We start from the raw sequence: 214,753 nt of genomic DNA, 5'->3' as shown, positions 1-214,753 counted from the left end.
TGGTGCTGCTGCTGCTGCTGTTGGGAGTGGAAAGGGGGGCACATAAAATGTTACTCCTTTTTATGGTAGCATCCCAGGGATGACAGGAAGAGGAGGAGGAGGAGGTCAGGACGGGGAAGGGGAACGGGAAGAGGAAGGGGGAGTGTGAGGAGGAGGTGTTGCTTGGATGTCAGGCAGGTGGAGAGCTAAGATGGAATGGAGGGCCAATGTTGTTCGGCTCTGAGCCAAAAAAGGGACATGGCTCTTAGCCTGTTTGTACGGCGTGTGTGCTGATGATAGTGAGTGTGTGTGTGTGTGTGTGTGTGTGTGTGTGTGTGTGTGTGTGTTTGTGTGTGTACGTGTATGTGTGTGCACCATGGAAACCTGAATGAGAAGAGCGGCGGAGGTATACAGAGGCCATGATCTAGTTAGAATGAAACACAGTCTTATTGGAGTCAAGATTAGATTAGGATATTCCTGCAGGCCTCATATAAGGAGGGAGGGGGCACAGAAAAACCTTTCTCTGTTTTATGGAAACATTGCCAAAGGATAATGAGGACCCTCAACGGTCGGGCGCAAATGGGTTTAGACATTGTATCAAAGTGGTTGTTTTTAAAGTGGTGTCCCTCAGGGCACCCTACCGGTTCCTTGTCCTATTCCCAGAGGGGAGTCGTCCAACAAAATGAGAAAAACTGTGATTCACTTACAATTGAATTAGTGGATTGAGCAGTGAGAGAATGTAACAGGGATGCAGTTTTGATCCCCAGATGTCAAATTATGAATCACATCACATCCATCAACAAAAATTTCATCAAATCTATCAGAGAGAAACAATCAGATGGTCTGCGGCCTGAAGGGGAAGTAATCCTCTGGGTTAATGAGTTGAGAACGTGTGAACCCCTGCATTAGGGTTTCTACTCTGCCTGCTGCTGAGACTGTGCCAGCTTTAGCAGTTATGTAAGGCAAGTCATCCCTCTGCCCCTCAAGATTTTCATTGCATATGGGCCTGCTGCCATAATAAATTTACATGGGGAACAGTGTGTGCTTTTGATTCTTGTTCTCTGCGTGATGTATAGCCGAGGTTTTCAAGATCACCAATCACTGGTGGCGTTTCCCTCATTTCTTACTGTCACCGCGGATGTTTCTCCTTAAAACTACTTCATGTCCCTGTTGTTTCGCTGCTCAGAAAAAATTAGTCATTGGTCATGTTTGTAGTAAAACAGGAAACTTGAGCATTATTCATTTTTGGTCAAACTGAGAGTGCTCCCACTGTGAGTTTTGTAGTCAAGATAGAGGCAGGCACCTTCATATTTAAAGACAGCACACTGATGAATTAATCATTCTCGCAGACTGTGCCCAAAAACCTAATGGGCCACGCAACACAGAGAACATCCAGGCCTTATTAAGAACTTTGGTATGGAAATTCAAGATGGATTTGACTCAGAAACTATTATAAATGCACACTTTAAAAGAATAGCTCTGATCAAACTGTTTTCTATTCATAAAAATGCTAATTACAGGCATCAGATGAGTTTGGCAAGTGGAGGGTGGGGTGAGGTGGGGGAGGGTGGGTGAGTGGGGGCTCTTGAATTATCTTAGCTTAAGTGAATCCAAATTTGATCTTCTGCTTTTTAATGAAGAGCAAAGATCAAGACAAAGATTTAGAAAAAATGTTTTGAATCCACAACGAAAGAGGGTCACATTAAGGGACCATTCAAGACTAATGTTCCTGTTGAGCAATTAGTGATCCACATTAGGTTTTATCACACTGACAAAATAATAAAATCTTGCCACTCCTGATATTTAACAATTCACCAAATGGACAAAATAATATCTTGAAAGTTCCTTTGTCTAATGATTTATTACACTGACCACATAATAATATATTCCTTGCCCCATTACTAATAACTTGTCACAATCACAAAAAACTATAATATCTTGTCAGTCGTTGCATATTTCCCTGGGAAATTGAGCAATGGGATTGTGGCAGGAAATAATATTAATTACAAAACACGTTCTACGTAGTTTAATGAAGTAATACCTCATAATTATATGCCACTGTCTTTGCCATTGTTCTGGAAACAGTGATGGCAAAAGAAGGACGGAAAAATAGCTGTGTTTGGAACCCTGCAGCGAGCGATGATTGACTGATAAATGAGAGTAAACAGTGACCTCTGTTAGCTGTCACAGCGGAGCACGGAGAGCGGCTGAGTCACACAACAGAAGAGGGCAGGGATGGATAGTGAGGAAGCCAGGGTAGAGACAGAAGAAAGGAGAGGAGGGGAGAGGAGAGAGGGAAAGTTAAACAAATGGGATTGAGAGAAGAGAAACTAAAAGCTCGGCCGGGGGCAGCAGCTACTGTCAGCCCAGAGACCTTGTTTCCTATAAAACAAGCTCTAGCGTGACAGTATCTCCGTTATATGGGGCAAATTAATCAACCCTGACAAGTGCACAAAAAACACATTTAGGCACTTGTTTTCACACATGCATACGACAAAGCACTGAGATTGCATGCATCTAACTATAACATCTACTACACACATGTGCCAACATATTACAGGAAGTAGACCAAGAGTTGCTGGAGGGGAGAGGAGCCCACAGAGAGAGAAACCATAGGTGTCAACTCGATAATGCAAAGTATGTCTGGTTTTAGGAAGAGCGTGAAGAACAAAAGTCACAAAATGTATTAGAAGTTTATTTGTAAAATCTAAAATAATGTAATGCGCCTAGGGGAGAATTCAGGGCCAGTGTTTCCAAATCATTTATCACATTGACCACATAATAACATATTTTCATGAGTCGTGAGTCATTTTCCACTTTGTCCCCAGAAATTCTGTTGATGAAAGCAGGCTGAGCGATTTCTGGTGACAAATGATATTACATATTTTGTTGTATCTTAATTGCCACAACGTCGACTTCATGCTGACGTCCAATAAGGATCTTGTGCACGTCCTGGAGCAGGCCTCAGGGTCTCACTGTTAGAGTCTCTCATGTCCTGAACTTTCAGTTCTTTAACACTAAGCCATGGTCAACCAAAAGACAGAGGACAGACCAGGTTGCTTGTTGAGGTTAATGGTGGTACATTTGGGGACCCCTGCGGCGCTGCAACCAATGTCGCAAGCTAATATTACATCCATATTCTTCCAAACATGCTACTCCCTCTACTCTGAGACCAACCATTTCAGGAACAATGTCAATAGAGGAGGCTTTAGTGTCCCCAGTTTATCTTAAGGTCGACAGACATATTCCTGACTGATCAATATGATGCCTGTTGTTATCTCAAAGCAGTAGCGGTACGATGAATAATGCATCCTTGCTGACAAAGGTTGAGGTGAGCTAACTCCCTAAATCCAGGGCGACTCAAATGAAAATCCACATACATCATATGTATTGGGTGACATCAGGCCAGGGACTCACTATTCTTTATTGCTCCATTACCTCACCTCAGCAGCTCAGTGGAGACAAGGTTCTGTTAGGTGGCACTGCCAGGCAAAAACTGCAGAATATTAAGCTTCCTTCAAAGGACTGCGTGTACCGAATCTTTCGGAGGGGTGTGGACTTCTTTCTACTCGTCTGCTTAAGTAAGTTGGTCTCTGCAACCCTGGTGTTAATCAGTTTAACGGTTTAAAAACAACTTAACTACATATAACAGTGACATAAAATTCTGTGCATAATTCCACAACCATCAACTGTATAACCTGGAATAACTGTCAACCCAACACCAGTCAGGATCTTCACTTTGACAACTTGGTAGTTAGTGGCAGCTTTCAGCACATTGAGACCACTCAGCCAACTGCACATACAGGTTAGATAGATTTCCATACTTTTCTGCAGAATTTGTTCTTACCTTTAAATCAGCCATGTTCCCAAACTCAAGACTATGACTCTCACCAGGAGAACAGGGGGGTGTCCCTCTTGGCAAGGCAAGACGGAGGAGAGACACACAGACATCATTTTCAAAGTAGTGCTTTTGTCTGTATGCTCCATCTTGTCTTGCCAAAGGGGACAAACAGGCAAAGTTGCCCATAGCTCACTAAGTTTTACTCTCTCAGCAGCACCAACAAAACAGGACATTGGTTGGATTTAACTTCTGCCAGACAACTCCTGTGGCAAAACAACAGAGCAGGCTGCTATCCAACAAGGAGAAGGTAGGAAAACTATGGTTTATTACAGCTTTATTTTATTTTCTTAACTCTGACCATTGATTCTATCAGTCATGATAACACCGTTCTGACCAAAGTAATGGCTTAGATATCCAAGCCAGGCAACATCTACACAAAATAGGTCCAAAAAGGTCAAGAAAAACAACAGTTATACAGGCTGTAAACAAGCCGACAGTCCGGCCAGATTAGCAGTGGCTGTCTTTACTTGTGCCTCTGCACTCTTGTCACAGCAACTCCCCCTCCTTCTGCAGGTTCATGTGAAGAGTTTTCCTCATTAAGGGCCAACGCTAGTTATGTGGGAGTGGAACACCTGTTGTTAGTGCTCAAATTGCAATTGCGTGGGGCATACAACATGCTAATTTGTCAAGAGGAACAGATTTAAAATATGGACAAATTGCACTGCAGCAAGTTCAGCAACAACTTGGATAGGATTAAGACAAGGTCTTCTTTTGGTTAAATATCTTAGACATGGTTAGGATCTCTGTTGGCCAAGTTACTTCAACTGCAACTGTAATCAATTCCATGGGACTCATTGAATAAGTAATTACATACCTTTAGTAATTAATCAGCAGAAAAAGCCATATTTTACAATGCTTGTAACTTGTGTTACTCAGCTGTCAGCTCCATCACAGGTGCCTTTAAACAACTCCAAAACCTCCACACCACATGTTGCATCTTTTGTATTTAATACATGTAGAAATAGAAAAGAAGACAATAATGAACAGGCAATCCTACAATCTTGGGATTTGCAGACCATCCAGCAGCTAGCTCAGCCTTAATGGCTGCACACAGCTCCCAGGAAGTCCCGACCTCAGAGGCTCAATTACACACCCTCTAACTCTGACAAAGAGGCACCTGTGGCTGATGTCTGCCACACTGAACAGCCGACACACACACAAAAATTTCAACAAAAACAATGGTGTAATTAGCTGGAATCACGGTTCTCCACTTTTGGATGAGGCTACTGCCTATCCCGCACCTCAACCATATCCCAGACCAATCTGTGTGCTGAACACAGAGACCACACTGACCTCAACCATCCATTAAACTCCCAGTTAAACAGTGAACAAGCAGACCCCAGATGTCAAAACAACAGGCTGTTAGTGGGATTAGTAACTGTCATCCTTTGTCCTTCATCAAGGTTGAAAACAACAATGCTGACTGACAGTAGAAAACAGAAACTGCAGCCTCCCATGTTAAAGAACCCATAACATCAACTGGCTCCTTCGTTTGCATTCAGTGGCCATGAGTAATAATTACTACGACCTCAGTGGAATTTAAATCAATATTTTTGGGTATTTGTTAAAATAACTAATATTGTTGTTTGTCTTGAAGGACTGTCTCTGCCAACGGCAAACAAGGGAAATTATTATAACTATGCCTTTTTTAGATACTGGATCGAACTGGTTTTGAAAGTGTTGGATGGTCAGAAATGGTATAATTCTGTCATGGATATACAAGAAGCAAGAAGTCAGTCAAGGGTCCTAAAGAGCATCTCATGCAATTTAATCTGTGGCCACTACATTAACAAGAGTGGTCCTGGGGGCTTGGCCAGGATCTTTTCACAGCAGGAAGTTAATGCATCTCCCTCCTTGTTGTTGTGAATTTTGGTGTGAATGCGAGAAGCCAAGCCATTACACACATGAGGTCAAGTGAATGTTGTTTAAGCCTTTAAAATCAGGGTCATGAAAAGGGGATCTACGCACACTGTAGACTCTGTATTCAACTTGTAACTCCACATAGGACATAAGATATCTGTTAATATAATTATATCTGATCAAAAGTGCAGCCATGTAATTTAACAGGAAAGTCTACAAGCAAGCCACTTAATTTATGAAACTGCCTTTGATTATTCAATGAAACAATATTTGTCCTGAGAGTTGATTTGATGTACTTCTGATTAATTCAGTGTAGATTAAATGTAGATAAAACATTTTTTATTTTTTATTTTTTGTTAAATCTCAAGTTTGAAACTTAACTTCCAAAGTAAACTTTTCAATTAGTTTCCATCACACGTAGCCCCTCTGACCTAACTCTGTCCTGTATTGGCATTTCATGTCTAATGTGATTATGTATCTTCTGTATGTATTTGCACTTTCTTTCCAAAAGTCTTCTCTGATCATTTTCAACCTCATCATGATCACTTGTTACCATGACAACTCTCTCATAGGACCAATCGCCCACCTCTCTTCCTCTCTCCCTATTTTTCACTAGATGTCTCTCTCTTCTTCTTCTATTGCTCTTTATTTTCTTTGTCGTGACTCCCCCTCACCCATCAGCCACTGCCATCACCCACTTAAATTTCTCATCAGCGGATTCCGTTTGCTCCTTTTACCTTATTTATTAGTTTTTCTTTCTTTCTTTCTTTCTTTCTTTGATCAGAGTGGAGGAAAACTCAGTAGCATTTCCTTTCTGTGGCATCACCAGCCAGTACAGTCACATCTGGCAGAGAGCCCCTCCAGCAATCTTAGCGAGGTCAGTCCAGTCTCGCAGGCTCTTTGGGGGGTTTTCCAACCTTGCTGTCCTTAGCCTGGAGCAGTTTGGACAGACCCCGTATGCATTATGTGTTAGGGTCAACCTCAAAGTCCTCTGAACCCCAGTGGCAGGAGCTAGTGGCTGAGGTCTTAAGAAGAGTCTTAAGCACAAGCTGCTACTTCTGAGGTTGGGGGGGGGGGCAGCTGCAGAGTGGATGAAAGTGCTGAAAGTGCATGGAGCTGGCATGGCTGATACTGGGGCAGAGAACTGTCTCTCTCAGAGTACTTTCAGAAATCTTTTGCTGTGTATTCTTCAGTGTTATTTTTGAGCACTTGGTGTCCTGAGTGATGGAGCCAGGCTTTCATTGTTTAATTTTGTGTCCAAGTTGCCCATTTACAAGAGGAACATTTGGTGAGGCAGCACTGAGATCCTGCGCTCCTAAAGCTGTTGGAACAGCTCAAAAAGGATCTGAAGAGAGCTGAAAATCTTGAACATAAACTCACAACCTATTCATCCCGGCATTTTGGGCATTGATATAATATGTTGATTCTTCTGGGATAAAATTCCATAAATTTCAATTTTTTTCAGTATTTTACGTCAAAGCAGCTATAATCAATATTCGCATATCAACAATAGATCACATGGCTTTGTTTATCAAAAAGGGGGCACTTGTTACTTATTACCAACTCCTCACCTAGAGCTTAGTATCTTTCAGATCATTGTTTTGGTTCAAGGGCCCAGAGTGTAAATAAATCAGTTTACCAGCTAAATTTGTTTTGCCGCCTTGTAAGCCTGAAATTAGACTTCACTATTTTCATTGATGGTTTCCAGATCATATGGGCAGACCATAGACTGTAAACAAAGATGGACATAGCCTCCATGACATCACACATAGGAGTGGTTTTGAGGCTCAGAGGGGGCTGCTCTGCTGCCGCCATCATGACAGCGCCTGACTGCCTAACTCAGCTGAGACTTCAGTGTCTGTTGGTTTGTGGCGAGCATACTGTCACCCAGCTGTCACTCAAAGTGATCTGCCCTCAATTATGCATAACTTTAAGCCTAAATAGAATGTAAATGAGTTGTATAATGAGTTATAAAAAATGCAATCTGTGTAAAGTTGACATTTAGGGGGAAAATTGCTATGGAGACAAACCAGGCTGTAAACATGTTTATTTCTGCTTTGTAGCTGGACATTTTAACATGGGAGTCTGTATGAGTTACTTGTTTTTCGAGCCAGCATCAAGTGGCCGTTCTAAGAACTGCAATTTTTAGCATTTCCATGTTGGCTTCGTTTTTAAGCCTCAGAGGTTGCTGCAAGACAAGGTAGAGAGGTAAGAAGAAAGAGGACTTTTTATTATGCCTTACATTACTATGACATATTTATGCCTTACTGTACTAGGACTTTTTATGCCTTACTATGGTATGACATTTTTATGTCTTGCTATACTGTATTGTTTTTATGCCCTACTATACAGTGACTTTTTATGATTTACTACAGTATGACTTTTTATGCCTTATTATACTGTGACTGTTTTTAAGCTTTACCATATCGTGCAGTTTTTATCCATACTATGACATTTTATACCTTACTATATTATGACTTTTTTATGCCTTATTATTATTAAGTGTGATATTACCATATGTGTCACCTATAGGAGGATATATTATTATGACATCCATACATCCTTTGGATATATGAAGATATAAGTTCATGTTATATAGGAAAAATAGTCAAATGCAACTTTATTGAAACAACATGCTCATGTCTATCTTTTATGTTTACATATATAACATGAATATATACTGACAGGCTTTGAGATGGATATACTTTATATTTATATAAAATATGTCTATGATATTATCAGACATACTAAAATTCTGTGTTTTTATTAGTTATAATCATATTTCAATATATGATATTGGTCCAATTTCTAACAGGTTTCATATGTAATTATTACATATATAGGCTCTACTTTAAATATATATATGATTTTACTCCATATGTCCCTATATTTCATATATGTAAATTCAACACGTGCATAAATTACCTTTGCTTATAGTCATTCCTGAATGCAAATTCAGATCTCATTTGTTAATGAACCGTTTGGTTGACGGCATTGAAAAGTCAGTCTCTTATTATTGCAGGGGTGGTGGTGTTGTTGCATCACTACCTATGTTGAGACCAAACCTATGGCCTTGGTGTGTACAAACCTACAGTACAAAGACAACTGCGAGGTTCCCTGTGAGCTTCATGGTGAGGACATCAACAGTCTCGCACTGCAGCTGAATTTGAGGAAATGTGAGGAGCAGCATGTCATTCGCTTACAGTCTTATGTACGCTACACTTGTTTCCAGCCACCTAATGATAAGCGCAATATTCACTTTCTTTTAGCTCTCTTTTTGGTCCCCATTAAACCCTAAGAAAAAATATTCGTCTCTTCAGCAGCTCATTGTTCCACTGTGTTCACCAACTATTTGCTAACTGTGTCTGCCTCCTGTTCGGTGCTGAGCAGGTAATGCACAGTGGATTTAAGCGCTGCTTTGTTGACAATAGCTGCCTGCTGCGGCTCAAAACGCTGCCATGTGAGAGGTGGGAGTGAACCAAAACAGACAGCTAAACTGTAAATCTCCATAAAGCCGAGGAGAGCTGGAGGTTCAGGTGATAACTCTCTGTAGTTTCCTCACTATGTCGGCCCCTTTTACATTGTCAGATTTTTTTCACATTTGACACATTATTATTATAAAAATGTTGATTATTGCCTCTTTAAACTCAGTGTGCAATAGCTGCCCTTCTGTTTGAATCCACTTGTTTGTCAAGCTTGCATGTACTTGTAAATCACTTGAAGTCCTGTTTAACTTAATTTAGTTGATGATTAGTTTGGCTGACCTGCTGGAGCAAGAAGAGCTCTCTGTTTGCCTCTAATCCTCTGACTGGATAATGTATATTTTTGTCTCAGCGAATGATTTTGCCTCAGTTATGAATATTTTGGGGCTGCAAGCGTCACTTTGTGTGGTGGGAGAAAAAGGTCTGACTCACTACGAGCTGTAAAGTTGGGGGGTGGTAAAGTTGATTTTAGTGCTATTTTGAGATGCGCACTTTTCTCTTTCTGTGTTTCTTCCTTTCTCACTTATCGTTTTACTGTTCATTCGTTTCTTGTGCTGTATCTCCAACATTAGTAACGTCTCATCCCATCCTGTCTCTTGAAGCTACAGGAGCCACAAAGCCAGGAGACTAATCTAATCATTTAAGGTCCTGCTCTTGAGTAGTAAATAATTTTCTTGGCATATCACAAGGTTTGGGGTTGGGTATGAGTGGGTGTGCGTGCGTGTGTGTGTGTGTGTGTGTCTCTCTGTGTGTGAGTATTGTGTATTCCACCTCGCTCTTTTGAGTTTCTCGCCACAGTCCTCCACACCCCCCGAGGACAGCAGCAGCCCCAGACCAATTTTTGTTCCCTTTTTTTTCTCCCTTGCTCTACAGTGACACACTATGGTCTATATATCATGTCACTCCAACTAAACTGCTCCGCTGTTGAGATGTCCACTTTAAAGCTTGATGCACTCCTTGTGTATGGATTTGGCTGCCATGCCAGCAAAGCACTTTGCCTTGAGAGAGGAATTAAACCCCTGAGGTTTTTCTAAGATAGATTAAATAGGGAGGGGAGCTGAGAACGCTGGGCTCCTGGGAGGGGCTCTACCCAAATATAGAGAACCTGCCAAATGCCAACAGGGTGTGGGCGAGAAGGTTGGCCTTTCTGATGTGTGTGTCTGTGCGTGTGGGTGGGTGTTTGCATGCATCAAGAGGATTTCTAGGATGTGCGTAAAAAATAATACATATGCCTGTGCGTGCACGTTATGCATGTGCAAAAGAAAATATACAATGACAGAAGATTACAGAGCAGAGTTTTTAATATTACATACATCTGAATCAGAAAAAAATTTTGATCCCACAGGTAAATTATAGATGTGCAAAAGATAACGTGTGAGGGAGAATCACAGTGTGGACAAAAACGGAAAATGTGCAAAATAGATTAGCAGTGATTTAACAGTGAATTAAGTGTGATGTGCAACGGTAAACTTAATGAAAAGTGTAATGTGGGTCAACAGTTAATTAACAGTAGTTTAACAGCAGAGTATTGATGGTATGCAGAAGTAAAATATGATTCATTGTATAAAATCAGCATAATAAGGAATGAATGTCAAGTTTCAAGGCTGTTTTATCCAGATTTTTTTTTCCATGCCATCATATCATAATTTTGTGTTTATTTGCTTTGGCATTAAACTTACTCATCCCTGTCTTTCAGATGTTTTCCAGTTCAGGGTGAGTGGAGCGGCAAACTGAAAGATGAAACGACAAACAAAAGCAGGTAATGTGCAGAATGCCATTAGAGGCAGAGGCAGGGACGAGGACGACTTGGAATGGGAATTACAAAAACACAGCGCAGAGCACGAGCGAGAGCCAGAGGAAGGGTTTTGTTTGCTACGTCTCACATGTTTGGTTACTCAAGTTAATGAGCAGCAATTAGACAGCAGCCAATTAACTATGGCCATCAGACTGAGACCGAGGGAAATGAAAAGAGGAGGTACGAGGAAGTGGGAGATGGGGAAAGAGCTGAGGAAGGGGGTGGGGGGTGGGGGGGGTAAATGACGTGGGAATCACAAGTGCTGTTATCAGCTAGAGATGTTCATGTGTGCGTTTGCATGCAAATGAGTTGTGTGTGTGTGTGAGTACTGATGGGATTGTGTGTGTGTCTGTGTGTGTGTGTGTGTGTGTGTGTGTGTGTGTGTGTGTGTGTGTGTGTGTGTGTGCGCGCTCCAGCAGGGGGAGCTATGTAGGCCCATGTCACTCTAAGTGCTCTACATGACCATCTGGCTCTCACTGTCAGACTGGATGCTGAACTTACGGTTAACTGTCTCGCTGCCAGCAGCTCCTTCACATCCATATAATAAAATAAAAAATAAAAAAAGACGCACTTGTCCCACTGAGGTCAGTTGGAGATAAGCGCATCCTTGGCCGGTGTTATTGTACAAACTGGATGAATGAACACTTGAGACCACAGAATCAGAGATATAAATGATTAATGGCACATTGATGGAGACGCTGTGCGACTCTGAGTCTTCTCTGGCTGCCAGCACGCTGACCAGATTGTGTATCTGCTTCAGGCTGCAGATAAGAACGCAAATGGTTAATTTCTCTTTCTGACTGCTGATGCAGTGTTCCAGCTGAACCCCTTGGAGAGTCTCTCACTCTCTCTCATACACACACACACACACATACACACACACACACACACACACTTACAAAAATACACTGTACTGGTGTACTTGCAATTCTTCTGAGTAGCCCGCTGCCCTCTCTTTAATTAGGCTAATTGAAATGCGAGAATAACCATTTTCTTGATTGCTCATTATTTTTGGGCAGTTTAAAATGAAAAGCATGCTTATACACGCCGGGGCCAAGAGAGGCGGGCACACCTCACTCCTTGGATGACTGCTGACTGTTGCAGATGAGTGGCCCCTGCAGGCCGGGGCCTTGACCGGTCAGCGGCGCGGCCTAAAGCCTGCCTGCTTGCTGTGCCCCGCTCTGCTCTTGTGCCTCCTGGCGCCGTTGGCATTGTCGCTGCCACCTCTGCATTTCCAGGTGGAACATCCCCCCCCCCGCCGGTGGCCTTAGTGTTGTTTAAGCAAGAGAGTCAAGTGGGATTTTCCAGACATCCTTGAGACAAATTGTAAGAGACGGTTTGTGCTTAAGTGCTCTTGGCAGGTCTACAGGTGGTTGGGTGGCTTTTCCTGTGCTCTTGGCCACACTGCAAACCCCCGAGCAGGCCCCGCTGTTGGCCCTTAGCTGTGACAGGAGCCTCCCCAGGGCTGCCTGAGCTTATGGGGGAGAGATAAAAAGAGAGAGGATTAAAGGTAGAGAGGGAGAGAAACGTCAAAGTACATCTGGAGCAAGGAGCTGGTGTGTGTGCGTACACGTCTTTCTATGGTTGTGAGGACTTATTTCGATTTGAAACCATCGTTGTGAAGACATTTTGGTCGGTCCTCGCAGCTTCAAAGGGCTTTTTTGGGGGTTAAGACTTAGTTTAAGTGTAAAGAGTAGAATTAGGTTTAGGCTAGGTTTAGGGTTAGGGTCTGGCATCTATTTGTGATGGCTGAGGTGAGAGTAAGGGGGTAGGGGATGCATTATGTCAACGCGTGTCCTCACAGCTAATGCAAAACAAGAGTGTGTGTGTGTGTGTGACAGTCTGAGAAAATGTTCATATGTTTTGTGTCTCCCTGACAAGGAGGTGAGTCATTTCCACAACACACTCAAACACACACACATACTGATGGACTCATGCGAGTATACAAACACACACACACACATATATATATATATACACACTCACATCCATCACTCGACCAGACTGCACGGGGGCAGATCACATGCTCATCATTAGCCCCGCAGAAGCGGCCGCAGCAGTGTGCAGTGATATTCACCTCATGATGTTACTTGAAACATTTATTATATGTACACATTATATACGGAGTCATTTGCCTTCGAGGAGCTATGTGATTTCCTCATTAACTTCTCCAAATGTAATGAGTCATTGAGCCAAGTTCTCTGGCTCTGTTAATTATCGCCCCGTTTCAGCAGCGCTCTCCATGGCAACCTAAAGTTCTGCCTGTCACCGCATGAGAGATGAAGGAATAAAGACATTTCCCATTATGCTGCCACCACAGCGTGCATACATGTATTTCTCTTCCAGACAGGCCTGTTTGGGGTTGCGCTGCTGATCTTTAAGCTCCCTCTGCTGGAGAACCCAAATATCAAACCAGTTGTCCTCTGTATCAGGAGGCAGAAAATATAGATTTAAAGTTATAATATGTACCTTTTCCACATTAAAATGTCTAAAAATGACTTTATATTTATATATTGTGTACTTACAATATGCTAAATGTTTCCAGCACTTTTCAAACCTAAAGAAATATGTGATTTGAATCATGGTAACGGCCCGTGTCATTTTATCGCCTGTCAGTGACCTCATTTCTCGTATCAGCATGCACTGGTGATGTGGTTGGAAGATCAAAATTGACTTTCATCCAGTTTTAAGTCACAGTTTTAAGACACACTCTTTACACCTTGGTCGTTTTCAATATATTATATATTATATATTTTAAATGGATGAAGGATTTTAGTCATCGGATGTCTGGTTCTTAAGTTATCAGAGCAAAAAGCCAGACAAATGTTAGGCAGCTCAGCTCCCATCCACTCTGAGACATCGTGTTTCTGCAAAAGAGCGTCGGCGAATCACTGATTCTTAATGTGAAACTGCTTTATTTAGTGTTTCTACCAGTTTTAATCCCATGGTCTGTTTGTTATGGAGAGGAGGAGACCTCTGGATAATTTGTCTGCTGATAAAAACCTCCTGAACGTCTGGTTCATAAGTTATCAAAGAAACAAAGGTAAGTAGTCTCAGCTCCCAGCCTCTGCCTGACGTCCTGTCTGACTGCATCAGTGAATCACTGATTTTTAACGTGGAACCGCTTTATGGATGCTTCTACTGGTTTTAATCCTCTGGTCTTTTTGCTACGGAAAGCGGATAATTCAGCTGCCGGTAAAAACCTCCTGAACAAGTGTTGAACTCCCATGATCCCACGCTATTTCACAATGTCACCCAACGCCAATTTTTGTTATTGTTTAGATTAAGAGATCCCTAGCTGCAGAAGTTACATAACATGCGCTTAAGTGAGTGGTAACCTCTGACCTCAGCCTCAGTAACATGTTTCGGTTCATGAACAATCAAAGTCTTATATGGGAATTAAAGCTAAGTCTGCTTTCTTTGCACTGAGAGTGGGTGTCCATATGTTGACCTCACTGAGATCAATACCTGACACTGTTCAGTATTTTGAGAGTTCGGTGGCATCAGAATGAACATCATGAGGCCATTAACATGTAAATGAGCTGTTTCCGCTCATTATTATTGTGACAAACAAGCATCTGTTAATCGGTGTGTGTTTACATTGCACCTACAGTATGAAATGAGCTTTAGCTAATGAATGCAAATGAGCAGAGTTCAGCGTGATGTTTGTTGAGGGGCGGCCAGTGTGACTCCGAGCGGTGGGACTGTTGGAGTCAAAGTCAAACAGGATGTTAGCAGGGAATGCCCGAACTGAAGGATGCTGGGTAAATTCTCTTTCTTTCAGCATTGTTGTTCCCTTTTAAATCCACTGGAGCATTAAAACAACTTGTTCCCCTTTCAGCCTCTAATGTGACAGAAAAAGACATTGAGCTCTCGATGCAGATCAAATTTCTGCGCCACCAGTTACAACTTTCTGTGTTATGTCTAAAGTGACCCACAGGTGAAGCTGCCAAATTATAGGTCTAGTGAGAGCTCACAACTTTAACATGATTTGTTTCCCATCATGTGTCGTTGGCATTAGTTTCACATTTATCAAAGTATGAATCAGGGTCAGTTTCATCCTGAACGGCTCAGCTCCTAAATGCAAAGAAATACTCCTTGGAAGATCAGTGTGATCAGTCTGGATGGCAGCGTATTCACTCGTAATAACCTTTTTCTTTAAAGGGTTCTGTGGACCAAAGCCAAGTCAAAATAAAGTCTACTCCATAACAGAGCTGGCAGAACACTTCACTGCGGGAAACAAGCACTCAGGTCATGGACTCGGTTTGTCATTCCACATAAATGTACTCTGCTGCTGGTTGAAAACAAGATGAAGGATGACTCATGACAAAGTGACTTTCCCACTTGCCATTTGACCACCGCCGGTGGCCTTTGAGCCACTTTTCCCGCATTTTTAGGTGTCATGAGGAGTTTATTCATCTGTGAACCTCTTTTTGACGGATTGTTGTGGGAGAAACGGTCTTTTCCTTCCTCACAATGTGCAACTATCGCTGAAGTCGCTGTATGTTAAAGTGAAACACTGGGGCATCAGGGATGATCTGTAAGGCACACTGGTGGACGACTACTGAAATCTTGACATCCCCCTGCAGACACACAGCTTCTCACCAGCGTTGTTAGACGTTGATATTTAGTTGAACGTGAGCAAAACCCAATATCTGCTAAATGCCACAATGTCAATTTGCCAGCGTTGGATTTTGATGTCAACCTGATTCTTATTTCCAACCAAAATTAAAACATGCGCCAGATGTTAGGGTCGTTAGAGTCCAACGTCTTTCTGCCATTACATTGACATCTGGTTCCTGCGGGGAACATTTTTTTGCAACTTTTTATTTTATTTGATAAATGACCACAGATTACTTTGGAGATTAAGCTTTACAAAATCCTACAAAATGTTTTACTTACAGTAGATTAGCTGAATTTACTCATTATTTCTTGAAATATAATATACGCAATCCGTATATATGCAATCCGTAGAAAGGTATCAATGTGGTGTTGTAACCTTTTCCTTTGACACAAACTTCTGCAGGTTTGATGAAGGTGACAAAACAGAGGAACAAACATTGTTATTAAAACAAATGTTACACGTTTTATATATTGAAAATATGATGTATTCAACCATGTTTTACAGCAGGGGACCATAAACTTAACTGAAGCATAATTTTATGTTGAATCAACTAGATCTTTTCAACATTAAAATACTGTTTACACATTAATATAGCAGTAAAAATAATAGAACAGAACACTGCACAGTTACTACATTTACCTTTGATATTAATAATTTGATATGTTGACTCTCATGGTGTTGCATTCAGCAGGAAAGTTTTAGTGAAAAAGGCTTTAAAAACCCACTGCGCACTGCCTGCTCACCTGCTAGCTGGTGAACATAGTGGAGCATTTAGCAGCTAAAGAGTCATATATTTCCTGCTGGTGGAGACCAAAAACAGAGCTAAAAAAGAGAGAACATTTGACTTACATTCATCAGGTGGCCAGAAACACAACGTCAAATGAACGATGGTGTCGCTCTGGATCTGGTGATGTGTAAATAAGCAACTGCTTGCTCACAAGTTCAACAAATCAACTTCTGTCAAAGATGTGTTCAAACTTTATCCTCACAGCTCCCTAGTGGATAGAAAACAGAGTAGTGCAAGCTTTAGTACATTTTCAATGCAGGACTTTATCGTACTACTTTATAATCAATCCGAACACTTTCAACACTGGAACTGACCGATAATCTAGTCTAAGCAAAATACAATCTGGTTTCTGTGTCTGTCAAAATCCTCAATGGGTAGATGAAAGCATTTGTTTTCAGTGTAATTTGTGTATTCCATCGTTTGAAGGTTTTCCTGTATGTTGTCAGAAATATGTGCCTCACAGTGAAGGATGTGGGAGCTCAGCTGAGACTGTCTTTGTGATTACAGATAAGTCTGCCACTGCTACAAGCAAGGAAGCTGTCATCAGGTGAGGAAATTCCTTCCAGGCTGACATCATTATCTCCATTACGGCTGTGGAAACAGATATTCCTACATCCTCCTGTCTGCTTGTATTTACGACAAAAGTGCGCCTGTGAGCGCGTGCGTGTGTGTAAAGTGTAACAATATACCAAGATTTATCATTGCAGTCCTTGTTATTGGCTGGCTCAAAGATAAACACTGGTGTGGGAGGGTGTGTGTGTGTGTGTGGGGTGTGTGTGTGTGTGGGGGGGGGGGTTGCTTGGCTGATGGCCATGTGTTGATGTCAGGATACATCTGACTCTGTGGTGGCATCATCATGATAAAGAGCAATGTTTGACCTGCACACACTACTCTTGACTCAAACACAAGACCTAAAAATGACTGTGTGTGTGTGTGTGTGTGACAGCTGACAGCTCCGTATATGTAATAACACCCACCGGCAGGACTCGAGAGGATGATGGCATGGTGATTCACAAGCTCAACACACACATATGTAACAACTCCCTCGAGTCTTTCAAACAAACTAACACACACACACACACACACACACAAATGCGCACACACACACTCACAGCCACACTAATTCTTTCCACTCCATTCAACAACACTTCTTTTGTTTGTGTAACACTTTAACATTTTATTTCCAAAAGACTGGCGGTTTGCAAAAAAAGGATTCATGGGGAATATGCATAGTTTTTACATGACAAATACACACAGCACATACAAACATGCAAACCCAGCAGTTTCTTACTTTGGTAAAGATGCTCTCCATGATCGGTGTCATGCATACAGTATAGCAACAGATGATTAGATATTACAGACAGACAGGAAAACTACTTGTTCCCCAGTACTTATCTTAAAGGAACAGTCCGACACGCTGAGAAATATGAATGTTTGGCGTCAAACTGAGAATCTGATGAGGAAGGATGTGCTGAGATAGTGTTGCATCTAGGACACGTTCAGACCTAGAACCTCTGTCCCAGAAGCATCTTGATGCTAAGATGAAAAATAAAGATTGTCTAGGCCTTAAGATGCTCGTGGGTAATGGGTCCTACCTCCCTTGACGGTGGTACAGCTGCCATGCAAGGCGCTGGTCTGGCCATCATGAGTGATCTTGAGGCTTAGTGTGGACAGAAGGAGCCAAGGACTGAACCACCAGCCCAGCAGTTAATGGACAAACCACTGTTCCTCCCCAAGCCTCAGCCACTCCAAGATATGTGTTCCATGAACTGCAGAGCTGTCTTATTTACACATTATGTAAGTGATAATGCACAACAAAGTGTCCCAGTACAAGAAATAATTAATTAAGAGGAGGCAAAGAAGGCTGAGACTTAAAGTGGGGCACCGTCTCCTCTGCCAAGTCCATTACTCTCTATATCAGTAACTCAGAGTGCATTATTGTGATTATGCAAAGGCCACTTAAGGAGTCAATGTTTCAGTCTTTCTCCATTGTTTATGTAGCTTAAAAAACTCATGTTGTTACTTTAAGTTGGGTAAGACCTAGTAAGACCTATTGGGGTTTCCCAATATATGATTTTAAAGGTGCCTGCTGGTCAGTCAGTGTCTTCCGTGTATTTTTAGCTGGCAATTCACCTGAATTATGTTCTGACACTATAGACACTGGGTCAGTTTACAGTTAGCGACCTCTAGTGGTTGTTGTAGTTATGACGACAAAGGAGGAAGTCAGATGACGAAGTTTAGCGACAGTCTGTGTAAGGAGGAGGTTGGGATGGATGGATGGGTCAAGGAAAACTTTCACACGAGACCACTGTTCGTTTCCTGTGAGAATTATTGTTGCTGCCATGACAACGGAGGTCTGTTGTACATGCTGTTGGTTAAACCTCCAACAACCAATTTTTTCTCTTTTAGACACTTGGGAGCAGCAGAAACGTTTGAATGTTTAATATGGTCAAAACACACTGCACAAGCAAAAGTCTAATCGTAAAGCCAATGAAAAAGTAAAAATGGGAAATAGGCTCCAAAAAAAGAAATAGCTGCAAATTGCTAAAAAAAAAAAAAAAAAAAAAAAACAGAAAGGAAAACACACATAAAGGGAGAACACAACTTTTTTTGGGGGGTAATTTATGTTTGTGTGTTTGCTTTAATGCATTTTACCATTTGTAACATTTTTGGATCTGGAGCGTGTTTCTTTAATATTGTGCTTTTGCTCTTGTGTGTGTTTGTACTCAGGGGCTACATCCACCAGACATCGAGCAGCATGAACATTCATTTGGACTCATATTTCTGGCCACCTGATAAAAATGCAAGTCCAACATTTACTTTCATTTTTTTCCTGTTTTGTTCTCCACTATCTCACACCAGCTAGTTGCTCACTGTGCCTGTCTGCTGTTTGATGCCAAGCAGGTAGTGTACAGTGGGTTTTTCAGAGGTTTTTTTTTTTGTTGTTTGTTTTTGATGAAAACAGCTGCCTGCTGCAGCCAAAATCAAGGCTACGAGAGCAGCGAGAGTGAACCAAAACAAAAGCTGCAGGGCAGAAAACCAAAACAATGAGCCGACATATCGTATAAAGCCCCACAGAGCTGAAAGGAACTGCAGAGCTGGGGGATGATCCTCTCTGGGTTTTCCACTACGATCGGCCTTTCTCACCCCGTCCACACACAAGTGGTCAACTGATGCACTGTTAATATAAAATATTGATCATAGTTGCTTGAAGTAAACAACACACAAACTAAGACAGCACTGGTGTTCCTGGAATGTGTGTTGATGCTTCTGGGCTAGTTTCCCCCTGTACCTGACACACAGATAAAATTGATATCCATCTTCTTCTTTTTTTTTTTTTATCTAACTGAGAGTTAGAAAGCAAAACAACCACATTCCTAAAATTTCAGCCTGTTCCTTTAAACCACAAAAACAAAAGAGAAACACAGGTCATAAAGCTAACTACCGACTCCACTTGCATGGCTTTTTCAGATTAATGATAATCACAGTATTAGCATCACTTTCTTCATATGTTGTGAGGCTTTGTGAACATTTTAATAGCATTGTGTCGAGGTGCAAAAACAGAAATAAAACAGCTCAAAGAAAATAGCAGTCCTGTAATGCAATTTCAATTATATAATGTACCTTGAGAGTCCAGCATATTTTTTTTCTTTACATTAAAGCATTGCTTATCATATGGCTTCAATACAAGTGGTCTATGCATACTGTATATATTAAAACATTTGTCAAAATCCTTCGAGAGGTTACACAACCTGGGAAGTGTTTTTAAAAATCTCTATATGCTAAAACATCCTCCGTCACAGACCACATCTTTGGCTAACAGCTACTTGGTTTATTTTCTGACACCAGGCTGTGACCTCCACAGTGAAATAAAGCGTGTCATGTAACAAGATCTTTCATTCTCGGTCTCGATAACTACTAACGGTGCGATAACTACACCACCTCTACATAGTTGGCTGGGTAAAGCCCCTCCCACCCTCCGTCCTTCATCCCCCGACACCAGCCCTGATCGTCCTCGTCCTCGATCTTCAAAAACTCCTCACCTGCAGCGAGAACCAGACATTTCATTCTTCTCATAATCAAAATTCAAAAGAAGACCACCAAAATGTGTCAATATGAGGGGCACATCTTTTCCCCTTCGAGGACCCAAGCATTTGAATGGTTTGCCCTTCTGTCTATCAAACAGCAGATTATTTTCAACATTAATCCATTACTCAATCGTCTATATAATGTTAGAAAATACCAAAAAAAGACCATCACAAAATTTACCAGTGCCCAATGGACATCTTCAGATTGTTCATTTAATCGAGCCAGCAGTCCAACACTCAGAGATACTGAATTTATTATCGAGACAATAAATTCAATAACTGATTGATTTTAGAAAAATAGTTGCAGATTAAATTAACCAATCAACTGATCCATCAACATAACAGACAATTAGACTATTTAAATATATATATATATATATATAGTATGAACAGTACTCCGAGTTACACTAATATACACTATGCTACATATTGTTTCAAATAAATGCTATTTACAGTGGTGCAGCTCAGTAGGTTTGTGTGTGTGTTTACCTGCTTTAAATGACAGCTCATCTGTCTCCTGACCAACATAATCATACAGAGCTCTGACTTTCACTCCTCCAATCATCACACTAGATGACGAAAAAAACGTCAGAAAGACAAAAAGAAGAGACACGGAGAGACAGATGGATCAGTTACAGCTAAAGGGCATCACATTAGTGTAAAAACACAGACCCCTGCATAATTACTGCCTCTGGGATAAATCGACATTACAATCTGTACTCACTTCCTCTCTATTGTTCCTTTCTTTTCCACGTCCTTCTTCCCTTTTTTGGTTTTCTTTTCAGGTGTCCATTCCTAAAAAAACAGTGGAATAAAAGAATTACTACGGTGAAGAACAAAAACCTCACATCAGTTTGGTATATGGAAACTGTGAACAAGAATAAAAACTAAAGTACCTGGAAGTGAGGCCAGTCGGTGGGCATGCCAGGCCCGTGGGTGTTTTTCCACCAGCGAAGGTCCTCTTGCTCATCGATGCCCATCAGTGTGTTGTGGAGCTCATTGTAAACGGCTCTCACACTATAAGACAAGTGGTGAATAAATAAGAGAAGCCAAACTTTTATCCGCTAGCAGGTACTCTTTCTTAAATACTCGATGGAGGAAATTATTTCTCTTCTATGGTTAATATGGTAATATGGTAAATACATACAACATAGGTGTATCCTGAACCTGCGAGATACTTTTCTGCCTTCATTCTAAATGTTTCCAACGTAAGTATTCTCATTATTTAATTGTAAAACATCTCAACAATCATTCTCAGACAGAAAAATGGTTCTGTTTTCATTGAAGTGGTGCTCGTCAGGCTTTACAATGTCTCATAATCAGCACGATATAAAAACACAAGGAGCAGGAATATATGTTGTATACTTAATGTGCCATCTGGATAGTTAATGGAGTGGTATTCAGTTTAACTAACTTATGTTTCTTTGATGATTATACAGTAATAAAAGCTTATTTAAACTTCTAATTGGCACACAATCTGCCAGCACTGCCATCCTGAGCATTTTAAATATTACCTTTAAATTAAGCAGATTAATAGAGTATATAATTTCTCTCATCTACCCAATATCCCCATGTGGTTCCTGCAGATTTTATAAAGTAATTGAGTCACTGTCTTAGCTATTATTTCCTTTATTAGAGTTGAAGTGACACACTTAGAAACACTCATGTGCTAATATGTAGTGAAAGTGCTTTTAATTAGGGCTAAATTAAGTCAAATTATTGATTTTTTACACACTTAGCTCTAAATACACAGCCATACACAAGCTGGTTAAACAAGTCAAGGTCAAAATCTAGTATATGGCTGGACCGGGTCGTATTTGCACTCTGCCTAGTGTCAGCCTGTTTCAGCCTTTTATCTGTTTGCTTCTCTCCTCCTCTCTGTGCTCACACACACACACACACACACACACACACACACACACACACACACACACACACACACACACACACACACACACACACACTGTATTTAAATACAGTTCATTTACGTGTTTTTCTGTTTCTGTTGTAAGACAGCAGAACAAGAAACACAGCCTATTTACCAGCCTGTTAACCAGCAGATTTTATAACCACAGCATCGTCTGACAAAATCCCCATTCACATGACTTAAAGACAAACGCTGTGCTGTGAAATTATCATTCGGTGCTTCTTTGAAAAAACAAAAGTTGCTAAAGGGGTCTGAAAAGTCAGTATCATTTTGAAAGAGCAACAATTAATGGGGAAACTCCAACACTCGACCTGCCAACCAGTGGTGTAACCTTATCACTCTGCTGGTATTCTGCTGACCAACGCTATAACTTCATCACTCAGTCAGTCATTCAGCCACATTTGCATTCAGTCCAGTAGTTCTGGCCCTGCTGTTCCAGTCCAACCAAAAATCTGTTCTGCTTGCTTAACCACACACATCGACCTACATCTGGTCAGCAGAGGCAGCATCTTAGGTGTTACAACCAACACACAACGCTCTGTGCTTCACCTCTCATTGTTGGTAATGTCCAGATGTTTGTGGATGGAGAGGAAGGCCTGTTTAAGGAAGACAATCCTCTTCCGCTCTTCGTCCTGCGATTGGTCAAAGATGGACTCCATCTCCTCCATGTAGCGAGGAGCGTAGCGGTTCACCTCATCCAGGACTTTCTCATAGCGGGAACGAACCTGTAAACATGAATATGAATATAGTCGCACTTCTCACATGCATCAAACATGAATTAAATATTCCACACAAACTACCACTTCTTTCCACCACACTTGACTCTACTACTTCAATGCTTTTTTTCAGCCTCCAGTTCCTAGTAGTTTCAAACCTTTATGGTTTACGTCTATGTGTGCTAGTCGGCAGTCTTGTTCTTCCCTGCCTTTGTTGACATTGCTGTGTTTCTTAGCGCAAAAACAAGATGGAAACCCACTCACAAAAACACTAATTCATCGCACTAGCAGTTAAAAACTCCACAGGATACCTTTAATCACTGATGAAATTTCGAGTTAAGCTGATCGAACAGATGGAAACCAATCCACAGTTACACGAAAGTGAATCAAACTCCAGTCAAAGAGAGAATGAGTGTGTTTTTGTACCTTCTCGGCCTCCTGTTGCGCCAGCTCTCTCTCCTCCTGGATCTTCTTTTGTTTGTCGATGGCGACATCCGGGTTTCCCTGAGCGTGTGCCTCTCGCTCCCTGGCTACTTGCTCCTTACGGCTCACCTTGTGGTACGCCCTCCTGGCTTTATCCAGCTGTGGACGAGCCAGAAAACACTGTTGCTGTCTGGTAAATGTATACAGTAGTGGAGAAGTAGTTTGCAAATGAAGGACATTACATGACGCCATCCACTGAAGAGCACTTCATCCTAAAGCTCATATTGAAAATGGAGATTCACCTGTCTTTAGAAGGCATCTTACTGATACCCAAAGTAAACTCATTCCTAAATAGCAATGCATTACATCCCTGTGGTATAAATATAGACCTTGAATTGAGGCCATTTACTTAATGAATACCCATTTGTGATGTTACAGACACTGTTATGCTTGAAGTATTGATTCTCTGAGACGCTTGTGTATATTTTAGATGCAGATGTGTAATTCTGCCTCTGATGGATGTCCTCTTGTCCTTAGCTGCTCTCAGATCACAGGACAGCACAGATTCAAGTGGCTCATTGCTTCTGAATGCATAAGAGAAACTCTGCAGAAGTGGGTTACTGGTTTAAAGGTCTCTGTTCAGGTCACTGAAGTTCTGGGCCGCATGGGAAAATGTAAGTTGGGAAAGTGACAGAGAAAAACTCCAAAAAAACAAACAACAAAATGCCACGACTACAGCAGAAGACTGGATGTTCTGGGAGTTGTGGGAAAGAGCTTGATGTTTAGTGAACTTTAAAACCCCTTTACAAGAAGCAGCCTAAACATGTGACCAGAGGGGGGTTTGGTACCTTAATCCAGGTGGCAGTTTAACCCTCATGAAACCTCAACAAACTACACATCATTTGAAGACGCAAAGCCTCACAATTCTGTGTTAACTATTATACGATCCCAATGTCACAGTTGCTTATTATCTAACAGGAATTCATACAAAACAGAGAGATGAAATGATAAATAATTGAGAGAAACATTCATTTCTACAATGTTTTTATCTCTGTGAATTTGTGACAGTATCATTTTGGCTAATTCTGACTTTTTGATAGCCCAAAGAGTCGCCTCTCAGAAGAGACCAGCTTTATGACTATTTAAAAGGATGGAAGAATAATAAGCGTCTCAAATCTCTAACCATGAAATGATTTGTTTCATAATAAAGGTTGGAAACAACTCATCTGAGCCAATTAATAAGTGATATTTCCAAGGATCGCTGAGCGGAAATCATGGAATTGGAAATAATTGAGAATTAATAAAAAATATAGCAAAAAAGAGTCAATCAAAGATTAATTAAACAACAAAAACAACATAGAAACTGACCTTTTTAAGTCGTTTGGCCCATGGCTTCTGAGCACGTGCAAAGCCCGTCTCGATGTCCTGGGACTCCTTGAAGCCTCCAAATAGCTTCTTGTGGAAGGTGTCCTTCTGCCAGGTCCGGACCTGGTCTCCATCCTCTGATACCAGGGAGCGACAGATGGAGGCGTGTAAGGAGGCTAGCCGGTCAGCGGAGGACAAAAAACACTGCCAAGCCTTCATAAGAGATCCATATAGAGGACCTGAGGGAGGAGATGGAGGAAAAAGGAGGGAATGACAAATTCTTGTATTTTTCTTTGTATTTTAGAAATGATTCTGATGTAACCAAAATAATATATTACCATCTCTATCAGGAAATTTCATGATCATTATTTACATGTTCATCATGTTGTAGACAGAATTAGCTGGGGGGTGGGAGTTACTGTACTCACTGGAGTCCACTACTGGCTTCCACTTGTTGCTCCACTCACTGAGCTGCTGGGCGTACTGCCTCTCCACGCGAGCTCTCTCTTGGAAACACGCCACTATGTCATTGCAGGCCTGGAAAGCATCTTCTGTTCGCTTTACAGTGCGCTGATAGTTACCAGGCTGCCAGGACACAAAGAGAGAGGATGATCTACTGTTCACACCAGATAAACAGCGGGGGGTTCAGTGGACTTTGTGCTTTAAACCCCCATAATAAAACCCAACCTTTTTTTGGTATTGAAAAAGCAGAACATGGACAATTTACCAGTGTTCAACACAGTCCTCTGGTTTCTTTTCTTTATAGTGTCAACATTTCAATGGCACAGAGGAGAACATCTGCTCACAGTTTATTCCTGGAACCAGCCTGTAGACCATAAACTGAATTAGACCAAACTAATTCAAAAACTTAATACTGAACATTTAATAGTTCAAGTCAGCATGGCTCTTCTACTCTTAATACTACTACTACTACTATGACTACTACTACTACCTATACTGTTATCATTACCATGAATAGTACCTCTGTTGCCATATTAAAACTACAACCTCTGCTACAACAGGACACCCTCAATTGTAAGTTGCAATTGTCCTTTTATTACTTCTGATGCTGGTACTAAGCACAGTACTCCAGCTCTTTCTACTAAGTAAAGTAAGTTTGTTTATGTAGCACAACAGTAGTGCGACAGAAAAGTGAAAGACAGAATGGAAAATATAGACGGATAAAAATGAAAATAAAAGATTGTTGTTTTGCACCAAATGCCAATGAAAACAAGGGATTTTAAAGACGTTTTTCTTAAAACTTCAATCCTTTGCAAAAGCAGTATCACCCTTAGTTTTAAAACTTCTTACCTTTGAAATACTAGTGCCGTACTACTGCTGCTACTGTAAATGCAACGACTTCTTACCACTCGCTAACTACTACAACTGCAAACACTAATATTCCTCCTATAGACCTCTCTCACAGCTGATATTTAACTATACTGTCAAAAGCAGGGAAACAGTGGGATTGATGACGTTAAACAAATAGCTTGATTTGCTTTCTTGCATTGTTAGATTGAAGATTGACCACTCTCACATCCGTACGCTAAATATCCAGCTACCGTCAGCAGCTGGTTAGCTTAGCTTAGCATAAAGACTGGAGACATGGAGAAACAACTACATTGACATTACAAAATGTGTCTACCAGCACCTCTAAAGCTCAGTAAAATGTTAAAGCTCCTGCTTCTCTCTCAAGTCTTTATGCTAAGCTAAGTTAACCAGCTCCTGGTTCTAGCTACATGGTTATGTAAGGAATGTTGACCTATTCCTTTAACGACTGCTCTGCTCCATTTAGGTGTCCCAGAGAGTTGTGCCAGTTAGTCAGCATGCCCAAAACCATGAACTGGAACTGGAAGAGCTAATTGGAACGTAGCCATTATTAATATTTTTATTTACACCTGTGTTTGACATAGATTCATATCTATTAGTGCTACAACTACTACCATTCCTGCTTGTACAGCCACTGGTCTGCATCACATTCTTTGGTCAGTTGGTCACAACTTGCACCCTAGTCTCCCTTCACAGCTGTCACACTGCTGCAGCCGTCTAAGGTCAACCCCCACGTGCCACAAGTGACACTTTAGTGGCATTACGTTTCCTGTGGTAAACTCTAATGCCGGCAGCAGCGCAGGGTGTGGTCGGTGGACGACGCGAGGACGAGAGACCTGGCCATAAAAAGCCAGACAGAGACGGTAGAAAAGGAGGACAAGAGGGCAGCAGCAGAGGGAAGGCACTGAGCGTAATAACATATCTGAAGCAAGTGTGTTGTTTGTGGATGTGGAATCTGGAAATCTCTCTGCAATTTTCCTGGCAGTCGCCATCAGCTCCTACTCAGCACTCACTCCTACTCTCTTTTTCGCTTTCTGTCAGACTCTGTCTGTTAATCAGTGACACGTTTAGACAGCTGGTTGAAGGTTTGTGGACATGATGTATGTTGTCATGTTGTGTTAAATCATCTGAGGTAATGCACTTATTGTAAATACTGTAAAATTACGAAATACAGCAGGACTTTCTCATGGCTGACATTTACACTTGTCAGACACAGCAGCAGCTCCAGTCACTGGCGTTGTGCGTGCTGGCTCACTGACATGGCTTACTAGGAAAACTTAACGTCATCATTAATGTTATTTGTTACACCTGCATCGGCATATTGTATGTCTGCCTTATAACTGATGCCATCCCTGTCTGCATGCTTTTCATACACACTAAATACATTACACACAGCACCCAGTGTACAGCTTTCCTCAGCTTCTTGAGGCTTTTTGATTTTGCAAGCTACAGAGCTCGTACTTTCTTCTTTTCTTTGGCAAATTCTCTGTAAGATGATCTTTCATTCCCCAGAGTAACAACAACTGCTCGTTCTCAGTGGAGAACAGACCTGTGCAGACCCACAGTGACTCTGTGTTTGATAATCAAAGACCAGGATCTTTGTATTTTACCACTAATTAAGAGTTCTTCCATCCTAATGGGAGTCTTAATTAGTGGTTAATTAAACGCAAAGTGCATTGGAAAGGTCGGTCAGTTAAGTCTTTATATGTTAAAACATGTTGATGATGCGAGCAGCAATGGTCAGACAAATATTCAGTATGTTTTCTGCTACAGGTAGATTAAAGATTTAGGACATCTTCAACAGAATATGAAGTTACACTTATAGATATTTTCTTTTCTTATGTTTTCAAGTCAGATTTGAGCTGTTGGTAATATTTAGCCTTATTGGTAATGCATCATTTAAGGTATGTGACATTTCCCATGTTGTTGTGCATTCACACGTCTAAGGACATTTTCTTTCTTCCCCTGATCATCACAAATTTGAAGGTGAAAAATTAAAACAGAGCATGTGCAAAAACATGCACCCTGCCTGTAAAAGAGATTTACATTTACACTGACAGCCTTTTTTTTTTTTGCCTTAAACAGAATCGACTGGGTGTGTGTGTGTGTGTGTGTGTGTGTGTGTGTGTGTGTGTGTGTGTGTGGGGGGGGGGGTTCTCATCAGTGCCCCCAACCCTCCTTGTTTCTCCCTTTTTCCTTCTTCCTTACTTTCTTTCTGCCTCTGTTGTGGTTTGCACTGAATCTCCTCGCTCTCGTCTGAGAATTAATCAGAAACAGCTGAGGAATCCAGTTTGAGGCCAGCGGCAACGCTGCAAAGACTCAGTTGGCCGATCTCTGAGGCAGATGCAAATCTGTTCAGGCAACAAAACACAGCATCGAAGAAAACGGCCACGGTAACCTCATCTCACAAAAAACTGATCATATCCAGACTATAAAGCGTGTCATTGCACAGAGAGAGGAGGAATATCACTCTTTTATCTCTCATGCCATGAAACTGTTAAATTCTCAGGATGAGTCAGCTGATGATCAGTTTTCCACATAAAAGTGTGTGTGTGTGTGTGTGTGTGTGTGTGTGTGTGTGTGTGTGTGTTGTGTGTGTGTGTGTGTGTGTAGGGAGGGTGATCTTAATCATGGGCGGCATGACGACAGCTGGATGTATTACAGATCAGATCTTATACTGTCACTGATGTATGTTATTATGTGGGGGCTTTAGCATTTGTTTTGCTGTATTTTGAATGTGTTTTATGCATTTTTAAGTCTGTGTTCTGTGTTTTAGACAGATTTCTCCTTGGAAACAGTATAGTTAAAGTATTAGTAAAAGCTACTTATGGTTACAGTAAAAGAACTGCAGTAGTACTTGCAACAGTAGTAGTAGTAGTAGTAGTGGCTAAACTAAGAATAGTAGCAGTGATGGTTTAAAATAGTAAAATAGAACTAGTACTATTCATACCAGCAGCAGTTGTAGTATTAATAGAAGTAACAGAAGAACTAAACTATTCTCATGCCAAATTTTACATTCATCTCCTCGTTTTTACAAAACTTGTCCACTTTATGAGACACTGCACAGCACTAAACAAGAGAAGAAGAAAAGCCCTGACAGAAATGTTTGTCTTAAAAAGATACATAGACTCAACAATCCAGTCCAACATTTACAAAGTCTGCTGCTGATTTTAAAACACAATCGTTTTGCTTTATATATGAAAACAGCAAGAGGATCTGTTCAGATGATCCTGAATAAGGACTCAACATGAGAGTCTGACCATGCAGTGCATTGGTGGTGACTAGTAGTGTAACACGGGACCAGGAACAGAGTCTGTGTCACTGCAGCATGTATGTATCTATCAGTATGAATAGCCCACTTGTATACTCTACAGAATCTGCTGTAATTGCAAACCTCCTGACTGACTTTACAAATACGAAACAGTGGAGCTGAATGTTGCAGTATAATGACAGACAGCCCCTGAGCATGGCGGCAGGATGACACAGACAGGAGCATAACTGGAAACACATCCAGCACTACAGGAGGCTGCCAAAATTACAGGAGGGGAGAGATGAAAGTGGGGCAGCCCATTGAGGCCAACGGGACACAAAGCCAATATTAAAGCGGTAGCACACTCAAATTAGATAGTAAGGCACTTTGAATGTTGGAAGTGTTTAAAACACAGAGTGGTGTCGTGTAAACAGAGTGCACACAGTCGTTCACACAATGGAAAAGTCCAGTGGGATGATGTTTTTTTCCTGCTGCGGTTCAAATCCAGCCCATTTCAAAAAGAGGAACAGTCATTGGGAATAAAATAAAAAGTCAGATACTTTTTTTAGATTTAAGCTAAAATTAATCTGTAAATCACTTCAGCTTCAGGTCTTTATTCTGTCTGAGTTAGAGCTATGAAATAATGTGCCATCACCTCTTCTGTTAACAGTATCCATCAATAAAATACTGCACTCAGGGAATATTTTATGAAACATTATGGTGAAGCTCTTATTTTAAAGAGACAATGTTTAGAAATATGCTGAAATATGAAGCTACAGACAACACCCAATTAACTTAGCTTAGCACAAAGACTGGAAACAGGGGGAAACTGCTAGCCTGTTCAATGGTTAAAAAAATCCACCAGCCAGCACCTTTAAAGCTCATTAAATAACACTGGAGTCTCGTCACAGCCAAGAAATTGTGCACCACAAAACGTCTTCTAATACTATGACATTTCATTTACACTTTGGTTTTTGAATGGATTAAATAGACAAGATATAACGTGTTAATTTGGCAGACACGTGTGTGGTATCCCCTGTGATAGACTGGCGACCTGTCCAGTGTGTACCCCGCCCTTGCCCAACGTCAGCTGGGATCGGCTCCAGCCCCCTGTGACCCTCAGGACAAGCGATATAACTAATGCATGGATGGAGAGTGGTATCAATATTCTCATCTAACTCTCTGCTACAAAGCATATGTGTTTCCCATATAAGTCATTCTGGACAAACCCATCTGCTGAATTAATGTAAAGTTGTTGTTTTTTTAAAAGTAAAAGATCTGTGTACAGAAGCTGAAATAATAATAATAATAACAATAATAATAATTACCTTCATTTGTATAGCACCTTTCATAGATAACTGCAGCTCAAAGTGCTTTACAAAGCCAAACGTTATCTGGCAGCAGACACCACAAATAAAACTATCAGGCAGTCGTAGTGTAGCAGAACAATAATGTTGCAGAGAGCACTGAAAATGGAAAAACCCCATCCTGGTTCCTTAGAGACGTGACCCCTGAGCAGACTACTTTGTCAAGCAAACACAGACAATCAAATACCTAATGAGCCAAAGACTATAACAAAAAACCTTCGAAAACCTTCTGTGAGCGCAGTTAAACCCAAACGAGCTGGCTCAGAGTGTATATACAGTGGTTACTATTCACATTCAGAAATCAAAGCACAGCCTTGTTTACAATGATACGGAGCCTGAACGACAAAACTGTTGTACGTCTGTCTTCACTGGAAGGTCACTGAGACTGGAGAAAGCAAGGCAGAAGCTATGTTGTGTATCTCGCTGTCCTGTCAGGATTCAAAGAGGCAAACATACACACACACACACACACACACACACACACACACACACACACACACACACACACACACACACACACACACACACACACACACACACACATATATAGAACACACATATTCTTACCATCCAGAAGCTGCGATTGTTGGCATCTTCAGGGCTGTTTTCTGATGGCAGCGTCGACATCCTGTTCTCTGAGACAGTAAAGAGAATATGATTAGTTCAGACTGTGGTATCACTCTGCCTGTTAAGGTGCACACTGACCTCTCTGTTATCGGCTTCCACACATACACAATGAAGGTTTTGGGGCTTTGTAGCAACAATATGAACAGCTAGTTCCCTACTACTACTGTCATCTAGTTCAGAAAATGTTAAAAGAAGCCCTCCTGCAACCATTATAAAACCTAGTTAAATGTCAATCAATCAAAAATGATTCCAGTTAGAGGATATATCAGAACTACAGTGACTCTCACACGATTATCTCGCCAACTACATCGTGGATAATTATCAAATCCAGAACTAAACCACCACCAAGAACCACATATCCATTAGGAAGCCATTTCCTCTAACAGTGTTTTTTTTTTCTTTTTTTTGTCAGACATACCCCACAGCCCTGTCAGATGAACTCACGTAACCCTTCATCGACTGACTAATGGAACGAGTGGATATAAAAGTGGATGTTACAGTATTTTTTCATACGACTGAGCAATGAATGTTTAGGTCGATTTGGTTTGGTTTGCAAACCACCGTGCACCTTTTATCCTTTATTTCCATTTACTCTGCTCTCATGTGGAGTGGTTTTCAGCTACTCTTAGTTATTTACTTGTTAGTGTTACAGCTTTTTAAATCAAATCATTAAAATCTATTTTAATAAAATGACTTGAGCTATTCCACAGTCTTTCCATGTGCAGCTACCTATTTAAGATGAGAAGATATGCAGCAGATGTAACATGTCAGGGACTGAACCGTACAGTTGAGTCTCTGTAAACCCATTAAACAGGTGGGAGTTGACGTGTACAGTAAATTTGAACTAGGAGGCGTACAGTAAATGAAGGCAAGTCGCCATGACAACATCAACGGGGGAAGGACTGTCCTCTCCCAGCAATTCCAGCTTTGAAACATGAGCTATCCTAAAATAAACCGGGGCTAAAGGTCAATGCGCGTCCCATCATTCACACTCACTTTCTTCCCATGCTGGTGGCTCTGTTTTTTAATTATTATTATAAAACGAAAAAACACCTGCACACTTGCTCGTATGCTCTTAAACCAACAACAGACACAAACTCACGTCAGGTCAGTGAAATACTAAAAAGGTTGTCTCACTCTAACTTAAGTGCTGTACATACAGTATTTGTGATGAATATTACTTTATGCTCATTTGGTTTCATTTCTGAGAAAGAAACTTTTCCAGTTTAATATTTAAGCACGCAGCAGTTTTTGCCTTCTGGTGTTTTTAAACCCTGAAATCCACCCAGACTGAGCCTTCATGTCTTGCCTGTTTTCCTCCCTGCAGCCATCTCTCCTCATGGCTCTGTTAGACACACAATTAGATTCAATGATTTCCCTCCACATCCTGCTGTTCACGGGGCATCACATGCTCCACTGAGAGCACAACACCATGCCTCTCCCCGCCTGAATCTTCCCCCTTCCATTCTTACTCCTGTCATATCTCTGCTGCTGAGGCCTTGAAGACGCAACACTAAGATGTGCAGGAGGTCACAAAAATAATGAATCGCCTCCCTTTTAACCCTTGCCCTCGACTTCCTGTCCCCTCGCTGAGTGGCTTTCCTCTGGGCATGACTGTGTCAGAGTTTTCAGAGGAACGTGGGGGTTGGGGGGGGGCTCTGCTGCTGCTGCTGCTGCCTAAAATCAAATAATGTGGTACATTCCTGCAACTTTTGCTAAGTAGTCTCCAACCTTTTGACATGTGCGTTTTACTTGTGTGTGTGCAGTGTAAACTCTATGACAGATTCACTCTGTAAAGGAAAATATGAAGTCCAATCTTCTAGTTTAGCTGTGATCTACTTGCATGCCTCTAAAATATGATTTCATACTGTTCAGTAGGAATTATGCTTCGGTCTGTGTGCAAGAGAAAGTATGGTGCACAGCTCTATATCTACTGGAATCCATTTGATGGTCACATAGGCCTTCCAAATAAGATTTAATAGCTTTTATAATCAATTTAAATGTCCGCTAAGAGGATCCAAAACCTAAGTCTGAAGTCTTAAAACATATATCAATGAAATAAATTGTAGTTGGCTGACTGCAGTTTGAAAATGGCTCTGTGGCCTCTCAGATAATTGTGAGGCATATCCATATATTCCAGACTTACCTTTATTAAGCAAACAAAAGGTAAAACTAAGTGGTGAAATATTTATCATGTAAATACTTTGCATATACACACTACACTGTCCCGTAAGTACAACAGAGAGTATACTTTATAACTTACCACAAGCACAGATCTAATTCCACCATGGGTCTTCCAGACTTTTTATAATCTCCTGGTAGGTCAGACAGGAAATTTGTCCCCTAGTGATCCAGTAACTTGCATTAGTCTACACTTCCCACTATTTAAAACCCTAAATCTACAATTTACAAAAAGGAAAAAAAAAAAAAGTTACAAAAACCAGTTAAACCTGAAGCTCATTTGAATTAATAAGATCCAGTGTGGAGCTTCCAACCAACCAAACTCTTTCACCCCTGTATCCTGCACGCACTCACTCACTCCTCCCACTGTCCCCGTTTCATCTGTCATACATAGCTCAACACACACACACATTGCATAGAGGAAATATATAGCAACAAATGAACACACGGAGCAGAAATAGGAGCTCAATCACTCCATCAGATCTCTCTGAAATGCAGCCAATCAGCTGTGGCAGGCTAACAAGTTCCTTACCTCCCTCTGAATGTTGGGGCCCTCTCTGCTTCAACCCCCTTTTTCCTCCTTTGTTTGGCTGGTTAAAACTTTTTTTTCTCCCCTATCCACTTTCTGTGCAGACTCTCAGGCTCTTTTCCTTCCTCCCTTGTCTTCTTCACCCTCCTCTTCACCCACTCCAACTTTGATTTTTCCACTCGTTCAGGACAGTGTTGCTCCTGCTCTTCCCCTTTCTTTGGCCCACTGTTTGTGTCAGATGAGTTGGCTCCTTTTTTCCCTTCTCCTCCCTCCCTCCCTCCTTCCCTCCCTCCCTCCTTCCCTGCCTCCTACTCTCTCTCTATTCCTCTCTCTCTCTCTCTCCAAAACAGCTGCAGGAAATTTACTCTCTTGTTCTTTGTACTTCACCACTCGTCGAAGAACGTCTCCCGCTTCCTCTCTTTCATTCACTTCGCTTTGCCTCCCTCACAGTAGTGTTGATAAAGTGTGCCATATTGTGTTTTTGTTTGTGTGTGTGTCTAGGTGAGTCAGACAATACCTGAGACACCCAACCAGACTGTGTGTGTGTGTGTGTGAACGCGTGTGTGTTATAATGGCCCATTTACTATGTTTGACTATTTTACAAAGCAGCATAACCAGATAAGGGAAACTTCATCCCTCTGTTGTCTTCAAACCCCCGTTTCCCTCCCCACAACATTCCCTCGGGACAGTTTGGTAGGCCTGCCTCCACAGCTGGAGGACACATCCGGTGTGTGTGTGTGTGTGTTCATGTGTGTGTAAAACAGAGCTGCTTTGAAGTCAGAGGCCCTTACAGAAGAAGAATTGTACACAGTCACTTACAGTATCCCACTCTTGGTGACATAACACTTCATGCTATGCTGAACTGATGAAACTTTGTCATGCCAGGACATGCCATGTAAATAACTAGACAGCTGTGAAACGTTGCATTGCTCACACCCCAACTGAAACCTGCTCTTAGAAAACTGTAACCGTACGTTAGTAATCCTATAATCAAAACTGGAAGGATGGTAGGCATCGTATCATGACAGCACGTGAGCTCCTGTAATTAAAATGATAACAGCTACAGGAGACAGACAATGGCAACAAGTGGAATAAGGTCCCTGTTAAGTGATATCAAAAATAACTTCAAATCTTCAAATACACAGGATTTTTTTTATCAAACAGAGAAGTCTGAAATGTTTTAATAAAGTAAGCACATGTTTACTTTGTTAAAATGTATTGTTGAATGTGTCTATAAATTTACATAAAGAAAATATTGTCCGATTACAGAAGTGGACTTTAAAATCCAGTCTACAAACAGTACACTTAAAGTTCCTCTCCAGACATGTTTTAAACTATGTAAAATTTAAGATTATTAATATTAATAATATAATTAATATTTTGTTTAATGTAGTTCTCACACATAAAAGGTGAAAAAAAAAATGGCTGGAAAGGCTGGAAGCACATTTACACTTACTTCCTCATTGAAAAATCTGGACCAGGCTTTGCGCCCTGCCCACCACCACTGCTGCTTGCGCTTGGTTGACCAGTGAAAGAGCAGAGAGTATCAAGATGATTAGCGTTACAGGAAACATTAGAGAGATTCAGCCACGTTTGGGCCTCAGTCAGACTCAGATGAGGAGTTTGTTGTGCAACAAAACCTGCGACTAGCAGACATATCAGAACGGTTAACATAGTTAGCATCTTTAATTTGTTTATGATGCTTATTAGCTTGTAACTGGCAGTGGCTGACAAAGTATTAGTGCTTGTGCTAATGTAAACTATTGCTCTCTGGAGCTGTTTATTTTGCCTGTCCCTCGTCCCCACAAGTAGACGGGATTGGCTCCGAGGGTTATATGACATATATTTTTATGAGACTGTCATCGGTTCACTGCAGTTCCAAGGTGGAAATACGCAGTCATGGTGTTGAATGGTGTTAACATGATTAAAAACTTGATTTTTATCGGCAGGGGTCTTTGAAAAAAATGCATGCAAGTACATTTATCTGGTTTACTTTGATGTGAATTAAATTATGAGTTTTGAACGACAGATTCATGTAGAAATAGACTGAATCAGCCCAGGCTTCGAAAGCTTTCTGAAGCAGTGATGCATATTGGGCTTTGAAAGGTCAATTCTCAGTCCAGTTACATGGCTTTTCATGTTGTTGTTGATCTATTTCTACACTTATGTGTTGTACGTTTTCCAGCTCTCTAGTAGTACTTATAACTCAACATTTGGCAATAACTACTAACTATAGAACCACATGTTTTCTATGTTTATTTCCAGTGAGATGGAGAAGTTACAGTTACTCACTGTGACCTCTAGAAGGGTATCAATACTTTTAGATTATAAAGATACTCCTGAAAATTGTAAACGTCACTCTTGTTGACTCAACTGCACAATAACCGACTCGCATTCCCAGGATACCGCTACAACTTGAGAGTTGGTGGTTTCCGTCACAGTATCTATAATCTTAGTTATACACTGCCCTCTGCTTGTCACAATTTGAAAATCTACACATTTGTCTAATAAAAAAGTTTTGATTTTAAAGGTTTCAACCAGAAATATTACAATGCTATTGCCTACTCATTGTGACCACTAAGGAGCAGAAATACTCACTGACATACAGACATGTTGAAACGACTGGCTGCCTGTGCTGTGAAGTATGCAGTGTGATGTCAGAGGAAAGTGCACAGCAATAAGAGTCAGTGACTTTCTCTGCAAAAACTTCAGATATGCTCCGTTTCTTTTTTGTTTTACCTGTTTTGTTTTAAAGTCAGCATATGCTTTCATAATCACTTGTTGTGCCGTCTACTGTCTACAGGGAAAAACTACAACTTTTTAAGTGAACATCTGCAGTTGCGTGTTGTGACCACCAGATGGCAATGTATGGCAATTTCAAACATATCACTAATGTAGTTTGTGCACTACTTGGTACTGATGAGTACTGAAGGATATTAGTAATTAAGAAAATCTCAATATTATAAAGATGACAGCTCTACTAAATATTTAGGCAAACAGTTCCAAGCTAATGTCTTTGATAAACACTTTCAAAATATAAATTTCACTTAGATAGAAGAGTTGTATTGTTCGTTCATGCATTGATTAGTCTAAGAAGCCAAGTCCTAGCTAAAAGTTCTTCTTCTGTTCTTCTGTGTAGTGTTTTTCTCTTAAACTGATGCCTTCAGCTCTCTGTGGTTATTGCCTTGCACTTAGTGGTTCCTGGAGCTAAAACTGCTGAACTCCAGAATTTGAAAATACATCCTCTCTCCTGCAGCTCTCCCCTCATTGGCATATGCACACACTTAATCATACACACACTGCAAGCCTTTGGCTACAGTTAGCAGAAGAATAAATTATTAGCAACATTCAACATAGGCACTTATCACCTGCTAACTCTACCTACACAACCAACCACTACAACACGTTAACAGGAAAATTAAGTTAGTAGCCTGTTACCTGTCCAGGAGAAGCACAACTTCTTCTTCTTCTCCCCATTATTGACACATCTGAAGGGAGGTACTTGAACGTGTGGCTTTTGTGTCCCCACTTTGCCTCTGTCCATGCAGTATTTCCTGTGACAATGTTTGCCTCACAAGCCCAAAACAGAATATTTCCATCCCCAGGCTTAACCTAACGGTTCGGTAAAAATGACGGTTACCAAACATCAACAAAATGTGTATTTTTCCATAGAACTATTGAATACAAACGTGTGCTAATTCAATGAGGCACATTCATGTTAAGCAAAGAGAACCTGGACTTGTTTTTAAGCTCCACTCCGGTCCAGTAGGTGGCGGTAAAACACTTATACACACAAACCTGCCGCCAACCGCTGATATTCACGACATGAAGAAGCAGCTCTAGCGACAGTCATTTGGTTGCTCTCTGCTTCAGACGCAACACCACTTATGAAAACGGTAAGCTAACATTTTAAATCTAAAGTCTATTTTCGTGATAAGATATAGTTAGATTAGTAGAGTACTGTAGTGAAAACTGTATGTGTTACACATAAAGTACAGCCTTTCTGTTAAGTCAAGGGACCACATTAACATTCACATTTGCAGATTGTTTTATACTCAAACGTCAAACTTTGATTCGGTTTGATTTACGGTCGTAGCAACAAACAGCTGGAGCTCTTTGTGAAAGCTTGGCGGATTATGAAAATATATGTATATGTAATATGTTTGGATATATTTGCCATATTCAACACGTTGACATGTGGCTATGACTCAAAGCATATGGCCTCTTAAAATACTCGTGTTTTCTGGTGGTGAACAAAGCAACGTTAAAATGACACATTTCTGAATTGGGTTTGGTTGTCGCCAGTTATTGCAGTTTGCTCAAGCACACATTAGCATTTGATAGCCTGATATTCAGTAACATCGTGGGCCTATATCCACGTGGTAAGCCTTTAAGGTACCATTAGCATGGTAGCTAACAGTGTGACTAACTACAGAAAGGCAGCCATCATAAGGTAGGGAGCAGGACACATGAATTACTGACTTTTATAACGCGTCACTTAATGTCGTCTGTAAATGGTTATGTGGTATATTATATAGAGCTGAAACGATATACGTATTTGATAATCGATTGATCATTGATTGCATTCTTCTTGTATTTATTGACCAAACTAATCAAAATTATTGGCATAGACTAATCACTAATGAAAATACTAGATGCAGCCTTTAATATGATCAAACTTAGCTGTCCCTCTCCCCTGATGACTTGCACTGGGCTCTGAATCTGTATGGAGACAACGTGCGTCTTTGGCCCTGACAAGCCAGAGTTTCTGAGGAGAAAAATTATGTCATCTAAGTCAAAAGTTATGGTCATGACAAAGCAGCAGTAACATGTTTTTTTTGTTGGCCCTTTCAGATCACCTTCAACACCACTTGGAGACCACACTAGGCTTGGTCCAAAAAAGGTGAGTAAAAGGCAACTTTCTGATCATTAAAAATGCTCTCATGGCAACCAGTGGTGTAGGCAGCCACATAAATCTCAGTGAACAAAGGTGTTGTAACGAACTGAGACCACAAGAGGGCAACGACTAGACGATTTTACACCTGTGACAACCACGAGGTCCATGAGTCAATTGAGACAGAACAGTGCACTAACAATGTCCATGGATCACTGCAAAAATCATAACTTTAAAATTAGGCAGAAGTGTAGCGAGAGTACTGTGACTATTGAAATGGAGATGTTGCACTCGAAGCAGACCTTGTTCATTGTGGTCGAGGAATTTTGGTGTGTTGAAGCAAAGCATCGACACATCTTGCCACAATACGTCTTCGTTGGATGTCAGTACTGTCTGTGTCTAGTAGTCTGCTTCAAGCGCAACATCACTGTGGAAATGGTAAGCTGACTTAACACTCGTATTGAATACCGAAAGTGAAGTTTATTGCTGGAGAGAATCGCTGTACTTTACAAATAAGCCACTGCAACCCAGTGCTTTTCTGTTAATGTGAAGGGATTACATTCATTCCTGCAAGTAGTTTAAACTCAAACTTTGATTTGATTAGTGTGGGTTTCAGCTGCACCTCTCCCCTGATGACTTGCACTGGGCTCTGAGTCTGTATGAAGACAAAGTGCATCTTTGGCCCTGACAAGCCAGAGTTTCTGAGGAGATGATGGATAACAGAACGGTGGTGAATCAAACGTGAGAATTGTAACAAAACATAAACACTTGCTTTTGTGTTTTTCAGGTCTTCAAACAAGTGAAGCCTCTCCTCGACTGGACTTCAATAAGGTTTGTCATAATACTACATCTCTTGATAACATCTTAATGACACACGTTTGTTTCTTGTGATGTTTTGCACTGGGCTCAGAAAATCGGTGTTGACAGAAGTGCAGCTCTGCCCATGACAAGGCAGAGTCTGAGGAGATGATGGCTAAAAACGTTTGCTTCAACCGTGTTGGTTTATGATTGTGCTGTTTGAGTTGTTGTTAGTCTGACTGCTGTTTTCCTGTATTTCAGGTACTGGTCCCACAGACGTCATCTGCCTTATGGCCATGTTATGACTTTTTCTTCTGTTTTTGTTGTAATGTGACTTTTTTTTTTTTTTTCCAAAGCTTAATATTATCCTATATTTGCTCTATGTAAAAAATAAATAAATAAATAAAACTCTGCATCTTCATTTTGTCTCTTCACTTTTCTACAAATATACCAGAGTAAGGAACGGTATGTTACTGAAATGATGTAGTAACTCATGAACCACTCTGTTAGTGGGTTTGTTTATTAGGTGTAAATTAAATGACAAAACCAAAGTAATTTAATACAAGGTGTGTTTCAAGGTTAACTCACTGGGGTGTTTTGTCATGTTATGAGCAAGACTGGTCTCACACACACACCCTAGATTATAGCCCACAAGTGTAATTATTCAGTGTATATCCTGTATGTGGGATATCTACCAAACGTAAATACAAGGTAAGAGTGGCTGGGAAATGAGGAACTAACAACTTTGAGCAAGATTCTCCAAATTACTGAACACCAATTACACTTGCAAAATATTAATTTAGACACTCTATTGTAAATGTTTAAATGTAAAATACTTACTGTTGCCCATAATGCTGTAGTTTTATACCTGTTGCTATAAACGTTATGTCTTTACAATGATGATAAAATATTAGAGACGTACTGTCGTTCTTTGAACCAACATATTCTAGTATCCACATGATCCTGTCACATGCTCAGATCAAAAATACATACTTAGTTTACATTTATACAAAGTTTTATAGGCTCCTTACTGTAAGCTACTGCCTGTACCCTGTCAAAGGGTATCGTCCCTCTGCAACACAAAATCATTGCCTCCTTATTCCCTGTACTTCTTGCCTCACACCTACCAATAGATATTCAGTATTTCATCGGTACACTGCAGGTTGTAATAAGCGTTGCTGCAGGTAAAATAATGTGTAGATGAAGTTGCAGAACATTTAGGCTTTAGATCCAATGAATGTATACTGTTAATTCTTATGTAAAAATAGATTTGAAATAAACTTATCCAGTTGATCTCCTTCAGTGTTATTTAAAACTACAATTAATACCATAACCAAACTCGCATGACGATTTGACAACTATTTGCTGGGGTATTGACAAATTTGGGACGTGTTAAATAGAAAATGCTGAGAAACCGTTCTCTCACTCAACAGCGTTTAACTCAAGAAACAAAACATCACTTTGTTTCTTTATCTTTATTATAATTCTAACAATTTATTATCTCTTAAAACATTTGAAATTCATATATGATTATATGAATGTGTGTATATGCATTATCACATATACATATATATTCTGTAAGTTACCTTTCATCAGTTCATATTCTCATTTTTTTAAAAGATCTCTTAAAGGAAAAGAAATGCTTTCTATAGAGTCGGACCGATTCCCTCAGATCTTGACTTTGTCTCCTGACAGCGACGATGAGCCCGTCACTCTTTACCATAATAACTACTAAACACAAAGAAAGGATTAAAAACAATTCTCCAAAAACACCAGTTTCTCACCAGTCACTTAACGAGAACATCATCATATCAGCAAGAGATGTTTTCAAAATGTCTAATCCAAAGTTATTAATTGGCCCTGTTTACACTGGCAAACTGGTTTTAGATACCTGATAGAAACAAGCTGAATCTGGCTGTGGATCAAGAAGCCACATTCTGCTTATTTACTCTTTCAGAAACATCCCCTTTTTTTAGGCTGAAAATGACTTCAAAACCTTGTAAAGGGGAAATGCAAAAAAATAAAGAAATAAAAAAATAAAAATTCACAGTTGCTAATGGAAATAGGGCCATTGCATAATATGCTGGTAATAAACAATGAGCAGTGAGCATACTGGCACGTGTCAGCGACTGCAGAAGGTGCTTTGTACAAACGAGAGGATGCAAATGATGGAGCGGAGACCGAGTGGAGCTCTTAACACCGTCAGGTCAGTAACAGTGGAAGGGGGCAGATGCAGAGAACAGGTCGAACTGTATAGAAAGCAGAACAGTTAAATAAATACATGGTACCTTTTCATGTTAAACATTATTTGGAAGACAGAGATTCTTTAGAACTTTTGAGACTTTTTTTTTTTTTTTTACATCTTAAACCATAATTAGATGACCATTATTTTCATCGTCCTTATTGCTATTTCCCTATACAATCTTTCCTTGACCACCAGCAGCAGCAGCACAATGATTACACAAACAAATCCCCTTTAATGACCTTTACTCATTCCCATTTATAGCCTGTGTGTGTGTGTGTGTGTGTGTGTGTGTGTGTGTGTGTGTGTGTGTGTGTGTGTGTGTGTGTGTGTGTACTTTGAGAGACATGATGAATGAAAACTTCTTTTATCTTTTTGCAAAAATAGACTGAGGAGGGCAGTGGCCCCTGTTGATGCCCCCCCCCATGTCAAACGCACGTTTGATATGTGTTCGAGGACTCAAAAAGCAGCAGGAGAGGTGAAGTGTTGTTCAAGGTAGAGAGGTCATGAGAGAGCCCTTATATTTGATCTCAGCAACGGCGAGAAAAGCAGGACTGAGGTTATAATGAGATGTAAATGTGCCATGAAACCTGATGAGAAAATAATAAAGGAAAGAAATGTATATATATATGTGGTCAATCAAGAGGGCGGGGGGTGTGTGGGGGTGGCTGTTGTCCAGAATTGAAAAAAATAATAATTTATAGGACGTGCTTAAATAAAGCGAGACATAATTTTTACTCGTGTGTATCAGGGGCATCCCCAGAGTAACAGCTGCTACATTTTCAGCATCTGCATAATATTAAGTGGCAACTCATTTTTAAAAGAGTGACGAAATCATATTCAGAGGCCTCAACGGTCCTCGTGTGATTCTGATTAAAGCTTCACAGACTGACTGAAGACAGAAGAAGTGATTAAAAATGTGCTTCACATTAAGTTGCAATGCTTCTTGTTAAGGGTACAGTGCACCAAATAATATGCATCTTTCAGTTCAAAAATACCTACATTATATATATCTATATATATATCTATATATATTTAAATATATAACCAACACGATTATCTTCACTAGGCAGAAAATGCACAAGCGCGCCATCCCAGCCTCCAAAGGCAGAAACTCTCTAAAGCTGTAATAACAGTAAGGACGATGATAGTAATGATAAGTAGTAACAATAAATCTCTTCATATCAGTATCAGTATTCCAGTATTCCCATTTAAAGTTTAAAAATTGTAAGAACAATCATAGTATTAAAATTCGATATAAGCGTTACTCTCAGATCCCCCATGGGCCGGGTGGCTGCTCGTTTCCTCCTGCATTTTAGTCGAGAGAGAGCGTGGGCGTTGGTTGGTGGTGGTGGTGGTGGTGGTGGTGGGGGGGGTCCACTCCTGGAAGGAGCAGGGGGGATTGGGTGGGAAAGAGCAAGAAAATGGCAGTTTTTCCTCTTCCCCTCCCCTCTCCTTTCCAGGCTCCCTCGGACCTCACACAAGGTCAGAATGTGGGGGTCGGGGGGGGAGGGTGTACGACAGGTGCCTCGCACTGAGGAAGTCTTATCCCGGTAAATAAAATCCTCGGGGAGATTTCTCTTCACATTGTCTCGTGTCCCGTCACAGTCTGTCTCCTTTTGTATAAGTACATCTCGGATCCAAACATATAGTGTGTGTCTATATATAAGGTGTCCCATAAACTCTAACACAAACACAGGGAAGTGCTTGCGTGTGTGTGTGTGTGTGTGTGTGTGTGTGTGTGTGTGTGTATGTGTGGTACTACATGTTAGTGTATGCATGCAGGCATGTATAGTAGTAACTTGGGTGCCTGTGTGTGTTTGTATCAGTGTGTTTCTTTTTTTTTTTTATGTTGTTGGTCTGGGCACTTATTTTTGCTACAAATTTTGTGATACAGTGACCAGTCTGTATATATGTCATTATAAGACTTAAGATGATAAAGAGCTATAGAGAAACACATGAGATCCTGATGACAGGACCTGCAGTGAGGACAGAGCCCTACCAGTGGTGAGGTAAAAACAAGACATAACCAATCACAGCGAGCCACCTTGGCCTGAACCGACCCAGCTGTCTGCACTCTCGTCACCTCTGAAAGACGTGGAAGCTGTCGTGACACACTGCCCTGCGTCGACCAACGTTCACCGTACGGACCGACGTGGCCTCACTCCTGCAGACCGTCATGCCCGTTCACTCATCTATGATTTTCAGACACATTTTAAAACCAGCATCCACTCAGGCAGGGAGGGGTTGTCTTTGATTGCACTAAATATTCTTGGTGGGTTCCACTCTTAAGCTCGAACAGATTTAACCAGCTGGCTGAGGGGTAACAAGGACTTTTCAAAAACACCATGTGCACAATGGAGGACACCTTTATCTTCTCCTCTAGCCAACACAACCTGCTCAACTCCTTTTTAAAAAAAGTGGCATTTGATAATAGCTGCTGCAGCCATAGTGTCTTCATATGCATTTTGGATGAGAGGGTGTTTGTGTTTGTTGATCGGTGTGGCCGTGCATGCATGTGGGGGAGTGTACTTGTGTAAATCAGCCTGCCACAACTGGGGAGCGCCAGCCGTTGTCTTTATGGATCGTCAGCCCTTTTTTTTTCCCGTCCCGTGTTTCCATCTCCCTTTGGGACTCGACTCCCTCTCTCTGTCGCTCTCTGTGTGAAATCTGTTCCCCGCTCATTTGTCGTGTGAATCCACCATGGACAGCAGCAGTTGTGTCTTCCTCCCTCATTGACTCCAACCCCTCCTTCCTTCTCTCTCTCTCTCTCTCTCTCTTTCTGTCTCTGCGTTTGCAAGCTCAGCTCCGACTCCCGTCGTCCCTCCTCCTCTCAGTCTGTCCATCCCGAGGTGAGAGAACAGAAATGGGGAATGGGCTGCTGGACAGCCTGAGGACAGAAGAACAAACAGAGGACACGTGTGATGTTCAGTGCTTTCTGTTGGATGACAATGAGTGATGTTTTGTAGCATAGTTGTGTGATTCGTGCTTTTTAAAAATGGAGTGAATTATTTGTTCATAAGGAAACTACAGTGGAAAAACCAGCTCCATCTTGGATCTGGTTCCAAAGCTGATAAATTACCAGCAGATTAGAATATTAAGCTCTGAAGCCAACAAATCCCTAATTGTATCCTTCATTCATGTTTTCTGACTCTTTTGCGTCTTTCTCTGACACTACAGGCATAAAAGAAAGAGAAAAAAACAAACAACTGATGATGCATACAAACGTGATAACTCTGCAACACTGTTGTTAAGGGGGGAATGACAAGTGCTTTGTTTAAAGGTCCCATATGGTGTTAAGTGAGATGTCTGTGTCTTTTTGATGATAAAGCAGGTCTAGGTTCTATATTAATACTATGAAAGTATCAAAGCGCTCAGTCCACAGAGAAATGCACACAGCCTGTATTCAGAAACTGAGCCTTAAAACGAACCGTCAGAACTTCTGTAACTTTGTGATGTCACAACAAATCAGTCACCGCTCTCAGCCACACGCCAAACCCAGCCCACCCAGACCCACCACTCAGAAAACAGTCTCACCAACCCGTTGTTAAAAGAGCTCCAGAGAGAAGCCTGAGAGAGGACATGTAAAACTACAGAGATTGTTTTCGGTTCTTAAAACCACAAATATATCTTCTCATGGATTAACACTTAGAATAAAATACAGGAAACGTGCAAAATATGGGACCTTTAAATATCTACCATCCTGCATGTTAAAGCAAGAACTTGCATTGATTCTGATAAGCCGAGAGGCAGGAGTGCTCAGCTGGTGTTACACTGTATTCTCATCAGCTTCTTTAACCTGCAGCAGTGCAACAGGGACTTCGGGTAACATTAAGTGCATTGTGCATGCAACTCAAACTCAATTCATTTAGTTGATATTCACTGGACGATTACGTAGAATTAATGCTATTTTTACTTTATGTTCTATGGTGTCTGCAGCTTACCCCCCCACACACACACAGACACACACACACACCCACCCCTACTGAAGGGTAAACGCAGCGATAAGACAAATGAGCGAGGACAGGGTTAATGAATGCCACAGAGCAGTGATCAAATGTGACCCTTCCACACAGCAAAATGTCCAGGGTTTCGATGTGATAGCTAATTACTGCAGTTTCTATTAGTGTCAGTGTCATGCTTGTCTGGTAATTGGTCCCCAAATTACAATCAAAATTACCCATTGTGTTCGTAACGTGATTAGAAGACGCTAGATTCTTAAATATCAAGTTATATCTTTGCAGAAAACAGATGAAATTTGTTTTGTTGCTGTGCTGAGTGAAATGAAAACAACACAGATATCTTTATTCCCCCAAAAAACAAAAGACTCAGTCAGGGATTCTAAAGTAAATTGGATTGATAAGTGGATTCAGAGCTGAGATTCAGTTTGGCCTTTGAAACCCATCCCTACTCGTCGCACACTTGATGACTGACAACAGCCGGGTTCACGTCTTCAGCTGCATTGCAGACACAGGTCAACACAGAGGTAGAGCATGTTTCAATCCACACTTTGAGGTGTAACTTTTTTAATACCATTTTAATATCAACATATCGTTACCATAGTAACAGTACAATTGCAATAAGCTAATGAGTCTATCACAGAGGAGTTACAGCCTCCTGTATTTGAACAGTGTGGTGAAATCTACTGCAATGCTTTACAGCACAACAGAAGAAGAGGTCTCTGTTCCTCCGGTGCTAATGGAGCTGAAGCTTTATGAGTTTGAGATAAAGGCTGAAGGTGAAAGGAGTGAAGAGCCAAAGGACATTTATTCCTGATGTGTTTATTCTGAATGACAAAAGGGAGGGAAAAGATTAGTTTTAGTTTGAACATTAGACCTATATATATATATTGTTATAGTTCTAATGTTACTCAATTATGTTACAGTCCCATTGTTAATGAACCAGTCTGGACTGTGAACGGACCACAATTTTTTTTTTTTAACAATTGTTTACACAGATTTCTCAAGTTCACTTTTATAAAACTCTTCGCACTGTCAGTGCGACAGAAGTCACAACGTTCTGATGTCATGAATCTTTTTCTCACTCAAACTCAACAACCAACAAAGCTCTGTACGTAAAGTCCATTTTCCACGTTCACATACTGTTTTAAAAACTTTTACATTCATGCTCATAATACAAATAACATTAACACAAACTTATGTAAATTAGACCCCGATTCCCCTGCTGATTGGACCGTACGACACTGAGTGGACAGAGGAGGTCGAGGGATGAGAGCTTGAGGCCAGAAGCAGAAGACAGGGTTGATTAGCACTGCTCTAAGTCTATATCTGTAAATACCCTATACATGTATTTATAGTGAATATATACATGCTTCTCTTGCATTGTGTTACTGCAATTATTTTAGGGAAATAAAGCATTTTGCAAAATAATAAAAATAAATAAATAAATAAAAGCTTCTTCAAAGACAGTAGCATAATTAAATGCTGATGGTTGTTGGTGGTTTTTAGATCATTGTCTGATGAAATGTGTATAAAGAGTTTTGGTTGTATTGGTTGCATTTTAGATGTGAGATGAACTGTTGTGTTGAGCTGCATGTTGGTGAAAACTTTTAAACAAGTGAACTCAGAGAGAAACTCAAGCAGCCAATTGTAAATATTCCAAATAATGGATGACGGTCCTGCCAGGACACATTTAAGGACCATCTGTGCTGACTGTCTGTTGCAACGCTTCCAATTTAGTGAATTAGTTGCAGTGGTCAACTGTGCAGCCGTACCTGTCCATTACGCTCCTCAGGGCCCGTTCTATGTTCATGCGGTGGCCCACACGTGTCACGCCCAAGTCCAGATAGTCTTCCTTGGTCAGGGAGGGCAGGTGGGTGCCGTCAATCTCGTTGTCCAGGAAACGCTCTCTGTGCTCACCCAGATTCAGGTATCCTAGCCAGTCTGCAACGTCATACTTGGTCCAATAGGGCAGCGGCTTGGAGGCAAACGGCTTCGTAGGGGAAGGGGGCGGTAGATGGGGGTAACTCAAGCAGGGGGGTGGAGGGAGAGGATGCAGGGGTGGAGAAGAGGTCCCAGACAGGAAGTGTGTTGGAGAGAGGGATCGTGAAACAACTAAAGTGGAGTTTGGAGGAGGAGGGGCACCAGAGGGGGCGAACAGGGGAGGAGAGGGAGAGAAGTAAGGATCGCCAAGAGGGTTCCCGGGTGACGGCGGGGTGATTGAACCTCGGAGGTCGTAGATGGCGCTGTATAGGGGTGTGGTGGGGAGGAGCGGAAGGGATGATGGACGTGGTGGGCCCAGCTTGGGCCTCTCTGACGGGGAGATGAGGGGGCTTGGTGCTCGCCGACGCTGGAGCATGTGTGACTCTGCTTTGCGGGACTCGCGACTAGGGATGAACTGAAATTCTAGGGCTTTGGTCCGGTAGACAGGTCTGTGTTTGGGCGAGGTGGGGTAAGGGGAATAAGATGTCGGGGACAGCGGGGAATGTGATCGCGGAGGCTGAGCTCCAACTGAAGGCTGAGGAGATGAGGACCGTCCCCAGTTAGGGTAATGGGAGGTCGGTGTAGGGGACGGGGACAGCGATGGCTGTGATAACGAGATTGGAGACGGGGACTGGGATCGAGCTGAGGGGGGGCTCAGAGCTGAGGCTGAGTCTTCTGAAAATCTGTGGACAGAGAAAGAGAGAGCTGTTGTTACAGGAGAAAATCATGACACAAACCAGAACACCGGACGAAAAACATGCACACACACACACACACACACACACACGCACAGACGCACACACACACACACACACGCACACACACACAAAGGGAAACCTCTGAATTAAAATAGTTGTATACTGTCAATTTGAGATTGTTTAACATGGTTTCCTCTCCTTTCGTGCGCTCTCACAACAGGCTGTAAATTCCAGCAGGTGTCAAAGATTCATGTTCTTCCAGAAAGAAAAGAAAAAGTAGTGTGGAAGTGGCTCCATTACCTGTTTCTGCTTCTGATAGAAACACATGGAAAAAGCCAGAGAAATAAAAGAGAGGTTTACACAGTATAGACAACAACATGAACACAAGACATAAACAGACAGAACACGCTTTTTTTCACAGAAGGCTTGAACATCAATCATGGGAGGTGAAGAAGTCACAGGTGAAACACGGACGTATTCACACAGGTGAAACACGGATTGGAATGGAGTTCATGCTGTGACGCTGGACACATAAAGTTTTCTCTCATGTGTACCTGTGTCTGCTCAGTGGTCTCTGGCTGCTCCAGCTGTCTTTGCTCCTCTGCTGCAGTTTGCTGCTCAGCTCATTAATGATGCTGGGCTTCATACTGGACGCAGGTGGGTAGATCTTCTTCCCCTCTAAAAGAGTCCCAGACTGACCATCGCCGCTCATTTGCCCCTCGCCCCAGAGGGGCTTCATCTCAGGAGTGCGTGGCCGATCAAAGTATGGTGAAGTGGGACGTCCCAAATTCTGCATGTCCCTCACCCCGTACCCGTCCTGGCCACTTTCGTCCTCTGTCGCTCCCTCCTCGCCGTCGTCGTCGTCCTGCTCATCTCTTCTTCTGTGGGAGTGGAAGGATGCAGGAGCGGTACTGGTCTGTCTGTGTAGATCCCCGGCACGGCCCCCGTCTCTGAACCTGCTGGTTTTTGGGTAGGTGGAGGCTGCCGCTGTGGCGTTCTGCATCTCAAAAGTTTGTCCGTCCAGGTAGCTCATGTAAGACTCCAGAAAATCTCCCGCCCTTTCCGATTCCACTGTCCCACCTCCCCCTCCCATTCGTCCAGCTCCAACTCCTCTGTCCCCTCGGTCCAGCCTGTCACCTCGGACCCCGGCTCCACTTAGAGCCAGGATGCTGTCCAGGTGGTGGTCGCTGCTGCTGCGGCTGTCCAGCTCTTCAATCCCAGAGTCCACCACTGTCTCCTGGGACTCTCCTTTCTTGGTAGCAGGGGGATGGCGGTGGTGCTCCCCTGTCCTGCGACTGCCCGTGATGGCGGTGGAGGATGTTGTATGTGCGGTATGTGTTCGCTCGTGGTAGAGCTGAGTGGAGGTGCTTGTTGTGGTGGCAGCAGTGGTGGTTATAGCGGCACAGCTAGCGGTCGTGGCTTGGGAGGCAGTGCCCCTGAGCGGAGCGGAGGTGGCAGCAGTGGAGGAGGGCGCTGGGGGACCACGGTAGGCCGGGGGAGGCGCGACTGTGTGCGGGGGAGGCGTGGGAGAGGAGCGCCCAGGAGTGCTAGTGCTGTTGTAAAGGTGGTGGGGGTGGGCCATAGAGAAGGGTCTGTGGTAGGATCCGGGAGGGGGCGGCGGTGAGACTGACGGGGGAGGAGGAGGTCCCGCTATTGAGGTGGGCTGCAGGGTGGAAGGTGAGTGAGGGGGTGGGGGATTGGGTGACGTTTGGGAGGGGGAGGGAGCAGACTGAGTCAGGTTAGCCACCTCGCTGTCGTAAGACGTGAGGCTGGAGGCGGTGGAGTCCCCTGCCTGAGGCGAGGGCAGGGGTGTATGAGCAGGGAACCCACTTACAAATGGTTCTTTTTGGGGGGGTGGAGGCGGTGGCGGTGGTGGGGGAGGTGGGGGAGGAGGTGGAGGGGGTGGAACCTGCTGTTGGCGGGAGGTCAGGCTGTTAGGGAGCATCCCGTGTTGTGCATACCCTGATATCGCCCCTATTCCTCTGTCGAAGCTGTTGGCAAACTCTAACGGAGGCGGGAGGGGGTCTGCGTAGACAAACTCATCGTCCGCGTCGACCGAGGGGGCAGGTGGAGGGAGAACCATCAGGCCAGAACCAGCGCTCCCAGTAGCGGTCCCTGTCTGCTGAGAGCTGGTAGGTGGAGGAGAGGGAGGGGTGAGGGACAGGATATAGGCGTCGGCTTGACTTTCCATCCTGAGGAAAGACGGCCTCCGAGGCGGCTGAGACTGAGCCGCCTGCTGAGCAGAGCTGTCAGCAGCCTGCTCTGCCCTCCTCATGTAACCCTCTCTCTCTTTGTCTCTCTCTCTTTCCCTCGACAGCTCCCTCTCCCGCTCCCTCGACCTCTCGCGCTCCCTCTCCTTGTAGGTCGGTTGATACGGCTGAGACTGGTAGTGGTGTGTGTGGACCGTTTTGTCCTCAGAGAAGCGAACTCTTAGCCCCTCGCGAGCCCCGCCTCCTTCCCGCTCCCTCTCTCCTCCACCGCCCTCCTCACCCCACCCGCTCCCAACTCCTCTGAGGATTCTGGGTGAGGGTGGGCGGCCGACAGTGGGTGTAGTGGCGGCCAGAGAAGACGACGTGACCAGGTAGGAGGAGCTGGAGGACTGAGCGGCAGATGACACCGGCTGAGACGTGACAGTAGATGATGGAAACACCACACTCGACATCTGGCGGGTGAAATGGTGCTCTGTTCCCCTCCTCAACCTGGTATCGTCCCGCAGAGCACGCTCTCTGGCGGCCAGGGCGAGGCCGAGTGGCGATGTGGGGTCAAGAGCCTTTCCTGTTAGAGGGTGAATAAAGGTGGTGGTAGTGGAGGGTGCTGCCTGCCTGCCTGCGGCTGTGTACAAGTCAGTAGGCACAGACTTAGGCTGATAGTCCAGGGCAGATGAGGAGTACTCAGGTAGACCAAAGGCTGGAGGCATACTGCGGGTGTGATGGATAAAGGTGTCCCCAGAGAACATGCCCTCGTCAATAGACTTGGACGGGCGCAGCCGTGTCGATGAACTTTCAGCCTGTGTGCTGAGCTGTTGCTGTGACACCTGAGTCCTTGTTACTCCTCCTACTCCATCCCCAAGACTCACGTCCTCCTCAGCAGACATGAACAAGGAGGCGCTCTTTCTGCGGGCTTCGTGAAACCGCTCCCTGTCTCGGCGAGCTGCGCCAACAATGGCGGCCCCGAACTGGCTGGTAAAGTCCAGGTTTTCCTGGGCTCGGATAGAAGGCAAGGATGGAGGTGGTGGTGCTGGGATGGAAGGCGGAGCAGGCGGCTGTGGAGCGGGAGTGGAGGGAGGAGGTCCGTGGGGTGTTTTGGCTTCGTCTGCCTCCCCTGATGCAGGAGCATCGGCCTCCACGCTGCTGCCCTGGCTGCTGCGTCCACTGCTGCTGGTTGAAGGAGCCTTGACTATTATGGTGGGGATGGGGATGGAGCTTTTCTCAACCGAGCCTTTGCCCCCGAGTGTACCTTGGCCCATGCGCAGGTCCTCTACCTTGGATTGCTTCACCAGGGGGCCCTTACCTCTGCGGGCCCCTCCTTTAGGACCCCCTGCCCCAGCCCCAGCTGCACCGCGGTCTGCTCGCTGGGGTTGACTCTGGGTAGTCTGTTGTTGCTGGGGCATTACAGTGGCAATGCTGGATGGGGGGACGGCGGTGCTGTAGCCTCTCCTAAGACCCGCTGCCTTTGCCCCTCCACCAGCTCCAACAGCCTCCCCAGTGTAAGCAACCTTCCGCGAAGCAGTCCTGCTTTGAGCCGTGTGGGCAGCTGCGTGTGCATACGAGGTGGTGTGGTCCACCGCACCGGGGCCAGCGGTGGTACCTCCTGCCCTCTCCCTGCCCCCATGGGTGAAGTGCACTGACTGGGAGTAGGGCTGGTAGTGCGCGGAGGTGGATGTGGACTGGGACACGGAGACAGAGGGCTGCTGAGATGACTTAGCTCTCCAACCTAGCGGCGGAGCAGAGGAGAACGGAGGGTCTGGTGGCGCAGTGGTGGGAGGAGGGGGGATGTCGTCTGGGCCGGGCACCGACAGACTGCGTGCAAACTTCATGGTTGGAGGATGCAGGAACTGCTTCTCCTCCTCAGGCACCCCTGCAGTACAGCATTCACAAATGGAAGGGGGAAAAAAAAACAAATAGGGATGAAACACGGCTGCGCCCGTCCAAGTGCAGATGGTACAGATGGAGAAGAGGCTGATGAACAAGGGAATAAGAGTGCAGAGGAAATGGAGCCAGAAAAAAGGAAAGCTGAGGGTAATCTATGAGAGTGTCTGTCTAAATCTGCCTGCCCATCGACCTGCCAGCGAGTCTGTCCTCAGTTCTTATGTCTGTTAGTATGTAGAGTTAGTGCTTTATTTTCCACAAACAAGTAGCAACTGGACAGCAGTGCACAGCAGCATTTCTTTTATTGGTCACCAGAGGGCACATGATTATTTAAGGGGAGAGTTTGCAAAGCCTTAGTAAGCAACACACCAGAAATAAGCCATCAGAATTAAACAAGGAGATTAGTGGCACTTCTGCTTATAGGAGATAGTAGTAGGGTGAGTATCAGACAACAGTACAGTACAGGTATAATAGGCATACGATCAGCTACAGATACAGTACAGAGTGCGCACATTTTGTCCACAGACAAGACATTGTTGGCCACAGACAAACATGTCAGCACAGTGTAGACCTCCACCGGTCCAGAGGACAGACAGACAGGCGGACAGAGGGGGCAGACGGTAAAAACAGACAGCCTCACCGATGGATTTCTGCCGCAGCATACCGTGCGGTGGGCCGTGACCTGAGGTGTACTGTCCGCGGTCATAGCCAAGGCCCAACCCCGATGACATCATCCCCATCCCGGACTGATCCGCATAATTTGGCTGAAATGGTAAAACATGAAGAGCATGTGAAAGAGAGTAAAACACACTGCAGTGAGAGCTGTGAGACTCAGTCATACTGAGGGTAGGGATGAGTTCTGGCAGCTGGATCCACGTGGGTGAAACAGCTGGATTTGTTAAGATCAGTGGCCAACGAAACCCTTATCGAATCTTTTATTCACATTCTCTGTTTAATTTGTGTGGTAGCGTCTCTCTGACACTACCTCACATCAGCAAAGAAAAAAAAAAAAGACTGTTGACGTAAACAAACGCGTGATCACTGAGAAACGCTGTTGTTTTTTCTTTCATTTATTTTTGGCTTTATTATGATAGGGACAGTGAGAGAGAGAGGCAGGAGAGTGAGGGAGGAGAGAGAGGGGAGGACATGCAGTAAAGGGGCCTGGGCTGGATTCGAACCCCAGCCACTGCGTTAAGGACTGGGCCTCAAGGGTTTGCGCTGTACCAGGTGAGCCAACACGGCGGACCAAGTTTTAATGTTCCAAATTTTTTACAGGAGGACAATCACGACGACAACTAACAGATGTGTTCATTCCCCACCGAACGACTGAAAACGATTCGATAAGGGATTCTAAAGGATTCAGATTAAAACGCTCTTGAACCTCATCCCTGCGTGCGGGCCTGACTAAACGTTGTGTAGAGTTGCAGGTGTTAACTATTATTGAATCAGTGTTAATGCAAATCAAATAAGTCAAGAATAAAAGATATAAGAATATTTTTTTTGTTTTGCATGTTTGATTACACAGGAACAGACGTATTCACTGGTTTCCTCTGTTTAAAACATTTTCAACTGCACATTCTGCTGCACATGGATGTGAAAAATGCTCCTGGTGTTGTCCTTACACTGCTTCATGGTGATAATACCTCACACAATTTTATCCTTAGGTCAAATAATGTGAAACTATGGTTCTCAGTTGAAGGGGATCTCTAACTTTCTGCTAACTTTTTGATTTAGGAATGAAAGGGAATTTTAAGAGAAAATTTATGCTCAATATTTTATTTTGTGTTTGACTGAAACTCAATTTCAAAGTGGAGAAAAGGTTCTTCAACACACATATCTCAGGACGTGTAAATACCTTGCAGCATGTTTCACAATACACACCTCATTGCCATAGAAACTTCGCCCCCTGTCTCTTTTTGGCCCCTGTCCCCGTGTCCCCGGCGCCTCATTGGTGCTGATTGTCTGCTGAGCTGCTGCAAGAATTTCATCTAGTTTATCTGAGAGGAAAAAAAAAAAAAAAAGGGAGAGAAAGAGACAGACAGAGAGAGACAGAAAAGAAGGAGAGGGAGAGAGGGACATACAGCAATGAAACAGAAAAATGGACAGCAACAGTGTGTTGTGTGGGAAAGGGACACACTCGATGAGGGTGGATGAGAGAGAGGGGGTGAGATTCAGGGAAACATCCACTGACAAACGTGAGCTGCCTTACTCAAAGCCATCTGATAGACCGTCCTCTTCTTCTCCGTAACTTGTGAGGATTCGAATTCTGAAAGAGCAGAAACACAGAGTTAGCTCACTAAGTGCCAAGTCACTCTGGACAGACATAAATACAATGCCTTAAGCGATGGTGTACCAGAGCATACCTGATTTTTTTTTCCAAGGCGTAGCAGCTGGAAGGAGGACAAAAGGAGACTTAAGTTTTGGCAGGAGTGAAAGTGCGATAGTGTTGTTACAGTGAATACTAATCATATTCCCCGGAGCTTGACAAACTGAGTCACCTCACCAGGCTTTTTCGATCTTCGATGTAAAAGAACGCACATCACACCCACGCTCTGAGACAGCTGAGGCGTGCACACTTATGATACAGTAAATATGCTGCACACACATACAGTATTACTCTCTCTGACACACTTGAAAACACACCCATACACACACACACACACACACACACACACACACACACACACACACACACACACACACACACACACACACACACACACACACACACACACACACACACACACACACACACACACACACACACACACACACACACAAATGTGGAATTAGTATGAAGCTGACTCCCACCTCTCTCCACTGTTAAATGGTTAAGATCCCGTCAGCGGTGAAGTAGGACAAAGGAGACAAAGAAAGGACAGAGTTAGTGGTTAAACCAGTGAACAGTAAAGGGACAAGTCCATAAAGAGGGAGTAAAGAGGAGGAATTAAAGGTGACCCTTTAGTGTTAGCATCCACTGGTGTGAGTGAGTCTGTGTGTGTCTGTGGACTGGGTAATCTGCCATACTCACACTCGAGCCATTGTGTTTCATAATGTGTAGTTTATTGAGATTAATTGAACAGAAGTTAAATTTTAATGTCCGATGGTTAAACCAACCATTTTTTTTTCTTTCTCTTATTTATGTGCACGCTGTACAAATCCTTTCAAAAAATAAGACATAGCTTTTCGAAACACGTGTCCAAACATATTTAAACAATACTTCTGTGAAATAAAACAACAATTTGTGGACTAAAGTGCTCCAGTGCACAGCCACTTTCATTTTAATGTCCTTGTTATCTTGCAGCATGACTTCTAGGTGAACCGAGACACTGCACCAATTGCAGAGGTGAGATAGTTTAATAGGCGTCACAGCTAAATGAATTCTAATGCATTTGAATAAGCATATGGCAGGGGCTGACATGGCTTCATCACACATTGTGCTCCTCTCACCTTGATCCAGAAGGAGGCATACGTAACGAGAATCTAAGTTACAAGGTGTCAGAGTGCAAATTAAGCCGCCACGTCTCAGGGAACCTGGAGATATTTACTGTTAAATGTGTTTTTCATATCGAGAGTTGGACATTATCTGACGAGCAAAGCTTAACCGTTTCTGGATTTTAGAGGCTGATACTGATATCGATGTTTGGGATTTTAAAAATTGACCAAACGGTGAGCAAGAAACATACAAAGCAGGACACTTTATATTTGACAAATCCTAAACCTAGTTTGGTATTTCTGTATCTTACATATAAACTGCAATAAGCTTTTATCAGCCACACAGCAGACGTTCCTGCCAATGTCGACATGGTGTTAAACTATAAAATGCAAGTGATTACGTTTGTTCTGTCCATGTCTCAAACTTAATGTGGAAACTGTGGTGATTGTTGTAAGCTAACTTTAACACCTATAAGTTTATTATTGTATGTACTGAGAGCCAGTAGTATCACTGCTGCAGTGCTAGTAGTGAGATCATAGAGTAAATAGTGAGCACCTGATTGTATGTTTCAGTAGGGAGGTGGGTTGGGGGGGTTTCAGGAAACTGGAACCTTTGTTTCAGACCGGGTGCTCATGCTTTGTGCTGGTCAGGTGAGGTCACACCACAGAGATAAGGCAGGTGAGGAGAGGAGACTGGGGAGGGAGGAAGCAAAGGGCTGATCTCTACACTCAGGATTAACTGTAGTCAGATCCTGATTTACAGCAGCTGTTGCTTTTGCTTGTGAGCGAAAGTACCGAGACCAGATGTGACGAAGCCCCGCAGATTCATTTCCAGCAGCCCCACAGGTCATCGCCTTTCATACATCATCGACCGCTCACTGGGCATGCTCGGAGCCAGACGGCAGCGACAGCTGACAGCGACGGTGAGCATCATAAATGTTTTAGAAGATAAAACCCATTCACCAATAAAAGAAAAAAAAAAAATACCGGCCAACGTTCCGATCTGCAAATGGGGGCGTTGACCCTCACTATGCTCTCTCCTCCCACTATTTTGCCTCAAATAGAGATGGCATAAGCATAGCCACACATAATGCTGTTACCATAGCAACATACCAAGAACAAAGTTGTTGTTTTGTTTTGTTTTTTTTCTCAAAAATTACTCATCTCAATAATTTTATCCTGGGTGTGATTTCTTCCAACTGAATCAAAGACGTTTTCAGTTCAAGATATGAACAAAAGATACACTGAAACAGACACTTTGCAATGATGTTTGTGGCAGCCGGAAACTCTTCTCATTCCCCTGTAGTGTTACCTGGGCAACAAACACTTGTCAGCGTGTGTGTGTATGTGTGTGTGTGTGTGTGTGTGTGGTGATCAGAGGTAGAGGCTGCTCTGTGGACACTGGGGTTAAAGCTGTGCCAGGGAGCAGTGGGCGGGGGCGGCTGGGGGTGGGGGTGGGGGAGGAAGTGCAGGGGGGTAAGAGGTAAGAGAGGCGGGCAGTGAGAGAGAGAGAGAGAGAGAGAGAGAGAGAGAGAGAGAGCGGGATCACAGGGTGGATGCTGGCGACACTTTTTCTGGGTGGGGTTACCTGTAGTGGGGGTGCTGGAAGTGACAGTGTGGAACCTCTGAAAGAACAGTGAAATGCATGGAGACCGTCATCCACGGCGGTAGCCAGTCGTCTTCACTCTGTCGCTGAGTAAGTACACCATCTCCCTCTCTACTTTCTTGCTGTCTAAATTTAGCCCTCGCTCAACTCCCCTTCTCACTTTCAGCATCCGTAACAAACCCCCCCAACACTCTGGTTTCACACTGTTTCTATCACTCCTCATCACCTCAATCTAATTCTACACATCTATTACTCTTCTCCTTCTTTGTCTACATCTGTGTCTTCATTCTTTGCCATCCATCCATCTCTCTGCACCCCCCCCCCCCCCCCCCCCCCCCCCCAAATCCCTAAAAGAAGAGAGAGAGTTTCTCTAAGCCTGTTTCTTACCCATCTCCTCCAGCTCTGAAGTCATGGATTTGGATCGCAGGGCGATGGCCGGAGTGCTCAGCCTCTTACTCTGCTGGGGAACTGGAGGGGAGAGGGCAGAGAAAAGAGCAGCAGTGATCGGTCGAACCGCTGAAGATCACGGCTCAGTTGCCACCAGCGTTCACCGACGGGACTTACTCTTCTTCCTCGAACCCTCCTCCATGTCGGGGTTGCGGGTAACCATGACAACCTTGACCATGAGGCTGTTGCCACCTTGGCGGATCATGTTGACGACCTGCCGGTGTCCGACTTTCACCACGTTCTGACCGTTGACCTGGGCCGGAGACACAGAGGAGTGGAGAGGGACAAAGAGTGATGGAGTTATCTGCCAGCTGGTGGCGGCGGATTATAACAGCTGTGTCAACAGACAGGCTGACAGGAGACGAGATAGACAAGTGATTATGTGCAGTTGAGGGTCTCTACACATTTGATTTAAATACACGAAATACCAGTGGGTCTACAACTTTAGGAATCTTGAATCAGGCTGAAATCTTAACTTTATATACTTTTTACGGGCTGGAACAAGTGTTTCTATCTTTGTCTTGATCTCCCGCTGTTTTTTTACTTTCACTAAGTATATTTACTTTTAATATTTTATATTATTTTATTCATTTCATCAAAGTATTCCTGTGACTTGTATGTTTAATACCTTGCAAACCAAATTTACTTCAGGATAATAATAGATTTTGAGTTAAGTGTCGAGGGCTTTTTCTTTGCAGTTTGCAAATTTTTGATTGAGATTTGGATCCAGATGCAGATTAAACATGTCTTTTAAAAAAAGAGGACTTTGAAGATGTTGGCACTGTGATTACTTTTCTTGTTCTGTACATGTTCGGAAAGCCCCATAGCAAACCTGTCACTGCTTTCAGATCCGCGCGGATAACGCAGTAGTAAATCATGGCAGTACCTCTATCAGGAAATCCCCCATCCTGAGTCCGGCTCTCCAGGCCACGCCGCCCTCGTCCACTGACTCCAGGTACTGCAGGGCAGGGAAGGCTGGGGTGGGAGTAAACTCCTCGATAGGAGTCTGAGCTGTTGACATGAGGCAGGAGAGGAAGCATTAGCACTGAACATAATACAATACATCACATGTGATCAGAACTAAATCAGTGTGCTTGTAAGGCAGGGGGGTTGGTTTCATATTTTCTTACCTTTGGCTCCTCGCAGCACAAAGCCAAAACCCTCGCTGTCCTTTTTCTGCAGAAGCACTGTCTTCTCCTTGATTATGTAGTCGCTAGCCGAGAGGAGACAGAGGAGAGACACAGAAACAGACGGATATGAAAGACAGAAGACAAAGATGACATGTGCTGTACGTCCTTGCATTCACTCTCTGCCTTAATCAATGGAGACTATGAGTGGAAAGTCAAGTTTTAAAATCAATAAATCACAACTTTTATCTTTCTGCTGTCAACTCTTTCCTTCACCAACAACACCACTCATCTCCTCTGCTGTCTCCTCTCCTCTTGCTGTGTCCCCCTCTGATGACATCACCACCAACACGAGGCTCACTTCAAACTCATTTCAAAATTATATTGGATTGATACTAGGACCCTAACGTGTAATTTATACATTGTTAAAAATTGGTTTCACTTTATTTTACAGCTCCCACATTTTCCAGCTGATTTGGATGGAAACTTTCCTCATAATTTCCTCTAGAGAAATTAGCTGGTATTTAGCTGTAAATGTCTGGGATATTTCCAAGTAAAATCTTTGCAATTCACTACAAGTAATAAAGGAAATGGAGAAAGTGTTAATTGCTGTAGCTATGAAGTAGTTTCTCATTATATTTGAGTTTTTAAGAAAAATAAAATCAAAATAGAGGACCTGTAAAATAAAGCATTATATCTTCAAAAATAAAGTAAAAACTGTGTATTAGATTTATATTTATATATATATCTGATCGAAACTGGTGACTGTCCTCTTCCTTAGAGTGAATGGAGAGGCTGTTTGTTTAATTCATATTCCTAATGTAGATGTAACAATGGGTTAAGGGTTAGGGTTAAGGTTACATTTATGTACCCTTAAATATGTTACTGTTTTATATTTTTCTATTATCATTATTAGTAGTGACAATATAAAGTGTCCCATGTTCTGAGCCGTGTTTAAAAGCCTTTCCGATGTGATGACAACAACAAATACTTCAGAGAGGACCAGTCCTAGCCTGGTCAGATGCGTACACGAACTGATGAAGCCTCTTGGATGAGAGGTGAAATGTCTTCCCAGACAAATAACCTAGTCCAGTTGTTTTCGATTTAAAAAACTCCTTTAGGATACTATGACCTGGACAAATGAGAATATACACAGGCTTACTTCAGAGAGGTCAAATAAAAAACCTGAATATCTACTGCAGCTTCAATTCAAAACAACAGCCATCACTCAAACCCTAACCACCATTAAACTGTAACACATGCCACAGTCTCCACGGTACACTGGTGACATAAAACAAGTGTTTTGCTGTGCTTCACTTTGCTGTATGTTTTTGACAGCGAGCCCAGAGCCGGTTTCTACCAGAACCTCAGTAAGAGATGCTATATACAGTAATGACGGCGCTGCTTGTTGCCTCAGCAACAGCGAGAACTGGACGCGGGGAAACTTGCTTGAGTAGGTCCACACCAGAGCCAAGCCATGTAATGGTACGCTATTAGTCACTGACAGCAGAGAACAGGCACTGTATGCTCACAGGTGGAGCCCATACAGTACAGTGAGCTCTCGGCTCTGTCCTGTGGCACAAACAGATTCGGGGTTATGCAGAGAGTGGTGGAAAATAACACAGCACATTTACTTAAGTACTGTACCTTCAATGGCAATTTTGAGGTACTTACTTGAGTAAAAGTCTAGTTTTTGTTTCTTTATACTTCATCTACCTACATTTTTTTAGATTTAATTGACTAATAAAGCTGAAAGTTACTTCCCAGATTGAGAATTTACATTAAAAACATATCACACATTTCTAAAATATAATACATTGCATGAACATATACAGCACATGAAGATGAAACCTTTCTATCGTGTGAACCCTCACAAGAAGCAGCCTCTACTTGAGCCTCGTTATTTTTCAAGGCCTAAACAGGCTAAACTATCCAATAATTCACAAGGAAGCAAAGATTAGAGAAAAGTCCAAAATGTCAGAAGGGTCAGATGTGACCCTTGTGACCTGTTGGAGGGGCCAGATCCACAGGTTGAGAACCACTGAACTAAACTAAAACTTCTGTACTTTTACTTAAGTTTGATTTTAAGAGAGATAAGACTTTAACTTATACAGGAGTATTTCTATATTGTTGTATTTTATATTGGTGGATTTAATGACAATGATTGGATTCACACATTTTCACAGAATTATGTTATTTTCAAAAGCAAATAAACAGCTATCAAAATGCACCTGTCCTAGTCCAGTCCACCTGCCTGTGAAGGTGTTATTTTTTCTCTCTCAGTTGTGTTTGTGCTGATTATAAGAGGCTTTTGTTGTCCTTTTGTCATGGACGGATTATGAGACAATGGACCCCCGAGCACAGACATGTGAAAGGCCCCCCACCCCTCTTGCATAAGAGCAAGAGCCACAAATTCAAAGAGGTCATTTTTGCTTCCCCTTTGTGGTCAATTTGTATCTTTTTCTGGACATTTTGCATCTTTTTGTAGTTGTTTTGTACATGTATGGGGTCATTTTGCATCTCTTCATGGTCATCTGTGGTCATTTTGTGAGTCTTTATATTGTTTTGTTTCTCTTTGTAGTCATTCCAAGTTTCTTTATAGTCAAGAAACCTTAACAGTCTCATCAAACAGAGTCTCTAGCCCAAGGGGCCCCCTGACCCCTTGGACCACTAGGCCCATAATCCTACTGACATGAGAGGTTCGTCACACATGTGGACACTTGACCACTCTGGCTCAAACCGCTTTGGTCCAGTTGGGCATTAGGAACAGCTCTGCCTCTAAGGCATCAGGAACTCTAGTGTTATGAATGGAGAGTCCATCCGTGCAACCATTCAGCCAGTGAGTCACAGAGGTATATATGCCATGTCAGCTGTAACATACTGTAACCACATGCTGATAATCCCATCGTGCACCAAAATAGTCCCAGCCCACTCCATCTGTTCATCCCTCTCTCTTTCTCTCTTCACCGGCTTTTACGATTTTCCCATCCTCATGGCTCCGCCCCCTCCATACTTGTATCTATATTGGCTCTCCCTCCCCTTGTTCTCCAAACTTCTAATCATTCACTCATTTTTTATCTAATCACATTTCCCCCCTCATGATCTTTTTCATTCAGTCGACTGAGTGCATCACGCTCTCCACAGGCAGCGAGAGCCTCTCTGTCTCTGCCAAGGCTCTGTCTCTTTGTTATTCTTGTCCTCTTCTGTTCAGTTCTGCTGCCCAGCCCAGACCTCAGACACTCTGAACAGCCAAGTGAATAAATGAACATACGCTATACTGTACACATTCACACAAATATTATGCTAGGATCGAGTCTTGAATATAGATTAATGTTTGGGATTTTGCAAAGTAATCTTGATATATGATCTCTGAAGTTTCGTTCCCTGGATTTAGATGTTTCAGATGTTTACTTCAAACAATCTGTGCTGGTAGCAGGTGACAAAAACCTGCATTCATACACTTAAAAAAAACAACTACTTCCCCTAAGATCTGCACTGTCAGGTTTAGATTAGTTAAATCAGGTACTGGTAAATGCAGACAAACTCATCACACTGACTCTGCAGGCCTGCTCTGTCCCTGCAGGCAACACCAGCAACAGGTCACTGGAATTCATTCAATTATTGAGCTGAACAACCATGGAAATTCAGCTAGTGTGCAGGCGACTTAACACCGACAGCAAATCATATTTTTGCATTACGGAAGTTTTCCTCGTCTTATATTTTATATAACTTTTATATGAGGGACAACACGAAAAAATGCCTCAAAAATCACCCATGACAAACTATTACATCCATCACCGAGGTCAATAATGAGCTCTGAATCAGCGAGCTTGACGTTTTTGGTTATTTTAAACAAATGGTGCCTTATAACTGCCTGTGAGCCAGTTCTATTAATCCAGCAGCATTGTGTAATGTTAAGAAAGGTGATAGCAAAGCAGCAGAAAATGCAGGACCACTGCATAGACGCACTCTCAGCATCAGTGAGAACACCAAGCCAATCACCAATGTTCTTCCATGAAGAGCTGGATGATGTGTCAGTTCGTAACTGTCATATGTAGGTTATACTACTCATCCCATACTCACTCAGGGTGTCTGTTTGTGTTTGTGTGTGCTTGGTTGCATCCTCCTCCAACCAGCGGCAACTACTAAGTCCAATGCTCTGCTGTCTTCGAGGATGTCATCAACTTTAAGCGACATTAGCTGTGTCCATGTTCAGTGGCCGAATACATGGCTACAGGGGCTAACAAGGCCTGTCCCGGTTCGAAAGCAGCCCAACCGGTTTCTCCTTGGAAGCCTCCAGTGTCCCCCAGTGTGAGCTGCTCAATTGATTAACAGAGCGCTCGGGCGATCCTCTTCAACATAATTGCAGGTATTTGTATTCAGATAGTAAATATACTACACCAACCAGACCATGGAAATTGAATGCAGGCTTTGCTAGGTGTCCGTAATGTGTTTGCTAAACTTGTAATGCAACTTTGAGCATCTTTAAACTTAACCCAGTTTATCACTCACATCTACACTTTTCTTTGAGAATGGCAAACTTGTTTTCTTTCCAAGTCGACACCTGTATAAACAATTAGTTTTGGTGTCTGTGTCTCATTTAGAGAGGAGGGGTAGGTTCAGCCTCTCGGGTCCACCTTCATGGGCCGCATCCTTCAGAGGAGCCACTGAACTGGCACACGGTGACAGTGTCACTCAGTGTTGCTTCCTCAGTACCAGCGGCCCAGTGTTGTCATCAGTGTCTCAGATACGAGCGACTGGGCTGCACAATCCAGCACAACGCACAGTGTGTCTCGTACTACATAGGTACCAAGCCAAGGCATATTAACCAGGTTTGGTCCAGCAGGCTTCCGTAGAGGTGTCAGAAAGAAGAAGAAGAACTTGTCATGCATGCTGCATCGTTAAAACTCCTTCACCATGCGCTGTTTCCATTCTGTCGGCAGTCTGTCTCTCTCCCCCTCTCACACACACACGCACACGCACACACACACACACACACACACACACACACACACACACACACACACACACACACACACACACACACACACACACACACACACACACACACACACACACACACACACAGGTAAACATACCGAAAACACGCCACACATCATACAGGACACAAAAACACATGCAATCACCCAGCCAACAGAGGAAAAGACATCTGCCTACTATACCCTTGTGTTATGATCGACAACAGCAAACCCTCCATCCATGCACATACAACACACACACATACACATACATACACATATACACACACAAACATAGGCATGCATGCACACAAACAAACATGTAATCAATCTGCACATCAGTAGCAGCAGCGAGCAGCACTTCTGCCGGTGCAGCATTGCTAGAGGACATTTGTTCAGAGAGCGATTCAAAGCAGAGAGAAAGAAAACGCCACACACACATGTTCACACAGCGAAACACAGAGCGGCTGCACTGCTAAGACACCGGGGCTGTGCAGCAGCAGCTCTCGTCCGTCTTCACACACACACATACATCACACACACACACACACACACACACACACACACGCAGTCAGACACTGAATCAAACACATCCGTCTGCAAGCATGCGTTGCAACATCTGTCAATCTATCAAATCGATCCTGCCCTGCCATCCATGATGTCCACATGCATGCATTCCTCCCTCCTCCACCACCACCCCACACATCTCCCCCAGCAACTGGAGGGAGAGAGGGAGAGAGACAGAGAGAGAGAGAATGAGAGAGGGAGGGAGGGAAGGGGGGGGGTATAAAAAGCCATGGCAGGTACCTGTAAATGAACCAGACGCTCCTATTCACAGGGCCGAGCGACGGCCAGGAAGAAGAGAGGGAGAGGGAGAGGGAGAGATCCTCCTCGCCGCATGCCCCCATCGCCATTTCCTCCCCTCCCTCTCCTCCTCCTCCTTCTCCTGCTCCTTCTCCTTCTCGTCTTCCAGCGAGACAGCAGCGAGCGCGAGCCACGAGAGAGGAGGAGGAGGAGGAGAGGAGGAAGAGGAGGAGAGAGAGATGGAAGAAGGGAAAGGGAGAGGGCCGAGCTCTCCCAGCCCCTTCATACTTAAGACAGAGAGAGGAGGAATGGGAGAGAGAGAGAGAGAGAGAGAGATGGAGATGGTTCGCTGTGACTGCGACACAGAGAGAGAGAGGGAGAGAAAGAGAGGGAGAGAGAAGAGGAGCAGGGGGAAAGGGAGGGGGAATAAGGTGGCTTAAAAAAAGGGAGAGAGAGAAATGAGGTAATTTAGAGAGAGAGAGAGAGAGTGTGAGAGGTGATTGGGTTTCTTAGCAGGGGGGCTTCATGCAAAAACACACACACATACACACAGTCCCAGACATGCATGCTTTCATGCAATCAACTCACACACAACCAGCAAAACCACACACTCTTCCTCCTCCATCCTGATTTTGCCCCTTCATCAATTTCTCTTCACGCCCCCCCCCTCCTTATACACACCCCTCCTATAGTTCATATGTATAGTATTCACTCTATGTATCTATCACTGCCATGATTCCCCATTCATAAAAACAGATGCCACTGAGATAAGTCTCTGCTATACAGTAGAGTCCTATCTGGAATAATTCATTCAAAGGGAGGGGGGCAGGGGGCTCTTGAAGTTTAAAAGAAAAGGTGTGATCATCATTATGTGACATAACGATGAATGACAAGTTAAATTATTATTATGTAATATTACACAGAAAAAAAGCTGATTATATGACAACGTCAGATCCTTCTGGAGCCTCTGCTGCTGTCCTCCTGCTGTTATTGACCCCACGTGCCTTTAAATCACACTTAACTAACCGCACACACCCACCCCCACTTTTTTTTCCTTCTTTCCAACCTCCAACACACACACACACACACACACACACACACACACACACACACACACACACACACACATACACGCGCACACACACCACACTCTTTCCTCACATTAGCTGTAAACAAAGCATGAATGAGAGGGTAGAGCAACGGAAAGGAGGGAGCGGGGGGGGTCGACGCAGACAGGAAGAGGAGAGAGGACAGAGAAACAGCTGGCGGATGAGTGGCGGAAGGAGGAAGAGGAGGAGGAGGAGAGAGAGAAAGAGAGAGAGAGAGAGGTACAGATTCTCTCAAATAGGCACTCACATCATCTCTTAGCCAGAGCCTCCTTCCCCGTATGTCGAAGAGCTGTCCTCCGTCGACTTGCCCTCCCTCCCTCCCTCCCTCCTTCCTTCTTTCCTTCCTTCCCTCTCGACGTCCCTCTCTCTTTCTTTCCCCTGTCTTTCTCTCTCTCTCACCCTCTTGCCTCCCTCCTGCATTCGAGGACGATCACAGCTCTCGTCCTCTCTCATCTCTGCCTTTTTGTTTCTCTCCCTGCATGTCAGGCTACACCGCTGTGATCCTGTGTGTACAGTATCTGTGTTTGTGTGTGCATGCATGTGTGATGAGAGAGAGAGGGAGAGAGAAAGAGAGACAGACAGAGAGAGAGAGAAGGGAGGGGGGGGGAGCAGGAGAGCCAACATGCAGAATGTCCACATGACTGTGTGTTTGTGTTTATGTGCATGTCCGCGTAATCCATCCTGTAAGTGTGTGTGTGTGTCTGTCGTTCTACGGCAAAACGGAAACACACACATTCACATTCTTTGATGCAGTTTTCTCTCTCTTGTTGCAAATTTCAGCCCAAAAAAAAAAAACTCATGTAAGGTGGTGAGTCGCACAAGTTTGCAAAACATGCAAAAACTGCGTCAACCAACTGTTGTGTTACATATTCGAGGCGACGCATGTGCCTTACAAGAAAAACACCGGACCACCACAGCAGCGTTTAGCAGGGTGCTCTGCCTCTCTCCTCCAAACTGCGTGCTCGCTCATCCTTATTTGACCCACTGTTGGCCCAAAAAACGGTCTCATGTGGGCTGGCAGAGGAGCAGCAGCATGTACAGATTGTGTTGAGTTGCTCGGTGCATCTGTGGCAAGGACACAGAGAGCGGATGAACTATGGGTTTATGGCTTTCATCTGTTTTATTGAGGAAAAACAAAGTTAGAGTGTTTCCAGGCCAGTTCAAGGCTACAGTAGAAACAAACACTCAGTTCCATGTTACAGTCGGTTCAATAATATACAGTATGTCAGTACATGCTGTTATGTTTAACAGGAGATGATTCAGCTCTACATAATGTATGTTTTTCATCCCAGAAGATTATGCAAATTAATAGATGAGGTTCTTACTCCAACGAAATTTTTTAAATGTATTTTTGCTCTTAATTTTTGTGACAGCGGGCAACAGAGAAGCTCTTCAGAAAACCACGAGAAAACAGACAAACAACCCAAACAAATGAAGAAACATCTGCACCAATTTGACAAAACATAAGCAGCATAAAGAAACAAAGAAATCACCAGTAAACAGTGAAAGCCTGCGAGGATATACACCACTGACATGAATTTACAACTTGCAGCATTTCAGTATTTACCTGTGTTTTCTGCAGGGTTCTTTATGCTCCTTATGTTATTTTTAATTTTTTCTTTTTCTAAATACTTCCTAAATGTTGTCAAAGAGGAAATTTTGTCTTTTCCTCTGTGGGAGTGCATGATCTCCCTTGGCCACCGTAAGCAATGAGTGATGAACTTCTTTCACAAAAGCAGGTCATTGTGGTCGGAGCTATATGAAACAGGATGTCAAAAAAAAAAAGAAAAGAAAGATAAACAGCTAAATTGTCACTGCAAGTCAACATTTTCCCTCTGTCATTAATGCTGCTCAGACCTGAGAACAGATCAGACTTGATTTGTAGAAAACATTTTCACCTGATCACCACAGCGGTTCAATATCACCCAAATGATGCTTAGGGGAAGGTCGTCAGGAAGACCATTTCCTTGCGCATTTCTTCTAAATCACACGCTCTTTTCATCCAATCACAACCTGGCATGCCGGCCTTTAGCCAATCACATGTAAGCTGTCAAACTTTAAAAGTGCTCTCTCTCTCTGTCTTTGCTGTCATTCAGCACTGTGAAGGACTACCTCACCTGTGGCAATCAAACCCTCTGATGAGAAGTCTTCCTCTCCTGAAGATGTTCCCATTCCTCATCACCACCACCAGCGTCTAGTGGAAGCATCTTATTCCTGCGGACCGCTTCCTGCCACGCGGTCTACTCCTCCTCTTCTCAGTAAATTCTATTTTACTTCAAATTTCTCATTGCTTTTCCTTCCTCTTATTAGTCTGTCCTGATTTGAAATATTTAGAGCATGTCTCACCCCAACTGACTGAGTGGCCTGAATTTGACTGTTGCAGACCTTAGTAAAAAAAAAAAAAAAAGGTGGGGAGTATAAATAATATAAATGCAGCCACCCAAGGAGAAAAAAGGCTGTGATGGGAAAGAAGAGGAGCAGATGGGAGGAAAGATGTAAAGTAGGTTGAGGACAAACGGGTGTTGATTAAAAAGACATTTAAGGTGGAGGGGCATGACAGACGTACCTAACGTCTCCCCATTTGTTTGTCATTTGTCAGCGCCGCTTCCCAAGTCATCATATTCCTCAGTGCTTTCGCTCTTGTTAATGTAATCACCACACCACATTATCAAGTTAAAGCAGTTCATCTTGCTGACTGCCGGGTTTCAGTAATCACGCCTTATAACTGTCACGGCTTGTCCTGTGCTGAAAAAAATAAAAAATAAATAAATCAGGCTGTCAATGACAGTCAGTGGGCTGAACGGGAGGTGAGGATCAGTGAGTGACAGAGAGGATGACTCTGTCCATTACAGATTAACCAATATGCTGGGCCAATGTCAGGCGTTCATCAAAGAACTGGATATCAACCCGTCAGTCTCGTTCAGGCGTTAAAAAAAAAACGGGAACAAAAGCCTCATGCCTTTAAAATGTGCAACTTATGAAAGAAGACAAAAACATAAAAGTTGAATTCATAGGAAATAAAACGCACACTTAATTCAGTTCTGGTATGACCAGTAGCTTATGGTGGCTAATGTGAGCAAGCCTAAGGTAGACACCGCTCTTTACTGAGCCAGTTCACTGACTGTATTATTGTTTATCCACCTGTTACAGGATTTTTAGGCCTCTACCATCATGTAACGGTTACTGCAATTCAGCAAAAGTTATGTAAGTTAACTTGACACCAGGTATTTTGTAAGAGCAGTGCCTTGGTCATCTAACACAATCCAGGAGCGGGTCATCCTGATTCAGCCTTTTAATTTTTTTTAATGTAATAACCAATTTCTTCTAGTTTGTAATGGCTAATTACAAAATAAAATCTGCTTCGATTACAACTAGCGTCTATTCAGCAGCTACGATCCATGAGCAGAACCTCACCAACATCTGTCGTTTTTGATTATGAGATCAAAAATCTATTAGGTCCGTTTGTGAGAGAGTGAAACAAATTCAGTATCATCAGACCTCAGAGTGTCCATCACACAGTTAAACGGAGCAAAGAGTGAGTATATCAATGATCTGCCAGGGTCACATGGATGATTGTGGTTTTATTGTGTCTATAGTGTGTTCTTCAACAGAGAGCTTTGTTTCTCTGTGACCTAAATACAGTTTCAGAGGCTTTTCCTCTCTTAAAAAACACAGTGCTGGGAGAAACACTTGGGGAGTGGGACATGGTCTAAATAAAAGATATGTTAACCAATATTGGCTGATGAAAATTTCAGCTCAAAAATATGACTAAACAAAATTAACATACTACAGTCATACTAGCAGCTGTGAGGGACAGCTGTGCATTGGGCTACATGCTAACATGTGTACAGTAACAGTGCTAACATGCTGATGTTTAGCAGGCACAATGTTCACTCTCTTAGTTTAGCATATTAGCATGCTTACAGTTGCCATTAAGTAGGTTTCGAATATTGAATTATGCAATATTACCTGCCATATGCAATATTTATCATAATGAAACAGTCTGCCCTGCTGCCAAGTCCGGCTCACATTTCACTACTTTGCTTACTGAACATTGTACATTGGCATGTGACAAATACATTTTTGAACTGCCGTTTAGTGGCAGTATGGCTTATACCTGAAACATAAAATACAAGAATGTAATTATATTATAACCCAACATCCACTATGATAATATCATATATCGCGATACTTGGGCTGGACTGTATTGAGATATAAAATTTGGGATATCGCCCAAACCTACTAATGAGCACTAAGCACAAAGCACAGCTGAGGCTGAATGCTAGCTTTGCAAGTATTATTTAGTCACCAACATCAAGGATTCGTCGTCTGGGAAACATGAATGTCTGCAAACAATTTGGCAATGGCAATCCATCAAATCATTTATGATTTATTTCAGTCTGGACCAATGTGGTGGATCAGGAAGCCGATCAACCAACTGAGGTTTCCATCCCTAATAAAAAAAAAATTATTAGAATCATATGAGCGTTGAAAATCCATTTCGGTCTTGCTTTGGTTTTCACAGACAGAATGTAGTATGTTAAAGTGGCAGACGGCGTCTTTCTTCCGACTTTTTTTCTACCCTGCTTTGGTCTCCTGATGCTTGAAGGAAAAAAAAAAAAAAGACAATACATGTGTCTCTTTTCACCCATTTGTAAACATGGGATGCCTTTCTTCCTTCACCCAAGCTCTTCATCCCGCTCCCTAGCCCTCCTCTCCCTTTAGAGTGCCCTTCACTGTCTGACCTCCAGATGGAGACACCACAGGGGAGAGAGGGTGATAGAAAGAAAATTAAAAAGTACAGGGGGGTAAGCAATAGCAGTGATGAATAGAAAGCGAGGGAGGGATGCAGAGATGGTCAGGATATGCGGCCAAATGTAGAGGGATGAAAGGAAGGATAGGTGAGATATTACATGTAGAGATAAAGGCTGCGAAAGTAGGCGGCTCTGAGTCAGCCATGCCTGCTTGGCCAAACAAACAGTCTCGGGCTCCGTCTATGCTGCAGAACACACAGCCTTAATTATCCATGATGTATGTGTGTGTGTGTGTGTTAAGCGTGTGTCCACAAACATATGTGTGTCACTTTGCATGGCTGAGTGTGTCGTTTGCATGAAATGTCACTGTTGATGAAAAGAATGTTAATAATAAATGATGCTATGTGCACGGCCGAGTGAGAAACACTGTTAGCGGGATGGATAAAGAGAAAAGAAAACATGAAAAGAAAAAAGGAAAAAAACTGCAGGCCTTTACAGAGAGAGCTGAGGAATCATGAAGAATGATAATGAGTGGTAAAAGAGGGAAAGAGAGAGGGACAAGGCAGAGATTTCACGTAAATAATACATGTGATTGATAACGGCTTTATTTCTATGTAAATAATTCTCTCTCTGCTCCGTCCAAGTCCTGGACACTGAAATGAGTTTGCCTCAAAGCGACACTGCAGCCGCCATGATGCAGATGCAAGGCATTAAAGGGAATGACATTATATTAGTCTGACTTAATGAGATGAAGTCACACAGCCAAAGTCGCTACAGGAGAGTTTTCTACGCTCGTGAGTCAACAGATCACCTCTAGAAGATCTGGATCTATGTTCAAAAAGCTGCAATGAATATTTTCTGGTTGTGTTGAACTGTATAATAAATAGCTAATGAATAGCTGTGAAAGACCAGATGCTGATTAAGTCGCAGTAGGTGGATGACTATCTGTATTAACACAGAACGCATAATGACCTTCTGTTAAAAGTTGAAGATCTCAGCTGTTATTCTAAGACAAGATTATCTGTGGCTAGTCCCATGGCGCAGTGATACATATGCATCAGTTCAGGGAATGGTCATCTGGTGATTTCATAACACTGGTCAACACAAAGAAATTTCAGCCTTACTCATCAGAGTGGTCTGAAAGCACCTTCGACATCACCGACAAGTTCAGCCCACCTAAAAAAAAGAAAACCGCAGCCTGGCAACACAGCTCTGCACCTCAGAGTCAAAGAGGCAGACACACAAAGGAAGGAACATCCTGATATGACAAAAATCTGCCTGTCTGCTCAGGTTAAATTCAGCAAATAAAAAAAACAAAAAAAAAAACAGCTAGTCAAAACATAGCAGGTAAACCTCTGCCGTGAGGATGACTCCAATGTGAAAGCAGGCAGATCGGCCTCTTAGACCTGAGGCGAACACTCACATGTCGTCATGCTATACTGCAGGAATCACCCACAACACAGTACATCACACAATCCAAAGTACCCAGTGGAACCTGTGAATCACTACATGAATCATCTTATCTGGATAGATGTGTTACCATACAAACAAACCCCCTGCCAGCATGTGCTGTACGTCCAAACAGTCAAGCAGTAGCGTTGTAATGAAGGAGGATAGACGAGTTACATCACACTCTTAAGCAAAGAACTTAACACCTCGTCCCCTCAGTTAGAGCAGCTCATCGGGCAACGACAGGAAACAGTGGTGGTCATGTCCAGTTCTCAGGTGAAGTAATAATATTTTATTGGATACTAACTGGAGCATCTAAGTAGTAGTAAGAGTACCCTTGTGTTCAGCTCAAATACCCCTCTGGTAGGTGAAGCACCGCTCTGGTGTGACCTTACCCTGAATGAACCCACCACTAACCCTGTGCACACCGCTGTGTCTTCGGATCAAACAGGCAGTTGTTCAGTTCACACTACGTCAGTGACGGCTAGCGGCAAGGCCACTCTTACCTGGGAGCATCAAAGCTGTCGTAGGATCCCACAGTGTAATGGCGGAACAGCCTTTTGGCTCGTTCTCCGCGGCTCTCTGAAAACCCAAAATCACAGGGACATCAGGAAAAATGATTTGTGGAATTTTACTAAACTAAATGTTTATGTTAAATAAATTCAAGTAACGACTTCTCAAATGTGATGACTTGCTGTTTATCTTGAATTGCTGTCACTGTAACTTGAAAATCTTTGAGAAGTAGCTCAGAGAAGTAGTGAAGTGCCTGTTTTAGCCATGCTAGCGTAGATCTAGCGACGGTACTATGCACCACTTTGGTCCAGAATTAAATATATAAATATGATGTCAATTTATAAAAATTTGAATGTGTCAAATACTTTACTTTAAATACCTACAAAACCAGAACCTCAGCTGCGCTTTGTATTTACCGTTGCTATCACACTAAACTTAGATGGTGAACCTGGTAAACATTATATCTACTAAACATCAGCATGTTCATGTTGTCATGGTGAGCATGTTAGCATGCTGACGTTAGGATGTAGCTAACAGAGCTGCTGACATGGCTAAAGATTATTAATTATTTCTGGCACTTTCTTGCCAAAAAAGTCAATCAGAATAACAATTGATATATTAATTTAAAATTAAATTAATTAATTAAAATAATACTATTAGTTGCAGACCTAATGTTTATAATTGTAGATTTACTAAACAATTTAATACAAGAGGAATAGCAGTTTATTGTCTTTAATTCACATGGTCACATAATAACAAAATTAGCATTTTAAGGCTAATCTAGTTGGACGTTTTTCAGGATGACCCTGCTGTGTGTGTGTGCGTGCGTGTGTTTATCTGTGAGTGCGTGTGACTGGTGGTGAGCACCTGATCGGTTGTCTTGGCTTCGAAGCATCACTTCCTCCACACAGTCGGAGGGGAACCAGCCTGTGCGACCCCTGACTGTCCCCTCCCAGTAACCGCCCTCGCCAACGCTCAACACTAGAGGAAGGGGAGGAAAGACCAGTGTGTCATGAAGAAAGGCAACCCAACACACACACACACACACACACACCCATACACACACACAAACACACACACACAGATACCAATGAGAAATGAACACACACAAAAAGACAATATTATACAGACTGAAAGGAAATAATGTAGACACACACACAGACATGCAAACCTCCTACATACTCACCAAGACATACATACCTGGCGACACCTTAGACTCACTCACAAACACACACATATTCATACCTGCAGACATTGAATACAAACATATATAGAGACCTTACACTCATGTTAGGAAATGACAAACTCATCTGAAGACTTCTTGAGTGAATTTATATTTTTAAAGTGTTGTTGTTAATGGTCGTCAATTCATTGTTTCTTTAAGAGATGCTTAAGGCAATAGTTTGGGAATTACACTTATTAGCTGGAAGTGAGATAAGACTTTCATGTCTGTCTTTTAAATTCAAAGCTACAGCCAGCAACGGGTTAGCTTAGCTTAGCACAACAACTAAAAGCAGGTGAAAACATCTTGCTTGGTTCTCTCGAAAACAGAGTCTAAAGTCTAAAAGGTGAGTAAAATATTAGATTTACAGTCGTCAGGTGGCCATGAATAAAACATCAGTGTGACGCTCACGTGGCATCCTATGCCCTGTGTCTTACGGGTGTGTGAGGGAGCATTCATTTGGTAGCATTAGCCATGCTGTTGCAGCCACTGGATATTTGCCATTAGCATTAGCTAATGCTAGGTAAATAACTAAATGTGCTTGTGATGCAGCATCTGGCTTTGTGTCCAGAATACTTTATCAGTTAGCTAAATGGTGTTAGCTTAAGAGCTGTTAATTAAATCTCACCTCTGAAACTGTTAAACCCCTGCAGTCAGCAGCTTACATATTATAAGGAACAATTTGGGGCTATGCCAAAGTGCCCAAACAGAGACAAGCATATACTGCACATGTAAGTGCATGTTACACTCAATCTTTTTAAGGTGTCTGTAAAGTTGCTTTGCATGTCTCTGAATGTGTCTCAATTCATGTGTGTACCTTTCAAAACTGCGTCTCTGATTCATGTAGAGATTCATTCCTTTGATACGTTCTTGTTAAAGGGGCAAAATGCCCTTCAACGCACCTCTGGAGGACTTTACAATCCAGTCCTGTTAGTATCAGGTGTAAACAAACACTGACTCCCAAACAGATAGACACTTTCAACTCATGTGGAAGACAAAATGCAGTATTATGCTCCAGCACACACACACACACACACACACACACACACACACACCACACACACACACACACACACCACACACACACACACACACACACACACACACACACACACACACACACACACACACACACACACACACACACACACACACACACACACACGCACAGATGTGAACACACCATCACAATGTGAAAATGCACAGATTCTCACCTTTGACCCTGTCTCCCTTATTGAAGCTAATTTCTCGCTCTCCCTGTGCAGAGTGTGCTCGAGTAGCTACAAAGACTCGTCCTGGGACTGCGCTGTAGAGGCGTCTGCGCTGCCCCGCAGTTTGTACGGTGGTGGTGGCGGGGGCAGGCCTGGGTGGGAGGGAGCAGGTGGGACAGACAGAGATAAAAATCAAGTACTAAAATCTAGTAAAAGTAGAAATACAAAACTATAAGTCAGAGGACAGAACTGCAAAAAGTACTCGAAATATCAAAAGTAAAAGCCCTTGTTAAGGCCCATTTCATACTATTTTATTATATATTACTGAAACTCGTTGAGGGGGAGCCATTTTGAACTACTTTATATACAGTTGGGTGGTTTAATCTATTTTGATGTATTATATTCGAGACAGTTCAAAGCCAACAACTCTTCCCTATAGATACAGCTGACTAAATAACCCAGAGAAAAAGGGAAAAGTCTTAATATCCGTAGTAATAATATAACTTACTTAATCACACTGGGATCTTTATTTTGATTTTTATTCTAGTTTTCTTTGAAGTAAAGAGTTACTGAGTTATTACAAATCTGACTAACCTCACTTCACAAAACCGCTGTTTCACACATTAAAATGAGCTAATTCACCACAAAAAAAACATTCACAGACCTGATACTGAAGACTGAAAAACAACATTTAACTACTTTTACAGCCCTTTAGACTTAGATAAGATACATTTAAACATATTTATGGGCCAGTAGACTCAAGTAGAAAATTCTCAACTCTGCACTTGTTAGAAAAGCGAAAGAGAGGTTGTTGTTCGGCAGCACCTTGTTCTCAGCCGCCAACACTCACCCCTGTCTCCGACTCTGCCTGCTCCGGTCCTCCTTGTCTCCGATCCTCCCTCGGGACGGGGAGCGTGTCCTCGCCCCCCTGGGACTGCTGGAGCTCCGCAGTGTACCAGTATGTTTATAGCCCTGGGAAAGATATCTACGTGTTACAATATGTCAGTAAAAACTGAAATGAGGTTTTCAGATCATTAAAACCATTAAAGTTTTGCAAACTGGCAGCACATACCTGCACAGAGTGTGGCTCATCAATGTCTTTTTGTACAGTTTTTTTACATAACCAACCACATTAACCTGCAATGTTCTGGTGTATGGTTTTTGTGTTCTTTCTGACCTACTTTAAATACATTCAGTTTGACTATTAGTTATAATAACTTTAATATTTTTTCTATGTTTCTCTTTGTTGTATTGTCAACTATAGTCTCTTCTTCCCTGTGGCTGTGTCAGCTCTGACTCCACATCTTTTATTAATTAGAAAAACTCCCTCACTGGCTGAGCTTGTAATGTTTACAGATGATAAAACTAACAGTCATAAAACATGACTGATATAATTAAATGTGTGTACAAATGTCTCATATCTATCACTCACCATGATCACTTTAACCGCTGTAAAGAAGATGATAACAAGAAGCCATTTATTTGATCAGATTACTGGATTTATTTATGGAGTGAAAACCTGAAATCTGGAAAAAGCAATAATCAAGTTGTTGTAATTAGTGATGTTTACCACTAGAGGTTGATAAAAGTCATCCGTTATATTGTATTATGTCCGTTCAAATTTTATAATTTAATCAATAATCAGCTGCTCAAGCTTCCATCTGTGCAATGGAAATATTCATCAACTGTTTCTCTACACAGCTTTCTAGGCTTATAGAAAATGATGAATCTACCCTAAAGGTCTTGGGCAAAAAATACATCTCCGATCTATGATATGAGGCATCTAGACCGCTCAGGTCGCCTGGGACAGGTTTACTCAGCGTTCCCAGAATCAGAACCAAGAAAGGTGAAGCAGCTTTCTCTGCTCCCCACCTGTGGAACAAGCTTCCTGAACACCTGCGATCTGCTTCAGTCAAGGTTTAAAACATTAGTATCTGCTGCAGCTTACCAATAAATCACATATGTAACATCTCTTTAATCTTGTGCATTTGCTTTATTTTTCTTTTATCACTCCAGCACTTTTTTAAAAATGCTGTCCTACCTGATTTTATGCAATCTTGATATGACTCATTCAAATATTTTTATTTTTATTTATTCAACTTTGTTTTTATTGTTTTTCAATGAATAGAGTTCGTATATAGAACATGTTATTTTCATGACACAGCAGTAATATATCATGGACATCACTAAATGGACTTTTTGGCGGTGAGACTGTTTTGTCATCTGCCGTTTCCACAGTAAAGAATTTGAACTATCACACACATACCTGCACAGAGACGATGTTGGTCCCCGGCGCGTTGGGCACTGCCATCCAGTCTGGCAGGTTCATGCTGCTGTCACTGTTGGCCCGCAGGAAGGGGTGAGGGTGGGGAATTGTCAGCGTCCTGCCGCTCTCCCGTCTCTGTGGGGCGTACTTTGGAGACTCCACAAAGGGAACTGGGAGGTGAGGGGCGATGGGACGGACAGAGGGTGAGCAGTGAGTTTTCACATATTCAAACAGGTGTGAAATAATTCAGAGCAGGACACAGCTACTTACCCACGTCCGTATCCCGGTGGTTTTTGATAATTTCTCCTAGCTCAAAATGGCCAGACATGACAGCCACCTGATAAAAAACAATAACACACACACGCACACGCACACGCACGCACGCACGCACACACACACACACACACACACACACACACACACACACACACACACACACAGGGCAAATTAATACACAGAATGCAAGGGTGACAGAAACAGGTTAATATTTCTGTTTGTGTGCTTTTACGGCAGCATTATGCTGCTGTATATTTTAAATCCCATTGATGAAAAATGCATGATTTTGCAGGCGCTCTAAACCTGCACAGGAATGAGGTTCATGGCTGTGACCTGTTTAGATTATAATTAATATAAACCTACGCATTATCCCCTTCATGTGTAATATTCCAGCAGTGTCTCAGTCATCCAGGTTATAAGGTATCTAGAACTACAAAGTCAAAGGCAAATGGATAATGCAACAAACACATATGTGTACTCTCACATGAAAACATATTTGAACATTCTTTCATTGCACCACTGCACAAATGCTTTAAAAGAAAAAAAATATGCAGCTCACTGCACGATATAGCAAATTTGAGTGCTTTCTCTGTGTCGTCTTCTCGCTTGTTTTCTCTCTCTTTTACACAAACAAACAAACACACACACACACACACACACAACAGGGCTGTCTCAGCTGGCTTTTTCCGCACAGTTAATGTATCCAGATTAAGGGGTCTCAAACACACACACACACACGCACACACACACACACACACACACAGTCCTGCCACCTGGGACCTGCGTGTGCATCGCGGCACAGTAATGGTTTAAAGTGAAATTAGGCCCTGGTACTTTCTGCTACGTTAACTTAATAAAACACTAAACCATGCAACCAGCCAACACACATAATTACGCAGCCAGGCACTCAGTCATTACCTGAAAGGGGGTTTGCCCGCTGTTATTCTTCGTATCTTTATTTGCTCCCCGGTAGAGCAGGATTCGTGCACAGCTTTCCTGCAACAAACAGCGTTGATTAATGTACATTTAATGTAAAAATATGTGTAGTAATGCATGTCATTTGTTCAAGTGGCTTCAAAGAGTATGGTGCCGTCTTGTGTCTATTTACATTTTCCTTGTGCTATAATGTCACTTCAAATATGTTAAACATGGCAGATTAAGTATCTCAGTTTCACTTGTCGTTGTTTAGGTGGTAAAAATTTAAAAAATAATATAATATGCTATTATTAATAATTCAGCTTCAGAATTCAGCTTAAATGTTTGATTCTGATTCATTTGAAACTGCTGAAAATCTTTAGATTCAGGATACTGAACCTAAAAAGGCGTGTAACTTTTTCAGCATGATACAAAGCATTTATGTTCGAGTTGTTCTGTTGTGTTTCCTCACGGATTTAGAGAAGCCTTACAGAGGAGGTCTTGATACTCATGCTGGATGGTGAGTGGGAGAGGAGGCCTGGAGCCGGGGCAGGTGAAGTTCTTACATATGGCATTATGAGGCTTTTAGCTTCTTACACTGTATGTTTTAGTTTAGTGCTGTGTTACTGTATGGCCAAGTAGCCATACACCCATGGCTTCCGGTTCACTGCTCGCCAGACTGACCGGTTGACTCGTTTTGGATTGAATTAATAGACATACGGTGTTCTACCAGAACTCTATAGGAGCTGACATGTGTACCTTGTTGTATAAAGCACAGATGTGCAAGGCAGTGTTTCCAGAGGCATTCTGGGAGGAGGAATCCGCCCCATAGAAGAGGAGGTGCTCCAGATGCTGCGAGTTACCATTCTGACAGGCCTGATGATCATGAGGAGATGGGGGGAGGGAGGGAGGGAGGGAGGGAGGGAGAGAGAGAGGGGGGGGGGGGGGGGAGAGAGGAGAGAGAGAGAGAGAGAGAGAGAGAGAGAGAGAGAGAGAGAGAGAGAGAGAGAAGGCAGAAGGGTATGAAAAAGGCAAAAAAAAAAAATTACCAACAAAGGAATTGAGGAAAAAAGAACAAGATGTGATAAAAGAGTTAAAGGTGGAAGGATTTATGTGGTTGTTTAATAAAGAAGATGGAGAGGCGGAGAAGCAAACAAGGAAGAAGAGAGTGTCACGGAGAGAGAAGAACAAGGTGACAGTTATAAAGTGACACACCATTTAATTAACACCAGCTCCAAACTCAGAGGGGCAGGAAACAGTGAGAGCCAATATTAACGATAATCATACTCATAATCATCATACAGTCACATACGCAGGAGGAAACATCACACACTGGGTATCAAAACTATACACACGTTACATTTGTCTTACTTTTCTTAGGTGTTTTATGTTTTAATCTAAATACATTATGGCCATATCAAAGACTCGTTTCTGATTGGTCGGCTGTAAGAGTCATACGTCAGCACAGCTCAAACGTATTTCATAACAAGTGACCTATATCAGTGAGTAAAACTACAAGTAACCATGGCAACAATACTTCTGTTTCATGCTACATGATCAGTTAAGTCACTGGTGGAAATACACTTTTCAGTTGATTTCAACATGTGCTTCCTTCGTGTCCTCTGATACGCGGTCACGGTATAAGCGTGATAATGAGCTCCAAAGCGTCTTGATATAAGAAAATAAAAGCACCAGTGGAGGCAGTGATCACCTCACTGTAAAGCTGGTTGCAGCAGTATTACAGTTTGACCGTATGAAAGTCTTCAGTTCAGTTCAGTGGGCTTTTTTTTTTTAGGGCCTCAAGGCAATAAAATCTGGCCGACCATTTATTTCAAGGAATCTCATTTGTATCTGGTGGGCATGAGAATATGCATAATTTATATATCATGTAGTATGAAAATATAACATACAGGCTTTGGTCAATTGAAATACCAAAATCTCAGTGTCAGTGTTAAACTTGAGTCAAATCCCACTTCAACACACACACACACACACACACACACACACACACACACACACACACACACACACACACACACACACACAGTATAAGATGGAGGCCATGAGTGGCTGATGAAAGTGTGGGTGATCACACTGAGATGAAGAGGCTGATACCTTTAATATTATATTTCTCCTGCCCTCACCTATCCACTTCACCACTGGAGTGCGAGGCCGCGGACGCAGGATGGGTGGGATGAGGGGTGAGGGGTGTCCGAGATAAAGGATGAGAGGTGTGGTGTTTCATGGCATGAATGGAGACAGACGCCGTGCACACGCAGACACTGGAACACAGAGTACACTGGCACATTACAAAAAATGACGCGTGCACACTTGTGCAATACAAACAACAGAAAATAAAACCCCCAAACACCCCAAGGCAAAACTTTTTTTTTTCCCTGTGCTTACACAAATTAGGCCACTGACCCCATTTGTTTGAAGGATTTTACCCCAGGCTCATGTGTGGAATTAACTGTACACACAGCATAATTAAAAAAAAATAAAACTGTGATTGTTATTGGTTTACATTTCTTATGAACTGTACTACTGCAGTGTAATATGTTCTTATTTTGATTCCCTTCAGCACTTCAGGCACATACACACATGTACCTGATGTGTCTCATCCCAGCCGTTCTCATCCCTGATGCCCAGCTTGGCGCGGTGGTAAAGCAGTGTTTCGCAGCAGGAGGTGTCGCCCCCTGTCAGCACAGTGTGGTAGAGCGGCGTCAGCCCTCGCCGGTCCTTATAGTCCGGAGACGCACCCAGAGACAGCAGGACCTGCAGGACGACACACCAGAACGGGTAAAACCTCCTGTATGTGTCGTTTCTCAAGAAAGACTGGTAGTGGGGAGTTTGATAAACCGTGCAACCATTACTATGCGGTAAAGTAATGATGGATTTTATGAGTTTAAAACACAACAATAGAAAAACCGGAAAGAAAAATATCTTAAGGTGGTTTCCAGCTCCAAGTCGAGGAATATTCATGGAATTTTAAATCAGGACGGGAACACAGAGCCACGGGTTCAGAGAGGTCATGCAGCACCTCAGGCTACAGAGAATAATGTTTTCTGCTACAAATCTTTACGCAGTTTAGCAGCTGTTTCTCACCTTCTGCCAATGTAACACATGCAATTATCTCCCCCCTGAATGAGCCTCCTCTCTACAGGTACCTGTATTCTTGTTGGAAATCTGGACAAATAAAAATGTAAATGTGCCACACGCCTTTAAAAGCAGGCAATCTGAATTTTAATATCTTCTCTTTTTTCTCTCTGGTGGGATAGAAGAATAGGTTTTTTGTTCATGTGCATTCTGTGTGGGGGCTGGTGTGGATTGCTGAGTGGGAGGGTCTGTTCATTCTGTCTTAGGCTTGTTCACTGTTACTGTAACACAAATGAGGATGATACTGTATCAGCTTCATGGCACATATCCATCCTGCAGATATATACACCGGTGTAGGTTGGTCTTTCTCCTTTTATGGCAGGACAATGAAAACTCATTACTCGATATGTTGATAACAGCGTTTCTATACAAGGACAACAACACGTGTGGATGTTTACCAGCAGGGCTGTATGGCGGTGACCCCGAACAGCTTTGTGTAGCGGTGTGAGTCCATCTTTGGCGCGGAAGTCAATATGAGCCCCTCCCTCCACAAGGACCCGGATGGCCTCACCTCCACCCGGCTCACACTGCACCGCCAGGGACAGAGCAGTCTCTGAAGGACGGACACACACACACACACACACACACACACACACACACACAGATAGAGATAAGGGTTTTTTAATGGTCTGTGGGATTGTTCTAGAGCAAAATCTAATTATTTGAGGGCCTCAGCTAGGTTATTTTGCTCCTTTGCTTGGATTCCTGCAGAGCAGCAGCTTCCTCCTTGCAGATGAGACAGAAATCAGTCGTATTTAACTACACAAAAAAATTTATATAAATTGTTCACATCTCTTGAAACTGTTTGTCTTCCAGGTCAATCATTGTTCAAGGTTTAAAAGGAAACATTTTGGTGTCAAGTGTTTTTTTCCCTTTGCATTAAAACAGTGAACACTCTAAAAACAAGCTGATAAAACACTGTATTTATGTACTTTATTCAACTTCTAGTTGCAGAGTGCAATAAATACAAAAGACATAAAGAGATAAAAGGGGTTTTCTGATGTTAGCTAATGTGTTTATGTTGACGAACTACAAAGACAGGTGCAGCTTCCTTTGCTGAAGGTACCCTGCTGAGTTTTCTTGTAAAACCAACATTTTCATTCAGTGTTACTCACCTCAACGCACTATGAGGTCTAAAACATGTTGAGGGCACTTCCACCCTCATAAAACATGTGCAAAGTCAACTGTTGAAATATTTTAAACCCTTCATTGTTTGCATCCACGTTTACGAGCTAGCAGTCTTCCTCCTCTTATAATTATGCTGCATTATTGCACATGTTTGCTCATTACTGCCACCAACTGTTGATCAGCGTCAAACCATCAGCAGGACGTGAAGCATTAAAAATAAATTACGATCATTAAAATAATTAAAAGGAAGAGCAGCGACTTAAAAAAAAAAAAAAAAAAAGAAGAAGCTTTGATCGACGAATCAATTAGCTGACTGACTGTTTCAGCTCTGCTTGTATTTTCTGTTGGGTAGTTTAATTCATAAGAAGGGGATAATATTTGTCCTTATACACAGGAGCTACTTGAGTAAAATTATGAAGGAATGAAACTGCCAAGAATTAATTAAATAAATGAATGAAAAAATAAATAAATACTGTAAATAAATAAATAAATAAATGTCATTAAATACAATATTTATTTACTTTATTTAGTTATTCATTTATTTTGATTTTGGCATTTTCAGGCCTCTACACTAGTGATCAAAAACTATTCTTTAAATACCAAAATGTGACAAAACTGGGATTCTTCAGCCAGGCCAGTTGCCTCCTGAATGTAATTGGGTATAATGGTATAACCACCTGCAAATGCTCAAATTCATCTCTGCTAGAATGTCAGACAAAATAAAAGCTCCTCTGGAGATTTACTTCTGGAGATGGGTGTCATCCTACAAGCAGCAGCATCAGCTTCCAAGTCCATTCTGTATTTTCCACAGATGTCAGTTACGCTGACATCAAATCAAGCAACGAAGAAACTCAATAGAATTATTTCAAAATTAAAGCAACGCTGTGTCACAACTCTCTTCAGCAAGAAAGTTCAATGGCATCTAGAAGAATAAAAGCATTCAAAGGCTTCCCAGTAAAAACATGGAACAGCGATCTGGCTGCCATGGCGACAGGAGAGTTTTTGGCAAAGAGGAGGAGTTTTATCTTCAAACAGCTTCTGTAAATCTCAAGTAAAAATACAATTTGGGGACATGTTTTGAATGCACTTCCTCTGAAGTTACCATGTCGTGATGAACCCAGGGAACGACCATTTAGCGGTTGGCAGAGATGGAAGTGAGCTCCTCCTGACAGGAGCCATGCCGAATAAGGCAGAATTATTTCATGTCCACTCAGTGTGAGCCCTCTGCAGAGCATGGAGAGAGAGTTTCAGACAGGCAGACAGGTCAGATGTAAAAAGTGTTAACAATGGCGGGGATATCTCAGTCCTAAGACCACAGAACAGTGTTTTTCTAAAGGCTTTTGATCACCTCCTCGCCCTCCCTGCGCAGACCTAATGCTGCACTTACAGTTCATGGACAAACTGTCAGAACGCCTTGACACGGCTTCACAGTCAGCAGAGGAGAGGAGACTATTTGAGGCCATAGTTGACCATTTCTGGAAATGTGTGGTGATACGAAACAGCTTTCTAACACATTGAGTTTTACAGCCAACCATGTGTTACTGACTGGGGGGGGGGGTTACTTTAATCCATTATCGCCTTCACAAATAAACGTCTGCAAATCCACTTAGAAAACAGAATAAAACATGCTCCTGACAACTGCAGAACTTGCCTGAGAATCATCACTTTTTTCACATTTCCCTCATTATCAGACTAATTCAGTGAACGCTGTCTGTACATCCATGGAAACACTGCAACAAGGAAGGAAGCTTACTTAATTTAATGGTGCAAATTGGCCAAAATGTAAATAAATATTAGCTCAAATAAAAGTTAAAATAAAACTAACAGCTCCCAAAGTATTGTGTGGCCTGTAGTTCCAAAACTTAGAGCATGATTATCTGCCAAATAGTAGTAAGGGGGCTTTGAAAACCCCTGATCTAATTAAATTAATTTGCTCTCATACATCAAGTATAAATTTAGGACAGCAGCAGAGAAACCGAGGTCCAATATCAAACCCTGATGTCTAAAGTAACAATAATCAACTGAAGAGTCTTTGTCAGGTGTAAGGTCTGTATAAATGCCTCACCCTGTGAATTCATCAGGGCTCTCTGTTGCCCCCCGGTGTTCTACAGTGGAAGTGTGTTTCACACCCGTGATGACAGGCTGTGTTTTGTGTTTTGACACTTGCTCCCAGAGTGGCTGGAGTGACACAGAGCAGCACACCCAAACTGTAAATGAGCCCCCCCCCCCCCCCCGAGCTCTAACAGGATCTGAGAAAAGCCACCAAATTGTGAACAGCATTGGCTCAGATCCTTGACAGAGTGTTAGGCTAACATACTGTGTAGCTAGGGGCAGAAACAGAGGGGGGGGCTGTTTGAGGAGAGTTTAAAGGTCGAGTTTATACAGCAAAGCCACAAGTCACATAGCCGCTGTGCTAATTTAGCCAATTGGAGATGTTGAATATCAAATACACATTTATACTGTATGTTTGTTGCTACAGTACGACTACGAGGGAGTCATTATCTGACATTACATCATGGACAGACAGGACAACCCAATGAACTGACTGAGAGATGAAGGAAAACATTGGAAGATGTGTATACACAAGTATGTAGAGAATACTGCATAGGGAGTTATGGAGTAAGTGCAATGATTATCATCCTAAACTTCAAACCTATTTCCTAAATAATTTCACTTTTGCATAATGATCTACCTATTTGAACAGCCTTACTACTGTCAAAGACCAAACATTTTTTAGTATCCTGGGCACCGGCCAAAATGGCGACGTGATGGTCGGACTGGGACAAAATTCAGATCTGTGTGGCGCATGGATATTAATAAGAAGGAGCAGTCTATGCTTTCGTGACCATGTGGAGTTTTCAATGGCAAGAGACCAGCAGCAGCGTAATGGTAAGTGCATGGAAGCAACGTCTACTGGCAGCAGCGTGACACCCTGGACACGCGCAGCACCCTGAATGACAGTCACACAGGTCCAGTAAAGAGGCTGACAGGGGGGTAAAAACTTTTAGATGGCCCACTAATGCGAAAGCCCGCCCAGATTTGTCTAAGTATATATACCAAACTCTATCTGACTCTCCAGCACTGGCATAGCTCTAAAACAAAGAGTGGAGATAAGTGGCAACATGGAAGACAGCGCTTCCTCAGGCTCTGTGCCCCTTCTTACCGCCAGTGTCAGCATCCTGGTAGTTGGGATCCAGACCCTTGTCTATGAACTTGGCCATCTTGTCCACAGCGCTGGTTTGAATATAATCCATGAATTTCTTCAGGCTGGCCTACATGTGGAGAGAGGAGTGCTGCTGTATTTACAGAGAACAGACTGAACTCAAGAACCAAGAAAAAGAAAATCATACAGTACAGCTCAAGTTCATGTCACATCTATATATACACACACATATATATACACATATATACACACACAGACACACATATATATATATATATTTCACTCATTCATGCTTGTATTGGCTTTTGGACTGAATGCACACAATGATAGATATGGACATTGTATCACAGGTTAATGAATTGCAATTCCGGTGCATTGTAGAAAATTTGTAATGGCATGGAGATTTTTGGTGTATTTGTTTATCTTTATCTATAAGTATATTACAGTACGGTACAGAAACCACATTGCAATAGTACAGAAGTATAGTACAGTATAATACACTGCAGTACAGTCAAGCTCACGAAGCGTGAATGGAAAAAAAAAAAAAGGCACAGATAGATGCATCCTCACTCATGTATACACCTACACAAACATGCATACTGTACAGCACTGATGTTCATTGACTCACACTGCACCATGTAACACAGGAGGTGGGTTTCATACCTTAGTGTGCAGTTTGGCCAGTTGCTTCTCATCCAGATTGGTCTGTTTGTACACCCTGGTCTTGTATCGAAACTGAGAGGAAGAAAAAGGGAGAGGAAACGAAGAGTTAATCCTAACACAGAGGCCCTTTGTCCTCAATTCTCTTAGCTTTTGGCCTAGATCCACAAAATGGGGTCTGCAGATTTATTCTACAGAGAAGCTTTATCTGGTTTGCTGTACAAACCTCCGCTTCGACTGCATTGACGACAAGAAATGTGAAAGAAACGGTCTGGCTTTACAGCAGTTTAAAGGCGGTTTAGAGCCTCCACTGAGACGTAATGTAGCATGAAGAGAAGGTGACTGCACAGACTGGATATGGAGATTAGCAGCTGTAACACGGAAACAGAGCAGGGAAGCTGAACAGTTCTGTGACACTCCTCTAAGAAGAGTGCATGTAACTTCACTCATAAACCACGGTTTTATACTCTAACTTAGATAACTCGCAAATAGGAAGCACCATGACTCCAGTATCTTCCCAGCTAGGTAAATGATTTAAGATCATTTAGACAACAGAATTAAACTTTTGTGACGACCCTCAATATACAGCACACTTCTATCCTAAACTTTCAAGGAGCAAGCCGTCATATCGGAGCCTGTTTTAACTGGTGCATGAATGAATAACAGTGGCATCTTGAGGACATTCAGGCTACATCACTTTCTTCACAACTGTGTCAAAGAAAGACCGAAATAGTACCTCCAAATATGGTACCCCTTTCTCAAAGGACTGTGGGTACTCTCTGAGCAGTCTCTCCTCCTCCAAGAACTTGGCATCGTGGCCGTCGGTGGCCGGCTGGAACAGACCGTAGTTCAGGACGTCCCGCAGGGATTCGGTAAGGGAGCACAGCACCTGCTGCTTGGCCTTCCACACCGTGGCATCCGGGTTAAACCGCAAACATTTCTGCAGGAGATATAGAAGAAGGCAATCGCTCAGCTTTCAGCTCATGAAGCAACGATTATTCGTTAACTGAGAATTAAAAAAAAAAAAAAAGACCTATACTTAAATTAATACATTTCTTACAATGTGAACAGCCTTGTGGTTTAGAGGACATTAAGAGACGCCACAGTGGGAAAAAAAAAACTGGTCACTTTTAATTCATCTAGACTGAGAAATAGACAAAAGGAACCACCTCATCTTAAGAAAGAGTTTTTGGTTTTCATAAATGCATAAATTGTGAAAAAGCCACAAATATTCTCAAACTAGACGCTTAAACTTTTAAACATGACTCTGCCTCAGGAGCTCAAGCTGGAATCCACCACATATGGGGTGAAATGATCTGTAATATTTTTAGGGGGGCCAGACCATCTGTGACTCTACTTGAATATTTCCACCATATTTCAGAAGGAAATATATTTCCTATATATAATACAGATAAATATATTTCCTATGATAGAATACTTTTTACTCCATTTACTTTACAGCTATAGTCACTGGTAACCTTTCACATTAAGATTTTACATAAAACATATATGAGAAAAAACACATTATTGAAGATTAAACATGTTTTTCCCAATATTTTGGGGATCATGTATGACTGCTCAGATGTGGCTCTTTGAAGGGGCCCGACTCTTGATTTGGGAACCGCTGGACCAACATACGTGACTTTTAGGTGGTTATAATCCAGTCCCACTACAACTTTAAATTCATGCTTATGCATCAATGTGTCAGTATTAACAATCTAATAATGTTATAGTCACATGAGCCATCACTAGTATTTTCGGTGCAGAACATTTACTTGTAATGGGGTATTTGTACATTGCTGTATTGGTACTTTTACTTAAGTAAAGGAATCCCGGTACTTCTTCTTCCACAGGTAAAACATATATTGATCTTTTCTTTCGGGGGAAAAAAAGGGCAGAACAACATTTTTTCAAATTTCTGGTCTCGTTGATCATCTCGTATCCCCTTAAAATTCATCTCAGGACCCCTTGGAAAGTCCTAGGGTCCCGTCCTGTGGCAGTGGGTGCTCACCCTGGACTGACTGCAGCACACTGAGGCTGTCCCCCGTCTGAGCCACCAGGGGGAGACAGCAGCAGAGTTAAAACGGGGTGATTCCTGGTGGCCTCAGTTGGAAGACAGGATATGAATGGCAGTTTGGTGCAGCGTGAAGTGTTTCCGGTGGCGTCGTGAATGGCCAAATGCAGAACGGTTCAGAGGCTCAGTCAGCAAAGTGAAACATAGCTCACTACACAGATGGCTGACATAAGGCTTTTGGCACGGCTCTCTCTCTCTCTCTCTTTCTCTCTCTACCTCTCCTTGCCTGAAGTGGAGTTGGGATGTTCTTTGACCTTGAGGTAGCAGCAGGATGATTGGCCCATGCAGAGTGCAGCCAGCTGCAGGGATCCCTGCCTCTTACTGCATTACTGCACGGCCTCTCGTCTCCAGCCAACACTTCTGGCAGAACGTTAGCTCATTCATTGTCACTCAATCTCTTCACACACACACATAAGCAGACATTTCTCTGTGTGTTTCTCTCTGTGTGTGTGTGTGCGTCCTACAAAGAGAGAGATAAAACCCTGCACGGGGGTTTTGTGCAGAGGAGTAACATAACATTTTCTCCCTCTATTTTATTCAGTGTCTCCATTCGCGCACAGCTAACCCGGTCACCATGGCAACCGGTTCATTAGTGGAGCAAGCTGCTTGTTGCCATAGAGACATCCCTGTGTTCCCTAGGAGATGGGGTACTGGGAGGGTGCGCGCGTGCATGATAGTGTGCATCAGCGTGCATGCAATTTCTTTTTCGCGTGTGTGTGTGTGTGTTTTTGTGTGTGTGTGTGTGTGTGTTACAGCAGCATTGCAATAAGAGAGCAGAGTAAAAGGGAGGGGAATGTCTCAGATTTTGAGTATGAGAGTGAAAGAGGATGAAGAGGTGTGTCTGTTTTTATTAGATTAGGTTTCACACACACACACACACACACACACACACACACACACACACACACACACACAGGCTTACACACTGCACTTACAGTCCCATCAAAGGATGCAAGCAAACACTCCAAAGTGAATCACAGCCACAGCAGGAGAAAATGAGGGTTAAGAATTCAGTCATCACACAGGAGCAATATTCCCACAGTCAACCTGCACGATTATAAAACACTGATAATTAGCATAAACTACGAAGTTTCAAACTCATTCACAGAGGCACAGCCATGCTGTTTATCGATCCATATACCTACAGGAATACAATTGATCCTCCAGCCAATTAGGGCTCATCATGGATCCATCGTCCTTATCAGACCTTCAGAACTGTTGTGTGAACAGTTGGTTTCCCACTGATTCACCTCACTTTACTAACATTTTTTATTAATTCAATAGTTCAGCCTGTGCACCGTGCTTAACTAAAACCACAGCTATTATAGTCACAAACAGCCTTGAGACTTCACCTCCAGTGGTGTGCTTTGTGTGAAAATTGTTGAGGCTAAATGCCAAACTGTTATAATATCCTTGTTTAATGACAATATTCTTTCAGCGCCCAAATATAAAGAAATGAATGCCAAGAAGTTTTTGAGGGTTTTTTTTTGTTCTTTTTTCTTTTTAATTAATGCTCACAGGAACTGGTACTCATTGTACTTCAGCGGTGAAAGAAGTACTCGGATAAGTAAAAGTAGCAGTGTTACATTGTAATAATACTTCATCACAACTAAAAGTCTTACATCTAAAATCCTATTTAAAAAAAAAACAATTTAAATAAAAGTATTATCAGCTACTTTACGCATCAAATGTAAAAGTTCTTGTTCTGCAGACAGAGGCCCGCTGCCAGTGACACAGTAGAGGAAACAGCAACATTGTTGTGTTCACTCTTCTAATCTTTACTTTTTATGTTTAATATTGGATAATATGATTTCTTCAAGCCTCAAACAGTTATGTAATAAAACCATCAACTGTGTCAAGAAGGGAAATCTTTCTTGCGGTGGAAACATGACAAGGGGCCTCAACTAGACTGCTTTTTCTTAAGGGGTTACAAGCCTAAAAGGTCAAAGGTTTAATCTTTAGAAATTCAGTATCTTAATATGAAAAGTAGCTTCAGCGTCAGATAAATGTAGTGAAGTAAAAAGTGAAGTATTTCCCTCTGTGGAGAAGAGGGAATACTCAAGTAAAGTACAACCACCTGAAAAACAGTGTGCAGGATGTGAGTAAATGTCTTCTCCACCGCTGCTGTGTTTTCAGTTAAATATGATAAACCAGGATTATCACTTAACACCGAGCCAAAGCATTTATCCTTCTTCTCTACTGAAAATCACGCTGACTAAATTATTCATTCGATAACAGACAGGTGGAGGTGGTGCACACGATCGCCCGCTGCTGTTTTTCTTTTGATTTTTCACTTAATGTGCACAGAGGTACTTTTCCTGGAAGCATCGAGCCAGGACACCAGTTTCATTTAGAGGAAACACAGCAAACATCCAGAACAACTTACAATCATAAATACCGCTCTACATGCACGTTAGCATGCCGGCTCTGAGTCTCATCCTGTTTACGTGATCAGAGCTCTGTCCAGGTTTGGTGACTCCTGCTGCATTTACCCGCTCAGCCGGATCCAGCTTCTCCATCTGATCGACTAAAGTGGGAAAACAAGCAACAATACAGTTTTCTTCTCTTGATATTCAGTTGGTTGGTCATCAGCATCATCACATCATTTACCGCCATTATTTTTTTGTTTTACTGGCAGCTTTGAGCGGATGACGCACCTGGAAGCATCATCTGAGGATATGATGTTAACAAGGGTGAAATATAACCAGCATTCTGCCAGCGGTGGAAAGTAACTAAGTACATTTACTCAACTACTGTGCTTAAATAAGAGGTTGAGGTACTTTACTTACACACACACACCTTATACCTCTACTTCACTACATTTCAGAGGCAAATATATCCTCCTGTTAAATATAAAGCATTGTTCGGTGCGCAATATATTATTATCAAGTAATTTAAGTCTGCAATCCAGTTCTTCAAGTCTGATTTCTTTGTTAAAAAAAATTAAAAATCTGACATTGCAGTAAGAACATTTTATATTATTTTAAACTGATTTAAAATAAAAGTTAACTGAATGCACTCTTCTTGCTGCACTGGAGATTTTTTCTAATAAAGGTTCGGGGTTTTAGGGCGTCTGCATTAGATTTGGGGTTGTGCAGATTAAGATGAAGAAGAGATTATCAGAGTAGTTTTCACTTCAACCAACAACAAAAGTAAAAGGCTACTTACACATTAACGCACCAGTAATAATAATACTATAATATAATATGTAAGTATAACTATAGACGATTTTTATTCTTACATCACTGGATTCTGCACAAACCTGACACCGACACATAGTCAAGATACTACTGTCTGTAAATGAGCCACAGCTTTTATATATAACCTATAACTTTCATATGATTTTCGGTTTTACATTAGAATCTGAACACAGCTTTAAGTCCTCCTTTTTTTCTGCTGGTTTTTTTTTTTTTATCATTATTCAAACCTAAAATTCTGTCTTGCCTCCTAAAGCTGTGATCACACTTTCCCACTCACATACGCCCACTCACTCTGTCCATGCTGCTCTTTATCTTCCCCTGCCTATCTCTACCTTATTCTCCCTCCTCCTTCCCGCTCTCGCTCCATCTCTCTGTAACAGCTCTGTCACTTATCTATGCAGGAATAAGAGTCTCTCTCTCTTTCTTCTCCGTCTCTAGCTCTCTCTATCTCTGTCCCTCTGGCCTTTTTCTGCAGGGCCAAGTGCACAGGGACTAGAAGCCTTTAATGAGATCTATGGGGAAATAACCCCCCCACCACCAAACACGCACACACACTCGCACACACGCCAGCCATGTCGCCATTTAAGTCAACTTCTCTCTCACTCTCCATATCTCTCTCTCTCTCTCTCTCCAGCCACCCCCTTTCTCTCTACAGCAGTTCATAATGTGAGTGAATTAATTTCATTTAAGCATTCCCGTCATCCCCTCTCTGCCTCGTGCTCTCTCTCTCTCTCCATTGTCTTTCTCTCGCTCTCTCGCGCTGCCCTCCCTCCTCTTTTCCTCCCATCCATCCTTCTCTATTATCTCAGTCCCCCTGTTCACCTTTGGGGCTCACCCTTTCATTAACATACCACCTCGACACTGCTGTAGAGCGGCGCGGTGGACTCAGACTTGTAGTGTGAGTCGTTCACATATCCTAACTATAAGCACTGGAATATAAGAGTGTGTGTCCTTGCGTGTATGTGTGTCTTCAGTGTTTGTGAGGCCAAATCCCGCCTCAGGGGATGCTGCTTATACTTCAGAGTTTGCGAGAATTCAGTTCGAGTCAAACAGCGGAGAAAAACTCATTTGTTTCATGCTGCTTAATGCGCTCGGCAAGCAAATGCCAACTTGTCTGCATGTGCACGAGTCTGACAATCCGATAAACCTGCAAACAAAACTGCCACAACCGCCTGCTGTGACACGATCATATCAACAACTTGTGACACACGCGTCTGATTGTCACTGTGCACATAAGTGAGTTAATGGACCAGCGCCTTTTTCATCAGCCACCAGTGTTAGAGGAAGGATCAGTGCAGAGCGTCGAGGTCCAAAACCAGTAAACTCGGGAGTCACACTCATCAGTGGATGGAAAAGTATTCACATACTTTATTTCAGCACAAATGGCAAAACACTGAGCGGGACAGTGGTGCAGTGGCCAGCGCTGCCACCTCACCGGGTTTGAACCTGCCGGCTGTGTGGAGTGTGCATGTTCTCCCCGTGTCAGGCGTGCAGACGTATGTCTGCCCTGTGATGGATTGGCAACCTGTCCAGGGTGCACCCCACCCTTGCCCAAAGTCAGCTGGGATTAGCTCCAGCGCCTCGCAACGCTAAAAGGATAAGAGGTACGGCTGATGAATGAATGGCAAAATACTTTGTTAAGTTATGCATTCAACATTTTACTTGAGTAAAGACAGAAATTATTACCAACAAAATGGGCTTAAATGATCAAGATTATTGAGATTAGAAGTGCTCATTATGCAGACTGGCTCCTCCAATTTTCATATATATTATATTACAGGATTATTACTGATGTTTTAATATGTTAGCAGGATTCTATTATAGAAAGCCAAGGCGGAGCAAATTCTAATTACTTTATATACGGTGCATCAAATTGTTTCGTGTAAAATCATAATCTGCACAGTAACTAGTAACTATAGCTGTCAAATGAATGTATTTATAAATTTACTGGGGTGGAAGTATAAAGTAGTCTTTGATTTGTGGGTCAAAAGTTTTGTAATGTTAAAACTGGGCTACATTTAAATAAAAGGGTTTTAGAGGAGTAGATTACAATTCAGAGCATTTCAAAGACAATATATCAATGTGAAGCAGGTCAGTAATACAGTCATTCAAATGTTGTTGAAACAACAGCTGTATGTCACTTCGACCTCTGAATGTAGCCCTGTTTCTAGACAAACAGAGCTGCAACTGAGAATACTGAGGGTTGTACGCTTTCCTCAACACAGGTTTGTTACGCCAGAAGTGCTTTAACCTTCAAAAGATGGAATGGGACACGACATCAACTCTTACAGTGCAAAATAACTTTCTACACAACACCCCGATCTGTCTCTCTCTCCAGCACGAGACAACAGAATCCATCCAACTAAACCTCTCCTTGACCTATAAAGTCCAGATATGCAGCAGTGGCCAAAATCCTTTCCTGACAAATGCAGTAGACACAGACATTTCAGTCTTTCTGTCGGCAGCAGTGTGGTCCTGATTGACAGTGACTCGAGAGATATCTCCCCAGTGGACCTCTACGGCTCTGTTCAGAGAGTTTTAACACACCAAAGGTAAATCATACCGAGGGAAAGCAGGACTATCAACAAATAATTTCTCCAAGTGCTCTCATGATTGCAGAAAGGTGAGTCCATCTGCTCAATGTGTGCACAAATAAAGGCTCCTAATGGCTTTAGGGACACAGAAAAAGGCTTGGACTTAATATACATTGCAATCCAGTCATAGGAGCAGCCAAAATTAAACTATATTCTACATGCCACCAAGTGCCTGTAAGCCTGCACACATTGAAGAGATTTTATTACTTTTCTGCATTCAGCAACTCCTCTTTTGTCTTTGGGACAAAAAAATAAATCCTGTGTCAGACGAACTGTATTGTCATCACAACTCTTTCTTAAAAGGACAGGCTCACAATGTTTTGTGTGTCTTAATAGTCAGGTGCTGTACGAAAGGCTCCCTGTCTGATCATGCAGTAGCTCGGCCGCATCATCTGAGCACAGCCGCGCTCTGCTCAGCTGTTTCAGTCTATTCTGCTGCGTTCAAGATGCTAAGACGTAGCAGTTGAAGTGCATTGCCTGAATTGTCAGTGGTGTTTGTTGCGTGCTGAACTGTATGTGTCTCTGATGATAAACAAGTGTGAACACAATATGTTAGTTAATCTAAGTCATATTCATTGTCTGTAATATGTAGATTGTAAGGTTAGCATGCTTGTGGTTAGCACACTAGCTGTTAGTGCTCTAGCTGAATGTACATTACTTGCTTTATGCATGCCATTGAATGCTATAGTATTTTGTTTGGCAGTGATGGCGGATGCACCCTTGGTTATATTGGTTATGTTAAGAGTTAGTGTTAATATGAGTCATATGAGCCATTTGGTGTAGCGTTCACTGTAATCTGCCAATTTACAGTAGCAGTATTTCTTTAGGAATCCCAGCTAAACATTTCAGTAGCATGATAACAATGGTGTGTTAGCACAGGAACAAGTTAATGATTATTCCTTTTATCTAATTTTTCTGATCACACACATACAGACGCACACAAACACAAACACAAATGTATCTGCACATTGGGTATAAAAGAAAAGAAGACTGCTTGGTGGGTGTTCTTACTAAAACCACCTGAACAGCCCAGTTACCATCCAGAAACTAACACTACAGACTTATTCTGGTTCTCACCAACAGGTGCCCAAATGAACGATGACACAGGTTTTCATTGCTGCAGTCATTCCTCCAGTTCACATTGGCCTTTAAAATTACAGTACAGGGTTAATCTGAAGTTAAGAAGAGGCTTCTGCAGCCTGAGTTCAAACGTTACAGCCTGTTTTTTTTTTTTTTAATCGTCCTTCCACTGCAGCTCAGCAAAAAAACACTATAAAGGCTGTAACTTTGGACGATACCCACTTGAACTGATTATCTCAGAATGCTGAAGCCTCACATTAGGTTCAGATGAACTTCGGGATACATTTTTGCACAAAACAAGAACTGTGGATTTTGTCCTCCATCACCTGCATTAAGAAGTGATCTTTTAATGGCCCGTTTGAAAAGGAGGATTGATTACAGCAAGAAAAAACTGTGTCACCTGACTGTTGATTTTAGGACACACTCAAAAATGTCTGAACTTGTCCTTTAACTACCTGACAGCTTTTTACCAAAAATATTTGGTTATAAAAAGTGTTTGCATTTAAAAAAAAAAAAAAAAAAAATTGCATTATAATGTTAAAAAACAGTTTCAACCGTTATATCATTATCAGATTTCTAACAATTTTTTCAGCACTGAAATATAGCTCACTTTTTTTTACTGGGGTTTCATTGCAACCTTACGTAAAGCAGTCCCAGTGGAAACATAACATAAGCTGCTGTATCAAAGTGAATTGGCGTAGGTAAATCTGTAATCACACAGCATGAAATGCATCATTTCAGGGATGTACAACACTGATTGATGAATATTCAACAATAGAAGCTATATTTCTGTCAAAAAAAAAAGGTAGATACAACACTAACTACCAATGATTGTGTGTGTTTATGTATCTGCTCTTTCGTCACTCAAACCCCCCCCCCCCAATTCATAACATTTGCATTTGCGTGCAACAGTCACTCCCTCATCTCATTACAACGCAATTAACGAGCAATTAGAGTTTATTGAGGGTGAATTAGCTGACATGTAGAACAGACCTAATGTACTGGGAGTGTAAAGGGATATTACCCGACACCAGTGAGAGAAGGAGGTGGAGGAGAGAGGGCAGGAGATGAAGCAGAGAGAAAGAAAAAAAAAAGAAAAAAAAAAGAAGAAAGAAGATCAGAGGGATTTTATTCTGAAAGTACAGGGTGCGAATGAGCGAAAAGTGGCCTGAAGAGGGTGAGTCAGAGTGAGAGAGAGGGAGACAGAGTAAATGTTGGTAAGTGCTGGTGGGTTATAACTCTCATGACCTTGGGAAGCGAGGCTAAGTGTACCGAGTCAGTGCATCTTGGCAAGAAGTCTGTGAAGTCATGTTTTATCTCTCAGTACTAATGTTTATCTGCATGTCTGAGTGTGTGAGTTTAATAGAATCAGACACGTGAAGCAGAGAAAGAGAAAAGATTAAGAAGATGAGAAGTAAAAGGTGAAAATCCTGTACCGTTAGACTGATATATCTGATCATTGCTGCATGTTTCTGGTTAAAACTGCACATTAGCCCGTTAGTGTCATCCTCATCTGTCTGCCAAGCTAATGAACATGATTATACAGTACTTGTCAATCCGGCTTCCACAAATAGAGACACTGTGACAAAGAACATTTAAAGATTCTGAGATATTAGGAAAAACGTTTTAGTTATGAGAAGAATGAAAATATAGGTAATAAATATTGGCTTGTAAGTCAAAAAACTCAAGACTAAAGATACAGTATATATTGATCCCTATGTTTTAAATTGCACCTCTCTGCTGCTCATTAAAACATGTGCAGAGGCATGAAGACCTTTCCTGTTAAAAGACTCACAGAGAAAGGCGAATCTGTCCTTCCATGATAAACAAATGAATTTCTGTTGTTGTCAAACATTTAGCGCATGTGATGAGGAGGAATTAACACTGTACTTGATTGCTAGTACGTCATGTTGTGACACTTATCGTGGGTTTCACATGGGGATGTTTATTATCTCATATAGTGTAAATGTGGTTTCGTGGGACTTTCTCACCCTGGCAAGGATCAAATTTAGATTAAAAAAAAAAGTGCATATTTACAATTTCAAGGAGGTGTGAACATGGTCTGATCCAGAGATACAGAAAATCCACATAAAATTCAACTTACCGGCAGCTTAAAAAAGTCAACTATCAATCAGCAACAGAAGCCTTTCTGTACTTTAATCTGATTCCACCTTTATGTATTTCTGTCTGCTTCACTTTATCCGTCTGGATCTATCTCTTTCTAACTCTGTCATCCTCTGTCTACCTTTATCTCTCTTCAGCTGTCTTTCTCAGCTACCTTCTACCTACTTTGATCAATCTCTATCTCTGTCTACATCCATTTACCCGTATCTCTGTTTTATTTCTTTCATTCATCCACCTCTATCACCTTTCTCTCTCTCTCTCTCTCTCTCCTGCTTTCTCATGTCATGTCCCACATCCTACCGCCATGTGTTTTATGGTACCAAGGTTTTAACCCCATTCCCCTCTTTTCACAATTAAACTTTGATGCCGATTTGTTAGAATAAATAGGGAGCGGTGAATTATTTATGGTTAGATTTAAAAACACTGAATCAAGCAGCAGTGTCTGCGCGTGTGTGTGTGTGTGTGTGTGTGTGTGTGTGTGTGTGTGTGTGTGTGGATACACACACACACACACACACACACACACACACAGCTGAAGACACCCATGCACAGATCAATAATAAATCACACAGCAGCAAGAGGGAGGAAGAAGCGTTGAGCGAAGGCATTTATAGTGCACTGAGATGGTAAATATAAAATATGGACACACACACACACCCTTGCAAATACATTTATTTCATTTGCAGTTTTATTCTTGCTGATGATTTATAAAGCCGACACGTTGCAGAAGCCCCGATCGCTTAATAGAAAGGATAGAAGAGGACAGTCAGCTGATGTCTGAGGAACTCGGCCTTCTGATTGTCAAGCACAAAGCCAGTCTGGTTTAGCTTTAATCTGGCTATGAGCAAAGATGCACACTTCTCTCTGCTTCTCTTCCCACTCAAAAACACACACACACACACACACACACTTGGATTCAGCCTCAGTCCCATGTAGCCCGATTCTCTGCTCTTCATAATTAAATTATCAGGACAATTGTGTTACTATTCACCCATCAGGAAAACACAGGGGGGGGGGCTACCCCTGCCTGGGCGTCTGGCAACTTCCTCATGTGTGGGAGAATGGCCACTGTACATGGAGGCAGCTGCATCTCCAGCCTGTGAAGCAAATTTCGACACTCTCCTGATGGAAGCTTTCGCACTGATGTGATGTAAGAGACCACATCTGGGAAATGGAGAGCGATGGCGGATCGGTCTATCATGATTCTGGACAGCCCTCTTAAAACCAGTCACACCGTAAAGGGCTTTTCATGGCATGTTTTATCGCACCATTTAAAAGCTCTTTTGCAACATTAAGCCAGAGGCAGTTCCCCCCCACCACACACTTCACCTCCTCTCTTCACTTCAACTTCCCTCTCTCTGAAGCCTTCCATGCTTGCAGTGTTTTTTTGTTGTTTTTTTCTTTTAAATCAAATTCTTGCCCATATATTCTCACTGTGATTGCTCTTGTATGCAATTTGGCTCTGTCTCCCGCTGTCTCTCGCTTTGTCTCCAGAGCTGGGTCACCTTGAAAGTCTCGCTCGCCATCTCAGAGCAGTCACTCTGCTGACGAGTATTTGCGGTCCTCTCAGTTTTACCGCTGGTGATGCAGTGAAAGAGAGAGAGAGAGAGAGAGAGAGAGAGAGAGAGAGAGAATCTAATCGACGTAATGCGCCCAGTCCTGGGAGATTTGTAGTGTTTCTGGAGCTCAGCGCTTTGCAGGTTTTGACTGAACTGACCACACACACTGTCATACACTCATGGACACCGTTATGAGACGATGGATGGGCCCCGGGGCGCAGACGTCGAACATCGGCTCCCTCCCACCTAACATCAGTCTTCAAAGTCCCAGGGCTCACACTGTATTGTGTCAGTGCGGTGGCATGAATGTTCTACAGAAAACCGGAGGGGACAAACACTTCTTTTGAAGGTGTCGTGATGGTTTTCTTGTTGTGACATCTCTAAAGTGAAAGTTAAAGCTGCTCCTTTGTGAACTTTTAACTTAAGTTTTTCACTCTCTAACAAGAAATCTATCCACCCACTTATCTCCTGCAGGGTTGTTAAAATGATCTGATAGTACCTGAACGCATCGTTGTTAAAGGGATAGTTTGACAGTAGTTAGATGAGCCTAGCTAAGTACAAAGACCGGAAACGGGGGGAAACAGCTAGCTTTGCATTGGCTACCAGCACACAAATAGTTGTTTTTACACTTTCCTTTAAATAAACAAGATATAACTTGTTAATTAGAGGTGCTGGTAGGGGGAGTTTGTTGCCTTTGGACAGAGCCAGACCAGCAGTACACCTTTGTTTCCAAGCTAACCAGGTGCAAAGGTGAACAAACTAATGTTGCAGGAGCTGGGTGGGATTGAGACCCTTTGTGTCTGTATTTGTGTGTGTGTGTGTGTGTGTGTGTGTGTGTGTGTGTGTGTGTGTGTGTGTGTGTGTGTGTGTGTGTGCGTGCAGAGACAGCACTGACCGTTTGCTTTATGTCTGGAATCCCAATACGAAACACCATCATGGCGATGTGGGTGTCCTCAGATGGCACCGAGCTGGCGCTGCGCTCCTTCAGCCTCCTCTGCTGCTGCTGCTGTATCTGATTGGCTGGCTGTTGGTGTGTGGGTGCGGGGTTGGATGAATAGGGGTTAGTGGTGTGCACAGGGTTCCCTGGCCGGATCTGTCTGTCCCCGCCGGGTCGTCCGGCCAGTTTACCTGACTGCCTGTGTACTTCACCTCTGCCCCCCCTTGACAGGCCTCCTCGCCTGACCTCCTCCACCATCTCCTCTTCATCATCTTCCTCCTCCCCCTCCAGCTCACCATTCTCCTCCTCCTCCCCATCCTCATCACGCTCATCTTCTTCCATTTCCTCCTCCTCTTCCTCCTCCTCGTCTTCCTCGTCCTCTGCCCCTGGATAGAGGTGTCGATTGTTTCCCAGCATCCTTTGTTGCTCCTCGTCGCTGGACAGGGGGCTGAATGGCATCGTCATGGCGACAGAGAGGGGGGCACCAGTGTCAACACCATCATTCCCAGAGAGACACTGGGAGGAATGAGGAGAAGACATCATCAAAACAGAGACAAAGAAAAACAACAGAAGAAGTTTATAAGTTTTCCTCGCTCTAACAAACTCTGGTCTCTATGGAAACGGTCTGCTTCAGCTCCAGCCATGCAGCACTTCTAACCCTCACTGCATGATCACATACTATTCACGCCTCATGTATAAACCAATCCACTTGTGCTGTTAATTTTCAGCCTCCAGACTCTCACCAGACATTCAGCCTTCCTGCCTGTGCCGTTGAAGTCTAGACACATGACGAAATGCCCTAACGAAAGCACAACCGTGCCATATATGACTTTAGACGGCAGTGCTACGCTTAAAGTACAACCATGAAGAGCTGCATTACTGAAGTCCTATGTACACTAAACTAACTCGGGGGTCTCCTGGCCATTAGCAGCCATCAGGCAGAAATCCCACCTTTTACACCATAAATATTGAAATCCATGTGGCAAGGATTTCTACACAGAGCACATTCATGATCCACAGAAAACAAACTTTTGGACACTGTTGAAAGCTGTTTTAGTGACGTCTTCAGCCAAAAATATAACTTTGCAACATACTCTCATACTATAATAAGCAGATTGTTATGAACTTTCAAATTCATGTTCCGTGAAGGAGAAACCTTTTGACTTGAGTGGCTCCATAACTATTGTAGCACTTCTAAAAAATCATATTGCGACTATTTTATCAGATGTTACGATTGAGATATGAATCATTATTTCAGTGGGAATAGTCATTTTTGCATTTCATTTTTTAAAATTTATGATGTGATTATTTATGGTCTGTTGTGACACATTTGACCTTTATCAAAAAAAAATGCCACTCCTGCAATTTGGATATTGCACTTGGCCATATTGCAATTTAGATATTTCAATTACTTCATTGTAAGGCTCTAAAAATAATCATAAAGAACAACAGTGAATTGTTTGTTATGTATGACATATTGTCAGTTATAATAAACAAGGCAGCCTGCAGTGAACTGATATTTAATCGATATCCTTGAACCATTTAAATATAAGTGTTTCCTCCCAACAACTCTCCTTTTAAAAAAAATCAATTGAAAGATACATTAAAAATGATTTTTTTTATTGCAGTTTCTTAAGGCAGGTTGAAACTAAATGTCAGTTGTTACTAATTCAGTCCATTGAAGCTGTGTGAAAAAGCCAATAGTAACCTACACAACAGACTATTCATCACTGCATGTCTGCAATATAGACACTCTCAGTGGACAACAGCTCTTCATATGATGAACTATACACTCTTTTGCCATCCCCCCTGAGAGAGCCAAGAGAAGCCACTTCAGAGCATCAGTGATGCGGCGCTGCATTCAAGTACGAGCTGAGCAAGATAACAGATCTGCCCCTGGTGGCTCCTGGTTGACTTCAGGATTTTCAGCACCACTACATTCTGGACAGCTCCGCACCGAGCCAAACAAACGACAGGAGGGACGACGTTCAAATCCACAGGAGGATTGACTGGACTCCCTCTAAAGACCCACAAGGTACACATTACAAGCAAGCTGAAGGTCAAAATTCATCCATTGTCCAGTGCAATTGTCCAACTTCTTCCTGCCTTTAATTACAGTGATAGTGTGGTTATGCAGCCTCTCCCTCCAACTGGAAGCCTCTCGACTCTGCGTCACGGTGCACTGCGCTTTATCAAATTCCTCACTCACTATTACATCTAATGTGAAAAAGTGGGATGGTCTTCCTTAACTGACAGAAGAGATTTGTATTGTATGTTATTCGTCTATATGGCTCTGCCCCAAAAACCTGCCTCATTAACTCTGCTCTCTGGCTTCATACAAACAAAGCACTTACAGTATCAGGTCACAGTATATTTTAACATCATTTTAACACCACATGTTCTGACTGATCTTGGGGCAACTGGGTTCAGCTCCCTACAAATGGAATGAGCTGCAGAAACGGAAATCTCTCATTTCACTGGAGGATAATAAAGGAAAACTCAAGAAAACACAATTTCACTTGTAATTGCTTTACTTAATGTAAAACTGTTGTGTTTATTCTACTTAAACTGGTCTTTATTGAAAAGAGGTGATAATCTCAATGAGACTATCAGTTGAAATAACGGATTCAATAAAACTGACCAATCAACAGAGAGAGGGAGAGAGAGCTGAAGAAACACAAAAGAAACATCTGATTTTAAAGTTATTTGTTCAACTATTTTTTTGCTTCTCTTCCACAACATTTCCGACCGAAATATCACACTTTTTACTCCACTGCATTTATTTGACAGCTGTAGTAATTAGTTACTTTGCAGATTTTACATACAGATCTTAATAGCTCTTGCACCAGTGATCTGAAAATGATGCAAAAACAAAACTGAACTTCAGATGACAGTTTCCCATCTAAACGTTCATCTGGAAAAAAAAGAATCAGCATCAAGTTCCTGTTTGTTTTCATTTCACTTTGAATGAATATCAAGTGCAGAGTAATGAGGCGACTTTAAATTGTAAATGGACTTGGTAATGTGTCGGTGTCAGTGTTTATACGTGTGTGCTGAGGCAGCTGAGAGACATGAGGGACTCATGGGAGCCATGTTGTGAGGGGATGAATATGTGTCAGACATATAACATCAAGGCTTTCGTCATGGGACACTGAGTGAGAGCTAAAACTACCGGCTGTCCAGAACGACGTGGGGGGAGAGAGGGGTAAATGAAAAATGAAGAGGTGCCACAAGAAAATGAAAAAGAAAAGGGAAGGGAGTGTGCACAACAGCACCTAGAATGTGACAAAGAATATCTATTTTATTTAGTCTTTAGTCTTAAAATCTTATTCATTTTGGAAAATAAAAACACGGTAGTAAAGGGAGACTTTACTCCTTTACGCGTTTGTTGGCAACACATGAAATAAATGAAGGTGCTTTAGAGAAAACTGGAATTCCTGCTGCAAAAACACAATTTCAAAGCTGAACGTGAGGCTAAACGACTCGTTAAACTGGACATTTCTTTCTCTTCGGGCACTGCATCTCAGTTTTCTCTCTCTTTTCGATTTCTCCTCACGTCTCACACTTACAAATACACTGAGTGTTGAAGTGGTTGTGACAAACACTGGGCTCTCTGGCAGGGTTTCTGCTTTACAACTTTTGAAAAGCCTATTAGCGGGCAAACTTGTGTTGTGTCAGACCAGGGTGCATGTTAAACTGTAGAAGTTTAACATTCAGATGGCATCACCCACTGATGTAGACAAGGAGCTCAGACTTGTAACACTTGACACCCAGTGACAAATAGTAAATTCGTCATTATCATCATCACTTTGTACTTTGCATCCCGTATCACTGCTTAAATGTGTGAGTAGCAATTTAAATCGCTGTCTTACTACATCATGTACTCTTGGGTTAATAAATCCACATCCATCCATCCTTATTCTATGATTGCATCCTGTGTTTTGAATTTAAATCTTCGTGTCTACAGTAGTAAATAGTAAGTGCAGCCATCAGACAAATAGTGAAGTATGTCAAGTATAAAGTTTCGTGAAATGAAAGTATCTAAAAGTATATTCAACTAAAGCACTTGAGTAAATGTAAACAGAAATGAGTATTAACTGTGCCTGTGTTTCTCCAGTTATTGCATTTTTAAAGCGTTGGAAAAAGGTTAAAAAGCCTCCCTTAAATGTAAATGAAAATTAATGAGGCCTCTTATATAAAGCTGTTCCTGACAATTTAGAGGAGTGCTGGAGGAATGAAAGAAAACCGATGAAATTAGAGCGAGCTTGTGAAACCAAACCGAGAGGGAGAGAGAGAGAGAAGACGACCGGGGTGGAGAAGAGGGCTGCGAACCAAATTGATGAATAAAAGAGACAAGGGCAGGCAGAGGAAGGGGGGGGGGGGGACTAGCATGGCTGTCAGAAAGCTGACCGACCAGAGAGAGGCACCTACAGAGGATATGATAATAAATGGAAATATACAATCCCTTTTTTTCTTGCATAGTGCTGAGTAATCAAAGATAGGGAAAGCCAGAGAGGAAGGAGAGGGGGGAGACAAAGGGGGAAGCAGGAAGGTAAGAGAGGCATGTGAAAGAGAGACACTGAGAAGAAGTGGGGAAAAGATGGCAAAGTGACAGAGGGAATAAAACAAGACTGAGAGTACACAGCCATGCTGGAGGCTCTGTTAGGCTCATAGTCCTGGGAGCTAAACGCTAACACATCTGAAGGCCAACTCGTTTTGCACAGAGTCTGTGTGACATAAATTTTGTCAGCTGCACAAGTCTACAAAGGTCAGCCCAAAATTTGTGACACTGCAAACCGGGCACTTGTTTAGTGAGGCTGATGGGAATGTGGTAGTGTATGTGCTGTGGTATTTGCAGGTCATAAACCAAAGAATTGGACAAGTTCCTCATTATATTATATCGAGACATTTCACTACAAACCACAAAATGTGGTGGTGTTCAATGAAATGTCAGAGGCTCATTCAAGTCAGGAACATACTTTGTCTGGGAACCATGAATGAATGTCTGTACAAAATTTTGTCGGACTCCATCACGAGTTAAGATTTTACAGGAAAAGTCAGGGGATCACAAAGATTCAGATTCATCCCCCGAGCTCCATAGATGTCTGTACCAAATTTCATCACAGTCCATCCAGTACTTGTTGAGACATGCCACTAAAAACCAAAAATATTATTCAGTTTATGGTGCCAGTGGAAAAGTGAGGGGATCACCAAAGTCATTAGGATTCATCCTCTGGGGATCATGAAAGTCTACATGGTAATTGCTCTAGTAATTATAGAGAAATTTTAGTCTGGACTAAAGTGGTGAACCAACCAACTCACGGACAGACAGATGTTTCCATCCGAGCAGCCATGCCACTAGCAAATCACAAAAACAAGACACAAGAAGAAAATGACACACGTGGATGGAAAAGAGAGAACAAGAGTGAGAGAAAAGAGAGGTGGGATTCAAAAGGGAAAAAAAAACAGCAAAGATATTGTGATGGAAGAGGGAAACAAAAGAACACTGAAGGAGAGCAGCGAGGACGTGAGTTGTATGCGAGAGGCTGTGAAATCAGAGGTGTGAACTCATAGGCCTGGATGTTTGAGAGCAGAGAGAAGCAGGAGGCAGAGAGGACGAAGGTGAGGTTGAACCATGATACCTCTGCCAACACGTTTTGGTTGACGTTGCCAAGAACAAGATAATACTGATGTGAGGTTTGGCCTTTATCCACATTTTCATGCCAAAAAAAAAAAATGGCATGGAAAAACTTGTTTTAGCAGAATTTCATCTATGTCATGTTGGATAAAGGCTCTGAAACTGCACTTAGTCTCATAGCACGTAAAAAACACTCCAATGAAAGCCATAATGATATTTATTTTACACAAGGAGCTCCTTAAAGCAGGCAGAGGCAGATTCCACTGCAGGTTTTTACTGACTGACACCTTGAAGCTGCTGAGTAAAATCCACCCACACCACACCGTGATCATCATCCTTCTGAAATAAGAATGTGAAAGTGGATGGCGTGACTGATCTGTTTGTTATGCATTCTCAGTTATTTATTCATATATTTCTTAAGGTTGATATCAGCCAAATATTGGTTGATCGTGAGGGAGAAAATAAAGGTGGAGTTAAAAGGCTGAAACCCAACTTTCGAGGGGGATCAGTCATCATCAATTAAGTTGGAACAGGTCAGGACAGAGGGAAAATTATGAGAGAGAAAGTGATAATCAGTTCCCGAGAGAAAAGTCATGACTCACACATAAAAGACCTTCATAATGAATGCTCTGTGTGTGTGTGTGAGAGAGAGAGAGAGAGCGCGCTTATGTGTGTCTGTCTGAGTGTAGATGAAGAGGGCGATGGAGCGATTAGATATTACCTAATGCCAACAAGTGATAATCATCTCCTCCGCTTCATATCTCGCTGTCATAAATCTTTATCTCTCACCACTCTCCTTGGAGAGCCGTTTCAGTTTTAGGTCATATCATTAACACTTTCCGTCAGCTCTGCAACTTAAAAACTATATTAACCCTGCTAACCCTCACCTCATCCAGCAATCAGAGACGTTAACTCCACCAGGGAGGTAAGAACAACCTTGCATGAACGGCAGGTCGACTCGAACCAATCGATTTTCAAATTAAAAACATAGCAGGTGCACGAAGGACAAAGTGCATCAAACGTTTTACAGATAATATTGAGGGCGCAGTATTACAACTTATTAACATGTGATATTCTGCACAATGTGCTCAGATTAAGTGTTTTAGCTGTGTTTGTGTATTCAGTTCCACTCAATCTGCTTCATCTACCTCAGTAACATTGTATAATTCCTTCATCGTTCCTTCATCGCTGCATTCAACCGTGGGTCATGAATGAAAATGGCTGCACTGCATTTGGTTCTGTTGAGGCAGTGTAAATGCAATTTCAGTGTACATTACATAAGGAAAACCAAAGAATCCCGCACACTAGTTTCCATCGCTTGAACTCACGATAACATAAGGTTTTGGCCCTCAGATCTTCATCGGGCAAAATTCATACAGGAAAAAAAAAAAAAAAAAAGAATCAAAGGACGCCAGCAGCACCTAACAGTATACATGCAAGCTATGATCAATGAGCTCCTCAAACAGAAAAAACAAACACAATACTGAGCTCTTACAACATAAATAATACACATCCCAATGTAATAAAAATCTGTTTATATTATACAATAGGTCCCTCGAGGGACATTAGAACATTTTTTATAATTCAGTCCTATATTACACCATTACTTTTAAAAGGTACAGCAGCTAATCTGACTCCACAAAGATCCACCTACAAAATCGACCTAGTAACGCCTCTAAAATGTACAAATTAACAGATTATATCTAATTTCTTTAATCTAAAGAAACTTTTGGTTTTACAGGGTGTCATGTGCCTGTTTCTTGGCCAGAGCAGTGACATCTTGATGTTCTGTCATCAGTGTGAGGTTGCCTTAAGCATTAGTATTAGCATCATGTATTTTTATTTACTTTTAGTAATCTATCTGTTTTTTCTTTGTTTATTTATTTATTTTGATTTGACTTGATTTATTTTTTATTTTGTTGTAATGTTTGTTGAGACATTTTCATGTGACCATAAACTTTGACTGGCTATAGCTTCAAATCTACTGTACAGACATGAGAGTGGCATCAATCCTATCTTTTAACACTTGGCAAAAAAATGAATAAGCTTAGTTGCTAAAATATCAAACTATTCCTTTAAATGCAGTCATTTAATTATTAAACATGATTAGAGCAGTAATTGCTCAATAAAGTGTGGTGGATGAATCTCCTGATCTTAACATGTATGTTGAGTTATACAGACTTGTGTGTCAGATGGGAAATTATTTATTTCAGTGCTGCCAGTGTTGTGTTTGATTGCGTGCCCCTGCCTTGGCACATTTACTGTGGAGTCATTTGTACGCTTGCAAACATCTGACAGCTTTCATATTTATCTGCTCTGTCGGCACTGTCACTTTCAATAGTATTTGTTGTTGAGCTTCAGATTTAAGACACAGCAGTGTGTGATACATACAGGCTATGTCATTCTCGCTTTTTGTGATGTGTTGATATGTTACTGTGTTGGGTAATGTTATTTCTCTTAATCACTGGTAGCCTTTTACAATATGTGGAACAGCAGTTTGGTTGTTCACTCGTGCTCTGGAAGCAGTCTGTAAAAAACTATATATGATACATGCAGTTCTCATGGGTTTATGTCCTAGCAGGCATCAGATTCACCCTTGTAATAACACTAAAATGATCACTAAACACTGGTTCTAACGGGGAGACTTTAACATAACTGAACATTATGTCACCACCAAAACCTGATGTTTACTGATCATGAATCTGAGCTCCAAAATACCTCAGGCGGACATCACTTCATTTATATTTGGTCAGCCATCTGCAGGAAGGAGTAAAAAAAAACAGACCCAGATGGGAAAGATACATCATCACTTGCTTTTTTTTTTTTTTTTGTCTTCTTTTATCTTCCGTTTAGCATGCATTGAGCATGGTTGTATTCATAGTCGCACTCGACATTGTGACTAACAGGACAGATCCCAGTGGGCTGATGCATCGGTGGCCCTGTCAGTCTCCTCATGGCCCTCTCTGCGTGCCTGTCATTCAGGGTGCGCATGAGAGCCAGCTGTGTGTGTGTTCCAGGACTGGACTCACTTCACTGCCCTGAGTCTGACCGTGGTTGTAATGTAATAATTTGTGGTAAAATGTGAACTCCAGCTGTAAATGTACCCAATGTGTACTGTAGCTTAAATGAACAAATGAAACAGGTGGTTAGCAGCTCAGGTAGCAACACACTTGTCACGATAAGAAATTCATGGATGTGGAACAAGTGATATGAGCCATTTAACATCTGTTTTAAAAGATGCAAAGCTCACAGGTGGCAAGTGGCATATTTGTGTTTTGGCTAGGGAGAGGTGTATTTGATCTCTGTTTGTTGACTCAAGACACAGTTGCCAGGTGTAAACGTAATCCACATAAATCCTGTCTCATAGACTCATAATCACGGGCTCACGCCGCACTTGAACCTGGCTGTTGCCGGCAGAAGACAATGAGCGGAGGAAAATGCGGTTATGAGGCAGCATTTCTGCTTCTACTTTTTTTTACATGACACAAGTGTGAGGGAAATGAGGTAACTTTGCTAGGTGACTTGCTGGAGTCTTGACCTGGTTCCACTATGCTTCAACCTATGAGTTGTTCATGCGATGCCATCAAAAGACTGATATCCCACCAGCACAGTGACATTTAACCTCCCCCTTCCTCTTTTTAAACACACATGTACCTTCATGTGCTGTCTCTCTCTCTCTCTCTGTCTCTCTCTGTCTCTCTCTGTCTGTCTCTCTCGCTCTCTTTGGTTCACCCTCTCTTTTATGTAGGACATAGCGTGTATATAGATAGATATTTTCAGTGTCTTGGTCCCCAGGAAATTTCACTGGGAAACTTCCAAAGAACAGATCGCCCCACTTTCCTGCCACTAAACTGGAACGGCCAATTTCCCTCCCTCCTTGTTTGACATCTACACACAAAGTGGCACTCTGATGCACACAAATGGACACAAATCTCCTGTACAGGCTCTTTGTATTTGTATACGTGTGCAACAATAAGGACTTACGCACACATCCATTGCCGCAAGCCCTTGTTATGGTATGGATACAAATGGAAAAAGGCTAATAATGTGTGTAAACTTTGACCCTGTGGTCAATTGAGCACACATGTAATCATCCTCCAGCACCACAGCGTCCATGTGGGAGCTGTACGTCACAGAAAACGGCAATCTAAACTGTGAGGGCCCAGGGGAGCTCGAACCAAGGAGAATAAAGCCACATGTTCTACGCACGATCTGATGTAACTGTCCTCTGTGCTATTAAACTAGGGTGAGCGCCGGTAGAGGAACCTGGTTTGAGTTTGAGAGGAAAGGGCAGGGTGTAAAACAGCATCGCTAGTGTTCTCATCTGCAAAATTTTGCAGAATTAGGCCCAGGACACATTTGGTGTCCCAGAATCTCCCTTCATCAGTTCTACACGCGGCATGTAGCCTAAAGTGAGCTTTACACCTCCTCAGAATCAGATAGCTTCTGACTCAGAAACCCTGTCCCCCCTCACCTTTCCAACATCAGATAAGGGAGGTCTGTGTCTGACCTTTTCTGTATCTTTCAGAAACCGACAATCTGACAATTACACCTAGTTCACATGGTGATTGGTCAGCTCTACGAAGGTAAGAAGGGATCCAAGGACTGAGCTACCGAACAAATTTGTGACACTTGTCATGTGAATAACTGGGTGAAACACTATGAATGTCTTCCTGTCAGTTTTTAAATAATATCATGTCTGTAGTCTCTTTTTCCATTATGGCTCCTTGGAGTAACTTTTAATTTTGAACGTGGTCAGACAAAACATCTTATGAACTAGGTTGTGAGGCACCATAAACTTGCCCTAACTCTTCATGCACCAAGTTTACAGCCATGCTAGCTAAGCAGCTCTATGAAGCTGCACTTAGACAAAGTGGTGCTTTGGGCTAAACACAACCATCGGCATGCAAACATGCTGATGCTAAGCAAGTATGATGTTTAATATATTCACCGTTGTAAACAGAACCCTGAGGCTGATGGGGACATCATTAGTTTTGCCAATACTTTGGTCATAAACCAAAGTACTAGATGCATTGGATTTTTTGACCTGATAATGGCATTGACCTGATAATCAGGAGATCACCAAAGTTATAACCATTCGTCCTGAGAGGGACATGAATGAACCACATTTTAAAGACAATCAATTCAATAGTTGTTGAAACATTTCACTAGAAACCACAAGTGTGAACCTGCTTGAGGAAAATTAAGGGGATCACCAAAGTTATTAGGATTCATCCTCTGGGCACCACAATTTCTTGGCCAACAAATGAAATGTCATTGAGATGTTTCAGTATGGACCAAAGCAGTAGATGTACTAACTTTCCCATCCCTAGAGCTACACAGCTAGCATGCATGTTTAAAAACCATAATGCATCATAAACCACTGGACTTTCTACTTTCAAACAAACTGCCCAGAAACTCTATAGTTGCTTTAACCCATCTTGTTATGTAAACCAAGGCCAAAACACTTACACAAAAACAGAAGCCAAGGCATTCATGCTTTCAAGAAATCAAAACCCTTTCACGCTGACAATAAGCCCAAAGACATCTATCCAATTCCGCCTCTCTGATTTTTGAGCATCAAAAGAAACAGCACTGTAGTACAGGAAGAGGATTTAGAGACATGTTGGGGAAAAGCAATAAAACAAACCCCCCAGAGGGCTCCCCATATATATACAACAGTAGTTTATAGTGAAGACATGAGTGGGTGTATGAAACCCCATAAAAAAACTGCTCTTCCTGAGGGGTGAGGGTAAGAGTGACCTCGTAGCCTATTTCCCTGTGGTTCAAAATGGTCTTTACCTCAGGCTGCCCACCCTTGCCTCCCAGAACAGTGACTTTTAAGGTAGTTTCCAGTAAAAAGTCATGTTTTCCAGACCACTAAGCTTAATTTAATAAATAGTGGCTGGGAGCAGAGCCAGTCAAATCAGATAAAAACATAATGAGCAGCCTAATTCATAAAAAAGAGGCCCCTTTCTTTCTACCTTACAGCTTCTATTCTGTCCTCCATAGGTCAGCTGCAATATTAATTTGTATACAAATATTATTACAGAGCTGCTGACATCCCCTGAGCCACATGTTGGCTCATTTGCTAACCTATCGATCAAATGGAGGGTGGGTTGTTTACAAGGACTTGTCAAATCTTGACAGCTAATGAATGTCAGAACCACACAGAAAGCAAAGCCCCCGTCTGACTGAGCAACAAGCTACGACTTGGGAAGTTATAGTTGCAGGAGCTATGGTACAACATAAAGGCTATTTTAGCTTTGTTTACGCTAAAAGTGTCATTGCGGTGATTCAGTCAGGAATGAGACACTTTACTCATCAAAACCCTGAAAAATGTGGTGACTCAAATACCAGTGATTCATCAGTGCATTATCCTGAGATCGCTTGTTACATCTTCCGACTCTTCACTTCTTTCTTGAGTTTATACTGAGCAGTTGGTGCCCTCTCTTTGTCTGTTGACTCATCACTGCCTCTGTTTCTGTTTATTCCAAACAAGCTGGAATGGAAACACTTCACTTCCTGTTTTTCAACCAAATGACCTATTTGAGTCTGAATGTTTGCAAATTAGCCAGTAGGCTAAATTGCTATTATGTTGTATCTCTTTGTGCACGAGCATGCATGTGCATGAATGTGTCATTGCACAAATTCTAACTACAAATCTTAACACGTGAGCCAAAAAATTCCACATCAATTCTCCTCTTGGATGCAGATATTGATTTACATGTGAATATGAAAACACTGGTATGTGTTGGTTGGGGGAAGTTTGCAAGAGCTGATGCAAAACAGTGAAAACTGCATATTTATGATTCAAAGAACACACACTCTAAGGTATATTATAAGAGGATGATCATTTTTTCGATTAAGCCATGACTCATTTGCCCTGTAAAACATCAGAAAATAGCGAACCATGTCCGTCACAATTTCCAAATGCCCGATGCCACATCTTCAAATGTCTTGCTTAGTGTGACCGATTGTCCAGAGCCAGAAGATATCCAATTAACTATTAGCTGAAATAAAGAAAAGCAGCAAATCCTCACCAATGAGAAGCTGGGACTAGAATGTTTAGCTTAATCGCTAATCGCTTCACCTCTGCTTTATAACGGAGCAGCCTTGCACAAGCACAAACAGCATCTCCCTGCATGCATGTGAGGGGGCACAGTGTTTGTTGAAGCCTCCTCTCCACAGAAGAGATGAAGACAGTCAATCAGCTGGGGAGTCAGAGAGCTGAGATCACATTCAAATAGCCTGCTAATTAATTAGCTTTATTCGTCATCGGCACTAAATCTCTGCGGGACTGCACGGAATCAGTGCTAGCTCTCTGCTCGCAGCTATACAGTATATGCTGTCTGTTTCAGAGAGCTGAGTAATATCCTAAATCACACAGACTCATCTCTCTCTTGTCTGGCTGTAGAGCTGAAGTGGCGGCTCGGCTCAGAGTGGCAGGACCCACTTGCTGCTATGTAGGGCCTCGCTGAGGGCCAAGTTGGGGCTGTTAGTTGGCAGGCAGTGTTGCATGGGGAGCTCATGAATAAATGAGCCACAATGGGAGTAGCTGTAGGGGAGGAGACGGCATGAACATACGAGGAGCTGTGAAATATTAAAAGTGGATGCTGCTTCGTGGCCGCAGGCGCCAAATGGAGCCTGACCATGTGGCAACCTCCAGGACGTCCCTTTTTTCGTTTTCTACAGGCCAACCGAAAGCAAAACCCCCCGTCCGACGTCACATGTCTGACATTCACAAGAGCCTGCTGGATTTTCTGTTTTGCCCTCTCTCTTCAGAACAACACTCTTTGAAGCGCTGTCAGAAAGTGCCAGCCGTCAGCAGAGCGAGCGTAGCAATGGAAGTTTTGATCTCGACCCGCTGGGAGTCGACCAAAGCTTGGGGGTGTGATGAACGTGCGGCTCTGACAAGACTAAAAAAAAACGGCCAGGTTTTATGCGGCGGTTGAAATTAAACACCTTCAACGAGGAGACACGGCGAGAGCTGTGATACACACTTCTCACTTACACACACTCAAAGTGAGGTATAAAGGAGCAGAGCGCCAAAGAGTTGGACAAGGCTGTCACGGTTTGAGAAAGCCCTGTTTGACCAAGTGAAGAGAGTTTTTTTTTTTTTTTGCTCCCTGCGGTGCAGCAGAGCCTGAATCAGCACTTCTTCCAGCAGTGTCTGTGGTTTCATGTTTCAAGGCTTTTGAATGGAAAATCTATTTTCTCAGACAGATACTGTACAGCACTCCAAACAGACACATTACTTAAACACATCTCTCACCCACTCTGGTTCTTCACTATGGGACTCTCTTCCATAAAGAGTGAACACAAATTAATCATCAATCACTGATTTAGAATAACAATTTTATATCAGCTACGAATTGTCATAACTCAGCTGCAGGTTTCCACTCTTTCTCATAATGGACATTAACATGAGAATCAAATCCTGCAACTGAGCGTCACAGAGAGTGGGGGAGAGTAAGTACATTTAATAAAGTACTGAGGTACGTGCATCTCTATTCTATGCAACTCACTTTGCAGTGTAAGATTTTTCAAGCAAAACCTGTGTGATCCACTTCTTGAATATAATGCATTCATCAGTGCACAACATCTCCTTCTTATCAGATCATTTTTTATCTATAATTGGATCCTTAAAGTCTTATTTTCTGGCAGTGTAGTAAGAACATTCCCACCTTTTTTCTGTGCAAATCCCTTTGTTTTCAAGTAATGTTTTTTAACAAAAACTGATTTTTATTGCAGCAACCCCATTCTGCACACACACAACAACCTGATTTAAAATAAAAACCTGGTTGGACACAGTATTCTGTGACCGATTTTTCACTTATTTTAAGGTTTCTGGACGTAATAATATCCAGAAATATCTTCATGACATTGGGGATTTTGTGGATGAAACTATTATGTAAATGAGTTATAAAGTTGCTCCACCTCGACCAACTACAAAAGCCTTAATAATGTAATATATATGTATAATACAAAACTATCAAAGGGGCCATTTTCTGCATAATGATTGCTTTTGATTCTTCAAGTATATTTAGCTGATATTACTTTGAGTGTAGTACAGAGGATTTTTGCATTTTGGTTTTTCTCCCACCACTCTTCTGTCACATTCAGATCAGCTGATCTTCAAGCAGATATGTCACCGTCACTAATGTGTCATGGGGCGTTACTGTTGTTGCTGCTGCATGATGTCACTTTGCTTTATTTCCTAACATCCCTGCTGTCTTGTACCAAAAAAAAAAAACGTTCACCTCCTTGTCCTTCACGTCAACAATCCACTGGGACTCGGCCGCTTTTGATGTGCGACTATCATCTGTGTTTCTTGTTATCTCGCTTGAAAGTGACAGATAAGTAACAAAAGGAAGACGAGGAGCCGGACGACTGCGAGCCACAGATTCAATCAGACTTTATAAACTCCAACTACAGAGGGGGAGAGCCATCGCATGTTAGCCGTTTTAATCTAAGCTATGTAGGCCAATCAATATGGCTTCACATCAAACGAATCCTATGGGCTATATCTCCTTTGCCTCTAACCATGTGTTCCTCCCTCCATTTTCAGCGTGTGTCTTCCTCTCTCACTGTTCCACTCATCCTCGGCCTACAGCTTGGACCGAGAATTTCAACAACTTTTCCGATCATCAGCAGCAGTCCTCTGATGAAAGGCCTGAACTTTGCAGGAATCGGGGGGAGAACGTGCGCTGTATTGCATGCAAATTTATGCCCACTGTAAGTCTGAGGATTTTACTGTGAATGTGTTTGGGTGCAACTCTTAGATTCCCCCCTCGCATCTGTCAGCCAGTTTCACATCCATCGCTGCCTACCGTGAGGAAACTCGCACCATCTGATGGCCTGCGAGCTGGCAGGATGTACTGTATCTCATATATCACCTCCCATTCACGCTGCCATGGCCCCCTTCCACTGTTACTATAAATACTGCCAGCTGTGCTTCCATTATTAATGCAGCAAGACGCCCGAGCCTTCCCTGGCCCCGAACATCGCCAATTCATCATCTCCCATAAACTTTAAAAACACCCACTGCTGCCTACTGCTGGTGCAAACTGACACACATAAACAAGCAGATAAGGTGCATGCACGCACACGCACACGCACACGCACACACACACACACACCAACACACACTTCTGTCCATGACAAGTTCATTGGTGGAGGAGGAGGCAGGCGGAGAGGGAGAATCAACATGAAAACCAAAAATAATACATTGCATCTTGATGACAGATCAGTTACTGTAGGAAAAAGGCCGTAATGAATATGGGGGCTGAGGGCCGTAGCTCAGTGGAGGTGAATTGAATTAGGCTCTGTTCTTTCTTGCTCAGACGGAGTAACAAATTGAGATATAATACCGTTCTTTAAAGAGGTTGCAGAGAGTGAGAGGGGAAATAATAAACTGTTTTGGTGATGTCAAACCTAATCACTGCATTGGAAAAAGTCAAAAGCTAAACCGCACAGACTGCATTTTGCATCAGCTGCAGCTGCTGTTTCGCCCCGACGGGGTTGCACCACGACAACAACAAGGCGATGCAGCTCGACACCTTTCAGTCACAAGCAGCAAACCTGACACCAATTGGAGTTTGCACAAAGAACCGAGTCACACGTAGTGACAGCAGCGTCAGCAGAAGTCTCAACAATAGCACAAAGGTCCAGGACTGAAGTGACGACCGACTGAAACATCATAGAACAGATTCATTATGTGATGCGCACCGCCAAACAAGATCAGCTGCTAATTAGAAACCATTTGACTTCAGCATATGGCACAATGCCTTTTACAGTTTACACAGATCTTACACTTTTCAGTGTTTGGCTGAATCAAATAAGCCTCGCACAGATAAAAGACCATGAAGCACTCGCTGTGGTTGGAAGCTCTTTGAACGCAGCTCACGATCCTATCAGTCTGTAGTACTGCACTCAAGGCTTATGGGAATAACTGTGAGAACAAATTTAGGATTTCCAGCAAACAGCATGGAAGTGTTTGTGTTTGAGGTTAAAAGGAGAATCGAATGTTGAGTTTTTTCTGCTACAAACTGTATGGTTCTTAACAGGTTTTTGCACTTAGCACACATGTAACTAGTGGGTGACACAGTGGAATTCATGTTAATACAGCAAATTAACCACTGCAGTGTCGCTTACTGTTCACCCACCATGACATTACGTCAGAAAAATCTAAGTAAAAATCAAAGTTTAATGCACTTAAAATCATCCATTGTGTTTTTGGCAGTGAAAACAGCATCTAATAATTTACTGTACTGTTAGTGATGTTGCCAGCTCTTGAATTCGCAAGTGGCATTTACCACCTGAAAGCTGATGCGAACAGTGCTTTCAAGTAAGAAGTTCATGTCTACCGTTTTTCCCATGGGACCTGAATGCAGCATTAGATCCTGCGGCTGATGCTTATGCTGCTGCCTTCAGTCACAAACACAAACACAAACACAAACACACACACACACACACACACACACACACACACACACACACACACACACACACACACACACACACACACACACACACACACACACACACAAACACACACAAACACACACACACAAACACAAACACACACACACCCCACCCTACACTCTGATCATCATCCCAGGCCAGCTCTGCTCCAGCTCCACCATGCATCTGCTGCTGCTAAAAATAGCAACCCCACTTTGATGATGCAGCGGTGACTGTTGGGAGAACTCAACCCCCACCCCCACTCCACTGCCTCTCAATGGCGCAATTAGCCCTAATAAACTGAGAGTGTATTCATGATGCATGGAGGAGTCTGGCCAAAGCCCCTCCGCCGCCACCCTCCCCTCTAATTACCATGAGTGGAGTCTTTGCAACGGGACAGATGTGATCTGTTTGTGAGAAGAGGAGGTGGGAGAGAGCAACATAGCATTACAGAGAAATGATAAAGAGATACTGTGTGTGTGTGTGTGTGTGTGTGTGTGTGTTTGGGAGGACAGGGGGTATCCCCTTGGGAACCAAAGTCTGGCTGGGCACCGTTTCAATGACTAGCCAGGATTCAAATCAGACAGCAAATAACCTGAGAAATACACATCCCCATCACATTGTAAAGCCACAGCTTTTTAAAGTGAGTTGCCGTGTCTCCCTTTGAACACTCAGTGTCATATATTTGTCATATATTATAATATTACACAGCAGTGTCTTGTTGTGTATATTTGCAGTTGAAGACACTGGTGTTGAAAAGTGTTAAGATAGACAGAAAGTCGTGCGTTTTTGTTTTCAGGTTGTTTCGTTAGTTAGCATGACTTTTGGGGCTGATCCTGATATTGATGTAAATATATGTGAACTATATATAAGATAAAATTAACATCATTTTTAGCCATAGTTCTATGCAGTGTAGGTGTGTCGGGTGATCAGTCTACCACTCTGGTCTCAACAACACTTGGATTGGTTGAAATGATATTTTGTACAGACATTCATGGTCCCCAGCACAAAGCATTTCTGTGCGCAAGTGCAGCCTCACAGAGCTGCTATCAAAACTGTAGACTCTTGTTTTAACAAATATTTGCAATGACAATGATATTTGCAAATTTGGTTATTAAAGAACGATTAACAATATAGAGGAGGATAAGGCGGGATATTTTACAATAGAACTTTAAACTTGACTATCAAAGATGACAGTAACAGTGAAAATGACTTCACCGCAAATCAAGTATAGAATATATAGAAATATATATAATCTATAAACATATATATAAAAAAAATAATGCCCAAAAATACAAATGCAGCCTATAAAACATGTGTGCCACAATGTCTATTTGCATATACATAGATACATGTATATATACAATATATTTGTGATAAACCAATATCAAAGCAACATTTAGCTCCAGTTGTAGTTAACAGAAAAATCGTAGCCATGATTTCTGACAGACAACAGAAAGATCAACAAAAAAACAGCACAGCAGAGAGCGCCTGCCACCATCAGAGATAAAAACTGAATTTTAAAAGTGTGTAAACCTCCCAGATTACCATGCATGATGGCTGATTTTCTCCTCATCTAACACAGAGCAGTTTGAACGCTCACATAAAACCTCTGACGCTACGGTTACGTCTAATCGTCACCTTCTTTCACATCGGAGAAGAGAGGTGTTTCATGGCAGACAAGCATCAATTTTCCACGTCACGCCAGGTAGAGAAAAATGTACTGTTGGTAATGATGGCGCCTCTGTCTCCCAAACACCCTGACAGCCTATTAACACCAGACAGAACCATCACTCTGCTATGATGAAACACTGGCAGACGGTGAAATGATTAATAGAGACTGAGACAGAGTGACTTGCTAAGAGAAAGGTGGACAGAGGAAAAGGGATAAGGAGAAACAAGAGAGAGGACAACGCTGAAGTAGGACAGAGCGCAGGGGAGGCCTGTCTGTCCCAGATCAGTCGTTTACCGCCGGCAAGAGAAGGAGAAGGAATGAGTGAGAAAGGAAAAAAAGAGAGTAAGGAGTAAGAGAGTAAACGAGATGGCTAAATCTGGAGTTATGAACTACATCCCCCCCTGAGCAGCGTAGCAAATATTGAAAAGAAAGTTAAGCTCCACTCCCTACACTTGGACAAATAAACCAGGAGAGACTGAAAATAATACAGGAGCAGAACCTCAGAGAAAATAAGGCTCTGACAATGAGAATTTGACAAGTTGTCAGCACAGCAGCAACTCAACAGAGGGATAATCAGCCCAAAAGACACAGCGTTTACCCCCTTTTCTCTCCTTCCCACGCCCCTGCGGAAGAGGATTCCGAATAAACATGAGCCTTGAAATAATCCAATTAATTCCAATTAATCAACATTTATCTTCATCAAGGCCTGTTTTTCCTCTATGAGTCAGGTAAGCTCTGCCCTAGTGTGCTGATAAATCCTCTTTTTGTCAAGCTTTGTTTAATTGAATGAGTGGTGAGAACAGATTTCGGTCCCCTGATCCCCAAAGAGGGATCTGCACGGGTGGAAATGTCAACTGTGTGCTGTGTCCTCTGTGTCTGTAGTGGAACTAAAGTGTGGCGTTCCATCACACTTTCCAACCAAGAAGGAATTAATGGTATTTCCCCACTAACGTGGGCTGAATGTTAATTCATCCATTCGGGTGGCAAACCATGGATCTTTGCTGAACCTTGACTCTCTTATGCCAAACAACATCTGAGGTACAAACAACATGACAGTTAATTAATCAACATTCAACCGCAGCTGCATCGGTCTGTTGAACCAGATCAAGTCGACTTCCACGGGCCAAATTAAGTGAGCTCCCAGGGAGTCCAAATAAACCGATCTGGACTCAGCTAAACTGAGCCGAACTGCCAGACCTCACACTGACTGAGGCTACTTGTTTGAGAGTATATCTGTGATTTCCCATCATTCAGAGGCTGCAAATGTTATTTGGATCTGGACAACTTGAGAAGTAGCTACATGAACAGTTAAATGCTCAGTGTCATACTGGTTTGAAGGAATGACTTCATTCACTAAGTCAGAAGTCCTGTTCATTGCTTCCCTACCAGAAAAATGTCAGACCAGCATGCCAACATAGTGGAATATTGACTTCTGGATCACAGTGTATATGCTGACAGAAAGGGACAACAGTGGTTAGCCTGTAGCGAACCCTGGACAAGGCCCATATAGAGAGCTGGAGTGGAACCAGAACTTTCTTTGTTCTCTTCCAGAAAGAAGAAAATCTCATTCAAAATCCCACTGAGTTAAGATGGTGAAGTTGTAGTTTTTTCTGTGCTCACAAATGAACCATTGTTCAAACTTCAGCTTCTAATAGTAAGTGCTATAGCAGATGTCGGTCTGTCTTAGAAGACGGACAGTTTCATTCAGAACAAGTTTCATTTTTTTGAAAGCTCTATAAAAGAAATGTTGAATCAGAGATTAGATTGAGTTACTGAAGCTAGTGGAACAGAAGCTGACCAGTACGTGACGTCAGGACTTTGAATCTCTATAGAGTGCTGCAGGGATGAAATACTTTTGTAGGCCAACCCAGAAGTTAGCATCACCCTGGTTCCCTTGATAAAAAGACAAAAGGATTTTTCCAATGGCTTTTGGGTTATTGTAGAAAATAAGATCTCTGACGAACAAAAGTTTATGATACTTACACGTTTTGTTCAGAACAATAATCATCACAAACTAAGAGTACTTTTTTGATTTTTGAAGCCTAAATACAGTCGCCAGAAGTAAAAAGCTAATGTTAGTTTATCAACAAACTACACCACGGTTGCAGGTTTTTGCAAGAGCGCAAGTATAAACACAACAAGGCTGGTGAGTAAATTGATTTTCATGTTCAGCCTGGTGACATTTAACGTTCCTGACAATATTTGTAGTCTAGTTAGCCAATTGTTAGCAACCGCCTTTTTTAAGACATATAAAAGCTTTAAAATAACTCAGCTGAGGTATTTACTGACGTATTTTATGTTGTAGAATGCAAAGTGAAAATGTCTTTGGCTTCTGTCGACCACAGGCATGAATTTGACCAAAAATCCATTAAAAAACCCATTGACTTCAGGACCAGGGAACCGGAGGTGCAAAATGCTAACTTATTCCAAGGTTTTAGGACTCATTCCTGCAGCACTCTATATGAAGAATTACAACATTAATTCTTTATTACAGCACAGTAGAAATCTTTTAAAGTAACTTACTAAAGTTACACAACTAAAACTTACACAAGAGATAAATGATGCTGGTCTTGACATCTGTCTCAAAGCATTCCCATTTCAATGGTGATTAGCATTTAATTAGCCAAATTTATGCTAAAAGTAAAGAAGGCTATGGCAAAGGATGCATTTTAAGCTCAGGAACCAAACTCAACATCTTTTTAGCTTTATCTGAAAAGACAAATTCACAAATCAGTAGGTAGTTAGTGATCGGTTGGACATGCGTACCACCAGCCTCCATCAGCTTTAAATCTGCCTTAGAAACAGCAGATTGGTCAAATGAATGTGACACTGATTGCAATACTTTGATTAAACATGGAATCTAATGTGTCTGGCTGATTAAGACTTATTTCTTTATATGAGCGAGTGACACGCCACTGAAACTGATCTCTGTGAAGCTGTTAGCAGTGAGTTAGCGTGTAGCGACTGCTTGACATCAATATGTGATGAGTATGTTTGAACTTAGAGCGCCACTCAAAGCAAATACTGAGTCACATAACTGTTCACCAACACTTCACAGAATAATCACTACACACTGACAAAAGCACTTCACTTTTATACATCAATACGGACTATATGCTTCTCCATATCCACCATTAATGCACTGATGGTGGCGTTCAAATTTCTCGCTGTTACAAATTTCTACTCTTGGTGTGTGATGATGTCTGTCTTCTCTGATGATCCGCTCTGCCATCCTCTACCTCCCTGTCCCTGAGGCGACACATCACATACAGAGCGCGAATAGCATGTGCGAGTTACTATGACTGCGTGTGGGTGACATGCTCGGTATATGTCATTGTCCATACCTCTGTAAAGAGACACTGAACACAGCCTCGTCTCTCACGCCTCAGCACCTCCAACAGCGAGTTATTAACTTTCAGTTGTGCTACATTCTGTTGAAATCTTCCTCACCACTCTGTGCAACACTCTGCAACACTAAAGTAGCTTTGTGTGTAATTATGTGAGCCCTGTAAAGTGACCTGCCGTCACCTTCCTGTGGGCTGTGTTCAATAGAGACAAAGGCATCTATAGATAGACTAAATTCAGGTGGAGAGATAATGACGGGGGCAGACCAAACACTTGTTCCCTGCTGGCAGGGTGACCCTTTTCTTGTAGAGGCAGCCACTCAAGTGAGAGGACAGCAGTTTTTTGAACATCCGTTATCAAATCCATCTGTTGTTTAATGCATGGCAAAACATTTACTATACAGTATCTACTGGGTGAATCCTTCCACACACTTTCAGTGCTAAGATGCATCTGTGTCGATGTTCATCCATGCATACACTGCCTCTACACGCTACAGTCAATATGTCATGGTAGCTAAAGTGTGATTTACTGGGTGACTTTATGCACTGGTTAGCCTTTTAATGTGAACACTGAGCAGTGAGCAGCTCTGTGCACCAGATCATTAGAAATCTTGGCATGCATGCAAATGTATGTGGGAGGGATTATCAGTTTGACACAGTGATAAATCCAAGAACTGACAAGAGGCATCTCTAACACATCTACCTTTCTGTGTTTTTATAAATGTCGCCATTTAAATTGTCCCCATCTTGTCTTCTGTTTGCCTGATCTATAAATCTGTGTCCCTCCTCTTCTTTTTAGTCTCCCACTTTCTCTCTTCTCCTGCTGCTCTGTAAAGCTGGGTTACTGTATTCATCTGCTGGCATCAAGGAGTAATCCACCACCAAACACTGCTCAGTTTGCCTTCTGTGAGTCTGTGCATCCCTCAGCAGATCCTCTCAAGGCTGCTTTGCTTTTCTCATTTTCCTTTTTTATTTTCGTCTCAGGTGTTTGTTTTGTGCAACTGCTGCACATCTACATCTTCATTTAAAACCAGGGTGTTTCATGGACACATAGTGACATGTGAAAGAGGAATTAATGTTTAACATCAATGCAGTAAACTTGAACATGCAACCTCCCTGCTGCACACATACATACACACACACCCCTATGACTCCACCACTATCCCTCCACAAACATAAAATTGTACTCTCCTCTGCTTTGCTATGCAACCCCACCTCCCGCCTCCATCTCCATGCATTGAGAGAAGAGAAAAAAGAAAAGCAGAAAAGACAGAAATCATTCTTACTGTCTTCTACAATCCCTGATGAAATACAGAAATCCCTCCTCTGGAAAAAAGGGATAGAAGTAGAAAAGAGAAGGGGGGGCGGCTGCCAGTTGCAGAGGAAGAAGGAGTGAGGAGGGGCGAGCAGGAAGATGATGAAGAAGACTGTGGTGAAAGGAAAAAAAAAAAAAAGAAAAGAAAAGACAATCACTGCTGCAACAATGAAGATCCTCCTCCTCCACAGCTGCCGCCGCCACCGCCACGAGAAATTACAAGGTGTCCGGCGTGCCGCTGTACTCTGAGGGATGGAGCATTATCCTCGACTCCCAGCCCGTCCTCCAGCAGCAGCAGCTCTGTAGTAACACTTCTATCCGTTCGGTCCAGCAATCTCCCCATCCCTCGCTTGCTATCCTCCCCTCCTCCCTCCCTTCAGCATGTTCAGAGTGCCTCTCTCTCTCTCTCTTTCTCTCTCTCTTCCCGTACTGGTTGGTTGCTTTCTCTCCCTCATCCCCTCCGTACCTCTCTCGCTTTCTTTCTCTCTTTTGTCCCCCCTCCTCCCTCCATCTCTCTCTCCTCCATCATTACCCGGATACAGGGCATACCCCTCCCTCCCTCTCGCTATCTCTCTCTCTCTCTCTGTCTGTCTTTGATGTTTTGGAGTTAGACTCTTAGCTGTGAAAAGAATCTGTTTTTTTTCCTCCTTCTCACAGGACTGAAAGCACCACAGAACACAGTGGGATCCACCCAACAGTGCAGAGATACACACACCAACACACACACACACACACAAATGCATAGATTATCCAATAATTACCACGCAATATCAACAACAAAACCACACACATCAATTAGAGCAAAATTTCTCATTTTTAATGTATTCCTTCCATAATCCAACAATTATATCCATATCAAAGATACAGAACAACGCGATCTGCAGCAGTGCAGCCAACATGTGTATTCTTTCTCTCTCTCTCATACACACACAGAAATATGAATTAGGAATGAAAGAGATGTGTAAAAAGAGGATGAAGGAAGCCACTGCTGCAATGCTTATTACCATACATAGAGGTGGGAGAGGGAGGAGAGGACTGTGGGAGGAGAAGGAGCTTTCTACTGACGAGTTGAATTGAATAGCAAGTAGAAATCAACTCCATTATGCCAATCAGCGGAGAGTGAAGCATGTCAAACTCGCCTCACAGGCTTTGATGAGCTAACACCCCTTTAATAGTTGGGAAAGAGGGGGAGATGGGGGGGGGGGGGTCATGACGGTAGTGTATAATAACAATGATCAAAGAGAGAAACAGTTGTTTTCCAGCAGTCAGATCTCGTTGCTAAGGGTGATCAATATAAAGCCTGTGCTGCTGGCTTTCTTGACACCCAGTTAGTCAGAAGCTCTTGTGGATATTCCAGTGAAATCCCAGAGCCCCTGAACCACCCAAAAAAAAAGAAAAAAAGAAAAACACCATCTGCTGGAGAAATTCCCCAGCTGGAGAAGTGTCTGGTTGCAGTTGATGTTGACGAGCGCCAGGCTGCATGTCAAATATTGACAAAATATCACTGCTTCAGTATCCAGTGATGAATCAAAGAGGATAAGCCCTCGTGCACCTGACTGTTTCTCACCTTTACATTATGAAAGATTATCATTAGATAGAAAAATGGCTTTTCTCTGAGGTATCCTTGAGAATTTTAGTGTACATCCTACATTGTTTGACATTTTGCTGAATTATTTGGGATGTGATTTTTATTCTCCTGAAATATTTTCCAGTCCTTTTAGTCAAAATGACATCACAAAGCTACAGAAGTCCTGACGGCTCGTTTTAAGGCTCAGTTTCTGAATACAAGCTGTGTGCATTTCTCTGTGGACTGAGCACTTTGATACTTTCACAGTATTTATAATCAAGGAAGACATGGAAGTCTCACTTTATACAATATGGGACCTTTAATCGATTATGAAAATAGTTGCAGATTCATTTTCTATCAATGGATTAATTGATTCATCTGCTAATTGTTGCAGCTCTAGATATCATATGCTGCTCTGCCATCCTGTACCTGGACTAAATATAGCGCTACATATATCATACATAAATATCATAGTGCATGTTTCACACTACTGACATCAGTGAGGCAAATGCCGCATCATGGCATCTTGTCTCAGGCATGGTGAGGCAGTCGCCTTAAAGGTTACCCTGACAGGCAAACCCCGACACATCTCAGCTGTTCAGAGTGGTAATAACAACATATATCACCAGCCTTCATTAACATTACATCCATTAGCTCCAACCTGTGCATTTAGAAACGGATGTGACTGAAACAAACCCTCACACGGCGGGGGCTGTCCACCTCTTCACTGTGCCAGTGACTCATGCAGAGGTAACCTTCTCATACAATATTAGAAGTATTACACCATCTGATCTATTGGTTTCTTTAAATTAGATTTGCATTGATTTGTCAGCCTGCATCTGCCAGCACTGCTCCTTTGACTGACTCCAGTCTGTATGTAGCAGAGGAGGGCATGTTTAACAGGTTTTGTTCATCAGGCTCAAGCTGAACTGATAGTATTAATTGGATGCGAGCTGAGTAAGCAGTAGCAGAAAGCTAAAAAGGATTTCTGTACTTGATCAAAACAACACACACGACTGCAGCTTGTACAAGGAGACAAGGGAGTCGCCTTAATAGCAGACAGTCAGACTTAATAAAGAAAGATAGCCATAATAATGATTAGAACAATATTCCTGCTTGTGCAGATGATATATTTATTCAGCCCCCTCTGTTAGACACACAGGGTTTTGTTATAGTCATAATTTACACTAATGCACTGACACCTCAGCCAGTAGCAAGTCATTTGGAGCCTCTGCCACCTGTCACCTGGGAAATAATGTTCAATGCCAGTACACCTTCTAAAGCTCTCCCCTCTAAATGTGTTTTTCCTCTCTGCTCCCATCCGAAGCTTGTTTCTCAGGGCTACAGACAGTTTGCGTTTCCTTGCTGCTTCAACAAAAACGGTGACCGCTTCACTGCTAATGGTGATGGTGGCTCAGGCACTCTAGACTCATACAAAATCCAACAGCAGCCCAACACAGTCAGCCATCTCACAAGGCTACCACTGCTGTGCAACACTCATATCCCATGTCAGATTATAATCCCCAGAGTCCTAACATGGCAAACATGGAGTCATGTGGCTACATACATGCATGTAGTTAGGGTTTAATGGAATTGTGGTGTGAGGAGTGAGATGAAGAGCGGGTGAGGTGACGTCTCAATAAATAATTAAAGTGTGGAAACATTTTAGGCATTAAAATGGTTGGAAAATATTTCATGTGGCACAAAATGTAATTCCACTGTATTTCGTATAACACTGTACTGCACCAGGAGACCGTGTTAAAAAAAAAAAAAGTATGTTTGCTTATGTACATTTTCCAATCATTTCCATTTTATGGTACTTTTTACTTTTACTCCACCACATTTCAGAGGAACGTATTGTACTTTTTACTTCACTAAAGTCATTTAAGACTAAGACTTTATATGAGACAAACCCACATGATAAGATTATAAAACGCAACATGTTAAAGATTAACCCAGTGGTTTCCAACCTTTTTGACTTGTGACAAGATATCCCATCTAAACTTCTCAGATGGTTTCATTTAAATAATTATTTGAGGCGCAACGAGTTAAAACTATACAACATTTCACAAAATAGCAAAGACTAGAGAAAAGTAAAAAATCCAGATTTGTGTAACCGGATTTTTTTCCCCCCCATTTCCTCCCCAATTAATCATCTCATCACCCCTAAGATTCATCTAGTGACCTTTTGGAGGGGCTCGAACACTAAACTAGGAACCAGTGGTTTAGACTATTAAACAAAAAGTCAAACTAAAAACTGAGACTAGCTCCATCTCTACCAGATCCAACAGTAAAATGCTGCTTACACATTGATACATTAGTATTGACAGTCTAATAATGTTATAAAGTATATAATAATCTACCAGTCACAGGGGATGTTTTTCTCTCCAGAACTAGTACTTTTACTGAAAACTGAGTTGTACATTGGCATATTGGTACATTTACTTGAATAATGTATCTGATATCTTTTTTGATTATAAACCAGGTGTAGACGTGAATGATGTATCAGAGCGCTCAGTCCACAGAGATATGCACAAAGCCTGTATTCAGAAACTGAGCCGAGCTGCCACCAACTCCGTAATTTTGTGATGTCACAACTGACTACAGTCACCGCTCTCAGCCACGCCCCCAGCACGACCCAACCAGACCCACCATCCAAAGTTTTTTTTGTTGTTGTTTTAACCATGAGGTCATTCTGTTGATGAGGTAGCTACAAGTCAGAAAAATGTTGAGGAGACACTGCACAATCATTGGATGTCAGGAATATTACTATGCCAAGGACGGTAATATTAGATACCAGTGGATAAAGTTTATTTTTTCTGAAGTACCAGAGCATTTTAGTCTGAATTTGACCATCTGTTCAGCTCATTTCAGCACTGACTAACCATCGTTATTTGCATTTAGAGATGTGAAACTATATAGAGATGATTTTTGGTACTTAAATCCACAAATATATCTTCTTATGGTTATCAAAACTTCATCTAAAAACACTAGAACAGTGTAAAAATGTGAACTTTAAAATTAGACAAATCTGAAAAAGTAATGTGTTTATAATTTGCTGCAAACTGGAATCACTGTTGAATTAATGGGGGCATAAATCAATCCAGAATACCTTTGCTTACTCTGGTTTTAATATTAATATTTAACCCCGTCCTTTTCCATGGTTTTTCTGCTCCTTTAACTGTAGCATCTTCAAGACACGCACTCGCTTACTGCTATAATGGATAATCTCTCCTTCTCTTTCTGTCCTCATTATGAGAAAACTGTTATACTTGGCATCAGAATTAACTGCTCGGCTGCTACTGAGAGCTAGAAGGAAAAGCTGAAGTGGGTCATATGCTGGAAGAGGGGAGGGGATCGAGGGGAAAGGGGGAAGAACAACACAGATACTGGTTGGGTAGGATGAAAGCACAGGTAGAGAGGAAGGAGGTAAAGGCTGGGCACTAAACTAGGAGGATGAACGTTTTGCCCCAAGCTTTGAAATTAACAAGATTAATATGTCGCAGCAGGAGGAGACTGAAAATAAAGCTAAACTGAACCTCACAGAGGAAATGACTGGGACACTCTGGGAACAACTGACAGAAAACAACTTTTTCTGCACACTTGACTCTATGTTGTAACAGTGATTTAAGGAAGAAACTTTATTCTTTTGGTTTTTCTGTGCTTTGCTGGACATATCAAATACAAAAACTTATTATCTAGTAGTAGTAGCAGGAGTACTCAAATCTTTTACTTAAGTAAAAGTAGCGACACAGCATTGCAGAAATACTGTAAAAATCATACATTACAAATATACTAATGGTATCAAAAGTAATTGTTCCATTTGAAAATCATGTTTTCGGATTATAATATACTATTTTATAATATATATACTACATAAATTACATTATAATGTATTACATGATTATATTTTGCGTTAATAATCTAAATCTGCAAAATAACTAAAGCTGTCAGATCGATGTTTTGTGAAGAAGCACTAAATGGAAATACTCAAGTAAAGTACCTCAAAACTGTACTGAAGTACAGTACTGGAGTAAATATACTTACTGCTTTATACTTACTGTTTCATAAACTAATGTCAGGCGGAACTGCAGGACACAATTTAGGCAGCTTTTAACAAAATTAGAGACCAACAAACGATTTGTCGGCTTCACCTCCCCTCCATTCACTTTCTCAGTCAGCAAGGTGTTATGAAGGCCAGAGAAAGTGGCCACTAAACACACAAGCACAGCTGAAGAAACTTAATCTGTGTACAGGAGAGCCAACAAAAACAATCCAACCACGACCAGCCCACGCAAGCTCAAGCCCTGATACGCTACGCAGTAATGCTGGCAGTTAGCCAGCTAGAGGTACCAACATTTGCTGAACATTTATAAATTCATAATATCGGTAACAGCTAGTTAGCTAACATTATCATGGCTACTGTTACTGGTCACTAATGAAAACAGACATGTAACATTATGTTCCCATCAAGTTACTTACGCGTGGAAGAGAAGAAAAGCCAGTTCGAGTCAAGCTGGAGTCATTGAGCAGCTCCTCGGTCTCTCCATCTCGGTAAAGACCAGTATTGGCTCCATGGTCGGACTGGGAAAGAAATTCAGCCGTGGAGTTATCCGCTGGGACTGGGCAACACAATGGCACTGTAAATGACATGGTAAAGACGCTGACAGAGCTGGTGAAAAACTTTAAGGATGTTTTGATGGTACACTGGCCGACCAAGATTTGAGCCAGTGGTCCCCATGGCCAGTGTGCCCAATTTCCCCTGAACACTGCTTACTGCACTGCGTCATCTGGGGAGGGTGGGGAGGGCCAATGGTTTAAAAGGAGGAACTCACATGCACTTACATGCACACCTCCATGCACCGACTTGCAAGTGCTGCTGTCCCACATCACAGCACAGAGAGGGTGTGACTTCTTTTCCTGTTCAGACACCATTACTCCACTATATCTAAACGATTTTTTTTTATTTTTTTTAAATAAAGAGTCAAAGAGAAGAAATACAAAAAGAATTAAGTGACTTTAATGATATAAGCTACATTTGTACATTTCTACAGCAGACTTTCAGTAAGACTAACTGCCAATTAGAAAAAATGACAGAACATTTTACCTGTAACAACTGAAAAAACTGGATAAGATGTCAAAGGCTTTGAAATTAAATACTTGTAAATATTCAGTTCATTATTTTGTCCCATTAAATAATAATAAAAACATTTAATAGTTTGAACAATCAATGTGAAATATAAATTACATTAAAGCACCATTTCAAGAATGAGGATATTAAAATAAATAATTGGTCTTTCCATATCAAGACAGTACATTTTTATGGTAGTAATGTAAGGCTGTGCAGTCACACTGAACACTCCTGCCCAAGGATGTCAAATAGGTTCCACATACAGACCATTATAACATGAGGGGAATGCTCACCTGTCTTCCACAATAGACAGCAAATAACTCTGGCTACAATATAAACACCTATGAATGTGTGGTTCATCACCAGTAACTACTGTAAGTGATGTACAACTAATCCTTCTATCCATTCCTCGGGAAAAAAATTACCAAATAAATGACAAGTGAGTTAAACTGTGAAACGATTGTCACTTTTTGTGATGTAACATGCTAATATTTCAATGTTTGTCTTATACTTCCAATTGGGAGGGCTCCCATTACAAAGATCTCACGTTGTACTATCCCCCAAACTATTATTAAGCCCGACTGGCCTGAAAAAACATATTGCAGTTTCACCCGCTCACTCATCCACATGGGTACTCAACACAGCAGCTGTGAAAAGCTGCAATTCATGTCACACGTCTTCATCCCGAAGAGTTATCCTAGATTATATATTGTTTTAGGTCTGGAAATCATTTTACTGTACACTGTTCATGCACAAGCCTTTCATATATGCACTAATGACCTTACTTAAATCTGGCAGAGCAACAGTCACACGATCAGGTACGATAACACACCTTACTTTGATCCCTCGAGACCTGCCAGCCAAATGCATGCACACACACGCACACACACACACACACTCACTCACTCACTCACTCACTCACTCACTCACTCACTCACTCACTCACTCACTCACTCACTCACTCACTCACTCACTCACTCACTCACTCACACACTCACTCACACACACACACACACACACACACACACACACACACACACACACACACACACACACACACACACACACACACACAAAGTGAGAAAAGAGCTTACTGTGAGTATAAAAACGAGGGTAGACTGTTTCAACAGGTGCTTCAAAAAGTCACAAGAACATATCAAAGACTGAGGCACAAAGCTGCCTTTTTAAAACCCACCAATACAAGTACCAGCAACCAATGATGGTGCCCCTGTCTCTACTGCCATACATGGTATAGAAAAATTCATACAACTATGTTACAGTACAGTAAGAGGGCTTTCAGTGTTTACAGGGCCACTAGGTTCAAACTCCTAGCCACAAATATATTTAATGCTTTGTTTTCTTAAATTTGGTTTTCTCAGCAAATTTGTAGTGGCAATTTCATTTTCTGAAAACTCATACAGTAGCTAAAAACACACTGATACGCCCACTACATAAAACCTTGTACAAGTTATTCATATTCATACATTAACAGTCCGTTTAAGTAATGTTTTAGAAAAATCAGTCAGTGGGCTTTAATAACTGGTAGACTATGAATTACCATGTTTACAAAAACATTTGGTGGCAGATACTGTATAATCCCCTTTGAGCAAAACAATGTCCAAATGTATGCAGTGACTCCGGTGGGTACAAATCAATCCGAGTACTGGAGATCTAAGTCTACTGTGCCGTCTGTCACCACTAACCTCACCCTCTTGGGTTTTGTGGCACCCATGGAGTGAGATGTTGGAACAGGTCCGTAGTGCGGTGCGCCTTGGTGTTCCCCAGGCTGGCACTGTTGCTGCATGTCCTTCCTGTAGTGTTCGTCCTGACCCCTCTGCCCTGAAAATCCACCCAAGGAAAAAGACGCTTGGTTGGAAAGCTGGGGCCCACAGGGCTCAAGAACCAGCCGCCCTTGTGTGCCTGAAGGCTCCATCAGGCAATGGTAGGTGTAGTTTGTCGAGCTGAGTCCTGGGTAACCATCAGCCCCATCCCTGAGACCCAGGGTCAATGAATGGTCTCCACTGAAGTTTAGTACGTAAGGAGGACCTTGACAGCCATAGGGGAAAGAGGCTGAGGAGGACATGTTCTTGTTTGCTGGTGCTGGCGTACCAGGAGGTGTACTGTGGACCACTTGGGGGCTGTTGTGCTGAGGAATGGGGGACAGAGACGAGCCAAAGCTGAAATCAAAAGGGTCTTGCTGAGTGTAACATGGCTGGTGTTTGTCTGAGGTCGACGGAGTGGATTTATCGTGTTTCAGACTCCTGTCTTCTGGTGTTGAATAACTGTCAGACATTTTGCTAGGAAAGAAGAAGGGTCTTGGCAAGGCAGAAAAGTTTTTGTACGTCATGTTGGTTTCTCCACTTTCATGTTTATCAGATGACAATTTAGTTTTACTAAAAGACTGAGGGAAGTTGAGTTTATTGAAATGAGGGCTGGACTTGTTGGGGTTGCTGGACAAACCAAGATGGCTGACATCTTTTCCAAAGCCTTGAGCAGACATGTTGGCTTTATGATGACTGTCTATATTCAGCTTGAGACTCTGCTGGGTCTTCTCAGTAGCACCAGATTTTGTACCGAGTGTTCTAGACGCGACAGTCGGGCTGCCAGCAGCCGTGGTGTCTTTACAGGGTGCGCTGTATAAGTTTTGACTCTGGTTCCCCCCCTGGAACTTAAGCACCCTGTGAATCACTGTAGAGGTTTTCTCGTGGAAGTTGAATGGATTGTCTGGAGGATTGTGATTTTTCACAGTGAAGAGCTGGGGGGAGAGGAATTTGTTAGACATTTGAGATGATGGGACGGACTTTGTCGTGGAACTCTGGGACAGTCCTCTTACTGTGTTTGGCTGACTATTACTTGAAAATGACTGAGATCTATTAGGAATGGTCATACGATGGAAAGGGCCCTGGGTTCTTAGGTTAGCCTGGGCTTTTGACTGGCCGGTGCTCGGCTTGATGTTGATGGAGGGCTGGGTTGAGGTAACAGGATTTTGAGATGTAACAGAAGATGATGTTGCTCCAAACAACCGAGGCTTGCCGACTACAGAAAAACACTGAGTTCTGAGGTCTTCTCTGGACACCCTCATTCCCAGATTTCTACTCATGTTTCGATCCTTAGCAGTAAAGTCAGAGTTGCTGAGAGCTGAAAAACTGAAACTGGGGTTGGGTGGGTTTCTGTCTTTGGAGGTATCCTTCGCTTCACATTCCAGAGGAACAGAGTCACTTTTGGAAGAAATTAGACCTGGAAAAAACTGCAGATCCTCACTGGTAAAGTTATTTCCTGGACTGGGAGGGCCAAGGTATGGTGTCTCTGTAGTCCATGTATCAGACGGGCTGTGAGAGAGGGGACTGCTGAAAGGATCTGTGGGTGGATCCAGTGAGCACAGATCTGAAGGAGAGGATGGAAGTATGTTCTGTGGCTGATAATACCCCTCAAAGTTGAGACACTGAAAGTCCAAAATATCATCGCAGCAGTTTGTGAAGGTGGGCTCACCAGAAAGCATGTTATCTGCAGTTGTAAATGGAGGAAACTGGGATGGGGGCTGGATGACAGAATTAGTTGCACTGGAACTGGTTGTTGGCTTTTCCAAAGTCTGCGATGAACACAGGCCTTCAGAGAGCCTGGAGAGACTGTTGTCAATTTGTTGGAGAGTGTGACTAAGACAAGTGGTGGGTGTTTCCACAAGCCCACACTTCCGTGATCTCTCCATTTTGTGCCTCTGTTTCCTTCCTCCGCTGTTCATCTCTGGCCTTTCAATGAATCTTTCTGCAGCCGAGGATATAATTTCAGTTTTATTTTCATTAAGAGGGGAAGACAGAGACAGTGGTGACAGAGACAAGGAAAATGGTGGCGGCTCTGTTTTCAGAGGGGCCGAGTTGCTGTTCAGTCTCTGAGAGGAAGGACATTCTTCTTTGAGCTTGCTTAACTCAACACCGTCTTTCTTTTGCTTCCCTAAAATGTGACCCTTCACCTCTTTCTTAACTACAGGCTCTACTTTAAACTCAGTCTGTATGAGGTCCTCTTTGCTGTCCACCTCCCAGATATCCTCTGCCTTTCTGCGAAGTTTAATTACTGGTAATGGAAAACCATTTGAATCCAATTCCATCTCCTGTTTCCATTGTGAGCCACTTCCAAACAAGCAACAATTATTTACAAAACGATCTTCAATTTTCGTCTCTTGGCCTACAACTGACAACGGCTCCTTGTCATTTTTCTGACACTCCATTTTTTCAGGCAGCTGCTTGACTCCAACCACAGGCTTCCTATCAAGCTTCTCTTCAACTTCTACTTTGTCATTAGTAGATTCACAGGCATTTTCAACATTTTTACAGTCTTGGTTTTTGTCTAATTTTACGTCTGCGGGCAAATTTAAAGTTTGCCTTCCACACAGCTTCTCACCTCTTTTTTTCAAACGATGCAATCTGCTCTTTGACTTCTTACTAGCCTGCACATGAGCCTGTGCTGCCTCCATCTCCATGTTTAAAATCGATACAGAATCCATGATGGCTTTAAAAGGGTCGCATGTCACCACATCGTCTCCCTTTTCTGTCTTTAATGCCATATTTCCAATTCCTGCGCTTTGCATCTCCCATACTCTCCCTCTCCGCCTTTTGAAACGGATCTTAAAGTTAAGGCTGGGCTTTGTCTCCTCCAAATCACTTTGTTGTAGCAACGTTACCACCTCAACTTTCTTTTCAATTTTATTTGGAGTTGGGTCATGACCGCAGTGCTCTTGGGTCACAGCAGAATCCTCAGCTTCCTTGTCCTCTGCAAGTTTATCACTCTTATGTGTCTCAGCTTTGTCGACATCTTTCTCATCTTGCCCGATTAGTTTACACCTCCTCAATAAAGGGCCTCGCTGAACTTCATTAGCTCTGGGCCGAAGCACTCTGTTAAAGGGGTTTTGTCTTGTGATCTTTCTGGGGGTCAACTTCTGGAGTTCTGTTCCTCTCAGTCTGCCTTTACATTCTCTTTTCACTTTGCTACTCTCCCCTGAACACGCGTTCATGTCCTGCCTCATTACTGCAGATGTCTTTAACTCAGTGGCTTCTTTAGATGCTTGATCTGCAGCAGAATTCAAACCTTGTTCAGAGTCTATTTCCACAGAACTGCGAAATGTACGTTTCTTCAGAGGTATGTTGGATTGTGTGTGTGCCTGCGGATTGGTGTCTGGATGCGTATTATTCGTAGCTTTTGCTGAAATGAGTGACCTATGAGGTAGTGGGCTGAGGCATGTGGCCGGTGGGTTGTTATGCCTCTGTGCTGACTGAAGCTGCGAACTATGCTCGCTCAGTTCAGTCATAACTGTAGCTGCAACTTCTTTGCTTAAGTTTCCCTTAGTGCTTTGCTTATCTTCTGCTTTTGTTTTCACTGCTCTGGGCCTCAGCTTTCGCCTTCTCATAATGCTCCTCTGCGCTGAACGATGGCACCTGCCTCCATTTATTTCAGTTTTTTCTGCTTCCTCCTCAGAACTTTGCGTTTCTTTAGAGGCCGAGGCCGAAGAAAACCCTCTTCCTACAATATCTTCCTGTAATCTCTTACCTATTAAGGGTTTATCTTTTCTTAAAATATCAGATAGCAGAACCTTTGCCTGCTTTATGACAATATCTTCTCCAAGCCTTCTTACTGGCTGCTTACTCACACTCGTAGTCATTTGTTCTGATACTCTAACAACTCCCTCCTCCTTACATGCACCCTTGACTTTATTTCTAACACAGTGGGTGTTATTCTGTCCTGTAGTTTTCTCACCAGACACTATTTTACATTCGGACTCTTTCACTTCTTCCAGGGTTATGTTACTTTTACATTCCATAACCGTAGCTGCAGAATTTTTCTTTTCTTTCTCCCCTTCAATTTTGCCTTTTACAATGTCCTGCTGTTCCTCTTGTACACAAGCTGTTTCTTCTTCTGACACTGTTTGTATCTCAATAACCTTGTCGTTCTCACTGTTCTCACTGTGGCATAAATCACCCGCAGCGTCACCTGCATGTCTCTTCCTTAGATTGACTTTATCGATGGCCTTGAAAAACATTTCCCTCACCCCTCTGTTACCTTCAGCTGTGCAGCTCTCTGATCCTCCTCCCTGCCTCTGCTGAGATCTGGACACTCTCTTTTCTGACTGCACTGTCAGAGGCGCTGGTCTAGGACACTTGCTCTGCCTGCTCCTTCCTTTTTCCTCCACTCTTGCTTTCCTGTCTTCAGTCACCTTTTCTGCTTCTACACTATGAGGCACTGACAACCTTATTAGGTTGACTGTAAGGTATTGCTTCAGTGATATCAATGGATTGTCTCCATCTTTCTTCGATCCACCCGTGACACTCTGACAAACTTGTAACAGGGATGGATGTCTGATGGTCTTGTGCGTCGTATTCTCAGCAGCTGGATTTTCGGCCATATCCATCACGCCGGATTCAGCGCTGCTGCGCTTGTTGCTTTGACTTTCTACGATTGCTTTTCCAATCTTCTCTTGTTTTATTGCACTGCAGGCTTTGTCATTCTCAACAGGTCGACAAACTGTTGTAGTGTTAGCTGTGTTACTGGACCCTGTCTCCTGTGCGAGCATGGTTTGAGCCATGCTCCTCGTTCTTGACGAGGTCCTCGTGTGGATTGCCTGCCTGTCCGCCACTCTGACGGACTTCCCATTGAGACCAGCACTGTTTACCGTGGGTCTACTCGTCTGATGAACCGACATGGAGGAAGTTAGTGTGGAAGGCTTCAAGTTAACCTCGCTGCCGTTATTTTCTAGTTCTTGCAGCAAGGCTCTTTCTTTGCTTTTAGGGTCTTTACAGTTGAGTAAGAAATCCAGTGAGTGGCGCCGTACTCTGATTCTGACGTCCCTCAGTGTAACTTGGGACAAAAGCGGGACTGTCCTACGTTGTTTGACTGTGGAGGATTTTAGTGGGTGCTTTCCTGACCGTCTGTGCTTCACTCGTCTCCACTTCTTTGTTTGATTCAGTTTTCTGTTCTTCAAGGCATTTCTCCTCATCTGCTGGGTAAAGGAATTCCTTGAGGGGATGGCTGTGAATGAAAGACAACAGAAAATAGCAGTTGAACTTGAAGCTGCTCTATACAATCATGTTGCAGCAACAGTAACTGTGGAGATCTGTGGAGACACAACAGCGTGACTTCAAGTATCCACTTCATTAAATCACTTTAAATAATTTTCCATCCTTTAATAATTTACTTCGTAGCAGATGCCGTGGTGCTACCAAGGCATTTGAGGTTGAGAAAGGTGTGGGACAAAAATGTAAAAAAAAAATTCAAGCTGCACAAAGATTACAGTGTAAAATATAGCAAGCAGATTTTAGCTTATTTTCTCTTTACCAGGAAGCAACCACGCATGTCTACTGGGAGAGAACACATTACAGCAGCATTGTGATATATTACAATTGGTATGATTAAATACATATGTATATAAGCCAAATATAACATAACAATAGAATATAAGCAGCAGGAAACATCCATACTCCCTCCTTTAGTGTTATGCCACCTTCAAGTTCCCTCCTCAAAAGACTCTGGACACGTCATCTAATTAAAATTACAGCAACTGATGTAAAGTAAGTATTACCTGCATATATTATTCAATAACTTTAAATAAATCTAACCAAACCTAATTAAGGGTTTGGATCTAATGTCTGTGTCTGTGTGTGTGTGTGTGTGTCTCTGTGTGTGTGTGTGTGTGTGTGTGTGTGTGTGTGTGTGTGTGTGTGTGTGTGTGTGTGTGTGTGTGTGTGGTCTCAATTGCTAATGTTTATGATGTACCTTGACTGTTTCCAAGGAAGAAGTCATCTCATTATTTTAAATCCTACATGCTAAATGTTTTGTTTTGCTGTGGTTACATAAGCAAATGCAGACTAATTATTACCAAACTGATAACAAAAAGTGTTTGAATATTATCAACAGCAATCTCAGTAAACATGTTTGCAGATTCCATATTATATGAAGTCTTTTTGAAGCAACAGAAACGTATTCCTAAAAAAGGTTCACAGGCCTGTTGCTCACTGCATGTATTTGAACGTGCTCTGGACGATGGCATCCACAGTAATTACAGAGCTATTACATGCTCCCATCTCTTTCCAAAGACACAGAGTAAGTTGTTCTTTAACAGCTAACTGACTGCACTAACTGATCTTGTTGTCTAACATTGTGCAGAGATGTCCAGAGGACGGGATATAACACAATGCTGATTTTCAACCTCAGTTCTCTAACATAAAAGTTCCCTGTGTCTTTCTGCACTGCATCGTCATAGCATTGCAATTTCAATATATGAAAACTATGAGTATACAAACATTTTGAGCAGATATAATTTAAACTTGGACACAACGGTCACAACATGATTAAAGCTGCCCTATAATTTGAAGTAAGTAAAAATATAAAAATGTTTTTTGAGCATTTATACAACAGCAACTCCTAAATCTTAGATCATATTCTTTGATCTGCAAGGAGATTGTACTTAACAATGTTAAATCAATTTGTTTGTCATACAAAAAGCACTGAACTTTCAGAAAATGCTTATATCAGAGATATTTTGTTATTTTTTCGTCTGAATTTTGATGTACTGTTTAAAACTGGAATGGCTGTGAGGTTTGCTCAGATTTTGAGCTGGGTGGACCTTTATGAACAAGCAGTACTGACTGTCCTTAATGCTTTCAATTTGATGCTGCATTTAACAGCCACTGGACTGATGAGCGCACTGTCGAGTTTAAACTATTACGAGCTGTTTTTCTTGACATTACTGCTGGAGGATTGCATTATACAAGTTATATTCCTTTGTCTTTGAGCCACATCTGTGGTGCTGACAGGGCTTTTAGGAAGCTTCTGTTTGAATCAGCTGTCTGTCAGAATTTATTTTGTAAGACAATATCAGAGAAAATCCTAAACCCATTACCTTTAAAGATACCTGAGTGTATTCCTGGTACTATCGGCCTCGTAGGAAAGTGACCCTTCTCTCTGTGATGGCGGAGATATCGCTCTCTCAAGCGGTACTTCTGGCCCACAGGGTCCTTTGTCTCTTCACATTCAGGCTGCTTCCCTCTGTGTCTGAAGTGACCCTCTCCATTCCTACAGAACAGTTCAAATTTAAAAAAGAAAAAGGAAATTAAGCTAAATTGTTTATCCGTTTATTTCCATGTCTGATAAACAGAACTTTCGGTTTTGAGCAAAAATCCAAGCTGTAATAAAGACATTGTCTTATCAGATGATGGACACACCTCTCGCAGGTGCAGCATTCACACATTTCATTGCCCTCGCCAAAAAAGCTGGCACCATAGTAACACGTGATCTCCTCCCCAGGTGAGATCGGTCGAATCACTTCAACACAAGCGATGTTCTTCTCACCAGGGACGAACTGGGCGGGTGAAAAAAAAATAAAGAAAAAAAACAGAGCAACAGACAAAGACAAAGGTTAGTTGGTCCATTGGGATACATCAACACAGCAGTTCAGAAACACAGGGGTAGGGTAACTCTGCCCTCGGAAATACACATTTTTTAAATGCTAAATTTCACAAAAATGTTGCAAATGAAATGGAAAAGTAAAACATCAATTATATCAATTTGTCAGAGCTCTTTAGAGCATTTGATAAGTGAATATTGTGATTACCTTACAGTTTGGTTTGCAGTCTTCAAACCAGACGGACAAAACAAAGAGACAAAGACACAGAGATAGAAGATTCAAAGTTATTAATTCAATCACAGTGATGAAGCAAGGACTAAACATTTTCTTGATCAGATGAACTGAATTCATTTTGCATAGGCTCAAAAGCTGGGCTGATTACATCTCACACATTAACAGATCTAGTCAGAATCTGCCCTCTGAGTGGACAGAAGAATTTACTCAAACTTCACTGGATCTTTCACACAAATTACAATTTAGTTCACAAGTGGTCTGTGAAGAGGAAGCTGCTTGTGTTCATCTGTTTTAATAATGTCTGTGACTGACTTTGATACATGTTTGTGTAATGAGAGAGAAATTGACTGATTAATTATTTGGTCCATAAAATATCAATAACAAAAAAAAATGTGGATCACAATTTAATAACAAAATAACTTAATTTATGTTTCTTTGTCTAAAAACTCTCAACTTATTATAATAGACGATGATGAAAAGCGACAAAAACTCACATTCTAATCAGTAATTGTTGACCACATAAACTGCAAATATTTTTGAATATACAACAAAAAAGACATTTAAATTCAAATTTAATTTTTTGAGTCTCATAGCAGAAATTATAAGATACCAACAGACCAATTCAAAATTTGGTTAGAAGTCTTACTGACTTGGGGTGTAACTGTTTTACATCATCTCTTTTCTACCTTGCACTTATGAGCGTATAATTTGTCATCTTATCGTCTACCTGGTTGTGTATTTTAATGCATTTAAATCTACACTCTGATCGTTGTTAATATAAACACATGCCTACTTGTTTATATGAAAACATATATAAATGTGTATTTAAAAATCATTGAAAATTTGTATCTCTGCTATTAACATTTATTTTTGTTATCTACTGTATTTCATTTTTCTGTACTCAGTCCTGATTAAATATGTATAAGTATAAATAAAATAAATAAGCCTCTTTCAGTAATAACAGGAATCATCTAGCATTAGAAAACAATTTACTAGGACTTAATTGTTGTGTAGTGGGAGTGCATGTAATAAAATACCTGTCAATCAATTTTAAAGTGATAACAACTTCCAATCTTGTGTTTTGATTGTTGGTATTATGCATTACCTTTTGTTGACATTTGGATTACAGACAAAAAATGTTCTCCTGGTGCTGATGAAACTCACAAGCGAGTGGCTTTTATCAGCTATGAACATTTTGAATTGGTACGTGCTTGCGTGCATGTGTGCGTGTGTGTGTGTGTGTGTGTGTAGGGAAAGAATGAGTCATGAATGCAAACAAACTCACCATGGTTAATGAAAGCTGCAGGCCCGAGCCAGAGCTGGGCGCAGCGCTTGCGTGTGGAATACATCACACTGAAGTCATTGACTCCCGCCCTCAGCACAGCACTGTCAGAGGGGCTCAGCTCTGCTATGCAGCCCAGCAAGACTTCCACCCGCTCTCCTGCAAACCTGCAGAACAACAATTCAAGTATCACACATCTAAATTTCAAACAAACAGTCCGGGACACGCAGCTGAAACAGCAGTAGTTGTTGTTCACTAAATGCTGCCTTGACAAACACAATGTTAAATGTGTGAATGATTACCAGTGCCGTGTTGAGGTTATCTTTGCTCCATTGGTCTCTGAGGAGTATCTGTCACAGGACTCTATTTTGATACCGCTATCCAACAGGAAGGCACTGAGGTACCGATACACCTGCAGACATCATAGACGGTTTAGATTGTGTTCTCACATTCAAGAATTGATAGTAGTTTCCTATGAACCTCACACAGATAGTAAGACAGCACAGATGTCATAATACATTTTTTAAAATTTGTGATTTTACATGACATGATTTTATATTTATACTGATTTGTAACTTTAAAGATAAGCCTACATGTTGTCTCAGCAGCTCCTGTCGATGGCTTCCCAAAGCATTGAAGTAGTCCCCTGCCAGTTCGCCTACTGTCAGCGCCTCAAACGTAGCATTGAAGTCGTGCGTACGCTGAAATCGCAACAGAGTCTCTTTAAGGTTACCCCATCGCCGAATCTCTGGTTGGGGACTAAAGAGGAGAGAAGAGCAGATAATGGCACATAAGAAAAGCAGACACTGTGACATAACAAAGTTTAAACACAGTCTGTCTTAGTCCAAGTCATGTCTGTGTAAAAATTATTAACCCTGAATTTTAGATATAGTTTTCGGGGGACTGGATCACCATGTATGCTTGACATCCTCAAAACATATTTGTGCTCGGACTTTTCACTCAAGACGGAGTTGTCACTGTATTTTATTTGCCTCAAATGATCAAATCTTTTGACAATAATTACCAATAAATAATGATGATGATGATGATGATTATTTTAATAGTATTTTTCCCTCCACAGAAAATCCACTTACATCACCCTTGCAGGTGGCCACAATGTACTGGAAACAGAAAGCAACCATCACAACAAATTTAAATGATGATAATGGTAACGGGTTTACTTGTGAATAGGGGCGGCTTGAATGAGAATCTTGTTTATTTTCTCTTAAGTCGAGAGTGAATAGCTATCATAGTATGTGTAATGCATTTGCTGTGCAGCGCTAAGCAGCACAACATATAGTACACGTACTTTAACTGTAAATGGACAGTGTACAGGATGTGTCTTTGAACTGAAAAAGGACAGTAAAACACTACCGTTTCATTCCACACACTATCATTTTCTAAATAAAGAAATGTTTAACTCCGGCTTTTACATAAAAAACCTTAAGGGCAGGTCTGGGTGTCATGACATGTTCCCAGTAAACATACACTAAGTTGACAGATTATTAGGTACACCTAGCTAAAACTAATGCTGTCTAATACAACAGTCCTGCAATAAATCCTCCCTCCATGAAGGGTATAATGTTGTACAGTGATGTAATGTAGTGTTTAGACTCTTTAAGTGAGGTGTTTACTGAACTTTATTATCATTTTAGAGGATGTAAATTACGGTGCTGTTGAACTGTATTAGTTTTATAAGTGTACCTAATAAACTGCCAACTAAGTGCACAACCAGTTTAATACAGCAAGAACTTAATTAATGTGGAAACCAAAAAGAAGTGGTTAACAACATTTCATTAAAAACTAATGTGATGAAGTGTTAATTGGACTACAGGGCTGTGACACTGTTCGACTTGACAGGTTACCTGATGTTCATTTTGTGGGTGTTGAAGCCCAGCAGAGGGTCCAGCACCAAACCGGTGGCCAGGTCATCAGTCTCACACAGCTCCTTCACACTCATTCTAGTGCATCCGTCCATTGCCTCCCACCATCAGCATGCTGCAATCAAAGGGTCAAAGTTACGCTATGACAACAACAACAAACCACAATCATCTGTGACTTGTGCATTTCTGCAAATCTAGACTGCAAATGACAAAACGTTATCTACTTGCTCACTTGCTTAAGTCATGCAAGTCTACTACGCTTACAGCGACCAGTCCCGTATAAAGGAATGCGTGAGATAGGAATGTGCCTGGGTTTACGTTAGCTCCCATAGCAAATTAGCTTAGCATGTCTGCTTGCAGGGGAAATACGCTGGGTTATCAGCCGAGGAATGAGGATGCTAACATGGTAGCACCAGCTGTCTGCGGCCAACTGACTACATGACTGCATCCGATTGCTAATGAAATCGAGGTGCTGAGAGCCGACCTGTAAAGCAATGCACTCTTCCCGCGATGCATACTGAACAAGCGGTATTAGAAAACCTACCTGGGAGTCTTTTGTAGTCAACGAGAGTATCGTCAGACAGACAATTTATCGCAAGCTACTCGCTTGCTCTGATTCCCGAACGCCTAGCAGGGAAAGTTAGCCTAACAGCATAACCAGCTAGCTTTCCGCTAGCCCGACCAGCCGCATACGAAGATGGAGTCCCTCCGTCACTTCTGGAATTTCCTGGTTTTAAGACAACTGCAAACCCCAGTCTGGATGTCGAAGCACAGAAATGTACCACAAACGACGTCCAATGTGCATACAATGTATATGTTATGTAGCTAGCTAACTAGCTTTGCACAAGATTCGTCTAGTAGCAAAAGTTGATGAGCGATGTCCAGTGCAACCGAACTATTGTTGTTGGCCACGCCCACGCGATGCGCTATTCGCTGAGGTCAAGGTCAATTTTACAAATCAGATGCAGAGCCGCATTTTCAGCTCTGTGATTGGTCAGGCTTTCTCATGGGTGGGACTACTCGTGGGTTTCTTTTACTATGTTGATAACAGAGCAGAGATGAGTATTTCCTCAGGTACACTGGCTCAGCAGGGAAGCACTTTATAAAATCACTTAGGACACAGGAGAGATGCTCTCCTCAGGAGCAATACCATGACCTGCCGGCTACCACATGACAGGAAGCAAACAGCTACAAATATTTAACATATTTAATTTATTAGATGTCTGAGATTGAGATTATTAAGAATTGTTTTTATTTGCATGATATTTTAATTAGTTAGTGAGTAACTCAATACATATGCTTAGTGTTTCAGCAAGGTACAGTTTAATTTCAGATTGCCAATTTATTATAATAAAAAATGCTGAGATTAAGGGTGACGCAATGAACTTTTATCATAAGAAAAATGTGATAAGGAATTCAAGGTGCATAGTTGAAGTTAAAGGTTTTATTTATGGCCAAAATGAATTTACTAAAACTCATGAATAGAAAGTTGTGTGTGAAAGCTTGACAGTCAGCATCTTGTGTGTTTTTTAACTGATCATTTTTTGTAAGTGTATACTGATGATAACTGATGATATACTATGTTATTAACAGACCTGTCCGTCATTTTCAGAGTGATCAAATGTTTCAACCATGTGTGTTGAATTTTGGTGGAGCAGCTACACTCCTATTTACATTTGGAGCTTTCATTTTAAAAGACTATTACATATCTGACACTGTTTGAAATGTACATAGTGGATACACCTTCCTGTGTTTGAGTAAGAAATTCACCTTTAGAATCTGGGTTGTCAAAGTCCACTTGAGAGATCCTTTCATCATTGACTAATCCCTTTTTGTAAATATTTTGTGTAAATGTTTTCTTAAAGAATATTTAGAATTTGTTATCTAAGGGTTTGCATTACCACCATACACTTAAATCTACTCCACCCACAAAATAATGTAACCATATACATTAATTAATTTTAAAGAGAGGTTGAAAATTTTGATTTCGTCCAACAACTCATCTGGAGTCTCAAAATGTCTTGGAAGTCAAGAAGCCAATCTGCACCCCCACCGCCACAAGCAGCAGCAGCAGCCTCCCATTCTGTGGGCAGGTTTCAACTGGTGAACAAGCCAAATGCTACTGCATATTTTACAGGGTGTCAAGGCATTCAAGCTCCCAGCAACTGCAATCTCCAAGGACTTAAAGGGGAAAGGACCCATCTCTCTGTCACCACTGAGGCACAACTTGTGGTATTTTACACAAGTAATAACCACGGATAATAATGGTCACAGGCAGCGATGAGTCTTTCACTTCCTTAGAGCAAAAGTTGCTCCCTTAAGAACCCTTACCACAGCAAACACATCATCATTGTCTAGTAATTTTTTGTTTGTTTGTTTAGGAGTTAGGAGCACTGCAAGCACAGGATGTGATGTTGCTGTCTGGGGAAAACTCATACATGAGTCTCATTCATGAATCAGCAGTATGATGCATGAGCTGACAGTGGAGGAACATCAGGCTGCATCATCATTAATCTGCAGGACAGTCAGACACCACAGTCATCACTCAGCCATCTGATATGAATGTTGCAGATCCATCAGGTGTTTCATCAGAAACTAGTGCTCTTTGAGATTATGGCTCCCATTTAGTATGCTAACATAGCAGATACCATCCATAGAGGACATGCACACCTTTCAATATTTTTCTTATTGCCTGATCCCAAGCTTCAATTTTGTAACTATATTTGTTATCATTTTGTCGTATGAACACATAAAACTGGTGATGTGCTGCATGAAATGAAAGAGAATTTTTGTTTTGGCTCATTGCCACTGAGAGTTTCTCACAGCATTTAGGCTTCTTATATCAACGAGCGACAGAAAACCATAAAAGATAAGAAAAAAGGAAGAGATAAAGACTGGGCACAGAGACGGAAGCATACTGCGCTGCCAGACTCAAGCTCCAGCAACAATTTCATATCAGAAGAGGAAGGAGGAGGCTGGCAACATAAATGGGGAGAGACTGTTTTTCCTCACAAACCAATTCACACTGAGCATTGAATATCAATTGGCTCTTTTTGATTTGGTAAAGAGTCTGAGCCAGGTGACATCTAATACATAAATAATGCACACACATATTGTCAGAGAGTTGAGGCCTCTGCAAAAGAAGGGGATGAAAAATGTCTCAAGGCAAAAATAAAAGTGAAACAATTACTATTCTCCCAGTGACGTGCAAGGGCAAGCCTTTGCCAACAGGTTATTGTGACTTTTGTAGTGAAAGTGAAATGTTATATTTACTGATTAGTCACATCTGAAAAGAAAACCAGACACAAATGTACAAATTCTATATTTTATTTCTACCTTGTAACAGAGACAATTTGTGATTTGATTTGAAAACAAATGAAAAACAAATAAAAAATACTGTTAACTTCTGGTGCTGTTTCTTGTTTTTTTTTTTCTTAATTGTAATAATCTAATAATTTCAGATCTACCCAGCGACAGTGCATGGTGCAAAACATCCCTGATAGATTAAAAACACTAAGAAGCTCGCAGTATCTAGCATTAAATTTGTCAGTAAAAACAATATGAACCAAAAAGTGATTAAAGAGCAGATTCTTAGAGGTAATAACAACAGTAAATATAGAGTAACAATTAAAACAAAAAAAATTAAGCAGAGGTTTATACAGCTATGGAAATGGGAATGGAAGAGGCCTTTATTGGACCATTTATTCAGATGACAGATCTATAAGTTCCATGTTTTTTACTGCTATATTAGTCACTTAAATGTTTTGCATTGTTAAAGACAATCTCACCCCACAATTTGAGATCATCTCCACAACATCATAACACTCAAGCCTTGTATAAACCTTTAATGATCCTATTAGACTTTAATACCATACATTTCTGTACATTTTCAGATTTCATTCTATATCATATCAGCTTTATCCACAAAAGGTGGATCTGTATAATTTACAAATCAAAAGAAATAACCTTCAAAGGAGCAGATCACACTGAACCTTGTTCCTCCAATGGACTAACCACACTGTCAAGGTTGGGCTCAGCTCATTTAAAATGTTTTAATTTAGCCACTGAGAGTCATCGGACTTGTACATATCGTGGAATAATGGTGTTTATGCATGTATTTCTATTAGTATATGAATCATACCACCATTTAATTTAAACATCACTTCCTGAGTTGGACCTTACTGGATGTGAATTGAACATGAGCGCACGAGTCCAATGATGTTTTCTTCACCTGCCTCGCCCCTTACACAATACCTGATGCAGTTATGAGTTGCGGCGTATGCAAATTAGTCTATGTTAGAAAGCATAGCAGGATTTCTTATGTTTTGATTACTTACATTACTTACATTGATTTCAATAAAAAGAAGAAAAAGAAAAACATTTATTTTCTGAGGTACTGAGTTGAAAACCTCTGGCTGAGAAAATGGAGGGAGAAAGGTGGGGTAGATTCCAGCTTCCCCACCCCTCTGCTTGAGTGTGTGCTAATGCACTACACTCAACTTGACCAATGTGTACTGGCTTTGCAGCAGTCTGGAGCGCTGCAGTTGCATGTGTTCATACTTGGACAGAGGGCTGAAGAATGAAGACGGACAGCAGACTATCAATACCAGACACACCAATTATGTAGGGTGTGTGTGTGTGTGTGTGTGTGTGTGTGTGTGTGTGGAGGGGGGGGTTATTAGGAGACGTGAGGTGAGAGACCCTGAAACACTGTAGAAATAAATATTTTTTCACCAGTTGCAACAGCCTGCGCTGAACTATGGACTGCTTTCACTGGGGACACCCTGTATGCCAGCTGAACTTAATATACAGTAAAGGGGATGCAAAATGGCCAATATGTGACATGAAGTTACAAAAAGAGATTATTCCTATTTAAAAAAAACTTACAGAAACATGCAAAAATGTCTGTTTGAATCTGAATTCGACTGTGGAAACTGTTGTTTGAGGGCTCAGTTCTCAGTGGATCCACTTTGATAATATCTTATATGTAAATGATTTGATTCTGTCTATGGCTTATGCTTTTTTCAACAGCAAGTTGCTGAAAGCAAAGTAGAACATACTTCCAGCAACTGAGAATGATGATTACAGTCAAAAGCAATGCAAGCACTCTACATAAGCAGCATCAAAATTATTCACTTATTGCTATACAGCAGTGGCTGTTTATCTGGGAATTAAAACCAAAACTTTAAGCTATATCTCATTAGGAATTTGCTGTATATGACTATCTTCAGTATATCACCATGTTTTGTCAGTAAAAGGATGTTGTGCTCAGATTCTCAGATCAGGTTTAAAGGGCTGCCTCTTCAGCTCTCATTTTCCCAGGTTTAGCTCGCACACAACCCCATTACATGTGGGTTTATATCTAAATAAGCCCAGTCTCTGCTGGGTTTTTTTTTCTCATGGATTCAAATGAAGTGGACTTGACTGGAGCACTTTGAACTGGAAAGGTCAGAGCAATGATTCATCATCTCATCTCGCTTTGATAGTTCACAACAAAAATATATGGAAACCCTTCAAGCCACTTTCTCCTCAGTAGGCTTCTTCCAGTATAAAGTGCTGTGTTAAAGTTCAACGTAGATTAAATGCCAGACATATTGTGGAACATATTAACCGCACATGGTGATGTTGGATTATACTGAGCGGTGTCATCTTACAGATCTCCCATAATATACATAGGGCAACAAGCAACAGAGGCTCAGCGACAGAACCCCTCGCTCCCTTTTGTATTCCTGCTAAAATCTAAGTGCTCATGATCATCCAACAATCACTTGGGAAAAGGACCATTGGCATTGAAGAGTTTCCTAATGAAGATGGTTTTTTTGTGATCAAACAGGTAACGTCTGGTTCTGAAACCAGCTTTTCCTACAGTTTATACATTTCCAGCAAATGTCATCTTTAGCAAGACCACACTGAATCAACATGTGAATGCCCTGTTGTTTTAAAAGTAAGTAAACTGGGCCAAAAATTGGATTTTTGTGAGCCTCATTCATAGGACAAGCTGCTGCATCATCAATCCACTCTCACAGACAAGAGCAGCCACTGTGCACGGCAAAGGTCGCTGACAGACAGGACAAAGCAATGGCAAACACAAAGTGATCAGCATGATGGCATAATTCAAATAAATTGTTATTTTTATTCATCTTAACTTTCAGTGAACTAAAAACCAAAGGGAGAAAGAAAAAAAAAAAAAAATCAAACCATGTTGGTTCCATGTATCTACAAAAGAAGCAAAACTATTTCACATCCATGACTGTTCTCAAATCATTGGTTTTCAAAAGGGAAAGAGAGAGAGAAAAAAAAAAAAAAAAACATGTCTCATTGTGAATCCATTTCATTCAAGGATTCACCTGCACATGTATCCACCTGTGCACCCAGTGTGTGGTATGTGCCGTTACCGTTTGACCGTGCAACTTCACCCCTCCCTGGCTCCCACCCATCACACAGCAAAAGCTTGTGTTTAGCATTAAACAGTGCAGGGCCTTAACATAAACAGCCAAGGCTCCTCTCTCTCACACCCCCCTTCCCCTTCCCCTCCCCCCCTGCACCCAGGTTTGAATTTACATCACGGATAAGCTCGGACCCATCTCAACAACATGACAGGAAAACAGAACAGAGGGTACAGAAGGAAGAAGGAGAAAAAAAAAAAAAATCATACATACAGAATACAGCTGTTCCCTCTGTGTCATTCTCACTTTTTATACACATTCACACACAAAAATTACACGCAAACAGCCAAACAAACAGTTAAAAATTGTTTCAGAGAGAAAAAACATGATTGAACCCTGGACACTTGTTTGCTTTGTTGCCGTTTGGTGACGAGGGAGAAACAAGTTTGGGAGGTAGAGGAAAAAAGAGTGTTGGGCCGACAGGGGGTGGCAGGTTGTTGGAGGGGCACCCAGCGGGTGTTATTTCTTGGCCTTGGCGGCCTTGGCTGAATTTCGCGGCGGGGTAACCGGTCTCCCAGATCCCATTCCTCCCCCTCCACCATAAGGATACAATTTCTTATCTGCTGGCTTCAGAATCTGTGAGAGAGACAGAGAAGTTCCCACTTAAAAGGTACAGAAATAAATACTAAACTCATAGTGATTCACAGTAGAGATACACTGGTTTTTGGTTATTTATGTTGCACAATAAAAGGTAAACTAGATCAAGTCAAATGGACAAAAGCAAATTATTTTCATTACAAAATGAAAATTACTAACACAGGCTCCATTTTAAGATAAGATGAGCATTTATTGTCCAAAGGGGAGATTTGTTTTCACAGCCACACATATTCACACAACAACAAAGCCACCCAGCATTCATGTCCCAGCCCATATACCCATATACCCACACACACCTGGAAGGAGCACATGAGCGTCTCATCCACGCTCATCATGGCACCAGCGTTGTCAAACTCTCCACAGTAGTTGGGAGCCGAGAATAAGGTGACGAGCTGCCTCTTTGCAAAAAACTCATAACCGTCTTCTACCACCTGAGGACAGAGATGAGGAAATCAATATTCTAAAACACAGTATCAAAATACATAAGCAAGAGAGAAAAAAAGGGTCAGTCAGTTGCTGGTATGTTCTGATTTTCAGGTCGTTTAATAGGAGAACTAGATCTTAAATAGCACTAAATGTCACTGTACAGCTTATTGGCATGAATGGTTATTCAGAATATTTTATATTAGTAACTTTGTAGTAATCATCTGCCTTTTTTGTTTTTTTAATACTAAAAATAAATCTAAAAAAAATCTGCAATTTTAGTTTGAATATGTTGAATTTAAGCACATTCCCAGGCCATTTAATTAGGTACACCTGTATCTAATGAAAACAGATCTGCCACAAATTCCGCATTTAGGAAGATTATAATGTTCAGTTTCGGACACTGTCAGAGAGGCATTCATTCAACTATTTTGTGTTATTTTGAAATGTGTTTCTAATATTCTTCCCCTATCATGCAAAATATTAGAAACACCTCTCAATATAATGGAGTCCTGTTAAACAACAAGGCAAACTACAACCTCAATAATCAATACATTGTAAAATTAATACCTCTGACAGTGTCAATCACAACTATAAGAAGGTAGATCTTAATGGATTGCGTGAGAAAAATCACAGAGGACAAAGACACCCACAGCTTCAGTTAGCAGGGGCACAAAGCCTCCTGGCTTTTAATCTGTACACAATAACTAGTAAACATTACCTGATGTGCCCTGCATATTAGGTCCATGTCGTGTTTGTGCAAAAATTTGGCCACCACATCTGCCCCGAATGTGAAGGAGACACCACGGTCGTTTTCACCCCAGCCTAGCACATCTTTGTCTGGGTCGGCCCACAGCAGGTCACACAACAAACCCTGGTCAGGCACGTCTGTGGGTCGCATTACTCTGCGGATCTGCTCCATTGACTGGAGATCAGGAGAGAGGCCTGGACAGAGGACATGCAGAGAACAAACACTTAGTCTGGTTAATCTCACGTGGGCATTAGATCTTATATTTAACAAGGCCGACCTACCTCCATGACAGCAGAAGATTTTCTCATCTACAATGGCAGCCACAGGTAAACAGTTGAAGCAATCTGTGAAGGTCTTCCACAGCTTAATATTATACCGTCGCTTACCTGCAAACAAAAGAGGAGAAATGAGAATTTAGTGAATGTCAGGAACGCAAATGTATGTTGTTTTTTTTCCCCCATTAACAGGTTCTGGGCACTTACACTCATCATAGAAGCCGTAGATTCGATTAATGGAGGCGCATTCATGGTTGCCACGCAGCAGGAAAAAGTTCTCTGGATATTTAATCTTGTAGGCAAGGAGCAGGCATATAGTCTCCAGTGACTGCTTCCCTCTGTCTACATAGTCACCCAGGAACAGGTAGTTGCTTTCTGGGGGGAAGCCTCCATATTCAAACAGCCGGAGCAGATCATAGTACTGACCATGGACATCGCCTGCAGAGGGCAGCAGAGAAGTGCAATTTAAACACCCTACTTTCACTGCTACTGGGTGTAGCTGCTTTTACATGAAGAGTCCCACACCTAACAAGTGCTAGTTTCAGTTGAGTCCAGTCTATGTCTAGACAATCATGAACAAAACTATCTTGTCTTGCATCAGAGTCAGACAACAGTACAGCCTCTTATGCTTGGTCTTAATACTTCAGTGAAACCCACTGGCCGCTACATCCATTAAAACTCACCACAGATTTTGAGGGGAGCCTCTAGTTCAAGCAGTATTGGCTGACTCAGGAAGATTTCACGGGACTTGAGGCAAAGGCCACGGATCTCGCCTTCTGTCAGCTGGACATTCTTCCCTGGCCGAGATCCCTTGACTGAAAACAGGAGATAAAAGGGACAGACATTTTACTGGAGACACAATCACACCACAGAGACACACCTATTGCTCAGTGCTGTAAGAAAGACTGACATAAAGAACAGCCATGAAATGTGATCCTGGGACCACCAGACTGGAAAGTTAATACCTCCCACCCGCCAAATGCTGAAAAATTCTGTTTGCGGTCCACTCTAACAGCCACTTTAGCAGGTAACCACATCTTGCAGAGGTAATGCTGTGCTCTAAATGTTGGAATTAATAAGCTATGAACACAAGATTCACCTTTGATGCTTACTAAACCACAACACAAGATGAGCCTGCGTAATATGCAAGGGGATGCACCATTTGAGAAAACCTGATCAGTGGAAAATAGTCTGACGTTGTCAGCCTCAAAAGCGAGTCTTTCTGCTTAAGTGGCAGTTAAAACCCAAGCTAGAAGAAAGATGTGAAACCCACTTCCCCCTTCTAGCCAATGTAGCTGCAGAAAAGACACTGCAAACACGTAATTAGGACTCTCTTAATGTGCACTGTTGAGAAACAAAGAACGGCACACCATGGGCTGTAATAACACTGTTTCAGGTCAAAAATAAAAGCCACAATACAGCATACAACATAAAATTAAATCAAATATTAAGTGTGTTCATCATGTAGTAGTGAAGGTAACATTCTGTCCCTGTCATCCTGCTGCTTCCACTGATACCATCTGAAGAATTCAGCCGGTCTGTCAAGTCCATCCCTGTCATGCTCCTTCACTTTTACCACACAAACACAAATCATGATAGAGTCTTGAACAAGAAACGCTATTTATTTTTCTGACAGACTATTTGTCTTAAAAATGACATATCACAGCAAATGTGTGATTTCATGGTTCAAACACTAGAAAGGGTAGGAGCACGACGTCAATGACAGAAACAGAACATTTCCCATGAAAAAAAAAGAAAAAAGTTGTAATCTCTCAGTTTCAAATGCTTTATATCAAACTGGAACTACTGCTCATAATTCAGATCAAAATATTTGCCCATTAACATGCCAACCTTAGGTTTTGGACGTGATGCCTTGGGGCTATTTGTGTGTGCACTGTGGCCTTATGCAAGACTGCTTCTGATGGAATTTGGAATCTGGTTTGTTTGTATCACTGACAGAATCAATCACGCCCCCATTCCTACATGTTCTGCTTAATACAAAAGCAGCTCCCAACACAAACTATACAAGCAACTCATGACGAGTCTTGTTCCCACCAAACAAACTCTACACAGGCTGGGGTAATTTACATATAATGGTGACAGTACTGCCTCCAAACGTCTCAGTGACAAGTATTTTCAAGCTGGGTGTGAACAGAGCTCTTTAATATGTTGATGAAATATGATTAAAAAGTTGTCAGGTGCCAGTTAACAAACAAATAGACAAACGCTTTCACCTTTAAATGCCAAACAAGCAAAGTAACACACATCAAGGATAGATAATAACAACAGCAACTATAGCTCTATCCAAACATCAAAAATAGATTCGATTTACTACCCTGTTGTTGTACTTCCTACTACTGGCAAAAGCCAATGCAAAGTCAAAGTGGCAGAATTATGTCTGAAGTGATAGATACTTAGTCAACGTTTCTATCAGTTATTGTTATCCATCCAATAAACGAGATATGCCAGTTGAACTACCACCACTTTTACTCCAGAACTATTGAGCAATTAACTAGAACCTGTTTCAAATGTATCCTACTTTTAGTTTAATCTCATGAACCAAAATAACTATACTAATGCCACCAGAGCAGCATTCAAATGGAAGGATTCAACATCAGTGCACAAAATGCTGTTTTATTAATGCATTTGTCTTCAATGACAGCTGTGCCGAGAAGGCCATCAATCTCGACATGCTCAAAATAACTATTTATGTGACTGATCAGACAATTTTCCAGTGACTGGTCAGGAAGTTTCTCTGTGAATACAAAGCACTTGACTTAATGTATCAGAGCAGGTACTTTGAACACAAAACATCAGTTCTGCAAAAGACCAAATTAACTTGTAGTTGTATCTTAAATTATGACTGCATTTATTACAATTAACATACACCCCAGACACCCCATCATTGAGACAAGGACGATTCAATTAAATGTAAATAGTTTGCTTGCTGCAAGTCAACTCTTCTATGGCAACTTCTGATAAACTGTGTCAGAGATAGTGGCGAAAAATAATTGCTGACTACTAGCATTTGCTTGTACACATATAGAAACGAGGGTACAGATGATGTTTGTTGACCGAATGATGAGCCCTAGCTGCAGGAAATCACTGTACTTCTTGTGAATTGTTGTTACATACAGAGTACCTGACTCTTAGTTACAGACCATCTCTCAGTGAAACTAATCCAGTTTTAATAGTGCTTGCCAAGCACTTTGAGAGGGAGGGTGAGGGTAGAAATCAACAAATGGATGTAGAATAATGGCACTATCCTGATGTGACAACTAAAAGCAAGGTCCTAAACAGTGAAAGCAGGTATAAATACTGCAGTGCTGCTTGTCACTTTAAACCTGGATTACAGAAGGCTAAGCCCTGACAGAGCTTACTCCAAAGTTAGCCACATAGCCAGTGGGCAACAGTGAGCTTATCATGTGGGGTACAGACAAAAGGCTTTCCACTGCACTGATCAGGGGGCAGAAAACAAAGAGCTGGACCAGCACAACAGAAACACAGCCGGGGTGTCAGGACTGCTGGACTCAACAGTTGGTTTGGTCCAGCACTCCTGATTCAATGCTGAGTGTTCTGCCTGGGCTTATGTGATGTCACGCTCTCCAGACATGCTATTAACAACACACACTCCCAGAGTTCACTCTAGATCTACGTAAATAATCCAATTGAAACTTCTCATTATCCAAACACATTTAATTGGTTTGGTCTAGAAACACAGTCATCAAGCAGGAGGGGTACCTTCATACCCACACAGATCACTGAGCTGGTGTGGGATAATTTATCAATCTTTTGACACAGCACCTGCAGCGAGCCAGCTATTCTTGAGTTTATTGTGGTCTTAAACAGAGTAGATAAACACAGCAGTAATATTAACCGGCAGGTGGTTATTCTCAGCAATAAAACCACAAATGCCGACAAAAAAGGTCAAGTGAGTTACATAAGAGGATATAAATACTGCCACTATCAGGCTTGTTTGTCTTCTTTTGTGTTTGGCAGACAACCTTATCACAGCCTGAGTATAACAATCCATGTATAAAACACTACAGCAGGATCCACAGTCAAAGTCAAACTCCAAGGAGAGACTATGGCTGCACATGCATATTTGTGAATAATCCCAATCACCTCCACCAGCTCAGCTTAGACCAACCATACAGGCCTATATTTCAGAAAGTAAACAAACAGAGGGCTAAGGTTTTACACATTTAATAACAGCCTGGGAAAATTCTCTGTATGCAACATTCCTCATTTACTGGCCAAAACACCTTCTAATGCTGAGACTAAAGGCGCAATTTTGACCCCTAACCAAAACACATGATGTTGCTCCTTGAGAACAGCGAAACAAAGATGTTTCCATACAACAGTTCCACAGGGGTAAACACATATAAGTGTACGTGTGAAACAGGCATTATTTCCACGCCCAGTGCACCTGCCTCACAAGGACAACTACAGAGGTCACAACCTTATTTCTTGTGCTCTTTAGATGAACTGTACAGTTGGATCTGAGGAAATTTATGCTTCTGTTTGATGTCCTCAGGGCTCCTGTTACACAATCATCATGTGGATGTGGAGATAAAAAGGCCCTGTTTTCCCTCATACACACAACTCCAACCATCACAAATGTCTCCACATGCTGTATACAGTGGGCATTCGGACATTTAAAACAGTTCGTGTTGGACTTGTAGGGCCAACAAAGATTACCAAACACTCCATATCTACCTTAAAGTCTCACATCAAAACAATTCCAGATCATTTGCTTAGCACTTGAATAATTCACACAAAATATGTTTTATAGTCACAACATAAAAGCTATTCTAATCTACAGGGATTTTTTTTTAACAGGGCCACATGACACTGCTTTGTAGCAACCAGATATAATGTAAGCAGTTCATATCTTGCTTCAAAAATCAGAACACAAACAAGCAGTTTTACACAGTATTACAGTGAGCATGTGCCAATCACAGCATCTTTGTTTGTACACCTCATTAACAAGTCACTCTGGGGAAGGTTGTGGCTGCAAATTGTAATTAGATCCTTCACAATGCAACTGCAAAACAGTAAGCACAACACAGGGCAGTCCACCCAAGTAACTGAGAATCCCCCCCTGGGGAAAGGGCAACAAATGTGGTTAAATTTTTTTTTTTTTTTAAAAGCCAAAAGAAACAAAAAAAACTGACTTCAAGACTGTTGTCACACAGTCGCTCTCAAATTCTCTAACTAATATCAGTATTTTTTCAGACAGGGGATGTCTCTTTTTTCACAGCTGAAATAAACGTAATCTCAGCCTACAGCATCACCTGTCCGATGGAAGAAACCAATGCATTAATCAAAAAACATAAAGCCAGTGATGTATGATAAGGTGTAATTTACATTAAATGTGTCAGTGATGTAACGTCACCTACCCCCACCCCCCACCCCCCGATTTACAGGCAACGCCGTCACTATGCATCTCCTCTGAAAACATAAATGGATGGCGTTGATTAAAAATTATGTTTCAAAACAAATAACATTTGCAAATTAATCTGAAGAGACGGTTGATTTGACTACCATCTTTTATCCGAATCCAACCATAGAGCCTGAAGTAGGCTACTACAGCATAACCTGACAACCTTTAACTTTGCGGTTGTAACCTGGTATATAGAAGACACATTTCATTACCATAATCTAACTGAATTACAGTGCTCCACAGTGGGTTTGGCCTTCCTCACCTTCCAAGAGGCGCTGAATTATAGAGTCGATGTTTAATTTGTCCGGCTCCGCCATTTTCTTTATTTTCTGACGTTCTCGAGCAGTGGAGCCCTTGGTTTTCCGTGTTGCACCTTAGATTCCAAGAACAGAAAGAGAAAGAGGCGGACACTTTTAACAGATACTGACAATATACGTGTTAATTCATATCTGTTAGCTAACGAGTGGCTCGCAGAGCTAATCGGGTAATGTTGGCGGACAGGAACGATCAATGAGCTTATGCGAGCTTGAGCTAACCAAGCTAGCTAGGTAGCTTCTAGTCAAGTAACGTCAGCTACTCATATAAACTAGCAGCCGCAGAACTGAACCGCGGCTACACGGCTAACGTTAGCCATGTAACACAACTTACAATCAGATAAAATGTCCCCAAACCTTGTCTTCACTTTAACACCACTCCTCCCGGGATGAATAATGTATAAATATTTATCCTGTGAGCTCAATCTTGGCCCCTCTCCCGTCGTTCGCCCAGGTCCCTTCACTCTTCCCCCAGGAACTTTAAAGGAGGGCCGTTTTTACCGAGTTGTCTACGGTAGCGCAGGAGGTTGAATCAAACCGAGCTCTTCACACATTTCTCAAAATATGATTGGTCTGTTGTAGAATTTAGAACTCGAATTCTCACATCTGATTGGACGTATGTTGGGTCCGTCTTAGACTCCGCCCCCTGGGGGGGTAAAACAGCATCATGGAGATTTAAATGGGAGCTCAATGTGCGTCACCCAGCGTTTACAATTAGAATTGCAATGTAAAACCTAAAATACACCCATCACCACAATTAAACAACGCTTTTTCCAAAAAGTTAATTTTATTGGGCTTCACTGTTTCAAGCCAAAGCCACTGCCGAAGAAGTTAATTTTTAAAATATTTCACTGTATCTTGTTAATTTCTTTATCAAAAAATATGTGGGCATAGCAGATATTTGTGCTTTTTGTAATCAACAAAAAGAATATACTGTATTTCACTGTGAGGTGGTACAGACCTTTTGGTGGGAGCTCACTAATCATGTTTTTGTTTCATTGACAAACCTTACTGTAAGGTTAATTGAGCAGCAAAAGCATAAACATTTATTTTTCATTTATCAGAAGTTAAAATATGTAGATAAAGATATACAATAAATTATATATATATATATATACATATAAAGAGAAACTTGACAAAGAGGACAGCATAAAAACATTGTTACAACTAAGAATACATACAACATAACCAGACTAAATAAAAGGGCATACAGTATTTCTGCACCGACACAATTTGCTTGTTATAGGCCTACAAAAACTTTTATTTTACTACTACGATTACTAAAGTAACATTTTTGATTAATTTTATTTGTAATGGACTTCATTTTGTGTACTTTCCTTTACTTAAGCAAAAAGAAGTTCTACCGCTGGACACTAAACAAATTCTTAATGTACTTAGTGGGGTAAAATTACAAAAACACAATGCAGAAATAGCTTCCCATTGTTGCTGAGAATATGGGATAATTCAAGTCCACCCTTGCATTACACACTGCAGTTGATGTACAGCACCTATTGAAATACAGTTAACATCCATGTCTGTTTGTGTTGCACTGAGTGAAGAATTCTGTCATTTCTCTCTTTGAGCCCTGTTCCAAACTAAGATTTAAATTTGTACACATTATTCAAAACAGAATTATACAAGTATGTGTCACTCTGTCTGAATGTGTTCATCGAGTTTACAAATATTTGGTTTCCATAACATTCCTTTTCCTAATTTGTTCCATCCCATGATCCATGAAACCCTGCTCACAATCTTGTGCAAAATCCTAAACCCACTCAGTCTCGGTTTCCAAAATAAGTCTCCTTACATTCGTCATCACAGTTTCGACACAGGTAGGTGTAGGGGGGAGGGTGCTCCAGGGGATGTGCAGGTACAGAGGCGGAGGTGGGATTTATTTGTTTAGACTGAGTGCATAGAGAGAAAAATGGGAAGCTATCCAGATGATTAAGTTTTCTTTTTCTGGCAACCAGTGATGGATACAACCAAAATGATTCACTCAGGATCCATATCATCATTATCATCAGGGTAATCACAACAATAACCACACATAACTGTATGGTTTCACCAAAGTGATGCTAAGACATTACAGCTTCTTTTTTTCCGAGAGACTCTGAGGTATATCACTGAGGCAGGTTTAAGGTGGAAAAAGAGGGGGAAACATATATGACATACATGTATAGGACAAGTCCAGTCTGGTCCTGAGGTCCTTCCCTCCTGTGTACTCCCCTACTGGAGCTCAGCCCCACCCCACACCTCACATTCCTCTACAAATACCCACTCTTCTTACACATAGCACATCAGAAAACAACATCTTCAAAACAACATATAGGCAGGAACGAAGAAAGAACCTCGAGAAACACTGCACCTAATTTTTCAATTTTCAAATCAGGGACAGAGGACACAGAATAAAAGGTAAGCCCCCTTTTTATCCACTTTTTATTCAAATGGACAGGCTGAGCTCTGAGAAGAGATATGATTCTACAAAAGCTTGAAATGACAGAGGATGAAAGGATTGGTCGAGGATTAGTTGAATACCTTTTATGGGCACCAGCAAAAATAATAAAAAGTACAAATAAACAGATATGAGGGTGAAAAAGGAAATAAAAAAGTTTTTTTTAAGGGTGGTTTTCATAGGACTTAACATGCATCACCTAATTAAAAAAAAAATATTTAAAGTAAAACTATCAGTAATGTTGAGGATAAAATGACAACGTCTGATTTTAAATCCAGTGACCCACATCACATTAGATTTCAGTATTTAATCTGCTCTGGAAGTTTGTGATCTGGGGCGGGTCACATATGCTTAAAGTAAGATATTTTTGTCCCTGTCTAAATCCAGCACAAGTTTACCCTGCTGTTCCAACCATGTCTGGGTTATTAGCTCTTCTTTGTAATTTCACAGGATCTGAAATGTAAGAAACTGGGTTTTTATTTGGTTGATATTTATAAAGAAATAAAATTAATGGAACAAAATGTGCCCTGCTGGGTGTTTTCAGGTGGTAAAAGATTATTTGGACTGTCTGTATGTTTGAAGAACAAAGAGAGGGAATTTGCTGCAGAGAAGAATATTATTCGATGCATAAAAAATCAACACAAACTTTTTTGTTTAGTTTGGAACTCATTGTTTGCTTTTTCCCCCCTGGTACTTGAATTTATAAGTCAAATTTTCTTTGATGTTTTATAATTGTATTTGCTTATTTTTGGTTTAATGTTTCCAGTATGAAAACATAACATCTGGCAAAAAAACAACTGCAATTAAACTATTAAAACATTTAATTAATTAAAGGTCCTCTGACTTGATCAAAAGTATTTCCTTAAAATGCATCACTCTTCATGCTAAGAAGTTTTATTCTCCTCAGAGTTCTTTCTAGGTTTTTTTTTACTTAAACTTGTATTTTTAGTCTATGTGAAGATGAATCATAAAATAAATGAGTAAGGCAGTGACTTTCGAAGTAAGGAGATGTGAGGGACTGGTTCAGCCAGTCCTGGGTGGAGATCCAGGAGGCTCGGGCCTGTCAGGACAGGAATTTGTTTAAAAAATGTAGCCTTAAGAGACGTTATCCTGTGAAGGCCTGTGTATTTGTGTATATGTTCAGCTATGTGATTACAAAAAAAAAAAAGCCCAGTAACAACAGTAACACTGCAGTAACAGCAGATAAATGCCTCTTTCATCCTGGATCAATGGAAGAGATTCAACAACTCCTCCTCTGTAACCAGAAGAGGGAGTGCTACAAGAATTAAAAAAAAAAAAGACTTAGTTAAACAAATATGAGTAGTGTAGCAAAAACACATAAACATCTTGGGATCTTGGGAGAGGCAATTAAAAAGAGATCCACCCTCCTCAGATGGCGGGCTGAGGCCGCACCAGATGTTGAAAGAAAAAGGCACAAAGAATAAAAAGTAAGAGGATGATTCAGATTAAAAACAACAGAAAACATACGGACTGGAGAGAGCACTGGAAAGTAAAAATAAAAGCCCTAATTATCTCCCTCGTACCTCTGTTTTTTTTTCTCTCCATCTTGTCTGTTGCAGAATGGGATCTTCTGCAGTTCAGATTACATGTGTGGCCATCGGGGTCCTCGGCCTGGTCGGGGCCATCGTCTGCTGTGTTGTCCCTCGCTGGAAAGTCTCCTCTTTCACAGGATCAAACATTGTGATCGCACAGGTAAAGAAAAACATTGAACAACCTCTTGTTATGGATGGTAATGGACTGCAGGAAACACTTTGTATTTCTTCGAAAGTAAAGTATATTTATCCTCATCACCAAATTTTAAAACACAAGACTGTAACCTCCTTCAACTGAATGGGAGGTGTTTTAATACAGGGACTCACAGTACAACACATCTATGATGTAAGAAATGCTTACATTAGTGAACACATCTGATGAGCCTAGGTAGTTAATTAAGTTCATTATATTGTACTGAATAGGCAAATATATTTAATTCATGTATGAAAAACTACATATATGGCCTTTAATTCTTTATAATGGTCATCAACCACAGTCTGTACAGTTTAACCTCTTATTTGCTCTTTTACAAAAATTCAGTACGACAGGTTTTGGTGATTTTCTTATGGTTTTCAATTCAATAAGAGCCGCCACACTGAATGTATTAATATTGCATGAAGACCTGGTGAAAGTGTACAAGCATTATTGAAGTATCCAGGATATTTGCATAAGTGAAAGTAGTAATATATATAAAGATATTCCTGCATTGTGTCACTTAAGTAAAATTTCACAAGTATTATTAGCAAAATGTAGTTAAAGTATGAAAAGTAATAGCAGTCACAGTCCCCCTGTGAGTGTCATACTATGTATTGTCATTAGATTATTATCACTGATCCATTATTGTGAAAGTGGTGTTTTACTGTTGTAGTTGGTTGAGGTGGAGCTGATTTTAACTATTAAATATACTGGTGGGAAGTTTAGCTATGACATCATATTTTATAAGCTCATTGGTGACTCTGACTTTATACAGTGGTGTAGAAGTATACGGTATCATTTAATGGAAATACAGAAGTACAAGTTACATTGCACCATTGGACATGGATTTATATGATATGATTGACAATGTCCTTTTTTCTGTGTGTGTCTGTGTGTGTGTGTGTGTGTGTGTGTGTGTGTGTGTGTGTGTGTGTGTGTGTGTGTGTGTGTGTGTGTGTGTGTGTGTGTGTGTGTGTGTGTGTGTGTGTGTGTGTGTGTGTGTGTGTGTGTGTGTGTGTATGTGCGTGTGTGAGCAGAGCTCTCAGGAAGGCCTGTGGATGACATGTGTGGTGCAGAGTACCGGCCAGCAGCAGTGCAAGAAATATGAATCCCTGCTGGTGCTGTCATCTGACCTGCAGGCCGCCCGTGCCATGACCATAATCAGCTGCATGTTGAGCGGCCTCAGCCTCCTCATCCTGTTCTGCGGGGCCGACTTCACCACCTGCATCCAGAATGAAGACGCCAAGCCCAAGATCAGCCTTGTGGCCGGGGTAGGCCTGCTGCTGGCCGGCCTCCTGGCGATCATCCCTGTCAGCTGGTCCGCACACATTGTCGTGCGAGACTTCAACAACCCTCTGGTGCCTGCTTCCCAGAAGAGGGAGCTGGGAGCGTGCATCTTTGTGGGCTGGGCTGCTGGCGTGCTGCTCCTTCTGGCTGGAGGTCTGCTGTGCTGCTTCAGCAGGCCCAATTCTGGCTCAGGGGGAACCGCCAAGTACTACAGCAACGGCGCCTCTGCCCCTAACAAAAACTACGTGTAGTGCCTTTATGAGAGGGACTGGAGTTTGACAGAAAGCATGGGAGGGTGATTTAGTTGGTGAAAGACTGGGAAGAAACAAAGTCGACAACACCAGGAAAAAGAAAAAGTCTCAGTAAATATCATATTCTGATGATGATAACTGGCTCCAGTTTTTTCTTTCATATTCAAAGCTATGCTAGTGTTTCTATTTTAAAGCTATTTTACTATCAAGTTCTTGGGTTATGCATAATCAAATACAGGCTGTAAATTACAGATTAAACTCACAACATTTTGTGATCTTAGAATGAAAAAGGTTTTATTTGGGTTTCTGCTTTGACATATACCACATCAACTATGGTCTCCCAGCTACAAAACAGTTGTATTCTCCCTGTTTTTCTTTTCTGATTTCAAAAAAGAACCACACAAGTAAAATCCAAGATTATGAAAATGTTAAAAACATATTTGTGAGAAGAAAATGATCTGATAAAAATGCTAAATGACCTTTATTTAGATGCACTAGTGGCTCATATTTTACATATAGTTTGGATCAACCATTCTGCCTCTGTTGTACGTTCGCATGTTTGTTTCTCTCTCATCTTTAATGTTTATATATATATACCGTCAGAAAAAGCTAACCAAAGGCCTCAGGGAGAATCTGTGTGCACTTCTCTGATGACAAACGTCCACATGACATTTCACAGCATTTTATAAAACTTTTGTTATTGCTCATTTTGTTTTGTTTCTCATTTTGTATGATGATGAGTGCAAATGATTAAAAGTTGGTCTAATTCAAATGTGTGTTTCGTGTGTTTGTTTAAAAAGAAAAAAGTCAAAAAAAAATGTATTTTTGAAATACAGAAGACTTTATTTCAAACTAAAAGCATATATTAAAACAGGATTTTTTTTAAATTGATCAAACCAAACAAACAAATTCAAGCTTCAAGCCCCCCCGCCCTCCCAAAAAAATGTTTAATAACACCTGTTGCCTTAATCCCTCCCTTTGTGTCACTGTAATCAGAAGTTAACGACAGTTTTCTCTTTCTTCGCTCCTCTGCTTCTGTCCTGACTTCTGCTTTTGTTTTATTTTTCTTGTTTATGGAACTTGTCTAGTTTAATGCTTGCTCTCCAGCTCACTCACACGCTTGGTCAGCTCCTCTACCGCTGCTTTGAGGTCCTTCACCTCCTTCCTCAAGGACTGAACCTCCTGAGAAACAGAGAGAGACAGAGTTACGATGTGACGGAGTCGGATTATTAACATGTTGCAGAATCAGTTAATGCTTAATGTGTTGTCGAGGTTGCAGTTGTGGTATTACTTTTAAAGCCAATGATACAATTGTTGGAGGATTTCCCTGAGAAAAAAACAAAACAAACTAAATTTAAAGAAACTTCCACCTATAGCGAGGTACAACAGGTTGGTGAGCCAATCAGAAGAGAGGAGGCTCTGAGCTTCTCTTCTGATTGGCTGACTGCTTTCTGAGTGACTGAATAAAAATGTAGCAGATTTCAGGTAAGCACTCAGAGACCAGATCCTGCGAGGTCGGATGGTGGGTCCAGGTGGGCGGAGCTTGGGGCATGGCTGAGAATGGAGACTGCTTTGTTGTGACATCTCAAAGTTACACAAGTCCTGACGGGCCATTTTAAGGCTTAGTCTCTGAATTACAGGCTGTGTGTGTCTTTCTCTGTGGACTGAGCACTCTGATACTTTCACAGTATTAATATCAAACCTAGACCTGCTTAATAATGTGTAAGTGGCATTTTACTGTTGCACAGTATTTGTGGTTTAATCAGTAACAGTGCACTGTATTTTATGTTTAAGCTGAAATTCAGTTGATCTTTGTAAACCTCACAAACAGTTTAAACCTAACTGTAAGATGATATTTAGTTTGAAATGACTGACCCCACTGTTGTCCTGTTGACTTCCAGCAGAGGAAGTCGTGGTCTTCAGGAGGCTCTTGTGAACTTTGAACTCCTTGGCCTTGGTGGTTGCTGCGAACCCATCCTTTAGAGAAATCAGAATAGGCTGGCCATCCTTTCCTTGGAACCACTCGTCCGCTTCAGCCGAGGGCTCAGGACCAATGGTGTCCGGGTACAGATCCTCCTGGAAGAGATCAGACTACACAGGCAGAGAAGAGTGTGTTAAAGACAGAAATGCACGAATGCCCCCAAACCCACAAACTGTGATAAAAGTACAATAGACTTTGTTAAAACATTACCTTGCGTGGCACCGTCATAACTATGGGCTCACATTTCCTCTCATGCAGTTTGTAGAACCTGGAGATAGAAATAGAAATATTTTTGTTCATATGTTCAGATTGTTTGCATCAGGCCAGTTTAAGAGGACATTTTACCATGAAGATGTTCAAAACAATAAACAAGAGTAAGAGTCTACAGCCATACCAGCAGCTCTTTGAGCTAAATGCTAAAGTCAGCATTGTAACATGCTCATAAAGACTAAATGATAACAAGCTGATGTATAGCGGCATAATATTTACCATGTTTTACCATCTCAGTTTAGTGTATTAGCATGCTAACATTGGCAAATTACCATTAAACGCAAAGTACAGCTGAGGGAGCCTAGTTTAGCCTAATTACTTTTGCAGGTTTTGGGCAAATTTGACCTGATGATGGCGCTAGATGAAATTTTTTAAAGGGGGACATGAATGTGTGTATCAAATTTCAGAGAGAAAAGTCAGGGGATCACCAAAGTTATTAGGATTCCTCCTCTGGGGACCATGACTGTCTGTAGAAACGCTCCAGATATTTCAGTCAGTACCAAAGTGGTGGTCCGACCAACTAACTGACAGACAGACATCCCTCGAGCCACACTGCTATCATGCCTCGGTTTTATAAAAGGTATGTCGCTACCTGGCGATTTCACATTTGTTGACCTCCAGGCCCCTCTTGGGCATGTATCCCATTCCCTTCTGGCTCTCCTTGCTGCTGTACATGGAGAGGTAGTGGACATAAGGAGCTTCATCTGTCACTTCAAAGTAACGGATACTGCTGTCTCCCTGCAGACGGCAAAGACATTGACAAACAAGTCAGCTGCATGTGTCCGTGTGGGTGGGACAGACAAAGAGAGAACGTTATTTCAACACACTAAAGCTAACCTTGCCGCAGAGGTAGACGACGCCAGTGTCAGGGTCAAAAAATGGCAGAAGGACGCCGCTGCTGGTGTCCAGCTCCTGCAGGGTCAGCGGCTCTCCAAAGTTCTTCTGTTAAAAGACATTCAGATACACAGAAACAGACATTTCAGTAAATCCAATGTAATACCCTCTATAACAAAAAAGGCTGGAGGTAAGCCAAGAGCATGATGCGGGATATTAGAGAGCAACACCGCCCTTAATGCTGTAATATGGCAGTTGTGAAACAGCACTGTTGTAAATACAGTGAGTAACTCCCTGGCAACACATGAGTAACAGTTTGAATGCAGCGTGCTTACTGCTGCTTCACCTGGATGTTTGAGCGTCGCTGTGCAGAACCGTGTATGTGCACAGTTCGACAGCAGAAATCTGTTTTCACATTCATCTGCTGAAGGGAGAACGTTTCACCTTAAAACTGAATTTATGAAGTGTATGCAGGAGCAGGATTTTGTCACCTCAGTGCACAAACGCAGAGCGTGCACTTTACACTTTAAGTAGGAGACGTCTTGTGTTCAGCAGGGAAACTTTTAAACAAAAATATTTCCATTCACTTTATTATTAGATTCTGAATGTTTTAATGCAGGAGTACAACTCGATGTGATTTTACAAATTCTTTACAAGGTTACTGAACTTTTTCTTTTTTTGTAGAAAAAAACATATCAGACATCAATTATTATTCACAGCAGTGTGTTGTATGTTTTCTGGGTTCTACATAAAGATACACTTTCCTGTCACACTTTGAAGTGTTTCAGGGCTCAGTTGTAAAAACAGGATGACCAAATAAGAATTTAGTGATGTTTGAATCAAAATGTGATGACAGTTGTAGTTTTGTAAAGTAAAGTTAACTCCTTCAACTTTACTTTACAAAACCACAAATCCTTCAATGTCAGGCCTGTGTGATGCGATCAGATCACACCCACACAGGCCATTGAAGGAGTTCACTTTACTCGCTGTACAGTCAGAAACAATTGTTGTAGAGATTTGGAAAACACATTTCAGGGGCTTTGAAGACAAGAGTAAGGATAATGAATCTAGTCGGTAAAACGTGACGATAAGAGAGAAAAGTCCTGACACTCACCGGATCCCACAGCGCCACCTGCCGCTCACTCATGCGACTGAAGCCGGTACTTAGGATCTTCCCGTCGGACACGAACACCGCCCTGATGGGCCTGGAGCCCTCGTGAGGCTTCTCCTTCTCCTGTTGGTGTTTTTAGGCAGAGCAGAGGGGGAGGTGTTACAGACAGAGCTATGGACTTATCATATTTCAGTTCTGCCAAGTCCAATTCACCACTACTTTTTGTTTTTTGCTCTGACGGCAGCTACTTTCAGTGTGGAAATAGAATTACTCATTATGTCCGGAAAAATAACAAAATACTATTATGTTTTACATATTAAACATTATTCAAATATATGAATAATATTCATTTTATCTTTATTATTATCATTTTGTAGAACCTATTATAAAAATAAATAATAAAAGTATTGATTATAAATTAGGTGAAAAGACTAACACATCCCTTAGCAGCAACAGAGTCCCAGTGGTGTTTTAGTTCATACTTAATTAAAAACTCACAAACGACTCACAAAATATAAACCTTGAAATGTTAAATTATTATTAGAACTGACAATAGTAGTGGATTGACAGAAAATTAATCAGAAACCATTATAATGATCATTGTTTAAGTCATTAAAATGCTAAACACTCAAAGACTCAAATAATGATACACATTTTAATAAACTGCATATTTTTGATGGTAAAACAAAAGAAAAAAAAAGAAAGAAATTGGGGGGAATTGGAAAAAGGTTTTTTTCATTATTTTCTGCCTTTTTAAACCCTAAGCCCAAATAACCCCATTATGGCAGTTAAATGTCCCTCCAGGTGACCCGCAGCGACACCGGTGACAGAGCAGAGTTACGGGGGAAGGACGGTAAGAGGAGGAAACCTACAACGATGACGGTGCCCTTGCGCGGGTCCAGCACCCGGAGCTTCTTGTCCTTGCAGGAGGTGAGGATCCTGGAGCCGTCCCTGTTCCAGCAGGCGCTGTAGATGAGGTCGGTGTGTACGGTGTCGAGCCTCACCACCGCCTCTCCACAAGCCACGTTCCACAGGATCACCACGTTATCACAGCCTGCGAGGGCACAACAGTGGCGATAGTGGTAAATGGAAAGAGGAGTAAAGGAGCTACACAGTGGGGTCATTACAGACACAGCAGAAGTCAAAATCAAATGCATTTCAGGTAAAAATTCTGCCTCATGTCAACAAGTAGAAAATTAATGAAGATTCTCAGGTTTATTTTACTTTGAGTTCATGTGGACTTTCCTGAGAAAGATTCTCTGGAACCAAGGAGTGACATGTTTTACATTTACAGTGTTTTTTGGGTCAAGCGGTGTCTTGACAGGTTTTATAGCTTTGAAAATAAGCCCCTAACATATCATTTGAAAATGATATGATTTATTGCAGATTCAATAAATCAAATGTTTAAACTGTACATTAGCTGCAGTTACAGAAAGATAATTCAATATTATTTTTTAACCTGATACTGATAACCTAATTCTGTTGTTCAAATCAAGGAGATTAAGTTTGGTTGTATGTGTATGTGCTTTTTATATGAACAATGGCAAAAATATTCTGATTAATATCAAGATGTTATTGATTTTAACCATGTTGCCCAGTCCAAGCAGCCTCAGCTGTTAGTAGCATTACTTTAGCCGGAGTCTACTGTCTAACACAGGAAGATACAGTGGTTCATGCAGTTCTGTGTATCTAAGTGTCAACAAGAGCAGTGCTAAGAGTGAAGAAGGAGGGGGTGGAGGCTCTGAGAACTTCCTGTTCAACAAAGGTGTGAGTCTCATTCAACGAAACATCTGCGAGACAATCGTACGTTCATCCCACCCTGGTTCCTCTGATACACAAACCACATTTCTGCACAGGAGTTCTCTGTAAGCTGAGGCTGTGTTTTCAGCAGGTTGATGAGGGTAAAATGTGGGTGATACCTGCACTCATCAGCACATTGTGAGCGGTGGGGTGCCAGCTCAGGATGCCAACACGTTTGGAGTGGCCTTCGAGCTTCACAACAGGATCTGTGAGAGAGGTGATCAGCCCGCCATCTGGGATCTCCCAGATCTATTGACCAACAAAGATATTGGGACAAACAATTTACATATCTTGTTACAGCACCATACTTAAGTGAAAACTGAAATGCTTCAAAGATCCAGTCATGTCTGCTGCAGTACTGAAATATTTCACCATGACGCTGCAGTCCTCAGAGCCGCTGGCGATGATGTTGTCGTTGTGAGGACAAAACTCGATGTCCAGGACCGGACCAGTGTGGCCACACACCGTGGGGTAGGACATGTCGATACGCCCTGTCTGCAAACAGAGAAACAGCAAGAAGCATGTTGAATATAACTCCTCAGAAACCAAAACTCATACATACGTTACACACAAAGGAGGCAGCTACGAAAGGTAAAGAATGAACAGAGTGATAGCTGGCAGCAAAGAAACACAACTGTGATGGATGAAGTTAAAAAACAAAACAAAACATGATGATCTAGTGTAGGTGGGAGGAAGAAGTTGATAGTCAGCTGATAAAAATTCCACAGCTATGCCTCCAATTACTCCTAATTTCTAGTAACCGGGTTAGAGAGGAGCATGGAGACAAAATCCCATGGTTCCTCTGGTTCTCCTGCGACCCGATCTGGGCACACATCACGCCTCACTCAGGGCGTCGTGACAATTATTTTTGTGCTGCATCTGTTTGATTTAAAAAAGTCTGAATAAACATTTTCTAAAACACTGTATCAACCACATCAACCAATGAGGTGAGGCAATCTTTATAGTTTACTTGATATTTATCTCCAAACAGGACTTGTTTGTCCATGTTTTCAAGGTAGATTTCTCTGCAAATGTATACACACTGTCTCTTGACTCACTGTTTCCCTTGAGAATTATATAAGACATGACAGACAAGAGCTTTTAAATCCCACATAGAATGCAATTACATACCAGCCATAATATGAAATATGATAAAAATGATCACACAATCACATTTTTGTCAGCATTTCCTAGGAGTATGTAATAATGATTCCTAATGATTTACTATAAATTTAATTAATGTGACCTGGACTCAGACAAGTGGAATGAAATGGACGGAGGGATTAACCAATGATGACTTTGCACTTTACGTGTTCATTATCAGTTGAAGAGCTTTGTGGCCATTGTAGCAGCAGCAGTGACAGCGTTTGCTGCAGATCTGATGGTGCCGACTGAAAGTCTTTAAAAAAGCAGTACAATCCACAGTCAAAGCCCAAATTTAGTTTATGCATGTGTAATGTTTCTGAAAAGCCAACAATCACATACAAAAATATTTTATAAGCTCATTACTGCCGAGGGCAGGCAAGAGAAAATGTTCAAGATCTATGTAAATGTAATTTGTATTAAATTCACAAGCCTGAGAGGACATGCAAGAAGCTTCTTTTAGGTCACATACTTTGACAAACTCAAATGTTTAGATGAACATTAACAAGGCCACAAAGTTTGCAATTTTTTCACTTTTTCAGGGCCATAAAATGCTATGAAGAAGTTGCATACCACCAACGTACTCCATAAATGAGTGCAGAATAACCTGGTTGAGGCCACATCCTGCCCTGAGAACTCCTAATATGGTGAAAACTTCTCAGCAGCAGAACAAGTGTGACGTGTAGAAAGACTCAAAGTCGGCATCAAACTTCCTTATTCAGCTGAATTTGTGATGGTGACAGGCAGCATTCAAATTTTTAAGCATGGTGTTAAAAAAAAAAAAAAAAAAAAAAAGGGCATCACACCAACTTGCATCAGAAACAATTAACACATTCAAAAATGGTATTTTGAGAAGGCAAAGGACACAAGGGGCCGAGCAGCAGAGACATTTGTCTTCTTTGTGCCAGTGTAGCTAGGGTGTTTCCTGTGACCCACCTTGCTCAGGGGCAGCACCATGAAGGCTCCCCCACCGCTGGCGTCCACAATCATGGCCACAAACTTGGGGTTAACAGAGCAGAAGTTGCTGTCCCAGGTCATCTGGGAGATTCGGATGTCATCGTAGCACTGGTCAGCTTTCGCAGCCTGGCCAAAGACGTGACGGAACTTGCTGCTCCTTACAACCTTCCTGAGCATGGTGAACTGAGAATAAAGCAAAATGAAAAGGCAGATTGGATGGGTGTTTTGGACAGGCTGCAGTAAAACCTAGGAAGAGATCTGACCAACTGTTATCATCTGAATGTACATAATAAGACTCCCTGCATCAAAAATGGTGACCTGTAGTTTCACCACTGCCCCTTTCTGTTTGTGCTATTCAATTTCATGTGGAAATAAACTGACAGACATGAAGCTGACGACACAGCTGAAAGACACGACAGAGAAAACCTTAAAAAAAAGAAAAAAAAAAGAGGAAGCTAAAGCTTTCACAACTGCTTCCTCTAGTCTGTCTGCAACTGGTACACTGTGCCCTTCTCTTTCTCTAATGTGGAACTCTGAGTTACTGAAATAATTGTGCACGTTGAAGTGTACAAGACAACACAAGACAAAAAAAACAAACAAAAAAAAAACAACGCTATTTATCATCAGTTGACTGCACATGCTGCGTGCTTAAAGAGGATGATAAATTGCGCAAAGCAGCAGTTACACCACATCCTTTAGCATGAGCAACAAACCCACTAACCTTTCTCTCATGCCTAATCTGTCATTCACACACTCGTGCTGTCACCTATTTTCCCACAGGCATGCACACGTTAAAGTTAAGTTAAAACACATACAACGAATGCATCCTTTAACAAAGCAGGACTCGAACCTGAACGAGTTATGAGATCAAATCAGTTAGAAGCTCACAAGCTGTGAAATGGACGAACAGTTGCACCATTTAGCAACAGCACCCCAAATCAAAAACATTAAATATGTTTTGCTTTACCTCCATTTGTAGATTTTACTTCCTGAAACCTGCAGCCGCGCCTAAGCTCGGACTCAGAAAGCCTACCACAGTTCTGCTGTATGTGCATCACAAGACCTCTCTGGCTGCTCTGCACCTAATTTAATAATCCTTTATAGAGTGAGCTGTAATTTTATCAGGAGCCTAAATGCATGTTAATAATCTTTCCCTATCACTGTGTCTCTGTTGTGACGGAAAACACTGCCTGGTACAAAGTAGGAAACAATTCACTAAGTTGAAACAGAGGGCCATGTGGAACATAAGGTACGAAGAATTCAAAGCACTCACATTCTGTTATCTTTACCTATTAAATAATAAACTAATCCAAGAAATATAAAATGAAATCTTCAGAGATGTTTCACCGGTGTAAATGAGCTGTGAGACAAACCACAGGCAGATGTTGCAGGCCTACCTGAGAGTCGTGTGGGGGGCGATTCAGCTCAAGGAGTTGAGGCAGTGCACCAAACACCCTGCCACCAGAATGAGAACTTCAGAGAAGACGGTATGTTAAAGTATATCACACCAAATACATGGAGGAAGTGAGAGTTTGAAATGAAGGTGGAAGTGGGAGGTGTCTGCTGTGACATTTCGGGGGTAGAAAAACTGCAGAAGGCAACATGACAAGAGCGTGGCACGAAGCTTATGAGATCTGTAGTGAGATTATAGCAAGATCAAAATGCCAGAACAATGCATATTGTGATTGTATGTAGCTCAGTCTAATGCGCCCCTGGGTGCAGGTGTCAACAAAAGAAAGCAGACTCAGGCGATTGTTGTTTAGGTGTCACCTTCTTATCAGAATCAATTCACTTCTGGCAAGTGCAGTGACCATAAAAGGGGTTGAAAAGTATTTCCGGGTCACAGAAGCTTCTTCACTGCAGAGATGCAAAGTTGAGGGCGGAGGTGCAGTTCACCCTGAAATCTGAGAGGGAAGGTTTGGATGCAGCCTGAAGAGAGAGTTGGGAAACTGCTGAGATCTGTTCATTGATTCCACCAGAATAGTTTACCTACATCAGACAGATTTATATGTTGGATATTCTTGGATCTGTTATTGTTTCACAGTATTTGTGAGGACCCTATAATCAATTTGATCCGTCCCCTGACCCTTCATCTTACTAATATTACATAAAACTAACTGACACTGACTGACATAATCCAATGCTAAACCGCATTTAAACTTTTAACATTTTTTAACAGAAACCCTACTTTGCAAACTGGGAACAAAAAATTTGAAAGATGTGGTATTAAGATGCATTATGGGAAATGTAGGTTTTTGAAGTTTAGATAATCTTGGCTTCTGCTGCATCAATTTTGGCCGTTCATGCAAAATTGAACAAGTTTATGCAAGCGGAATACTGAATTACTGGAGAGCCCCTTTTAACTTCTACACCTGAGCTATAACCTTAAACAAACCTTTGCTATCATAATAAGACTTCTTCACTTTTTACTACTTGAAGAGCTGAGGTCAAGAAGTGTCCCCACTTTGTAGGATTTTCCCTCTGTCATTGTGGGGACATTCAATCCTAATTATACATGCGCACGGACATCTATACTTGTATATACCCTCATCAACATAATGCATACCCTAGCCCAGTGTTGCCAGATTGCCAGTTGCACAAAAAGAGGCTCAAACCTGCCCAATCGTCAAAAAAGTAGCCCCCGAATCCAATGTTACATTAATGAAAAATGATCTTGACAAAGTCTTTTTGTATTTCATTAAATAAAAAAAATTAAGCATTTACAAGGCTTTTTATCATAGAGCAGACTAAATAATAATTTGGAACAAAGTTTGATATATAATGTTATTTGGCCCCGTCAGTCTCAATGGTAGCTCTATACTAATTAGAAATGAAGAAGGTCTGAATCATCACAATATAGCCAAAGTTTTTGTTGGGGAAATCCACCCAAATGGTACAAAAATTATCACAAGCTGCCAAAACCATTTTTGCTCATATAATCAGACATAGAATTGGTCCAGTTTGGGTAGTAAACTGCCCAAACTAGCTACACTGCCCAAGCCCCTAGTCACAACTACATGCCTAACCTTTACAATAACTCTAACTAACCTGACCCCAAGTCTAAATATTCAAACAGCCTTTTGAAGATCTGAGAACCAGCCAAAATGTCCTCACTTTCCAGTTCTAAAAATCAACCTGTTCCTCACAAAGAAGAACAAAAACACACACACACACACACACACACACACACACACACACACACACACACAATAAAATAAAAATGGATCAAAGAGATCGACCTATAGACAGTTTTTAAAAATATAGACTTCAGTTTATTGCACAATCGTTGCTGGAGACTGAGGAGTGTGAGAGCCTGTCTGTTACACAGGAAACTAATGACCTAATGTTGGACAGACGTGTGAACTACAGCACAGGAACAGGCTGTGTGTCTGCGTCGGTGCACGTTAATTTGCGAGCACACAGACCGGATAATGAGGCACTCCGGGGACGCAATCAGCATCACCCGTCAGCGCAACAGGAGAAAGTAAACTGGACGACATACAGATTTCATGCTTGTATGGGTTCTGCAGGAGAGCTCATACACACATGTGCACATACACGGTGTGGAAATATAAACGAACAACCCTGGAGAGTAACTGCAAACCAGCACTGACAGTATTGCTATCCGTCAGTTAGGTTCATTTGGCTGCAGTATGGCTACAGTAATGCCTGCATCAGTGCACATGAACTTCCACTAGATGGAGCCACACTCACTCCTTTGTCATTTTAAAAATGCCATGACATTGCAGATATGAATAAATGATAACAGACAGACCCTCCAGAAAGCTCCCTTCATCCTAAAGGAAAGGGCTTGTCTCATTATCTGTACATATAGACCAGTGTCATTATTAGGATCCACAGAATAACAGTAATCATAATAATCAGTATATAACAATACAGGTAATCCATTATAAACAGGTCATTAACAGGCTATCCGGCACCTGTGTTATATTAAAAAAAACAGAATTTTGTTTTGTTAGTGATGTTTTCATACATCATGTCATTTTTTTTTTTTCATTTAACATACAGACAAAAGGACAAAGACTATTTTTTCTGGCCAGGTTCCACAACTGTAACATGGTTTTCAGAGAAATGCTCCCTTTCCACCTTCTCTTTCCCTTCTGTCCAATTTGTTACCAGCTTCACAGTGCGAACAGACCGGACAAAGAGGGCAGGCGGAGGTGGACTGAGGTCTCGCAGCCATGTTTCAGACAGCAGAGGTCAGGCCTCGGATGTTACAGCTACTGTTATGGCACCCTGAGAAATGGGAGACCCAGGATGTTGGAGTGAAGCCCTCCGGTTACAGCGGATCAGAGAGCAGTTATTTTAAATAAACACAAATCGACTTCACTGTTACGTATCCTTCGGCTGATAATGCATAGATAGACCAGTGGTAGTCACGAGGTATTCACATGCCTGCCAAGATTCCCCCGCGATGGTCGCATAATGTCTTTACCCACGTGTCTTCATCAAAAAAACAAAAAAAAGAAAGAAAAGAAAAAAAAGTGGTTACATTTAAATGATCAAAAGCATTCTTAGTTAGGGTCACAAAAGGTCAAACAACTCTACATTAGCACTGAAACCAATTTCAGTTGTTTTTTTTTTATGTGTTGTTCACATACATATGGAAATAGCTAAGCAAACACACGTCTTTGATATTAATCTGAAGCACCGCACCGAGCCGTGTCTGCTCCCCTCTCTTGTGTCTCGCTTTGGCTGAAAGAGAAAGAGAGCAGCAGCTTATATATGGCAACCCAAGAACCCCATGTCTTCTTATTTTTCTTTCCTTAACATATTGTGTATGTATCAAAAATGAATAAGGGTATATTTTCTGCACTGTATGTATATATAATCTACATACATGTATTTACATTATTTATATATGGACTTTTAATATGATTCAGAATTGTAGTTTACTTTGATTCAAAGCCCTTTTGAGGAAGATGAACAGTGCAGTTTAGTTGATAGTGATGTATTACCTCTGATCTGATCAGTTCAATCATCTTCCTTTAGTGTTGATGTACCCCCCCAACCTCCAACCCTCCCAGCCCAACCCCTTCCACTACACATATAGTCATTTCCAGGTGCGAGTGAACGGCCTGTGGACGGCTACAATGAACAAACGATTAGCTAACACCGAGACACCGGTTTCTGTTTCACAGCTACTTTCATGCATTTTTGTCAGTTTCATTCAATGGCCAAAAAATACATTAATTTCAGCTTTTACATTGTACCACGGTCATAGTAGGAAATAATCAGTGAGGGTGAGACCAGGAGACGCACAGTTTCTGACTCCTTTATCAAGGCAAGGGGCGGGTGGGGAGGTGGTGGCGGGTCAGGTGCAGTGTACATGTGGGAAATCCTTCTTCACCTATGAGTCAGTGTTAGCACAGGAAGCAGAGGGTGTGCTACACCTCAGACACGGTTAATTTGGCAAGATGAAGTGTGTGTGTTTGTGTGTGGGGTGGGGGCGGGGCGGGGGGGGGTCGGTGTCTGACAGGATTGGCAACTAGTCAGTGGGCGGCTGTGATTATTGGCATGGGAAACCAGTGCAATGTCATTAAGAACAGAAATCAGGCTTCAACCACTAGTCTTGAGCATTAAGGAACAGAGCAACGGTTACTTTTACTCAAGAGTAGTAACTGAACAAAGACAACGGAGCCAAAACAATCATGAACATTCAAACAGAACTGCTGTAACTTATACATGACAAGAGGGTGTAGGGGTTCATTCCTGCTCAGTTAGGTCAGCTTCATAAAATACTCCAGCACTTTAAAAAGACTCACGAGTTTCTGACCTCTATTTGAGTTAAAACAGTTCAAGTCAAGCGGTGCTCTGTCACGGAACACAAATCCAGCTGCAGAGCAAAAGCAGTGCCTTCAAACAAGTATAAAGTGGCAATAACAACCAACCCCAACAAACCATAAATATCCAGGGTCAGTGTAAAAGTAAACAAACACATTCAAGCCTCAGGACAATTTACATAAATAACATCTTCTGACGAGGGCAGCACAAGTTTTAAAAGTCACATAAAAATGTATCTGTATTGTGAATGGACACGGGTCATTTTTGACCATATTACTGTGTGTCTGAGGAGTCAAAAATCGATGGAAAAAAAAGTGTGTGGCGAGAAAATGAGAAGCTAATCCTCGGGATTTGCACAAAGATTTTCTCTGACCTCTAACTTCATCTGTCAGCCAGCGATCCTGCACAGCGACAACGTAAACTGCTTAGGCAGCTGACAGACGCACAGTATTATATGTATCAGCAATATATAATTACAATTACATACAAAGCATAATAAATAGAATATATTTCTTAATTTTAGTATTTTGGACATATGGTGCCAGTAGGTAAGATGGTTTTTATCTGGAGTTTGTCTGAATAGAGTTCCAGTGTAAAAACATTTAAAATTACACATTTAAGTTGCTGTTAAAGATGGCAGCTGTTAAGTGGCAAACCCCTTAAACTTTCAGTGCATCCTGCTGTCACATGTGCATCAGGATCAGGATCAGGATCTGGTGGCATTTCAGTGTTTAACATAATAATGTCATCTTTGGATACTGTTATCATGTTACACAAATGTAACTGGTGAAATCCTTATAATTTGAGGTTGTCATAAATGTAATAAATAAACAAATAGGACATGGAGTTTCATAAGTTTGGCAAATTGTAATGCCACTTAACAACACAGTTTGTAAACGTGCAATTTCTTTTCCAATCATAAATGCCTGAATTAGATTGGCACTGAGCTCAGGTGCAAACAAAGCCGATAACACTGCTCGATCGATTCTAATGTGTGGTTCAGGCCACCTAAAGCAAGTAAACTCCTTGCCAACTTGCTAACGCACTCAGGAATGAACCCCCCCCCCCCCTTACCCAACTTCATCTCCTCGTCATCATGCGACAAATCACATCGACACATGAAGAAGGAGGCAGTGGCAGAAAACAAGGGAACACAAACACAACAACTGGTCCAGTAAAACTCAGATACGAGTGCTTTGTGCAGCACTTTCAGTTTGTACATGTTGTATAAAAATATAAGTGTGAGGGAGTCTTAGTCTGTGTTGTGTGTGTGATGAGCTGAAATATGGATGTGCTGCATAGGTAGCAACAGTGACATCTCCGAGGACTCGAGCATGTGATATCATTTAGCCGCAGACTGTCTTAATGCTCAAGTAAAACTTCTATTATTAAGTAAAGGCTTCAAACTCAGCAGTAACCTTTTACTGGAGCCGTTACCTACGACTTTATAATCTTCAATACTCAGTTAATAAATTTAGTATTTAAAAGATTTCCATTTTACTGTGTGTGTGTTTGACTGTGTGTGTGTGTGTGTGTGGTGTGTGTGTGTGTGTGTGTGTGTGTGTGTGTGTGTGTGTGTCCGTATACACCTGTGCGTCCATGTTTGTGGCAAGTGAGACAGTCAAAATGCTTGTGCGTGTTACTTGACATACTTTAGCCTGCATTCGCACACGGTACTGAGATGAATGAAGATATGAACATTCTGAGTTTGAGCGCATGAGGTGAACACATGCACAGACGACACGTCGTCTCACCTCACAGCATCAGTTCCCCCTGATTCTCCCTGTTTCCCCTCCCTCTCCAGACAACCCCCTCCCCCCAGAGGTCCTTTGATCTTACATCCCAACGCTCCTTGTGGGGGGGCGGGGGCTGCTGGTGGGGTCAGTCTGAGGGACAGTTGTAGCTGTTGATCCACAGTAGGTCGTCAAGCACGCCCCAGTGCAGGTAAAGAATGGAGCCCACCACCAGAACATGCATGATCTGGTGGCTGTTGCACCAGTAGTCAAAGAGGCCCGGGCGGAAGCGCTCCGGGATGCGTGTGATGTTGATGACCCCGCCCAGCACGGCCAGTGCGTCCATCATTAGGAAGTGGCGTAGCGAGGTGGGGCTGCCGCCGCCCACACCCACCCAGCGGAGCAGGAAGAAGGAGAAGCGGAAAAGCGCTTGCCAGGCGAAGGAGCGCAGCCGGCGAACGCTGCTCCGAGCGGTCACGGCACAGTAGATGGCGTGGCTGGACAGCAGGATGTAGACTAACAGGGCGACAGTTCGGATGAACGGGTAGCACAACAGGGTACTGTAGACAATGGGCAGAGCCCCTGAGACAAGAAAACACACACATGAAAGTCAACACAGAGACGGAGGACCCCGCTTATAACACCTGACACACACTGCAACGCTAAGAGTCCAACACGGCTTCTTCCTGCAGCTTTTAGTTCTTCTCGTGCCGTCGCTGCCTGACTGGGAGTTTAATGTAGCTCTTAACTCTCGTTATGTGAAACCTCCTTAAGAGCCTGCTGAACAGTCAATTAATTGGTTATTTGTAGCCAATTAATAATCAATCAATCGAGAAATAATGACAGAATAATAACTTAGTTTCAACTCTAGACTCACCCTGCCAGAATATTACCTATTCTGAACAATAATCAGTTCATCAATAATTTGTGACAATGAGTTCAAAAGAAATGAGAGGCCGCATCTTCTGGCTTGTGCTTTCGGGAATTAAGCAGTCATGTTATGTTTGACTCAATTTTATGATTCCATACAATACTGAATCTAAGCTAAGGTTCATATGGTCTCGTAGGAAAAAAATATTATTACTGTGGCCAATCAGGTACAGCCATTCATTGTTCATCTGACTGAACAGGTACCGCTGCTTTACATTTATATTGCCTTGACGGAGGAGACAGCATCTGAGTTATATGGTGATATTGTCGTAATTGAAAAACCAGATATCAAATCTCATGTCTCAATATTGATTATTACTGCACTATCAGTGTAATGTGTATAGTGGAAGTTTGTAATACATAAGCATAATTCCCCATACACTGATTTATTTGTGGCGACGCAACATAATATCAAAACTTAGATTTTCCTTTTTTTTTTTTACTATTTCAAATTGTTAAAATCTTATTCCACAGTCTGTCCCTCACTCTCGCACAAACACATCGACAACAAACTGTCTGTTATAGTCGGACTGGCCACTGGGAGCACTGGGAGGAATCCCACTGCATTGTTGGGCCATGCAAAAATCCATAATGTTTTTACCGTCCTTGTTTGTCTCTTTACCGGCCCTCTCTGTGTGCCTGTCATCGGGGGTGTGTGAAGCGTGGATTGTGCAGTGTGTGTGTTCCAGGACTGGGCTCACTAGCCAATCACAATATATAATCAATACCTGCAATACCTTATATACGGTATTATTTAATGATTACATTAAGAAAGCCCCCCTCCCCTCTGCTCCCTCCATGAATAGAATCTAACTCAGGAACTAGGGAAGCACTGCCTAAGTGTATAAATAAATGCAAAATAATGCACTTGTCATTTTTTCTTATATAACAGTAATTTAGGTAGTATGGAAAATCAACATTCATTTCAGATCTTGGATCATTGCTTGCATTGGCCAATTGACTTAGACAAGTACTCAGCGGTCAAATTTGTTCTGACGAATCAATACCACACCTCCGAGCAAAAACACTTCCCTGGTAAATCATTGACAATCAATAAAGAAAAATTCCACCCATAAAGTAAACAGCCTGGCAGTAACAGAGGGACAGCTGACAGTGAATTTAAAATGATAAACGGTGGAGAAATCTGCTGAGCTTCCAGGAAGAACACGTACCCAGTGTGTTGATCATGCAGATTCCACACACATCGAGCTTGAGGAGGGTGTGGTAGACGGGCTCGCCTCCCTCGTGGTTCATGAAGAGGTGATAGAGCACAGAGCCCAGCTGGGGCGACAGACAAGCCAGAAAGTGCACCACGCCCAACCACGTGACGCTGATCTGAGACCAAGGGATGTTAAGAGGCAGCAGCACCAGGAAGCAAACCAAAGGAATGCCTGGAAAGCAGGAGGGTAAAGAAACAGAGACAGCACAGGTTATTAGATTAGGCCGTACCTTCGCTCTAAAGATGGAGCTTGTGTTTTGCTCCTGTTAAGACACAAACATGCCTGAAACACAATCATTTAAAAAGGAGAATACATCTCTATTTTAACAAATCTAATTACATATTTTTGACAATAAAATTTGTAAGACAACTTGTTCTGAAGGATTATTTCTGTTGGGTTGTTTCTTCTTGTGGGTGCCCTGTGACTGACAAGAAACAAAAGCCTGAGGTAATGTGCATGCTGGTATGAAAACCATCCGCTCGAGCACAATAACATAACACGGAAACTTTGAAGAAACCAAATTAAGCTGCCATGTTTATTGTGATGGATTAGCTGGCTCAGGACTTCCCGAGCCCATGGACATTGTTTTTTTCAAACAGTACAGGAATGAGTAGGGCCTTCCGACTCTGCTGAGTGTGTGCACACACCAGCAAGAACACTGTGGAGCAGAAGGGAAACCTACATGATTGGCACAAATTTATCAGTGTAACCGTTTGAGAGAAAGACAAGGCTCACACTAAGCTCTTATTTTGATGCAGCAAAGGGCTCACACTGCTAATGGCTACATAGCTCCAATTCAAGTTGCTCTATTTGGCAAGGGGGGTGGGGGGTGGGGGCACTCACTGCTACGTGAGCAAAATCCAGACCTTGAAATCTGATCCACATACAGTTGTTACGATCATATATCACTCTTCAACACACATACAGTATCCCACTCCCACTTCCCCTTGTTTCTGCTCACTCTGCCTTTCCCAATGTCAAGGCGTTTTGTCCCAGCCAGGTGATACAGGCAATGCCATCCACTGTAACACATCTATTTTTAAGTGTGTTATCTGTGCCCCTCCCCCCAACTCGTCCTGAGCCGGCCGGCTGGAGGGGACCTCTTCTGAAGGCCCACAGCATGAACGTGGTGAAGTGTCTGCGAGTTGCAAAACAAACCAGTTTGTGAAGCTTAGATTAATTGTTGCTACACAATAAATAAAAAAAAAAAAAAAAAATAAACCAAATATGTTCCACCTGAGATACAAACACCTCTGCATCTTTTCTTCTCTGTTTCAGAGAATTAGACAAAAGCTCAGTGGATTAAACATCACTGCCTTATATAGGCAATGATGTTAATGGTGCATTTGAGGTCACATGCTCAGCTGACGTCACTGGAGTGGAATAAAGACTTCCAGGGCCACTTCCCTGATGATCACTACTGCAGTTTATTCTGTGACTGCTGGCAGCTGGAGAGCCATGAAGTGATGACCTTCACACTGAGGAAGTTGTCAGATTTTCAGAAGTCAGTGAACCCAGATGACGTACTGCACTCTATAGCACTAAAGGAGGTATTTCAATGGCAGTAAGAGAGGGCAAAAGAAAGAAGTCACGCTGCTGTGTGCCATGCTATTGGCAGTCTAATCGTATCAATCTGAAAACAGAACGACCCCATGCAGATTGTTAACAAGCTGGCACATCAGTCTCACCTCTGCCTGCACAGATTAACACATTACTGCAATTAATTTTGTCTTGGCCCAACCTATTAAAAGAATGACATATTGTGTAACCATGACATTTTGGACCAAATGAAAAAGCCACTCCTGGCAATTTCTGTTATGTGCGTTTCAGTTGAACAAGCTTGTATTTATATATAATAAAATAATAAATAAAAATAAATATATAGCCTTAGGTCTTTTTTTTAATTGAATACATTTATAATTAAAATTCACCCTTTATTTTAATTTAATCAAAAGAAACAGCAATCTTCAGAAGTGGTTCAATATGTTCACTATCACATAGCAACTTTTAAATTACCTTGACGTATAACTGACAATGATGGAAAAAGATCTTGGAAGATCTTTCATTTAAACAAATGCAGCAACACAGCAGTGTCACAATAACCCAGTACACGTAAAAGTCCTGCATTCAAAATATTATTTTAGTAAAGATAGAGAAGTACAGAGTTTACGTTTTTTTTTTTTTTACTTAGAAACGGCCTGTGTGATTGTTGTATATCATGATACTGGAAAAATATTACTGATGCATTAATGTGGAAGTAGCATTTAAATGATTTACTGTCCCTGGTCAAGCTGCAGCTTCTCACATCAGATGATTTGCTGCTTTTCTTTATCATATATCACTGAAAGCTGAATGCCTTTGGGTTATGGATTGTTGGTCAGGCAAAACAAGATATTTGAAGCCTCCCCCGAGGCCCTGGGAAGTTTTTCACTTTCTTTTGTGTTTCATAAAGTAAATTATATTGTTTAATCTAAAAATAATCTGCAGATTAATCGATCATGAAAATAATCATTAGTTGCAGCCCTGTTACATTATATACTGTTGAGTAATTCAATCTCTAATAGTTATAAAATTTGACCATATGTTTTGTCTGTCAAATCATAATCAGTAAGGTATCTAGATCTACAGCTGTCAAATAAATGTAGTACAGTGAGAGGTGCAATATTTCCCTTTGAGTTAAGGTGCAGCAGAAGTATGATGTAGCATTAAAATTAAATATAAATATAATAATTAAAGATAGGGCTGCAACTATCAAACTTAATCACTGATTATTGTGTCGATTATTTTCACAATTAGTCGATTGATTGATCACAAAAAATGGTGAAAAATGCCTAATGTGACATTTTTGAATGTCTTATTTTGTCCAGCCAATAGTCCAGAATCACTAAATATTGAATTTACAGTAATGTAAGTACAAGAAAAGCAAAAAAACACTTAGTAAACAATTTTTCAACTTTCAAAATATTTTCAGTTTAATTTTCTGTCAACTGACTGATTAATCAACTAACAGTACAGTATTTGATGACTTTCCATCAATGATGACTGATATGTTGGGGGTATTCACCTGTCATCAAAAGTGAAATCACACATTTAAAACCTGTCACTCAGATTTACTGCAAGTATTTTAATACTGGGATGTATAATAAGTGTGTTATTTGTGTTTTCTGATGCTCTTGACTGTTGTATAACTTAAAACAGCCCCATATCTCTAATAAGTCTCATCTGACAAACAAACAATTTAATATTTTCATCATCAAGAGAAATTCTTCAAGCATGTATATGAATTTAGCTCAGATGTAACCGGTCAGATATTATGGGTTAAAGTCATGTGTGGCTTCATAAACGCTTTGCAGAATTCCCAGGCTTCAGTGCAGAGTCTGGTTTGGCATGAGTCCATGGTAGTGTATCTGTACTGGTGCGGGTTAATACACAAAGTCACACAAGCCACAGAAATCTCACCTGCTGACTGAGCAGCTCATGCTGATTTTTTTTTGTACTCACCGTGAGTGTATATGTTTCCAAGTTCATTGTGCAGATAAAACAGGCTTCTGATGCAGTCCTGCACTGAGGAGATTGGCCGGTATCCCGTTAGGACGTACTTGTTAAACTGAAGATGTGGAGGTGAACTCGCCCAGTCCAGCAGCCTGGGTCCATTTAAAAATGCCATAGCAAACAAAGCCGTTAATATGACGCCGCCGAATAAGTAAAAAACGGACTGTACACCTATATACACGTTCAGTAAGATTATTGCGACTAAAACCTTATGGGATACCATTGGTGTTGGTATTTGTTAGGGGCTTTTATATTGTGCTGTTAGCCGCCTAGCTTGGCGCTAGCAAGCTCCCGGTAAGTCTGTCAGCGCTACCCGGCGACGGTGTATCCGTGCCGCCGCTGTTTGCCTTGAACTGCCGGTACCTGTGCGAGTGTCATCCGCGGGGCTGGAGACAGACACGGCCAGCCACGTACATGGTGCAACCTCGGGACGGTCATTACATTTGGCAGGTAAAAAATGTCTGTGAAGCACCTGGAAGCCTCGAGCGATTGAGAGACAAAATGTTCCTGGTCATGTTAAAGCCGCTTCCTCGTTTTAGTTAGCATTCCGCTGCAGCAGCGCAGGTTTGAACGCGCCCCGGGCAGGGATGCTGTGTGAGCCACGGGTCCATCCAACTCCAGATGATGCTAGCTTGATCCTAGCGGTCAGATTTGCAGTAGAGGACTAGCAGGTCATACCTTTACTTTCACGAAAGCAAACGGGTATCATATGTTCAGGTCACTTCCGTGTGATGCTGGCTAGCTTTCGTAATGCCATTACAAAAACAAATGAGATCCGTGACTCTGGAGCGGAGATTTTAGGAAGGATTGCGGGCTAGCAAGCCGGGCAGTCGGCTACCGACGTCCTGTAAGTGTGGATGAGCGAGCTGATATCCGAGCCGGCTGACTCCAAACACAAACGGCCCGGTCCGTGAAGGTTATATTCAGTTTATCCAACATCTGCTTTATCCAGTTACGTTTCACCATTATTTCTTACTGGCTGTATTCCTTGAAATGCGGAGTCTTCCCTGGCGGCCTCAAGTCTCCTGCATCGCTTCTACTCAACGGTCAAGTTATCTGGAATAACAACGAGGATATGTCCGGTCCTCGTCTTCAAAATAAAACATAGACCAATATGGCAGGAAAGGGAAATTCAAATGACAATGATCAGCAACCGATTCTCCGTTTTTATTCACTATTGTTGTGAAAGGTTTTTACACATTCTAGTTAAACACTCAACGCCGTTTTAAACCCACTTTCACATTTGTGCAACCTTTGTTATATTTATGAAAACAAAAGTGTTGATGTCACTGCTTTTCTCCCCATCCAGACCAGGTCAGGTCAGGCCTATAAAAAACATTTTAGAATTGTCAAATCCAGATAAAATTAACCCGTATATTTGTGAAAATAACCCAGAAAGATGATTTTACTGCTTTTTTCCCATTCGGGCACATTGAACTAGGTGTAGATCAAAAAACTTCAATTAGAATTTTTCAAATCTGGATTAGATTAACCCAGGTGAGACTATTTAAAGTTTCACATTTTATTCTACTTGGGAAAAGACCACCCTTTTTTTGTTTTCATGAAAAGAATAAGGGTTTCACAGATCTGAAAGTGGGTTTTAAACAACATTAAGATTTTAACTAGGATGTCTAACTCACTTTTACAAGAATAAATGGATGAAACATGGAGAATTAGTTCCCCAATATTGTCATTTAAATTTCCCTTAACTTTCCCCTTTGCTGCTGAATGGGAAGCTAAGTTGAGCGTCATTAAACTTGCAGCATTATTCAGGTCAGGTTCAAACATCGAAATAAAGACTGAATTTGGTTTCATTGATATAAAAGTGTTTGTACCCAGAACACTGCAGGTTCAAGTCTCCATATCTAGACTGTATGTCAACAGTCAAGTAAGATCTTTAATGTGTGAGAGTAGTATGCAGTAGCAGGTTTCTGTGATGGCAAAGCATTATGCTCAGAAAAACCATGCATGCTCATTGATCAGTTAAACCTGATTAACATAAATACACAAGATGATGATGCCTTTTAGGAAGCCCTGAGGCGAATATTTGTTTTTGGGCCATGGTTGACCCCCTCCATTCTCCACCTTCTGCCCTGTGTAGCCATTGTGTACACACTTTGCCAAACAGTACTGCTATGTTTGCATGAAACAACCTGCCCCAAGGTGTTCTTTGTGGTAATTTGATTAAACACAACTTTAAATAGGAAGGAAATACAAAATACAAAGACCTTCGACGAGACCACTACATCCATAAAATTCACTAAAATGCATCACATCCTACTTGTTGCGGTATATTCGCTAGTATATTTGCAGTTAACCAAATTACCAAAACAACAGACTTGCAGTAAACCTGAAACTTTTGAACCCCAGCTGGGCCAAAGGGAAGATGTTTACTTGGCCTTTCAATGTTGAAAAAAAGATTTTATTTTGTAGGTGCACTCCTCTAACTTCTGGTCTTATTATGGTTGACTGAGTATCCTTTGATGCTGGATGGCTGCACTTGGCAGTGTAAATGCCAACACTGACTGAGCTTTAGCTGCCTTCAACACAGTCAGAAATATTGTAGTTGTGCCTGTGCTCACTGAAAAAACATTATTAATTAAGTTACTTTTAATAACAAATATATTCATTACAGCAACAACATGTCTCTGTTCCTACTGTTGTAATATTATAATTACAGATAAAAAAAATAGGTCAGCCTTTCAAGAATGTTTCCAAAGGCCTAAATGTTGAATTTTCTGAAAACAATTACCAGAGACACAAAATACTGTTTATAATGGTGGGATATGAAATTCTGTGAGTCTCAGATTTTAATCATGAGAAAACCACCTCTGCGAAACTAGTAGCCTCACTTTACAGTAAAACCTACACGTCTATAAATTAGTTACTCTCCAGACACATGAAAATCTGAAAGCAGTGCGCAAATCCTACAGATGCTAAGTGTTGCTTGATTTCTCATTTCAAACAGCAGCACAAATACTTTCATTATAGGTGCACTTTTGCTATTATTAGTGCACCAACGTACCAGATGTACTTGGAGTTAGAAGTTTCCCAGGAGCACTTGAAAGCGTCGGGTGACGTGCTGTGTTCCTTTAATGGGAGAGGACTGCTGAGGATCTGGATGAATCACACCACCTCCACCTCTCACCCCTCTCTGCTGCTTGGACTCTTTGACATGTAACCGCCTACAACCACACTTCTGCTCTAGACAAACCACATGTCATGTCAATTAGCAGGGGTTAAGGTTTATAGAAAATGAAAGAGAAAAGTGAAGCACACAACAATATTTTGTATATTGCCATCATATTATACATGTTTCATATATTTTATATTTTGTTCCTACTTGCAATACTGCGTTTGAAGTGATATGAAAGTGCTTTTGATGTCTGAATCTATGCATTAATCACTTTTCATAATGATTGCTTTCTTCTCTAATTTTAAGTTTCCTCAGTTCATTTTAAATATGTTTCTTTATTTTAGATGTATTTTTGTTGTATGTATAAATAAATAATATTTTTACATGTTGAAATAATCAATAATATTATTTGCTCCTGAAACACCCCGATTTTCTCCAAGTGGCTCACTAAAAATTTTATGTCTGGGCCTCATAGACAACCACCAAACTACCACTGTCTGTGAAAGCAGTTTCGTCTTTTCACCTATGGCCACAGGCAACCAAAGCTTAAGAGAAATGACAAGTTTCCTCTTCATTGATCAACTGTGAAACCACTTGTTTTATCACCTCTGCATTTCCCACCATGCCTCTTCTCCTCATGTCCAGCCCTGTTTCTTTGTCTATATGAACACAAAGTACTGATATTGATGCCTCAGATTCATGCAGCTAAACAAACAAGACAGAGGTGAGTCTTTGCAGATTAATTCATTCTGAAATACTCTCAAGTTTTATTTAAGATATCATTATTTATTAGTATCTGTTGCTATCTGTTTGGGTTTTTATTAGTTATTAGATATGTAATTACTAACTATTATTATTATTATTATTATTATTATTATTATTATTATAACAGTTTTTTTTTCCTTTTTTATATAGCACCTTTCAAAATTCTTTACAGTACGAAAACAAAAACTAAATAAAATCCAAAATTTTAAAGAAAAAGGATAGAATAATTGAAACAACTAGAAAATTCCAGGGAAATTTTGAGTGCCACGGGGGCTACTGTCGGGATGAGTACATGATTTATTTCCAGTGTGCAAAAGTCACCCTGATCATATTCTGGTTTTGAGAAATGTCTTGATATAAAAGACTCTGATATAAAACAATGTCACATCCCTCCATCATGTATTATGTGGGAAATATCTCATATTCTGTCTTGTTTTTTTTAATAAAACAAGAGGCAACATGTCTTCAAACTGGCATTTAAAGGGTTAAAATCCTGAAAACTAATAAACATTTGGTAGGTTTGAGCAGAACTGAAGTGGTTTAAGAGATGTATGCAAAAAAATATTGATATATGATGATTTTATAGCATTTTCTTTGTGTGTCCTTTTTTGGACGCGAGGAACCCCAGAGGGTACAAAATGTGTTACCAGTGTATAATAGACCTGTAACAGTAACTGACATTAGATTTTAAAAATATGTCAAAAAAGACACTTTCTTGCAGAAATCCATACCTTCAGCTGTAACAGCCAAAATGATCAGCAAATCAAAAAAAAAAGTAAAGAAAATGTCCAAAAAAGGACAGAGGGACCCCTGAGGGTTAATAAATCCCACGAACCGCTATTTAAATTACCACTATTATGTTTTTTTCGGTGCTAAATTTAACATTACTGGGGAGGAGAGCAACGCGACTAGAAGTGACAGCGAGAGAGGGCTAGTAGCTTCTCCTCTCCTCTGTCTCAGCGGAGACCATCACAACTTCATTCACTCTTTTAACAAAACAAAAAAAAAAGCAACGAAGGAAGCAGTAAATGGACTTACAGAATAAAAAGACCTAACTAAATGTAATTTAAGACCTAACATGCGGCTAATGTAAAGCTAGCAGAGCTTGGAGAGTTGGTTATCTGGTTGCTAGGCGCACGCGCGCACACAGGTCAGGAGCTGCCGTTGCCAGGGCAATGTGAAAATCTGCCCAGAATTTGGCTTCTACATGGCTTCAAACAACTGCAAATTATGAGAAAACCGTTACTTCTTTTCAAAAACCGAAAAGACCGTGACAGACACTGAAGCCAGAAGTTTCTACAGTCTCTATTTTATTCAGATATTCCTTAAAATGAATGAGTAAGCTCAGTGCGAAGACAGAGTGAGATTCTTTTGAAAAAAAAAGAGGATTACATTAGGTGTCAATGAGAGTGAGACAGGTATTGCTGCCGGACTCGGCACCCCCGTTTAAATTTTGTGCAGACCCTGCCTGTCAAAGTTACATTTTATGAATCCCAACAACTATGTCTACATTTTGAGAAATAATTATTCGTCTCCTTTTTACGGTTTGGCCGTGAGCTCGAGTTAAAAATAAAAATAAAGGTTATTTTTTACTGCTTCATGCACTCTAGCCAACTGACGCTTTCACTCTAACTTTGAAGAAAAAGTGATTTGCACTCCTCCTTTGAGTGCTCACAGTTTGAAAAGTTTACATGTTATGTAAAAACAGTTCCTGTCTTTTTGAGAGAGCAGAAGTTTTCCTCCGTTTTATAGTTTGAATCACATTTCTACATGCAGGTATGAGAGAGCTGGGTGACTCAGAAAAAAGGTGAAATTTGTAGAAAAAAGGTGGGTTTCTAAAGAAAATTCCAATGCATTATTTATTCCCAGTTTTTTGATGTATATATTACCGGGGTTTTCTCAAAGCTGCGGGACGAGTTACGCGCCGAAATTTGGCGGAAGAATAATAAACCCGAAAGAGAAGATTAATAGATGCCTCGGGGCTCCGCTATTCTAGCTGTAGAGGAGTGCCTCGGAGCTGAGCACCCGTGGCACTAATTAGAATACATTATTATGGGCTTCTTTTTTTTGTTATGAAATAGGTTACCCAGACTAGACAAGAGACTGTTGATGATTCATTTTGGGAAGTCAAGACACACCAAATTAGGGCGTCGAGTGGCGCAATGGGTTGAGCGGGTGCCCGATATGTAGAGGCTACAGTCCTCGCTGCAGTTGGCCCCGGTTCGAATCCCGCATCGGACAGCCCTTTACTGCATGTCATTTCCCCTCTCTCTGTCTCCCCATTTCCTGTCTCTCTCTACTGTACTATAAAATAAAGGCATAAACAGTCCAGAAAAATATACTTTAAAAAAAAAGACAGGACAAATTGGAGGTTTTAAAAGTGGGTAAACACTGGCAACAATTGCTGCCTCAAATCCTACAGTAGTTTAAACCTGTCCAACAAGCAACTTGTAGGGGTGTAGGAATGGACTGTTCCACTTGCTCATGATTGTTCAATTAAAAACGTTTCTTTTTCAGGATAAACCATCAGTTTGTATCCATCATCTCAAATTAGCAGCATGTTCCTGTTGAATATTTGCATCTGTGCCGGCATCATGCTGTCCCTCCCTCAGTGCTCGTATCAGTCATGCACCGAAGGGACACCCAGACAGTGCATCGAGGCAGAATTTGTTCCAGGTACCAATTTGGCCGGGGAAGGCTTCGACATCACCAAAATGGAACGAAAGGGGGCCTTTGTGCTCAACATGAATCAGTGGAAACGCAAGGACAAAACATGCATCCTGTGTAGCAACCCCTTTTTGGAGAACAAAAAACAAAAGCTCCCCTTGTCGGTGGTGGACTGGAGGCCAAAACAGTCCTGCAGCATGAAAGTGGCCAGTAAACTCCACAGATCAAGTGAATCTCTGGTCAGTTCCAGCACCTCTTCTGTTGAAAACAACTGGGGGATGAATCTAGACGTTAATGTGGGTAAAAAAGGCGCCTCAATGATGCTGGCTGGTACCAATTCTAAACTGTCTGATTATTCCATGGAAAAAACAAAGAATGACAAGTTCAGCTTCACGAGTCAAAGCATGTTGTGTGAGTACTACAGGTAAGAAGACGAGGACTCAGAAACTTTTCTCTGCACTCTCGCCTATGAATTCATTAACTTTAATGCTCAAATATAAAACTGTTGCACACCTGTTTCTTACTGGTCTGTCTTCTTGGTGTCTCACTGCGAACAGCTACCGAGTTTCCAGCAAAACAAAGCTGCACAGAGAATTTAACCATGCAGTAAAGCAACTCCCCAAAACCTACTCCCCTGAACACAAGCCACAATTTTACAAACTGATTGACAACTTTGGCACTCATTACATCACCAAGGTGAATGACAACAAAAAGCAATTTTGTCAAATTCAATTACCACAATAGCAAAATTATGCAAAGTAACACATTTCACATATCATTCCAGGTGAAGTTGGGAGGAAGTGTTCAATCTGTGACCAGCATCAAGCAGTGCCAGGCCAGCCTGCAGGGCCTCAGCGTGGAGGAGGTGAATATGTGCCTGGAAGTTGAAGCGTCTGCCAGCATCCACGCCACAATAAAAACTCAAGCAAAACACTGTAAGAAGGACATCGAGAAGACAGACAGTAAATCGGCCTTCTCCAGCCTCTTCAATGACAGGTATAGAACATTTTCTCATATAAAATATTTAGTCAAATGTTTTCAGTTAATTTGTGCTTCACACACACTAAATTTTCAGCACCAGAGACGCCAATTTGGCTCAAATGTTGAAACAACTCTTTCCTCTCCAGGTTCACAGAAATAAAGGGGGGTCATACCACAGAGCCAGACCTTCTCTTCTCCGCTGACAAAAATCCATCGGCCTACAAAGAATGGCTGAACACACTCCCACAGAATCCAGACATAGTCTCATATTCTCTGGAGTCACTTCATGAGTTACTGCCTACGAACACACCTGCCCGGAAGAACCTGCGCTCAGCCATTAGCCACTACATCCTGGAGAAAGGCCTGTGGAAGAACTGCAGTGAACGCTGTCAGGCCGGCATCAAGAGCGACCCAAGGGATTCCTGCGTCTGCCGATGCCACAATGACCCTGCTGTAAACGCTGACTGCTGCCCAACCCGTAAAGGCATGGCACGCGTCATCATAACCATACAACGGGCTTCTGGTTTGTGGGGAGACTGGTTCACTTCAACAGATGGTTATGTGAAGGTGTTTATCAACAAACAGCTCTGGCGGACTCCTGTCATTTACAACAACAACAACCCACACTGGGCAATGGTCATGGACGTGGGCTCTCACGATTTGTCCTCAGGACAGAAAGTGAGATTTGAAGTGTGGGATGAGGACAACAAATGGGACGACGACCTGTTGGGAGCATGTGAGCGAGTTCTGTCTACAGGAGTCAAGGAGGATTTCTGTAATCTGAACAATGGTAACCTGTTCTACAAATTGGATGTGAAATGTGCTCCGAGTCTGAGTGGAAATTCATGCACGGAGTATAAACCTTCACCTATGAGTCAAAGTCTGAAGAAGCTGTATGTGTCCCGTCATGCCCACCCTATTCCAAAGGCCATCCTGTTAGAGATGGGTGTGTTTGTGGACGAATCCAGTTCACAGAGAAACCAGAGTCACACTGCTGAGAGTCAAAAGTTTGATGAGCTATAACAACCATGTTTGGTTTTACTGAAACTTACATTGAAGGCATTACCAACATTTTTATAGTATTGATGAGATTAATATAAGCAAAAGGCATTATTATTCATAAGTCTAGTCCCACATTAAAGCTCTCTCAACAAACGACGATGTCAGTATTGTTGACAAAATGGCTGCAACTCAATTTCAGGAAAATATCCCTCATATCTTGTATGTTCATTTTTTCTTTTAGGTTAAAGGTCCCATATTATATGAACTGAGATTCCTGTGTCTTCTTTGATTATAAAGCAGGTCTAGGTTCTATATTAATACCGGAGTGTATCAAAGCGCTCAGTCCACAGAAAAACGCACACAGCCTGTAATTTGGAAACTGAGCCTTAAAACAAGCCGTCAGGACTTCTGTAACTTTGTGATGTCACAACAAAGCAGCCACCACTCTCAGCCATGTTCCCAGTGCCGCCCACTTGGACCCACCATCCAACCTTGCAGGATTTGGTTTCTCTGAGTGTTTACCTGAAATCTGCTTTATTTTTAATCAGTCACATAGAAAAAAGTCAGCCAATCAGAAGAGAGGCTCAGAGCATCCTCTCTTCTGATTGGCTCAGTGAGATGTTGTTACTAGAGCTCCAGAGAGAAGCCTGAAGGAGGAGATGTAAAACTACACTGACATGGTTTTTGGTTCTTAAAACCACAAATATACTGTATCTTCTTATGGATCAACACTCGAATAAAACACAGGAAAAGTGTAAAATGTGGAACTTTAATCTACATCATTAAGTGAAAGTAAAATTAGACTTGTGTTTGGCAGAAGTGTGTTGCTAATAGAAGTTATTTTTATATATCTCCAAATTTTCATAATGAAGTTCTCATTATACTGTACTTTCCTGGTCTTTCCTCAGCAGAGCATATGCAATTGATCATCTAAAAGTTCTTGCAGTTGTTGAAACATGATTTTGATTCAATGCGACTTTTACTTACATTATTTTTTACAGGCTTTTTATCTGTGCATTTCTTTCCTTTTTATTACTTCTATACAGGCATTTATAACATGCACTTGTGTGTTTTCTATATTTTAATGACATTGCCTCATGGATTTTTGATGATCAGGTTGACTCACATTTATATAGAGAGAAATACCTCTGTTGCTTTATAGCATACATCTCCTTAGTGCTGATATAATTTTTTTTTTTTTAAATGTATGAATCTTCGCATGTACTATTTTCCTTTTACTGTGTTCTTGTTACCTTGTGTGTAAGTTTAATGGTTTCCTGTCTATGAATATCTGCATCTTACATGTACTTCTGTTAAGCTTTCAAAAATAAATGATTTTTTATACGTTAAAATACTCAGACATTTAAGTGCTTGTTGCTGAACTGGTCCCATTTGGTATGTCGTCCTCCAACAGGACTCACCTAAATTTTATCAAAGCTTATGATATATCTTTTCTTATAGCCTACAACTATCAAGTTACTTTGTGTTACTAAAATTCTTTGGAAATCAATCATTATTGTGTGACAGTCTCCTGTTCTCATTATATTTGGACCACAGCCCACCACCACTTCAGAGAAATGATAGGTTTGTGGTCTCTGGTTCGTTATTGACTGGAAAGCCAGCCTCACTTTTATGTTGTCACTATCTGTTTGAGTTTGTCTGTAGACCACCAGCTCCTCCCCCTCAGTACTGGGTCTGTTCAACATTAACGAAACTGACAAACCGCTTTTTTTTTTTTTTTCCTGTGCTCTCTTAAAGACCACTTTGACCTCATCCCCCTCACCACCTCCTGCCATGATCTCATTTAAACTTTTAAAGACAAAGCACTGATATTCATGCTTGCAGTCTGTTTCATACATGCAGCATTAACAGGCGAGACGAAGGTGAGTCTGTGTTGATGTTCTTATACTGAAATTTTCTTTCACTTTTCATATAGTCTTTCCAGACATTATAAACTGTTCATTGCTGTATCTGTGAGTAATTCTATGGCATAGTTTATAGTTTAGTCCTTTGACATTCGTGAGAACAGCAGTTTCAAACAGTGAGTGAGTTATTATGCTGCAAGTCATGTCCATTTATTTATAAAGCTAAGCAATTGTGTAGTGTCATGGAAATTCAAATGCTTTTGTAAAATGATTGGTCTTGAGACTGGAAAGACAGTAAGGAGTCAAATGTTCCAGTCTTGGTTTGTCTTATTCTCATTTAGGCAGAGAAAATCTTTGGCCTTTCAGTATTTGAGATCCTTGGCGCAAATCAGAAGAGACTTAAAGTTTTCTTGTAAACAAACAAAAGGATTCATTCATTTACATTCAGTGTTTCTGATCAAAACGCAATATGTGACTCCTTACGGTACAACAAACGTGTTGAATGCATTTCCTCCCTCATGACACATTTGCAGAAAGACTGTGGGAAGTCATGTTTTAGAAAAGCATATATGACTCAAAACAGGTCCTAAAATGGAGCCTTGAGGTACTCCACAACAGAAAGAATCAAAGAAATAAAGAGTCATTTAAAACTGACACTGATCTATTATGCAGATGAGACTCAAACCACATATCTTTATCTTGAATTTGAAATACTTGATTGAGATGGTCCAAGAAAACAGAATGGTAAACTTCATCAAAAGAACAGGACAGTCTATAAACATAACAAAATAACATAATTTCCAAAATCTTAAGATGCCACTAAGATATATGACAAGACGAAAATGACAGTTTAAAGACAGGAAATAAGTATATCACTGCACAGGAGAGAATTACTCTACATCCAGTGAGCATTTTCTAGTGGTGTGGAAATGAGCTGTTCCACTTGCTCATTAAAATGTTTCTTTTTCAGGATAAACCATCAGTTTGTATCCATCATCTCAAATTAGCAGCATGTTCCTGTTGAATATTTGCATCTGTGCCGGCATCATGCTGTCACTCCCTCAGTGCACGTATCAGTCATGCACCGAAGGGACACCCAGACAGTGCATCGAGGCAGAATTTGTTCCAGGTACCAATTTGGCCGGGGAAGGCTTCGACATCACCAAAATGGAACGAAAGGGGGCCTTTGTGCTTGACATGAATCAGTGGAAACGCAAAGACAAAACGTGCATCCTGTGTAGCAACCCCTATCTGGAGAACAAAAAACAAAAGCTCCCCTTGTCGGTGGTGGACTGGAGGCCAAAACAGTCCTGCAGCATGAAAGTGGCCAGTAAACTCCACAGATCCAGTGAATCTCTGGTCAGTTCCAGCACCTCTTCTGTTGAAAACAACTGGGGGATGAATCTAGACGTTAATGTGGGTGAAAAAAGCGGCTCAGTGATGCTGGCTGGTACCGATTCTAAACTGGCTGATTATTCCATGGAAAAAACGAAGAATGACAAGTTCAGCTTCACGAGTCAAAGCATGTTGTGTGAGTACTACAGGTAAGAAGACGAGGACTCAGAAACTTTTCTCTGCACTCTCGCCGATGAATTCATTAACTTTAATGCTCAAATATAAAACTGTTGCACACCTGTTTCTTACTGGTCTGTCTTCTTGGTGTCTCACTGCGAACAGCTACCGAGTTTCCAGCAAACCAAAGCTGCACAGAGAATTTAACCAAGCAGTAAAGCAACTCCCCAAAACCTACAGCCCTGAATACAAGAAACGATTTTACAAACTGATTGACAACTTTGGCACTCATTACATCACCAAGGTGAATGACAACAAAAAGCAATTTTGTCAAATTCAATTACAACAATAGCAAAATTATGCAAAGTAACACATTTCACATATCATTCCAGGTGAAGTTGGGAGGAAGTGTTCAATCTGTGACCAGCATCAAGCAGTGCCAGGCCAGCCTGCAGGGCCTCAGCGTGGAGGAGGTGAATATGTGCCTGGAAGTTGAAGCGTCTGCCAGCATCCACGCCACAATAAAAACTCAAGCAAAACACTGTAAGAAGGACATCGAGAAGACAGACAGTAAATCGGCCTTCTCCAGCCTCTTCAATGACAGGTATAGAACATTTTCTCATATAAAATATTTAGTCAAATGTTTTCAGTTAATTTGTGCTTCACACACACTAAATTTTCAGCACCAGAGACGCCAATTTGGCTCAAATGTTGAAACAACTCTTTCCTCTCCAGGTTCACAGAAATAAAGGGGGGTCATACCACAGAGCCAGACCTTCTCTTCTCCGCTGACAAAAATCCATCGGCCTACAAAGAATGGCTGAACTCTCTCCCACAGAATCCAGACATAGTCTCATATTCTCTGGAGTCACTTCATGAGTTACTGCCTACGAACACACCTGCCCGGAAGAACCTGCGCTCAGCCGTTAGCCACTACATCCTGGAGAAAGGCCTGTGGAAGAACTGCAGTGAACGCTGTCAGGCCGGCATCAAGAGCGACCCAAAGGATGCCTGCGTCTGCCAATGCCACAATGACCCTGCTGTAAACGCTGACTGCTGCCCAACCCGTAAAGGCATGGCACGCGTCATAATAACCATTCAACGGGCCTCTGATCTTTGGGGTGACCACACCACAGCCACAGATGGTTATGTGAAGGTGTCTTTCAACAGGCAAACGGTGCGGTCCCGTGTCATTTACAACAACAACAACCCACACTGGGCAATGGTCATGGACGTGGGCTCTCAGGATTTGTCCTCAGGACATAAAGTGAGATTTGAAGTGTGGGATGAGGACAACAAATGGGACGACGACCTGTTGGGAGAATGTGAGCAAGATTTGTCTGCAGGGGTCAAGGAGGATCTTTGTAACCTGCAGCACGGCCGGCTCTTCTACAAATTGGAGGTGAAATGTGCTCCGAGTCTGAGTGGAAATTCATGCACGGAGTATAAACCTTCACCTATGAGTCAAAGTCTGAAAAATCTGTATGTGTCCCGTCATGCCCACCCTGTTCCAAAGGCCATCCTGTTAAAGATGGGTGTGTTTGTGGACGAATCCAGTTCACAGAGAAACCAGAGTCTCACTGCTGAGAGTCAAAAGCTTAATGAGATATAACAACCATGTTTGGTTTTACTGAGGCCTACATACTGTACTAACACAACACTTTTAATTTGGCATATGGATGACATTAAAAGACTTTAACTAATATAGAGGCACGTCAGTTAAGAAGAATTCTTATGTGTTGACAAAGCGACTGCAGCCTGGAAGATGATGCTCCGAATATTTGACATGTTAAATTTTTGACTCAGTTGAAGTCTTTAATTGCAACTTGCAGTTGGAGTTGTTAATGTAGGCTCCCAGAAATCAGCCTGAGAAAAAGATTTAGATGACTGAAATTTACTCTTATAAATGTATAAAAATAAATATGAGGAAAATGCAGTTCTTATGATGCTCTTGTGATCTGCATATTTGTATCATATAGTGTCCATTTCCTCAGTTCAGTTTGTTATAATATGGCTTTTACTTATAAACTTATTTATGCCTTATATTTTACATACTTTCAAAGAGAACATGTTTGCAGACTTAATGTATTCACTCTGTAGCATTTTATTATATATTCAAACATTTATAACATGTGCTAGTGTGTTTTATGCATTTATTATTTTGTGTATTCTTGCCATGGTGTTTGTTTATCCACAATAAAAGCATAGTATCTGAACATTGCAGTATTTCAGTGTATTTGATCTTATTGCTTTTAGTTTTGAATTGCGTGTTGATGTTCTGTTTGTCTCAGGCAGCACTGCCCAACGTGAGAAAGGAAGTGGTAAAGCTTCCTGTGCGCACATGAGGCTTCGCTGATGCTATTAAAGAGAACAGTGTGTTCAGGTAAACATTGTATAAAATGCGTTGACTCAGAAGCTTCAGTTCAGCATCACTTGACGTATAATTTATTGGATTAAAACAGTAAATAATTAATTCGTAAAAACACAGGCACAATTTTCTTGCACTTATCATCATGTTTATGTTTGCCATCAATTTTTCAATATCAACAGAATAAGACAGGAAGGACGCTGCAGAGTTTGGACCAATGAGACCACCCGACATGGGGAACAAATGTCCACTTACAGAGGAAGACAATGGGGTGGGGTGGGGTAAGAAAAATAAAACAAAAGACAAAATAGACAACACAACAGGACAAAATGGAGCGAAACACACATACACAAAAAGAACACATTACAGTGAACACATTTTGGAAAATGATCCACTTGAAGAAGTTCAGGTCATTTGAATTAGCCTGGTTAAAGAGAAGAGACAAAGAGGAACACACACATTCAGAATCAGGAAAAGATTGGTTGTGCAATAGCTGTGAAAACCACGCAATATACTCCACAACCGAGTTTTATATTAAGTGAAAGGTTCTTTTTTTATACAAAATTACTGATGTGTCACTGTCTTTTAATAGAATCTTTGAATAGTGTTATGATTTTTTAACTGGACCTTCATGCACTGACTGAAAACCTTCCTTCATTCTCACCTTTGTACCCATTTCCCAGGGCACCATTCACTCCACCAAATTTGCCGGCCTGCTCTCCTGTGAGAGGATCAACAGGAGCAGTTAGACAAAGAGGTTCCACGGCTTGTTTAAACGTTGCACAAAAGTGGTTTTGACTTTTATTAGAGGACTCAGCCACCTCACTATGCAGACTCCAAACCCTTGAGTGGAAAATAATCTATAATGCATGCAGCTGTAGTTGTTATGTGCAAGTAATGTGAGTAAAAGTACATGTTCACTTTCCATAAATAGCTGAGTTCCTTTTGTTTTACTCAGGAAAACTGTGTATGTTTGAGAGCTCAGTAATAGTTAGACACTTGTGAAGCCACACAGTAGTCAGATATGGATCACCAGAAACCACAAAGCGAGTAGAAAAAATCTGGGGTTCTTTCTTACCCAAGGCATCTTGAGACGCTCCCAGCTGAGCACCATAACCTTATCAAACAAAATACAGTACATTTTTAAATTCCAAGACAGAAGACAAGTACACAATACATATTTATCCATTGAATTGGTGTCTGTTGATTTGGTGTCTTTTGGACTTCAGGAGTAACCGGAGAAATGTGCACAGCCTAAAAGAACCTTAACAATTAAAATCTCAATTATGCAAGACACATGGATACAAAGATTATCATTACTGCCGTGGTTCATGGAATTTCAATGTTATGTAGTGTGACAAAAAGACACATAGTAGGCGTTTTATGCATTGTGTGAAAATTCACCTGTTTGCTGAGCTCCATATCCTGCCCCAGCTCCTGATCAACACAAAACATGTAGATACTTCAATAGGGGTAACAATGAGGATTGATAGTAGACAGAAGTATTACACAGATAGAAACACAAACCCTGTGTGTGTGTGTGTGTGTGTGTGTGTGTGTGTGTGTGTGTGTGTGTGTAGCCCAGTGTATAGCCTGGCTAATCTGCAGTTAATGACTGTTATTAACTCATTTTACTCTTCTGTTTTTACCGTTGTCTGTTTGACTGAGGGCTTCAACCTCAGTGGGTTAAATGAAAACCAGACAACACCCTGCAGCACTTTTTCCATCAAGCAGTTTCTCACACTTTATAGCATACACATAGTCACTCATTCTCACCATATTTGTTGGAGGTTTTGGCGCCTTCAGCACCGAGGCCAAGCTGTTGAGCAGCGTATGGGTAGCCCCCATCACCTACAGGATTAACAAGTCCATTAAAACTGTGATGTTGTGGTCAACAACTAGAATGACTCAGTCTGGTGAAACAAAATGAGAACATTGTGAATTTCTGTAATTTGTTGTTGGAGTTTGCTGCTTTAAACCACTCAGGGCTGATGTTTTATTCTGTCATACAGCATTGTGAGGACCTCAAAGCTGTGACTGACTACACCAGTAAATTGATTTCTGCTATTAAATCTCATGTATATGACGCATGGCAAAGCTTCCTGATACATGAAAATAACACAAAGTCAAAAAAGGGTACTTGTCATTTTCATGCATCAGGACGCCTCAGAGTGTATTACTATGCTTACATCATTGCAAGTTCATTCATAGTGAGATCCAGCTTACCACTGAGAGTTAGATAGTAGCTTCACTTGCGCAAGTGGTAAAGTTGTGATGGTTAACTTAGAGGAACAGTTCAGTTTCCTGAATTAATGAGCAGGTCAGTACCACTCTCCCATGTGAGTGGGAGCTGTAGCCAGCAGTCGATTAGCTAAGCTTAACAAAAACATTGGAAATAGGGGGAAACAGCTAGCCAGCCCATGCCATAGTAACTAAATCCACCTAAAGTTCACTGTTTAACATGTTATATCTTGTTAGTGCCAAAATGACAGTTGCCTGTTTTACTGTACTGCTACATTTTAACTGTCGAAATGTGACACTGATATTGATCTTTTCATCCAACTCTCTGCAAGAGAGCAAATAAATGTCAATTTATTCAAAACTTAATAATCAATTTAGATCAAACATAAAACAGCAGTTGTTGGTGATGCTTCCTCTGACTTGTGGTGTTCCCCAAGGCTCCATCCTCGGCCCTCTTTTGTTCTCTGTTTACATGCATGTTTTCTGTTTAGTAGATACATCAGCTCAAACTAAGTCAGTGGCAACAAATGACGCTGCAAACACATGCAGCTCATACCTTCCAGTACGGCAGGAATCCCTGGAGCATTACCGTAAGGAACCTGAGCAGCTCCTCCTCCTGCAAAAAGAATCAGATGGTCAAACTGACTCACATCTCTGGTCTCTTTTCCCCCGTCCATCTGGTATCAAACAGCTCTGTGCTAGCCACAACTTCAAGTCTTGATTCATGTACGGAAAGCCACTTCGACGGAAACCTGACTAATAGCTTGATAGAAGGATGAAGTCATATCAGTACTGCTCACCATATTTGCCACCAGTTGATTCCAGTCCTGCACCAAGGGCTCCTGACAGAAGACAAGAGGTGGCCTCAGTGACACGCTTGTAAACATCATGGCAAGTATATTCATACACAGTCCTTGTTATAAAGTTAAATTCCCTCCAGCTTGTCTGTTGATTTGATGCAACAGTTTCTCAAAAAGCAACAGATTTGGCTGAAATATTGTGAACAGATGAGGGTAATTTAGATTTTAAGCTGCAGTTTTTATGCTGCATTTGTTTAATGTTTTAATAATCAACTCATTGTGCTCTCAATGATTTATTTGTGACAGTGTATGGCAGGTAGAGGAACATACAGTGTTATCTCTGATGCTGCTCTTACCATATGCCCCTTGAACCTGTCCGGCGTAGCCTCCTGCACCGAGGGCTGCAAAAAGAAAGTATAACCACGAAGGTCACACCCCGTTGCTTCGTTAACAGATTCACATGTAAGCTGTGAGAAACTGTGCAAAAAGCATCTACAGGAGCAGGAAGTCAGAAACCACCAGATATAAGTGGTCAGCTTTAATAAATAAGAGACAATAGCTACACCCAGTGGACAAAAAAGACCACACTGGACATGTTCAGTAGAGGAGGTGTTCTTTGCCTCATGGCCTCTTATTTTTTTCAGCTGTAGCTGTAGGTTAAGCATCTACGGGTTAATGCCATCATCTGTTAGGGGTTTCAGCTGGTTATAACGCCTCAAAACTGTTACCTTGACTCTTTCCTGCTTTGTTCTCAGCACCATCAGCTAACTCTGCAGGGTAACCAAGCCCTGAAACATAATTCTAATTAGCATTATAATTATGTCTGTGAGCCTTTGACTCTTAAAGTACACTGAGTCCCTGATTTTTTTTTTTTTTTTAAACTGCACTCACCGGCTCCGTAACCATCGCTGTAACCATTCCCGTACCCTGTTTGAGAGGAAGGGCTCCATGTTAAAATGATATTTACATTTAAAAACTGAATTTCTACGGTAATCTTTTCAATTCACTGACATTTCTGACTACACCCAGAGCCAAAAACAAAAAGGAAATGTTTAAGAGAGTCTTCTGCACACATGCCAAATACCTGCAGACAAAGCTTTTGCAGAAGCATCTACACCTACAGAGAGAGCAGAACAAAGAAAGGCACTAAATACAAAGGATCAGCCTGTCTCAACTGAATATCATCAATCTTGTCGGTGACGGTTTGATGCAGATTCCCTCTGACACCAAAGAGAACGACTCCTCGGTCATTGAAGGCAGACAGTTCACATTTCATGGTTAAAGTTATGTTTCTTAAAATTGCCCTCTGTAACTCACACAGTTTGACTGGTTGGATCTGAATTTCTTATTGTACTGATGATGAGCTGCCACTTACCGTAGCCGTTGCCTGCTCCAGCTCCCAAGTATCCTGTCGCTCCCTCACCGTGGCCTGTGATAACACACGTTCAAAGCAACAATCAGACTGTCACTGTTTTTACTTTTGTTTAACAGAAGGTATCAGTAACAAACATAAAACATGACATAATTACAAAAACATTTTGCACTGACTTCCATGCAAAAAGAAGGAGAAAGATATTCACAGGAATCAGTGAATAATCCTTTGCTGTTGTTGTTGTCTTCTACTTTTTAAAAGTAGTGTTAATTACTCAACAGAAAGGGAAGGAAAATACTGGAGCAGCCTCTTGTGTGACCTTTAAAGCAAGGTGACACTTAACTCAGTCACTGCTAATTTTTTTGACTAATAAACAAATGAATGGTTTACAAGGCAAAGTAGGAGCAACAGCTGATTTTCTGCCGTCTGATACATGATCGGCTGTGTGTCCTTGCCTTGCCATTCACAATCTGAAAATCAGGTGGAGAAGACTGTGTTTTAAGACAAGCTTCTAGGGTCTGTGGATGAGGTGCTTAAAGGAATGGTTTGGTATTTTGGGGAATACACTTGTAGATAAGGAGATTAATGGTAGCTAAGCTATACAGTGTAAAGCTACAACCATCGGACAGTTAGCTTGGCTTAGTAAGACAGGTAACAGGGGAAACAGCTGACCTGGCTGTGTCTAAAGGTGGTATCGAAATAAGCACATTTCTCAAAATGGGGGACTATTCCTTTAAGAATCAAGAGTCGCAGCAAAGAGCAAAGGAGGATAAGCTGAAGAATGAAATGAAGCAAGTCGAGACAGATGAAAGATTTATCCTCAGCCTCACCATTTGACTTCCCTGCAACACCTTGAGGATACCCACCCTGTCCGAGTGCAGCTGCAGCTACGATTTATTTTACAGAGAGTTAGGAGTTAGGAAAAATCAGCACTTAAATCCCTCAATCCCAACAAAGAAAAGAATAGTGAAGGAAAATGGAGGTGCTCACCTCTAAGTTTGCCAGCTGCACCGCCCAGGTACGCTCCCTGTCCCAAACCTGTGGGCAGTATAGGAAACCTTCACCAAAGGTAGTATAAATATACATCAACATCTCCATCTGCTAAAAGGACTGTTAACTTTTCCTGCCAGTGCCCAGCATTACCTGCTCCATAGCCTCCAGGGCCCAGGCCTGCTCCCAGATGGTTTCCTGCTCCACCAAGATAACCTGTGGAGAAAGTCAGCAGACGCTCAGCAAAATTGCCTGTAATTTAGTCTCCAATGGTTTTATTAAACACTAGTGCCAAATTTTATAGAGAAACGCAGAACATTGATCACACAGTGTGGCTTCCATTCAGATCCAACAGAAACAAACTCAGCTTCACTATAACACTGAATATCACAACCAGGTTCAAATTAGAATCACTGTCACTACTCATGATTCTCATGACATCCGTCCTCATTCAGTAGTTTCCATACACACAAGATGCGGTGGTCGCTGTGAACAAGTGTTTGACACGTGCAGTCGACAGCAGAACAAAGAGACACACAATAAATTTCAACATCTCTGTGAGGTTTCAATGGTTTTTAGCGCCCTCTCCACTGGGCAGCGACTTTTCCTGGACTGAGTCCTAAAAACACCAGATGTCGGACCATTGAAATAACAGAACGTAACAAGCTGAAACACGCTCCATGAATCACAGGCAAAACCAGACAGACACACAATGAGACACAGAGATATTGTTGGATATGTTAAGTTTGACCATGTCTTTTCACAGTTTCAGATATCAGTGAATATTACAAAATCCTCCATAGACAAAAGCACCAAAGGGTAACGATAATGTTTCATTATTTTTGGCTCCATGACTTTGAGCTCTTAAAGGAGAATCCAACCTTTGAGAGGACAGAACCATCTCCTGATATTCCTGCTTTCAAATTAGGACATGAAAGCCTTTTACACATAAATACTCATGTGGAGTTGTATTATAAATAAACTGATATTTAAAAACATTTAATCGTTGCACTGCGGATGTTAAAGTATTAGTACTTAGTTCGATATGCAAACAGAGGCACAGTACTATAGTCTGTTTCCTGGATCAATCCTGAGTGTCAGAGTGGATTCACACAAAGTGTTTGTCTGCTCACAGTTCCTATTTATACTGTTAACACTCAATAATGTCAAGGCTGCAGTTCACAGCAGGCTCAATCCTGTGATGTTACCGGTACGCCTTGGACATGCAGGTGACAGTTTACCACTGATTTCCTGTCCATTCAGGGTTATATTCCCTGGATCAGAAAGCTGGCCATTGCTCTCATTAAAGATCTGTCAGACGCTTAAACCTCTCAATGGTTAAAGTTGTGATTCTCCATCTATGCAAATGTGAAATTACACAAGGACACCATTCAGCATGGCATTTACCATCTCTATTCTCAGCATTGTTTTCACCTCCAGCTCCACAGCCACAGCAACGATCATCACTGCCTGGCTCAGAACAAAGTCGTTGTGTTCGTTATGTGTCACTGATCAGAACTAACAAACTCTCTAAAAGACAAACAAAGATAATCCTCACACTGTAGCTTCAAGCGTTATACTGTGTTTGTGTTGATATTCTAACCAAGGCCTAAAGCACAACAGCAGCACTAACAATAGGAGACATGCAAACAGATCTCAAGGCACCAGTACACAACAAGATGACAAATACTGTCTAACGAAAAGACAAAGATATCGACAGGATAACACAGATGCAGGATGCTGATTCCATTTTAACCAGTTCATCAGGAAGCTAAAGGCTAAACTGCTTTAAGTAGCCCACATGTTTAGTAAATACACAGTGCTATGTTTCAGTAATCAAATAATAATCTGATTAGGTACTGCCTGTACAGTCGTAAAAGATAATAGTAAATAATAAGAAAAAGTCCGAAATTTAGAGGGATCTAAACGCACAAATGGAATACAATATTCATAATTATGTTTTCATTAGTGTATAATCACATGAAACTGAGAACTGTTGTGTTTTCTTTATCTTAGAATGAGCCCTTCATATCTACATAGGGAGTAGGTCCTCCTCCTCATGTTGCAATGCCATGCTCCTACGGTAGCCCAGAGCAGACAAACCAAACACCGGATCTAGAAAGGGCTTTTCGGGTTTTTACGTTGCCCGAAGGTTCTCCTGAACTACACGCTTGGAAAGGGAGGGGGAGGTGGGGTATTCAGTTGGTTGTAATCTGAAGCCTCACCGATAGATGTCACTAAGTCCTACACGCTGGTCCTTTAATGAACAAGTTCTTGCCCAAGAATAATTGTTAGTTAAAAGTTAGGCCAACACCTCAGAAGGGTCATCTGAAAATACATTTGTCTAGACACTAGTCACACTAGACACAACTTTTCAGGCATCTGACAAAGGTGACCAGAGGCGCACCAGCGACCTGTGGTTAGAAAGGGGAAATTAGGAGACAAATATAATATATACCTCAAGAATGGATCATGAAAAATTGGGGAAAAGGGCGAATATGAAATAAAAAAAACAAAGTGAGATCGTGAAAAAAAAGCTTTGTTCTTACGTGTTGCCCGGTTACTCCTCTCAGTCTGCCTTGGGACAGTGAGAGCTTTTGGCTCTTTGGCATCATGATAAATCCCCTTTCTTTCCTGAGTACCAGCAGTAAAGCTTTTAGCTTCCTGCCCCTCTACTGAGGCGATACCTAAACTTTGGGTTCCACTTGCATGTGGGATTACCGGTCCATGGCTCCCCCTTCCTTGTACTTGAAGATTTAGAGAACCATGACTACGGTTTTCTACAGCAACAGTCCCACGGATTCTAAACCCATTTGTGTCTTTAGTCACAAGCCCAAGGTCTCTGACACCCTGCCTGTCTGCTGCAGCAGATAAATAGTTTCTGGTTCCCTGACCCGTTGGAAGAGAGACTATATTGCCTCCGAGATCTTGAGTTTGTGTAAGAGGCAGTGGATAGGTTTTCTCTGTTTGTGCTTGTGGAGTCTCATGTCCAAGATGTCTGCCGTCTTTACCAAGATGAGGTCGAGGCACTAAACTCTGACTCTGTGTTTCTGATCCCAAAAGCTCATGCTGATTGATTTCCAAATCACTGGTGGATCCACAGTTTTTAGCTCGCCGATTTTGGTGAATAGATGAATCATAGTCTTTGGCACTCTGTACCCGAGAGGAAGCAGAGCTCAGGCTTCCGATGTCTTTTTTAAGAGGCAGCTGCTGTCTTACTCCTCCAGCTGCCAGTGTGGCTCCACGGCCTGTGGTGCTCTTTCTTTTCAAAACCATAGGCTCATAACTTTCTCCTCCCCGTGCTTGTGAAACAGCCAGGCCAAGAGTTTTACTCGGTTTATCAAGAGGCATTGTAGATCCGAGACTTGATGACTTAATTACTGGACCGAGGCCTTTGGCCTCTCGTCCTGCCTGTAATTCAGGTTCAGCAGGACCAAGAACGCTGCCTCGTCCAACTGGTATTTCAGGTCCTAGAGTTCTGTCATGTTTTCCATACAAGGGCGCTAGTGCTCTGCTCTTTTCTCTCTTCAGATCTTGAACAGCTTGGCCCAGACCGGCCAGCTCAGGTCCACCCAAATCTGCTGCAGACACACCTGGCAGAGAGATATCATGCATTCATGACTTCTTCTTGGCTCAGAGACAACAGTGCTTTTTTTAGGGCCAACAGCACACTGTAGTGGCCAGTGGCAAAATATGCACTGCTCTTTGACGTTAATGATGTGTGTATCAGAGCATTCAATGCAATATAACACATCATCCAGAGAGTAATCAGTACTCAGGTGGAGGTAATTCAAGACCAAATGGAGACAAGACACAATCCATTGTGGCCTGAAATAAACCCAGTTTAAAAAGGAAGCTCGTCACCATTTTGACGAAGTGAGACAACAGGGTGACAACACACAACTGAAGCCACACTTCTCATTGCATCAGCACACTGACATCGACACATCAGACATGACCTGACAACAAAATGATGTCATCCCAAATTGTTGAAATGCCATGAAACACAGCAGTGTTACAGCACAAAGACAAACACACCACCAGCATCCGTGCATGACAAAGACAGAGCTTAGTAAAACACTGATGCGGTATGAAAGGAGACACCTACAGCTCACAGAAAAGGTTTTAAAAGCAGAAAACATTTGCCAATAGATTGAAATAATTCCACTTTCACAGCACAGTTTCACTCAGCTCTTGAAACTATGGACATACTAAAACCAATTACTAAAACTGGGACTAGAATAAAATAATAACATATGCGATGTGTGAGTAATTTGTTTTTGTGCCCACATTAACCAAATAAATGTGCAGAAATCTAGATGAGGTTCATGCAAACATCAATTACAATCTCAATAGAGCGAAATACAGTTTACACAATTATCAGTATCGTCTTAATCTCACTATCATCAAGCTGTTAGTGTGTATTTAGCATCAATAACTTATTTTCCAGTAGCACCATTCACGTACCCCAAACACACAAACTCTAATAAACAGTGATAAACTAACAGACTGGGCCTGTGGCAATAAGAGCTGCAGAAGTCATGCAACATGCAGCAGCACATACAGTATAAAACACTGACAGACACACAGTCTGTGTGTGAGTTTCACACAGGTTACACACAAATGCAACAGACGAAGACTAACAAACACAAACACCACAGGCGGCTGCGCTGAAGGTTTTACCGGGTATCTGTTGCTCAGCCCTCTGCCCAGTGGGATACCAAAGTCCAGGTCCTAATGACAGCAGACAATAACTGTCATTAGACATTAGAGCCACACAGATGTACAGTCTTCAGGCTTGATTAAAAAGATGAGCATCTCTGTGACAGTGATAAAATAAAAGGCTTTCAGCTCAGTGGAACAGGACAGAAAGGTGTTATATTAGAGAAAGATTTTGGATATAGTTTTGTAAGATCACCCAACTACCTTCAAATGTGATAATAAAACATGTGATTATCACGGTCTCATTTGTTCGACCTGATGAGCCTCATGTTTGTCCATGACTGACAGCGTAAGTGTGAGTTTGTGTGAGTGTTGGAACATATGAAAATACCCTCCAGCATATGAATCTGAACTGAATGGAAGAAGTAACGAGTCCGGAGGTAAAACATGATTCATCGCTTACCTGATCGGGCTCCAGGGTAACCATTGCCAGGTAAAGCCCCGTATCCTGGCAAGAAAACAAAGAGCTCAAGTTCAGAGGACGTGGAGCGAATCTTTAAAATCATCCAAGCATTCTGATTACGTCAGTAGAGCCTCAGGTTTTTTCTCAGTTTTACAAGGACACATCATTTATTTGCTGAGATGCGATCTGCCCCACATGCACCATGTTCGCAGATGATGACAGGGAGCCACTTAGCTGAGACTTGGGTAATCATAGAAAAAAAAAAAACAACTGTATAATTACTTACCTGGCTGAGTGCCAAGGCCGGCACCATAAGCTGGGAAGGCAGAAAAACACAGAGTTAATTTCTATTTACAAAGATTTCTACAGCTGATACACAGCTGTTTATGTAAGATTTGTCTTCATCCCTGTCTTCCTCTTCTTCCTCTAAAACGTCACTCAGATCGTCCAGATAGCAACACTTTGCTTTTTGACAATTAAGTGCTTTGATTTAACGTCTATAATGAAGAAATTACAGTAAATGCCTCTTATTGAAGAAATAAAATTAGTGACATATGTTTCAGTGGCTCAGCACCTTTCATAAACCTGATTCCATTTCATCCTTGACAGTTTTCTGCTAAAGATTTTTCATCCAGCATTGATGGCCAAGATTTCTGCTGCTGGATGTAAAGATGACTAAAAACAACCCCCGATGTGTCACACACCAGGTTTCTTAAAGCCTGTGAAAACTTGACTCACCATCACTCAAATAAAAACTGTAGTGTAATCTGCTAATGTGCACAATCAGGACCGCATTTGTGTGGTTTGATCAGATGTGACTCACGGCTGACTGACCGCAACAGACAACTGTCATCAGATTTTCAGATTTTGATTCAGATATTACTAAACTCTGACCCTGCTGCATTGAAATGACTATTTATCAAACTGAGCCCTGCCACGTGTCAACCCAGTGCAAAAAGCACAGACAGAAACAGAATTGCAGACGCCTCTTCTGTGAAATTAAATACTTATTACTTTGGCAAATAATAATGTGTTCATGTAGTTCCTCATGGCTTATAGTTAGAAGATGAGAATGAAAATAGGTTTTCAGGGAATTTGATGTCAGTCCAATCATGACAGGTGCCAGTTTTTCTTTTGTTTTTTTTTTAAATAGCAGGAGGCTAGGCTTTTGCCTGCCAATGAAATGTTCTTCATCACACTTACAGCATGTGTTAAATGTGTTGATTCATTATATAATTCAGCTGGTTGCTGACATCTTCCTTTATATGTGAGTATTACCATGTTTCCCTGCTTGGCCTAAGCCCAGTCCCATTCCATTTGTAAGTCCAGTCCCCAGTGGCATTCCTGTGCCCAGACTGGCACCTGCAGTCACAAGAAAGATGGAGCGTATGAGTAATCCACAACAGAAGTCAAAGGAATATGATACAAGGCAAGTGTGGCTGTGAGGGTTTATGTGGTTTATGGATGTACCATAGGGTCCCTGGGCTCCATATGCACCTTGCTTCAGGCCGGCTCTACCTCCTAATCCAAGAGATCTGTAACCCCCTGAGAGAATAATGAAAAGAACACATTATTGTTGAACAGCAGAGCAACTAGTTTCATCATTCACAATTTAGACAGGTTGACAGACAGGTAGACGGGGTGTCTGCTGCAGGACTGGGTGGAGGAGAGCCAACGATGGCTTTTTCATTTTGAAATACACCTCAAAGGATGGAGTCAAAAAAACTCTCACTTTCCTCTTTGAAGATCTATTATATCGTGGTCATTAATGATATAAAGTCCAGTGTTTTTGGCCACATGATATGTTTGTATTTCTGCTCTGCTGCTGTTAGTCCTACAGGGTAACTAATGCAACTTACCAACACCAAGCTGAGCCCCTGGATAACGGCCATCTAACGTTAAAAAAAAAAGAGAAAAAATACAAACATGACGTATGTGAAGTAAAAGTAATATAAGACGATCCAGTGTGCAGAAAGCTAGAAAAACATACTTCCAGTCTTCATTGCTTTGCTGCCATATCTGTTTCCCAGTGCTCCAAGCGCGCCTGCAACTGAGAGCAAGTGGAAAAAAGAATCAGTTCAAGCAAAAATTCAAGAAAATAAATATGTTGTTTCATTATAGACATTTTATTTCAAAATCTTTTTTTTCTTTTATTATGACATTTTTCCCCATTAAAACATTTTATGTCAGGTTTTATTTCATAATTATGTGTCATTATGAAAAGTATTATTATGAAATAAAAAGTGACATGAAATACAAGTGTTATTGGAAACAATGCAATAATGAAAAAAACAGGGTGATCATTTTGATTTCTTGATAATGAGTTGAATTTTAACAATTATCCCATAAATTACTGTTTTATTTCAACATTTTCCACAATTCATCCCTGTGATTATTTATCTAAGAAAACCACTGACCCCCAGGTTTTACTCCAACGCCAACACCTGACAAAAAAAAACACAGACACAAAGAGGACACACATGAGCAAATTTCACATTCAAGGAAAATGTTTGTTCTCTTATTTGACTTTTTACAGAAGTTACTAATTCCACGGAGCCTTGGTCTGTGCCCATAAACCAGGAAAATAAAATGAATATACACAAACATACACAATTTCAAGCTCAACACAAGTTGATCCAAAACAGACCTTTGACTTTACCAAGTTAGCAGCAGTCATGAATGACATGGTCATGAAGGTGAACCTCAAGTGTTCTTCAGTTTCCAATGTACTTAAAACCCATTTACAAGCTAAAGACGTTAAAAAGGTTTAAAATGTGACATACCTCTGGCTGGCAGCACTCTCCCCCAGGATACACTCTGAGGTTTAACCCCTGAAAAATTCACCAAAAATTGTTTAATTTGAATTAAATTGAAAGTATATTTTAACTAATAAAACTACAGACACAGTATACTGAACAGTATAATACAAATACATGCATGAAATACAATCATGAAAATAATGCACAGTGAGGCAGGGACGATGAACCCTTACTGCAAGACACAATGTGAACAAGCAATGATCAAGTGCACACAAAACTGAAATCTTTGAGGGAAAATAAAAAAATAAAAAGAAATACTGATTTAAATGGGTCCTTTATATTCATAGTGAATTATATCATTTTTGTCTTGTCAAAAATTATAGTTTGCTGCTATTTGGAGTCATTACAATGATAGTTTTTAAGAATTCATTATATAGATTATATGTCATCTGTGTAATTTGAAGCACAAGGACATATTTTGACATTCTTTACAATATAACACAGACTGTGTCGCTTTCTAGATAACTGACATCTTCATGGACGTCAGGCAAGGTGTTGCAACTGCTTGCTAATCACAAAAAGGTAAGGCCTTTGATAGATGACTACATGAATGAATTCAAACTTGTGAGTAATACACATGTCACTGAAGAGAGACAGAAATCCATTGATGGAAACAGAGGATGAAAGAAAATCAGAGCGACGGTGTGGAGCCTCTTAGCCCTTCTCACGGCCAGTCGTCAGATTTTGCCTGCCTCTGCCACCTTTTCACCGCAGCTTTTGATCCAATGAAATTAGACAATATAAACCGCAGTGACTTGGCAGGATTACTGATGACTCCGCAAACCTACATAGTCCAGTGCTTCTCTCTCCCTCAGTCTCACAGACATGATATCTAACAAGTAAGTGAGAGTGAGTCACTGAAGACACTGATGCGTCAGAGCTTTGACAGTTTGAAATCACACTGCTACTGTATGTCACAAACAACTTATTGTGACAACTACAGCCACAGCTTGATGTACAGAAGGGTGACAAATAATAAAAGTGTCTCAGAGAGGTGTTGGGCCACCATGTGACACCAGAACAGCCTCGGTGCATCTTGGCGTTGATTCTACAAGTCTCTGAACTCTACTGGAGGGATGAACACCATTCTTCCAGGAGATATTCCCTCATTTTGGTGTTTTGATGATAGTGTTAAAGAGCGCTGTCTGACATGTCAGTCCAAAATCTCCCATAGGTGTTCAACTGGCTTTAGATCTGGTGACTGCGAAGGCCATGGCATATGATTCACATCATTTTCAAATCACTCAGTGAGCCCTCGTGCCCTCTGGATGGAGGCACTGACATCCTGTTTCTCCTCTTTCAGCTTTTTCCTGTAATTTGTCACATGCCCATAAATACAACTATGGCTACATACAATTGCAAAATTACCCCCCCCCCCCAAAAAAAAAAGAAAGAAATATATTATGGGTTTGTGTAGTGTTATCCAGACTGTACTTTTTTTTTTTTTTTTTAGCAAATTCTTTTGTTTATTTCAACCAATATTCCATATTGGTAGAAATATTTTCCTTTCAACCTAATGGTTTGTATGTTTTTTTTAATCAGTTAGCCAAATTTGATTTGAGTAAATTATGTCTGCAAAAACTCAGATGAGACTTTTTTTATGTGAGACTTGTACTAATTTGCGTTAGATGAGAGAAGAGGCATTCATCAACAACAGCACAGTGAAACATAAATTGATATTTTCACATAGTGTTGAAAACAAACTGGAAATCAAATCCAGACTGAAGCATTATAAAACTGTAATCTGAAATGTGACAAACAGTGAGGAGAAAAGTAAACCTGTGATTTTGCTTTAGGACACAACCAGTATTCTGTCTTTTCGTATGTGACCCCGTGTTTTACTCACCGCCTTGCAGAGTTTGCTGAGCCAGCCAGAGAACCAGGGAGGTCTGGAGAAGAGTTCGAGCCAGCATGATGGTGGAGACCGGGTCTGAAGAACGGAGCAGCACAGAGAGACCAGCTGATGGACTGACGGACAAACAGAGGGATGGGTGTTAAAAGCACAAAAGCCCCTGATGTCTTTTATATGGTTTTCTCTCTGATACCCTCCCACTGACCAGTCCTGCCCTCTGAACACACACACTGGTCTGATTGGGCAAAGCTATAGGCCCATTCTGGTCCATTTCCATCAGCTGAGTATGCACAACACACACACACACACACACACGGGAACTGAGATT

General features: G+C 41.6%; 10 protein-coding genes, 2 long non-coding RNA genes and 3 other non-coding genes across 18 annotated transcripts; 8 read left to right on the top strand and 7 right to left on the bottom strand.

Annotated features, from left to right (window-relative positions):
* Positions 1–17,576: 17,576 nt before the first annotated feature.
* On the bottom strand, positions 17,577–34,471 carry si:ch211-51c14.1 (protein kinase C and casein kinase substrate in neurons protein 3). 2 transcript variants are annotated; one of them, XM_056401676.1, is made up of 10 exons: positions 34,234–34,471; positions 31,461–31,528; positions 25,376–25,532; positions 24,951–25,186; positions 23,586–23,741; positions 22,993–23,168; positions 21,413–21,533; positions 21,241–21,311; positions 21,006–21,085; positions 17,577–20,471 (listed from the first exon to the last, which is right to left on the bottom strand). In XM_056401676.1, exons 2-10 carry the CDS (start codon positions 31,518–31,520, stop codon positions 20,362–20,364), a joined length of 1,167 nt encoding a protein of 388 aa, XP_056257651.1. In that variant the 5' UTR covers positions 31,521–31,528; positions 34,234–34,471; the 3' UTR covers positions 17,577–20,361. The 2 variants fall into 2 exon arrangements, with proteins under 2 accessions (XP_056257651.1, XP_056257652.1); XM_056401677.1 differs by lacking the exon at positions 34,234–34,471 and adding an exon at positions 33,784–34,060.
* A 3,514-nt stretch (positions 34,472–37,985) lies between these two features.
* On the top strand, positions 37,986–40,343 carry LOC130184950 (uncharacterized). The gene is made up of 4 exons (XR_008830076.1): positions 37,986–38,126; positions 39,085–39,133; positions 39,912–39,955; positions 40,184–40,343. It is a non-coding gene; the product is annotated as an uncharacterized LOC130184950 (long non-coding RNA).
* Positions 38,919–39,009, top strand: LOC130185941 (small nucleolar RNA SNORD88). The gene has a single exon (XR_008830240.1). It is a non-coding gene; the product is annotated as a small nucleolar RNA SNORD88 (small nucleolar RNA).
* LOC130185940 (small nucleolar RNA SNORD88) lies at positions 39,746–39,836 on the top strand. The gene has a single exon (XR_008830239.1). It is a non-coding gene; the product is annotated as a small nucleolar RNA SNORD88 (small nucleolar RNA).
* Positions 40,004–40,093, top strand: LOC130185942 (small nucleolar RNA SNORD88). The gene has a single exon (XR_008830241.1). It is a non-coding gene; the product is annotated as a small nucleolar RNA SNORD88 (small nucleolar RNA).
* Positions 40,344–41,382: 1,039 nt separating the features above from the next.
* Positions 41,383–124,537, bottom strand: shank1 (SH3 and multiple ankyrin repeat domains 1). The gene is made up of 27 exons (XM_056401078.1): positions 124,090–124,537; positions 100,639–101,196; positions 87,849–88,052; positions 87,116–87,187; positions 86,453–86,561; positions 82,560–82,714; positions 81,613–81,780; positions 79,765–79,881; positions 79,009–79,086; positions 78,085–78,151; positions 77,815–77,984; positions 76,399–76,520; positions 75,552–75,700; positions 73,983–74,096; positions 73,109–73,184; positions 59,511–59,593; positions 59,267–59,391; positions 58,498–58,633; positions 58,321–58,401; positions 55,704–55,712; positions 55,256–55,282; positions 55,102–55,158; positions 54,774–54,889; positions 53,533–53,656; positions 49,359–52,881; positions 47,899–48,789; positions 41,383–45,054 (listed from the first exon to the last, which is right to left on the bottom strand). Exons 2-27 carry the CDS (start codon positions 101,143–101,145, stop codon positions 44,967–44,969), a joined length of 7,368 nt encoding a protein of 2,455 aa, XP_056257053.1. The 5' UTR covers positions 101,146–101,196; positions 124,090–124,537; the 3' UTR covers positions 41,383–44,966.
* Positions 93,356–95,252, top strand: LOC130184951 (uncharacterized). Its single transcript, XR_008830077.1, has 2 exons — positions 93,356–93,990; positions 94,612–95,252. It is a non-coding gene; the product is annotated as an uncharacterized LOC130184951 (long non-coding RNA).
* A 6,146-nt stretch (positions 124,538–130,683) lies between the features above and the next one.
* kmt5c (lysine methyltransferase 5C) lies at positions 130,684–144,565 on the bottom strand. Its single transcript, XM_056401980.1, has 9 exons — positions 144,148–144,565; positions 143,586–143,718; positions 142,314–142,479; positions 142,023–142,132; positions 141,724–141,887; positions 140,412–140,431; positions 140,023–140,159; positions 139,701–139,873; positions 130,684–137,830 (listed from the first exon to the last, which is right to left on the bottom strand). Exons 2-9 carry the CDS (start codon positions 143,696–143,698, stop codon positions 132,468–132,470), a joined length of 6,246 nt encoding a protein of 2,081 aa, XP_056257955.1. The 5' UTR covers positions 143,699–143,718; positions 144,148–144,565; the 3' UTR covers positions 130,684–132,467.
* Positions 144,566–146,914: 2,349 nt separating this feature from the next.
* On the bottom strand, positions 146,915–158,371 carry ppp1caa (protein phosphatase 1, catalytic subunit, alpha isozyme a). 2 transcript variants are annotated; one of them, XM_056401449.1, is made up of 8 exons: positions 158,213–158,371; positions 157,804–157,914; positions 152,779–152,910; positions 152,303–152,533; positions 152,102–152,206; positions 151,791–152,014; positions 150,943–151,077; positions 146,915–150,625 (listed from the first exon to the last, which is right to left on the bottom strand). In XM_056401449.1, the coding sequence occupies exons 2-8, from the start codon at positions 157,856–157,858 to the stop codon at positions 150,509–150,511; spliced, it is 999 nt and encodes a 332-aa protein (XP_056257424.1). In that variant the 5' UTR covers positions 157,859–157,914; positions 158,213–158,371; the 3' UTR covers positions 146,915–150,508. The 2 variants fall into 2 exon arrangements, with proteins under 2 accessions (XP_056257424.1, XP_056257425.1); XM_056401450.1 differs by having other exon boundaries at positions 158,190–158,358.
* A 348-nt stretch (positions 158,372–158,719) lies between these two features.
* On the top strand, positions 158,720–164,366 carry cldni (claudin i). The gene is made up of 3 exons (XM_056402065.1): positions 158,720–160,267; positions 161,888–162,020; positions 163,094–164,366. Exons 2-3 carry the CDS (start codon positions 161,889–161,891, stop codon positions 163,592–163,594), a joined length of 633 nt encoding a protein of 210 aa, XP_056258040.1. The 5' UTR covers positions 158,720–160,267; position 161,888; the 3' UTR covers positions 163,595–164,366.
* A 163-nt stretch (positions 164,367–164,529) lies between these two features.
* On the bottom strand, positions 164,530–173,221 carry coro1a (coronin, actin binding protein, 1A). The gene is made up of 11 exons (XM_056402064.1): positions 173,088–173,221; positions 171,670–171,873; positions 169,963–170,085; positions 169,710–169,839; positions 168,663–168,844; positions 167,794–167,913; positions 166,683–166,787; positions 166,438–166,583; positions 165,786–165,843; positions 165,470–165,685; positions 164,530–164,776 (listed from the first exon to the last, which is right to left on the bottom strand). The coding sequence occupies exons 2-11, from the start codon at positions 171,865–171,867 to the stop codon at positions 164,684–164,686; spliced, it is 1,371 nt and encodes a 456-aa protein (XP_056258039.1). The 5' UTR covers positions 171,868–171,873; positions 173,088–173,221; the 3' UTR covers positions 164,530–164,683.
* A 1,718-nt stretch (positions 173,222–174,939) lies between these two features.
* paqr4a (progestin and adipoQ receptor family member IVa) lies at positions 174,940–186,137 on the bottom strand. Its single transcript, XM_056402605.1, has 3 exons — positions 184,880–186,137; positions 181,331–181,549; positions 174,940–179,810 (listed from the first exon to the last, which is right to left on the bottom strand). The coding sequence occupies exons 1-3, from the start codon at positions 185,151–185,153 to the stop codon at positions 179,377–179,379; spliced, it is 927 nt and encodes a 308-aa protein (XP_056258580.1). The 5' UTR covers positions 185,154–186,137; the 3' UTR covers positions 174,940–179,376.
* Positions 186,138–188,756: 2,619 nt separating this feature from the next.
* LOC130184478 (perforin-1-like) lies at positions 188,757–194,878 on the top strand. The gene is made up of 5 exons (XM_056400408.1): positions 188,757–188,790; positions 191,349–191,922; positions 192,056–192,194; positions 192,283–192,494; positions 192,626–194,878. Exons 2-5 carry the CDS (start codon positions 191,390–191,392, stop codon positions 193,500–193,502), a joined length of 1,761 nt encoding a protein of 586 aa, XP_056256383.1. The 5' UTR covers positions 188,757–188,790; positions 191,349–191,389; the 3' UTR covers positions 193,503–194,878.
* Positions 194,879–195,263: 385 nt separating this feature from the next.
* LOC130184477 (perforin-1-like) lies at positions 195,264–199,092 on the top strand. The gene is made up of 5 exons (XM_056400407.1): positions 195,264–195,364; positions 196,317–196,890; positions 197,024–197,162; positions 197,251–197,462; positions 197,594–199,092. Exons 2-5 carry the CDS (start codon positions 196,358–196,360, stop codon positions 198,468–198,470), a joined length of 1,761 nt encoding a protein of 586 aa, XP_056256382.1. The 5' UTR covers positions 195,264–195,364; positions 196,317–196,357; the 3' UTR covers positions 198,471–199,092.
* Positions 199,093–199,280: 188 nt separating this feature from the next.
* LOC130184619 (spidroin-1) lies at positions 199,281–214,536 on the bottom strand. 2 transcript variants are annotated; one of them, XM_056400595.1, is made up of 25 exons: positions 214,420–214,536; positions 212,538–212,585; positions 212,172–212,198; positions 211,745–211,804; positions 211,614–211,646; positions 211,225–211,299; positions 211,033–211,116; positions 210,041–210,070; positions 209,755–209,799; positions 209,313–209,363; positions 207,179–208,222; positions 204,783–204,845; positions 204,630–204,677; positions 204,470–204,526; positions 203,643–203,696; positions 203,159–203,194; positions 202,996–203,055; positions 202,624–202,668; positions 202,268–202,309; positions 202,024–202,083; positions 201,003–201,077; positions 200,631–200,663; positions 200,305–200,343; positions 199,891–199,947; positions 199,281–199,650 (listed from the first exon to the last, which is right to left on the bottom strand). In XM_056400595.1, exons 1-25 carry the CDS (start codon positions 214,484–214,486, stop codon positions 199,646–199,648), a joined length of 2,238 nt encoding a protein of 745 aa, XP_056256570.1. In that variant the 5' UTR covers positions 214,487–214,536; the 3' UTR covers positions 199,281–199,645. The 2 variants fall into 2 exon arrangements, with proteins under 2 accessions (XP_056256570.1, XP_056256569.1); XM_056400594.1 differs by lacking the exons at positions 210,041–210,070; positions 211,033–211,116; positions 211,225–211,299; ... (3 more) ...; positions 212,538–212,585; positions 214,420–214,536 and adding an exon at positions 203,352–203,384 and having other exon boundaries at positions 209,755–209,975.
* Between the last annotated feature and the right edge of the window lie 217 nt (positions 214,537–214,753).

This window comes from Seriola aureovittata, chromosome 17, assembly GCF_021018895.1.
Source record: "Seriola aureovittata isolate HTS-2021-v1 ecotype China chromosome 17, ASM2101889v1, whole genome shotgun sequence".
NCBI lineage: Eukaryota > Metazoa > Chordata > Actinopteri > Carangiformes > Carangidae > Seriola > Seriola aureovittata.
The sequence above is the reverse complement of the archived record's forward strand: the minus strand, read 5'-3'. Positions and strand labels throughout refer to the sequence as shown.

Excerpts from the sequence above, each read along its gene's own strand:
- coro1a (XM_056402064.1), bottom strand. The coding sequence starts at position 171,867 with ATGCTCAGGAAGGTTGTAAGGAGCAGCAAGTTCCGTCACGTCTTTGGC. Across the intron at positions 169,840-169,962 it reads CTGAGGACTGCAGCGTCATG|ATCTGGGAGATCCCAGATGG; the intron begins GTGAAATATTTC and ends GTTGGTCAATAG. Across the intron at positions 166,584-166,682 it reads TCGTCTACCTCTGCGGCAAG|GGAGACAGCAGTATCCGTTA; the intron begins GTTAGCTTTAGT and ends TGCCGTCTGCAG.
- ppp1caa (XM_056401449.1), bottom strand. The coding sequence starts at position 157,858 with ATGGCGGAGCCGGACAAATTAAACATCGACTCTATAATTCAGCGCCTC. Across the intron at positions 152,015-152,101 it reads AATCTTCTGCTGTCATGGAG|GCCTCTCTCCTGATCTCCAG; the intron begins GTAGGTCGGCCT and ends TCCTCTGTCCAG. Across the intron at positions 150,626-150,942 it reads CGCTCATGTGCTCCTTCCAG|ATTCTGAAGCCAGCAGATAA; the intron begins GTGTGTGTGGGT and ends TCTCTCTCACAG.
- LOC130184477 (XM_056400407.1), top strand. The coding sequence starts at position 196,358 with ATGTTCCTGTTGAATATTTGCATCTGTGCCGGCATCATGCTGTCACTC. Across the intron at positions 197,163-197,250 it reads GCACTCATTACATCACCAAG|GTGAAGTTGGGAGGAAGTGT; the intron begins GTGAATGACAAC and ends ATATCATTCCAG. Across the intron at positions 197,463-197,593 it reads TCCAGCCTCTTCAATGACAG|GTTCACAGAAATAAAGGGGG; the intron begins GTATAGAACATT and ends TTTCCTCTCCAG.
- kmt5c (XM_056401980.1), bottom strand. The coding sequence starts at position 143,698 with ATGGACGGATGCACTAGAATGAGTGTGAAGGAGCTGTGTGAGACTGAT. Across the intron at positions 142,133-142,313 it reads AGGAGCTGCTGAGACAACAT|GTGTATCGGTACCTCAGTGC; the intron begins GTAGGCTTATCT and ends TGATGTCTGCAG. Across the intron at positions 139,874-140,022 it reads GAATGCTGCACCTGCGAGAG|GAATGGAGAGGGTCACTTCA; the intron begins GTGTGTCCATCA and ends ACTGTTCTGTAG.
- si:ch211-51c14.1 (XM_056401676.1), bottom strand. The coding sequence starts at position 31,520 with ATGTCGACGCTGCCATCAGAAAACAGCCCTGAAGATGCCAACAATCGC. Across the intron at positions 21,534-22,992 it reads GACATTACCAACAATGAGAG|TGTGAGAGCCGTTTACAATG; the intron begins GTGAAGCACAGA and ends CTTGTCTTATAG. Across the intron at positions 21,312-21,412 it reads CCGACTGGCCTCACTTCCAG|GAATGGACACCTGAAAAGAA; the intron begins GTACTTTAGTTT and ends CTGTTTTTTTAG.
- cldni (XM_056402065.1), top strand. The coding sequence starts at position 161,889 with ATGGGATCTTCTGCAGTTCAGATTACATGTGTGGCCATCGGGGTCCTC. Across the intron at positions 162,021-163,093 it reads CAAACATTGTGATCGCACAG|AGCTCTCAGGAAGGCCTGTG; the intron begins GTAAAGAAAAAC and ends GTGTGTGAGCAG.
- paqr4a (XM_056402605.1), bottom strand. The coding sequence starts at position 185,153 with ATGGTATCCCATAAGGTTTTAGTCGCAATAATCTTACTGAACGTGTAT. Across the intron at positions 181,550-184,879 it reads TGGAAACATATACACTCACG|GCATTCCTTTGGTTTGCTTC; the intron begins GTGAGTACAAAA and ends CCTGCTTTCCAG. Across the intron at positions 179,811-181,330 it reads CTGCATGATCAACACACTGG|GGGCTCTGCCCATTGTCTAC; the intron begins GTACGTGTTCTT and ends TTCTTGTCTCAG.
- LOC130184478 (XM_056400408.1), top strand. The coding sequence starts at position 191,390 with ATGTTCCTGTTGAATATTTGCATCTGTGCCGGCATCATGCTGTCCCTC. Across the intron at positions 191,923-192,055 it reads ATGTTGTGTGAGTACTACAG|CTACCGAGTTTCCAGCAAAA; the intron begins GTAAGAAGACGA and ends CACTGCGAACAG. Across the intron at positions 192,495-192,625 it reads TCCAGCCTCTTCAATGACAG|GTTCACAGAAATAAAGGGGG; the intron begins GTATAGAACATT and ends TTTCCTCTCCAG.
- LOC130184619 (XM_056400595.1), bottom strand. The coding sequence starts at position 214,486 with ATGCTGGCTCGAACTCTTCTCCAGACCTCCCTGGTTCTCTGGCTGGCT. Across the intron at positions 203,195-203,642 it reads TGGAGCAGGCAACGGCTACG|GGTACGGGAATGGTTACAGC; the intron begins GTAAGTGGCAGC and ends CCTCTCAAACAG. Across the intron at positions 200,664-201,002 it reads CAAAACCTCCAACAAATATG|GAGCTGGGGCAGGATATGGA; the intron begins GTGAGAATGAGT and ends TGTGTTGATCAG.
- shank1 (XM_056401078.1), bottom strand. The coding sequence starts at position 101,145 with ATGACGATGCCATTCAGCCCCCTGTCCAGCGACGAGGAGCAACAAAGG. Across the intron at positions 86,562-87,115 it reads TGGCCAAACTGCACACTAAG|GCCAGCCTGAAGAAATTCAT; the intron begins GTATGAAACCCA and ends CTCCACATGTAG. Across the intron at positions 75,701-76,398 it reads AGGCAGAGTCGGAGACAGGG|GCCTGCCCCCGCCACCACCA; the intron begins GTGAGTGTTGGC and ends CCTCCCACCCAG.